Source organism: Vigna angularis, chromosome 1 (genome assembly GCF_016808095.1).
Source record: "Vigna angularis cultivar LongXiaoDou No.4 chromosome 1, ASM1680809v1, whole genome shotgun sequence".
In the NCBI taxonomy this organism is placed as follows: domain Eukaryota; kingdom Viridiplantae; phylum Streptophyta; class Magnoliopsida; order Fabales; family Fabaceae; genus Vigna; species Vigna angularis.
In genome coordinates, this window is record NC_068970.1 from 10,005,874 (window position 1) to 10,290,972 (window position 285,099).

At 32.1% G+C, this 285,099-nt stretch overlaps 32 protein-coding genes, 3 long non-coding RNA genes, 1 other non-coding gene and 1 pseudogene across 57 annotated transcripts; 24 read left to right on the forward strand and 13 right to left on the reverse strand.

Annotated features, from left to right (window-relative positions):
- Positions 1-2,012: 2,012 nt before the first annotated feature.
- LOC108337990 (probable receptor-like protein kinase At5g20050) lies at positions 2,013-3,715 on the forward strand. The gene has a single exon (XM_017574598.2). It carries the CDS (start codon positions 2,133-2,135, stop codon positions 3,468-3,470), a length of 1,338 nt encoding a protein of 445 aa, XP_017430087.1. The 5' UTR covers positions 2,013-2,132; the 3' UTR covers positions 3,471-3,715.
- A 4,750-nt stretch (positions 3,716-8,465) lies between these two features.
- On the reverse strand, positions 8,466-13,038 carry LOC108322053 (deSI-like protein At4g17486). 3 transcript variants are annotated; one of them, XM_017554030.2, is made up of 5 exons: positions 12,904-13,038; positions 12,509-12,688; positions 9,723-10,010; positions 9,075-9,155; positions 8,466-8,946 (listed from the first exon to the last, which is right to left on the reverse strand). In XM_017554030.2, exons 2-5 carry the CDS (start codon positions 12,672-12,674, stop codon positions 8,807-8,809), a joined length of 675 nt encoding a protein of 224 aa, XP_017409519.1. In that variant the 5' UTR covers positions 12,675-12,688; positions 12,904-13,038; the 3' UTR covers positions 8,466-8,806. The 3 variants fall into 3 exon arrangements, with proteins under 3 accessions (XP_017409519.1, XP_017409506.1, XP_017409498.1); XM_017554017.2 differs by having other exon boundaries at positions 12,509-12,723; positions 12,837-13,012; XM_017554009.2 differs by having other exon boundaries at positions 12,837-13,011.
- A 6,547-nt stretch (positions 13,039-19,585) lies between these two features.
- Positions 19,586-21,867, forward strand: LOC108335956 (uncharacterized). The gene is made up of 4 exons (XM_017572197.2): positions 19,586-20,132; positions 20,213-20,427; positions 20,514-20,662; positions 21,425-21,867. Exons 1-4 carry the CDS (start codon positions 20,108-20,110, stop codon positions 21,465-21,467), a joined length of 432 nt encoding a protein of 143 aa, XP_017427686.1. The 5' UTR covers positions 19,586-20,107; the 3' UTR covers positions 21,468-21,867.
- Positions 21,868-22,347: 480 nt separating this feature from the next.
- On the reverse strand, positions 22,348-27,135 carry LOC108322276 (mediator of RNA polymerase II transcription subunit 17). 6 transcript variants are annotated; one of them, XM_017554328.2, is made up of 11 exons: positions 27,023-27,135; positions 26,684-26,796; positions 26,031-26,130; positions 25,825-25,940; positions 25,457-25,655; positions 24,852-24,965; positions 24,519-24,604; positions 23,917-24,301; positions 23,326-23,796; positions 22,940-23,254; positions 22,348-22,864 (listed from the first exon to the last, which is right to left on the reverse strand). In XM_017554328.2, exons 4-11 carry the CDS (start codon positions 25,914-25,916, stop codon positions 22,538-22,540), a joined length of 1,989 nt encoding a protein of 662 aa, XP_017409817.1. In that variant the 5' UTR covers positions 25,917-25,940; positions 26,031-26,130; positions 26,684-26,796; positions 27,023-27,135; the 3' UTR covers positions 22,348-22,537. The 6 variants fall into 6 exon arrangements, with proteins under 6 accessions (XP_017409817.1, XP_017409793.1, XP_017409800.1 ...); XM_017554304.2 differs by having other exon boundaries at positions 25,825-26,130; XM_017554311.2 differs by having other exon boundaries at positions 25,825-26,130; positions 26,964-27,114.
- Positions 27,136-29,295: 2,160 nt separating this feature from the next.
- LOC108323508 (uncharacterized) lies at positions 29,296-32,684 on the reverse strand. The gene is made up of 3 exons (XM_017555990.2): positions 30,612-32,684; positions 30,266-30,356; positions 29,296-29,818 (listed from the first exon to the last, which is right to left on the reverse strand). Exons 1-3 carry the CDS (start codon positions 32,658-32,660, stop codon positions 29,628-29,630), a joined length of 2,331 nt encoding a protein of 776 aa, XP_017411479.1. The 5' UTR covers positions 32,661-32,684; the 3' UTR covers positions 29,296-29,627.
- Positions 32,685-43,826: 11,142 nt separating this feature from the next.
- LOC108334394 (protein kinase PINOID 2) lies at positions 43,827-45,918 on the forward strand. The gene is made up of 2 exons (XM_017570218.2): positions 43,827-44,472; positions 44,855-45,918. The coding sequence occupies exons 1-2, from the start codon at positions 43,871-43,873 to the stop codon at positions 45,708-45,710; spliced, it is 1,458 nt and encodes a 485-aa protein (XP_017425707.1). The 5' UTR covers positions 43,827-43,870; the 3' UTR covers positions 45,711-45,918.
- Positions 45,919-56,231: 10,313 nt separating this feature from the next.
- Positions 56,232-57,130, forward strand: LOC108340558 (early nodulin-93). The gene is made up of 4 exons (XM_017578025.2): positions 56,232-56,422; positions 56,508-56,569; positions 56,673-56,748; positions 56,837-57,130. The coding sequence occupies exons 1-4, from the start codon at positions 56,326-56,328 to the stop codon at positions 56,923-56,925; spliced, it is 324 nt and encodes a 107-aa protein (XP_017433514.1). The 5' UTR covers positions 56,232-56,325; the 3' UTR covers positions 56,926-57,130.
- A 16,261-nt stretch (positions 57,131-73,391) lies between these two features.
- Positions 73,392-73,985, forward strand: LOC108329642 (uncharacterized). Its single transcript, XR_008249013.1, has 3 exons — positions 73,392-73,499; positions 73,603-73,678; positions 73,767-73,985. It is a non-coding gene; the product is annotated as an uncharacterized LOC108329642 (long non-coding RNA).
- A 2,023-nt stretch (positions 73,986-76,008) lies between these two features.
- On the forward strand, positions 76,009-76,733 carry LOC128194839 (uncharacterized). Of its 2 annotated transcripts, none has more exons than XR_008246272.1 (3): positions 76,009-76,209; positions 76,380-76,441; positions 76,610-76,733. It is a non-coding gene; the product is annotated as an uncharacterized LOC128194839 (long non-coding RNA). The 2 variants fall into 2 exon arrangements; XR_008246273.1 differs by having other exon boundaries at positions 76,009-76,204.
- Positions 76,734-76,931: 198 nt separating this feature from the next.
- Positions 76,932-79,511, reverse strand: LOC108322680 (pentatricopeptide repeat-containing protein At1g08070, chloroplastic). The gene has a single exon (XM_017554886.2). It carries the CDS (start codon positions 79,291-79,293, stop codon positions 77,086-77,088), a length of 2,208 nt encoding a protein of 735 aa, XP_017410375.1. The 5' UTR covers positions 79,294-79,511; the 3' UTR covers positions 76,932-77,085.
- A 317-nt stretch (positions 79,512-79,828) lies between these two features.
- Positions 79,829-83,500, forward strand: LOC128194989 (uncharacterized). Its single transcript, XR_008246495.1, has 2 exons — positions 79,829-80,491; positions 83,120-83,500. It is a non-coding gene; the product is annotated as an uncharacterized LOC128194989 (long non-coding RNA).
- A 2,118-nt stretch (positions 83,501-85,618) lies between these two features.
- On the reverse strand, positions 85,619-87,153 carry LOC108336960 (LRR receptor-like serine/threonine-protein kinase RGI1). The gene has a single exon (XM_017573405.2). It carries the CDS (start codon positions 86,982-86,984, stop codon positions 85,776-85,778), a length of 1,209 nt encoding a protein of 402 aa, XP_017428894.1. The 5' UTR covers positions 86,985-87,153; the 3' UTR covers positions 85,619-85,775.
- A 969-nt stretch (positions 87,154-88,122) lies between these two features.
- Positions 88,123-90,987, reverse strand: LOC108329633 (uncharacterized). Of its 2 annotated transcripts, XM_052871704.1 has the most exons (4): positions 90,865-90,987; positions 88,630-88,929; positions 88,315-88,385; positions 88,123-88,211 (listed from the first exon to the last, which is right to left on the reverse strand). In XM_052871704.1, exons 1-4 carry the CDS (start codon positions 90,945-90,947, stop codon positions 88,207-88,209), a joined length of 459 nt encoding a protein of 152 aa, XP_052727664.1. In that variant the 5' UTR covers positions 90,948-90,987; the 3' UTR covers positions 88,123-88,206. The 2 variants fall into 2 exon arrangements, with proteins under 2 accessions (XP_052727664.1, XP_017419437.2); XM_017563948.2 differs by lacking the exon at positions 88,123-88,211 and having other exon boundaries at positions 88,301-88,385.
- Positions 90,988-100,770: 9,783 nt separating this feature from the next.
- On the forward strand, positions 100,771-104,096 carry LOC108324520 (uncharacterized). 2 transcript variants are annotated; one of them, XM_052871651.1, is made up of 4 exons: positions 100,771-100,891; positions 101,279-101,599; positions 102,211-102,290; positions 102,402-104,096. In XM_052871651.1, exons 2-4 carry the CDS (start codon positions 101,283-101,285, stop codon positions 102,413-102,415), a joined length of 411 nt encoding a protein of 136 aa, XP_052727611.1. In that variant the 5' UTR covers positions 100,771-100,891; positions 101,279-101,282; the 3' UTR covers positions 102,416-104,096. The 2 variants fall into 2 exon arrangements, with proteins under 2 accessions (XP_052727611.1, XP_017412953.1); XM_017557464.2 differs by having other exon boundaries at positions 100,785-100,891; positions 102,211-102,281; positions 102,402-104,095.
- A 5,443-nt stretch (positions 104,097-109,539) lies between these two features.
- LOC108324511 (zinc finger CCCH domain-containing protein 39) lies at positions 109,540-112,315 on the forward strand. The gene is made up of 2 exons (XM_017557456.2): positions 109,540-110,721; positions 111,670-112,315. Exons 1-2 carry the CDS (start codon positions 109,959-109,961, stop codon positions 111,945-111,947), a joined length of 1,041 nt encoding a protein of 346 aa, XP_017412945.1. The 5' UTR covers positions 109,540-109,958; the 3' UTR covers positions 111,948-112,315.
- Positions 112,316-113,521: 1,206 nt separating this feature from the next.
- LOC108323823 (nudix hydrolase 19, chloroplastic) lies at positions 113,522-119,697 on the forward strand. Of its 2 annotated transcripts, none has more exons than XM_017556591.2 (6): positions 113,522-114,153; positions 114,543-114,683; positions 114,778-114,882; positions 115,281-115,380; positions 118,712-118,804; positions 119,161-119,697. In XM_017556591.2, the coding sequence occupies exons 1-6, from the start codon at positions 113,677-113,679 to the stop codon at positions 119,418-119,420; spliced, it is 1,176 nt and encodes a 391-aa protein (XP_017412080.1). In that variant the 5' UTR covers positions 113,522-113,676; the 3' UTR covers positions 119,421-119,697. The 2 variants fall into 2 exon arrangements, with proteins under 2 accessions (XP_017412080.1, XP_052735003.1); XM_052879043.1 differs by lacking the exon at positions 119,161-119,697 and adding an exon at positions 118,935-119,153.
- A 380-nt stretch (positions 119,698-120,077) lies between these two features.
- Positions 120,078-122,112, reverse strand: LOC108334888 (uncharacterized). The gene is made up of 2 exons (XM_052879046.1): positions 120,795-122,112; positions 120,078-120,648 (listed from the first exon to the last, which is right to left on the reverse strand). Exons 1-2 carry the CDS (start codon positions 121,548-121,550, stop codon positions 120,358-120,360), a joined length of 1,047 nt encoding a protein of 348 aa, XP_052735006.1. The 5' UTR covers positions 121,551-122,112; the 3' UTR covers positions 120,078-120,357.
- A 6,609-nt stretch (positions 122,113-128,721) lies between these two features.
- On the forward strand, positions 128,722-134,190 carry LOC108332621 (NADH-cytochrome b5 reductase-like protein). Its single transcript, XM_017567943.2, has 13 exons — positions 128,722-129,009; positions 129,140-129,182; positions 129,266-129,341; positions 129,926-129,985; positions 130,080-130,130; positions 130,597-130,651; positions 130,984-131,054; positions 131,139-131,190; positions 131,605-131,682; positions 131,944-132,033; positions 132,117-132,230; positions 133,758-133,826; positions 133,907-134,190. Exons 1-13 carry the CDS (start codon positions 128,854-128,856, stop codon positions 133,961-133,963), a joined length of 972 nt encoding a protein of 323 aa, XP_017423432.1. The 5' UTR covers positions 128,722-128,853; the 3' UTR covers positions 133,964-134,190.
- Positions 134,191-137,290: 3,100 nt separating this feature from the next.
- LOC108332055 (zinc finger CCCH domain-containing protein 17) lies at positions 137,291-140,082 on the forward strand. Its single transcript, XM_017567163.2, has 3 exons — positions 137,291-137,518; positions 137,793-137,903; positions 138,368-140,082. The coding sequence occupies exons 1-3, from the start codon at positions 137,447-137,449 to the stop codon at positions 139,739-139,741; spliced, it is 1,557 nt and encodes a 518-aa protein (XP_017422652.2). The 5' UTR covers positions 137,291-137,446; the 3' UTR covers positions 139,742-140,082.
- Positions 140,083-141,924: 1,842 nt separating this feature from the next.
- On the forward strand, positions 141,925-142,822 carry LOC108339094 (MAPK kinase substrate protein At1g80180). Its single transcript, XM_017576246.2, has one exon. The coding sequence runs from the start codon at positions 142,322-142,324 to the stop codon at positions 142,631-142,633; it is 312 nt and encodes a 103-aa protein (XP_017431735.1). The 5' UTR covers positions 141,925-142,321; the 3' UTR covers positions 142,634-142,822.
- Positions 142,823-149,589: 6,767 nt separating this feature from the next.
- LOC108336799 (uncharacterized) lies at positions 149,590-154,397 on the reverse strand. Of its 4 annotated transcripts, none has more exons than XR_008246635.1 (4): positions 153,239-154,397; positions 152,103-152,259; positions 150,184-150,407; positions 149,590-150,075 (listed from the first exon to the last, which is right to left on the reverse strand). XR_008246635.1 is itself a non-coding variant. In XM_017573258.2 (3 exons), the coding sequence occupies exons 1-2, from the start codon at positions 153,821-153,823 to the stop codon at positions 152,104-152,106; spliced, it is 741 nt and encodes a 246-aa protein (XP_017428747.1). In that variant the 5' UTR covers positions 153,824-154,397; the 3' UTR covers positions 151,266-151,861; position 152,103. The 4 variants fall into 4 exon arrangements, 2 of the variants coding, with proteins under 2 accessions (XP_017428747.1, XP_017428740.1); XR_001832874.2 differs by having other exon boundaries at positions 149,591-150,075; positions 150,184-150,369; positions 153,239-154,396; XM_017573258.2 differs by lacking the exons at positions 149,590-150,075; positions 150,184-150,407 and adding an exon at positions 151,266-151,861.
- An 8,247-nt stretch (positions 154,398-162,644) lies between these two features.
- On the reverse strand, positions 162,645-163,695 carry LOC108323910 (glyoxylase I 4). Its single transcript, XM_017556733.2, has 3 exons — positions 163,396-163,695; positions 163,113-163,218; positions 162,645-163,020 (listed from the first exon to the last, which is right to left on the reverse strand). The coding sequence occupies exons 1-3, from the start codon at positions 163,536-163,538 to the stop codon at positions 162,766-162,768; spliced, it is 504 nt and encodes a 167-aa protein (XP_017412222.1). The 5' UTR covers positions 163,539-163,695; the 3' UTR covers positions 162,645-162,765.
- Positions 163,696-167,366: 3,671 nt separating this feature from the next.
- On the forward strand, positions 167,367-170,414 carry LOC108329289 (uncharacterized). Its single transcript, XM_017563477.2, has 4 exons — positions 167,367-168,451; positions 169,558-169,737; positions 169,832-169,883; positions 170,005-170,414. Exons 1-4 carry the CDS (start codon positions 168,192-168,194, stop codon positions 170,095-170,097), a joined length of 585 nt encoding a protein of 194 aa, XP_017418966.1. The 5' UTR covers positions 167,367-168,191; the 3' UTR covers positions 170,098-170,414.
- A 4,314-nt stretch (positions 170,415-174,728) lies between these two features.
- On the forward strand, positions 174,729-178,712 carry LOC108347905 (F-box/kelch-repeat protein At1g55270). Of its 6 annotated transcripts, none has more exons than XM_052876514.1 (4): positions 174,732-175,026; positions 175,146-175,192; positions 175,323-175,657; positions 176,792-178,712. In XM_052876514.1, the coding sequence occupies exons 3-4, from the start codon at positions 175,631-175,633 to the stop codon at positions 178,049-178,051; spliced, it is 1,287 nt and encodes a 428-aa protein (XP_052732474.1). In that variant the 5' UTR covers positions 174,732-175,026; positions 175,146-175,192; positions 175,323-175,630; the 3' UTR covers positions 178,052-178,712. The 6 variants fall into 6 exon arrangements, with proteins under 6 accessions (XP_052732481.1, XP_052732483.1, XP_052732474.1 ...); XM_052876519.1 differs by having other exon boundaries at positions 174,732-174,995; XM_052876521.1 differs by lacking the exon at positions 175,323-175,657 and having other exon boundaries at positions 174,729-175,026.
- Positions 178,713-186,030: 7,318 nt separating this feature from the next.
- Positions 186,031-188,986, forward strand: LOC108336952 (DEAD-box ATP-dependent RNA helicase 52B). The gene is made up of 6 exons (XM_017573396.2): positions 186,031-186,744; positions 186,878-186,961; positions 187,067-187,309; positions 187,446-187,613; positions 187,702-187,815; positions 188,135-188,986. Exons 1-6 carry the CDS (start codon positions 186,145-186,147, stop codon positions 188,777-188,779), a joined length of 1,854 nt encoding a protein of 617 aa, XP_017428885.1. The 5' UTR covers positions 186,031-186,144; the 3' UTR covers positions 188,780-188,986.
- Positions 188,987-198,408: 9,422 nt separating this feature from the next.
- Positions 198,409-201,037, reverse strand: LOC108337272 (adenine nucleotide transporter BT1, chloroplastic/mitochondrial-like; annotated as a pseudogene).
- Positions 201,038-201,121: 84 nt separating this feature from the next.
- LOC108332182 (ribosome biogenesis regulatory protein homolog) lies at positions 201,122-205,407 on the reverse strand. Its single transcript, XM_017567364.2, has 8 exons — positions 205,162-205,407; positions 204,927-205,077; positions 204,600-204,651; positions 204,339-204,467; positions 203,562-203,679; positions 201,737-201,920; positions 201,503-201,616; positions 201,122-201,411 (listed from the first exon to the last, which is right to left on the reverse strand). The coding sequence occupies exons 1-8, from the start codon at positions 205,269-205,271 to the stop codon at positions 201,268-201,270; spliced, it is 1,002 nt and encodes a 333-aa protein (XP_017422853.1). The 5' UTR covers positions 205,272-205,407; the 3' UTR covers positions 201,122-201,267.
- A 6,623-nt stretch (positions 205,408-212,030) lies between these two features.
- On the forward strand, positions 212,031-213,467 carry LOC108336855 (uncharacterized). Its single transcript, XM_017573303.2, has 5 exons — positions 212,031-212,167; positions 212,283-212,403; positions 212,504-212,607; positions 212,946-213,077; positions 213,214-213,467. Exons 1-5 carry the CDS (start codon positions 212,165-212,167, stop codon positions 213,238-213,240), a joined length of 387 nt encoding a protein of 128 aa, XP_017428792.1. The 5' UTR covers positions 212,031-212,164; the 3' UTR covers positions 213,241-213,467.
- An 819-nt stretch (positions 213,468-214,286) lies between these two features.
- On the forward strand, positions 214,287-214,368 carry TRNAS-AGA (transfer RNA serine (anticodon AGA)). The gene has a single exon. It is a non-coding gene; the product is annotated as a tRNA-Ser (tRNA).
- A 22,243-nt stretch (positions 214,369-236,611) lies between these two features.
- Positions 236,612-240,620, forward strand: LOC108325019 (protein NRT1/ PTR FAMILY 6.2). The gene is made up of 6 exons (XM_017557997.2): positions 236,612-236,751; positions 236,836-236,938; positions 238,149-238,366; positions 238,512-239,056; positions 239,185-239,528; positions 239,855-240,620. The coding sequence occupies exons 1-6, from the start codon at positions 236,749-236,751 to the stop codon at positions 240,376-240,378; spliced, it is 1,737 nt and encodes a 578-aa protein (XP_017413486.1). The 5' UTR covers positions 236,612-236,748; the 3' UTR covers positions 240,379-240,620.
- A 10,160-nt stretch (positions 240,621-250,780) lies between these two features.
- LOC108326851 (beta-glucuronosyltransferase GlcAT14B) lies at positions 250,781-254,045 on the forward strand. Of its 2 annotated transcripts, XM_052873999.1 has the most exons (6): positions 250,781-251,465; positions 251,624-251,688; positions 251,824-251,899; positions 252,055-252,130; positions 252,239-252,354; positions 253,223-254,045. In XM_052873999.1, exons 1-6 carry the CDS (start codon positions 250,913-250,915, stop codon positions 253,735-253,737), a joined length of 1,401 nt encoding a protein of 466 aa, XP_052729959.1. In that variant the 5' UTR covers positions 250,781-250,912; the 3' UTR covers positions 253,738-254,045. The 2 variants fall into 2 exon arrangements, with proteins under 2 accessions (XP_052729959.1, XP_017416315.1); XM_017560826.2 differs by lacking the exons at positions 251,624-251,688; positions 251,824-251,899 and having other exon boundaries at positions 250,783-251,465.
- Positions 254,046-255,330: 1,285 nt separating this feature from the next.
- Positions 255,331-258,809, forward strand: LOC108347644 (uncharacterized). The gene is made up of 2 exons (XM_017587032.2): positions 255,331-256,089; positions 258,117-258,809. The coding sequence occupies exons 1-2, from the start codon at positions 255,484-255,486 to the stop codon at positions 258,483-258,485; spliced, it is 975 nt and encodes a 324-aa protein (XP_017442521.1). The 5' UTR covers positions 255,331-255,483; the 3' UTR covers positions 258,486-258,809.
- A 124-nt stretch (positions 258,810-258,933) lies between these two features.
- On the reverse strand, positions 258,934-261,882 carry LOC108347653 (uncharacterized). The gene is made up of 9 exons (XM_017587043.2): positions 261,797-261,882; positions 261,505-261,632; positions 261,295-261,376; positions 260,720-260,802; positions 260,553-260,591; positions 259,782-259,852; positions 259,591-259,705; positions 259,361-259,463; positions 258,934-259,176 (listed from the first exon to the last, which is right to left on the reverse strand). The coding sequence occupies exons 1-8, from the start codon at positions 261,840-261,842 to the stop codon at positions 259,389-259,391; spliced, it is 639 nt and encodes a 212-aa protein (XP_017442532.1). The 5' UTR covers positions 261,843-261,882; the 3' UTR covers positions 258,934-259,176; positions 259,361-259,388.
- A 106-nt stretch (positions 261,883-261,988) lies between these two features.
- On the forward strand, positions 261,989-264,153 carry LOC108347660 (protein BUNDLE SHEATH DEFECTIVE 2, chloroplastic). Its single transcript, XM_017587056.2, has 5 exons — positions 261,989-262,147; positions 262,235-262,332; positions 262,585-262,651; positions 263,524-263,620; positions 263,901-264,153. The coding sequence occupies exons 1-5, from the start codon at positions 262,090-262,092 to the stop codon at positions 263,977-263,979; spliced, it is 399 nt and encodes a 132-aa protein (XP_017442545.1). The 5' UTR covers positions 261,989-262,089; the 3' UTR covers positions 263,980-264,153.
- Positions 264,154-273,535: 9,382 nt separating this feature from the next.
- On the forward strand, positions 273,536-276,452 carry LOC108338576 (G-type lectin S-receptor-like serine/threonine-protein kinase LECRK1). Its single transcript, XM_017575531.2, has one exon. It carries the CDS (start codon positions 273,839-273,841, stop codon positions 276,200-276,202), a length of 2,364 nt encoding a protein of 787 aa, XP_017431020.2. The 5' UTR covers positions 273,536-273,838; the 3' UTR covers positions 276,203-276,452.
- Positions 276,453-276,713: 261 nt separating this feature from the next.
- On the forward strand, positions 276,714-279,663 carry LOC108347828 (G-type lectin S-receptor-like serine/threonine-protein kinase LECRK3). 2 transcript variants are annotated; one of them, XM_052871975.1, is made up of 2 exons: positions 277,019-277,116; positions 277,220-279,663. In XM_052871975.1, the coding sequence occupies exon 2, from the start codon at positions 277,299-277,301 to the stop codon at positions 279,423-279,425; it is 2,127 nt and encodes a 708-aa protein (XP_052727935.1). In that variant the 5' UTR covers positions 277,019-277,116; positions 277,220-277,298; the 3' UTR covers positions 279,426-279,663. The 2 variants fall into 2 exon arrangements, with proteins under 2 accessions (XP_017442754.2, XP_052727935.1); XM_017587265.2 differs by having other exon boundaries at positions 276,714-279,663.
- A 767-nt stretch (positions 279,664-280,430) lies between these two features.
- Positions 280,431-283,188, reverse strand: LOC108347834 (SPX domain-containing protein 1). Its single transcript, XM_017587275.2, has 3 exons — positions 282,618-283,188; positions 281,971-282,097; positions 280,431-281,098 (listed from the first exon to the last, which is right to left on the reverse strand). The coding sequence occupies exons 1-3, from the start codon at positions 282,897-282,899 to the stop codon at positions 280,650-280,652; spliced, it is 858 nt and encodes a 285-aa protein (XP_017442764.1). The 5' UTR covers positions 282,900-283,188; the 3' UTR covers positions 280,431-280,649.
- Positions 283,189-285,099: the final 1,911 nt, after the last annotated feature.

The following is a 285,099-nucleotide window of genomic DNA, read 5'->3' on the forward strand; positions in this document are numbered from 1 at the left end:
AAAAATTAGTTTGTAAGGTAAAATTTGAAATTACTTTATCTCGGTTCAATATATAATTTTTAATAATATTTATTAAGTGAAAAGTGAAAACTACTTTTGATTATTTAGAATTAATTCCGTTTCTATATAAGTAATTTTTTTTATAGAAATCATATTCAGAAAACTTGTTTTGAGGATTTGGAAGTCACTTTTACAAAAGGTGAAAATGGTTATTTTGAAAATTATTGAGGTACCGTTAGAATTTATCGAGGTGCTGGAAGAAAGGGCTTGTTTTGGTTATTCTCTCTTTAGTTTTGGGCTTGTACTTAGGCTCGGCGTCCGTAATTTTTCTTCTATTTGTTTCTGCTTTTAATCTTGTCCATTTATTTACAAGGGTTTTCTTCAATATCTCCAACTTTTCTTTTTATACCTCCAAATTTCACTGTCAAGAAAAATTTAACCTTTCAAATATATATATATATATATATATATATATATATATAATATAAAATAAATTAGATAAGGATTAGTTATTAATTACCAAACATATTTACTACATTTCAGTCTATATTTATTAATTACCAAACATATTTACTTCCATATTCGATAATTGATTTGTCTCATTGGATATTTTACTCCAATATTTAATTTCTCCAAAATGATTGCAAAATAACATAATAACTTCCAATCTCATCATGCACTAACAATATAGAAAAAAGACACGATAATCAAAACTTAAAAAAAAACTACATTTAAGACTGTCCAATTCGATATGTAAATTTCAGAATATAAATTAATATTTTGAATTATACAATCTAAAATTCAAAATTATATTTTTTATTTCAGAATGTAAATTAATATTTTGTATGTATAAAATTACTATTTTTTTATATTTCGAATTGTGCAATTAAAAACATTTAAAAATTACTTAATTCAAAATATTTACGAATTGAACAATCAAGAATAATAATTCAAACACGAAAAAAAACTTACCCAGGAAATCACAACGAACTGAATGCAAATTCCTCCCACCACAAATCCCAACCAGCTACCAACCACCACCTACACTCACTACCAACAAGCAAACCATTCAACATATTCTCCATTTTTATTAATTTCAGCAAGGGGATATTTGGAATTTAAAAAAATATGGGGGGTGCAGGAAGAACACATGGGGTGGAGGAAGAAATGCCCATTCATATATATCTATAAAAGCCACGAGTCTCATTATTACTTAATCTATTTTGTAAAATAATTTATCAATCTCACCTCCTTATACCCCTTTTCAAAATATTCCAAGAAATGACTCATATTTGCCAAACGTGTTTGTTGAAAATAATTTCCAGAAATAGTAATCCTAGGAATATCATTTCTGAACACGTAACAAATCGGTGAAAAAGATGTCGATAATTAGCTAAAAAATTGACATCATAAGTAAAAAATAAATAAATAATTAAAGAAAATCATATCCTACTGAAGACAGATGAATTGGGGCATCCCAAAATGATAGTAGTGAGAAAAAGAGCTTTGTCATTGAATTCTCACATGGTTGGAGGGCCATCTTAAAAACAACCACACATGAGAGGGCATTGAAGTTTTCTCTCAGCCCTGAAGAAGAGTTGGAGCATTGTGCTAAATTTTGTGGAAGAGAGGGAAACAACACAACAAAAAGTTTTGCATTTACTTCCCAACACAGAGAGGAACCCAATTGTTGACCAAATTAAACCTCAACTTGTCCTCATTCTTCATTCCCCTTTGTCACTACATAGGTTGCCATTGGATTTCGAGAACTACAACACTGACCAAATCAAAGCCCGCGTTTCACACAACAATTCTCAAAACTACAACCCCATGCATTTTTCTACGGTCCATACGTGTTGCTTTTAATTAAATTTCTTGGTTACTTCCAATGTACATAATTAAATTAATGTTAATACCAACCATTATATAAGTTTTTTAGCCGTTTTCGACCATAAGAGTGGTCCCCCTCACTAAAACTAATGAAATAGTTGTATTTATATAAAAACAAGTTACACTTTTTTTTCTTGCGGTCACTCATCACAACCTAATCTAACCTCCCTAGTCTTGTCAGGATACTAAAGAGACCCTTTTGCCGTTGGTTTACTCCTTCACCAGAAAACAATGAAGTTCTAATGGAGGACAGAAAAGCCAACACAATCTCTGCGATAGCGGTGATTGCACTTATCATATTTATCATCGTTGCACGCGTCTCCCTGAAGCTTTCACACGCCTTCTTCCTCATATGTGGCGCTTCTATTGCTGTGATCATCGCCGTCTTTTCTTGTGCATTCATAAGGCACCGTTACCACCGCAGGAGGAGGTTGTTGGAATCACAGTTGAAGACGGAAGGGCGAGAGCTTCGAATAGAGTACAGTTTCTTAAGAAAAGTTGCCGGGGTTCCCACGAAGTTTCGTTACAAGGAGCTTGAGGAAGCAACGGATGGGTTTCAATCACTGTTGGGAAGAGGGTCCTCGGCTTCGGTCTTCAAAGGCATTCTCAGCGATGGAACTTCGGTTGCAGTGAAACGGATCGATGGAGAGGAGCGTGGGGAGAAGGAATTCAGATCAGAAGTTGCCGCCATTGCTAGCGTGCACCATGTCAACCTGGTGCGCATGTTTGGTTATTGTAACGCCCCCACATCGCCTAGGTACCTCGTTTATGAGTACATCCCAAACGGGTCTTTGGATTGTTGGATCTTTCCCTCAAGGGAAAAGCGTGCACGTAGAAGTGGGTGTTTGCCATGGAACTCGAGGTATAAGGTTGCGATTGATGTTGCCAGGGGGTTGTCTTATCTTCACCATGATTGTAGGAAGAGGGTTTTGCACCTTGATGTCAAACCCGAGAATATACTCTTGGATGAGGATTATAAGGCTCTTGTTTCAGATTTTGGTCTCTCAACGCTTGTAGGAAACGATGTGAGTCAGGTGATGACAACAATGAGGGGGACAAGAGGGTACTTGGCTCCTGAGTGGCTTTTGGAAAGAGGGGTGTCAGAGAAAACTGATATTTACAGTTATGGGATGGTTTTGTTGGAAATAATTGGAGGGAGAAGGAATGTTCTGAGGGTGGAGGATCCGAGAGACAGCAGTAAGAAAAAGTGGGAGTTTTTTCCAAAGATTGTTAACGAGAAAGTGAGGGAGGGGAAGTTCATGGAGATTGTGGATCATAGGTTGATTGAAAGTGGGGGTGTGGATGAGAGTGAGGTGATTAGATTGGTGTATATTGCATTGTGGTGTATACAAGAGAAGCCAAGATTGAGACCTACAATGGCACAAGTGGTTGATATGCTTGAGCAGCGTGTGAGGGTGGATGAACCCCCTGGTTCCAGAATGATTCTAGTTGATTTACTAGCTGTTGATGAAGATCCTGTAGATCATCGAAATCTTGCAAGGTTGTTGACCTCTGTTTCGAGCAATGTGGATTGTACATCTACTTACTCACTTGGAACAACTATTTTATCTGGCAGATAGCTTCCTTCTCTCTGGGGATTAGAGCTCCTAATGCACTTCAATCTATCTCCTTCAGGGTATTATTCCCTTGCTATTTTTTTGCTTCTCATTACTTAGTTACTTCAATTGTATAAATTGGGACATAGTTCTAATATTTTCAGTGTGGAGATTATGTTATATACATACAGTTCATCTTTTTTTTTTCACTATAACCTGTTTTCTGGGTTCTTCTGCAAACAATCAATGCCTGTATGTTGGCATTACTGTGATTTGGAGGTTCCTTTGACTAAGTTTTTGCTGATCTAGTCTTTAATTTTATACGCTAATCAGTCTTTTCGTGCTAAGGTAAGAAATAATACAGTATAATCAATAAAGAAAAAGTGGTGGGGATATATGGAAGAAATTGTCAAACTTAAAGAGAAAGAAAAGCTAACTCTAGTTTCACTTATTGTTCCTTCTTTCCTAATAAGTAACGAATAGTTTGGAATGTAAAAAGATAACTTTTGTAAGTTTGTTATAATAACGCCATTACATTAATTTAGTTTTCTACGAAGGAGGGATTGGTTTTCTCACCTCAAAGAGAGTATATGGTTAAAATTTATAGAATGAAAACAATTCTGGCCGACAAAACTAGTCCTATTATTTATTCTTGATGTTTGTGTTTTTGACAAAATAAAGGGTAGTTTCTGACAAATTAATGTAATACAATACAGATAAATCTTGAACATCTGACTTGTTCATGACAAAGACAAATGTTGATATTCTTTGATACTTCGTTTTTAACAACATTTTTTATTATAAAATAAAGTCTCATGTTGACTTCAACTATAAAGCGCGTGAGCTTAAATGCAAAAGCAGAAGTAAAATGAAATTTCACCAAAAATAATACGAATTTTAGAATAATCAAGACCTCTTTTTAAAACGACATTAAATAATTTCAGGGTACTTTCCGTCTTAAAAACCCAATCAAATAATTATATTAATTGGAAAAAATATTGTTGTATTCTTTGGCTTTCCAATGTGTTTTGTCCTCACTCGCACACTTTTCGGAAAAACTTTTCAGAAGGTCATTCATCCCTAAATTACTTCAGGGTAAGCACGTTTAATCATGGAGTTCTTATGGGTTAGACTACCGAAAAATAAATGCATTTTGGTAATATGAGTAGTCAAATCAATCCCTTTAAGTTATCCTTCAACTGTATAGTCCCATACCTATACAATCTCTAGATCCCTCTCATTTCGGTATATGCTCGATTCATCCATGTGTCCCTTCCACTGGATTTTAAGTATATATGACGGTTTGAATTGAATGGTGTAATTGATGGAACTGTGATTGATTGCTTTATAATGAGTTTGATGAATTTAATTATTGTATTGGATCATGTTAGAAGTGATTTGGAGTGTGAAATCTGTTGTAACTTTAGCTAGGTAGAAAACTTGGTGATTCAGTAGTGTTTTAGGTCCTTTTGGAGGAAGTGAGGTAGTGAATTTGAGAGTTAGGGGTTCTGGTTATAATTGGACTATTGGGGGCAGTCTTAGCAAGTGGATTGTGACTTGTTTGAGTCATCAAATTGGTCAGAATAGGTACAAAGTGTTAGAATTTGGTTTGTGGTCCTCTAGTTATTGAGTTTGATGTTTTGGAGTAGAAATTGAGTTAGTTTAGTACATCTAATTCCTATCCAAATGACCAATGCAATACTTTACTTTCATCTATAAACATGTTTCATATCAATATTAGTGTTACAGATTTTAAATTGTTCATTTGGATATGTCTAAGATGCACCAAAACCAGAAAAATCACATTGCTGTCAAAAACTGATAAAAATAATCGATTATCTCACTTGATAATCGATTATTCTAGTCAGAGAGTTGTATCATCTTCAAAGCTCTCGCAAATAATCGATTATTGTCGTCGAAAAATCATCCAAGATAGTTTTGGGTGGTTTTCGGGGCTCCGGATATCATTTTTGGACGTTCTTTAGGTCGTTTTAGGATTTTTGGGCCTTTCCGGAACTGTTGGTGATAGTTTCAAAGTTATTTCCCTTGTCTAAGTATGAGTTTAAGGGGTTTTGTGTTGTTTAGTAGGTCTTCTTGGACTGTTATTGTCTGTTAATGTACATGGAATGGTTTCATGTGATTTTTGATGACTTATTAAGTTGTTTGTGGTCTTTTGAAGTGTAATTAGTATTATATCTATGGTTGTATGCAATGTAAAAGTGAAAGTATGTGATTTTCAAAGTATGTTTGATGGACGTAATTCCATGGACCTCACAGGGGGTTACATGGTGGTGCCTCATGTTGTGATCCATAGTGAATTCTCTTTTTGAGATTCAAGTATGTTTAGAATGAATGTAGGAGCTCAGTCTTGGGGGTCATCCTGAAACTCCAATGGTCTTTCTTCACACGTAGAGAGGATTGAACCAGGTGGTGAGGAGTAGCAGGAGGTCTTAGTCTCAGAGGCTTCCAGTATGCTCCAAGGCGCGGAACGGACTAACCTCATGAGTGTGGCAGGGTGGGGAACGCAAGTTTCATAAGCCACCACGGGTGCATGACCCGCCATAGCTCGACTCTCATTCTAAAGTCCGGACGAGTCAAGTCTAGTGTTCAACATGTTAGGATACCTGTCTTAATCTGTTTTGATTTGAGAATAACTCTTGTAGATTCTATGCTTGACATGATGCATGTTTTTTTATATTTAATTAGCTCACCCTTGTTTGTTTGTGTTTGTGCACGTTGTATGTGTTTCCTTTTGCTATGATCATCCACTTGGGTGGGAGCAGATGGTGAGGAGATACTTTGGAAACAACTCTTGATGGGGACGACAGTGCTGCAGTTTAGATTTGCTAGCTTTTATTTCCATGAACTCATTATTTTTGAAGAACTTTAGTGCATTTAACGTTTTAAATTCTCTGTAATTTCCAGGGAGGAACTCTAATACTCTAGTTTTCAATTCCACACTATTCTAAGGATGGCTATAATCTTAATTACTTTTGACTATTTTTCTATATTATGCATGATGACGTCTTTATTATATGTATGCATTTTCTATATATTTTGGGACGTGACTTTCAGCAAACACAATTTATTATCATATATTAATTTTTTTTCTATACACCAACTATTTGATTCCTAAGTTATAATGTTCTTCCTAGATATATCATACTACTGTCAATGAAAGTTTGAATTTTCAAACAGATCTTAAAGTTTGGGAAGGATTATTCACAAAAGGTAGGCTATTTCCATTGCATAATAAATAGGAGCATTTGGCGCCACTAACTATGTTGTCAAGTTTATTTGGAAGATTGAATAATTTGTCAAAACTATGGAAAATAAGTTCATGAGTTGGGAGGAATAGTATTGTCATCATAGGCTGCTGCTACATACAATTACAAACAACTAGATGTATCATATTGCAGATAGTTTTAAAAAGCGGAATTATTGAATGATATCCTCTATTAAAAATATTTAAAAAAAAAATATCCACCATTTCATTTGTCTGAAATTATTTAATTCACAGGAAAATTTTGGAGTATTAATGTTACTCATGTTCAAATATTAAATATGATAATTAATTCTATGTACAAAATGTTAGGTATGATGAAGAAATTGTCCGATCAACGTACAAAAACTGAAAATGGGTATGGACGTGCAGAAATTTATGAGAAAATTAAAAAAATATATTTAAAACGAAATAGCTGTAAAAATAAAAATAGATTTAATTAATTTTTCTTTCGGTTATAATATAAATATTATTTTACATTAAAAATTTATAATTTTTATTTTAAATATTTTATTTTCATTTTAAAAATTTTATTTGCTAATATTTCTGCATATTCATATTAAATCTGTGTTTTGAATGTATATAATAACTTAAACGACTAATTGCTACTATATATAACACACTCTTATTGATAGATGAATATATTAAAGATCTATCCAGAGGACTGATGCAAGAAAATAATAACTATATCATATTTTAATCAATTATTTGGTGTACTAAGATGATATGATTTCTTTATCCATTTGTTCATTATAATATGTTAATCTAGCGTATATTTTATTTTAAGGAGAAGTTGCTTTTTAATATATAACATGATAGGATAATTAACTTGTCTTTCATTTTCTCATCTCTAATCTCCGTATCCTATTATTGACCACCATATAAGCCCTAACAATACAACGTTAAAAAAACTTACAGATAATTTCTCGATGAACTAAATTTTAAGAATATGGTTAACAATTTTTTTTTTAAATTTATAATTTTAAATCATACCAATATGTCTGAATGCATCATCACTACATTAGTAAGTGTACACGTAACAATTTATCCCTTTAAATGTGAATCTACATTTTTCATGTACAGATATGCTTATAGATATACATATTTTACGAATTTCAAACTGCAGTCTAGTGTTGTCACTGGAACATCATATAACATTATGTGAATTTTCACCATCTTCTGTAGCCACTGGTGTATCAGATTATCAACAATAATAATTCAACTATATGGAAATTTTAAAATATTAAAATGATAATAAAATTGTCAACTTAAAAATATCCAATAATAAAAACTCAGAATCTACTAAATATTATAATCAAGAATATGAATTATGAACTTCTAGTGTATTATGTTGTATTAATATATTTTAAAATAATACAAATGCCACCTTCTAATTTAAATATCAACATGTTGTCATGCAAAAGTCTTCATTCTCAGGGATATAAATATTTGTCTTCAGTGGTTCATAATTAGCCAAAATTTTCAGTCCCTAATAATTGTTACGATGTACTTTGTATGGTTTCTATTATGAAATATAAAGTATATTAATAACACATATATCCTAACCCTAATTGACATAAAATTTTACTCATTTGAAGGAAATATTATACACAATCATAAATCACAATAAGTATTTCTATCACATTAGATCATGTCAATCATGTCGAAAGCGCACGGCATTTTTATTCAACCATGCTTACAGTGGTCATTTCATCTTTTACTTTTTGTGCAGGATATGAACCTCATAAGAAAAACAACATTAAACCCTCATCCTCCAACTGGAAGATGTTTTTTGTACCATGTTGTCAAACAAAATGACTAATATTCCATAGCTTACAGACAGTTTCAAACATGACAAAATATTAAGCCTCAAACCTCGCCCCACTTTCCACCCCTAAAAAAAAAATCAAACAAATAGGCCCCGTTCGAAAATCTTTTGTACACAACAAATACTGGATTCTCCAGTTTCAATGAACCCAAACCCATGGATGATTGAGAAAATTTAGAAAAAATAATCACTGCAAACAAATGGATAAATTTCAAAGCGAAGTGTAACTTCTAACGTCAAAGATACCAATTATTTTGCTTGGCTTTCTCTAACGAAAGTAACATCCTCAGTTACAGTTGATGATGAAAGAAGGTGCTTTTCTTGCTCCTCATCTATTTCTGTGGACTCGCGGGGTGTGGCAGGTGAAAGAGATTCAACAAATTCATCTTCTGCAAACATTCGAAAGACAGACAGGAAAAAAGGTTGCAGATATTATTAGCAAGATGGAAATTTAGTATATGCATCATCTGTAATACATGTTGACTGGGAAAAAAGAAAGAACAAGAGATACACACACCTGAGCATTCATGGTATTCAGGTAGCTGTTTAACACTTGTTACTTGAAGACTTTCAGGAAGTAGACAACTGCATAAAGCACCTACAATTTTTACCAGAGGATGGACATTAGGACTATGCTCATTGTATTTTAGGACTAAAATGACATAAAATGTATAGAACAGAACTAGAAGAGAAAATCAATGCGTCCGATTGTTAGTCTCTGTTGATGACATTACAAATGGTGTTATCCAGCTAAAAGCAACTGATGTTTGATATTTTCAAAGTACTTTTCATTGCCAAGAATAACTTGAAAAAAACTGATGAAGTTTAAAATTTATACATCGGCAAAACATGATATCATTGTCAGATTATATTTTAGACAACTTGAAGGTTCTAATATTTTGTCATTCATAATAGAGACTATAACTTGATGTTTGAAGACAGTATTTTCTCTCCTTGTCTAGTTCAAGTATGTTTTCAGAAATATGTGAGCCCTATAATGGCCCTAAACTTTGTAACTGACGGGTGGGGTTGATAGGAGCATGATGTTACAAGTGTCTCCCTGAAGAGATGAAAAGAGATCAGAAAGAACTATGGAAGTAAAAAGATAATCACGCATCAAAGTGTAAAAAATAAGCTTACAAGGAATTTCCTAGTACGGTTTTACCTAGCTTAGCAAGCCGATTCACCCAACCTGGGATTTGTTTCCCAGTCAATCTATTGGAGAGATCTTCTGTAAAATGATTGCAGTTCTTAGTTATAAGGTGATAGGTATCTCCATGATACTCAGAAGCCATGTTTTCAATAAATGTACGAAAGTCAGAAGCACTCATATTAGTTTGACCCAAAGTGATGGAACATCTATATATGAATCCAGGGCACTTCCTTGGCTCCACTTCAAAAACTCCACTAGCTGGGAAATCATGGGCTCCAAAACCATACTCCTTACCATGCACTGTTTCAAAATAAAAGAAATAAAGCAAGACAAAAAACTTCACTAGATTAGAGCATTAGATATACAAATTAAAACAAGAGTTACAACAGCAGGAAACTCATCAGCATAAATCACGAAACACTTCTTCTGGGGTATCTTCAGAACAATTCTGACAAAATTATGATTGTTGCCAAACAATCATACAAAAATGAAATGTTTAGAACTCAGAAGCTATTAATAAAGTAGTGTATCAAAAGGATAAAAATGAGTAAGTTTAAATATGCTAATTTTCTTTTTATTTATTTTATTGAATACAGATTCTCAATCAACCAGGAAATCCACTTCTAGAAGCATGAAACCTCGTATACACACAACATACAACATATCCAAAAATTAATAAGATGTAATGATTTTGATGATAGCAAGGTCTGTATTGCAACTGAAGATGTGTCCACGTTAGCTTACATTTGACAGTGAGATTGTAACTTCTATTTCTGAAAAATTAGGGAAGAACGATTGGATTCCATTGCATTAACTCCGAATAATCACACAACCTGTACATAAGAGGAGTTCTATTCTATTTTAGGAAATAAAATTTCTCCATTCCACTATAGAATCCCTTAATTCATGGAACTTTCCTGATCTACAAACTGATTTTCGACAAACCAGCTTATAAGTTGGTCGACAGGCCTATTAGTCATAATTCTACATTTCTAGAGTAGCGTACCAAACACACACTTGTAAACGGTAAAATACATTTTAGAATACATAGTCTTTAGAAGCAATAAGGTGGATTAGGAGAGCCAAACATGAAGATTGCAAAATATAAATGTTTAAAACAGAGTAAGGAGTTTGACACTTAAGGGAAATCTTTTAAGACAACTATGAAAAGATAAGTTGGAAGGCGGCTGTTAATGGGATTCTAATCATTCAATTATCTTCAACAGACTAGAGGCTTTCTGAATATACAAAATCTGCCACAGTAAGCATAAGATCAAAGAAATTGAGCTGCATTTGAGCTATTCTAACTTCAATAGATGTTTCAGTTCTCTCTCACTTGTTAGCCTTACTCCAGCCAACCACCCTCTTGGATATTGTACAACAAATACTGTTGATAGTGTTTCTGAATTCGAAGTCATCATGGAACATCATAACGTCATTCGTCTTTCACATTCCAGACATGTAATCTGGATTATTTATGATTGTTGCTGTCGGTGTGTGAAATACTTGGGAAGCTTGAATCTAGGAATCCCCGAACCGTAAGAGGTTCCTTTGTTTTTTTTAGGGAAAAAAAAGCGTATAGGTTGGCTGCCACACTATTGTAAGGTTAAACTGTATAGTTTAAGGAAATTTGTAGAGTTTTTATAGACTGAATTTTTATTTACTTAAATAAAAAAATACTAAAAATCTATTAATGACTTGAATGAACAGCATAATACTCTTAACACAAAAATAATACAGTGTTTCAACTTTATAATAAAGTCAAGTAGCAAAGAGCAATAATAAGATTTAATAATGTAATAGAACTAAGAGAGATCAAATTATATAAATGTCGTAATCATTTATAAATTCATAAAAACATAAGTTAGTAAAGTGAAAACATTTCAAAATCTAGCTAATCTTTTCAAATCATTTTGAGCCCTTAATTAAAAACATTGTGACCATGGAGTTAGAGTGAGGCAAAAATTATGTGATTTGGAACTTGGTACCTTGGTACTGGAACCTAGAGTTTGTGCGGCAAAAATTATATGTAATTCCAAAACACTGTCACTAGTCTAACTAGAAAAGAGTTTTCCAATGAAGATAACTTATTTTCTCTATTTAAAATAGTAAGAATATAAGAGTTAACTTGGAAGTAAGAGAATCGTAACTGCAATAACTTGATTGTAAAAATGTTTATGGTGGAAAATAAATTACCAGTTTACCAGTAGAAAGGATGCAGAACTATAAATCATAAAAACACCTTCTCACTTTTAAACTACTCAGTTTGTTCTTTGTCTTACTAAGTATATCTTTTACCCTTTGGATTAGGACTAGTTTCCCTCACAGTATGGCGCTTATATTGATTATCTAAAAGATGATGTTTTAACTTATATATTAACTAATTATCTGAAAAAATTTCTTTATCTCTTATCCCATTAAAAAATTTACCTCAACTTACCTTACTGAGTTTAGTTTATAACCATTTAATTGACATGTTTGTTTTTCACTCTTATGAAGTTCGCTCTCCAATTCAATATCTGAGAAGCCACAAGCTGGTAAGGTGTTGTTAATCACAAATTACTATTCAGTAACTCAAGGTTATACTCGTCTCTCCGCTCTCTCAATTTATGGAGAAAAGTTACAAATAAGCACTCAAGGAAAACATACATGATATCACAGAATCGTGAATTAGGAGCCTTCTCAAAGCAATACAAAGATAGAAAAATTGAAATAAAAAACTGCTAAATTAGATCTGGTATACGCATAAAAGCTAGTTAAAAAAGTTCAAGGAAACAGAGAGAGAGACAGAGAGAGACCTTCAACGCCAGAATGAAATATGCCAAATCCAACCCAGTAGACGTAATTATTGACAGGGGTGAGATCGTAGACATTCAATCGCACGAGTGTGTTGATTTTGCTGTTACTAAGTTGGTCATCGCATTGTGAGGTGGAAATGGACTTCGAGGCATTCTCCACACCCATATTGTAGCAGCAATCTGAAAATTACCGAACCCAGCACAAACAGGACAACCTTACAATCGAAATTACCAAAAGAGGAAAGTAGTTACAAATGGAAACACTCATTCCATGGACATGGAGCGAGAAGAAGAAATCACACAACACAGATCCATGTCCACGACATACCACGCTGAAGCAACCAATCTTATGAAAACATTAGACTTCGAGTTGATTGAGATAAGCGGTTAGTTACTTTTTAGTCAAAAGACGTGTTTGGCTCTCTCTGCTATTGTTGGGTTGAGACAACTCCTTTTTTTTTCTCTGTCGAGTTCCACCCTTCCCTTTTTCTCAATTTTATTCCCTGTCTGTTGCTCTGCACAAGACCAGTTGTTGGTCTGAATTTTAGTTTACTTTACACGTAAAATTAATTTAGTCCAAACAATTTGAATTAGAGTAATCTTATTATTAAATTATATAGGATTATTTTTTACTAAAATATAATTTTAAAAAGTATTTGGACATAAAAATCTAGAGCTAATTTATATTTTTTAACATTTAAGAATCAAATATCTTTTTATCTCTAAGATTTAATAATTTTGATAGTTTTTATTTTCGGTGACTTTTTAAAGATTTTCTCATTTTTTATTAATTGAGTTTTTATTTTTTAAAAATTAAAACAATTAGGTTATTGTCGTTAGTTCCGTACTAAAACTCTTAAAGAAGTGTCATGTGTTACTTCGTGATTTTTTTGAATTTTTAAAAAAATTTTATTGTTTTTTTTTGAATTTTTATTTTTTAATCTTTTCTTAAAAAAATAAAAAAAATTGTCACGTATTAAGATGACATTGTGTCACGTGGTAATAACTGTGTTATGATAGTTTCTATTTTCAGTGACTTTTTACATATAGGTCTCTCATTCTTTTTATTTTAATTGAGGTTTTATTTTTGAAAAATCAAAACAATTAGGTTAATGCTGTTAGCTCCGTACTAAAACTCTTAAAGAAGTGTCACATGTTAGCTCGTGATTTTTTTGAATTTTTTAAATAATTTTTAATTGTTTTTATTTTTATTTTTTAATTTTTAATTTTTTTTCTAAAAAATAAAAAAATTGTCACGTGTCAAGATGACATTGTATTACGTGATAATGACAGTGTGATATGGGCTAGTGTCACGTGTCATTGCATTTGTCTCAATTTGATTTTTGTATTTTTATTTTGTTTCAATTTAGTCTCTATATTTTTATTTTGTCTCAATTTAGTCCTAATTTATTAAAAAAATTAATAACGGTATGTAAGTTTTCCAAATTTTTGTCTTTAAATCTGTTTTATGATGTATTCCAAATCTAAGTATTTAACTCTATAAACGTTTTATGAATTGTTGAGGAAGTACTGAGGCTATTTTTGTATAAATCACCATCCAAAAAATATTTATTATTGAAATGTTAATTTTTATAGTTTTTTCATTCATATTATTTAGGGTAAATGATTTCATTTGTTGTTTAATTTTGTAGAAAAAATTTAAATGAGTTTCTTTATTTTTATTTGTCTTAATTTAATTTTTGTTTTAAAAACTTTAGTGCAACTAAGTTATTTTCTTTAGTACTTTATAAATAAAAATGTGTCATGTATGTTAGTTCGTAATTTTTTTATTTTTCTAATAAAAACTATCAATTTATATAAATTCTTTTATAAATATTATATACAAATAAAATTTTGTTTGAATTTGGAGAGAAACAAAATTATTTAATTTAAAAAAAGGATTAAATTGAGACAAAATGAAAATACAGGGACCAATTTGAGATAAAATAAAAATATAGGAACCAAATTCAGACAAATACAATGACACGTGGTCTAACAGTGACATGTGGCACACTATTATTGCCATGTGGCAGAATGTCAGCTTTAACAATTTTTTTATTTAAAAAAAATAAAAACAAATAAAACAAATAATTCAAAAATTCAAAAAAACCACAAGACACCTTTTTAACCATGTTAGTACGGAACTAACGACAATGACTTAATTGTTTCAAGTTTTCAAAAATAATGACCCAATTAAAAAAAATGATGAACCTAACTGAAAAATATCACCAAAAATAAAAAGTATCAAAATAATTAAACAAGACTAAATTCACTCCAATACCTTCAATATTGATCAAATTATCCTTATTTTATATTTATACTTATGTACTCTTTTTCAATTTCATCCTTTTTATAAACTTATTTAAGGAGTAATGCTATGGTTTTCTAACCATTAGGAGGAAAATATTTTATAAAAAGAGTAATTATAATTGTATGTTTTCAAAATATAAAAAGAAATTAAGAGAATTATCAAGAAGATGTTATAAAAAAATTTAAAACTTTGTTTAAATTAAACTAATCAACCTCTTATCAGTGCGCGCGTGTGTATATATATATATAACCAACTTAAAATTATGATGTAATATTGTAGGAAGATTATATGTAATAAAATATTAATTATAAAAAACCATATTTTTTACATAATGTGTATTTTAAATAACAGGCATTATATTTTATAAAAAAAATTCGTATGAAAAATGTCATACTATATCAATATTTTTTTCCAAATTGAGTTAACCTGAGTTAAAACAATTATATTTATTTATTTTTAAAACTTAAAAATAAAAATATAGTAAAGTTTTAAAGATGGATGAATTTCAATTTTGTATCAAAATTAGGACACTAAAAATATAATTAACTCACATATGGTAAGTGGGCAATTTCCAAATCTCATCATTCCTATAACTCAATTTTATTAGTAAACTGAAATAGAATACCTCATTGTGAATGCTTCTTCAAATATTTAATAACCCTTAAAAATGTCAAAGATGTCTCCTGATACTCATCATGAAGTTTTTGCATAAACTGAGATATAATGTTAAGTAAGCAAGATCAGATCTAATCATAGATAAATAGATTAATCATATATTCAATCAGTTTTCGATAGAGTTTTGGATTTTCAAGAGGTGTATAAGAAGCCAACACTAGATTATGATGTTGTTCTATTAAAAAATCCACATGCTTGACACCTAAGAAACATGTGTCTTCAATGATTTCCAACGTATATTTTTGTTGACAAAGATAAATCCCCTCATAATTACAGGTTCCATCCAACCCCAAAAAAATATTTTAAACTCCCACGTCATTCCTATAAAAGTATACGTCTAAGTAAGATTTAAAAAATTTTATGGTTGAAATATAATTTCCTACTATAATTAAGGTATCCACGTAAACTAACAGATAGAGATGTATTTCTCTTATATGCAATATAAATGAATATGATAGAACAAAACAAGACAATAGCAACCTTAACATACCAAAAACAAAAAGTTTGTTTTAAGTCGTCCAATAACCTTTTCAACATGCAAACTAAATTTGGGTTAATAATTTTAAAACCCAAAAGGACTTTCATGTACACCTCCTTAACCAAATCACCATGGAAAAACATGTTTTGTACATTCATGTGGTGAACTGTGTCATTTTTTTAATTGTCACCACTCTTAAGAAGGTACGAACGATCACCATTTATGACACTAGGTTTTGTCATGGTATATTTGTTTTCTTTGACAAATATAACAAGTCTCACTATTTTCTATCTCTAATAATGTATGAATATAACACAACTTACTTTCAATTGATATATGCTCTCGTCTGAATGATGTTTTATTTAGTATACTCATTTACTTTTGAAAGATTCCTTTTCGGGCAACAATTTCTTAAGAATCCATGTCTCATTCTTTTTTAAGTCTCGTATCTCATCAACCATTGCACCATACCAACCAAATTCCTGTATAATTAAAATTCTTAGGTTCTTTTCTTGTTGCTGCAACAAATTTTTGGTGTCTGACAAAAAATCATTAATTATTTACAAAGTCATCCAAAGTATATCCTAACAATTATTTGTTGAGCCTATTATGTCACTTGTTATAGGACCACTTATTAATGTTTAGTCTCATGTTTGAGATGTATATGTTTTGACGTAAGGAAATATGTTGGAGATCCCCACGTTGACTAGAGATAAGACAAATTTACAATATATAAACGAGTATAAACTTCATTTTACCAGATTTGTAAGGTTAAGTTAGACTTAAAATTCACTTCTTTAAAATGATATCAAGATACCGACAAAATTCTAAAGAAAATTCAATTCAAACAATTTTTTTAGAATCATAAAAGAAGAGATCATGACAGAAAACAATCATGGTTAGTTTTATGCTCTATCAAACCCAGATAAACCAATATAAATATTTGGCATCACAACAACATGCCTATAATTTCTTGATATTTTAAATGTTTTAAAAAAGCAAGAACCGTCTTCATGAAAAAAAATAGGTTTAAACCCTCATTTGGTCCTCGTATTTGTGTGTCAATCTCAAATGGGTCATCGTTTTTTTTTCGGTCTCAATCGGGTTTATAAACTTGTAAAAACGAGGCAATTAAGTCCTCTCTGCTAAGTTATCACTAACGTCGTCTAACTGTGCTGAGCTGTAATTTTTTTTATATGACGTGGCATTGTATACTAAATTGAATGGGTGATATGTTGTACAATCAACAATTCCACGTGAATGTTTTAAATTTTTATACTTTTTCTACTACCACAAGAAACCCAAAACCCTTCCAGAATCGCCCTCCCAGAATCGCCCCACCGGTCGCGACGTCCTTTGGATCTTTTGTGTTGCGGCTTTTCCAGGTTTGTGTTCTCCTCTCTCCCGTTCCTCTCTCTCTCGCACTGCTTATTGATGCTCTCAAGACTTTATCTATATATGCGACTCTGATGCGACGGGTGCCTCCAATTTTCCAGCAAGCTTCAAACTTTCCGTCACCGGCTCCGATTTAGATTATTTTCTTGTATGAATCGTTTGCGACATCCCCTTTGTTGATTCAGGGTTGGGGGTGTGTTTGAAGGAAAGAGCAGATTTTGAATCTGGGTTTTTTTTGGATGGTGGAGAATATGGATTGCGACTTAGGGTTTTGATTTGGGGCTTTTCCTAGATCTTTTGTGTTGTCTTGGTTGTAGTTTTGAATGGAGGCAGCGCGTAGAGATTGGAGAGGTTGGGGTTTTAGGGTTCTTCCCAACAGCTAAATCCGGAAAAAATTTCCTGAAAACGTCAATAACCACCTGATCTATCTCACAGATATCAATATGTTCTACAGAGCTGTGGCGGGATACTTCCCTGAGTACTCCACCATCTCCACCACCAATAACTAAAACCGTTTTGGGGGATGGAATCGAACAGAGGGGTAGATGAGCTGTGGCGGGATATTCTTTTCTTCTCTGGCTCCAGTCTCTAATGAGTGATGCGAAAGGCAGAGAGTGAAGCAGAAGCGAAGCGACGAAGGAAGATGGATAGCGACTAACTTTGCAACACCCTATCCACTTCTCTCTCTTTAATCTCTTCTTTTCAGAGCTTGCGTTTGGACCTTGGGTTGGGTCGATGATGAAGGCGCGACGTGATGGTGAAGAAGATGATTCCGCCGCTGCGATTTAGGTTGCAGGTGAACTACGCGAAGAGGTGATGGTTGCACGAGGTGATGGCGGCACGATGCTAAGGTTTGGTGGCGGCGAAACTGTGGTGATGGCAGCGCTCGTGGTTCATGGTGGAGCGATGAGGTTGCCCGCGATTCTGGGTGTTTATGGTGGATGTCGCGTCGCTCGTGACATTGGTGGCAAGAGAATGATAGGCAGTGGCGTGATTCATTGTGGGTGGTGGCGCATGATGGAGGATGATTGTCCAACGAGACGAGCATGGTGGTTGGCCATGACAGCGAGGATGGTGGGGAATGATACTGTTGCGGCGGCTAGCTTCACCTAAAAAAGTTCCATGTAATATAACACTGCCACATCAGCATTTTAAGTGTGCACCACGTCATCACAGACAGACGGCGTTAGTGATAACTTAACAGAGAGGACTTAATTGGCTCATTTTTACAAGTTTATGGACCCGATTGAAACCGAAAAAAAAGTGATGACCCACTTGAGATTGACACACAAATATGAAGTCCAAATGAGGGTTTAAACCAAAAAATTAACATTCTTGTTATTAACTAAGGAGTCTCGTATTATATGACAATTTATTATTTTCATAAATATTAAAAAAATTACAAACATACATATGAAATTGCTAAATGAAAAAGATATAGAAAAACAATATAATTTTGGATGATAATTTACATTTTGATAATGTTATTTTTACCTTAATTAACTTTCAACTTAATTATTGTATCATAATTAATTAATATTTTTAACTATAAGTTAAATTTAATCATATAATAATATCTCAATAATTTTAATATATCTTTTGGATACATTTTGTCTCATGTTTAATAAATATAAAAAAAATTGTTTATTTAATTTATAAGATTAAAACTGTTAATTGAGACTTACTATTTCAAAGTAGTATGTAAAGCATGTTTTTTTTTAATTATTTAATTAACATTTTGATTAGTATATGGAAAGAAAGAAGTAAAAATATAAGAATGTACCCAATGTTCGCTAAAAATAAAAATAAGACAAAAATTTATATTCATTAAAATATAATTTTACTTTAAAAACGAGATTGTACACAATCAAATTGCACCTCCCTCACCCTCTTGCATCTCTAAACACCACTCCTATCTAAATTAAAATCAAACCAAGTCAATATAAGATAAGTAAACATTATAACAAAAATTAATGTATTTAATAATGTACAACCACAATATTTCGCAAAAATGTATCCTAAATTATATAATTTAGAATACATTCTTGAATTATATAATTTAAAATATATAATTTACAAACATATTTCAAATTATGTAATTAAAAATATAGTTTGAACCTGAAAGTAAATAATGTATTCCACCTTCTAAAACGTAATTTTCATCTTAATCTAGTTTTGATTTATAAATTAGAATTAGAAATTAGACTTTAATATGAAAAATGTTAGCCTTTCGAATGGTCGTCCTTGTCCTCACTCTTATTCTCACTCTCCCTCGCCTCATCATCTAATTCTCCGTTTGGGGAAGTCCCTACCGTGATACCAACGGCAAAACCAACGCCGAAACAGGAAAGAACGACAATAGAAGAAAGCATACTAACCCTAAAAATGCCAATCGCGCAAAAGAGGCCTAAGAGGAATGCGAAAACGTTCTTCTGATAATCCATTCCAACAGAAACGATAAAATTGCACAAGGCCTACGACTCGCCAGCCGCGTCTGTACTACCCAAATCGTCCCAATCTCCGCACATATTCGAGGAACAAGAATTGCGCGCACCGGAAGGAACGCCAAAGATAACTATCGAAACCTGAGTGTTCAGAAAATTAACGGTTTTCTTCGCAATTACGAATTCCATTATTTCATCGAAGAAGCGTTCTTCTTCAATTTCACCGTTGAAGAGTAGGTGCAGTGCTACTCTGCTGCAACGACAGAGGATGATGATGTTGAAAACAACAAAACGACATGTCGTCACGTGCCTCATCGAAAAGTAAAACAAACCCCGGCTCGAAACACAGTCGTTTTGTATTGACAATTATTATTTACTTGCCATAAACTGTGTATTTTCAGTACTTCGTGACTTGTGTGTTGTGGTGCGGATCAGTTGTTTGAGAATTTGGGTGAGAAAAGGAGTAAGTAAAGATATTGGAAGAGAAGACATGAACCCTAGGCCACTGGTGCCTTTGATTAGGACGGCTGCAGTTATCTTTGGTGGAGTAGTCACTCTCAACTTGACTTCCACTGTTACCATTAAATTGCTTCGCTTTGCGTCTGAGAAGAAACGGGTAAGAATAAGTTCAACTTCATTACTTTATCCTATTCCTTTTTGGAAATAGATGTAATGGAACATGTTTCGTGGGTTTATATGTAGGAAAAAGTTGCGTTGCCGTGTAGGGCTTGTAGAGGGAAGGGGTTTTATATATGCAAACTGTGCAATGGGAATGCCACCATAGCTTGGTCGCCCATGTTCGACCCTATTGCAATTAACCCCTGCGTTTGTCCTACTTGCGAAGGAAACAGGTTTGCTTTCCCTTTCTTCTGCTTCATTTTATGCCTAGTTCGATATTCGATGAGAATTTAGAAAATGGGGTATGCTTGCAGAGAAAATGTAAGATGTGTAAGTTGTAGTTTTCCTAGATCCTATTACATGAAATCTAGAGAGAATTATCAAATTGTGAGAGATATAACGAAAATAAGTTCTTCAATTTTTTTTTCCAATCTCATTTCTTAGTCTTTCTTTTTTGGTCACAATTTTTTTTATGGTTAATGGTGAGTAATCCATTGTATCAATTTTATCAGAGTTAGAATCCTTATTTCTTTTCAAATTGGTTACTATTAGTTTGTTAAATGATAGCTTCCCCTCTTAGTATTTTATTAAATCATATTTAGAATTATAATTATATTTCACGTACTAGTATTTTATTAAATCATATCTAGAATCATAATTATATATCATGAGAATCACAACAAATATGCTCTGACCAGCTTTTCATGATAACACAAAATAATGAAATAAATAATTTTTATTTTTTTAGTAATTTTTTTTATCATAGATAGTCATTTTTTATTTTAGAAAATGATTAAATTTAAAAAATCGTTAAATAAAAAAATCACTTAAAGATGAAATTAGTAATATAATTATTTTAATTTAAAAAACACTTTCTTATTAAAATTGAAAAAAAAAATTATTCCAGAAAGTGAATACACCCTTTTATATAATGGTATAAATTATGATTTTTTGGACTATTTGTAGTTTCCTAATGTTTCCTCTTAATTTTGCAGGGTTCAGCGTTGTTTGAACTGTCTGGGAAAAGGCTATGACTAACTATTATGAGATTTTGAGATGGATAGTGCTGGATTTATTTTGTTCCTTTATGTGATGGATGATGATTAAGCAAGTGACTTGATCAAAGATTATTTTGAGTTCTATAATAAATCGTGGCCTACAAAAATGAGGAATCATCGCAACCTTTTCTGTGGCTTGGCGGTGCTCCTTGGAGATGCTGACGGGCTTTAAACTTAATTTGCCTGTATACTGGCTCTCTCATCACAAGCTTACAATTATAACTTTTAAGTATATTATAATTTTTCATGTTTTTGTTTTTGTTATAGCTTGCAGAAGTGGGTTGCTTTTTGTTTACACATCATGTCAGGTTAAGTTGTGTAAGAAAATAAAATTTCTAGTATCGAGATGTAGTCTTTTGTGCAGATTGTGATTTGGACATGAAGTTGCAGTGAACAATAGTCTTTGAAGAGGTATTAGTTTTAGAATCAATATCAAACAGATATATAAACATCAAAACTATTATCTTTTTTTAAAAAATGGATTTCAATTTTAAATCCAATCAAATATTTAAATATAAATAATAAATATAAATTTATTTCCAATCTAATTATTTAGATCTAAATTAGATTTGAATTAATCCATGGACACCTCTATCATCAAGTAAGTAGTGATATTCCTCCCATATCATATTTCAGAGTCACAATACCCCAAGAATAGTATTGTCTTTACTTTGTTTTCATAGCGAATTTATAATTTTATACTCCCGTATTCCTTTAAAATATTCTATAGCTCAGTCTATTTTCACTTATGGCATCACATTAAAATCTGAAAAATCAAATGTATAAATAGAGGTGAGTTAAAAAAAAAAGCTCATGGTTGCAGACTAATAATAATAATAATAATAATAAAAACTCAAACATAAAAAGATGAACATTTTTCTCTTAATCTCAAAATAGCTGTTTCCCCCTAAAAAAATATGACAACAGCAAATTAGTTGAGGTGTAGTGTACATAAATAAAGTTAAAATGACAAACATATACAATGGTTGCGCATGAGTCCTCTCCTAGTTCTTAGACATGAAGAGTGCAGGAATAACATTTGATTCAACTTCATTGGCCACTGCCACCACTGCACAAGCCTACCAAGTCGATGAGTGTTGCGTATAACAAATCAAGAGACAAGTGACCTAGGAATTTCCTATACTCCGACGCACCATCGGTGATGTTCATATGAAGCTTTTGCTCCTCGGCAAAACTGTCCTCCATGACCAACCACCAAGATATACACCCTTCAACATCTTCCGGATCAACACTTGCAACCAGGCCCAGTGTTTCACCCTGTTCTAGCTCAAAAGATAAGCATAAGAAGTCTCGATTTGCTTTTATCCCAACCATCAGAGCTTCCTGATATAACCAGTTAATAATTTGGCTCGCAACCTGCATGATTTCAATTGCAGAAATAAACAACTTTTATTATCACAAGTATGACTCCATTGTGAATCAGCTACATACCTGCTGCAGAATAATCACTGGAAGATCAGCTAAGTTGCAGTTATATTTGTTTATTGAGTGGGTTTCCTCAATTTTTCCCTTGAACAGGCCTGCGACATTTGGAGAACCTTCCGCTTTAACATTGATACAATTGTCATTTACCACCGCCTTAATCCAAAACTGACGCTTGACAGCATTTTTCTCCAAACAATCTGATGTTTTAATTTGGCTACCACGAAGGATAGACTGAGGCACCTCCATGTACAGAGTCCATGATGAAGCCCGAGAATGCCACGTGGGATTAGTAATTAGCTGCAGATATGGGACCTTGGATACCTGCAGGTATCAAAGACTTAGCAAATGTCTATTTTTCAACCAGCTAAATTTAATTTTGAAAAGAGTAATACCACGTTTTCCAGCTCCACAAGAACTTTAGTTGAAAAGATCCTGTGCGACAAAGACATAAAAAAATGACCAAGAAGATTGGATCCACCATCTTTTGTCTCCTTTGCCTGAACCCCAGACAACCGATTCCCAGAGGAAATTGGTTTTTCGCCACCTTTTCCAAATATATGCTCATGAAAAATCTGCTGAATGTAAATCTCATAGCAGATGGAATTAGAAAACAGCCCTTTCTTCGGGGCATTCTGCTTGGCTTCGCGGTTCATTCCATCAGACGATTCTAGTGGTAACATTGCATTTTCTGCATTACTGGTGAGTTCATTTTCAACAGTGGAATGTTCTTGACCATTGGACACAAGTGCTAAGTACACAGAGGTCCCTTGACCTAAGCTTAATTGTAAATAGTTTTCCCGTATTCCAGTTACACTAACACCCGTAACTGTGGTAAATGCTTCTCGATTCACTAAATCAAACACCTAAAAGAATAAGAGTCCAAAGCAACAAACCACCAACAGGAAATGGTCAAAGTAAGAATATAGGACAAACTGGCCTAGATACAGCAAAGCAATAATAATAATAATGAAAGAATTCGTTACCTGCTCATTGAAAATTGCTTCATGTACTTCACGAAGGAGTGTATGTGTTTTCTTAACACACTCTTCATCTGTTGAGTACTCTTTGCCAGTTTCACCCAAACTATGGTCATCTGAGATGCGAGATTTGTTTTGTTTGAAATTCCTCAGTATATCATCTGATTGTGCACCAACAAAACCAAATTGGAGAGAATGGCATAAATCAGGAGACATATTTATCGCCAGCATTCCAGCAGCATCATGATTGACTCGAACAGTGGACATAGACAATGACCGGATAATAGAAGCTTGATCGTATGAGTTATCAAAGAGATCAAAGGTGAAGCCTTCATTCCCTGGAACAATAGCCGCCTGACGTTGCCGTTTAACCTTCCAATTTTGCTGCAACCTGTCCATTTGTTAGGACATGTGATAGGTATGATGTAAGCTAAGTAAACAACCAAAGGAGAGTTTCTTTAATTCATTGGTGAAATGGATACAGGCAAGAACCAGCTTTTGAAGAAACAAAACGGGGTTATTTAGTATCTAAACATGGTCTCAAATGCGTGCAAACATCAACCCATATAAATGAATATTAAAGTGAAAAGTTAAGAATTGGAATTCACCTGATAAGGGCACCATAAAACCTAGCTTCCCGAGCCACCTGTTGTTCAAAAGCCTTGGCAGATTGCTTGAAATATTTTCCAACTTGCTGCACATGGTAGAAAGCTTGTTCAAATATTTCATAACATATCATTGAAAACTAAACAAGTTGTCTCATAGACAAGTTTTAAGAGACCCAAAAGTAGCCACGAGTTGAGTTGTATTCTTTTTAATTAAGTAAATAAGCTTGCTACAGTAAAAAAGGAACTAATCTTGACTTATTATTATCAATAAAAATAAACATTAAAAAAAGTAGAATTTTTCTTTCAAGAAAAAGAAGATAGAAGAACATTTACACGGTAACATTGCAGCTTGGTGGCTGCAGATACAGCCAGATCAGACAATGCTTCATTTGGTAATAGTTTTGGTCTTGTCATGCTAGCCACTGTTACTGCATCATTTGCTTCCACCTAAGCACAATAATTTGAACAAAACATATTTGTATTGTCAGCCTCTTCCTAACTTACATAGTCACACTAAAAACAACTATGCCAAAAGACCCTAAAATAAAATCTTAATCAATATTCAAAACAAACATGCCATCCAAAATTCACAAAAGATGCTTATAAAGGAGTGATTCCATTAAGACCAAATAAGGATGATGCCTCGTGATGAAACAATGATAATTAGTTACTCTAGCGTTGTCAGTTGAAATTATAAAAGTTCTCAAACACTTTATTCCATTCCTTTAAGAATGAAACTAACACACTTTCCTAAAAGCCACAAACAAGCCTTTTCTTCTAAAGCAAGTTCCATTAGAAGCAATCTCTCACCAGTGTCAAAAACCAAATACCCTCAAGCTTACAAGCTTACTGCATTGTTTCAAACAGAAGCCCAGGAGAAAATTAAACTTCATATAAATATCAGTTATTCAATGCAAAAGGCAACATGCACTACTCACGGTATTGATAAGATCAATGATGACAGAGAGCTCCTGATGTGCCAATTGCAAATTCTCTACCATGCTCTGCCATTGCCATGGTGTTGAGGTCTCCTTGGAGCTCTTCTTCTGCTTCTTCTTCTCCTCGTCCTTCTCAATGGCCCAAGCAAAGTCAATTCTCCTTATTAGGGAGAGTCGCTTCTCATCGTAGTCCACATCTCTGCAATAACACAAATAGACAAGCACATATTAAGAGAGAAATTGCAGAGAAGAAAGGCAAACAAAAAAATAGGGCCCAATGTTCTTGTTCTTGTAAATATTTGAAAGGCCATCATCATTAGCAAATAGTTTTCTCTTTAAAAGGAGTGAGAATCAAGAGGAAAGCATACGGTGGGAATCGTTCCATTCCATTTTCTTCAATGGAATCCAACCGCTTGATTGGTAGTTTATCCAGGGAGATTTGCAAGTCCATGTCATCCATGTTCTCAGAAAACTCCACCAAATCCTACAACTGTTTATGCTGTAGCGTGAAAGTGTGGGCTCAATGGTAAAAAATTACTTACAGTCAAAGCACAGCTCGGCATGAATTACATACTACTCTTCCAAGATACACGGAAGACAGTAACCAACAAGACAATTAATTCCTTGTTGATGTAATACACATGCCCCGTCTAGAAGAGTTTGCCCATATGCACCTATAGGAGAGAAAATTAAGAAAATTGAAATTAGTTTCTCTTTTAAGTTAAAATGAGTTTATGCATAAGCTAATCTGTAAACACTCTCTTATATAATTTCTCTAAACATTTTTTACTTTTAACTTGTACACAAATTATTTTAGTTTATAGAGGAATTTCTTTTTTTCTTCTTATTTTTCTCTGCTTATTAGAAAGTCTATACACACAGACTCATAGTTAGTTTAATCATAAATAAAATAAACCACAAGATGAGCATAATAATGCGTGCATATATGAATAAGTAACAATAAATCGATCAAATTCAGGAAAAATACTTCCAGTGCAGCTGTGTTGAGACAACATAACAAATAAAAATGCACACAAGAAATACTTAAAAGAAGTACATAGCGAGCAGGTGAAATAACTCAAACTTATAATATACAAATTAAACACAATTGAACATCAAAGTAAAACTAATCAGTATCTGGACAAACAGTCTAAAAAGATAAGAGTTAGGGGAAATAAGACCCAAGGACAATTGATTAGGTAAGAAAAAATCAGGGGTTTTAGTTACCTGGAAAAGATAAGTTGCTACAGAAATGGAATATTTGAGATTGTAGGAGGTAGTTGATGAGATTCAAGTCCTGGAGCTACACGAGTCCCACATCACCACTCCTTTAACGGAGTCTGCTCAAACACGAAAAAGAAAATATCTATAATTCAAAAAACACAAACACAAAGAAACAAAATCCCCAACAACAGAATTACAATCCCTAAAAAGAAACACAATTCAGAATCCAAAATAAACGTCAAAAATCATAAGAAAAAGAAACAACAGAAACACAAATCTTCACCCAATAATGGAGTGAAGCGGATGAATGGGAATGAAGAATTAATGAGCAAAAATACAGACACTCTGGGGCGCCAACTGATTCAGTTTGCAGAGCTGGGTCCTGTAGCGAGAGGGGGAAACCACGGTGCAGCTATATAAAATATATTTTGCAGACATCAAATTTATAAAAAAATGTTGTGCTAATATATTATTCAGATGATATTTTATTTATTTATTTATTTATTTTTCTAAATTATACTTTCATGCTTTTTTTTTTAAATTTCATCTGAATCTAGTTTTGATTTTTAAAATTTTAAAACAATTTGTCTTTCACACTGTGCATGCCCTAAAAATAATACTTGATCTAACTGGTACAATTGACATTGCTAAAAAATTTCAGTTACAGAAAAACATTTAATTTTTTTAAAAAAAAATATGACACAGTTACTAAATTTAAAATAAATCAATAATTCATAAATAAGTTTTTCATCATTTTTATTCTTTTTATAAGAAATTAATGTGTAAATTATATTGTTTTATACACATCATTAATCATGGTCTTAAAGTTTTCACCTCAGATTGATCATTAGTTCAGCTAAACATCATTTAAAAAAACAGTTTAGATGATATTATAACTATTCTTAAATTATACATGATCAAAATTGAAAATGATTAAATATAAAAAATAATTTATTTTGTTATATTATACAAAATAAATAAGTAAAAATATTATTATATGAACAATTTAATATGTGGAAAGTATTCACAATTTCTGAACCAAGTTCAATTCATCGCCTGAAAAAATTATGAAAAATAAATGCATTAAAAAGATGATAAAAGTGAATAGGAATAAAGTTTGTGTACATTTGGTTGGTTAAGATTACTTTTTTAGTTAAGTTGAGTGGTAATGATATGTACAATATATCTCAGAAAAATCTCTCGATTGATTTTATAGTGTTTAATATGAGTACAAGAAATATTAATATTACTTTTTTATATAAAGATTTGAGTAATTCTACAATATTAAAGGGTTTTTTTTCTTGTTATTTCCTCTGAAATGTTTTTTTTTCTATGTATTCTCAATTTTAAAAATATTCTTTTTGTCTTCTTATCTTAATAAATATGTCATCCAAATGTTCTTTCAGCAAATAATACAATAGAAGACAATAAATGAATGGGCGTTGCTCCTTCCATCACCACTGTATACTTCCTCTACCTAAAAATAAAAATCCTAAAAATAAAATTTTACTGAGGAGCAAAATAGTAAAGGAGAGGTGGAGGAAGAAAAGTGTGGTGGTGGAAGGAGCAACACCCTAAATGAATAATAAATAAACAAAATGATTTTTGAAAATTTTAGCTATTTGTAATACTTAATGGATATTGGATGAATTTTTATCAAAGCCCCTTTCCATAATACATATAGTTGATTGTATAATTAATCACAAATACTTAATACTTATCATCCAGAGGGTAAAGATAAACAATTTATAGATACATTATTTTAAGAGTACAAACAATATTGACATGAGAGAAAAAAAAATCAAATCTATGCATATCCTCAAAGATTTATCCATATTTTTTTACAATAATCTACGACTTCATATATAGTATCTAAACTATTCCAATACTTGATTAAGTCTAGTAAGTCTTCAATACTTACTCATTTAAAAAAAAAACAGTTTTACTGAAAAACTTTCCAAACAAGATATTTTACCAGCAAATTTAATTCTAAAACTAAATAACTCTAATCACAATTCACTCCTTACAAGAATCGGGCTTAAAATATTTATAAGGAAAATAACCACAGAGATGAAAAAAAATAAAAGTATGATCAAATACAAATGAAAAGAATAATATTCAAGTTCATTTATAATTTAGAGCCATTCTTAAAATCTAGTAATTAAGTGAAATGCAAAATACTTAAATATACTATTGAATATCTTTTACTATTTGATTTGAAGTCTCAATTATGACATTGTCTCTTATAGTCCCATACATATAGTCCATTTTAAGATACTATTAATGAATTTTAAATACTAACTAATAAACATTCAAACACTTGAATTTACTTTAGCAAACTAATGGATTAACAAGGAAAGTTCAACACACACCCATACACACACACATATACATACACACACACACACACACACACACACACACACACACACACACACACACACACACACACACACACACACATATATATATATATATATATATATATATATATATATATATATATAGTCTAACATGCATTTCCTGATGATGAAATTTAGCATTTTCCTTGAAATATTAATCTTGGTAACGAAGCAGTAGGAGCATCACGTTGTAGCCTTGTGAAATAAAACTGGTGGAGCCTTTCAAATCATGCTATCACCATGTTTTGAGAAGATTGATAATCAAAAACAATTAGTGAACCCTGTATGTCCAAGATTGTGCATAAATAAAATGATTCCATTCTATCCTTATTATAACTGTTACTATGCGTGCTATCTTTATCTGGTTCTAGGGAGAGTCAATACAGAGACGACGACGACCCTGGAACCATAGCATTTTGTGTTCAATGACACTTATGCCAATATACCTGTTTCTGGTGGTGGATCCAAGTCAGGCAGATATAAAATAATTGGAAACAAGGATTGAAAGCAAAATTATTCTTCTGGGCAACTCTTTCGTGAATTGGCTAAAACTGTCGATAATTAAGCTCAGTGACACACGAGGATAAGGCATCTTTCACTTGCATGTTATTGGTGTCCATATGTAGGGCATCTTCATATAGCCTTTTAGCCTGCTGTAGTAACTTCACCTTCTCTTTACTACTTCCTGGCCTTAATCGAGATCGCTGCTGCAATGCGACACCCCATCTAAACAAAGCTGCAATTCAACAGGTTAGCAAAACTTCTTTTCAATAACAAGAGGACCTTGGAAACATTTAAAAAAAGATAAATGAAAGGGAAAAATTGATGAGATCAATGCAGAAGTGTTGGTATCCCGGAGATAACTTTTTCAGGTTTAAAAATTTCCACGATCACATTGTCATCAAACATATCAAGCAATTAGCGTGGAGTCTGTGTTAAACTCTCGCGTATCTCAGGCTGTAGTGCATGTGTATGTCATAAAAATATAATTTCCTATTCTTAATGCCGTTTTTCCAACATAGATTTTTTATGAAATTATTATTGAGCTAGATTCACGCTTTTGACCTTAACAGTCCATAGAAGGCTATATAATTTGTGGAGAATCTGTGAACATAGTATTCTCTAGTTGCACCTGTGCGTGAAAATCACAAAATGTAAGTTCAGAAATTAATAGACATAATACCATCTGGCGCATAAACATTTCCTTTTAACAGCATAGCATCGAACTTGTCAATTGCAGCCAGGAATACTCTTTCAGCCTCAAATGCAGCACCCTGTGATGTTTGAAGATAAATTAAATTTGATTTGGAAACAGAACTTACAGCAAAGGTATGCATTAGCAAAATGGAAGAAGAATTCATGTCAAGGAAACATTAAAGTCACAAAAGCTTTAGTATTAAGTTAAACAAATTACCAATTTGAGAATCAATTTAGCAGCATTCTAACATGTATTCTAATGAGCAACAAAAACACCCTAACAAATTGAGGAACTGAAAAGGTAATTTAATGATGTCAAGAATAATGCATACCGGACCAATGTCTGCTATCAATTGGCCTCGGAAAGAAAGAGCAAGACCCCAATTATAAAGGGCTCTCACATCATTAGCATCAATTGACAACGCCAGCCTATACTTTCTGCCTGCCTGAACTAGTAGCTCTTCACACTCTTCACAAACATCGATAAGAAATGATGCAATATCTTCTTCGCTAGTGATTTTATTCCTCAGACCCTTCAATATTCTACTATGTTTTCCAGAAGATGGTTGGATGCTGCCAGAAAGAAGACTTCTCAATTCTCGAGTAATCTTCAACTTTAATTCTCCATGAAGAAGGTAAGTGTTTCCTAACTGGCCTACAGCCAACAAACTCATGGGCTTCAAGTCCACAGCTTTGGATAGTATGTTTGCAGACCTGTAAAGCATGATTTCAGCTTGCTCTTCATCCTGCCTAACTTTTATAAACTCTTTTGCTTGTTTTAAAAGATCTGTTGCTTCATCAAGATACCTATCGAACATGATATCATCTGAAATCTTTGGAGATGAAGTGGTATTGAATTCGTCCTCGTGTGCAGACAAATCATCTACATGGTGGTGACGATCATCGTAATTCACTGTATCATCTTTATATTGAGACCTGTCAGAACCATCCTCCCTCAAGTTACGAGAAGACCTGAAAGTCTTTTGATCTTGGTTGAGAAGCTGCTCACGCGTAAAAGAGGACTCACTTTCCATGCGTTTCGTTCTGACTTTAAAGCTCTCAGAGTCAAGCAGATTGTCATGGGATTCCCACATGTCTGTTATGCTGCTGGAATCCATCTTCAAAGAGAAGCTGCGATTATTTGTGAACCTCATTCCTTTGTTCCGGTAACTATGCTCTTTATCGTCAAAGAATTTATTTTTGCTTCTCCGTATGTCCCCTAAGCCAAAAGTGTCTCCCTCGGGAGTAGTTCTTATTCTTCCACTTTTGTTCATATCCAAAACAGAGTTAGTAGACGAGCTTTGAGTAGGATCCAAATCCAACTCACGATTTCCCTTATGTTCATCAACAAAATTCAAAGCCCTGTCTTCTACAACAGGCACTGTACCATTTCCTCTAGTTTCATCCAATGTTCTATGCACTGCCTCTTGCTTAACATTTTCCCTGACTTTGGTCGAATTGGAACTAAACAAATTTTCCCCAAACAAACTGCTAAAAGCCTGCAACATCTGGTACCCACCTTCTCCAACTTGTTTCTTTCTTTTACCACTCTTATGGTTCTCAACCAAAACACCACCAGAGTTCTCTTCATTGTCAATCAAATCCCCAAGTACACTCCTAGCATTCTTAAGTGAAATTTTAATCTTATCTGTAACTACAAGATAGCCATAAAAATCATCCACCCGAATCTTATTATTCCTAATAGCACTTACTACTTCACTCTTCAAGTTATTGACCACAAGATCAAGCTCGTCAAAAAATTCCACCAAACTCCGCAATTTTTCTGAAGACAGCTTAGAATTCGAATTGTCCTCCTTTTCCCTCCTCTTACTCCCACTCGCCCTCACTTCGCCGAACGCTCCGTTTCGGAGAAACCCTACCGTGAAACCAACAGCAAAAACCAACGCGGAAGCAGGAAGAACGACAATAGAAGAAACCTTAACCCTAGAAATCGCCATCGCACAAACGAGGCCCAAGAAGAACACGAAAACGTTCTTCCTATCATCGATTCCAACAGAAACGAGAAAATTGCGCAAGGCGTAGGACTCACCAGGCGCGTCTGAACTGCCTAGATCGTCCCAACCTCCGTACATATTCGAGGAACAAGAAGAAGAAGCGCACCGAGCTCTCAAGGAAGAAAACGAAAACATGAGGGGCTTGGAGCCGCGCGTCCATTTCTCCCTCGAACTGTGAAGAAAAGTACGCTCAACGGAAGGAACACCAAAGGGAACAAGCGAACTGTGAGAGTTGAGAAGATTAACGGGATTCTTCGCAATTACGAATTTCATTATTTCATCGAAGAAGCGTTTTTCTTCAATTTCACCGCTGTAGAGTACGTGCAGTGCTACTCTGCTGCAGCGACAGAGATATGTTGAAAACATCAAAACGACATGTCGTTACGTGCCTCAGCAAAGTAAAAAAAACTACAACTTGAAACGTAGTCGTATTATATGGACAACATGAACAGTGTCTATTTTCAGTAAGTGAAACCATATCTTAACAGTTTTTTTTGTAACATTTTGACGTGTAATTTTTTTTTACTGATTTATTATTTAATTATTATTGTGCTGAAATAAAAATTGGAAAATGCACAATTTTAATGACATGATGCATCTTCCTTTCAAGTTTTTGAGTTTTGTTTTCGCACAACGTAGGATGAGCTTTGTTCCAAATCTTTCTTTTCAGTCACTATTTGTATCTCGTTGCTTTCATTCGTTGGTTGTTGTTCACCTTTGAAATCCAACATTCTATCATTCTTTCTTCTGTTTTCTTTGTGTTTTTGCGTCATTCAAAGATAAGTTGGTTGTGATGGGCGAGTTTCTTAGGCATACTTATGAGTTTTGAGAAGAAAACAAAGACAAGCAAAGGTCTACAGATAGTCTACCTAATCATCAAGGGATTAAGGAAAAAGGAAGTACACCTGTTGCAGGATAAGTTATAAGTGTTGCTTATAACCAGACTTGTAAGTATTGCTTACAACAAGAACTGAAAAGTTAAATTAAAGTAGGAAAAGAGAAAATTGAAACCATTATACCATTAAATCTTGTTCAAAATATCATGTCAAAATACAATAAAATATATGGTTCAGTTTTGAAAACAATTAATAATGGATGTGATAGCTTAACGAATGAAAAATTGGCAGGTACAATTAATATCAAGACCATTGCTTAGACATTACCAAATTCAACACAATCAACAATATAATTAATATTAAAATCATTATCTAAATAAAGCTCACGAAAGCCAAAATTGCAAAATAGTATGTTGAAGTACAGAAAACACTAATAATTTATTGTCATAAAAAGTTAATGTGTTAAAATATATCACAAAAAGTACCATAGGAATAACAATGATATTATAGTGGTAACAATCCTCAAGGTCGCAAAAAACTAGTTGCATATAACAATAACAATTTGTATCTTCTATATGAACTCACCTTTACATTTTTATAGGAATAGTCACAACTTTTGTAAATGAACTTTTAATGCATATCAGGCCATGTCTCTTATACTTGTGTAAGTTCATTTATATTTAAGTGATAAGTGATCTTTAATTTATTCTTTGCACAAGTGTGTGTCTCATACCTTTGTGATTTCATAATTCCGTGAACAAAACTTTGAGAATTTTTATATTAAAGTATTTCTTATCCTCTTGTGAGCAATCACAGTTCCAGAGACAAAATAATGTTAACACAAATTTTATATTAAAGCATTTCTCACACTTTGGTAGGTACAGTGATACTTCTAAGAAAAAGCACACTCATCTCTACACAAACAACATCAACGACAATTTAAGATGTACTTTAATTTCATGGCTTCCAAAAATAATTTCATATTTTTACAAGTCCCTTAAATACGTAAAGCATGGTCTTTTATCTCTGTACATTATATATTAAATTTTGGTGTCCTTTTTCAATGAGATTATGAGCAATAAGATGGTGTAGCATTTTATGAGACTGATAACTCACTGAATCATGGAACCTTGTGGTTGCTACAATGTTTGTGATTAGAATTCACAAGGCTTGGAAAATAAAGAAAAAATGAGTGATGCACAAAATGTACGGTCTATTATGCCTCCAAAAGGTGTGTCTGGGATGCCTGAACCAGTATTTAGTGATGGAGCAATTTACCAACTACAAAATAATTTAGTTTTTCAGCTCATTTAACTCAAATTTTAAGTTTGGACTGAGGGAAGAGAACATAATTTTTATCCCGTTTCATTTAAATTGGAGAGAAAGAAAAATGACGGTAAACAATATAATAAAATAAAATAAATTTCACTATTATAAAGGAAAACACTTTTTTATTAAAAGAAGATGGGTATTTTTATTTTGCATCATGATATTTTTCTAAAATACTATAACTTTAATTAATGTATGATATTTGGTTATATTATAATTTTTTTTTCTCGGTTTACAAGAGAACGTTTGAAGAAGAATACTGCCCTCTCCCTTTTTAAAGTTTTGATTTTTGAAAGATTTGTTTGTTTGCCTTTAGGGATACTTTCTAAGTTTTATGCAATATTAGTTATTTTTTTTTTTTGTCATTTACATGTTATCTTCATCTTATACTATATACACTCTTCTCTTTTATTAGGTGTCTTATTTCTTTTAAAGATTTTTTTCTTTTAGTTAATTTATTTTTAAAGTTAGAATATAAGTATAAATCAAGTATCACATTAAATAAATAAGAAAGTTGAATACAAGAACGAAGACATAAAAATTTATTATCTTAAAATTTTGGATTAAAATTTTTGTCAATATATAAATATTGATTTCCATGTTATATTAATATTGCATATTCTCTTTAAAATAATTAAAGTTATCAACTTCATTCATACTCATAGATTAATCCTAATATATTATTGAAAATTCCTACACCCTAAACTCATCTCAATGAAATTAACTTATTTTTTTAAATAATATGTAATTAATTAATTTAATTAATAACTTTTTGGCAAATATATCAAATCATTCCAAGTAATATAGAGTAAGTTCAGAGTATCATTCTCCCAAATGACTTGTGTAACACATGACAATTCTTCCTTTTATAACTCAATTAGACATCAAAATGCATAAAACAACACAAGAAACTCTTTTTGGTATTTTATCAAACAGTTGGTGTGCAAGGATTCTATATTTCATTATTTCATTCAAACATTCACATCAAGACATACTAGTCATAATCCCTTAGCAACTAGTTCTAAATTAATATATCAAACTGTTAATCTCTTAGTCAATTTAACATATAATTTGCATTAAGTCCGATGCTAAGAATGATCAAGTTATTGAGTCTATCCTTAGATCCCAAATCACTTAAGTGTTCTATCTATGTCCATGTTCAAAGTTACTTTCCAGTAATCGGAAACATTCAAATAACATTATGTTTTCATACAATGATAGTAAATTCAAGAAAGAGCATATGAACGAACAATTATATATTGAACAGGAAAATTACATCAGAGTGAGTTCGTTACATCCAATTCCAACGAAAGAAAAATTTAACTACTCCTAGTCATCTATAACGTACACATTTGAAGCAATCTCTTGCAACAATGGTGTCTTGATGCTTTGAAGTGGGCTGCTGAAGTTCTTGAGATGTTTTCTTTTCTTTCCTATGTCCAGAACTTCTCTACTCTTTTCTTTCTGTTTGTCTCGAACTTAAAAAGTCAATTCTGATTTAATTAATTCGCTCAGCGCACAACTATCATGCACTGAGCGAATAATCAACTGCATATTCTTTAACTGTCCATAATTCGCTCAGCGAATTGTTTTAGTGCGCTGAGCGAATAATCATATTTTTAGCTGAGCGATTTAATGTTGGCTTAGCGAGAAACACCTGACAGCACTCCACTTTGATCTATAAATTCCTGTACAGTTTACTACACACTTTCCTACTTTCTAATACAATTTTTTCTATGAGAAAACATATTATTTCATGAATAAATACAAATTTTGAACTAATTAATAAGTCTCAAAATATATTTTTCATACTTATCATTAATGACAGTTACTTTCTACTACTACCAATGAAAGATAATTTTGGGATGACAAAATTGACTAAAGAAATGGGGGAATCAAATTATAGAACTAATATAGTTTTTTCTATTTTATTTATTTCTACCGATCCAAATTGAGGAAGTAGGCTTTGGAGAGATTCTCATCATTAATATTGTCACCTCGTAAATGAAAACATTTTCCTTGGCTTTTCTTGTTTAGTTAAATAGTATTAGTTTGTACCAAAGGTATTGGTGGTACTGAATTGATAAAGTCTTTCAGTTTCATATTTGGGAAAAAGAAAATGATTGAGAGAACTTGTGTTAAAAGAATTATTACTTCATTGGATTAAGTAATATGAATTTGAATTTAATTTTCATATCATTTTCATTATTTACATTTAAAATTATACCATATTTATGATTAAAGGTAAAATGATAATCAATTTATTTTTATTTATTAAAATATTTTTTAATTTATCATATCTATCATATCATATGCAAACTTTCATTTAAAATCTATTCAAATCATACTATCTATCTCTTAATACAAACAACAACACAATTAATCTACTCTTGATTTCCTTATTAAATTCATCCACTCCTCAATCAAAACATAATTGAAATAATGATCATTTTGCTTTCTATCCATGTATTGGTAGAGTGTGCATGAATTAGGACAACGATTGAATGTGTTTAATATAATTAATTTGTGCATTATTGAATGTTTTATATCAATTATAAATAAGTTGAATTTATAATATATAAATAAGTCAGGCAAATTTTATTTTATTAATGAATTTTATAAAATTGAGTTAAGATTAAAGTTACTTTTTAACATGAGATCAGGGGTCAATTAAATCTTTAGATTGAAATTAAATGAGAAAAAAATGATGTAATTATAATTGTTGGAATCCGTTAATTACATTTATTAATAATGTGAGAAGAGATACCTATAATTGATTATATACTTCAAGATATAAGTGGAGTTATCATATGAAAAATAATCAAGTATGTCCTGAAGGCATGATATGCCTTCGTTTATGGTTAAGTGGATGCATATTATATGCCATCTATTTACACACAAACAAAAGCAAAATATGTATAAATTAATTTGTAGAATTATTTTAAATGCTATTGTTTATTTGGGGGTTTTAAGAAACATATTTAAACCGAAACTATATAGTTTATTGTATGATCCATAATCCCTTTATATAGCTTTAAACTCAAACTCACATGCATAAAAGAGGAAATAAAAATAGATATAGTATTAGTTTGGTTTGGAACCCATGAGCAGAAGCTGGCGTGCCCATTATGACATGTCCCAGACAACAACAAATGAAGATCTTATAAGATTGCCACTGCTGTTTTCCCGCTATATGCATCCGTACGTGTCCTTCTACACTTGCTCCACTTTTCACTGAAATTCATGCTTCCCAATATTTTATATGCTTTCACAATTTTTTAATGCTTAATTTTAGGTCCTGATTCTCAATTTCACTTCTGCTATTCTTCTTCTTCTTCTCCTTTATATTCATTCTGGTATATATGATTCATCACATTGCACGGTTGACAGATTGGCCACGCTTTGTTCAGTGTATGCACCAAATTATTAAAGGAATGGAACTCTGACTACTCTGCTGCCTCTCAGAGATGTTAAAGTTGGTTGTTTCTGCGTCCTCTTCGTTTGCAGTTATCCTCTCACCATTTCATGTCGTTAAATCTAACACAATCTGTCAAATCATTATCAATATTTCTGAGACTCAGTGTGTGAGTGGCAGGTTTCTATGTAGAACTCAACAACAAACCCCACTTCAGATCTTACACCATTAATCCTGGCTCCCTCATATCTCTTAAAAAAGTAAATCGACTCTCATTTCGACTTTCCTGCTCCTTTCCTTTTATGCCATCCTAATAAGTGGGCTCCATACATTATCCCCTTCAATATCCTGCTACCAACGTTTATCAGAATTAACCATAGTCAAATTAACTTGGATTACTATAAACAACAAGACTTTGCTTTAAGTTTTAACATAACTTGAGTCTGACTGTTAGTTACTACGCATTCTCCTTAAGCAAAATTTGAAATTTAAGTATTGCGAATGAAAATGACGTGATTATAAGGATAAACTCCTAGTGAGTTTAAACTCGGAATCACTGATTAAACTGGTATAGTAATCAGTAATTTTATCAGTTTAGCTTTTCTTTTCTTTTACTTATTTCAAAGTTTTTACCTTTTTTTCTATCCCAATTCTTTGTGGGTTGTGTTTTCCTTCATGCAAACAAGTAGACACCATAAAGGTAGGTCGTTGGAGGATAGCTGATGCTACTTTTTGAAGGTCTGGGGAGAAGAATGTTATGGAGCAAGTGATGGAGCTTCGAGTCTTCCTATATGTTTGCCTCTCTGTTTGACTGCAATTTATGCTGGGTTGCTACCAGAATTGTGACCAAAAGTGTACGCGACAAGATCTTGCAGATAAAAAGGAGAGAAATGAAAAACAAAAAAAAACAAGAATTTATTAATGTACTTGCTGATACACAGTTAGACACACTAGAATGATTAGAACTATTGCCTTACATGAACAGCAATAAGCAACAATTCAAAAGGAATTCTGTAGAATCACATATGACACAATGCCATCAAACGAGAAACAAGACCTGGTTTGACATACACATGCCAGCATATGCATACATCCAATTCGGTCGTAATCAACCCATATCGTGGCATTTTTTGTACGATTAAATCGGGCTTGAATTTGTTTTGTTGTTCTTGTGATTCATGCATAATTATTAACTTAATAGGGAAAAGGAAAAATGACCGTTTGAGGGTCCACAGGATCAAGATAATGAAATGGATACGTGACAAACAGTCAGACTACTTTGAGAAAGAAAGATGGGGGATAAGCCTTTATTGACTGATGTATAAAGTTTGAAAAGTGAGGTACATGATAGTGCATTCGTGCCTTTGCAAAAATGCAATGAAGTGGGATTTACGAAGATAATAATGCAATGCAAACACGAGCATGTAAGATGGACCATATCATAGTTTTCACTTGAAGTGATAAACTTGTTACATTATGAAACAATATCAGATTGTCATGCACGAATGTTTCATCAAAACAGGTTCAATTCAAAATCAAATCCTAGAGCTAGAGCATGACCATTTCTAAGAATCATGATTAAGATGACATCATTGAGTCGTAGTAATGGTTGCAGTGCCACTTTTTCCAAAGTATGTATATACGATATTTCGTATTTGTGAGGTGGGCGCGGGTGTGGACCAAAGTGAGTGGCCAACCCACACTCCTGCAAAGGTAATATTGCTTCACATGCATCCCAAGGATACCATAAATTAAGATCAGTATGCTGTACTATACTATACACTGTACCGTATGATTAATAATTACATACATTAATAATACGGGCACACTTAAGCCAAAAATATTAATGTTACTTGTTCTCTTCCCATCCAATTTCAAATTGGGGTGGTGAATTCAATTCGCAGCACGGGTTCTTCGTGCATTCTCACTCTTCTGCAATGATTTCGTCGCAGGGAGTAATAGGTGACAATTTATTGCTGTGTTTTGTTCAGTGAATTTTGTTTGATCTTCTGTGTTTCTTTTTCTTTAATTTCTATCACATGACATAACATTGGTTAGTTAATACGAAATAATGCATATATATATATATATATATATATATATATATATATATATATATATATATATATATATATATATATGATATATCCTTAAACAAGAGTTCAAGTAATCAGTTGATCAGACAAAAAGAAGCATCCATGGCAGAGTTTACGATGTCGTCTGCATGCTGCTTCAACTTTCTGCTTTGTTAGCAGAAAAGAAAACTAAAAGAAATAAAATGTTCTTGATTTGCGGTTGCACAAGCTTTAACACAAAGAGAGGATGCTTTTGACCATCTACCTTTAAGATGTTTTTTTCTATTATCGTTATTATTAAACGGTGATAAAAGAAAAAAAGAAGAAGAAATATTATTGTCTTGGATTCATCTTATAATCTATTAATTTGCAATCATCTATGCATCACAAACTTTCCTTTAATTAACTATTTTTGGCCTCCGAAAGGGGACAGCATTTAAGATTGAGTTTGTTTATAAATTGCAAATGTTACTAGTTTTTATATAAAAATTTAATTCATTGAATTTTTTAAATTTCAATAATAATTCCATTTTTATACAAAGCCTTGCCATTTTGTCCCAAGAAACGGATATGAAAGGCAACAATAATAACAAAACCAAAAGATGAATATTGGGTCACGAGTAAAACTTCATTACCTACAATATAAATTTTCATCTGTGATTCGTACAATTCGTAATTTAATATTTATTTATTTTTACCTGTTAATTTCTAAATGTACTAATTGATAATTTTATATTCTTAATTATTGTAAAAGATAATTACTGGACGCTTACAGATGCATTTTGATTTAAAATTTTGATTCATATATTGCAATTTTAGCATTTCAAAATGTGTGTATCCAATGTCCGAAACATTCATACGTGGAGACGTGGAAGTTAAGCCTGATTGCTGTTTCCAATTAATTATTTAGACTTTAGGTTTTGTTCACTTGAATGAATTTGGAAGAGAGTAATTGAATGAATTTGAACATAAATTTTTTGTTGTTTATTTGAGTGGATTTGGAGGTAGCTGAGAATGGATTTGGATTTGGAAGTAAATTTTTTTAATATGTCACATCAATCAAATCTTACACTAATTCTCACAAACATTACTTTCAAATTTACTCTCACTTATCTCCAAATTCACTCAAATAAACAACAAAAAAAATTTATCTTCAAATCTTCTCTAATCTACTCAATCACTCTCCTCCACCTTCAAATTCATTCAACTGAACAAAGGGTTAAACATTTAAAGTTAGAGGCATTTTATATATTTTAAACTAACGTTTTTTTTTATCAATATTAAACTAATGTTTGAGTTAAACTTTTAAACTTTTTTTCTTCGCTTTAAAAAAACTCACATAGAACATAATAAAAAAAAGAGTATTTTTTTTTTCTGATCAACAAAAGTCTAAAAACCATAATTTTTTGAGAGCTAATTATTAAAGCAACTTCTAATTTTTAAAAACAAAAGAGAAATTAAAATAAAAGTTAACACACGTTACCTACGATGATAATGTCAATGATTTAATCATAATACTTAGCTCATTAATAAATACTCATTTAACGCCGTGCTTCATGCTGTCTTCTTGTGCATTATTGCTTCCACTTTCATAAATCCAAAACTTGGTTTCCAATAACATGAAAACTGTTTCTATACATAACATGTTTGTCACTATTGACTATAAATTTCAAAAACATTATTTGTTTTTATTTCTCAGCTTTCATCTAATCAAAGCATACTATTAATCAAAGTGAATTAAAAAAAATCTTGAATGAGATAGGATTACGCCTTAAATATAAAAGCGAGGTGTGATAATTTATTTAAAAACTATTGAAATTGTTCACACAATTTTAGTATATATATATATAATTAGTTTATTATGCATTAATACTGAAAATGGATATAAACAAAGTTCCAAATCCAATAAAATAAGATATCGACATAGATTTATATACACTTAAAATACCTTCATTGATAAGAGGTTTTTTGGAGTGGTATCAAAAGTAAATTTGTGAGGGTTCAAAGCGGACAATATCTTACCCGTGTGGATATCTATGTGTATGTGTATGTTGAACCTCCCATTATTAGTGATGAGACAGAAAAATGGTCTTATTTAGACTATTTATAACATTATTTTTTAATTAATTTTAAACTCTTGAAAAATTATAATTCATTAAATTTTGATTACATATTTTGTATTGTTATTTTTTCATGCAACCTATATTATACGATCAATTTTATTTATATATTTACAAATTTCGAAAAAATAAATAAATGAAGTATAAAGAATATAAACTTAACTAAATATTCTATTTTTAGGGTGTTAATTTGTGTAATATTTAAAATTTGGTGTATCATGCTAAAAATGATTAAAATAAGTAATAAGAGTAATAAATTTAAAATAATAAGAATAATATAAAAAAGTATTTAAAATTAAAAACAAAATAAACTATCATACATCAATATCTTGAAATATTAAATTTAAAATACTAAAATAAATATTATAATAAGTGTAACGATTAAAATAATAAGTTCAACATAAAATATTCAATAATAATAATAATAATATAAAACGAAACTAGGATCACACTAGTATCAAATGTAATAAGATAATATTTATAAAATACTTAAAAATGAAGTATATTATTTTTTTTATATGGAAAATACATAATCATTATACAAGGTAATAATTATAACAAACTAGTTAATGACAAAATTGAATAGAGAAACTTAATTGAAAAATATAAAATTTTTAAACACTTAATAGTATAATAATTTTTAACAAAAAATTATTAAAGATTCGAAAATTTAAGGAAATTTTTAAAACTTTATTAATTCTTATACGACATAATTATATATTAATTTATACATACTTAACGTAATGTATGTATATGAAATGATTACTTTTTTAAAATAAATATAAATATTTAAAAATATTAGTAATTAAATATAATTAATGAAAATACACTTGAACGTATATTTGAATTAAAAATATGTCCTAGAATATAAGTGAAGTTGAAATGAGTTATTATGAAGAGAAGTTTTAGAAGGAAAATTATGCGGAGATAATCTTGATATATATATATATATATATATATATATATATATATATATATATATATATATATATATATTAAAACAAATAACAGGGTGCATAGAGTTATTAAAATGTTATGCGACAGTAGATAATATAGTTTTTTAATAGAAGAAAGAAAAGTGAGAATTTATTAAAGTTTAAGCAAAGAGAATAGAATAGATGGTTTTGGAAATAAGTTTAGAGGGTGAACAAAAGGTAGTGGGTTCGTCAGCAGAAGGCCTGGTGCCTGAGCTAACATAAACAACTTCTTCAAAAGCTTCGTTGCGACACCTTTTGCTCCTCACATTTCATACAATTGATGCCTTCTTACCACCACTCCTTCCAAACACAATATCTCATATCTCAACCATCAAATTTTAATCCAATGCTTCCTCGCATCAAATCTAAGGATTCATTCACTCCCAAACATAGCCTATCACACAGAATATTAATATTTCAGGAATCTTCACTGTTCTCTTTTAACATATTTTCTTCCTAGGATCAATCTTCCCGCCCTACACCCTCTCATTCAGTAAAAAAGATTCCATTTCTATTTCTATATACATTCTCTCAATTTATAAACACAAAATCGACAACTTTTAGATACTGTAACTTTCGTCGCTCAAATATTGGCTTTAATTGTTTCGGTGCAAGTTTTAGTTAACAAGTCATTCAATTAATTTAGTAAAAGTGACATTTGTAAAAAATCCTAATTGGTCGTTGCTCCACGTCACTGTTTGCTCTCGCATGTGCAAGATACCATACCAAAGCCAACATAAGCAATATAAAAACCCCACTTCATCACAAACCCACACACTTTCAAAAACTCTCACACCTACATGTTATGATACCCTGCACCAACCATGAATGCTCCTACCACCGTAACCGCCATCACCACCACACCGCCGAGTAGGGATGAACCCGACTACGACAGCAGCTCCTCCTCCATCACCGTGCCGGAATCCAGCCGGAGCTGGATGACCAACCTCAGCTTCGGCAGCCGCCGCCGCCGGAGCTCGGTCTCCGTGTGCTCCTCCACCCTGGAGAGTCCGCACGCGAGGCCCCACAAGGCGAACCATGCTGCATGGGAGGTCATGCGGCGGCTCCGTCGCGACAAGGGGCAGGTCGGTCTGGAGCACTTCCGCCTGATGCGGCGGCTGGGGAGCGGCGACATCGGGAACGTGTACCTTTGCCAGATAAGGAACCCCGTGGTGGGGTTGCCGCAGTGCTTTTATGCGATGAAGGTGGTGGACAGAGAGGCACTTGCGATAAGGAAGAAGCTGCAGAGGGCGGAGATGGAGAAGGAGATTCTCGCCATGCTTGATCACCCCTTCTTGCCTACTTTGTACACTGAGTTTGACGCTTCTCATTACTCTTGCTTGGTCATGGAGTTCTGCCCCGGTGGCGACTTGTACGCTGCACGCCAACGCCAGCCCGGGAAGCGCTTTTCTGTTACATCCACTAAGTAAGCACTTTTTCTTATCTCCTTTCTTACCCTCTTTTTTAATCATGTTTCTGATACAAACTTTTTATTACTTCACTCATCACTGATCCGACCCTCTCTACTTAATCATGCTTTTTAATTCAAGTGTAGAGAATCCCAAGCCTTATACCTTCTCTCCTTTAAGAAAGTTTCAACTTATTTTTAGAGAACGGTGTTTATTCTTTTATCAACTTTTTAATATTGCATTTGAAAAATAAGTAATTATATCAGAGTAATCAACCACTAACAATTTTACATGGTAATATTTTAAAAGTTAATATAAGACTTATGAAGTGATTTATGGTTGAATGATCAATTCTGATGAGGTGCTAACGTCGGGGTAAATTTGGAAAACACTACACAGGTTTTATTCGGCTGAGACGCTATTGGCAATAGAGTATCTTCACATGATGGGCATAGTGTACAGGGATTTGAAGCCAGAGAACGTGCTTGTGAGAGAGGATGGACATATTATGCTTTCAGATTTTGATCTTTCACTCAAATGTGACGTTGTGCCGAAGCTGTTAAGGAGCAAGACGAGAGTGGAACGCAGTATCAAGAGTACAAAGAGATCAGTGCCAGCCTGCACTGCCCCCATGCAGCCTGTGCTGTCATGTTTCTTGGCATCAAGCAAGAAGAAGAAAGCGACAGTGACAACAGTTATAAGAGAAAATGTTGAGGTGGAAGAGCTTGATCCGGAGCTGGTGGCTGAGCCTATTGATGCCAAGTCGAAGTCATTTGTGGGGACACACGAGTACTTGGCACCAGAAGTGATCTTGGGGCAAGGACATGGGAGTGCAGTGGACTGGTGGACGTTTGGGGTGTTTTTGTATGAGATGTTATACGGGAGAACACCCTTCAAAGGTGAAAATAATGAAAAAACTCTTGTCAACATTTTGAAGCAACCATTGGCTTTCCCCAGAATCGCAGTTAGCAGCAGCAAGGATTATGAAGAGATGGTGAAAGTTCAAGACCTTATAAGCAAGCTCTTGGTGAAGAATCCAAATAAGAGAATTGGAAGCTGTATGGGTTCTGTTGAGATCAAAAGGCATGAGTTCTTCAAGGGTGTAAATTGGGCCTTAATTAGATCAGTTAGGCCTCCTGAAGTCCCCAGTGATATGAACAAAATTAGGAGTAGTAGGGTTTTGCTACCAAAACTAAGCAAAACAGACAGGGATCAGCCATATCAGCTTAGAACTCATCATTTTGAATACTTCTAACGGCAAAAAATGTAAATAGATTAGCAAAAATAGGATTTCCCGCAAATATGTGTTTGCCATTAAAGAATTTAAGGGCTCTTTTCCCCTTGTTTTCTGTTTTTTTTTTCTTTTTTCTATGTACCGATGAGAGAAAGAATTAGAAAAAGTAGTATATGTATGACCAAGGCACTATGCATTGAACTCGCAGTTTATTTCTCATTATAATAATATTGATATGTCTCTACGAATAAAATTATCAGTAGTTGAGGATTTGTAGGTGTAAAAAAAGTGGGATCCCATAATTGTCCTAATGTGATTCTCATGAAAGCTTAAGAAGTCATGTGATGACAATAATTACACTTCTCATTGATGAGAAAATTGCAGGGAAGAAAAAGATGAAAATCGCTTTATTCTAACAATACTTTATAACATTGTATACCTTTTTCTCGTATGGCTATTTTCACATCTGCGCATTCACATGTCCTTTTCACCGAACGAACAAAAGAAAGAAAAAAGAAAACGTATTTTTTGTCATTGTTTTTTGGTAAAATATTGTAAAATTTAAATTGTGGTGATTATCTATTACCCTTTATAATAAACTAAGGTTCTTAAAGCTTACTCGAGTTTTTATGATCATTGGGTTACATTGTTTTGGAGAGAGAGATGCTAATTTCTGAAATCAGGGGTAATGAATGTCTGGAATTTGTTAATAATATAAGTAGAGGCGATTTGGGAATGTGTTGCTAACAGTAATGATGAGGTGAGAGGGGAATAAAAGGATTGTAGGCAGTGTGGACCATTTTGAATGCAGTGAAAAATTGACAGCAATAATTTGATCTTAACATTTAAACCAAAGAAAACCAATCAAAATTCAACAGGAATCCTTTTCTTACCTAAAGTATCAATAAATCAAATACCTACAATGAGTCAGTGCATTATGGATGACAACCCAAACTTTGGTGCTCTCTTCCATGGCAGCTCGAATTACAATAAGCCTTCATTGCGTACTTCCAATCCCTTATCTTTCTCTGCCTCCGTAATGAAAAGAAAGGGACTGTTTTCCTCCCTGGAGTAAAAGTTGTTCATTTTCTATTGGCTATAAAAACATAGACTGGTTGTATCTTTTATCTGTGTATGTAAGAGAGAGCACGACTTACTGCAACTTTAAACATAATATACATTGTGGCTTCCTAAAGATTAATTTCACATCGATCTCAACCAAAGAATATAATGAGAAAAAGTTGTGAAAGAATTAAAAAAAGCATATTCATACATACTACTAGTAAAGTGGGAACAGAAAAATGATGAAAAATGGAACCACACCCCTTTAACTGAAAAACTATTGTGGTGAGGTGACTTTCTCCTCCACAGATAAGAGTTTCCTAAATATGACACATCTTGTGTCATTTAGGTGGTGAATTTTGCCATATATCACTAAAAGGAAGACAGCATAAGTCACCATTTAGATTTGCATTCTAATGGAGTACAGCATTATATGGGCAAGCATCAGCTTTTATCATGTCATTGATTCAGTTCTTTAAGCATGAATGAGCTGTAAGATTATGTGTGTCCAAATAGTCAAGTACTTACAACACTTTTTCTCATTTCTTTCAGGCCTTTTGTTTTCTTTTGGAGGTTAGATCTTGGGGTGAGGTGACTGAGGACTGAGGACTGAGGACTGAGGAGTTTATGTCAGTGCTTCAGGTTTTATTAAACAATTTCATTTTTTCCTTATGATGAGACTTTCCATAATCTCAGCTTTAAAATAAATTTTATTAGATATATTAATTTCATGAGAGAGTATTTGAAAATGAGTTTGATTGATAAAATTGTGGAGTGATACACCGTACTCTAAGAGGTGACATGTCTATTAGCAGAAACAGACCCCCCAGGTTACAGACAATGTCGTCCAATTGCAGACACACATACATACATTGGTACCCCTCTCCTCTCCTTCAGCACAGAACAGAAAATCACAACTTTCACCAAATAATTAGAGGCAACAAAAGTAATCATGCTTTCAATGTCCATCAGCTGTGTAATGTGAAAAAGCTTAATTATATGTTGGAGCCATTATAGCATTCCAACCCAACTAATACGATTTGATAGTTCTTTTTCTTTCTTGAATCTCCCTCGTTACTCGTGATCTCTCTCCCTTGTTTCACCTTCACCTTCAAAGAATTACTTTTTGAAGTTTAACTTCCTTGAATAAAACTACTTTTGCTTTCAAGGTTGTTGATGAAGTAGGGAAAGCCACAGAACAAGACACTCTTGTTTGCTTCTATTCAAATATGATGATTTATATGAAAAGTTGTGAGGATCTTCTGTACCTTCTTATCTAAGGGAAACCTTAGTCATTTATAAAGAAAGTCAAACATATTTGAAGTTACAAAATTCTTTCATATTAAACAATCTATACAATACGTGAATTTTTTTTCTCTTTCTCGTGAACGCCACAATCATGTTATGTAACATAATCAAGTATAATTTTTATTTTTTTAATAATCGTTCATATTTTATTAATATATATTTTTGTAGTGCAATAACTTAAATTATTAAGGTAAGTACTTCCATAGATTAATATGGTAGCGATCAAAGTTTAAATTAAACTAGTATATAAGTAAGTGTGTGAAATAATTTTTAAGTGAAAATCAAATTTAAAATTTTGGGAGTTTTAATTTATTTCAGGATATATTTTGTTTATATAAGATTTATAGATACTAAAGAGAAATTGAATATTAAGATTTGAACTTATTTTAGTTTTGAGTGGGATAAGAAGAATTTAAAGTTAAAAAAAAAGTGTGATGTTATTTTAGTGAGTAAGGGGTGAATTTTGTAAAGGAGAGTGCGCTGTTAGAAATTTTGATAAATTAATTTCTTCGTAATAAATCTTTATTAATAATAGAGCTATTTTAGATATTAATAATTTTTAATTTATAAAATAACTTTTAAATTAGTTAATATAATATCTATTTATTTTTTATTTTTAAATTAGTTTTTATTTAATAATATTCTTATAATTATTAGATGTCATTTTATATATAAATCCTCAAATCTTGACTTATAAGATAGCAACTTACAAACTAGGAGCTAACTTATAATCTAATTATGTCAAATAAACCAAAGTTAAAAACAAGTTTAGTACACAGTTATATTTTAATTCTGAAAGTGTATAACGATAATAGAACAATCTTAAAATTATGAAAACTCCTATAAGTATTTGAATAAATAATTCATTAATTACATTACTTTAATATTTAAGGTTTACGGGAAGTTATTATAACATTAATTAATAGGTGTTTAAAAATTAAAACAACAGGTGAATGATTATGTTCATGACCTTAGTTACAAAACTAAAAATTTATAAAATTTATTTAATTCTTTTTAATTTCAAGAATTAAACAAATAACACATTATACTTTGCAAACCAAAGTTTTCTCCAAACCAAAGTTTTCTCGAAACAAATCTTGAAAATGATGTCCGTTGGAAATACAAGCAAGTATGAGTCTAAGTCTCACATTAGATAGAAATGACGCTATATAAAGATGAAAGACTCATTAATCTATTGTCTTAAAGTTTTGGATAGAAAGTGGTGTCAATCCCTTATATGTTTGGCCTCACATCTCATTGATGTTTGTGTCTCCTTGATGAACCCTTCCTTGATAGACACAAGATCAAGAAATCAACGGTGGCAAAATCTTGTTATTATTTAGCTTACTCTCATGGACTAATTTTGATAAAAGTATTTTTATTTTAAAATGAGGACATAATATATGTATTTACTATATTGTTAAATGATTATATTATTCATAAGACTTAATTTAATTTTTAGTTTATAATATATTTAAGTATTTTAATTAAGTTTTTATTGATTATTTTGTTTATTGTAAAAACAATTATATTTTTTAGTTGAATATTTGTTTGTTTAATTTTTCTATTAACTAACGAATGTAAATATTATCTTATTTCATTATTTTCATTTGTGTTACACAACGTGAGGTTTTGTTATTAATATGAAATTATATTACAGTTAATGTAAAATAACAAATTATTTTTATCAACTATCAATAGTGGTGATGGGATAGTTGATATCATGAAAGTTATTAAAGAGCATAATGTTCTCATTATCAAATACACTTTTAATTAAATCTTCCATCATTAATGGTCATGAGACTGTCTCTTGATAACATGTGATAATGTAAAAGTCGTTGAAAAACATGATAATTTTGTAATTTAATAGATTTTTAATGAAAATATGTTGTATTTCTATATTAACTGTTTTTTAACACGTGAATACAAATATACGTGATGACGAAACATAACAACAATTACATTACGCGGTTTAATGTAAAAACTAAATAGCATATACTTAATCAAAAAAATATATAAAAAAAACTTTGAATACTAAAAAAATTAATAAAAATTTAAACTTAAAATGTAATTAAACTTTCATAAAGTGATAAATATTCTGTACAAAACTTTTGTAAATACACGTTTTCTCGTAATTTACATTCTCCTCATTTTTATTTTATTTTATCCATCTAGTATTTTATTTGACCTCATGTGAAACCTTTATAGAGTATTTTATTCAGCAAAAAATCTTATTACACTAATCATTGCATTATTAATTATGATTCATTTAAAGAGAAACGTTATTAAATAGTTAAAATTGCTGTAGAGAGAGGGAAATAATTAAAATTAAAACTAATAATAACTGACCTATTCACTTTGAATATCATAAGTATAGTGATCTATCCTATCATTTTCCCCGTCCTTTAGTGTCTCTTTCACCATCTTCATCACCTTGCTATTCTCTCTCTTTTCTTTTTAATTGAGTATAGGCCAAAAACACATCTCTCTAAGACTCCATAGAGGCATACAAAATTTGTTCCGTAACTTTGTTTATATACACGTCTTAGTCTTTGCACAGATCAATAACAAGGACAATTAGGACGATGTTGAACAACTAATTCATGCATTATTATTTATTTAATCTAGAGTTAGGGCTACATAGTATTCAACCTACTGCTTCATGAATCATTGGAGGACGCAACAACAATGGATATTCAAATAATTGTTGTCATGTGAATTTCTGCATTCCCATTGCACCTTCCATACCTATGAGCCTAGTTAGGGAATTTAGAAAAAACCTTAGGATTGCAGCATCAAAATCTTGTCCCAAAATCTTCGTGGCGGAGTATATTAACAAGTTATAAATTGTTAAATTGAATATATTTTAATCTCTTGTTATAGAATTCAATGAACCTGAGACTTAGTGAATGAATGTTGGGGAAAAAATGGTCCATGGTGGAAACGCATACACATACTACATTACATAAAAAATGAGCATACAATATTATAGGCACATACTAGTTGTCTACATTTATAAAAATATTTTGTCAAATAGGTTGCTTGAAAAAGATGATTGAATTTTTATAAACTCCTTAACACGTGTTTAATTCGTATAGATCAAAGACAGTTCCAAAAATGCTTCAACAAAGCATTTCTTATCGTCAAACGATATTGAGAATCATAGCAAACAATAAAACAATAATCAAATTTGTAAGAATATGTGAGAACCAATAATAATAAAAAATATAATAATAATTACAAAATAAAACACTAATATTTTTAACATTGAAAAGTCTTTCCTAACTCTAATCCTAAACCATAAATAGTAAACTCTAACCCCTAATCCCACCCCTATTACTAACCTTACATCTAACCCTAAACACTAAACATTAAATCTTAAACCTTAGGATTAGGTTTTAGACTTAGGATTACAATTAAGATTAGACTCAAGGTTATGATTACAATTTAGAGTAAGAGTTTAGAGTTAGAGTTTAATGTTAGTGTTAGGGTTAAAGTTTAGGATTATGATTTAGGATTAGGGTTGCGGTTAATATTTATAGTTTATGGTTTGGAGATTAGGGTTAAGGTTTATGATTAGGTTAGGATTGGAGTTTAGAGTTTGTGTTTAAGGTTTGGGATTTAGGGTTTAGGGTTTGGGTTTGGGGTTTATGATTTAGGATTTGAGTTTGGGGTTTAGGGGTTGAAGTTTGGAGTGTATGGTTTAAGGTTTGGGTTTTGGGTTTTGGAATTAGTATTTAAAGTTTAGGGTTGAGGGTTTTAGGTTAAGGTTTAGGGTGTTGAGTTTGGGGTTTAGGCTTTGAGATTTATGAGTTTGGAGTTTAGGCTTTGGGATTTATGAGTTTGGGGTTTGAAATTTAAGGTTTAAGGTTTAAGTTTCAGGGTTTAAGGTCAAATACTTTAAATTTGAAGTTTAGAGTTTATGATAGGAATTGAGGTTTAGAATTTAAATATAATATAATTAAATCACATACAATCACATAACTCCAATGTTTACCTAAATATAATAATAATTAGTTCAATGATAAATATTAAACAATTATATTTTTATTTATTTTAAATATCTTTTATATATTTTAGTTCAGACTAAAAATACTTATAAATAGATGAAATAAAAGTACTTAATCAATACTCATTTATATATTTATAATTTATTTTATTTTCACTTCCTTACTGTTTAAAATAAATTTTCATTATAAATATTTCTCTTTTGCATATACACTATTTTTTTTTTCTTATTTTTAGGATGAAATATATATTTTTAAAATGTATAAATAATTTTCTTAATGAATAGAAATAACTATTTTATGAATAATGTTACAGAATATTAAGTTTTTTTTTTCTATACTGCAAATTAATATTTAATCTTTTTTAGATTATTTTCTTTTAAAAAATTAATATTTCCTTAATAAACATAGATAACTGACTACTCTATATCTATTATATTTACCCAGTTTCGCCCAGTTGCAACATCTTCATTGACACCCAAAGTGGAAAAAAAAATTAATCTATCTATCTATTTAATAATGCATAAATTATAGGTGAAGGTATATGGAACATCCAACTATATCTGATCTAGCCACATTAATTATAGGTGAAAGTATATATATATTTTTTCCCTAAAACCTTGGTCTTATTAGATTTCTAGGTATATTCTCTAATTTAATTATGGTGAGAATATAACTTCTGATTTATTCAACTCAGAGTGTAGGTAAAGGTTAAGGTAAAGAAAGCAGTTTTTTTTTTTTTCTGTAATGTGACTCTTAACCTCTACATGTAAGCACCTTTTTACACACCGCAATGTAACTATTTTGTCCTATTTAAAATTAAATTCATATTTCATATAAAAAATTAGAGGATGTTATATTTATTAAAGCCACATTAAAATTAAAATAGATGCATATCTTTGATGTCTTTAATACAATAATACTCCTACTTATATGTTTTTAATAAATATCAAATTTGTTTATATTTTAATAAATGATTTTTTTCTTACATTTTAAATAAAGCGACTCTCGTGTTTCTTTGAAGGAGACTGAAAGTCAGTTTCAAGATAAAAAAGATATTATCATATTTTAATCTTAAAATAGTTATTTACTTTTTTTATACTCTTAATAACATAACTATCATAATCCTTATGTTATTTATATTTTTATTTGCCATGATTTAAAATTATATGTAAATATAGTAATAAGTTAAAAAAATTAGTAATATATTTATATCTATTTATTTATTTGATATCAAATTATTATTTTCTCATAAATATAATATTTTTTATATTTTTAAGAAATTTATAATTTAGTTTTTATAATATTTTAATATGCAATAAATAAATAAATAGATATAAATTATGTTGGTTTACTTATGAGGTTATGAGGTTGAGGTTGAGGTTGAGGTTGAGTTAGACTCACTCAAATGGATTTGAGAGAGAGTGATTGAGGGAATTTGAGAGTAAATTTTTTTAATCTGTAACGTCAATTAAATCCTACACTAATTCTGACAAACTTTACTCGCAAATCCACTCTCGCTTACCTCCAAATCCACTCAAATAAACAACAACAAAAATTTACTTTCAAATCCTCTCAAATCCCTTCAATCATTCTCCCCCAAATCCATTCAAGTGAACAAGGTCAAGTTCACTTCTTAACATGGTATCAGAGCTATGGTTAGAGCTATCTTAACGATATTTGATGTTTGTTGGATATGTTGTTTCACCCGCTATCGGATCACTATTAGACCACTCATTAATGCATAGTCTCACGCTCTCGAGATGTATGTACGTAAGGAGGTGTGTTTAAAAGTTTCGCATATAGATAAGGCCAATTTATAATGTATAAGTGGGTACAAACTTCATCATACAAACTGATTTTGTGAGGATGGGTTAGACTTAAAATCAATTTCTTAACAATGACAGTGATTAATATTTTAAAAATAAGTTTTATCGTTGCAAATAATTTATGTAAACAATGAATGACCTTTAGTATAATTTTCAAGATATATACAAGATGTTTAGATTAGATTCATGTATTCTAAGGAAAGAAAAACACTATGAACCCTCCCAAACAAAATGATTAAAACAATATCAAAATCAGAAAAATAAAGAGAATATAAGACTAATAGTAATAAACGAAAACATATTTGTTGAAGTTTTAATTTTTGAAGTACATGTAAAAAATGTTATATTATTATTTTTTAATTATTAATAAATAATTTGTTAAATTGATATTTTTTTAATTATTAAAGCAATTATAATCGGATAGTATAAAATATTAATAAATAACTTATTTAAATTAAATCATTTATAACTTTTAAAATATGAATAATGAAATGCGTCTGTTAAAAGAAAAATAAATAATACTGAACTACTTAGTCAAAAAATTATTATTTCCCTAATAAATTATGAAAATGGATAAAATATCATTCGTTTTTGTTGTTAAATTCCTAAGAAAATATTACTATTTTCATTGTATCGCTATATATGAAATAGATTACTCTTTTATCACTATATACGAAATAGTGATTACTGTTTTTCTTTTCTGTGTTGAAAAGATGGGGTGATTATTATAAATCTGAATTGCATGACTGAGTTTATACAGTTTGAGTTATATAATAGAAGAAAATATTGGAAAGTGAGGATGTGACAGAGAATCAAAGTTAGATGCAGAAATCAAAAAGACGCCAAACACTTCCTACACTCCCCTCTCTGCTGTGAGTGCGATTTCCCTGCATTCACTTCAACACGTGTTGCAATCTAAAGCAACATAGCAGAACCACTCCCACTGATCCAATGGAGATAACTGCTAACCCACCAACTTCAATCCATTGTTTTAAAAAAATACATGTTCTGATGCTATAACCAGATGCCCGACGGTTGGAAGTCCTCGTAAAGTCCAATTTATAATATAAGTGAGATTTAAATTTTATTTTATAAATTAATTTTGTGAAATTAAATTAGATTTAAATTTATTTTTTAATATGATATTAGAATCATTATTATAGTTTATCCTAACGAATTCTAAATGAACATTTCTGTTTTCATCCGTTATTGAATCATTATCTGATCATTCATTAATTTCTACTATCACGTTCAAGATGTTTATACTTTAGCGTAAAAAGAGTGTGTTGAAAGTCTCACATCATTAGAGATAATGTCAATTTATAATATATAAGTGAGGTTAAAATATTTTTTATAAATTATTATTAGTTAAAATAAAGTAATTAAGAAAAAAAAATTGATTTTCTACCAGTGACAAGAGGAATTAATTCCTCTGCTATTATGTATAGTTTTGGTTTTTAAATATTTAGTTATTTATTTGGATCCATCAATAATGTATCAGAGATCAATGCCCATTGTTTATGGGCCCATCTCTGATATAAATTCTAAACCAGCAGTTTGTACCCTTGCCATTGAAAGAAACAAAGTAAGATAAAGTAACTTTACTTTTATCTTTCTTAAACAAGGTAAACAAAGACATGCAGATCACTGGTAAAAAAGACGAAATATTTGTTTTATCAATTTATGTCGGGCGTGAGGATAACGTAAGCACGTTGTTTCTTGCCTGCTTTAACAGGATAAGGAAACGTGTGCAAAACATAAAATCAGATTCAAGAATATAGATGAGCCAGAAGTTTCAACTTAAAAATTGGTTTCATACAAATAATTTAGACAAGAAATAAAATCCACGTTCTAACATGGTTTTCAAGCTTAATTTCACAGTCAAATGATTTACCATTAGACTGTTATTTTACCAGATTAATTGTAGATATTTGCAAATTTTCCATTCAATTTGTCCTTTTTTGAGACACTGACCAGTAATATATGACTAAATTGAAATATAAATAAGAATAATCTTTATTTTTAAATTTAATTTTATATGCATGAAGTACTTCTAATTACAATTTCAGAGGAAGGACCACAATTATAAAAATTTGGATAAAACTAATTTAATTTGCAACCTTATGAAAATACAAAGTAGTAATGTAGGAGTATTTCGGGAACAGCAAAAACATGAAGTATCAACCGACCCAAACCGAAAACAACTGTCTGAGACTGTGGTTTCATTTGAAACCATCAAACTGCACCTGCCAAAGTCCTCTCTTTTTTTTCGAAAATAGTTTTCAGTGAATGATTTATTTTCTTCACCAAAACTCAGTATAAATATGCCACCAACTTCAGCAGCTACTCAAACAAAAATATTTCACTTATTCATCTGTTTTTATCAACACTTGTTCCATTCTTAGCTTTTGTCGAACCAAATTTTGGAAGATGGCCAAGAGAAATGTTGCTGCTAATTCTTCTTTTGAAAGAACTAGCTTGGCTTCCCTGGATCAAAAGTTGGCCTTGGCCAAGCGCTGTTCTCACGGTAATACATGCACAACTTTCTGCAAATTTGACCATATCTGAATATTATTTGGTTTTCATTTCATTTTTGTTTCGTGCGTAAACAGAGGGTGTGATGGCAGGAGCCAAGGCAGCTGTTGTTGCTACTATTGCCAGTGCAATCCCAACTGTAACCATTACTTCCACCTTTTCAATTTTCTTTCTTTCATTCAATTATTTTAGGCATAAAGTGTTCATGAATCATAATCTGTTTGCATTGGTTTGATCTGCAGCTGGCTAGTGTGAAGATGCTACCTTGGGCAAAAGCAAATCTCAATCACAGTGCTCAAGCTCTCATAATTTCCACAGGTAACTATTATCATCCTAGGATGCTCCAATAACAGTTACTATGGTTGTTGGAATTAGTGATCTAATAAGTAGCACATTCTGTAAACAGTGGCTGGAGCAGCATATTTCATCGTAGCAGACAAGACCGTTTTGGCAACCGCAAGAAAGAACTCCTTCAACCCACCCTCTAACCCATGAATTCCAATTCACAACTTGGTTGTTGAATTCAGCTGCACTACTTTAATCGGGCTATCGTAGCATTAACCGATCATCCAACTCATCACATATGTATATGTATTCAGAAATTATATATAATAAAGAAGGATTCGCATTACAGTGAGAGAGCACTTATGTACCAAACATCAGTTAATTATTAAAAATGCAAATCATTTGCCTTTCTTTTTATGCAAGTGCAATTTCTTCGTATTGAAAATCTATATTTGCTGGGTAGCCGAATGACAACTCCACAATTACAAGAATCATACAAACATCACACATCTTTGAAAGTAACTCTGGAATGGAAGAAGATTGTGAAAATAGTAAAGATATTTTTACAATAATGAAATGAATGGATAACTTACCTACTTAACAACAACCATGTATATGTATTCACTTACATAAATTGAACTTTCTGAAAAATAATTCTTTATCACCCCATCCTTTAAAAAATATTTAGAAAGTAATATGCCAAGGCTCTTTCAATATTTTTCTTCTTCTTCTATATTTTTAATTAAGAGAGAATATTATTATTTAAAGAAATTGTAATTCTTTTTACTTGATAAAATGAAGTTCCTTATTTCTTTAATTCATATCAATATTACATGTATTGCTATGTCAGTATAAAACCCTGGTCTCACCGATCGACATTATCTCACCGTGAGTTCATCAATGTAATTGGTAATAAATAATTAAGTAAAATGTAGGAAAAAATAATGATAAAAATGTAGAAAAAACAAATGAGTAGTAAAGTTTATAAAATTAAAATGTTTAAATAATAAAATTAAAACTTTTATTCATTTATGTCAGATTAAAAAGTTAAGAAGAAATATGAAAGATGAGATAATAAGAACGTATGGGGTCATGAGCATTACTGCTAAAATATGGCTTCTTCTGTGCTAACTGCCAAGAGCACTGCAGAGAAATGGATTATAAGTAAGCATTAATCACGTGAAAGCATGACCAACGAAGAAAGTAAGTGGAAACCAAACAACGAAATTAATCACGCAAAAATTAGAAGGAGAAAGGAGGAACAAAAGATTAAAAGCTCAAACAAAATATTAAAGCTAAATGTTTTGATGTTTCTATCCTATCAATAAACATATTAAAAAGTATATACTAATCTTTTAATTAGGAAACCATTCAAACCTATTTCTATTAAAATAATATCTGCATATTATAATTAATCTTAATAATTTAGTATTATAATTATTATTTATGATGAGTGTTATTATTATTTAAGTAAATATTATTCTAATAATAGCATAAATCATACTCCATCTTAATCTCATAAATTTAATTAATATTTTTCTATAAATAATCATTATCAGTATAAGGATATTAAATTCTGTAAACGTTAGAAAATACTTTGTTAGTGGATCTCTTACCAAACATCTGATTTGTTTTAAATTTATTTATAAATTAGTTAAAAATAAAAATTTTAAATAAAAAAGTAAAATACAGCTCAAAATATTAATAAAATGCTCCCAACTTGATTGAAACAAAAATATTTTTTTATCAAATATATTTCTGTGTATTTTAAAATAGTTTCTAGACCAACTTATTTTTTATAAGTTACAGTAATTTATAAAAATAAGTTAGTTTTAACTTATTTCTTAATAAATTATTTTTTCTTACGTTAAAAGTTTAAATAAACATATTGGTTAATATAAGTTTTTTATTACATTTTTTCCCTCTTAAAACATCTCATCCAAATTGAAATGAAGAATTGATTATTGGTTATTGATTAATATATAAAAAAAAGGGTGGTTTGACAATTCACATAAAAAAGAAAATAATTATAAAAAATAAACTTTTACATTTGTAAGAAAAAAAAGAAAATGAAAAATAATAAAAAATAATGTTAAATGAATGTAAAATAAATGTAAAATAAATTTTGTGTGTCAAAATACCATTATTTTTAATAGATTTTTTTACATCTTTGAATGATAATTACATCCCATTTAAAGTATAAGATGATCTTACTTCAGTTTAATCTAGTTATAGTGAACATTTTTATCATTTTAATTAAGTTTTAAATCTCATAAATTTAAAAAATTTCAATTGAATTTTAATAATTTTTTATAATCTATTGAATCTTTAAAAATTAAAAAAAATTCAATTAAATCTATGTTAAATTTTTTCTTTTAATATTAGGTTATGTGACTTTTAATTGTATGCTACTCTCAACTACACGGACAAACCAAGAATCATATCACAATTACACTCGTCCAATTAATATATCAACATTACCTAATTAACAAATAAATCTAAATTTAATATTAGAACCTCAATTGAAAAGTTTTAAATTAAAAAAAATATCAAAAATTTAATTAAAATTTTCAAATTTATGACAAACTTAAAATTTAATTAAATTTTTTAATTATTTTAACAACTTCTATGCAAGTGAACGTGAGTTTCTTTCTACTCCGTATAATAATAAAAAAAATAATGATGATAATAATAAATAATAAATTAAGACTAATAATAACTTAATCAATTAAATAATACCTTTAATATTATTTTACTCGGTTTCTTTTTTCATCAAACTCTTTTCATTTTCATCTAATTTTTTTATCCCCCTTCTTTATTTCTTTCTTTGAACAACCGAATTTATAAATAGACAAATTGCAATTAATATAATTGAAATATAATATAATCAACATAAATAAATAAAATGTTATGTCACTGATATTTCAAATATCAATATGTCCTAATTATTGTCAATTTTGTACTCTGATAATTTTATTATGATTGTTGCATTATGAAAGATGTGTGTATATAAATAGTTTTCTCGGCCATATAATGACATGCTTTAGATATATATAGTAATTAACCTTAAAGATTTTATCTTAGTGCTTGATATCAGAATATTGATGTCAGTTATGAAAATGAAACTATTAATTTTAACTTTTGACAGTGATAATTAAAAAAAATATAGTGAGAATAGATAATAATATATAAAAAATACCCACAACAAGCCCTTATTTCCTCACCTCCATATCTTCTATCTAAATTATCTCTAATCAATTATATATTTTATAGTGTAAGGTACGATCTAAGACCACAGAACAGAAAAATAAATGCTTAATAAATTAGTCATGAACACGGGATGCTTCAGAAGAGAAAGGGTAATAGTTTAACAGTAAATTTGCTGTGTATTACTATCTAGATTTTTAGCATATGCATTTTCATGCCACTATATTAAAATATAGGAAATTATAAAATAACTATCATGTAAAGATAATCAGCATAGAATCCGTTCAAATGCGGAAAAAGTTGAAGTGATAGAACTCAGGTTGGCTGTTTCAACTTTTACAATATTATATTTTCAGTAATTATTTTACCTTTGGGTATATCTAGAAATATGTTTCATTAATATTTTATTTTTTATAAATACTTTTTAAATTTTAAAATAATAAAAAAAGTTATAGAAAATAATTTCCTAGGTTTTTCTCTCTTTGAAAATAAAAAACTTATCTCACAGCTTTTTAGAGTCCGACAGCCAGAATATAGCACATGGGAAGTTCGACACGTGTTGCTATCTAACTAATGCCGATGTTTCTTATTGTAACTTTAACAATGATGAATCCTATGTTTTATCACATTGAACCAACAATTTTTGCAGACGCACTCGCTCATATAATGAAATTTGAACATGCTCCGAGGCTAAAATTAATTTATATATAAATTAAAAAATATATAAATTATATAAAAGCTATATGTTACTTTATGAATAAGTTATTTTTATTTTATAAAAATGATTTTTATTTATAAAGAAACTTTATCACATCCTTTATCTGTTTTTATTTTATTAAAGAAAATGACCCGCGCGAGATGCAACTACAATAATCTATTAACCTACCCTGAACATGGTATCATGATATTGACTCTGATATCTTAGTGTTGTAAAATATTTAGTTATTGGGATTGATGTACGAGAAAATGCCCATGGTTTTTGTCCATATTCCATCTAAACCCCCAGCACTCTTTTTTTAGTTTTATTATTATCTTACAAAAAAAGTGACAGAGTAAACAAAGAGATACAGGACCGTAGGTAAAAACTAAGTAAAAATGTTTTTTTACACATATCAATTAAAAATTACTTTTAGACTTATGGTTGTTCTTACCGGGAATTTTAACGAGTTTCTTTTCTTTTCTTTTTACATGTGACATAACATGAGTGATTTTAAAATCTTTTACGTGTTTATGAAAGTTGAAAAGATTTACAATTTTATGATTTATAAGAATGAAATAGTGAATATAAATGTGATTGTTAGAGTGATCGGACGAATATTAATTATATTTATAAGATTAACAGGATAATTTATATTATAATATTGAATAATATTTTAAAAATAATATTTATTTTAAGTAAATAATAATTATAAAAATATAATTTATTTTAAATAATAATTATAATATTAAATTGTCGAGATTAATTAAGATTGTAATTAATATATAAATATTCTTTTAATATATGAGTTAGAATGTTTCAAGATGAAAAGACTTAATAAATTTTATTAAATTATGTTCTTTAGTATATGTATTAAAGCGTACAGTATAAAATTAATTTTTATATTTGTAAAGAAATAAAAAAATTGAAGTGTGAAATAGTAGATATAAAGTATCTTTAAAATTTTACTAGATATCAAAATAATAGTTCTTAATCTCAAGAAAAGTGTTTTTTTGACACTTATTGTATCGGTTGACAATTATTTTTAAAAGTATTTTAATCATTAAATGAGTTAAGTTTTATATTTGTAAAGAAAAAAGATAGAGAGATTAAAAAATAAAATAATGAATATAAACCGTGTAAAAATTTGTTGAATATAAAAATAAGGCTTAATTAGTTTTTGTTCCCCTATTTCTTTACCTGATTTAGTTTGATCTTTAAATTTAGTTTTTCAATTAAGTTTTTATATTTGTAAAATTTATTTAATTAAGTTAGTTATATTAGATGGGCATTAAAGTTGTGTCTAACAAGTTATTATTTTTGTTATTTTTATTTTTAAATTAGAAAAACAAATTGTCACGTGTCAATTATTATCGATAATATCGATAATCTCAGTATTCACGACGTATTAATGTCATTATCAAATGACATGTCTTGTATTTAATTTATCTTTGTCTTTAAAATCTTGACTTTATATTTGATTTCTATTATCTGATAATTATGTCGTTTTTGTTCATATTGTTTTTATAAATAATTTCAGTATTTTATGAAAAAGTGAAAAAAATAACAATGTAGTAATTACACAATCTATCATTTTTAGTATATATATAATCTATCATTTTTAGTATATATATATATATATATATATATATATATATATATATATATATAAATAAGTTATATATAATAAGAAAAATTGGATTAGAATAGGAATTCATTTTTTTTATTCCTTTAATCATTTTCAAAATAAGAATATGAGAATAATTAAGATATTTATTTGATTGAAATATAAAACACTATCATGGGATAATCACACTATGATAATAATATTGATACATAACATCCATTCTAATCTAACGTGTTTTTGGATCTTGTAACGCTCGACAACTTATAGAGAATATTGACTTTCTAATGTGTTTTGTCCTCAATTGCACACTTTTCGGAAAAAGTTCCCAGAAGGTCACCTATCTCTAAATTACTCCAGGCTACTTAGCCAAATCAATCCCTTTAAGCTATCCTTCAATTGTATAGAGCCCCATACCTATAGAGTCTCTAGATCCCTTTCATTCCGGTGTATGTTCGATTCATTTATGTGTTTCTTCCACTGAAAGCCTACCGGGAGTCGCTCCTTGCACTTCGTGCCTTTTGCACCGACGATCATTTTCCGTCCTCGTCAGTGCCCGAATGCCACATGATACAATACTAATCGTACGTGATGTTTTTATTTTTAATTTTAAAAAATTTAAAATACTATAAATTTACGAATAACATGTCGTTATTCTCAATATTTAAAAATTAATTAAACTATTTTTACAAAATACGATGAATTAATTGAAAAAAGAAGAAGAACGAATTAAATTACGGAAAACAATACCAGAACCAAAACAACAATTACTCGTTCAAATTAAAGGAGGGCGTAATTGGTTTTGCACTTTTATGGCACCTGTGGATAAGACCAGTTACCTTCACTCTTTATTGCGCTTTGTTAGAATAAGATAAGACAAAAATCCTCACATGCCCAAATTTGGATAAAGTATGAAAATAATTCAGGGAACATCAGAAGCATCAACAGACCGAAACCGAAACTGTAGTGAAAAAACAACTGCCTGAGACAGTGGATTTCAATTGAAACCATCAAACTGCACACTACCCAATTCCTCTCCACTTTTTTCAGAAGTAGTTTTAAACAAATTATTTATTTTCTTCATCAAAACTCAGTATAAATATGCCACCAACTTCAGCAGCTATTCAACCAAACATACTTCACTTATTCATCTGTTTTTACCAACACTTGTTCCATTCTTAAGTTTTGTCCAACCAAATTTTGAAAGATGGCCAAGAGAAATGTTGCTGCTAATTCTTCTTTTGAAAGGACAAGCTTGGCTTCCCTGGATCAAAAGTTGGCCTTGGCCAAGCGCTGTTCTCACGGTAATACATGCACAGCTTTCTACAAATTTGACCATATCTAAATATTACGTGGTTTTCATTTACACTTTTGTTTTGCGTGTAAACAGAGGGTGTGATGGCAGGAGCCAAGGCAGCTGTTGTTGTAACGTCCCAAAAATATACATCATGCATATATAATAAAGACGTCATCATACGTAATATGATAAAGCAGTCAAGAGTAATATTAAGGATTACAGCCATCCTCAGAAAAGTACGGAAATTACAACAAGGGTAAATAGAATTTCTCCATGAAAAACGGAAAGAAAATAAACTTAGAATACACACGAGTTTATTCCAAACATTAAGAAACACGAAGAGAAATTAGCTAAACTAAGCGGCAGCACTGCTGTCCCCATCAAGAGCTGCTTCCAAAGTATCCTCACCACCGTCTGCTCTCATCCAAGTGGATGATCATCGCCCAAAGAATCATACCCAAACAGCACACAATACAAACAATGCAAGGGTGAGCTAGATATAAAAAAAACATGTTATACAATTTAAAGTGATATACAAAAGTCAATCATACATGGTAAATCAATATCACAAGACTTATTACATTAAATCCCGACTTATTACTTTATATCCCGACTCGTCCGGACCAGAATGATTACCGAGCTATGGCGGGTCTTGCACTCGTGGTGGCTTTATGGAACTTGAGCACTCCCGCTCTGGCACTCCCGCCTGGTGAAACTTTGGGCACTCCCGCCCGGCCACAATCACGAGGTTAATCCGTTATCACTCACCTTGGATCATATGGAAGCATCCAAGACTAGGACCTCCTGCTACTCCTCACCACATGTTCAATCCTCTCTACATGAGAAGAAAGACCATTGGAGTTTCAGGATGACCCCCAAAACTGAGCTACCATGTAATCATTCTATACAACCCCAAAACACCACCATGTATCCTCTCCTTGAGGATCATGGAATTACGTCCATGAATCATATTGTTACTTTGAAACTTAACCACAATTATGAATAATCAGATACCGCCATATTAACACAACAAATCCGACATATTTCATACATTCACATATTTCATGTCATAGATAATATTCCAAACATTGGTACATAATTCAATCCAAAAGCAAAGGAACTTAAAATTCAACATATTTGTAAAATACTATTTGGACGAGCACTATTCACTGGACACTATTCGGACGAACGCTCACTCACTGTTTGGACGAACGCTCAACTACTCGGACGAACGCCAACTATTCGGACGAACGCGAACGTTCGTTAGGACGAACGCTCACTGGGAAGGACGAACGCTCCCTGGGACGAACACTATTTGGACGAACGCTCAAAAACGCGAACGTTCAACTATTTGGGCGAACGCTAAAATTTGAACTAAGGACGAACGCTCGCTCAAAGGCCGAACGCTCAACACTGAATTTAAGGCCGAACGCTCAGTTTGGACGAATGGACGAACGCTCATTTTGGACGAATGGACGAACGCTCAGTTTGGACGAATGGACGAACGCTCATTTTGGACGAATGGACGAACGCTCAGTTTGGACGAACGCTCATTTTGGACGAATGGACGAACGCTCAGTTTGGAGGAATGGACGAACGCTCAGTCACTGAAACTTAAGGCCGAACGCTTAGTCGAGCAAATTGGACGAACGTCCAATTTGGCTCGGACGAACGCACTCTGCAGCCTCTCGCGCTCGAGCGCGACATGCTGGGCGCGACAGATGCAGAATGCAGAATTCTGCAGAATGCAGAATGCAGAATTCTGCAGATTTGAGGTCATCACCTCTCTTACCATTTTCAACCCTTTCAATTAACTTCTAACACCCTTAATTCATGTTTTATACTAGATTGGACTTACCTAATTGATTATAACCGTTCCTCATTCAATTCTTAAGGGATTCATACTAAAATTTAACCATAAACACCAATTTTCATAACTTTGATACTCAAAATTCAATTCTACCACTTTACACCTATTTTGATCAATTTGATGATTCTAACAAGTCATAATACAGTGGGTGAAACTGTTCCAAAGGCTCAATAACACTCTAGACCCCAAATGCTCAAAATCACCACCTCACTTCCTCTCCAAATGACTAAAAAGCTAAGAAATTCCAATTTCCTTCAATTCCAAAGCATACAAGATTACATACATGGATCAACACCTCAATTTCAATCCAACCATACATACAACCACAATTTTCCAGCATCCTACTCATGCAACCACTATCAACATCCAGAAAATCCAACTCCCCTTACCTCTTGAAGACCTCCTAGCCAAACTTGAATGCAGAAATTCCAAACGTTCTCTGCCTCACCACTGGATGCAGCAAGCTTCTTCTTCTCCTTCTTCCGTACGTACAGCAAGCTCTCTGTTTCTTCTCTCCAAAATTTGCAGCAACTCTTCCAATCCTTCTTCAAACCCACGGTTCTCCCTATTAAGTGGAAAACCCTGCACTCCCAGCCACTCCTTTCCCTTCCTAGTGCCAAGCCCAATAACTGGATGGAGATGATGGTGTTTTGGTGGCTGGAGCACTTTCAAAGTGGGAAGACCCACCACCATGTCTGCTACCTACTCCACCCAGCCGTCCCTCTCCACTTCTAACGTGCAGCCACCCCTCCCCACTTTGCACGGTCCTTACATTCTCCCCAACAACAAAATTTTCGTCCTCGAAAATTAGGCTTAACAGAATAAGTGGGGGTAAGCTTCTCTCATCTCGTCCTCGAACTCCCAGGTAGAGTCGCCCGTGCCACTGTTCCATATCACTTTGACAAGTCTGACATCTCTTCCTCTAAGTTGTTTGTTTTGACTCTCCTCAATCCTTATTGGTTGCACCTCAATTGACAAATCTTCTCTGACTTGCACATCGTCAACTTCAAGCACATGAGACGGATCAGACATGTATTTTCTCAACTGAGATACATGGAACACTGGATGCAAGTTAGCTAACCGAGGTGGCATGGCTATCTCATAAGCTACGGGTCCTACTCGTCGAAGAATCTGGTAAGGACCAAGATATCTAGGAGAAAGTTTCCTAGCACGAATGGCTCTTCCTACACCTGTAGTAGGAGTCACTCGGAGGAACACATGATCCCCAACTACAAATTCTAACGGTTTGCGTCTCCGATCAGCATAGGACTTCTGCCGATTTTGAGATGCTCGTAACCTCTCTTGTATCAACTTCACCTTCTCTGTAGTCTGCTGAACTATTTCTGGTCCCGTCAAAACTGCTTCTCCATCCTGAAACCAACAAAGAGGTGTTCTACAGCGCCTCCTATACAACGCTTCAAATGGTGCCATGCCGATACTAGCCTGGTAGCTGTTGTTGTAAGTGAACTCAACCAGTGGCAATATCTCATCCCATACCCCTAAGTGATCCAAAATGCAAGTCCTCAACAAATCTTCAAGCGATTGGATCGTCCGCTCAGACTGTCCATCTGTTTGGGTATGATATGCCGAGCTCATCTGAAGTCTGCTTCCCATCTCACTCTGAAGAGTTTGCCAAAATCTGGACGTGAACCTCGGGTCTCTATCCGATACAATACTCGAAGGCACTCCATGCAACCTTACTATCTCCTTAATATACAGCTGCGCCAACTTTGCCATAGACATTCTCAAATCGATTGCCAAGAAGTGAGCACTCTTGGTTAATCGGTCCACTATTACCCATATTGCATCATGCCTTCGAACAGTGCGTGGCAAATGGGTAACAAAGTCCATAGCGATGCTATCCCATTTCCACTATGGAATTTGTAATGGCTGCATTAAACCTCCCGGTCTCTGATGCTCTATCTTCGCTTTCTGACAAGTCAAACAAGAAGCGACGAATTGAGCTACATCTCTCTTCATACCGGACCACCAAAAAGACTCCTTGAGGTCTTGATACATTTTAGTCATGCCAGGATGCATGCTAAAACGACTTTTATGACCTTCCTCAAGGATTAACCTCTTCATTTCTGAATTGCTAGGGATACAGACTCTGCCTTTGAATCTTAAGATACCATCAGTCCCCAAAGCAAAATCTTTTCCTTGCTCAGTCCCAATCAAACTGGATGACGTTTGGAGCTCAACATCCTTCGACTGTTCTTCTTTAACACGCTTCAACAAGTCATTGGACACCACCAAATTACTGCATCTGATGCTGTCAGCTCCAAATTCTACCTGCAACCTCAAATTTCTGAAGCTTTCCACCAACTCTAACTCTCTGACCATTAAGGCTGAAATATGCACTGACTTCCTGCTCAATGCATCTGCCACCACATTAGCCTTCCCAGGGTGATAAAGGAGATCGAAATCAAAATCTTTAAGAAACTCCATCCACCTCCTTTGCCTCATATTAAGCTCCTTCTGATCAAAGAGGTATTTCAAGCTCTTATGATCACTGAACACCTGAAATTGCGCGCCATACAGATAGTGTCTCCAAATCTTCAAAGCAAAGACCACAGCTGCCAACTCCAAGTCATGAGTGGGGTAATTCTTCTCATGAACCTTGAGTTGCCTTGATGCATATGCCACTACCTTCTTCTCCTGCATCAGTACACACCCTAATCCCTGATGAGAGGCATCACAAAAAACCTCAAAAGGTTTACCTGTGTCAGGGATAACCAAGACCGGTGCACTGGTCAACCTGCTCTTTAGCTCTTGGAAGCTAGTCTCACAACGGTCGGTCCAAACAAAAGGTTGATCCTTCCTAGTCAGTTTTGTTAACGGTGCCACAATCCGGGAAAAGCTCTCAATAAAACGACGATAGTAGCCCGCTAGACCCACAAAGCTCTTGATTTCTGTAACAGTCTTAGGTCTCTCCCACTGAAGTACTGCTTGCACCTTAGCGGGATCAACAACAATTCCTCCAGCTGAAATCACATGCCCAAGAAAAGAAATTTCTTTCATCCAAAACTCACACTTGGACAGCTTGGCATACAATCTTCTTTCTCTCAGCACTTCAAGTACTGCCCTAAGGTGATCTTCATGTTCTTCCCGAGTTTTAGAATAGACAAGTATGTCATCAATAAACACCACCACGAACTTGTCTAAGAAGGGTCTGAAAATTCGATTCATATAGTCCATGAATATGGCTGGAGCATTAGTCACACCAAAAGGCATAACCACATACTCATAGTGACCATATCTAGACCTGAACGCCGTCTTCTGCACATCATCTTCTTTCACCAAAATCTGATGATAACCCGACCTCAAATCAATCTTAGAGAATACCATGGCTCCGTGTAGTTGATCCATCAGATCATCAATCCTTGGCAACGGATACTTGTTCTTGATCGTCAACTTATTCAGCTGTCGATAATCAACACACAACCTCGAACTACCATCCTTCTTCTTTACTAACAATACTGGCGCACCCCATGGCGAAGCACTTGGCCGGATAAACTGTTTCTCTAACAACTCTTCAATCTGCTTCTTCAACTCAGCCAGCTCAGCTGGAGCCATCCGATAAGGGGCTATGGATACTGGTCCTACTCCTGAGACCAGATCAATAGAGAACTCAACTTCTCGCGGAGGAGGTAAACCAGGAACTTCTTCAGGGAAAACATCCATGAAGTCATTCACAACCAGAAGGTCTACACTCTGGTTCACAAGCGTTGAAGAATTCAAATCAGAAGTCCCATCCTCATGGAACATGATTAGAAAACAACTGGCTCCCTCGAAGATGTCTTGTCTCAAAACACCAAGTGACAATAACATGTCTTCATCTTTTTCGGGAAATATTAGCTTCTTGCCGCCACAATCTAAAAGAATACGATTGGCTGCCAACCAATCCATTCCCAAAATTACCTCTAGCTCCTGCAGAGGTAAGCAAATAAGGTTCACTCTGAACCTACGGCCCTCTACCTCAATAGGACACCTGGAGCACACATTAGATGTCCTGACTAACCCAGCTGCTGGTGTAGACACCACCAGATCACACGGAAGCTCTCTGACAACTAAACCAAGCCTCTCCACACAAGCCTTAGACACAAAAGAATGTGTCGCCCCCGAGTCAAACAAAGTCACACACGATGCTCCAAATAACAAACAACTACTGACAATTAAATTACCTGCACTGGCTGCCTCAGTCCCGGTCAATGCATATACTCTCCCTGCTGCCTGAGGTCTGTGCCCACCCCTCTGAATAGATCTGCCAGCCTGGCCTGGCTGTGGTCCTACCCTCTTAGTAGTAGGACAGTCTCTGGCATAATGTCCCTCTTGCCGGCAGATATTACACCTCCTATACCCTTCTAACTGAGGGCAGGAATTCTGGAAGTGCGGTCCACCACACTTGAAGCATCTAACAGAACTGGCAAAACTGGATCGTCCCGATGACTGAGAGGAGGAACCCCTGAATCCGGATGAAGAAGGTCTAGAAAAAGGAGTCCTTCTGGAAATGGATCCTCCCCGGGACATCACAGGTCCACCAACCCTAAGGGGTTGGCTCTGTTGTTTCTGAGGCCCCTCTGGTTCTCCCTTGGTCTTTTCCATATCACGGGCCATCTCTACCAAAGCAGAGAATTCTCTAATGCGCAATCCCTTCACCAGAAGCTTTATATCTTTCCTCAAGCCATTCTCAAACTTGCGACACTGCCATTCCTCATTAATCTTCATGGTGTAGAACCGAAGCAGGTGCTTAAAACTGTTTGCATACTCTGATACTGATCTGCTGCCCTGAGTCAACTCAAGAAACTCTATCTCCTTAGCAAACCTGACACTGTCTGGGAAATATTCAGTGTAGAATTTAGTCCTGAACATCTCCCAAGTGATAGCAGTCCCGTTACTCTCCAAGATCGTCTTCACACTGTTCCACCAATGTCCCGCTTCACCTGTCAGCAAGTATTGGGTGTAAGCCAGCTTCTTCTCATCAGGACATCCCTTGGCTTCGAATATCCTCTCCATGTCCTCAAACCAGTGATCGGCTTCATCAGGGCTACACCTACCAGTGAATCTCGCTGGGCGATGTTGCAGAAAGCTCTCTAAGCTCCACTCTTGTGCAGGAATTACAACTGAAGAAACACTCGGAGGGGTCCTAGCATTAGTCATAAATTCCATCAACTCCCTCTGAGTGTTCTCGGAAGACACTCTCGCGTTCTCAGCTGATACCCTTGCGGCTTCAAGATTTTGCAATGCAAAGGTATTATGTTGAACCAAATCAGCATTCTGCTGTTGCAACGTCTGAAGCACCTCATTCAGCATCTGATTAGAGCCAAGTTGATCGACTCGCGAAGGAGAACGATGTGGAGACGTGGGTGCCATCTTCTGCCCACACAGAGAGAAAAACCATTAGATTGATTCAAGCTAACACAACTTCTTATACGAGACTAGAGTACGCAATCACAAACGAAGCACACTCATAACCTACAGGTTTCTAAGGAAGAAACTGCTCTGATACCACTAATGTAACGTCCCAAAAATATACATCATGCATATATAATAAAGACGTCATCATACGTAATATGATAAAGCAGTCAAGAGTAATATTAAGGATTACAGCCATCCTCAGAAAAGTACGGAAATTACAACAAGGGTAAATAGAATTTCTCCATGAAAAACGGAAAGAAAATAAACTTAGAATACACACGAGTTTATTCCAAACATTAAGAAACACGAAGAGAAATTAGCTAAACTAAGCGGCAGCACTGCTGTCCCCATCAAGAGCTGCTTCCAAAGTATCCTCACCACCGTCTGCTCTCATCCAAGTGGATGATCATCGCCCAAAGAATCATACCCAAACAGCACACAATACAAACAATGCAAGGGTGAGCTAGATATAAAAAAAACATGTTATACAATTTAAAGTGATATACAAAAGTCAATCATACATGGTAAATCAATATCACAAGACTTATTACATTAAATCCCGACTTATTACTTTATATCCCGACTCGTCCGGACCAGAATGATTACCGAGCTATGGCGGGTCTTGCACTCGTGGTGGCTTTATGGAACTTGAGCACTCCCGCTCTGGCACTCCCGCCTGGTGAAACTTTGGGCACTCCCGCCCGGCCACAATCACGAGGTTAATCCGTTATCACTCACCTTGGATCATATGGAAGCATCCAAGACTAGGACCTCCTGCTACTCCTCACCACATGTTCAATCCTCTCTACACGAGAAGAAAGACCATTGGAGTTTCAGGATGACCCCCAAAACTGAGCTACCATGTAATCATTCTATACAACCCCAAAACACCACCATGTATCCTCTCCTTGAGGATCATGGAATTACGTCCATGAATCATATTGTTACTTTGAAACTTAACCACAATTATGAATAATCAGATACCGCCATATTAACACAACAAATCCGACATATTTCATACATTCACATATTTCATGTCATAGATAATATTCCAAACATTGGTACATAATTCAATCCAAAAGCAAAGGAACTTAAAATTCAACATATTTGTAAAATACTATTTGGACGAGCACTATTCACTGGACACTATTCGGACGAACGCTCACTCACTGTTTGGACGAACGCTCAACTACTCGGACGAACGCCAACTATTCGGACGAACGCGAACGTTCGTTAGGACGAACGCTCACTGGGAAGGACGAACGCTCCCTGGGACGAACACTATTTGGACGAACGCTCAAAAACGCGAACGTTCAACTATTTGGGCGAACGCTAAAATTTGAACTAAGGACGAACGCTCGCTCAAAGGCCGAACGCTCAACACTGAATTTAAGGCCGAACGCTCAGTTTGGACGAATGGACGAACGCTCATTTTGGACGAATGGACGAACGCTCAGTTTGGACGAATGGACGAACGCTCATTTTGGACGAATGGACGAACGCTCAGTTTGGACGAATGGACGAACGCTCATTTTGGACGAATGGACGAACGCTCAGTTTGGAGGAATGGACGAACGCTCAGTCACTGAAACTTAAGGCCGAACGCTTAGTCGAGCAAATTGGACGAACGTCCAATTTGGCTCGGACGAACGCACTCTGCAGCCTCTCGCGCTCGAGCGCGACATGCTGGGCGCGACAGATGTAGAATGCAGAATTCTGCAGAATGCAGAATGCAGAATTCTGCAGAATGCAGAATTCTGCAGATTTGAGGTCATCACCTCTCTTACCATTTTCAACCCTTTCAATTAACTTCTAACACCCTTAATTCATGTTTTATACTAGATTGGACTTACCTAATTGATTATAACCGTTCCTCATTCAATTCTTAAGGGATTCATACTAAAATTTAACCATAAACACCAATTTTCATAACTTTGATACTCAAAATTCAATTCTACCACTTTACACCTATTTTGATCAATTTGATGATTCTAACAAGTCATAATACAGTGGGTGAAACTGTTCCAAAGGCTCAATAACACTCTAGACCCCAAATGCTCAAAATCACCACCTCACTTCCTCTCCAAATGACTAAAAAGCTAAGAAATTCCAATTTCCTTCAATTCCAAAGCATACAAGATTACATACATGGATCAACACCTCAATTTCAATCCAACCATACATACAACCACAATTTTCCAGCATCCTACTCATGCAACCACTATCAACATCCAGAAAATCCAACTCCCCTTACCTCTTGAAGACCTCCTAGCCAAACTTGAATGCAGAAATTCCAAACGTTCTCTGCCTCACCACTGGATGCAGCAAGCTTCTTCTTCTCCTTCTTCCGTACGTACAGCAAGCTCTCTGTTTCTTCTCTCCAAAATTTGCAGCAACTCTTCCAATCCTTCTTCAAACCCACGGTTCTCCCTATTAAGTGGAAAACCCTGCACTCCCAGCCACTCCTTTCCCTTCCTAGTGCCAAGCCCAATAACTGGATGGAGATGATGGTGTTTTGGTGGCTGGAGCACTTTCAAAGTGGGAAGACCCACCACCATGTCTGCTACCTACTCTACCCAGCCGTCCCTCTCCACTTCTAACGTGCAGCCACCCCTCCCCACTTTGCACGGTCCTTACAGTTGTTGCTACTATTGCCACTGCCATCCCAACTGTAACCATTACTTCCACCTTTTCAATTTTCTTTCTTTCATTCAATTATTTTAGGCATAAAGTGTTCATGAATCATAATCTGTTTGCATTGGTTTGATCTGCAGCTGGCTAGTGTGAAGATGCTACCTTGGGCAAAAGCAAATCTCAATCACAGTGCTCAAGCTCTCATAATTTCCACAGGTAACTATTATCATCCTAGGATGCTCCAATAACAGTTACTATGGTTGTTGGAATTAGTGATCTAATAAGTAGCACATTCTGTAAACAGTGGCTGGAGCAGCTTATTTCATCGTAGCAGACAAGACAGTTTTGGCAACTGCAAGAAAGAACTCCTTCAGCCCACCCTCCAACCCATGAATTCCAAATCTGACAACTTTGGATATGTGGAGTTTAGCTGCATTACATTGAACTATCTTAGCTTCAACCCAATGAACGAACTCGTCATGTATATGCATTTCAAATAAAGAAAGATTTGCATTTCAATGTATAGTGAGAGATCAAATATTTTTCGATTATCAGTTATGTGAATGCAAATCGTTGGCCTTTCTTGTACCCAAGTACGTGTACCATTCATCAGGTCTTTGAGAAATGGTGAAGATAATTTTATTTTGTTAAAGATTTATACAAACTAAGAAGAGGAGCCGCTAAGGGCAACAACATACAGAGAAAATCCTTTTAAAAGAATAATTATTTTTATGGAAAATTTAAAATAGTTTATGACAGAATATATAGTTTAAATATAGAATTTTAAAAAAATAAAATTTAAGAATTTTACGAAAATAATCGAATTATTTAAAATTATATAATTTTAAATTTTATCTAAAAATAATAATTTTAAGTCTTTCATGTTTTCATACTTATTTGTTTTTGTATTCCTATTTTCTCGTTAACTTTATTCCGGTTGGTATTTTGTGAGAATTAAGAATGAGACATTACTTTTTATAATTCATTTGTGATAATATTTATTTTTTATTTAAATTGTTAGTATTATTTTTCTTTTGCTGATGTTATTCTTATTATTCTTAATTTTGCAAGATTTTCCTCGTCAATGTTGAGAAGTTATATTTTTTCTTCAACTAAATTTTTTCGTCTATTTTTTTTGCTAAGAATAATTTTTTTTATTGATGTATGATAGTGGTTAGAATTAATTTTATTATTTTTTTAAATTATATTCTAATTTTTCGCTCAATATCTATCAAGATTTTCTCAATTAATATGGAGGAAGTTATTCGTTTACTTAAAAGACTTTTTTCGATTAACATATATATGATGGTCATTTTTTTTTTGTTGACTAAAAACGAGATATATATTTTTTTACATTCTTTTATTGATGCATGATAAGAGTTATTTATTTATTTTTAGTTTATTGAGATTTTTTTTTTGTTTTTATATTGTAGACCATGTTATTATTTTTTATTTGATATTCTTTAAGGATTTCTTCTTTATTAATGTCAAAAAGCTATATTTCGTGAACTAATTTTGTTCATTATTGTCTATCATGATTATTTATTGATGTTTGTAATAAAAAATATCAATATTTTTTTGTCAATAATTTGTTAGATTTTTTTTTTCTAATGTTGATTGCGAAAATTTTGAGTCAATATAGGTAGGATTTTTGTTTGTTAATGTCAAATGAGAAAATAGTTTAGCCAAGATTGATCTAAAAGTTAAGAGAAAAAATTCAGTAATATAAAAAAATTATTTTGATTAATGTTAATTTAAATATTTGTGGTTGACAATAAAAAATAATCTTCATCAATGTTAATTGAAAAAAACACAAAACTTCATCAATACAAGTTAAAGAAATCTTGATAAACCTTAATTGCAAAATAACATCAATTGTTTAAAAATATTATCAATATCTATATATTTTTTAATTATTAACAATAGTTTGATATTTAAATATATGTTTTAAATTTGATGATGATTGAATTATTTTATTCAAATAAGTTTGGTCCGGTGCAACTTTAGTTGAAATTAGATCAGATTAAGAAAACATGTTTTGATGGGATCAAAAGTTAAGTCTCTATTCAACCAATTCGTTGAACCTAAATCAAATTGAGACCATCTCAAACTAAGTATGATTGATCTCACGTTATGTTTATTCAGTCGATCCTATAACAAATTAAATCTAGTTCATAAAGTTAATTTAATTCAAATTAAATTAAAAATATATATAAATCAAATAGTTCTAATTAGAATCTTTTGAATTATAAATTTAATTTATTTTATTGAATTTGGATTAGAGCTATACTATTAGATTTTGAAAATATAATCCATAGCCATCCTAAATTCATTGATGATTTCAAAAGAAACTTATTTATTAGATAATTATTTATTATTAAGAGGTATTGCATGTTTCCACACCTTCCAGTCATACATTTAAAAATGTTATAAAAGAAACCACTAAATTCCAACCCTGTCACAAGCCCACCCACCCTTCTCCTTTATGGAGAGTAATTTTAAGTTAATGATTTATTATGTTCATCAAATCTCGGTACAGATATGCCACCAACTTCATTAATCATTGATCTAAAGCTACCTCAGCTATTGGTCTGTTTACTAGGACAACTTCCATTGTTATCTTTTGATCAATCAAATTTTTGAAGATGGCCCATGGAAATGTTGCTGCTAATTCTTCTTTTGAGAGTAGTAGCTTGGCTTCACTGGATCAAAAGTTGACCATGGGCAAGCGCTGTTCTAACTGTAGTGTATTATACTTCTCTGTTTTCTTTCCATTCTTATATGTCTCGACAAAAACTTTTGAACCGCGTATACAGTTTCAGAACTATTGTCATGGAAGAGATTTGCGAATTTCCAGATATCTGAATAAATTGTTATGTTTTAATTTACATTTTTTTTTTCATTTGTGTGTAAACAGAGGGTGTGGTGGCAGAGCTAAGGCAGCTGTTTGTTGCCACTCTCGCCATTGTCATTCCAAGTGTAATTACTCCTTCCCCCTATTCAATTTTCTTTGGTTCATTCAATTACTTTGGACATTAAGCTGTAATGAATCTCGATCATTAGTTTACAGTTAACAACCATTTCTTAATATTCAAATAAAGATTTTTATTTATAAATAGCTAACTGGAAATTATGTTCGATATGCAGCTGGCTAGTGTAAGTATGCTGCTACCTTGGACAAGAGCCAATCTCAATCACACTGCTCAAGCTCTTATAATTTCAACAGGTAAATGACTCATCCTTAGTGCTGCCAACGATTTCCTCATGATGTCCATATTACTTCTAGAGTCTGAATTATGTAAAACATCGGAGGGAGTACCGTATTTAATAGTTGCTGACAAGACCGTTTTGGCAACTGCTAGAAAGAACTCCTTCAACCCACCTTCCATTGCATGAATTCCAAACGGATCACTTGGATGTTGGATTCCGCCGTAAGACATTGGGCAATGTTAGCTTTAACTCAATCATCGAACTCATCACACTTGTATGTATTTATAAACAAAAGGGTTTACATTTCAATGAGAACATATGTACCAGTTATCAGTTAATTATAAGAATGCAAATCATCCACCTTTCTTCTAGACAAGTGCAAGTGTTATATACCATTGAACAGAGATGAAGTTTCACCAGCAGTCATTGCATGAGCAAAACCCGTCTTTGAAATGGTGAAAACGGTTTCTATCTCTCGCAATTATTTCCCTATTGAAGATCTTGGATATTAGCTTGGTAGCCGAATGGCAATTTCTACAAACACGAAGATTCTTGACGATCCTAATTGTAGTCCCAGGTTTTGTGCTTATCAAGCCAAAGGCAATAGCCAACTTCTCACTGTGTTGACTCAAAGCCCCTTCCTTCCATTCCTCATCCATATCATAGAGTACCTCAGAAGTATCAGGCACAAACCCAGACTCCTCCAAAAGCTTATCTACCTCGTCCAACATTCTATAAATATATTCACTCTTTGAGTGCAGCTTATCACCAACGAGGAACTCATGCACAACACCATCAATCTCTATGGAGGTGCATCCGGGAACTTTCTTCATTCCTTTGTCGTTTAACCTGGTTCTTATCCTTGCAACATCGTCCCACCTGCCAGCTCCTGCATATATGTTTGACAAAAGCACGTATGCCCCGGAATTTTCTGGCTCTAATTGAAAGAGTTGTTCTGCAACATATTCACCGAATTCAACCTTTCCATAAATCCTACAAGCATTAAGCAGGGAACCCCAAATAGCTCCATCCGGTTCCATCTCCATATTTCCCATCATAACTTTAGCTTCTTCGAACTTCCCACTTCGAGCTAGGAGATCTATCATGCAACCATAGTGTTGCAATTTTGGTGAGATCCCGTAATCTTGATTCATTGAACTAAAATATCGGTGTCCAAGATCTACCAAACCAGCTTGTGTACAAGCAGACAATACTCCAACAAACGTGATATCATCGGGCTGGAACCCCTCTTTGATCATTTCTTCGAAATGTGCAAGAGCCCTCTCTGCATGTCCATTCATAGCGAACCCTGATATCATGGCATTCCAAGAAGCCAAACTTCTAGACCCATTGCTTCTAAACACTTGTTCCGCAACCTCAACGCAACCACACTTTGCATACATGTCAATGATACTAGTCCAAAGAGAAACATTATTCGTTCCTTTCAAGATTTTATCCACATATGCATGAACCCACTTACCAAGGTCAAGAGCACCTAGGCAAGCACAAGCCGGAAGAACGCCCAAGAACGTTACATCGTTAGGCGTCACTTTTTCTCTGAGCATGAGATCAAACAAAGCCAAGGCCTCTGCGTACAAACTCAAGTAGGAATAACCACCAATCATAGTATTCCACAAAATCAAATCTTTTTCCCTTATCCCATCAAACAGCTCACGAGCCGTATCAATTTCACCACACTTACAATACATATCAACGAGCGCGTTAACAAGCTGGATATTCGAACCAAGCCCCTGATCTCTAACCCAAGAACCAATCCATTTTCCCAACTCTAGCGATCCCAAATGCCCACAAGCAGAAAGAACACTCACCATTGTACTCTTATTCGGGGACACGTCAGCCTCCTGCATGCTGCTAAAGCAAGCCAAGGCTTCTTCAAAGCGACCACCTTGAACATACCCAGCAATCATGGCATTCCACGAAACCACATCTTTGGCGGGAATTTCATCAAAAAGGCGTCGGGCATCGTCCACGTGGCCCTCTGAGACATACCCAGTAATAAGAGCGGTGAATGACACAGCATCTCTCAAAGCACTTTTATCAAACACCAATCGCGCATGCTGCAACTCACCCAATTGGGAGTACATGTGAATGAGGGAAGTATGGACGTGGGGATGACAGTGGAGGGCGAGCTTGAATACGTGAGCGTGGAGCTGTTTCCCCAGGTGGGTGGCTCTGGCTTTGGCGCAGGACTTAAAGAGAAAGGGGAAGGTGTGGGAATTGGGATGGAGACCAGAGTGTAACATGTGGTTGTAGAGGTCTAATGAGGAGGTGGGAGAGGGGGTGAGGGAGTGACCGCGGATGAGGGTGTTGCAGATGAAGATGTTGGGGTGTTGGATGGAATGGAAGAGAGAGAGCGCGTAGGAGAGGTCCTGGGAAGGGGAAAGGGCGCAGAACTCAATGAGCTTGCTCTGAGCGAAGAGGGTATTGTGGAGACCCGTTTTGATGATGAGGGAATGGATTTGTTTGAGGGTAGCGATGTTGGGGCAATTGGAGAGGAGAGTGAGATGAGGGTGGTTTTGGAGAATGCTGTAGGGAGGATCAGAGGCGGCGGGGAGAAAGTGAAGAATGGAAGAAGACACTGACACACACGACCACGCCATGGTTTTCCCAATCTTCTTGATGATAATTTGTCTGCAACACAAGCCATTGGGCAAGGGATAAGAATTGGTTTCAGAGCATGTCCTTCTCTACCATAGTCCAAAACACGTTAAAATATCACTTGTTACTTTTGGAATTTCTTTTCAAAAATCGTTATCTTCAAATATATCACTTGAATGTTAGTTATCTTTTAAAATAGATAATAGTTGTCAACCGTAAGAATAGTTAATAAGTAATTTTGAATTAAATAGTTTTGTTTCACACTCAACATTTGTTAAGAAACATATGGGTTAAAAAATGGTGTAATTCTATTTTATTATTATGAACAAATTTTAAAAAATTGGTTAAGTTATGTTTGGCGATTTACGACTTTTATTAGAAATATTTCATTTTTTTCTCTTTTTTTTTGTTCGAGACGTCAGTATTTAGAAATGTAATTTTGTTTATTTAAGTTTTTCAAATTGAGCTTTCAAGTTTTTTTTTTAAAAATCGTGTTTTTGTTTCTTTCTGTTTAATTATTTTTCTTAAAAAGAATGTTCTTAATAATTAATGAGCACTTTTTGTAATACTCGAACATTTTTTACCATATGAGTTAGTGATTAAAATATCCTTGAGAGAATGTTTATTTTAATAAAGTCGTAGTAGTAAGGTAAAAGCCTTGTGTAAAAGTGTATATATATATATATATATATATAAATATGTTAAAAAGGATATTAAATGCTTATGTAATAAGTGAAAGTAATTTGGCCTGGTGGTAGTGTGTTGTTTTTATTTTTTTATTTTTTTTATAAAGATTGGGGTTTTACTTAGAAGCTGGTTTAGTTTTGTTCTTATTTCTTTTGCTTTGCTTGTGTTAGGGTTGGTTGAGAGAGAGAGAGAGAGAGGTGAAATCTTTAGTCCTAAACTTGCGGGAATCGTGGGTAACCACTGGGAGGAAGTTGAGAGTGAAGTGTAGTCTTTAAGAATCCATCACGATAGGAATGGGGGAGGAGGAAGGAGAAGAAAAAAAAAAGAAAAGGGAGTTACTGGTTTCAGATTTTTGGGGGGAATTTTGTGAGTGTGAAATTAGAGGTTGGTGAAGAGAGGGTGGAGGAAGTAAGCGAAGTAGAACCGTGAGCAATGAAGATTGGAGGCTGCCAAGGATAGAGATATTGCACAAATGGGTGAGTTGAGAGGTCGCCGTAAGGACTTCGGATCAAGGTATGAAGAGTTAATTTATTGTATGATTGATGTTGTTTATGGTAATTGATAAATTGGGTGCCATCCATGTTTATGTTGGTTGGCAGTTATTGGTATGAACATTGTGATACTACGTGGATGTTATTTTAAAGAGATAATTCCATTAAGAGACTTTCTAAAGTAAATTTGAAGCATGCCATGTCTCGATGATATGTTATGATGTTCAATATCTCGTGTTTTCATATGTCTGATAATTGGCTATGGTAATTGGACTGCGTCCATGTCTAAAATGGGAACTTAGTTGAAATACAATGATACACCAATTATAAAATTGTTGTATTTATGGATTGAAATTTGATTGTGTGTACATGTGACAGTAAAGTTGGTACTTTTGTTCTAAGTTTATTGAATTGAAACTGGTTTCAATGCCTTGTTATCTGTTGGTGTGAAAAGTGGTGTTTCATGTTGTAAGGCTGTTGTCTAAGGAGTTGGACTTGTGTTTGTCTATTTGCCTATCTGTACATTCTTTCATTTGAATGTTTGGGATTATTAAAAAGTATGCATGTTGTGTCAGTTGGTAGAATAAAAAAATATGACAGACATAGAGTGACCTTATGCTCAATTTGAACCTCTTGTTTGACATAAAAGAGTCTTGTTGTCCAGTTTTAATTATGAAGCTGCAATGAATCATATAGAAGATATGTGTTTCTGTTTATGGAGTGCTTGTGTGACGTGACTATCATTTGGTTCAATATAATTCTTTAGTTTAATAAAATGGGTAAAAAAAAAACTTGTTGTTTTGCTATTTTTTTTACACTAGAAATGCTGATGTTTAAACTTTGTTCTGTCATGAAAGTGCTACTGTTTTTCCTTGCTTTTGCCATGAAAAATGCTACTGTTTTTACTCTATTTCTACTATGAAAATGTTACTGTTTTTACCCTGTTTCTGTTCAGAAAAATCTTGCTGTTTGAATAAAAATGTTGTATCAGAAATTTGCTATTTGCTGATTGAACGAAAATTCTGTTTAGAATTTTAAAGTTTTGCTGTTTTGGGTTAAAAATCTGCAGAATCTACTTGCTGTATTTGCTGTAAAAATGATATAAAATAATTGCTGTAATTGTTGTAAATATGACATAATATGCTTGCTTAATGACGGTAAAAACTGCATAAAAGGCTTGTTGGTTGCTATTATAATTTTGGTATAATGCCTTGTTATCCTTGCTGAAAAAAAAAAAATTCAGGATTGATGTTAGAAAAGTAAATTGACGGTATGATTTATACATTGTCTATGGATTGGTTGGTTACGTCAAAATGGAGTGTTAAAGGGGTATGATCAATCTTAATATGATATATACATCTGGATGTATTCTATCTGTATCTGCTGGAATTGCAGGTTATGTCATTCATTGTTATGTGTTACGATGCACAATAACTATTGAAGTCAGATGGGGTTTAAGTGGCATGAGATAAGGGTAAAGGGGTAGATGGGGTTTAAGTGGCATGAGATAAGGGTAAAGGGGTATATTTGCTACTGTCTGTTGTTCAAATTTTAAAAACACAACTTTAGTGATTTGTAGCTCACGTAAATTACTTATTAGGTAATTTTAAATCTGTGAAAATGATTGGATAAATAAAGTTGTTATAATGCAAATTTGGTCTAATGTAAGCTGGGTGTTTAAATTTGTAAATGATATGAAATCACTTGATACTATAATACTGAATCTGTTGAGTTTATTAATTATTATAAGTTGTTAGGTGTATTTATATAATGGGAGAATAAGTGTAACATTGTTTTAGCTTTGTTAATATGTTTGCCATTTTGTTAATAATAAATTTGTAGTTGAATAAGTGCTATGGATACTAAATAAAAATGTTTGTACAGTGACATTTATATATTGATAATGAACTTGGTTGATTATTTTTGAAGATGTACGAAGGTTATAGATATTATAATTTTGCTTAATTAATTCCAGATTTGTATATGATTGGTTATGATATAAATCAATGAGGCAGGTGAAGATAAATTGATAGCTTGTGATGTAGAGATAGTATACTTATTGTGCATTTAAAAATATTGGAATGAAATTGAGAAGTTGATGGTTGTTTTAAGTAGTTCAAATAGTGCTTATGAACTGCTTAACATTAATATGGCTATTTAGTGTGTATATTGTTGGATGGAGTGATTGTGTTGATCTTAATTATGCTTGGACAGTTTTGTTCACGGGTGTTGTATGATAGGTGTTATATGGTTGTTCAATATCACTTTGATTGAATTTGTTGTCTTATGTGATATCTTTTGCTCTCAAGTTGTCTAATCATGTTTGGTGAACTCTTGAGAAATGATAGAGTTAGAAATGTCAAAGTAAGGTTGGTATGGATAGACTTTGAGAGTACTCGGAGCTTTTAAGTGGAGTAGAAAGTTGGTTAGAATACCCTTATTAAGTCAGGGTCTTCTTTTTGCCTATGTGAAGCAGGAAAGGAGATCTCTTTGATTGTGAGAGACAATAAGAGTGGGTTTGAGTATCGTTGCTTGTTTATTCTTATTATATAATATTTATGCTAGTTGAATGCATAGCTCACCCATATAATGTTTGTGTTGTTTGTGTACGTGGTGATGATCGTATAATGTATGTGTTGCGGGAGCTCAGATAGGAATGCAGATGCTACTAGATCTATATGATTGACGAGAGAGGGGAGTACTATGGGAGTTCAGTTTCAAAGTTTTATTTATTTATGAAAAGGATTTGTAATACTTTCTTGATTTTCTTGTTAGACTCAGAAATTTCTGTTTTCATTTGTAATAACTTTAAGTCTTTGGAAAAATTTAATTACATTGTAAAATTTTAAGACTTTACTTTAGATTTTGATGCTTTTAAGTGACTTTCAGTTTTGAGACGTTACATTAATGATATCAGAGCAATGATTTTGGGACTTTGTAGAGTGAGCTCATCTAGGTTCTAATGTGTAACTATGATGTTATAGTGTTTCGTGATGTGTAATGCTTAATGGAAAAGATTGGTGATTGCTTACATTGTTTGGGTCTATGCTTGAATGTTGGACGAAATTGATGGTGCTGTTAATGATCCTGAGGTGGTTACAATTTTGATGTCTATAGTGAATGTGTATGTGGTTATTGGGTGGCTGATAATTCCTAAGATCTGCATAACAGAGGTTCTGTTTTAGAATCCAAGGAAAAACCTAAGTGGGCTTTAGTTAACAAGAGGTCTTTTTGAACATAATTGAATTTGATTCGAACAAGATTATTAATCCTGAAATTACTTTCTGATTAATTGTAATTAGTTGTTTTCTGCTTGTCCTTTAATTTCATAGTTTCTAGTTTTCTATTTTACTTTTGCTGCTATGTTAGTGATATGTTAGCCTTAATTAGTGAATAAACATGATTTTTCTGAACAAAATAAGTTTATATGAAAAATGATATCTGAACTTATTCACTTTATTATTTATATGATCTAGTACATTTATTAATTTTTTATAACAAAAACAAAAAGTTTTGGATACAACATATTCAAGGAAATGTGAATAAGTTGTAAAGTGAAGTAGAAAATAAATTGAAGGATGAAAAATTAATAGAACATTCTACCTCCAAGAAAATTCCTAAATGATATTTATTATGAGGATTTAACACTTGAAAAGGTTTTCAAAACAATAAAGTAATAGAAAATAATTCTTAAAGATGACTCAAAGGAGAATTTTATTCATTCTTCAAAGAGATTTACTAAAAAACATAAGTTTTTTATATAAAAAATGTCAACTTAGAAGAGAAAAAGACATCTAATAAGAGATTAGAAAAATTTAAAAACTGAGATGTAAACATAAAACTATTTAAACTAAAGTGAACTCAACTAATCATATTATTAACACTTAGTCAACTTTTAATTAAAAAAGCATGGGTGATTCTTTAAAATTAGGAAAAAATATATCGTAATTTTTAAAATTAGGAAAAAACTATGAAGAAACCCGTGGTTCATGGAGTGGTTAAAAATAAATAAAATCATTGCCGTCATCATTATACTTATGAGAAAGACATTTGTGTTTGGAAACTTTCATATGACTTCTAAACTTGGTAATTATGCTTATTTGTGTTTTTTGAATTGTAAAATATTATAGGAGAATAAAAAATATTCTATAATCCAAGGGTTTTTCATAAGTGGGAGTTTCGATATTTCGTTTTTTTAATCTTTTGATCCTTTCTTTTGTAAATATTTTAGAATCTATCGTTAAATATATTTTTAAATTTTTTTGCAATGCTTCTTTTATTTCTTTTTAAAGTTTATTTTCTTTTTCTTTATTAAATTTATATGAGCAAAAACTTAGATAGAAAACGCAAATGCACATAAGAGAAGAGAAGAATGGAAATTAAATATTATATCTAGTAAGATTATTTAAACAGAAGCTTATTATTTTTTCTTAATAAACAACCACAGGAATAAGATTAGCGTGAGACAGAATAAGAGAGAGAATAGAAGAGGGTATTAAAGTGGTTGTTTTCATAATACCTGTGATGTATGGAATCAGGAATTATCTATCCATAGCATGGTTTAGCAACACTTTTGTTAGTAGCAGATACTCACAAACATTGAAACAAGTGACAGTTCCACTTCTATGTTGAATTCTAATAATTTTATTTGTCTTTAATTTTATTTTAAAGTAGTAAAAAATAATAATTTTTATAAACTTAATTTCTAAAATAAGTAGTATTTATAAATTTTAAATTTTAACTTGAAATAAAGAAAAAAGAAAACAAACTACTCTTTACTTTTTAATGAACTGGGCCAAATAAACGAGTATTATCAACAGGAATGAACAATTTATTTATTTAGAAAAAAAATACATTGGTGTTATTGACTTTTAAGAATTTAAGTTAAAAGAGACTAAGGAGATCAAATGCGTTCGAGCCCATATTTAACCACACCCTGAATATTTACTTGTGAACACGTAACCTTATACCATCGTAGAATTTTGCCGACTACAAGAATCAAAGTTCAAAATAAAATAGCAAATCACTACCAATTCACGTTAAAAACACCTCAATGATTTAAATCGTATAAAAAAATATTAAATTAAGAAAAAGTATGACAAAATGAAGAAAAGAAAAACAAAAGTATGACAAAATGAAGAAAAGAAAAAAAAAAGTATGCCATTTGAGCTTGGCTATTATGAATCAAAATCCAAAAAGAAAAGAACAAGCATTGAATAGCAGTGAATGAGACGCGGTTGCAGTTGCACACACAGTAACATTACATCACGATCAATCCAAATAAATAATTAAGCACCGTTTATCCATCAACCTCGGGTGTTACCAAACACCGAACACTGTGCCGCCGGCCTCGTCACCACTCCACCGGCGCTTGCCGGACACGTCATGACGACCGCAGGGGGCGGCACCATGCAATTGTAGGACACGCACAACGACGCCGCATCGGGCAGCACCACTCCCTCCTGCAGCGGAATCCCCGTGAGGTAGTTATGCTGTAGGTACAGCAATCTGGTGCTGCCGCGCCACACGCTCTTCACGTACGCCTCCGGAACCTCCCCCGCAAAACGGTTATTGTTCAGAAACAAACTCTCCACTCCCTCCAGCACACTCGAAAGCTCTCCACTAAGAGAATTATGACTCAGATCGACTATGGATCCGGGTACAGGTCCGGTTCTGAGCCCGGACCCAAGCCCACCAGAGAGATTATTTCGTTGTAAGAAAATATTTGAGAGAGCGGGGAGGGAGAACAACTGGGCCGGCATGGGCCCGGCGAAACGGTTCATACTGAGATCGAGGAAAGCCAGTTCGGAAAGCAATTGAAGGCCGTTGGGGAGAGGGCCCCACATGAGGTTCTGTGAGAGCGACAGATAACGGAGAGATGACGGAAGAGACGACGGTAACGGTCCCCTGATTTTGTTGTCTTTTAGGTCGAGGTGGAGTAACGGGGAGTTAACGGTTTTGGGTAACGTGCCGGATAGAGAGTTGGAGGCGAGGATGAGGATTTTGAGTTGGGGCAAGTCAGTGAGAGTCGGGGGGACTGAGCCGGAGAGTTGGTTGCAGCTGAGGTCGAGGGTGTGGAGGTGGCGTAGGGCGGAGAGTGCAGTGGGGATAGGGCCGGTGAGGCGGTTGGAGGGGAGGGAGAGGACGCGGAGGTTGGTGAGTTGGGCGAGCTGTAGGGGGATGGGGCCGGTGACGAGACCGGGAGAGAGGAGGAGCTGAGTCAAGTTGGTGAGGAGGGAGAGGGAGGCTGGGAGGGTGCCGGCGAGGGGGAAGGAGGGTGCGCCGAGGGAGAGGGCGGTGACGCGGTGGAGGGTGCAGGTGAGGCCGGCGAAGGAAGAGCAAGGATCGGGGGCGGTGAGGTTCCAGGTGGAGAAAAAAGGATTGGTGGGAGAGAGGTCGGTAAGAGTGGCCTTGATGGAGAGGAGGGCTGTGAGGTCGCTTGGGTGCAGGTTTTGTGGGAGAGATGGGGGAATAAGAAGAATCAGAAGCTGAAGGACCAGAATAAGAGTGGCCATTGATGGTTTCAGTTGCACAGTTTTAGAGAAAAGTGTTCTGAGAGTGAAGGTAAGGGAAGTCAAGATGGAGAAAAGGACACAGCACAACTTTTTGAGCCTTGGGATTCAATTTAAATTGTCCCCTATTTATTACTCTCTCTGATTCTTTTAGACCTTGGAAACACACGCAAGGTAACCAGAGTTAAAAACTAAAGTGTTTTTTTTTAACCTTTTCAACTTAAGTTTTACTAACAGTAAAACCGTGTTATCTAATTAAGAGTTACATTTTACATAACTTTTAAAATGATTAATGTAAAATCAACAAGTTTATTGTATGTTACTTTATTATTAACTTATAATTTGTATTCTTTATTTAGACTTGAAGATGGTTTGGTTATGAGAGATTATTCTTTTGTCAAAATAAAATTCTGATTGAAGATACTTCCTAATTGAAATAGTCTATATAAAAAAACTAATACTTTTGTATAAAATAATTTTCACTTGGTATATATATAATATAACAAGGAGTGTGAGAATTTGGACAAAATATTAGGTAAAAAAAATACAAAAATCAATTTAATGTGAAATTACTTGTATATAACATTTCTATTGCAGTTACATTTCTATACTTCTTTTTTCAGGCAGTATCACCTCTGTGCTGTAATTAAATCGTAAATATTATATTTATCTTAAAAATATTTCAGAATGTTTATTTTAATCCTTGAAAAAGTTTGGTAAGTTAATAGTCTATATATTTATTCACAAATATAAGACTTTATTGTTTCTGACAAATGACTGGAATTACAACATTTTTAATAAATATAGAGATTAAAAATATATTTTGAAGGAAAAGCACATTAATTACTTTTCTATGAGTTCTCTGCCATAACGTCTAAAGACAGAAATCTCTGGGAAATAAAATAAAAAGATGACTATGGTCTTGGAGTTTCGTTATGCAAAATTTTATTTGGAACAGCATGACATAAAGAAGTCAATTAAATAGATGCTCCTACACAATTTTTTCAATAAGTATAATGTGGAAAACAATATGGTTTTCAAAACTACCTGTAACAACAACTAGTAATTAGAAGCAATATGACATAACATCTTTATTTCATCCTAATGAAAAAGCAATTCTATGACTATTCCAGAGGGCCTTGATCCATGATTTATCATAGAATGTCGTTGAAGAAGAAAGTTGAGGGTAATCATTCATGTTGCTGGTCATCTGAAATTTCTTCTTCTAGTCTGCAGTAACAGAGAGTAATGTGTAACTGAGAAAAATAAAAAATCATCCTTAGAGTACTTTGAACAAAGAACAACTGAAACGTCAAAAGTTAGAGTCCCTCACCAAAATCCCTAGGCATTTGGCATTTAAAGCATTCTTCTCTGCTAGCATAATTATGCCCTCCACAGCCTATTCTGTTACACAAGAAGAAGGAAAAAATTTAAGCGTCAGATATGGTAACTATTATGCAGGTTCTTCGCTGTAGTGTGTTAGAGAATTTAAGGGCGAGTCTACATTAAATGAAAATGACTCTATTGACATTATCTTTAACCTAAAACTTTAAGTAATGGATTTCTAGCTTTTTTTTCTGTGTTTAACGTGATGATAACGTAGGATAAGGAAGAGTTACTATTTTGAGTACTGAAAATGTGAATGGACCTTGGGCAAAGCCAGTCTCCAGTCTTCCATCCTGGGGGGAAAGTGTCAGATCCATATACCGAAGAGTAATGATCTTTGACTGCACCACATTTATAGCACCTTGATCGACTGGCATAGTTGTGACCTCCACAGTTGCAGAACCAGTCCCCTGCCAAAGCTTCAGTCCTGTTGTATCTGTAGGTTGAAGGGTCAGGTTCCCCATACTTGGGGTATCCACAGCTCTGGCATCCTTCCCTCTTTTTGAAATTTATGTGCTGGCAAACACCACACATCCAATCTCCTCCAGACCAGCTCATTTTCCTGATCAATATGTTCAATTGAGGTCCTAAATTAATAAATTTTTCTTCCATCATTTCTCAGTGCAACAGAAAAGGATTGTATGTGCATGTAGCCTAGTCACAAAAATGGGAGATACTATCAATCCTTCTATAATGCATTAAGAGTTATGATCCTAGCTTCTATTAAAAGCATGCAGTATTTGGTTAACCTGCATAGGAACTACTGTCTAGGGTGATAGAATACTGTGTCATGGTAGCATAGCAATTTCCATTTATCCTACTCTAGTAAATCTATTCATAGGGGTTGGACCTATATGAAGTTCCACAGCACTGCATTAACAAAGAAACATCACACATAACATCCACACATAAGGGATTGTTTGAGATTCCAATGAGGAGTATATTAAGAAAAATTTACCTTTCAAGGAGAATTATGAACACTATTAAGTATTTCGGAAGTAATGACTTGTGAGCTACTGTAGTAGTAGTTTTAGAATAGCAGAGTCAAGATGGTGACTCTGTTGGTTGTGTTGTGAGACTTTATATATTAGTGTAAAAACCATTCTGGTGGGACGATAAATACAATGTCTCTTCGTTCGACGTAATCTCTTAAAGTAGAAATTACTAGAAGGCATAAATAAAAGACACTTTATACATGGAATTGAGTGCCTAGAAATGTGTTATAAAATTATTTTTGAAGAATGAAGGTAAGTGTACCAGAAGATTTTTAATAAAAAGTGTTAAAAATTAACTTACAAATTCATTGCAAAGTATCTATCACACAAACAACGTCGATAAAAGAGAAAATTACTAGGTCGAAATATAGAACAAGATATAATTACACACCAGTTAGTGTCTAAACTAACAAGAGAGATACGTGAGTCGTGCTTCTCCTTTCAGGACAGACTAGTTATCAAACGGCTCCACCAAACACTCTAAGGTTTAGTAGATACTAAGAGACTAGGTAATCTAATGAGACCATGACGGTTTAAGAAACATTTTATCAAGATTATATTAAGTCATTCTTCATTCAAAGAATTTAAGATTTTTCATCCATTCCACGGTCATCTCATCAATTTGAGCCATGAACAAATTATATAAGAGATTGAAAACCAACGTGAACTTAAAACTTTAAAACAGTGGTTATTTGTGTTTTTTTTTTCTTTATATAGTATTTATCTTCCTCGTTCATTACTCAATGAGACTCATATTTATATTCACACTTAGAATCGTAATATTATTATGTTACATATAAAATAAACTTGGTGTAAAGAAAATATAATTGAAAAGTAATTAAAGTGACTTGGCCACCAATTGAAAAGACAAATAGAGGCATTGACGAGGAGTGGAATATATGAATTTTAGCCATATGAAAAGAATAAGATAGAAAAGAGTAACGATAGTAAATTATTAAGAAAATTAGGTAATAAATAATATTTATAGGAACTGGGTGCTAAGTCGAATAAATAGCATTGTGACATGTATGAAGCCTATCTTAATGCAATTAGACTAATGCTGTTCTTAGTGGAAAAGTGGAGAAAAAGGGTAACAACAGTGCATGCATACACGTTTGTTTATCTAGTCTTTTGCCTATCTTTACGTGATTCATATGCTTTATTGAGAGGAACATATCCAAGCTAGGTAAGGCTACTAGTATGTGGGAGATATTTGTTCAATATTTTTTTTATCCTCACTCTTTTTTATTCTATTCTAGTTCTCCTTCTACTTCCTTTTCTCATTTAATAATTTTATTTATTTAAATGAAAGAAGGCAGGGGCAATGAGACAAAGAATCAGGTCATGAATGGCTGTTCCCTTGGTCAAAAATGGCTTCTTCTATGCTGAGTGTAAAAGAGCAGGGGCATGCAGGGTAAGCATGAAGTAATCTTAAAAAAGCATTAATCATGTGAAAGCAAGAAGCACCAAGAAAATTAAATGAGAATCAAACAAAAAAATACCGCAAATGAAGCAGGAAGAAGGGACAAAAATAGAGCTTCAAAAGATTTGCTGAGAAGGCATGGAAAAAACATGAAACAGGCATGAAAAAGGGTGGAAAAAGTACAGAAGAGGGCTGATGGTTCTTATTGGGTACACATCAGATGAGAGTATAACAGGGAGAGAAAGAAGTGAAGGAACAAGAGAGAGTGGGTTGATACTCTTTGAAAGTCTTTCCCTCAAAGAGAATGAAAGCGCAGAGATGTGAATGAGATTTTCAGACAGATTTTAGACTAAAGGGTTTGTTTTTTCACACTCCAAAATCTCTTTCCCTGTTTACTCTCCTTTGAATAATAATGATGTACGAATATTTGTATGGAGTCATACACCTATTATCCAATTAATATTTTTTATTATAACATAATATTTGTAAAAAGAGTGAGGATGTGCCATTAATTGTTCATCGTGCACTATAAATAATAGTTACTAAATTAACTTTTTCTTCACAATATTATGGAGATAATTGAAAACGAAGAGAAGTGAAAGACAAATAACCAAGATAATAAATGATATAAAGAAGAGAAAAGAAAATTTTTAAGTCTAAATCAATTTTATGAAATAATTAGTTGATAAAGATGAGTTTACGTTCATTTATATTTATATATACATAAGTGGATTGATTTTATCTTTAGTCAATACGATATTTTTAACATTTGAATTCTCAATTGTATTATACATCACTTTTTATTCTTCTTCTAATGTCATAAAAAATCAATTATACAAGTTTAATTAATTTCATTATGAAAATCTAAAGGATAAAATATATGATTTTACTTCTTAAACTTAGATGCAAAATTCAAATTCATTTTTATCTTAAACTTTGATACATTTTGGTTCTTAAATTTAAAAAATAAATAGATATGGTTCTCTTAACCGACGACGTTAAATTTGTTTACCTGTTATATGACATTCCAAACATTTGAGTTGAAACATAACAAACATTATTAACAATTCAAATGCTAACAAGAAATTTCATTTGACATGTAAATATTTGTTAACTCAGTTAAGTTAAGAAGACTATATCCATTCATTTAAGTTTAAAGACTAAAATTATATTTAATCTAAATTTAAAATATTCATTTCATTTCATGAATACTCGAAAAGACAATGAGGTTAGCTAAGTAAATGTCTCACTTTTGAACTTAATTTTCAAAGTAAAAATTCATCTCATCTCCATCTTCATTTATAATAAATTTGAAATTTCATTTTTAATTTTTTCTTTTAATGTCAAATATTAATAAAGAAATTACAATTATATAAATATCAATATCAAATCATATTATTTAAATAACAACGAGATGCTAATAATGTAAAAAGAATTAAATTTACACCTTATAAAGAAGTTAAAAAAAACTTAACATAAATATTTTAAATTGTTAAAAAGTGGAGTTTGCATCTATTTATATATTATATATTATAAATTAATTTTATCTCTAATCGATGTGAGACTTTCAACTCAAGACATATATGTTTCAAATGGATGATCTGATAATTGGTGAAACAATAGACCCAACAAATAACAAACTTCACTAGGATAACCTTTAACCTATGACTCTGGTACCATGAGAGAAATATATTGAAGATAAGATAATAATATATTAATATGATAGTAATAATATACATATATAACAAATGTTAGCACTAGTACAAAAACAATGTATAACGTCACGCGTTTAACGTCCAATCACTGAATAGCTAACGTTAAACATGACCGGTGGCATTTTTATAAATAAATGTAATTATTAAACGTCGTTTAGAATTGTAATTCGACGTAAAAGGATATAAAACGTCGAATGCCCCAGCGTTGGACGACAAAATGTTAGTGAATTCAATACAAATTTGAGCGGGAGATTGAAAATTCATTCACTTTATCTTAGCACGCAACACCCTTTCTCTTCTCAAACTTTTCTCGAACGAAGTTTGACGACCATCACATGTAATCTTTTTTTCATTTGATACAAATGCATTTTATGTATGATTTTCGTTTGTTTTGACCGATTTCGTGTTTTTGTTCTTCATAGGCGCATTCTGATTTCTTTGTCATCGATGACGACATTTTATTCCTACGAACCCACCTTTTGAAGGTTAGTTTTCATTTTCGCTTTGAAAAAATTATTTGTTGAACTTGTTTGTTGTTGTTTGGTTGAACTTGTTTGTTGTTATTGTTTGATTGAACTTGTTTGTTGTTGGTTATTGTTGTTTGTTGTTGATACTAAATTCATAGTTTTTGCTTTATAAAATACCAAAAACTGAAATTTGTTATTTTTATGTTTTTCAAGTCTTGTAGAGCTATGTAAAAAAGGATCACAATTAATTAAAAAAAATAAAAAAAAATTGATTAATATAGTATATTGACAAAATTCGACGTTAATTTAGTGTCTCCTAATATGACGTCGTTCGCGAATTCGCAGTTAAAAGCCCAAAATATTCGACGTTGTATGCGATTTTTGTACTACACTAGTAAAAAATACACTTTTTAACTCGCCCAATAGACTTGGATTTATGGAAAACCGAAGGCTATCAAAATGCGATGACATTGTCGTAATTAAACTGAACTTATAGACATCGGTTCCCTCTCACCCAAAGCACAAAAGAGATATGACCTCGATTAACAAGGCACCCGAGGTAGAAAGACTTGCACCAGTCAGACCTAAGACATCGGTTGGCCTAGGAACCGAGGTCGTTGGTCCTTCATATTTTCTCGCGGCGTTCCTCTTCCATCTCCCATTTCCCTTTTCTTTTTCTTGTTTATCTTTCTTCTCTGTGCTCCAACCTTAATGTGTTTCCGTCTGCAGCCAGAACACAACAACCACCACCAGGAGATGGGTGTGGGTGGAACTGCATATTTTTTCTACAAGGAGGCTCAACGACTAAGTTACGTGGCTCGCTCCGCCTTCAAACTTCTTCAGATTCAGGTTTGCGCTCCCGATCTCGATGTATATATGCGGTGCGCCTTCATCACCTCCAAGGGATCCGGGTGCAGCCACGGCCGGACTCAGATCTCGTGCCGCCCGACCACCACACGACTCGCAATGCTCACCGCCGTCGTCGTGTTCAACAGTGTAGAGGCTGGTGGAGAACAGGAAGAAGAATACTAGGCGGGAGAAGCGGAAGCCAAGGACGAGACTGATGAGGCAACAGAGACCGTGGATTACCAAGAGATTCAAATGACTGGATCAAGGAGAAGGGCAACTCGGTCTTTGTCGTTCGGAGAACCTAGGCCAATGGAGCAGGTTTTGGCAGAGAAAGGGCAAGATTGGAGAAAGAGCATGAAGATTAAGGAGACAGGTGCAGGTGATGCCTTTGTGAAAGTAGAATAAAAACCCTAGCGGCCCCATTCCTTTCTTTCCCTCTATGTTCCGCCTTCTATTTTCACCTTTCACCTCACCACCATGTACCAACCTTTCTCTTTCTCTCTTCTTCTTCTTCTTGATTTTTGTTTTTCAATTTTTTTTTCTTTTTTTTTCAGGCTGGGTTGAATGTGGGGAACGAGAGAATGGGTAAGGTGTCGCCGAAGGAGAAGACTCGGAGGGTTAAGGCAAGGAGGCAGTCACGGAGCTCTGGGAACAAGTACTTGAGTCGGGGACTCTTGCTCAGCTTCGCTGCTCCAAGCTTTCGGAATCCAAGCTCGAGTCTCTCCCATGGAATTGTTGGTATGTTTCAATCCAAGACTTTCAATCCGTCGTCAAACAGGAGAAAAACTTTCAATCTGAGAGCATGAAACTGATCCAAACCTTAGAAACATTGAACTTGAGGGAACATTCGAATAGATAAAGGAGACAAGTAATATGGTAAAAGATTTACTTTTGACTGTTTCAATGTTTGCCCCTCCCAAATCCACCCTGGGTGTTCCTGGTGCCCCTGCTCCACCTGGAAGCAACTTCAAGACCAAGCTGTGTGAGAATTTTGCAAAAGGGTCTTGCACCACGCATTTGAAGTGGTCGACATCTAGCTGGGTTGAGTTTTATAATTTATTAAAGCAATCGATCTTTGAGTATGTTTTGAAGTCGTTAAATATTACATAAACTTCATTTCAATTTTTACCTATTGAAAATATGTATGCTCTTGGAGGAATGGAGGAATATGACCCATTGAAAAAAAAAACCACTTATTGCCTCGGTTGAACTCTAAAACGAGGCATAAAACCCTCCTCTACTACCTCGGTTTACCAACAACTGAGGCCAAAAGTTTGGCGAAACACTCTCTACTGCCTCGGTTGCATTTGAACCGAGGCAAAAGCATACATCTTTTTTCCTCAGTTCAGAACCGAGGCAAAAAGCCTACCACTTTTTGTCTCGCCTGTATATACCTGAGTTGCAGAACCGCTGCGGAAAGGCAAAAATAACCGATGTCGTTTCTCTTTACTGTACTAGTGCTAGTGCTAGTGTAGCCATACATAATCCTATGATTATGGCTATTGTTTCGGAGTGTAGGGTCGAGGTCAACGATCCAATGTTCAGTAGGTTATCTAAGGGTATAAATGTTGTCTTCAAGTCCAAGTCCTTTCGTTCGTTCTAAAAGTTAGGAGAATATTGGCTAAAGACACTCTAATGACAAAATCAACTCAACGTTTGATAGTTCAGATATTAATGGTGCAATAAATGCATATTACTTATCTCCTTACCTCAAACCTATATTTATAAATTTTGGAGTGGACTTTTGATTAATTTATAGTCGAATTGTTGGTAATCACACTTTATCTTTTAAGTTATTCAGTATTAACGTTAATCGTCTTGACCATTGATTGATTAGTCTAACTCCTCAACCATGTGATCTTAATAGTGATTTGTTTGTATGTCTCCATAACAACTAATCGTCCTATATATGACTGACCGAACGATCATAGAATATATACTTAACATAAATACCTCCCAATAAAAACATATAAAGAAAAGAAAATGAAACTGGAAAATATATTTTTATCATCATCCTCACACTTAAATTAAAAAAATTAGATATTATTTATATTCACACTCCTATCCAATTAATTAAAAAAAATCCCATATAGAAAAAGAAAAGTTTTCTTAATCAAAGAAAGTAGTTAGATACAATAAATGTTAACCTGTAAACATAACTTCCTCCCCGTCTAAGATTTTCAAATTAGAAACTAAACTCAGAATTCGGTACAAGTCTCAATAAGGATAACGTGGAATTCGGTACCCTAGTCGGTGACGCGCCCTTGATATTCTTGTTGGAAAATGCTCTAGCTTTGGATGTAATGTAACACAAGGAAAAACCATGGAAATGATTGATAGATCTGATAATTCATGTGCCTTCAAAACAAAACTTGTTCTGTAGTACCTATTGAAGAGAAAACATGTAACAAAAACAACATTAAATTATATAATTATTTTGATGGTGAAGGCATTGGCTTATTGGTACATGAGCAACAAAAAAGGGTTAGAGACGAGGACAGTGAGCTGAGGATGGAGTGGAGGAGAACCAAAAAAAGTTTTAGTAAAGAGTTTGGACCATTGCTTGCATCTCTTACAAATGGAGAATACAAACTACTCATTAAAAATATTACAATCTTTCTTACTTTTCTATCTTGCATGTGGAAATTGTGTCGTAATTTTTAGAAGTAGATACATCTTAAATGCTAATTGCGTCACTTCACAATTTTTTAAATTTGATAGACTAACATACCTTTTCAATTTTTAATTAACTTTAGTTATTCTATGTATCAATTAAATAAATTAACGCACGGCATTCCATTTAAAGATAGGGTCCTTGATTCAATTCGGAATGGGTCATAAAAGTGATATAAACAATACTTTTTTTAAAGCATAAACAACATATACTATATATTTAGACATGTGACTTTATCATATTTTGAATTTTATATAAGACCATCCATTTGATAATGCATTACATGTACGAACGGATGAAATCGATTGGGTGAGTTTATCTTCTGTTTTAATTCTTTTGTTCTCTTTCAAAACCATGGAATTAGTTAATTACTATGGAAGAACTGAAACCAAATCAAAGGATTAAATAAGTAACACTTGATTACGTTATGAAGATTCACCCTTAAATTTAATGACAATGGAAAGCAGAGATTCAAAGTTTAATTTTCAAAATTGAATGAAAAATTCAATTTCCAGCGTCATTTTCTTTATTTAAACTATGAAATTTTACCTGTTCATGCACTTTTATGATTTTTGTAATCTTATATATTTATTTTAAGAAACAAATTATGATTTTTTTTCTTCTTCTAGCCATTCACCATCTATCTGTATAATATATGTTGTGGATTTTCATAATACCGCATATATTTATACGTAACATTTTATATGAGTTTTTTTAAGATTAATGTTTTTATTATCTGAATTTGGATGTAAAATTAGAATTTGTTTTACTCTAAAACTTTAATATATTTTAATTTTTAACTTTAAAAAATAATGAATATATTACGTAATATTTTATGAGTTTTTTAAAAATTAACTATGTTTTAATATCTGAATTTTGATGCAAAATTAAAATTTATTTTGGTCTAAAACTTTCATATATTTTAATTTCTAACTTTAAAAAGTAATTAATATAGTTATTTTAACTCAATTATATAAAAAAATATTTTTAAATGATATAAATAATTTAAATGTTAATATAAAATGTGTTTGACACGTCAAAAAAATGAATGTAATTAAGTTAAAAACATTATATTAATTCATTTTTAAAATTTAAAAACTAAAATGTATCAATGTTTTGTATCAAAACGAATTCCAATTTTGTGTAAGTAGACATTAAACTATATTCATTCATTTTTCAAAGTTTGAAGATCAATATATATTAAAATTTTGAACGTGAACAAATTTTAATTTTATGTTAAAATTAAAATTGAAGAATAAAAACACACTTAATTTTTTTATTTATGTAAACTTGACGTGACTTTGTAAAATTGTTTAAGATGCCATGTAGCTTATTCTGTGGTAAACATAGAGATGAGTATTTTTGGGTTTAGATTGGCGTAAGGACCTTGATTATGCTAAATTTGTGATATGGTTAAAATTCGAAAAGCAACGGCTATATTTTAGAGGTAGTGTGATTGGGTTGTGGATTCTCTAAGTATTATTGAATAGAATAGAGAGAAAAGGTAGATAGTGGGGGTATGAACTTTGAGTCTAAGGTTTTATTTGATGTCAATACATGCAGAATATTCATCTTGTCTGCAGAAAATTAGTGATTACGATTCCTCCTTATCGAACCTGGGCCAACAACCCAGCATTCAGCCCACGCTGGATTCCATCCATTTCAGCCATGTCAGCAAACCCACGCCATCTTCCAAAAAATAACTGCTTCTTTACGATATTCAATAATTAAAATCCAAGATTTCGAAATAAATCTTGGGTGATACAAGTAGACAAGTTTTAAACTAAACAAATTTTTCTTATAATCATTTTCTAAATTTGCCACTAATTACTTGTTTGTGTACATGATGTATATATATATATATATATATATAATTTTAAAATACTAAATTAGTTAAAGAAAAATATCATCTTCTCTCAAAGTTTAGGAACCATTGTTGCTGCATCACAAGTTGTTAAATCAGGATTACTAGGAGCAACCTTATTAATATTGTCTTTAACAAATATATCCTTGGATTAATTCTACTATACCAGGAGTACTTTAAAAATCTTTCTTACAGTCATGTAATGTTAAAGTACTTTAATGAGATTTTTTATATAGTTATTCCTCACTCCTTTAAACTTTAAAGTATGTAATAATCTTATGATCATCGTCAAAAAAAAAAAAAGATTATAATATTGTATTTAAATAAATCCTACGTCCAAAACAAAAAAAAAATCATAAACTTTACCCTTAGAAACTAGTAGTATAGATCGAATGTGTAACAAAAGTAAAAAAAATACATAGAGATCCTATTTTTATACAAATTACATTTAGAAATAATATATTATAAAACAATTTCCAGCCAACCAACTATCTATGAGGAAAAATATGTAACTTTTATTATTAAAAATTGATATTTTTAATACATGTAAAATATATATATATATATATATATATATTGTTTTTTGTTACACTTTTTGCAACTTATTCAACATGTCACATCAGTAATATATACCACATCAAAGATCACGTGACAGTCACATGGCAACATATATGTCATTCTATGAATAGGACTTAAATAGATATATTACTGGGCAAAACAATGTCAAGTATAGACAATGAGGTAATTGAGATTTGATATTTTGTTGATTCTGACATAATATTTTGTGGAAAAAATAAACGTTTTATGATAAAGACTAAAAAGGATATTTATTTTATGTGTAGGCCAACCTATTACATGAATAACTAACAGTGTAGCTATGGCACGAGGAAAAGGATGATGATGCTTCAGCCCATCTTTCAGTTGAATTGGAACAAGAGAAAATGATAAAAAAAACAGTGATAATTACTGTATGATCCACTTGTACCACTTGTGTATGTATATATAATAGTTTGGAAGTCCAAAGACTTTGATTCCGCTGTAGCACTTTTTTGAAACCTACATGAGTAGGTTCACCTGTCAAATTTTCCCGGCGTCGACCCGCTGCATATTTTTCCACAAAATTTTTCTTTCTTATCACTTTTCTTTACACTTAAAAAAACAAAAGGAAACAGCGGCTGTTTGGTTGGAGAATTTTTGTATGACTCCAATATCTTGTCGAATATTTAAATATATAAAGAGATTGAGTTTTTGTATGTGAATTTTATGGCAAGAATTGTAAATAGAGAGTATATAAATGAAAAGAAGAAAGATGAGGAGGTTTAAAGTGTATAAAAATGAAGAATTTGACTGTGAGATGAATAACATGTGTTTAGTAGAGTGGTATGTAAAAGAAGGAAAAGAAAGTGTTAACAATGGATGTGAATCTTGGAATGGCATTTCAATTATTGTCCTAAAGGAATTGAGAGAAAGGAAAGAAGATGGAAATGGATGTGCATGAGGTTGGAATAAATTCTCCATAATAATAATAATTTCACTATCACTACTCCCCCTTTAACTGCACAGCACAGCACACCACTGCATAAGCCTACCCACTGAAGGCTTACTTAGAATGCATGGATCCGATGGCTATTCGGTGGGATGAGTTCATCTGACTGTTAAGCCGTAGGTGGGGTTAAAGAGATATGGGATTCTGTAGGAGATTTGCAGCCTACCACATAACAACTACCCCATATAGTCTTACATCCCTTGGATATGTTCCTCTCAATAATTCATAGGAATCACGTAAAGATGGGCCAAAAAGACTAGATACAAAAAATAAACGTGTATGCAAATGCGAATGTATATACTGTTCTTATTGTTACTAGGCTAAAATAAGTTTTTAATTCTTAATCTTAGACTATAAATTGAAATTTGTTTTCTTTCCTACTTTAAAATTGGTTCAATATAGCCATTGAAATCTAAGAACCGCAACTATATTTTAGGTGTTAAATGATGTTTCAGATTAATTATTAGATTCAATATAATCATATTTTTTAGTTTACCATTTAACTTATTCTAATTTAAACATAAATATGAAACACAGTTTAACTCAATTTAACTTACAAAAAAAAAATAAGTTAATGTTATTAGATTAAAAAAATTATATTAGTTCAATTTTTAAGTTGAAGAAAAAAAAAATTAATTAAAGTTCGATAAGTTAAATTAAAACATATTTAAACATTGTTATTATTATTACTGATTATTACCCATCTTTCCCACAGTTTCTAAGAATAACAAGCCAAGGCTGTACGCATTTTTATCACATCTTCCAGTAAATTCTTTCATTTAGAATCCCTTGTCAAGAAATCCATTACCAGGGAACCAGAACTGGCATTTATGTCCCACTCAATAGCTCTTACAACCAGTATATAAAGCTTCACAACACAACCAACACACTCACCATCTTTACTCTCAACCTATCCTAAAACCTTTACTATACCAATAACAACTCACTTCTCGCCTCATACTTCAATTATTCACATAATTCTTCTTCAAGGGTAAATTTCTTGCTTCTATGCTTGTCATTCGCATTTTAAATCATTTCTTACACGCGGATGTTATGTGTTAGTTTCTTTGTTATGCAGTGCTGTGGAACCTTATGGTTCAACTCCTATGAATAGATTGAGTAGAGCATAAAAATTGACAAGATTGTTATGCTATCTTGACAGAGTATTCTATCACTAACACAGTACTTTCTAATGCAAATTAACCTATATGTGGATAAAAAATTGCATGCCTTTTATAGTAGTTAGGGTCATAACTCACAATGCATAAAACAAGGACTGTGTGGAGGCTGCATGCATACACAGCCCTTATTATCTGGTTACACTGAATGATGGAACAAATAATTATTGTTTACGAGTTCAATTGAACATATTGATCAGGAAAATGAGCTGGTCTGGAGGAGATTGGATGTGTGGTGTTTGCCAGCACATAAATTTCAAGAAGAGGGAAGCATGCCAGAGTTGTGGATACCCCAAGTATGGAGGACCTGACCCTTCAACCTACAGATACAACAGGACTGAAGCTTTGGCAGGGGACTGGTTCTGCAACTGTGGAGGTCACAACTATGCCAGTCGATCAAACTGCTACAGATGTGGTGCAATGAAAGATGATTATCCTTCAGGATATGCCAACAACTCTGGAGGGTATGGATCTGACACTTTCCCCCCAGGATGGAAGAGTGGAGACTGGCTTTGCCCAAGGTCTTTTCACATTATCCTCATATTTTCAGTATTCGGAATAGTGTCTCTATTTTGTTCCACATTGTCATCGTATTTTCAGCTGTTTCAGTTCAGTAAAGAGCCTGCATTTAATTGCATCTACAAACACTAACTACATGCCACCTACATGTCCAACTAGTCCAAATAAAAATGGGGTTAACCCTATTAATACGATCATTGGTGCGTGTATTAATGTATTTCAAGTTGGTTGGTAGGTACAATTACTTAAATGCACCAATAATCTATGATAGACTTTTTAACTTCATTTTACTTAGGTTGAGTTGGACGATCCATCCAACTATCATAAAATCAGAACAATGTAATTTAATAACATGTGACTGATGTACACACTAGCTGCATTGTATCGAAGGTACGGTCTCTTTTTCTTTCTCCCAAAGAAAGAGAGAATCATACTCAACGTTGCACATAGGCATGTAGAGTGACACGATCATTACAGTACGGATGGTGGCCAGTGTTATTTCGTTGCATTCATCAAACAAAATATGAAATATGATAGAAATAATTTTGTCCTAAAAGATATCTTTCTCATTCAAAGTATTTCATCTTTATTTTTTCTTTTTCTAATATAACAGACATGGATGTGGAGTGCACAACTATGCCAGCAGGACAGAATGCTATAAATGCAAAATGCCAAGGGATTTTGGTGAGAACAGTTTAGTGTTCTGAGGTTTCATCTGTTCTTTTTGAAAAATATGGTCAAGATGTTTCTAAAACATACTATTAAACCTAAAGCCTAATGACATTTTTTTTACTTTTCTTTCAGGTGGTGCAGATTGAAAGAAGAAACTTCACACAAGACCTGCAATATAATTGATTTTTCCCTTGGCGTCTTTCTTATCCTAACAATACTCTATCTTGTTTTCCCTATGTCAAGTCAAGTTCTAGATAAATCATGGATGAAGACCTCTGTTAGAATCATAGCAATGTTTTTTCATTAGGAAGGAATATGGTATCCGGCTGTCATTGTTTCTTGCTAGATATGTACTGACAAGAAGGTTATGAAATCCATACACTTTATTTTCCATACTCGTTACTGACATAATTAAGCTTTAGGACCTAATATTAACCCTTCCTCGCCAAACTTTCCCTTGTTATCTTCACCAATTCAAATGCAAGTGTTCATGGATACTTTTGTCAGTATTTTTCACAAACAGTGTGTGTGTGAAAGAGAGTGGAAAGGCGAGAGTGAGACATTGTGTGCTTGTGGGGAACATCTGCTTTGTTCAGTTGCCACTGTTGGGGCGGTCCAAAGAATGCTTTTCATAATTCATACATCAGACTGAGAAATCAGACCCAAGTCATGAATCACTATGAGCACCAGACTCTACAACACTAAGGGAAATCAATGAGTTTACCACCTAAATGAAGAGCTCAAGATATAGCTCTCAGAGCTTCCAAACATGTATAAGTTCTGAGCAAGGAAATAATTAAACATGCAAGAATCTAATGCAGCATACAAAAGCATACATGATTGAACTAAACTTCAAACAGACCAAACATAATTATTTATACTAATTAATTGTAGCTTAGGCATGAGTACTGTCTTGATTGCTAACTGAGCACTAAAACAGGGAAGGAATTCTAAATTTCAAATCATGATAGTGGTTGATTATGTTTCTGTAGGCTTCACTGACTTAATAGCAACTTTAGAAAGTGGAGGTTGACTAAAAAGCATATATATGTTCTTTGTTTGTCACTGTGCCCCGTTATAAAATATTCTGGGCTTTCATTAAGCTAGCTTTTGGTTTATATGCTTTGAAGATGTTAAGATAGGACCCCACTTTTAATGAACTAGTTCCCCCAGCATATTGCAAGGATCCAAAGTGTTGGACAATCTATCTGAATTAATGCAGTGGCTGCTTTTCCTTTCTGGTATCCTCATCTAGGAAAAAGACGCACCAGATTAAGGAAGTAATACTATTTGTGGCACAGGATTTATAAACAATTACTTTCTCAAGGTTCCTTATCTTGTTGGAGCACATTAGATGATGCAAAATAATGAAAGGATTAAAGGATTTTCTTAACTAAAGAAAAAGACCTAAAGAATCACTTTCAAGAGGCATCTAAAATCTACAATGTTACATTTCTTAACTATGTTTTGTACTTTGCCAAAAAAATTAACTTTATTAGAAAGTTTAAGTATGAACTGAAACTGATATCATATGTATAAACCACTCATAACTCAAAAAAGTGGTTCAACCCATGACATTTTCCAAACATACTAATAGGCTTAAATTTCTTAGAACAATTGGGTAATGCATATTCGTTTGTTTCGGTGCATTTAAGCTGTCATGAGTGACTTCACCCCAGGTGTCTACGAACTGATAAAGGCTCTCTTTTATTTTTCTAATTTACAATTATTATCTTTTTTCCTCCAGTACCTTCATAGACTTTTATTTTCTACTTTGGTCCATCATGATTTTTCATCCATCCTCAATCTCTCCCAAATTAATATTAAGATGAGGTATGAAAGAAGTTAGAATTATGAAAATATATAGCTTCTAAGAGTCTTTTCATCTTATTTTAATTAATTGTTTTAAGTTTCATATACTCTAGGATATTTTGACTTAATCCGCCAACTTTTTATATAATGATAATAATATTAATATATATATCTAAATCGATCAATATTGTCATGACAAATAATTAAATAAGCATATCACTATTCTTTGTTAAGTAAGCTTTCATATAATTTTATATATAGACATGCAGATGTAGACTAGTTTTATTAGAAAGTGGGTTTTAAGGTCTAACTCATCCTCACAAACCGACTTGTAAGGTGAAGTTTGCACCTCACTTATATATTATAAATTAGCCTTATCTGTAGTTGACGTGGGACTTCCAACAAGTTTTTCTGATTTTTCTTGTTGCAATGAAGAATCACCCAAAAAGTAATTCTCTTTAGACAATTTTTGTCATAAAAATGTAAGAAGAACATACCTTACTATTCATGCAACTTCCTCCTATATTACTTATTTTTTTATCATTTTTACGATGTTCCTAAAATCCCTTGTCCTTCTTGTATTCCTTAGTGAGTGCACTTGCATTCATGTTTGTCCTTGTTATATACATCGCAATCTCTTAAATTTTTAATCTTCAAGCTATGTTATGTCAAACAACCCCTAACAATATGTTATACTAAAATCTCATTAGAAAGATTTATGTGAATATTGAACATTATATATTATATTAGGTAATCAGGCATTGTGTTAGCTATAATTTAGGTATTATTATAATTTGTATAGATGATCATTCCTTTAATAGATGAGGAATTATAGGATCTTTATATATATATATATGGGTCTGCTAACGCGCGTACATCTATTTTTCAGTTGGTATATTTTAGCAATGTGTACCGAGTTTTAGTAGACAAAAATACCCTTATATATCATGGATTCTTAGTTTTAAGCTTAATGGTATTTTAATAATTTCATTCTCAAAACTAAAAAAAACAGGAAACTCTCAAACTTTTACTCACCTCTCTCATTCCTCTCGACCCTTCCTTTTTCGTTTCTCTCACCCTACTATAGCCCTAAGTGAAAAAGTCAGAAACATTCGTCGTTAAACAATTTGTCTTTGTAAAGAGTTGAGTCATTGACATATTCGTCTTCAAGCAAAAGTTCATTCAAGATCTCTTCAATTTCATCATTTTGACTAACCTCTCTAATTTCATCATCTGCAGATGTTGAATCATCATCTCTAAAAAAAACCCTCTAGGCCAATTACCAATTCTTTCCTATGTCATTATACTTGTGAAAATTAGATAAGACAAAAATTATAAAATGAAAATTCATTATAAAATCATTTATTTAAGAAATTGTTTAACTGCAAGTGTTTCTGATTTGTTCCACACCAATTACCAATTTCTTTGGATGTCAGTATGCTTGTGAAAATTATATAAAATTAGATAAGACAAAAATTATAAAATGAAAACTCATTATAAAATCATTTTTTTAAGAAATTGTTTAACAGCGAGTGTTTTTTATTTTTTCCAGGCCAATTACCAATTCCTTCATATGTCATTATGCTTGTGAAAATTAGATAAAATTAGATAAGACAAAAATTATAAAATGAAAACTCATTATAAAATCATTTTTTGTAAGAAATTGTTTAACCGCGAGTGTTTCTGATTTTTTTTTCAGTTGGGGCTACAACTGTTGGAATGAGAGAGATTAAAAAGAAAGGGTTGTGAGGAATGAGAGAGGTGAGTAAGGGTTTGGAGATTTATTTTTTTTTTAGTTTTGAAAATAAAAATTATTAAAAACCTTAAAACTTAGAATCCATGATATATAAGGATATTTTTGTCCACTAAAACCTGGTACACATTGCTAAACAGGCGTACGCGCGTTAGCAAACCCCATATATATATATATGATAACTACTTTTTGAAATAATACATCAGAATTGTTCTTTTAACCTTGATTCATTAATGTCTAGTCTCACTCGGCGTAAGGGAGTTAGTAAGGGAGTTAGTGGAGGTCTAACATCGACTAAAGATAAGATCAATTTAAAGTATATAAGTGGATACAAACCTCACCTTACAAGTTGATTTTGTGGGGTTGAGTTAGATTTAAAGTTCATTTCTTAACATTATTAACAACTTTTTTTCTTGAATTTCATAAACAAGTTGCATTCAGATAAAAATAATCGAGAACTATCCTATTCATTGTATCAAAATCATGTTTCATGTTCGTGGTATTAACTAATAAAATGTAAGTGGTGGAAAATACTTTCTATTGGTTCATTTAAATTTTCAAACTATTGAGGGTAGTTGAATATTGGAATTATAAGATGTGAGATTGAAATTGGAAAAATCTAATGAAAATTTTAAAAATAGTTAGTTAAGTGTTACAATTTATAATTTGACACAAGTTATAAAAAGTTTATGACAATTACCTTAAGTATATTAAGATAAATGTCAACATCTGTAAGATGTGACATGTTTATGAAACTAGTATTTTGACCCGTGAGTCGCAAGATTTTTTTTTAAAATGTTTTAATATTTATAAAAATATATTTTATTATATAAGAAATAATAAAATGTATTTTATTTAGAATAATAATACTAATTAAAATAATGAATAATAAAATATTATGATAAGTTTGTTTATAACAACATAAATTGTTTTTAAATATATTTATCTATGATTTAATATAAAGTAATATGTTGAATTTTAAATAAATTAATAAATTTGGTATATAAATAAATAATTGTTAAATTAAATGACCTCAATTTTTATTTTTTTAATTTATTTTTAATAAAAATCAACTTAAATTATCATTAAATAGATTATATACACACCTTTCCAAATTATTATTGACATTTATAATTTAAAATAACTGGAACAATTAAAATCACATGATATAAAATAATTTATATTTTTTGTTTTTATTATAAAAATAACTATATATAGTTGATCACGTGTGCATTATAAATTTAAGTTCATCCCTATAAGTGATTTACTTTAACTATTATTTATTATCATTCACAAAAACATAGATACATGTCAATAGATATATGTGAAGTTGTCTTTTTTGAATAAACCAAATATAGATATTTTGTTATAAATGTTTTTACTTATAATTATAGTAATTAAAATAACATAATTGTCAAAATCATTTACTTGCAACTTTGTTTTATTAAAAATATTATAAGTAAACATATTTTCAATTTAACCCGAATATTTAATGTATTAAAAATCTTTTATACAACTATTCATTTTGAATTTTGCCGTCTTCATTTAATTGAAGGTATGTTTGAATTTACAATTTTTTGGTGCAACTCAAAATAATTTTTCTGTGCAATTTGGAAGTCGAGTGTCAAAGGTGTACAACTTTGTAAGTTTTCTATGATTAAAAAAAAAATATCAATCACTTAGACTATACATCACATCTTGATTCCTTTATGACAATAACCCAAAGTTAGTCTAAAATCATCTCCCACACAACAATTTTACCATCAAGTAATTTATCATTGTTTTTTTAGCTTTCATAATATATTTGAAGTTCAATAAAATTCCTCAAAACATAATTTTTCATAATGTATAATCAATTTGGTTTTCATAAATATTGTAACTAAGTAAAATTAAAACTATAATAATTCATCCATTAAAAAAAATTCTACATTAATTTTAAAAAAAACTATATATTTCTTTTGTGCAAAAATATCTACGTTTTGTTTTATTTTATTATTTTAGTAAAAAGAATCGATAATACGTTAAATGATTTTTTTTATATATATAATCAAAGTTAGTAAGAGAATTTATAAATGAAATATTAACGTTAAAGTTTATAATTAAAAACTAATTTTAATAATTCATAAAAAATATTTATTTTTATAATATTTAAAAAATTGTAATTAAAGTTTTATATTTTTTTTTCTAAATGTTTTTTCATAAAATTTGTAATTAAAATTATAAAAAATTTACTCACGTGTATTTTTTATTATAAATTTGTTTAATAAAAACATATTTCTTTGTGTTTAAAATATTTTTTTAATAAATTAAAGCATTTTTTATATTTTTAAAAATATTTATTAAATTTTGATATATTAATTAAAATATCACGACTAAAAATATAATTATGTATTTATCATTTAACTTTATTTCTAATATATATATATATATATATATATATATATATATATTAATATAATGTTATCTAAAATCTATCCTAAATAAAATTTTAAATATTTGTGAATTATTTTTTAAATGATATTTGATGAATTATTTTGTTATAGATGGGATAGTGAGTTAACATTATTTCGATTTGACTGTTGTCATTCTTAATTGAAACCATTATAAAAAATTTCTTTTTGAAATTCTTTTCAACAACATACACCATACATGTTCATAATCAACTTATAATCCATCAAGCCTTACAAATTCATAATAAATATACATAAAACTTATGACAAAATAACTCAAATAATTAATATTAAAAAATCACAGAAAATATACATTAGGTTAAGAGTGACACACACCCTTTTGTAAGAAAGAGTACTTGATGTAATACATTTCATATTCAACAATTTAAGATTAAAATTATTTCAAATCTACAATAAAAAGTGACACTCTAAGAAAATTGAAAATATAATATCTCTGCATAAAAAATTTCTTACTTGATAGGGTTAAATATGTTAAATATGTTTTTGGTCCCTTAACTTTCAACGAAAATTGGAATTAGTTCCTCTTCAAAACTTTGACCTAATTTAGTCCCCATTCAAGTGCGTTTCATGATAGCTTTTGACACATTTTTGCTCCAATGTTCATTGATAAATGCGTTTAAAACATCAAATAAAGTTAACAAAATTTGGTTAAAAGGACTAAATTCATACATTTCTAAAGTTTGGAAACTTAATTAGTTCAAAATTTTAAAGAGGAACTATATTTAACCCTACTTGATACATGGAAAACTTATAATTTTATTAAAATTATTTTATTTTAAAAATAATAAATCATAATCAATACTATTTTTTAAATATAGATCAAAACAATATTTCGAGTTATAATATTTAAAAAATATATTATTATTTTTTTAAATATAACATAATTTTGTAAAGCAAGCATTCTTCTAAATCCTGTCACCAAAATTAGATGAAGGACATATTTCATTTTTCTAGATAACTTAAAAAGAAATAGCATTTTTTAGAAGTTTGTTTCAATTGAAAAAAAAATAGTTGAAAACTCATTTCAATATTGCACTAATGTTAAATAAAAATTAAATTTTGTTATAATTGTAATTAAAATAAATAATTTTTATTTTCGAAAGAATCATTTACATTTTATTTTAAGTTTAAACAAATATTTTGATTACAATTTGATATTATTCTTTTCTGATCTGTTTATATAATTTCATTTTGATTTGTTGTTTTTCTTGTTAATCAGTCAATCAGGGTTAGATAGGCGGCTAGGGTTTTGACTTTCTTATGCTACCAAAAGGCTTAAACCTGCATTTGCCTCCCCACATTCCCTTCCTTTCTCTTCTTCGCCCTTTTATTAAATACCGGTGATCAATCCCCTAAAAGATCAAACTTTCATCAACCCCCTAGTTTCTTTCCAACATTCTCATCTGGGTCTTCCCAATTTTTTGATTTCATCTTTCTCCCTCTCAGAAGCTGCCCACAGTCTAGACTCTTACCTTTTCTTTATTGTCTGTTCAGTATTGATCATTCGATTGAATATCAGTGTTTTAAATTTGATAAAGTTATTGATTCAGTTTATTTTGGGCTTGAAACACACTACTGGTTCTCTAAGTCCATTAGCCAAGAATCAAATCAAGATAGAATCAAAATTTGATTGAATTTGATCAAAATTTCGCCATGAGTTTCTCTGACCACATTCCATCTTTTATGATGTCACCGCCGTCATTTTCGACAGACACAGATGCCATTGAAGTGAGGCTTCAATTTCCAATGAACAACGATTTATTGGAGGAACATTCACCGCAGGATCAACCCCCTTTGTTCAAGAGGGCAAGAATTGGTGATAACAATCACTCCTATCCAATGGCATGCCCTCCAAAGATGATTCAGAACCCCAATTTTAATAAGGGAACCAGCCACATTTTCTTCAAGACTCGCATGTGTGCAAAATTCAGAGTTGGGGCTTGTAGGAACGGTGATAATTGCAACTTTGCACATGGAGTTGAGGACATGAGGCAGCCACCCCCGAACTGGCAAGAGCTTGTTGGATTGCGCAATGAGGAGCGGCTACCCTCCGGGAATTGGGATGATGACCAGAAAATTATACAGAAGATGAAGCTGTGCAAGAAGTATTGTAATGGGGACGAATGCCCCTATGGTGATAAGTGTAGTTTTCTTCATGAAGACCCTGCCAAGTTCAGGGATGATTCGGGGAGGTACAGAGAGAGCACAGCTATAAACATCGGAACTAATGGATCTCCCAAGGCATATGGTGATCCTTCAAATTGTTTAGAGAATAATAAGGTTGTCAACACTGGCTTAAATGTTTCCCGCTCGAATGTTAAGTCCACCTATTGGAAAACTAAACTGTGCATCAAATTTGAGACAACAGGGCACTGCCCCTTTGGGGATGACTGTCACTTTGCTCATGGGCAAGCAGGTACTTCGAATCTCCCTTTTTGATTGATTGATTGTTGGTCTTGGTTCTACATTGTTTCATTTGTTCTGTTAGATCATTTTGAAATCAGTTATTGATTTAGACCAGATTTGGTTAAAATTTTCCTTAATCACTTGTAGCAGAAAAAAGTAAGTCGAATTTCTAATTTGTGCAGTTTGTCTTCTATGAATATTGTAGAAAAAAACTATATAAACATAGCTCCTTCTAGGTTATGTCTGGAACTAGAAGATCTATTATGCTGTTGTACTTGTTCATGATCTAATCTCCAAAGAGATTGCTTCCTAAACAAACAAGATACAAAGAGCGTGCTTGATTGAGTGTCATTTGGTCTTTGTGTATGAGCATTGAATATTTCTTGGTGCAACAGATGTTGCTTCTGTTCAAAAGTAATTAAACACTTCTATAGTGTTTAATTAAAATCTTTGTTCACATGTCACATATGCATGGAAACATACATTTTACTATAAACCCTCGTTAGGAATTTTCTGTGATAGAAATGTCCTAGATTTTCTCTATAATTAAGTAGTTGACCATCTATTTTGTAATGCATTAAAATTAAAATACAAAGAGTGCACTTGACTGAAGTTTATAGTAGTTTGGTTTGGCATACTTTGTGAAAAAAAATCCCGAGTGTTAACAACAATGCCCATGCTGAAGAATTAAACATGGTGTCATGGCCCACTTGATTATTTATGTCTTTCAAATATATCACAAGATCAGGATATTGCTTCTGCATAATTCTGAACGATCAATTTGCCAGCATCACTTGATTTCTGCTAATGGCTCAGATATTTGATGCCTGGCTCATAAAAAATTTAGATGTACTTTCACTAGGATGTGATAATAACTTTATTTTCTTATTGTGAGCAAAATGTACGTACACTCTAGAAGTACCATGATTTCCTTAGTGTTTTTTTGTTGCAAACCCAGAGCTACAATTTCCTGGTGGACGCAATGAGGCAGAAACTGCAGGTGCCGCTCTAGTTTCAAATAAAGCTACCATTCCAACCTTACCAAGAGCTACACCAATTCTTTCTAATGATGCTCCTCCAAGCCAGAGAGCAAGTGTGCCTCCTGCAAATGAAGAGGAGCAGGGCAAGAAGCATTTACTGAAGTGGAAGGGACCCAAGAAAATCAACCGAATTTATGGTGATTGGCTTGACGATTTACCACTAGGTCACAACTTGCCAGGTAGAGTTGGAATCTGAATTGAAGTCTGTGCTCTTGAAAAGTCTCAACAATTGGATTAGGAGATTGAATTCTTCATTGCAGACAGAATTTTGAAGTGTGATCATTCGTTGATGGTGATCAGTTCATAGATTTATTTGTTCTTACTTATTTTTTCTATCAATTGTTATAGTTTTCTTATTCTAATTAGAGATGTGCAATCTCATTGTACATTGAGGTTTTGATGGATTTAGGACTTTAGCCAAATTTGTGAGAAGAAAACCAAATTCTGAGTTGTGTGCGATCCTGATTCGGGTTCATCAATTGTCAAATTTTCTGGACCGAAATAGTTAAACTATAGTATTCTATTTTTACTCATACATTGAATATGATCATTGGGCCTTTGGTACGTTCTCTTTTTCCACAGTTCCATCTCACCATACGTTGTTCTCGTAGGTTTCAACGTTGGATAAAGCTTATTGCAAATGATCCACACAATTCATAGAAAGAAATGTTGAGAAAACACTTATTGTGTGAATTTTTTGCAAGTTTACTTAAAATAGAAGGGTTGTGTTTTTGTAAGATATGTATCTGCATCGAAATAAAGCTCTGTGACATTCAGGTTTAGCAGTAATTCTATGATTTGTTATCTCTTGTTATGACTGGTTATGTAACCAACATTTTTAAAATGAAAACTAATTAGCAAACTAAAACTAGTTATAAAAGATTGGTTATAATATAGTTATAAAAGGTTGACCTAGCTACTTATTATAGACTTTTTTAAAAGGTTTAGTCTAACCTATGAATCTTTTTAAAAATTTATTTTACTATATCAATATGGACCTAAGTATAGATCAGTTTATTCAATTCAAATCACATCAGCAAGCACAAAAATTATACATACATGTATAATTGTTAAAATAAACTTAACCTAATCCACATACCCAAAAAAACTGCAAGTCGAGTTAGATCATATGTTCTAATTTGAATTGGATTATTTTTAACTCATCGTATTTGACCTAGTCTAAATGGATTTACTGTTAGGAAAATCTGCCTTCACGGATTTGCCTTTGATATCATTCTAAAAGGTCTCTTAACAATGGAGATATGTTATGTGTATATAAACCCATTTATATCAGGTCATTTATAAGATAATAGTTATAATTAAAAAGTTAAAATAATATATATATTTTTAACTTGAATACATATATTATAATTTATACATATATATATATATATATATATATATATATATATATATATATATATATATATATCAATTTTTCATACCTAAAATTTAAATTTACATTCAATAAACTTAAATTTTAAAAATTTATATTTGTGTTTTTATTTATTTAATTATTTAATTTCTATTGATATTCATTTTAAACTTCGTTGTTAAAAACATGTATTATAAATTAATTTTTATTAAATAAAAAAATTGTATCAAACAATATAGATTCACGTAAAATATTTATTATTTTAATGTTTTTGTATGGTTTGTAGTGTAGCCAAGTCATGAGTGGGACCGGAAACTGAAAAAAGTGACACGTGTCTCACTATTGATATTTTGCACAACCATTATCATCACTTACCAACCACTTCTAGTCTCCCTTTTGACCTTTCACCTGTCAAAAATGGAAGCAAAACTTGAACTTGTCAAGTTTCTTCACTGCTTTGCAAAATTCTTCTTCCATAACAGACTCTCCCACCAAACTGCGGTATCTCTAACAAGATATTTCTCGCAAAAGCAAGACTTCTCCCGCCACCATGTCCATAAACGTTCACTCCCATGCCTTCGCTGGCAACCCTCTTCTCTCCAAATTCTCATTTTCAGGCCACCCGCTTCCACCCTCTTCAGCTCTTGAAGCGCTCAACGCGAAAATTGGGCTACCAAATACTCATTCGTATCCATCCCTGAGCTTCAAGGTACTACCTTTCAAAAATGGGCGGCTCTTGGCTTCTTCCGAGGCCAGCTCGCCGCCGATTTGGCATCTGGGTTGGCTCGGCTTGGACGATCTCAGGGTTATTTTCGACAAGTCCGGTGCCCAGTTGAGTGTGGACTCGTTGGTGTATCTGAATTCGAGTGCAGAGGACGACGCCGTTTACTGGGCAATCGATGTTTCTGCTGAGGTAATTGAATTGGGTAGCAAAACGGGTTTGCGTTTTGTGGAGCTTCGAACGCTCATGGTGGCTACCGACTGGTCGGATTTGCAAGCAATGGGAAGCTTGGCTATTGCTGGTCATGTAAGTTCATTTTGTAACATGATCAAACCACTAAGTATTTTTGTTACATAATATACATTATCACTGAAATAGTTACAAATTCTAATTATATGAAGCATATTAAACAAAAACTCTTATTACTTTGAGAAATAAAATTATAAATATAGTCTATTAAGTTATATTAGAGTTATCAAAGTTATCACTTTAATTGGTGAGTGCCACTCTGCATTTTAGCCAAACATTTTATACTGTAAAATGCGCAATTTCTTAGAGGCGTCAAATTCATAGTTATCTATTTATCTTATTTTAGTTGGCCTTTTATCAAACTATTACTTATATAGTGAATTAGTGTATGATACTGTCGGAGCAATGTCAATGCAACTTCTTAATAAATGGTTTGGCCTAGCCAGGCTAAGGCACTGCTAGAATGGCATAATGTATCACGATTTTGTGGACATTGTGGTGAGAAAACAGTCCCAATGGAAGCTGGACGAAGGAAGCAATGTTCTAATGGTTCATGCAAAAAGAGGATATACCCGCGTGTTGATCCGGTTAGTTGTCTTCTGTTTCTAAGTGTTGATTTGATAAAAGGACGATCAAGTGTTTGATCAATTATTTGTTTGTTGCTTACATGATCTTATGCAGGTGGTCATTATGCTTGTAATTGATAGAGAGAATGACCGTGCTCTTTTGGCTAAGCGACCAATGCGTCTACATCGATTGTATACTTGCTTATCAGGTTTCATAGAGGTACATCTCAACAATTTTAATTTTTAAGACCTTTCATTTTGTAGGGACTCAAAAAGGTTTTCTATTGTTACAGCATTAGGTAGCATAGCTTGGTAAATTGACATTTTTCTGTTTGTGTTCCTTGAAGCTTCCTTTTATGTGGTCTGGAATTCTTGAACTTCCTTTGGTTCTGTAAATTGGTCACTATTATAGGTGCTGACAGACAAAAACTCTGTAATTTTTTATCTGTGACAAGTTCAACCTTCTCCTTAAAAGGAAAAAAAATGCTTCTAAGGCCAGGTTTCATGAGCTTAAGAGTTTTTTTTTGTCTGGGGATTGTTTCATAGTTGTTTTCGATTTGATTTTTTTTTCCTTCTATACAAAAATATAATTAGTTTCTATCCCCTTGTTCCATTTAGCCAGGAGAAAGCTTGGAGGAAGCTGTAAGAAGAGAAACATGGGAAGAGACTCGTGTTGAAGTGGGAGAAGTTGTATATCACAGTTCTCAACCGTGGCCTGGTATATCACTTAATGTTTATTAAACTGTAGTCTTTGATAATTTTATCATTTCTCTTTTGTTTGCATGAGAAACATGTAGGTTTGAAAGATGAAAAGATACTTACAAACATATCCTTTGAAATTAGGGGTGTAACCAAGAAATAAACATAAAGATCTTAAATCAAGTTTGTTTGAATTATATGGTCGTAGCATAGGTAACAAGCACAACCAAAAGCTTTTAGAAAATGATAGTCTGGTGATTTATTAAACAGAAGGTTATATGGAGACACATTATTCAACACAGGTGGGGCAGCATGTTAATAATAGATATAGAAAAAGTAGAAGCTTTTCCCCCAGTAATTCATAGGTAAAGACGATCCAGCCAATAATGATAAACTAACATCAACCACATGTCAATGTTTTCTTTTTATAGAACCATTTTGTTCATGTGTATATGGACAAGTTAGGTGATGACATATTCCATACTCACGTAAAACAGTAGAAAAGCATAGAAATTCTTTAGTTTATCTGTTTGAATGCATTTTAGTTTGCAACCAGTTTTAGCTTCTGGAAAAACTTTGAACAGTTTGAAAACAGATGCACTTGAGATTTGGAGTGTATCAAGTATAGCCAAGTATAACGTGAGAAAGCATCAAGAAATGGAATGTAATAACGAGTTAGGAGCAGATCCTCATATATCAATAAACACTGATTGTAAAGGAGCAGTGTAAACAAACAGTGTTTGATCTAGAAAACGGAAGCTGATGTGACTTAGCAAGAACACACGATTCACAAATAGTATTCGGTTTATTACAAGATATATTGCAGTAAGCACACTTTGAACAACATTGGATGATGCATAGCCAAGTCTTGAGTGCCAAAGAGTAAACGTAGATTTCACAGGTTTATAAGTAGCAGAGTGCACACAGTATTTGTTTGCATATATAACAGAAAGGGAAATCATATAGGGCATCTTTAAGATTTCCATGTACAATTATCTCCTGAGTTGCCTGGTTTTTAACATAGCAGGTGTTAGAGTGAAATTCAAAAAAGACATTATTATATTTCGCAAATTTAGATACACTCAAGGTTCTTCGTAATTTCCGGAACATGCAAAGGATTATTAAGCAAAATTGATGATTGTGTGAGTGGAAACCTAAAACGTGCAGTACCTACATACATGACAGATGCGCATACCTGAGCCATTTCCAAGTTGTACAACGTCATTGCAGTTGAAGACGTGTGTTTTGCTGAAAATATTAGCATGATTGGTAATGTGATGTGTGGCTCCACTATCACATTCACATGAGAGAAAAAGTTGAGAGGAGTTAGCTGTTATAGAAGTAGAATTGTCTTGTTCATACCGGTGCCAACAGTCCAGAGCACTATGACCATTTTTTCCAAATATTTGATGTTGGAGCCGATTCATGTGGTTAGTATTATGTGTTGTTGAGTTTCTGGTATTGTTTCTGAAAGAAGACCTTGAGTTTCTGTTGTTAAATCTGAACCTGCTTCCTCTATTTTGACTAGATGAAGATCGGTTAAAATTTCTTGAAGAATTATTCGAGGTGGAAGCAACATTTGCTTGCACTCTCTGTTGTTCTTGGAGTCGGTGTCTGTCAAATCTTTCTTCTTGGGCTAATAGAAGGGCTTCAATATCTTGAACGCTGTGAGGATCGATTTTTGAGGTCACAGACGTGACAAAACTGTCAGTCTTTGGACAAACCATCTAGGATAGCTTCAATATGGTCATCGGGAGTAATAGGACACCCAACAACAGCAAGAGTGCCAACTATTTTCTTGATATCAAGAAGATAGGTGGTAACAAATTTGTCTTTTTTGGTTTAGTGGAGTTGGATTTTGAGTTTTTTTTTTTTTTTTACTTTGGTAGGTGTTTGAGTGGCATAGTAGGTGTTCAGCCGATCCCGTATCTGAGAAGACATATGAAGTTCCACCGTCTTGGTGAGGATAGGCGTGATCATTAAAGCCAGCAGCCAGGCAACTAGCAGGTGATCTTGAGAAATTATATTGTTTGCAACATCCGTATCGTTGGAGAAGCGTGGAGGCACACAAGAACCATCCAAGAAGTGCATAAGATTGAGGCCCGGTGGCAAGAACTTGTTGCCAAATCAAGTAGTTGATTGTCCTCATCCAATTTGAGATTGATAGGGGATATTGAAGGTGTGGGGAATAAAGGAAGAACGGTCAATTGTAAGAAGAGGAGTGCTAGTAGTGGAGGAGGAGGAAGAAGTCATTGTGACAAAAAAAAAAAGGCTCTAGATACCTGAAAGATGAAAAGAAAGAAAGGAGGTGAAAGAATAAGGTTTTGCATTATCAGAAATTGATTAAAAACTACATCTGAACCCTGCACCAAAGACGTCTATATATTCTGGTTTTTAAGATAATCCATGCATGTGTCCATGCATATACAAAGTTACGTAATAAGGTTTTTTAGTAAAAGCATATTCAAATATATATTATTTGAATATGCTTTTATTTGTATGGTATTAACTAGGGCTGAAACAAATTGAGTTAAGCTAAGCATTTGAAGCTCAAGTTTCGCTATAGAAAAAACAAGCTACTTGAGTTTGGTTGATTTCTAATTTTGTGTTCATATTTGTGATTGAAAAGGAAAAGAAATTGAAATAGAATTTTTTCTTTTCTTTTCATAATTCATTTTGGGGTAACTTTAATGATCTTATATAGTTTTTATTTGCATATTAAGTATGATAATTTCTGGATACATAATGCCCCTTTCCTCATAAGTCAAACTAAAATTACTTGGTCAATATATTAATTCTATGTACACATTCATGCATGCTGATAAAAAAAATTGTACACACTCATGCACGTGTAGAAGGGCTATTCGTGAGCTTTTGACATCGAGCTTTGGATTAGAAATCTTAGCTTCAGGTACAAACTTACAAATGAACTTGGTCTAGCTTGAAAAAGCTCAAATAATTCAAACTTAATTCATTTAGATACCAGTTGGATTAACAATAGGAACTGACCCTGTCCATTTTTTTACACCTTACTTTAATTTGGGTAGTTGCATGTGGCTAATGGAGAACATGAGTGAATTCTTGAAATTAATTGCTGGTAGTTCTGTGGTGGTTTGAACATGTTCAAAGTAAATAAGAACTTGGTGATATCTTAACTATGTTTGAAATTCTTAATTCTTCTCACACGCGTGGGCAGCTTTCAGAAGTTAACTACAGGTGAACATAATCTCATGTAATGATGAATTAACATAATTCTGTGTATTTTACCATTTTCCTTCTTAGTTTTTGTAATTATATTTATCCCCTTATTGTCTATTAATATCACAATTTTTATTGTTTTTTGTTTCTAGTTGGACCAAGTGGCATTCCATGCCAGTTGATGGTTGGGTTCTTTGCATATGCAAAATCACTTGAAATAACTGTGGACAAGAAAGAGTTAGAAGGTGCATTGACCTCGCTTATATATACTAGAACTTAGCCCTGATACTGTTTTCTTTTTTTCTTATTTCCCATTTATTTATATGCATGACTTGAAATGGTGAGTTAGTCTGTAAAACCTTATTTGTGAGACAGATTTAGGTACAACGTTTGTATGTTTGTGGAGTGGCTGATTTCTCAGTTTTACACGTGTCACTTTTGTATGAAACTTCAACTGCACCATATCCGTATATATGGTGTATGCAATGCAAGTATTTTCCTTGAGTTATGAACTTATGCACAGATAATTTCAGTTTATCTCAATTTCTTTTGTTTGGTTTATTTAATTGGCAACAACTGATTCCGCAACTTGCTTTTCTAGATGCTCAGTGGTACAGTAGAGAAGAAGTAAGAAATGCATTGACGTCTGCTAAATACAAGGAAACCCAAAGAACTGCAGCAGAAAAGGTCGAGCAAATATGTAAGGGACTAGAAGAGAACAGAAGCTTCGCTTCAGATTTCAACGTGGAAAGTGCTGGTGAAAATGCTCCAATAGTTTTCCCTGGACCCTTTGCAATAGCCCATCACCTTATTTCTTCTTGGGCATTCTCGGATAAAAATGTCGTGCATCACTCAAAATAACCCATCAGTTCTTTGATAAATTCAGAAACTCTTTTTCAAGGAGCCTCTGGAAATAAAATTTGTTATTATTGTTAAATATCTTTTTATCCCCAATAATATAGAGGGTTTCTGCTGCTGGTGATGATATTTTATCGTCAAACTGTTTTTAGATTCTGCAGTCTTGGAATTGAAGAGCTCGACTTTTGATTTTGCATTATTCGTTCACGTACTACTCATATGGTCTATTACCAACGATCTTATTGATATTATACAAGACCATTTACTTGTTATGGTTTCATGATGTTTCTTTTATTACCTTGCAGTTGATCTTAAATTTTGTTTTACCAGAGTTTTGGAGGTTTGCATTTAGTAATGCCCTTATGTTGTGCGTAACCTACTAGGCTTATTGTACGCCATGTGATTGCTTTGCATGGTCGATAGGAATCCCTTATGCAATGACAAAGTCGAATCTTTTTTGGATGTTCCGTCTTGGAGAGGTCGTTGAACTCCAAAATTCAACAACACTTGTGTTGCGGAAGGTGGAGATTAAAACATTGCATTCCAACACTTTCTAGCTTTCTCAAGATTGGAAACGACAAATATCAGAATGTGATACTCTGCTATATCTAAGAAACATAAAATAGGCATCATCGTGATTGGCAAATGGCGAACACGGAGTGATTTCACGACATATCATAACTTAAGTGGCTGCTACGGAGATACCAAGAGAATTTTATTGCATACAAAGGCACGCCAAAATCTGCAATATGAAGTGCAGATGAGCTACAACTATCAAGTTATCAAATTCTATTCTAACGACAGTTCCTCGTTTTATTCCTCTGTCTATCAAAGAAAGATGCAGTGGCAAAGGAGAAATTCTATCTACATGAAGCCATGTTTCTTTTTCTTTTCACATAGATGAGCCAATCACTATGGCAAGCTTTCGGAAGAAGGGATACTATAATTTCTTGTGCACCTTTGCCGTTGTTTCTGCCCAATGTATAATTGACCTTGCCAAAGCATCCATGGGGTCTATACATTTCCTGAGAAGAGGATCATTGTGAGGGAGAACCCCCAGCAAATCATCAGATGCCAGAAGCACCAGGTTCACTGCCCTAACCAAAAGAACATGGATTGCAATTCTCAATAAATTCCTTGCCCCTTCGATGTCCTTTCTGTACAATGCTTCCATTGCAGGAACCAATACATGCTCCTCGGTAGCCTTATCTAGCAACACTACTTCAAATCCCTGCAGATAAATTTTACCATCATTTACACAATAAAATTCAATCTGGTACGCCAACAAAAGTACCGAAAGCAACCGATAGTATTGAACTTGCGAAGTGTTTGGATTGTTTGTTACTTTCTGTTATTAACACGAGTCATTATGAATACCTGACTTTGAAGCTTGTCCTGGTAATAACTAGCTACAAAAGCGGAATCCGTAGTCAGCAGTCCAATCCTCACAGTATAAGCAGCATGGATTGGTTTCAACTTGGCGTTCTTGAGTTCCATGGCCACACAATCACCAACATGAAGAAAGGGTAGGGAACTATCCTCAGAAATTTCACTGTGCCACGCATGTGAGAGATGGCAAGGCATGGCCAATCCCCGAGCTCCAGACTGCTGAAGAAAATTCCTTTTGCATCTCAAATTCTCAATCACAAGGTCCTGATTCAATTTGATACGATCGATTCTGCTTCTTGCAGAAGGGAGAGGACCACGAAACGAAAGCACTTTGCTTAGCACAGAATCACTGGAAACAACGAAAGGTGGGCATTCCCTACCATTTCTTGAACCCCAACAAGCAAGCTTCTCCAAGAAAATCAGAGTTGATAGAACTGACACTCCTCCTATAACACCAACAGTGTTCGGTTGGCTTAGCAGAGAACCAGAGCTTTCACATCTCATAAGGGAACTACCTGGCTCTGCATATTTTCCATTCTCTTCAGAAGATAACTGTAAACCTGTGCTTAAATTTGATTTCGCTCTGCACCGAGTCTGAGTCCTCTTTCTAAAGGCATCACCAGTAAGAAATGGAGGGTGATTTAGTGTCTGCAGAGACATCAATATGCCCCTCTCTAGCATCTCTAGCATCCCAGTTTCTATGAAAATATTTTCTCCTCTAAATGGCAAGCGTCTATTTACCATCACCAGTGAAAAGTCGACAAGTGCTCAAGAAAGTTGTCACAGTCACGTCACTAAATACCAGGACCCTGTTGCTTGGGTTTTCATGGTTTCGGTGTTTGGCCTTTGGCAAACCTATAGCAGATTTTAAAGCCGAATCAGCAAGAGCACAAGCTGACATCACTTTCTATACCAGATTCTCCAGAACAGAACAGAATCTAGGACAAAAGGACAATATTCAAATAAACAAAATGGATCTTATATATAAGGTGTTATTTTTATATACTCTAGTAAACAATAATTGATGACATGTAAAATGCAAAAGGGTAGGTAACTTAGTAAGAAGTAACAACTAGCTTCCAAAAAAGTAACAAGTAAAAACACCACCCTCCAACATTGCCTTGTTTAGGTCTGTAGTACGAAATTTAAGGTACTACTCCGAGAGTGCTTTGGATGAACCAACACAGTTATCATTTGTGTGAGACTAAATCCTTTAGGATGTGATTGGTATGGTTGAGAAAGATGGAGAGGAAAATAATTGATTTGTGTGTTTGGTAAAGGGGAGAAAGAATAAATAATCTGTGGGACTAAGTATATTACTCTCACATGTTTTATATATTTTTTTTATTAAATCAATCAAATTACATCATGTTTAAAATATTCTCTCTCTCTTTATGATCGTGTGATAATACATTTAATTTTATTCTCTTAATTTTGTTATTTTCCTTCTATTGTTACTTTCTACAAAAATCCAAATTAACATTAGATTTTTTATATTTATTATTAGTATTGTTTTTTTCCAAGTTTCCGGGCTAGTACATTGTAGACCGTTGAGGAGATCAATGAATGCGATAGATGATGGATCCAATAAAACTACTCTAAGTTGTAATCTTTGAATCGACGACATGTGATCCGTCATGTCACAACTTATTTGTTTCACTGAATTATTAGATATTATTTGTTTCTTTGTACAATAGCACGGAAGACCATAAATACTTGACGCGCGTCTTTAGTGTTGTTCGATTAAAATTAGGCACATCAAATCCATTTGCCATTCCTCCTCCGTTTGTTCCTTATGCTCCAGCCAATGAAACACATTATAGCTCTTTTCAAATTTAAAAAGGAAAAAGTTCATTTGTCTCATGCTCAATGATTGTCCCCACTCCCCTAATTATTAGTTTGCAATTTTGTTCAATAAATGTCTCTCTCTGCCTGCATATTATATTTATATATATAAGGAAATAATAACATGTTAAATTAAATTTTTGATGGATGGAAAATTATTTAATTAGTCAAGAGACTATTAGATCAAGGTGTAATAAAGAGGTAAATGAGGGTAGAAAATAAAATTGTTTGAATGGATGAAGAGTGAGTTTAAATTTTGTAATAAAATTTTATTTATGTGATCAAATAAATTTGATTATATATGATATATTTAGAAAAGAATAGAAAAAATAGAAAGTGAAAAACCCTTCGCTTCATGATCATTTTTTCTTTTTCCTTCACATGTCATTTCCTTCTTTCATTTTTTTTTAATTTCTTTCTTAATTCTTATTCATTTGAAAATTTGATCACACTGTGTGTTGAAAATTTGATCACAATTTTTTTTTAGATTTTGAGTTGTTTTAATTGAAATAGTTGAAAAAAGTAATCATTCAATCTTAATTTACTTTATATTGAATTTTTGTTTTGTTTGAATGTTTTGTGTTAGGTTTTTAATTTATAATAGCTCTCAATTTGAAATTTTGGTTTGAAAAAAACTCACGAAATACATTAAAATAATAATGAGACATGAATTGAACTCGTAAAAATTTGAGAACACCTTTTACCGAAGATATTAAGATAATAATTTGATGTGTCTTCTTTCTTATATGATTTAGATTTAATTTGATTTTTAACAAATTAATGTCTTAATTTATATTTATATAATTATGACATCTTTCTTAAATTTTGACATTGAAAAAAGAAAATGTATTTCCTTTTAAAATTTAAATAATAAAATGATGTTTCATTTATTGTGATTTTTATTTTTTACAAAAAAAAAATATTTAATTAATATTTATATTTTATATGAATATACCTCTTCTTCGACGAAAATGAGATAAAATATTTTATTTCTATTAAATATAAGTTAATTTTTATTTCACATAAATATCAAATAATTAAACTTCCATCCTTTTCAAATTCAAATTATTTTTTGTAAATCTGACTTTTAATCTAGTTATAAGTTCAGATGCAATCTCTTCCATCTTCACATAAAAAAATATAACTTACCATCAATTTTGCCATAAATTATAACTTTTATACTCTCCTATTGGTTACAAAATTATGTTTTCATGCATAATAACTAATAATGTAATGCTTGATGAAACTTATATTATTGTAATTTATTTTTTCTCTAAATATAAAATTTTATTATTTAATTACTTTAATAGAAAAATAATTTGAGTGTATAGAATGAAGTCTTTTAGCTACATTTTTTATTATCAGGATCTAATCGATTATATATATAGTTATAGTTATAGTGACTATACATATTTAGGAGATATCATCTATAATAATATATAAAGAAAATGATTTTTATATTTGATATTCCTATCTTTTAATTATATTTTAAAATTAAAAATGAAAATAAGTCATCTAAGTGATAAATAAAAGCAACTATACACATATTACCAATCACTCCCTTATTTTAACAACACAATATTACAAATCACATATTATTAATTTTATTTTCTTTAGGAAATAAAGAGATAGGAAGTATACCTTATATATTAATGTGAAATAATTCGAGCTTGTACATATTTTTTTATTATTATTTAGAATTACGAGAATTTTATAGAAACTTGTAGAATTAGAACACGGGATCTACCACTCACTTGTAAGACTCAAGAAGGGTGAAAAGATACTCAAGTGATCACAACTAAAACACTCATCTAATTTAATTGGTCATTGGATCCTAGTAAATCAATTTAGAAAATGTGACTAAGCAATAATTGATGAGGTAATAATCATAAACCAAGCTCATCATTTGAGACAGCTTGGAGTGGCACATGATTATTGGAAACAACTATGAAGCAATGACACTTGGTTGTTTCTTATTAAAGTTATAAAGTTCAAGAATATCACATCAAGGTTACAAGTAATGTTTGAAGATTATAATTTATACCAAATATCACAGGTTCAAGACTTACATGTCCACGGTTGAAATTAAAAATAATAAAACAATACTATTTATTAAATAACATTGTAAATTTCTACCATCATAACTTAATGATACTAAAAAGCTAAAAGTAAATATTTTATCAGTTTCCAACATTCAAAATACATAAAAATAATATATATCATAATATTTAGATTTAAGATTCAACAGTAACGTTAACAAATTCTAGGGAGGAAAACAAAAAATACTGCACGTCTATTTTATGTTTTTAAAGAGAAATAAAATAAAAGAAGCGCTTTAAACTATTTTTTCTTCTTTACTATTTTTTTCACCTATTTTTTAAACAATTGAATTAGAAAGTAATTGTGAGAAAGTAGAAAATGGTATAAAAAATAGTGGTGATTTTTAGAAGAGAAGGCTATAATATTTTAATAATAAAAGATTTATACTATATTTTCTGTTATTTATTAGGTAAAGTTCGTTATTTTTTTACATTTTCCAAACTTTTTTTATACTTTTTCTCTATATTTCTAATCTCAATCTCGGTCCTTTTGAAAATCAGAAACTGTAGAATTGTTTGTGACGAGGAGTTGTAAGCATTCATATTATCAAGGAGTCTAAAAAAATAATTTTGTTTTTTTGCTCTTTTGAGATATGTTAGTTCTTTGGATTGTTGGTAAGCACTTAAACATGTGTCTCAAAGATGCTCTTAGTGAATTTTTTTTGTTTTATGATCTTGATGATATACTTAGATTTCTAATTTGAGATCTTTATTGTCAAGTTAGATTATTTTGTGTTAGATTATTTTGTGTTAGATAAAGCTCTATGAAACATCTTTGAGAGAAATGGTTGTTTAATCAAGATAAGAGAAACTAATCTTAATTTTTGTACATTTGAATTTCATTGTTTGATTTGGTTGTTTGGTTATTTGTATGTTGATGATTGAATTATTTTATTATTTTGAAGTTATCTTGGCTAAATTAAGTGAGAAAATGTATGATTGTGTGAAGTTGTGTTTATTGATGAAATGATATTTGATGTTGTGAATTTGGGATTTATCCAAAGCAGAGTATCCTTAGTTTAAATGGCTCATTTCTATCAGTTTGTATTCTTTATGACTTGTTTATAAAAGGAAAACTTCCATTTGAGCTAAAGATACCATTGATTATGTATATTTGTGTGTCTGTGGTAATGTTGTCATTGATCCGATCAAATTAATAGTATTAAACTATAATAACTCAAGTATTACTTAAGATAATAGCCAATAAAATAGAAAAGGGTAAAGTCAACTCTAAGTAGTCTCCCAACAAAAATAAAATTGATTTCTAACAAATTAGTTCTTATAAAAAAATATAGAAAAGGGTTAGTCAAACAAAATAAAAATAAATAAAAGATCAAATAAAAAAATAATAATGTAATAAAGAAATAGAATTGAAAAGATAAAAAAAATAATAAGAAGAAAATATATTGATTCCACTACTTTTTCAATATATGATTCATCATTGGTTATCTAAAGATTATTGTTCAATTAATTATTATTTTAGATTTTCAAATTAATAAGTGTAAATTCTCAATTAATTAGTTGATATTCTCATTATTAACCAAAGTACATTATTAATTAAAAGTAAAGAACTTTCTATATCATAATAAATTTAACCATATTACATCCTCAATAAAATAAAATTATGCAAACTATACAATTTGCTTGCTTCTTAAAAAAAAAGGTTAAACCCCTTTAGTTGTCCCTATTTTTGTGGGTTTTTCGCAGTTGATCCCCGTTTTATTAGAATTCTCAATTTAGTTCTAAAAAATGCTAATTTGAGTCAATTGGGCCCTGCCATTAAATTGACTTAACGGGGTTAAGTTCTTTATGACCTGACACCTTGACGTGGTAAGTTTTTAGTACGTGGCATTCGCAAAGATTTATACGTGGAATTTCATAACAATAAACATTTTAAAATTAGACTTTATTGGTGAAATTTCTGGGTTTTGTTGTGTGCAGGTTTCACGGCGGCGCATGGAGGTGGTTCTCGAGGAAGATGATTCGAACAATGGTGAATTGTTATGGCTGACGACGGCAATTTGCGACGAAGAAGTCGCTATTAGAGGTTTGTTGAGTTAAGACCCTCTTTATTGAAGGTGAAAACTTGATCCCAGTCCTTGCTCTCTGTCTCGCTTTTAGTCTTCACGCTCCGCGTCCCAATCGAAAGATTCGCATAAACGGTCGAATCGGTTTCCAGTCTTGCTCGCTAGGTCTTGACGACTCGAACATATAAAAATTGTATGGGATCTACAAGGTCGTAAGCACTGCGGCTTCTATCTCTATCTGCACAATCGAAGGATTTGACACCTCCTGTTTTGGAGACGCCGTTTCCTCTGGAATCTCCTCCTTTGGCTTTTCAACTGTTGGTTCTTCTTTTGGTGTATTCTCATCTGGCTTATCTTTTTTTGGTTCATCTTCCTTTGTCTCTCCTTCTAAATTCCCGGGCGGCTTCTCCTCTGGCAGTGGTGCTGACTCTGCTTTCTGCTCACCTGTGTTTTTTGCTTCTAGTGGGTCATCGACGTACCAAATTTTGAGACTGGGTTCTCCTTTGATCTTATAGAATACACTCCTCTTCTCTAACGGATAGTACGCAACCGTTTCGGAACCAGACTTCACAAACTTCTACCCTTCTTTCAATTTCTGCCAAATCAATTATCCTTCTCAAATGAGTAACCCTAAAAATAGGGAATCAAACACCCAGATCCCTAAAGATGGAAAAAAGTTTTAATCTTTTCAGGTACAATTCACTGATCATTCATGTTCAATGCCCTCTTCGTCATGGGTGGCGGTGGCCAAGTCAACTCCATCGCTCGGAGTCTTGTTCAGATTTTAGAAACTCTATTTTTAAAATGTTTCTTTTATGAAATGCCACGTATAAACTCATCATATCACATTTAAAAAACTTGTCACGTCAACCTCTCACCTCATAAAAAACTTAACCCAAAATTTAACGGCAATAGCCTAATTGACTCAAATTAACATCTTTTATGATTAAATTGGGAATTCTAATAAAACGAGAATCGAACTGAGAAAAATCCACAAAAATAATGACAACTAAAGGGGTTTAAAGAAAAACTCATTTCAAAGTTCATGTGCTTATCAACAAACATTATGTATTGATATCCATTTTAGATCTATTTAAGAATTAATATGGTATTTGCCAAAAAAAAATATGAAGAAAATTATGAACTTGAAATTTGTCACATCCACGAGTTAGTCTTTGGATCTTGACGAGCAATATTCTCGTAAAAAATTAGATACATAATGTCAAAATTGTAAACGGAAGTGCTTTTTACAATAAGAGTCCAATTAGTTTTCTGTTTAAGTAAATAATATATTCATTATTTTTTATGAAATGTCACCTATAAACTCATCATGTCACATTTAAAAAACTTTTCACGTCAACCTCTCATCTCATAAAAAACTTAACCAAAAATTTAACCGTAATGGCCAAATTGACTCAAATTAACATTTTTTATGATTAAATTGGGAATTCTAATAAAACGAGGATCAAAGTGAAAAAAATCCACAAAAATAAAAACAACTAAACGGGTTTAAAAAAAAAACTCATTTCAAAGTTCATGTGCTTATCAACAAACATTATGTGTTGATATCCATTTTAGATTTATTTAAGAACTAATATGGCGTTTGCCAAAAAAATTTATGAAGAAAATGTTGAACTTGAAATTTGTCATATCTACGAATTAGTCTTTGAATTTTGACGAGCAATATTCTCGTAAAGAAATTAGATACATAATGTGAAAATGGTGAAAGTGTTTTTTACGAGTCCAATTAGTTTTCTGTTTAAGTAAATAATATATTCATTATTTTTTTGAAGAGTATAAAACTGTAAAAAACGTTTATCTCATTATATTTCCTTCACAAATTATCGTGTGCTAAGGATGAAAGTAATCTTAATTTAGGTTGTTTGATTAGGACAATTTAAAATCTTAAAAGAAGGGTTTATGAAGCAGTGGCAACGACTGGTCGTTTAGTATTTGCAATAGAAACAAACAGAAGCAGGCGTGAAAGTGAGAGTTAGGGGTTGAAACACTTGATCCCTTTGCTGTGTTTGCCTTGCGTTGTGCGCTTCTGGAATCTGTCCCTAAAACACAACCCAAATGGCTGCTCTCTTGAGAAGGTTTGCGAGAGCTACTCCGATACCGTTCGCTGCCCAATCCAACTCCTCTCACTCCAATCTCCGCCTTCCCTTCGCTGCTATCGCCGCCATTTCCGGCGGAGTCTCCTTCCTTTACTACCATTCCTCTCCCAGCCTCGTAATTATTCTCTCCCATTCCTAATTATCGGCTTTTTAGAAAGATGATTCTTGATTTTTGGATCGATTCTTTTATCTTATGAACACTAACACTAACGGAATAATAAAGCGGTTGCGGTGACTGTTTGCAGGTTCATTCGCAACAAACAGAACAAGAGGAAAGTAGAAATACCGGTGAGTGTGGGTGTGCATTTGATTTGGAATTGCCTTTCGCTTCTAATGCTTCATAAACAAGATTCTGTACTTTTCTTTTTCAGCGCTCAACCCGGACAAATGGATCGAGTTTAAGTTGCAGGACACCGCCAGGGTTAGTCACAATACTCAGCTATTCAGGTATGGCAAATCGTGGATCGTAAATAACTGTGTGTAGAAGACATGCTTCTATCTATCAATACTGAAGCCTTTTTTCTTATCACACCCAGTTATCTGTAGAAAATGCTTGTCTAACTTTTACTTTGTAAAATATTCTGGTTAAGAGACTTGAAATGCGTATCATAATAAGCATGTCAACTGAAGCAACGAGCTGGAAATTTGGAGAAAAAGACAGGTGTTTAGAAGAGATTCTTAGGAGCTTAGTTAAGCTTATCTGGTCGTATTAACATGCAAGCTTGCGTTTGGTTTGGTTAAGTTTATGAAAGTGGTTTGTGGCCCTTCTTTAATTAAGCTCTAATTATGTTATCCAGTAAGTTTCATTGTGAGGCTGCTTATCAAATAAGCTGTAAGTTCTCAAGTGATAAGGCTCCTATTTAAAGAACTTAATTCAATTGTTTTGACATATTCAAGCCAAACCATACAAGGCATGGTTTCATTGTTGATGCACATATTCATTAATATTTTAGATTCATGCGTGCAAATGCATTTTCAAATTTTATCTTGTATTGGTATAACTGTGTCTCTTCTCCTGTGATTGGTGCCAGGTTTTCGTTTGATCCCACTCAGAAATTGGGTCTGGATATTGCTTCTTGCATCCTTACAAGGTTTTGCTAGATTTTCAATAGTTAATATGTTTTTGCTTATCACATGTTTCTTCTTTGTTCCAATACTATGTGTAAAGCATCTGTATAACTGCAGGGCTCCATTGGGACAAGATGCTGAAGGAAAACCAAAATTTGTTGTACGCCCGTAAGTTTTCCTGTTCAGACAATGAGTTCATCTCCAGATCATTTTTTATTATGGCTCTTGATCATGTAACCTTCTGACAATCTTCGGTCTGAAACATTCACAATTATTTATTATCAGTTTCTTAAATTGTAGTCTTCATATGGTTTTTCTATAAACTTATTTTTCTGTTTGCCACGATGGCCTTAGTGTGATTACTTAGTACAGATTTTCAGAGGGCTTGTTGTCGTCTTAACTCCCTACCTTGTTGGTTTTAAATGTATATGAAAAGCATTCATATGTTGTGTATTCTTTTCCACTTATTTTCTGGACCTCAGAAATTCATTTAGCTATACATTAGTTATTAAATGAAAAGATTAAATTTGCCTTCTCACTATTTCTTTATCATGTTACTCCTTCCTGTGTGACCTTTTTTTGGGTCCCTTTCATGGATGTTAATGTAAAAGGGTGCTTGTTTCTGAATCTTCAGGTATACTCCTATTTCAGATCCAGAATCGAAAGGATATTTTGACTTGCTAATCAAGGTTTGTCACCATTATGAAGTCATTACGTTTCTCATCTTTTAGATAGTCTATGCTTGGAAGAGCTTCTCGACAAGTGCTTCTAGGAGAGAGATATAAGATGAGAAAAAAGGAATTAACTTCTCCATAAGTTGAAGTTAACTTTGCAGAAGTTAAAAAAATTAAGATAGTTATACAAGAGAGCTTTTACAAATGAGCTCATGGAGAAACTAATTTCAAAATTTCCTCTTATTTTTCTCTCCCATAAGGAGCTTATGGAGAAGTTTGTTCAAACAGACCCCTAGCCTACCATTTTAAAGGAGCACTTTGGTGATCCACTTTTCAAATTGTTTCAGGTGTATCCTGAAGGGAAGATGAGCCAGCATTTTGCAAGCTTAAAACCAGGTGATGTTGTTGAAGTGAAAGGGTATGTCATTTGTAATAACAATTTAAGATCAGAAGGATACTTTCCATATTTAAAATTTATATAAGAAACCCTTGTTATTTTCAGGCCCAATGAAAAACTCAGATATACTCCTAATATGAAGAAGCATATTGGCATGGTAAGCATATTCACACCTGTAGCCATGGACAATACTGGGGTATTGTGTTCGGTATCATCATTTTAATTTATTCTTATGATGGACTGTGAGTTTACTGAGTGTGGCTCCTGAAAAGTATATACTTCCTAAATAAAAGATTCTTTTCAACATATTAAGCCTATTTTGTCACCTTGTCTTTCAAAATGGAAAAGCATGAAATTAGGTACTCCTTCTCTCAAAAGTTTGTTTGGATGCCTACACAGAACTCGTGAATAAGCCTACACAACTTTTTTTAATCACTTTATTTCATGTAGATATAATGGCATGAGTGATACGTTGAGTTTGTATAAATATGTTTGTATAAATATCTCTATTTGCTTTCCCTGCTATACTTGCCTGAGCTCTCTCTTTTTCTTTTTTTATTGTATGACCCAGATTGCTGGAGGCTCAGGAATTACTCCTATGCTTCAGGTAATTGAAGCTATTTTGAAGAATCCTGACGACAAAACTCAGGTAGGTGGTAAGCGTTTGCTTTTCATTCCCTGAATATATATAGTTTGTTTTATATACTCGTAATTTTGTTATCAAATAGTACCGTATTGACTGTTATTTTTTTACTTATTTAAATTTTTGGGCATCTTAATTCATATGGGTATATATGTACTGTCATTTTTGTTTATTATGCATATTAATTTGTTTTTTTAATTTATTTATTTCTGACAAACACAACTGCATAAGAATATCACAGCTTCTATTGGCCTTTTACATGTACAGGTATCATTACTTTATGCTAATGTCTCCCCAGATGACATTCTGCTTAAACAAAAGCTTGACATTCTAGCAACAAGCCACCCAAACTTAAAGGTAAAATCTTTAGCAAAGATGACATTATTAGCCAATTGCAAAATATTTTAATTGGAAACTCTTTTCTCTGAGAAAATTTGCAGATATTCTACACTGTTGATAATCCAACAAAAAATTGGAGAGGAGGTGCAGGTTACATATCAAAGGATATGGTTGTGAAAGGCTTACCTGCTCCTAGTGATGATACTCTTATACTGGTGAGTTTTGCTTCAAGTAATACCTACATAGCATTAACAGAACTCTTTTAATGTTGTCCTACTGATGATCTATTTAAAATTTTAATTTGAACCTTTAGGAATATTATAACATGTTTTTTCTTTCTTCTGAGAGCATTAATTAGCCATGTGAGATACTGCATTGGTTGTCACTAGTGGTAGTTACTTGTGTTTCTTAATTAAGTGGTTTACAGTTCAAATTCTGGTAATACCACTTTGGGTATGGAATAAATCATGTTGAGAGGAAAATACTCATTTGGTGTGTGCTTAAGATCCCTGGCAGTGTTGGTCATTGTTTTCAGCGGTGAGTAGTCCGAATTAATACCACTGTTAGTAGAAAAGTTATTCATGTCAGATAGCTGAAATATGCCCAGGATTAAATGTTGCATTCATAATTTTTTTAAGGGGTGAGGTGGACAAAGGAGAAGTCCATCTCCGGAAGTCATGAGGAGAGTACTCTAAAATGGGGGCAACCTTAGGGATTTGGACCCAGGAACAAATAGTTCCTGTTAGGATCAGGTGCTACTCGGCTCATGGCTTTTGAGCGATTGGTCAATGCTATGTAGAAATTTTTTCTGACATAGTATACTTTGTTTTTTTATTTCTCAAGGTAGCACACTCTAATTAATATTTACATTAGCATGGTTTTTGGACACGTCAGAATTCGGTTCGTAGGTAACCTGAATTTTTATGAATTTAACCGAGGTGTAGTTCGGAATTCAGATTTCGGGAAGTTGAGTTCTGAAATGGTTTTTCATGATTTTGGCCGACATGTATCTCAGACTTTGGTTTCCAGACAGCCAAGTTCTGATTTAATTTTTCGGACAGCCGAGTTTTGACTTGATTTTTTCGGGATTTTTAAAGTCAAAACTCGGCTTCCCTGAAACCAATAGCTCAGCCAAAATCTTGAAAACTCATTTCAAAACTCGACTTCCCAGAATCCGAATTCCAAACTATAGATCAGTTAAATTCATGACAGAATTAGGTTACCCGGAAATTGAATTCTGACATGTCCAAAAACAATGCTATCCAGGTAAATATTAACTACAGTGTGCTATCTTGAGAAATAAAAAAAACAAAGTAGGTATGTCAGAAAAAATTTCATGCTATGTAGTTGAAACTTGAATGTATTTACAGCCCCTTCCAGTCAAAATTGTTGCACTAGACCATTATTTTTAAATTGAAATCAACTTCCCATATCGTGCACTCATTCCAATGTAAAATTTGTAGCTGATATTAATCTGCTCACAAATCTCAATTCAGAATCAATTATATTCAATTTTAAAACAAATGGACAATTAAACTTCTGAAGGTTAGCGCAATCTGCAAATAGTCTTGATCTGTGTCAGAAAGCCTTATGCCAAAACTATCGCCTCGTAAATGTTAATATTCATGTTTCAGTTTTTTCCAGTAAGGTTTATAGATGGATTAGGGTGAATGTTTAGCAGTTTGATTATTATTTCGAACGTTTCTCCAGTTAATTCCGTACCATTATCACCTGCGTTTCAGGTATGTGGACCTCCTGGGATGATGAAACAAATATCTGGAGAAAAGGCCAAGGACTGGACACAAGGAGAGGTATGAAATTATTTTGTGATGTGTCTGATTTTATGGACCCCTGGAATGATGCTCTGTATTTTATTGTTGATTTGCTGCAGGTTTCTGGCATCCTGAAAGAGGCTGGATACACTGAACAAATGGTTTACAAATTCTGAGAAATTTAGGTTTCTCGCCTGATACTAGCATTCTTGTCACTGCAGAATTCGTTACTGAAATGGTTTTCTGAAGAATAACCGTTGGCTGCGGTTGAAAATTCGAACACGAAATAAATATAGAATTACAGAGCACTGAAAATGGTTGATTGTTATGTATTTTCAAAATTTTGTTGACACTTAATCATGCGGTTATTTAGCATGGATGTCAATAAAGGGCATCTCTCCAACTCTACTTTCCAACATAACCCTCTAAGGTATGCTGCAGTTTTAGAATTTCAACATTTTCTTAAAGAACCGTTATGAGGTATGCTGCAGTTTTAGAATTTTTTTTAATTATAAAATTACATAATCTATAACTATATCTATTATTATATATATACTTCTTTCTTGTTATTTGTTTTTTCAATTTTACCATTTTAATTATTATTTTTTCAATTTACATAATTATTCATAATAAAAAAATTATCTTTCAGTTTTATCAAGTTTGTAATTAATTTTTTGAATTAAATAATTATTCATTATAAGAAAATTATTATTTTTTTAATCATTTTAGTAACTATTTTTAATTATATAAAAAGAGAATATACGTCTTTGGTATTCTCATTTTGTTTTTTTAATTTTATCTTAATTATTATTTTTTAAATTTATATCATTATTCATAATAAAAAAACTGTTTTTTAGTTTTATCAGGTTAGCAACTACATTTTTTTCATTTAAATTACTTATTATAAAAAAATTATTTAGTCTTTTATAATTTTAGTAACTATTTCTAATTTAAATAATTAATTATAATAAAAATGTTATTTACAGAATATTATTTATAATATTTTTTATTTTAATGACTAAAATTTATTTTATCTACAAATATATATTTTTTATTTTTTTTTATTTTATTCTTTCAATTAATATTTTTAAAACAAAATAATTTATAAATATTTAAAAAATATGTAAACAGTCGCCATAATATATTTGAATAGGTGACTCTTTACATGGATAAACACCGAATGTCATTATGTTTATAAAAAATTTACTTTTATCTATAATATTAATAAATAACTTTTCCTTTTAAAAAATGCATCTTTTAGTTTACACAAATTTTTATAATTTCATATTTTAAAATAACAAATTATATATTTTTATAATTATTTTTAACAATAAATTAATTTAATAATACTTTAGGTTTATATAAATGCGAATAGATTTGTAATTAATTAACAACGACTATTAATGTTTATTTACATATATTACATAAATATCATAATTCGTAGTAATGTTTATCAATTATACAAATGCTTGCATCCAACTTATATAAAAAATAAGTACGTTTTTATCTCATGACTTATCTTATGATAACATTGTGTCGAGATATGATATCAACCAAAAGCAAAGAATAACCTTCCTATAGGTGAACATGTATTATTAATATTAGTATAGTTAATTAGATGACAAGTAATTTTAAAATGAAAGCAAAAAATAATAACATTACCTACATGAAATGACATCTATGAATGTATTTTATACAAATTAATCGATGTTGGTTTATATCAAAAAGCGATTTACTACATAATGGGAAGATAATATAATTATGACCGTATAATCATCCACGGGAAGGGATCGACACACACATAGATCTCCACACTGGTTCCGTTTTAGACCAAACTCTCACAGGTTTGATTTTGGTACCACTCAAAAAGGTCTCTTACTAATGAAGGTATCTTATGTGTATATAAACTCATATTCATCTCTTGTTTTATCTGATGTGAGACTTTGTTTGTACCCAACAAATTTTGCATTTGACTTTAATATTTTTCAGAATGCGGAAGCAACATAGCATCTTATATGACTCAAGGAATACATTGGCAATGACTTTCATCAAAGCCAAGTATTTCTCACTGACAATGACTTGTGGACCGCCCTCAGATGTAAAAAATAAACCTTTTAGCTTTCTAAATCCCAAAGTAAAATTATTTTGTTGTTCACTTGATAAGAATGCAAATGCTGCTGAGAAGGTCAACCTAGTAGACGTCACACCAACCATCTCAAGCAAGGGAAGTCGATATTTGTTTGTTTTGTACGTTGAATCTATCAACAAAAAATATTAAATGCGTTCAACAATTTGTCTGCATCAGGATGTGTCCAAAAGATGTCACTTACAATCTTAAATTTTTTTGACACACCTACTCCAATGAATGTAGTTATCATGATCCAACACCATTATCAATGGTTGCAGCTTAGTTCTCGATTCTCTCAATAATCATTTATATGTATACTTTGTGTTGTAGATTTGTTTGATTGTTATGATATTATGATTGTTATTTTCTTTAAGAGTCAATAAAATATGTGCAAGCGTTACTTGACTTTTATCATATCAACAAGTAATAATTGTTCACTAGGATTTAACCTCTCAGCAATAAGGTGACCCACTAAACTTTATATCAAATCCGGTTGTGATATCAGCACATGACCTTCAATATTCACTCGTCGCCATTAGAAGATGACTTATCCTTTAACTTGAAAAGACAATCACATTTTCAGGTGCCATATATATTAGGTTGGAGATCAGACTTCTATTTTCTATATTTTCCACTTTTTTTACATCCTAGCAACATAAAAGTTTTCCTTCTCGGTTTACTCGTAGTTTTTTTCCGATCTTATAATAACCATAACAAACCTTAGAAGATGTGCAATCCCTCTCACCCATTGAATTAAGAGATGAAAATATTTTATTCATTGTAAAATTATTTGTCAAATCCCCTCTGTCATTTTTATAAGAAGAAAAATCTGTTGAAGAGTATTTTGATTATCGGTTCAACATATTTTAAAATCCATTAGAATCTTCAGCAGATATTCAAGAATAGGTTTCGTGCACCTGCTTTTGTTGAACGAAGTGAAACTATGAGTGATAGCACCACCAAAATAGCAACGACCAGCACCTCCCAAACAAAACGACCAGCACCACCAATCGCAAACACAATGGTCCACCATAGAAGGAACAAAGAACGAAACTTTGAGACAGAATGGACTACTAGAGAAAGCACAATGGAATCACAATGAAAGTAGGACCACACACGAGAAAACAACCAAAGCATTCAAAGGAATTTGGGGTGCAAAGGATATAAAAGGGAAAGAATGTGGTTGGAAGTTCGGTGCACTTAACCAATCTTATTTACTCACATGGCATTTTCGGAACTTGGAGGGTGCAGGAAGAAATGTTTAGAGGTTGAAGGAGAGGCTCCCTATATATATGGTCCGTTTAGGATGATGGGCCGAATTTGAGCCCAAAGGTTGGAAGTCCAACTAAAGCATATGTGGTTTGTTTGTCTTTGTGCACAAACAGTGAAATAATGAGGATGGTTGTTTCTTCCGGGATGCTAATGCCATTCACCACTGATTAACATTGAACGGTAATGTGAGAGCAAAATTGGAACGTGGTGATTTCCTTCTTCTTCTTCTCTTCCAAATACCCCTTTTCACTCTCCCAATATGGACGAAGATTCGCTCAAACGCAACACTGATTGCGTTTATTTTTTGGCCTCTCCCCTCACTTGCAAAAAGGTTCTCTCTTTCTCCCTTTCACTTTTTTTCAATGCCACATTTTTTCTTCTCCTCTGCGCAATTCTATTTCCTCGTTTCGTATGCCGTTTCTTGTCTCCTTCGATTCTCGGAAACCTAGTTTTATTTCACCCTTTTCGACTATGTTCTGTTTCATATTTTCCAGTGCTTCGATTATACAATGCTTGGTTTTCTGGAGTCTACGTGACTTTACTTTTGGTAATTGCTGATGTTTTATTATCTTTAGATTTTATGCATTTTTCTCTTTGTTTCCCAGGGGGCTGAATGTGAGTATCGGCACAATGAGATTGCGAGGCTTAACCCTAGGGATTGCTGGTACTGGGTATCTGGCCAATGCCTGAATCCAACGTGTGCTTTTAGACACCCTGTGAGTTTTTTTAATCATTATTTATTTTATGTCACGAATTGAAGGCTCGCTCGCATTTTTCACTTCTCATTTTCTCTTCAATTTATTGCTTAAGTGAAACACTGATATTTTGGACAGCATTGGCACGTGTGTGGTTGAATACAAGTCTGCTTATCTCTGTTTGCTGTTTTTTCTATTACGGTTTCTGAAACAAACGTATTGGTTATTTCTCAAATATATGCTGAATGAAGGATGTGTTTCTGTTAAACCCTTGTAAATACCGGCGATATTACATTTTGCTCTCATGCAATATTAAAAAAAAATATTTGATATCCATTTGGTTACTGTTATCTCTTTCACGCACCCCCTCCCCATGTATTTGATATCCACTTTGTTGTATTTTTTCTTGTTTAAAACTATTCTCTATCACTCAGGCCAGTTTTAACCTCTTATGACTGTCTGATTGATTTTTATCCTTTTCTCAGCCTCTGGATGGGCACACTGGAGTGCCAGCGCCATCTGAACCTGCACAGATTTCATTGCCTGCAAACAAGACAATGGTTCCGTGTTATTTTTTCTTCAATGGATTTTGCAACAAAGGTGACAAATGCTCTTTTTTGCATGGGTCTGATGATAGCATTTTTACTGTAAAACCTGTGAAGAATGATAACGGAAGCACCGATGCACGCAATCTAGAAAATAAAACATCATCAGGAAATGGAACTGGTGTAGCGTCAGTGCCAACTCACCAATCTTTAACTATTCCAAAGCATTTGTCTGATTTTAAGCGTCAGCCCAAGGAAAAGTTACAGTTATCCAAAAATGTTAAGCAGCAAGGCGATTCCCTAGTGATATCTGCTTCTGAATACAAAGAAGCTGCAGTAAGTAGGTCAGACTCTCCGTTTCCAGATGACGGCTTTGTACATAATGTATCTCATTTACGCACTGAGCGGAGTTCGGAAGAGCAAGTAAATAGTCAAATTGAGCCTGAGGAGCGGTGGGAATCATCCCCTCATTCCCCTGGATTTGACGTTCTTGTTCACAATGAATTGGAGAACTTGGGTTACGAGGAAGATTCTGAATATTTACCAGTGCTTGATAGGAATGAGCAAGAGCTGAATGAACAGTACTTGGGGTATGAATTTAAGGATCCAGTTGAGTATGATACTATGTGCCCGGAAGCTGATATTCTGTATCCACAAGAAACATATGATGGTTACAGATGTTTTGATAGTGACCTTACTCATGGTAATGGCAGAACAGTTCGTACTTATTCCAGAGATATATTCTTAGATTCTATATTCTCCAGGAAAAGGATTCGGATGTCAGCTGAGGTGGCTGCCTATGACAATAATTTAGATCTACGTGACCATCTCAGGAGACGTAGAGAAAATAATGGGCCTCCCATTGCAGGTTTCTTAAGAAGACAAGAATCGTCTTCTTTGATGATTCGAAACCAGGAAAGGCACCAGAGGCCTGGCATTGAGCAGCGGCCAAGTAGATTGACATCACAACTGGGATATAGTGCTATAGATTCGATTGGAGAGGTTGAAACTCTTTCAATCGCTAACAAGCACAGGTTATTCAGGCGTTCCCAGCAACACAAACCAAGGAAGCATTATAGAGAAAAGCCAGCGAAACGACCATTTCTGTCATCTAAAATATCCAGGAAACCAGTTTTTAAACAAAGGGGATTTGTTGAGGAATCTACTGCATTTTCAGGACCTAAGACTCTTGCAGAAATTAGAGAAGAGAAGAAGAAGGCTGAAGAAGGTTTACATTGGAAACGCCCATCAACTGATTTCCAGGATCCCAAACCTCTGAGTGAAATTCTGAAGGACAAAAGGACCATGGATTAGTGGGACGTGGCTGCAAGAAATGCAACAATTGAATTATGAGATTAAAATGACTAATGATTGATGATACTAATATTTTTACCTACGATAAAGGATAAAGTTGGCTGTTGGCCGTGTTTTCTTAGCATCCTTTACCGTGCTAGGTACAATGACCCTGTTTTTGCCATTGGTAGATGGTGATAGATTTTCGTTCGAGTGAGTGGAAGGTTTTTGAGGCCTGAGGCGGCTAAGATAGATATTAGATAACCAGTGTTTGAATATGTTGATTTGGACAGGACATCTTAGTTGAATATGTTGATTTGGACAGGACATCTTAACCTAGAGAGCATATTACTGATTTACATTAATTTTACGTGTGATTTTTTGGCTTACTTTTTTTCCTGTACAGGCCTGCTGCTTAGATCATGACTTGCTTGGAGAGTGTTTTTAGTATATGATGATATTCAGGATTTTGACAATTATTGTTGCTCGGGTAAGAAAAGAAACCTTTTTAACACATTTGTATAAATTATATTGATTGTTGATTTTGATTGGTAGGCGTACTGATGCTTTTCTTTCTTCAGCTTCAACTGAAACAATCTAATTATTTATTATATTAAGCTTGCACAGAAATTCAAACATTTTTCTCACCACCTAAGAACGAGGGTGGTTCAATGCTGTTGGAGGTCCAAAGTTAGATAAAAAAGTAAAATAAAAATTACGGAATTATTCCTTGGGTTTCCGAACTATTAACAGATTCTCATGTTTTACTTGAGGCTTTCATCATGTAATTTTATTTTAATCGAGCTCATTGTTTTTAAAGCTGTCATAAATATTCATTTTAATGGTTTCAAGTGCTATAACCTAACCCTAAAATCTTTCTTTTTAATCTCTAAGAGCATAGTATTGAATTAACACTTCTTTCTACACTTCATAAGTTTTATGGATTGGATATTGCTACCACTCCTTGAGAAAAATAAGTCCATATAGATATGAAACTTCAGTCATGGATTTACTTAAAATTCAGAATGAATGTATATAGGCGGTTGCTTCCTACACCCATCACATTTCTTCCTCCCCTGTCAAAACCCCTTCCCGAAAGTAATTTCTGTAATTGGAGAAGGTAATTTGCTTCCCGGAAAACAATTTCCGGAACTGTTTATTGGGAAGTGACAGGGTATTGGAAGAATTTTGGTAGGGTTCAGGAAGCAATTACATGGATATGTCTTATATATTACTGTCTCGTATCCGCCGTCTATAATTATTTTAATTAAAATATTCTACACAATGTGGATTGATTAAATTATGTCGATCTAATTTATGAAATATTATAATATTCAATATCTTTTGCTCGATAATACTTTTTGAAATTCACTGTTAAATTATTTTTTTAATAGATTATATGTATAATTTTACATTAGTCTAAAATGGTTCTATTTTTAAAATGATTTGATATTTCATTTGTTGGAGATTCAAGTTCATACGAGGGATGGGTCTTTCTTTTTTTATACAGTACTATACTTTTTCAATTTCATTTCCATGTGGATTTTAGATTCACAAAAAATTGACATATGTATTCTTTAAAAAATACTAAAATATTAATTATTTGATTATTATTATTTTATATATATATATATATATATATATATATATATATATATATATATATATATATATATATATATATATATTAATGCTTGGATTTGGTTTACACAAAAGAAGTAAATATTCATGGAACCCTGAATATTCTGACAAGGCTGCAAAAGAAAATTGACCTGTAGCGTTGGAGAGTTTGGAGAGCTCTCACTTGGAATATGCCAAAGCAAACCCAATAACTCAATCAAGATGCTAATGACACTTTTTGACTCTTTCAGTACTCGTCATTTAATCAATACAGATAAGTAATATCACAAATATTGTTGACAACCAATTCACTTTCAAACCCCATTCAAAGTATTATCACAAATATGCTCACGATAATTTCTACAATAAATGAAAATATTAAAAAGAGAACAAAAATATAAACTATAATAAATATTGTCATAAAAAATAAAAAATAACTTCATTTTTCCAAACGTGGACAGTAAAGGATCATTAAGTTGGGTCAACATAGGTTGAACAAGAAATCTGTGGAAACTGAGGCCCAATTAAAATCTCGGTAAGAAAGGGCTGAACGATCTTATTAACAGACCCTGCTCACTATAAATAATGAAACGCAATATTACATCTGTGAAAATTGACCAAGTCCACCAAATGGCACCTCATACAATAATTTTTGCTACTACATACATAGCTTGGTGACACAAATCTGAACAACTGCTCTGCATATGTTACTCCATTTCGAGTCAAAAAAGTAGGATGTAATTAGTGTGAAGATAGTCCAAAACTTTAACCATCAGAGGTACCAAACCCAGAGATTAGATTCTCCACTGATTTTCTTGTTAACAAATATATATATTCTTATATCTGTCATTTTCCCCAACCTTGTTATCTCTCTAACAATTAAAGGTCAAACATCATCATATAGCTTGTTAGGCCACTCAAAATTTCTTCAAATTGAACAGCATCACAGAGAGATAGAGAGAGATAGAGAGAGAAAGAGAGATGACTGAGTTGCAGAGGTCTGTAACATCATTTAGAAGACAAGGATCTTCAGGGTTGGTGTGGGATGACAAGTTCATCACAGCCCTTGAGAACCAGAATCAGAACCAACAAGGTCAAAGGGAGCTTCAGGATGTCGAATCAAGTGCCAGGTTGGAGCGGAGCAGATCAGATGGAGCACGCCCTTATCGGACGGTCAACGTTGCACCGGCATCCATAGACCCACCTTCTCCCAAGCTAGCAACCTGTGGCTTTTGTTCTGTCTTTCGGAAACCAGGTCCTGCAAAATCCACCAAAGCTAAAAGACGTAGGTGATGATGATGTATCACTCATCACCATCATCTTCTTTCTTTTTTATTTTCTCCAACTTGTAAATCTGTGCTTCTTGTTCATCTTTATTGTTTCTCTGTTTCAATTTCCTGGTTTGGATTTGGGCTTGATAGTTGTAAATTCCTTTGACATATCATATGGATGTGCAATAATATTCTATGCCAGTTATATCTATTTATTTCACATCCCACATCGCTTAATCCTCTCGACTATAAATAAAGGAAAATATATATAAACTAGTTTTAATTTCATAATGCTTCTTTGATTTCTTCTATACAGACCCCCACAGTGATTTAGGTTAACACACCTTTTTTCTTCTCAATCTATCTTGTGATGGTAATGTTTTTCAAATTCAGTTGACCTTTATCTTTGTTGCTGGTTTTTCTTGTCTCGCAAAACTACTTCTCCATATAGTTTTGTCTTATTACAATAAAATATTGTAAAATGTAAGCATTTTCCTTTCCTACTTGGTAATAATTTACAGTTATTAATTACACGCCAAACCTTGGACTTTTGGATTTTGTTGTTCCTTCTTTTTTTATATAATTTATAGTTATTAATTACATATCAAACCTTGAACCAGTAGGATTGAAGCTGAAATATTAGGAAATAATAGATTAAATCAATGTTCTCTATTTGTTTTAAATTTATAATCCTTACTCTTTAAATGACTTTTAATTGTATTTGTTAGAGGTAACTATTATAATATTTTTCAATAAGAGAAGGATATTTTTAGTATAAAAATACAAAGTAAATTTGAATTGGTTAAATTTTTCTGTGAAACAAGTATGTTGTATCTAAATTCACATCTAATAAAGAGACAAACATCTAACTAATAATATTTATTATTAAGTGTTAAGCACAATGTTTAGTCTGGTTACATTATTAAGGTATTGTTGATTTGACTATGCTGCAGAAGAAGTCAAACAAGAACAGAAGATAATAACTAAAAAAGAAATAACCAAACTTACATTCACCAATTAAAGCTGGTCGATGAGAACTACAAGCCACATCACATCAACCATGGAAATATAAGTATATATATAAATGTAAGCTTCTAAGTAACAAGACATGTACACATGTAATAATAATTTAAAAATTAGCTCATTTGAAATAAAAAATAAAACACTCATTTCCCTAATTTTCTCCAAAAGCCATACTTTACTCATTCCTCAATAATTTAAAAGTTTCTAAAATAAAAAAAAACACACTTTAACAACTTAAGTTAGAATTTATTCCCTATCAACTTAAGGATATTTTTGTTTTGGGAATGTAAGTAATAAATTTTTGAAACAAGGATTGTAGAAAGGTAAAAATAAAGAAAGAAAATATAAGGAAAATAATAAAAGAATTGTTGTCTTATCACTTTTGATAAATAAGGGAATGGAGATAAATATGAGGTGCTAAGGACACTCCTTTTTCTAATTCATTAAAAGCTACCTATTCAAAGTTCAATTTAGCTTTTTAAAACACTAGAGATGTTTACCCAAACAATTACATGTGGTATGGATCGGTTCAATCTATCTCACTTATCTTATAACTTTTTAAAAAATGGGCCTAACATAACCTACCACATGTTTATGAATTAAACATAGCTACTCACTTTATTTTAGGAAAAAAAAAATGAATCTTTTTAGTTTTTTTTTTCTTGAATCAAACTTTTTTCTAAATATAAAAATTGAAACTAAATTCTAAACCATAAGAATAATAATAACAAAAAGATAATTGTAACATCCCAAATTCTCACATTAATGTAACAACCCAACTTTTTACATTAATGTAACATCCCAAATTTTCACACTTGATAATTAACATTACATTTACGGTAACATTCCGTAATCTCACCCTTTAAAATTTCCTAGTTAATATAAGTCTATACATGTAAAAAGATTCTAATTATAGTTCTTCTACTCCTCCCTTTCCTTGGCACTATGTGAGGCGACATTCCTTCATCTGCTCCCGTATAACGAATTATACGATCATCGCACATACCCAAACACAAAACACAAACAAGTAGGGTGAGCTAACATGCAACAAATCATTTATAAGACATGCATAATTACTTCGATACAAACATCATATAATAATTATGTCAGACACCCTCATACCATCGTACCACAATTCCTATTGAACACTCGTCCCACAATACCCAATAAACACCAAAATACCCAATAAACACCAAAATACCCAATAGACACTCATTCCATAATACCCAATAAACACTCATTAAACCTCGTCCCACAATACCCAATAAACACCAAAATACCCAATAAACACCACTATACCCAATAGACACTCATTCCACAATACCCAATAGGCACTTATCCCAACGATATTCAATAGGCACTTATCCCAACGATATTCCATAGGCACTTATCCCAACGATATGTTGATGAGCGATACAACGGAAGGTTTTTCACTTGTGATGTCATTCTTAGTCCCCTCACTATGTCCAAAACCGGCACATAGACCAGGACATTCTGCCCTCCATACCATTCATAATGTTAGTCCCCTCACTATGTCCTAAACCGGCACATAGACCAGGACATTCTGCCCTCCATACCATTCACAAGGTTAGTCCCCTCACTATGTCCTAAACCGGCACATAGACCAGGACCTCCTGCCCCTCTCACCACATAATTCATCATTCTCTACTTGAGACTGATTGATTATTAGAGTATCAGGATAACCTCCAACTTCATGACCCTCAACATCAACATATACGCACATACCATGTCATTACAGAATCTCTCCACGAAACTCATACAATGCTCACATTCCTTAACTCATATTATACCATTACGAAATCTACCCATAATCCTCATACACATACCATGACATTACAGAATCTCTCCACGAGACTCATACCATACTCACATTCCTCGACTCATATTATACCCTTACGACATTTCCCCATAATACTCATACATGTTCAGATGCATAAATTCAAATCAAATAAACTTCAATCATTTCAGAAATCATACAAACTGAATATATTCCAACAAGATATATTACATGATAATTTAACAGTACATAATCTGTACACAAGATTTAAGTTAAAAACTTGTCGAGGAGACTTCCAGGAAAGAGAGGTGCGTCACAATGGACAACTTAAGTACCAAGTCTTTCCTTAGCCAAAGTGTTCCTCAACTAGTTTTTAACAAATTTCTTATTAACAGATTCAAAACAACAGCATATAATATTTACACCGAATATCAATATAGATAAACATACAGTAAGCATTAACAATATTCATACATAATTTCAAGACATGAATAGTAATAAAACAGTACTAAATCATAATATAAAAGCTTAGAAAGATTAGCTCCCCTACCTCTATTCCAGATTCCTCTTGATCTGAATTTATTTCCCCGAAACCCTTCAGAACCTCTACTCTTCTTGCAACTAAAAATTTCTCCCTAGCTCTTTCTTCTCTATTTCTTAAGCTCTCACTTGATTCCTCTTTTCTTGGTGCAAAATACCCTTCCCTCCCATGGCTATTTATAGTTAAAAAAAATTACTATTCATTAATATTTTAATATTATTTATTATTTTAATATTATTTAAAAATAATATTTCAATCATTTTCTTACCAAATCTGATCCTAATTTCTACCTACTACTTTCTTCCATGCTAAGGAATCTTAATGCTGAAAATTTATTTTTACTATTTACTTTTTACTATTTACTATTCACTTTTTACTATTCACTATTCATTTTTTACTATTCGATTTTCTTAAAAAAAAAATACTAAATAAGTTATCAAAAATTTTAACCTCTCCTTCTAAAATTACTATAATTTTATATTCAAAATATATATTTTTCTATCCATTAAAATTATTATTACTAATAAAATGCTAAAATTTACTATAAATATTTTTCATGGGTCTTACAATAATCACATTAATATGTGGCCATAACATATATTATTATATACATAATATTATGTAAAAGATTTTGATTTTGAGAAAGAATAAGTGAGAAAGGAGAGTTGAAATGAAAAAGAATTTGTGAGTTGCGTATATTTTTACTACTTTATTTTCTTTTATTGTGCTGGGTACATTAAGATTCCTTTTTATCTGTATAAGACATTGAGGTGATGAGTTTTAGATGAGTCAGATTTTTAATAAATTAGATTTATTTTAAGTTTATTTTAAAATATATTATTTTTTAACTTAATACAACTTAAATACATATTGAGTTTTATTCATTCTAAAAACTCATCGTAAACATGTAATAAAACAAATATAACATAGATTTCCATCTCAAAACAAGTAAATTTTACACATAACTCTAGAAATTTGAATCCTATACAGCCATTAAAACTAACTATAACTACTAATATAAATAAATATTTAATCATTTTTTAAGTACATTAATGTTTGGAAATCGGAAGTTAATCTAATTTTGGTCTTTTAAGTTTATAATGTATTATTCTAATCCCTTAACTTAGAAAAAGCTTTAACAAATAATTTTGAGCAACTAAAAGAATAATCTTTAAACTAATTTTAGTTAAATGTGAAACTATGATGGTATTTTTAAATTTTATTATAGACACACTAATAGAATTTCTTAAATTTATTACACGTAGAGAAAATTTCATTTACTTACTTCAGGAATTAAATTACCATTACAAATATTTTAGTTTTAAAATAATATATTGACGGTGAATTTAATAAATTAAAATAATAATTAAATTTTAAAATATGTGGAATAAAAAGAATAAAAGAACAAAATGGAACAATTCATTTATGTATGTTAGCCACTTAGAAAAAGTACACTGTGAGTCTATCGTAACTTGTTGTATACAAATTCTACATAATATTTGTTTAAGAACATTAATAAATAAATGTTTATAAAATGTATGATTTAATTTATTAATTTATTGTTATATTTATGTATTATTTTAATACATGAATAACTATAAAAAAATTAGAAATATATTTAAAAAAAAAAATAAAAGTAAATGTATATTATAGGTAAATGCAATTTTTCAAGGAAAATAAATTAATTAATTGGATTTAATAAAATATTATATTCTACAGTCACCTGTAGGTGGTGAGCGGGGAGATATATCCAACGGTTCAGAAAGTTGGTGCATCGATGAGACCATACTTTCCTGCAAAAAGATCCTGAAACTAATTTTACTATTTTCATATTCTCTTCAATTTTCTTTTCATTTTTAACTTTTATTTTATTTTTATTCATTTATTTTAATAATTTTGTCTTGAGTGGCATACAAGTTGAGAAAAGTTATTCGTTAGGGAACCAACTTCTTTTTCTTTTTTATAATTTTGTAATATTTGAATCTTTATAATGTGAAAATTACTCATAAAAAAACAAGAATAAATTTATTTTAAAGTTTTAAAAAATATTTCCCAATAATAAAAATATATTATTAATTTATCTATTATTATATTTTCCATATTTTCATTAATATTTCTTTAAATTAATGAGTCACTATTTTTTATATATTTATAACAATGATTATGCATATAACTCACATAACCAATTGCATCAGTACTATAAAAGTAATATTTAATAAGGATGAGGGGAAATTGAGAATGATAAGGCCTTTGTTAGAATATAAAACAAATAAAAGTTGTCTCCTAAGATAAGCAAGAATGAAAAGTTGATTTTTTTTTTAATAAATTCACATGACCACACCTACATAAAATGACATTAAAAACTTATAAAATAAGCTATTTTTATAATTAACTTTATTTTAATTAGTTATATAATTTACTTTATTAAAAAGTTTATTCCTTGATAATATATATATATATATATATATATATATATATATATTCTCCCATACTGTTTTTTCATAACAAAAAATATTTTAATACACATAAATTTATTATATTTATTATGATGCCGTACTTGAATGGCAAATAAATAATTTTCTATGGTAATAATATTTTGAATTATTAACCATCTAAACTGGTTGTTTTATTAATTATTAATTATTATTATTATTATTATTTTCCTTATCCTTATGTATGAAAAATCAAGTCCAATACAAGAATACAGCCTTTACAAGTAATCATCCATTGCAAACAATATAATAATAACTGTTATAATTAGGGCTGAGGACAGTATACTAACTGTACCAAATTATAATTAATTATATTTTTAATAAACTATATAAACTAAACTACACTGTATTGTTTAAGAGTTCAGTTTTTAAAAACTGAACTTATATCAATTAATTAATAACTGAATTCAACTGAATTTTGCATTGAAAGATTAAACATGCTATCAGCTATATTAGTTACATAAATAATTATTTTCTTATACTCTATTGGTTGTTATACATTTTATAACCTTACTAGAAATATTGATGGGTTGTTATGCATTTTATAAATTTTTTGTAAATATCGAAAGATTATGAACTTAAATAATTGTTTACAATATTAATAATATTAATAAAGATCAAGACATTACAATTTCAATTCCGTTTAAATTATAGGTTAATTTACTTAACAAATTCAATTGGTGTTTAAATCCAAATGTTAAAAGTTCACTGTGCTTCATATTATTTTTTTTATAATCTTAATTATTTTCCAAATAAGGCAGTGAATAAATTGGACAAATAAAGTAGATATTCTTCTTGAAATACTATTTATTTTATTATTTTAAATATAAAAAAATATCTTTAAATATACCATTTTGTTATTTTAAATATAAAACAATATATTTCAATATACCATTTTATTATTTTAAATATAAAATAAACAGTATTTTAAATAGGTTTAAACTCTTTAGTTGTTCCTGTGGGGTTTTCCCATTTTGATCCCTTCTTATTAGAATCTCCAATTGAATCCTTATAAGTGGTAATTTGAATCAATTGAGCCCCTGCCGTTAAATTTAGTTAACGGGGTTAAGTTTTTGCACAGGTGGGAGGATGACGTGTTAATTTCTTTAAAGGTGGCATGTTTAGAGTTGAAACGTGGCATGGATTAGGCCTTTATGCGTGGAATTATGTAAAATGTAATAATATAAAATTAGGGAATTCTAAAATGGGATTTAGGGTTCAATCAAATTGAATTTGGGATTCAATTTGGGAATCGAAGAATGGCCTTGTGTGAAGGCACTGAGTCCTTGCTTAATGGTTGCACTTCCAATATCCACAACCTCACTCTGAGAAGGAGCTTGATAGTTGATGTTCCCAAACCCTTTGATCCGTCTATTGAGATCAGCAGAAGCCGAAGACAGTGGCTTGCTGATGTTATCATCTGCAGAAAATATAGCAGAAATAGTCTCTTGAGCAGTGTCTCTAACAACCTTGTTGAGTGCATCGCCTTTCAGAGGATCCAATTGACCCTTGTATTGTAACAAGGGTCGAATTACCACTGAATGTCTCTACATTTCCCTTCTAAACTCTACACCACACTTTCCAACCGCATACTTGATCAATCTCAAAGCCTGTCAAATGCAAACCAACACAATGATCGGAATCTAATTTCAATATATTTTATATTCATATTCCAGGGAATAGTAATAACAATGATAAATTAAAAGTTGCATGCGTACCTTGTTTGACGACGAGGCTTTTATTGTCGAGGCGTTTAAGGATGAATTCTGAGAGCTCCTTGACGATCCAAAATTCAATTTGATTGAACCCTAAATCCCATTTCAGAATTTCCTAATTTTATATTATTACATTTTACATAATTCCACGCGTAAAGGCCTAATCCATGCCACGTTTCAACTCTAAACCTGCCACGTTTAAAGAAATTAACAAGTCATCCTTTCACCTGTGCAAAAACTTAATCTCGTTAACTCAATTTAACGGCAGTGGCTCAATTGATTCAAATTATCACTTATAAAGACTATGAGAAAACCCCACATAAATAGAGACATCTAAAGCTTTAAACCTTTTAAATAATATCATCCTCCATTCCACAGTTTAAAGTTTATAATTATATATTTACCGCATTTTGAAACTCACAATAAACTTATGTTTGTATGCAAAATTTAGTTTAGATACATATTTTAGTTACGCCTTTTTTTTTTTAAAACCAACATTATGCTTATGTTTGAATGGATAGTATAGTTCAGTTATTAGTTAATTAATATAAATTCAATTTTTTAAAATTAAACTATAAAACAATACAGTTTAGATATTATATTATATTAACTAGTTCAATTTTTTTTAATTTATTATAATACGATTAACTATAATTTAATATAATTTAGTTAATTTTACCCGACCCTAATTATAATTGAATTGGACCTTTTCGTCCAACATATAATTGCTCATAAAATGAGTTTAGTCAATTTTCAAAATCTGTTTTGCAGATTGAGCATAAAATATGTTAAATTTATTTTAAAAAGGATGAATATAAGAGAAAACAACCATAAGTTCAGACTGATTATTTTTGAAAAAATAATTTTTGCTTAAAAAATTTAACCAATAATAATTGGTTAATATAAGTCTAATATAATATTTTGAGATGGATGGTTATATCCATTTTTCTATTGTAATTTGTAAATAAATATTATATGTATTATGTTGGAATCAAATAGTATAAAATATTTGATTTTATTTCGCATTCAGTTTTAAATACTATGTCTTACAAGTAGGGAACACCAGTATTTATTAGCAAAATTTGTTTGGTTTATGTTATATGAAATTTTAAAAATCAAAATAATTTTATTTAATTATTACTGAACCCCTGTTCTTTTATATTTAAATCATTGACTTTGTCCAGTTAATTCTGATTTTTAAATTTAAAAATAACTTGATGCTCTGTCTGGTCACTGTTAAAAAAATTACGTACTGTATGATACTCCAATAATGATTTTTTAAAAGAAAAAATTTGATGCTGAGAATGAATACTGTTTGATTTAAAACTGCACATCATCCAGTTCAATTATGAGCTGTAGGATCCAATCGCCATTAATCAGTCCTTCTTTGATTGGATGGGGGACCATAACATTTCATAAATTTAACGGTCTGTCATCTTCTTTTATTTTTTAATCCATGTGATTCATAGTGCTAGGTAGGTATACTTTTTTATGCAATAAATAAATAATTATGGTATATAACATTAAATATAATAAGACACTAAAAAAATATTATTACAAAAAATACTTAAATATTTGAAAAAATAAAGTACACTAAAATGATAGATAAGGTTAACAAAAAAATAGTTTACTTACAAAAATATTTATTGTGGAATGAGTTGGGGTTACATTCTCCTGTCAACTAGGAAATGAAACCCAGTTGTGTAAGATTCCAAATTCAAGAGGTTAACTAATTTGGCAAATTTCTTAAAAACAAAAGGCAAAACTAAAAAAGACAAGAACATTTGTAAGAATAAAGCTTGATTACATGTAAATTTTCATTTACAGACAAGGTATCTGATTTGAATATATTGAATACAAATTTTTGGTAGCATAAGAAGTGGTGTTGCTAATTAAATCATATATGTATAAATTATATGTACCTTAATCCAGAGCTTTCTTAACTTTGGTCTTGAACAGTAGAATATATAAATTTTCCATTGAAAAATAAAGAAAGCAGCCAGTTGAATGTGTGACGAATGAACCAAAATTTGAGCCTACAATGCAATGCCAGACAGGACCATACCCTTTGTCAAATTCCTGCACATGAACATACCAGGAATAAATTGTAAATAAATAAATAAATAAATAAATAAATAAACAAACAAATTTATCACCGGTTAAAAAAGTAGATGAAGGAAACACTATATTTTATAGATCTTGCTGACCAAATATACGAACAAGCCAACCCTAACTCTATTTGCACATGGGTTAGGCTCTGTATAAGTCATTAATTGAAAAATGCACCTTTTTAAGACAAAAATAATCCATGATTAGGTATAATATTAGGGGTACGAGGGTTTGACACATGGGGTGTTGGGGAGCTTTGTAATTAGGATTTTATCTTGACAAGAGACTCCACTTTAGCCTATTTGTCACAGGTGCTTGCTATTGGACCAGGACCAGGACCAGATTCAAATACTCTATTTCTATCCAATAAACAAGAAACTAAGAGAGACACAAAATGTCAACATATGATTCGTCTAGTCGGTTTTCGCCATTAATTCTTTCTGTGGGGTTCATTCAACTTCAACCGTTCTCAATCATCCAACAACCATAGTCCCAAAACGAACACCCACAAAAATAACCTCAAATCACTTCTCAGGTTTTCTCCTCAAACTCTATTCAATAACAATACCAAGGTATGGGCGCCACATTTGTAAAGATATTCTAAATGTTTATTTAGTTTATATAATTTGTACAAAATATTTCTTTTTTATTTTTATTTTTAAAAGTAATATCTATTTTAATCCGTGGACATTACTTTAATATTTTAGTCCACATAATAATTTTTTTTAATTTCCCCATTTAAATTCAAATGAATTAAAAGAGATTAGAAATTATATGTATATAAATTGCTCCTAACGTAAGTATAAGATTAAAAGGTTAAAGTTAGTCTATCATAAGATCAAACAAGTCATTAAACAATTTCTAAATCTACGTGTAGATAAAAAGAAGATAATGTGTTTGATTAAGGAATGCAGATGAACTGAAATGGGAGGATAAAATCAAAGCGTACCTTCTTTACGTTATGAGCGATGTGTTTTGCGCTAAACTTCTCCAAGCTATCGAATGTCCTTCTCGCACAACGAAACGCGTGCAGTTGCATGAAGGACGGCATGTCTGAGACCAAAACCTTTACATGAAGATAGGCAGCCACAGAGGAGAATGTTTCGATGTGGGACACGGACTTTCGTGCCTCGACCATTTCCGCCACCGCAAAGTGTTTCTCTATGTGGGACACTGATTTTCTTCCATCTTCAACCGTGATTCCTCTTGCTGCGGGTGATGCGGCTGTCTCAACGAAAGATACTGATTTTCTCCCCTCGACAAATCCTCCCGCAGGTGATCCTAACTCTAAACAAGAAGTTGATTTCCTCGCCTCCACAAATTCTTCCCCTCCACCTCCAATGTCCACGTCTCTGTTACCATTACCACCACCATTAAAAACTCGAGTTCTCGAAATCTTGTGCAACCAACTGCGTGAATTGGATTTCTTGTCCTGCCCCACACCATGCTCCAACTCTTTCTTCCTCTGATTTCCTATGCCACCTTTGTAGATGTACATGAAGCCTCTCTTGTGTTGCTTTTCCTGGTTAGCCATTTCTGAGACACTCCTCTAAGACTAAGACTAGATGAATAATAATTGGACTAGATCCAACTGGGACTAATGAAACATCGAGATACGTAGCAAATATATATAAAATGTTTGGGAGGGTATGTAACTATGTATTTGGAATCACGAGCAGTTGGAAGAGCAATTATTATAATAATGGTGATTGGGAAGAAGGTGACATGTTACGAAGGCAAACCCATGTGTGTGTGCCTGCGGTGAAGGAAAGGCAATGTTATATATAGAGAGATAATAGTTTTACCCAAGATTTGATCTTGTGGTTTAAAATGAAAAATAATAATGAGCATTGTGGTGTGGGGCTAATGATTAGTCTCTGGGGCATATTTGTCTGGCAGTGAGTTGCTGGTAAACATGGAAGCATGGATGGACCCCTACCCTTCTCACCGTCTCTGTTTGGTAACCCCCATAAAATGGTCACTGTCTAGTATCTGATACTGTGTAGTCTCAAAACCTACCCCTCCCTCATCATCATCAACATGCACCAACACTTTAAACTTATTGGGTGGACATGCTTTGACGGTTAAGCCAACAATCAATAACGACCAGGTCACTTGTGCTTTAACATATTTACGAGAAAGAGAGTGATAGTTTGGTAATTTCTGGTAGGTTTTTTTGGATACACTCTAGCACACCATATGTTTATGTTGTCATTTTTGGCCCTTCCTTTTCGTCTTCCTCGCCTCGCTGAGGTAGATTCACCCAATCCTCTCTATTAAATTATATACATGCACCTAAACTTCCTCAAAAACAAATGTGTGAACAGTGCTGCAACACGTATCACCATTTACAACTTGTCTAACCATCTAATCATCGACCCCTCTATAAATAATTAAGATAAATACAACGTCAAAATAACTGTTAGTTACACCAAAACGAGTGCTCAAATTGTGTAGTCAACGTAATAGCTATTTTGAAATAGAACAACACATTAAAAAATAATCCAAATTCTCTACTCTTCCTTTTCTATTCAACTTTTTTGTCTCTATCTTTAATTAAATAGTATTTTTACCCTGTTTACGCATATATGTGCTGTAAGTAGAATTAGCTGTTTAATATTTTATGTTTTCCTTACCAAGTGGTGGGAAGATTTTTATTCCACAGTCCAATTATAGTATGATGAAATTCTTAACCTATGTGATAATTATTTTAGAATATTTATCCTTATTGTTTTTAATTCATTAATAATGTAAAAAAACTGAACTGGAAAAGTATGAAAATCTAACGTCACAAATTTTAGTGGTTTTAAAATATGCTTTATTCTCTTGTGAAAATTCTTTTATTCACTAAAAAAAATTGATAAGTTTTAGATTTAGTCGCTCTTTAATAATCTAATCCTTGTATTTAGTAAATTAGTATAGGTTTCTGGTCTCCCAAAAACTATTTTTAAAGACTTTGAAAAAATAAATTTTACTTTTCATATTTTCATAGCCTAATTTTAATTTCTTTTACTTTATATTCATTATCCATTTTCACATAAAATATTTTACTAATTACGAAGTCCATTCAATTGAAAAAATTATCTATCTTATACAAAGGAAGCACCGAAGGTTTCAAGAAATTGTCATATGATCACAAAAACATGTTAAATATTATATGGCAAAAAAATGAGTGAGCTCAAGACACGTCGATAATTTCCATTAAACACCTAATCCAATCCAAGCACTTATGATGGCACAATGGTGATCTGTGTATAATGTAAAACACACTATCTTTCCTTCTCAAATATCAATACACCCATGCACTGTTAATGCAGACAATACAAAATCTCCATCGTATTACAGGAAGATCAAAAGCTGAAACAGTGAATAACCACAGAACAAACACATCACTTCTTGTATGGTGGCTTGTCAAAATCAATCTCTATGGTGGCCAAAAATCTGTCTCCTCGAGATAAGATCAGGGAGTGCTAGAATTTTAGTTGGAGAGATCAAAGCGAAAATGAATCTTTACGGGTGCGGGAGATTATAGAGATAAGATTATTGATACTAATAAATTTTATAAAGCTGAATTAGTCTTAAAATTAACTTTTTAGGATGGTATCAAACTCTTGTAATGAAATGGTCGTTTATTTTGTTGCGTTTTAGGCATAGAGTGGATCATTAATGGGAAAGATTTGGTTGTTGAAGATATTGATGGCTGGTTTTGGATTGTAGTTTCTTAACTTGGGAATAATTTGGTTAGAAATGGCAGCAGGTAGTTTAGTTTGGAATAGATGGTTTTGGCTGGAGAGGAGACGCAAAAACATGGGTTTAGTTCATGTGTATGGTTATGTATACCTACCTAAGTGGTTGAATGAGCCCCACCAACACTATGGAGTCCCTGATTGAAGCCCCTCCAAAACCAGCTCAAACAATCACTGTTTATGACGAGAGCAATAAGCCTCATACACTGTTTCCACGTTTGGCAGTGCCCTACACTCTCCCATCCTCATCAAATTTAACCCATCACAATAACAATAGAGCGTTCATCGTACAAGGTTATTTGTTGTTCGTTGTTGACACAAAATCTCTACCCACACATGTTTTTCTTTATTGTACGTTCTATAGGTGCCAAGCACAAAATCATCGTATAATCATATGCTTCTGCACCCAGATTCTTCTCATCTCTTAGACTGACCCTTTCCCCATGAATAGGGGTGGGTAAACTGCACTATTTGCACTGCACTATAAATCTATTACAATTAACTATAAAATAGTTTAAAAAAACTGAACTGTACTAGAAAATAGTTCACAAAAACTGAACTAAACTACTTTTTAGTTCAGTTAACTACAAAACAATTCAGTTAACTACAATGCACCTTTTTCTAATAAATAAATGTAGTTTTGCACTAGTACAACTGTCAATGGCTAATCATCGATAGAGTTAAAAGAATTAGTTCAATTTGATTTTTTTTTAATAATTACAAACAAATAAATTAATATTCAATAACATCACAGCATTTAAAAAAATTAAATTATAAATCTATATAATTAGAATTAGTAAATAATTATAATAAAAAATTTAAAAAAATTAATGAAATATTATTGGTACTATTTTATCATATTATTAAAATTAAATTAATAACTATAATTATTTATCATTACTATTTATTATTAATTTAAAAATATAAAATGTCTAAAATTTGATTCTCATATTAAATATAGTTTAATTTAATAATATAAATTTGTTTATATATTATTTTATATAGATTAAAAACTTAATCTCTAAAAAATATTTCTGTTTATCTCTGTTTTGCGTTATTCGAAATATTTTTATTTTGACAATTATCTAGTTTAATATAAAAACTCTCATCTTTCTTCTCTTCTCACCTTTTTCTGAATTCTCATATATATATATATATATATATATATATATATATATATATATATATAATATTATATTTTATAATTATTTACATAAGTACTTTTATCTTTTTATTTTTACAATTATAGTTAATTTTATTAAGTTATAAAAATAATTACCAGTTTTTGAAATATAATTACAATATAATAAAATTTAGTTTTTTTTAAAATAGATAATTATTTTAGTATAAATTTAATAATATCATTTTATTTTAATAATTATTATAATAATAGTTAACTTTTTAAGAACAACTAATTAATACAAAAATTAATACAAAAATTATTTATCATTACTATAATTATTTATCATTACAATTTAATTATGTTGTGGATTATCTAAACTTAAGAACAACTAATTAATACAAAAATTAACTAAATAAAAAATCCCCAATTAAGGTAAGATACTAAAATTAAATCAGAAATAAAAACTTATAAGTTTAATATGAGAAAATTAAATCTAAAATTGTAATAATAGAACGTCAACATGACCATCAACAAAAAATATTTATAACCATATTGAATCGATGATTGAAAGAAAAAAATGATAGAAAAAGACTTTACCACAAAACATGGTAGAAGATAAACATAAAAGAGATAGTTTATGCAGTTAACTGCACTGTAACTATAAAGGTTCAGTTTTTTAAAACTGAACCACAACATGGTATAATTTAGTTATCAGTAAAAATAGTTTAGTTTTTATAGTTTAATATAGTATAGATAATCTATAGTTTAGTGCAGTTAAGTTAATTATGCCCAGCCCTACCCATGAATGTATGTGCAGATTATCCTTCACTCTCTTCCTGTCCTTTCTTTCTATCCATCTCTAATTGGAAAAACTGTAGAACCCAAGTATTTGAGCCTTGCAATTATGCTTTTGCTTTTAATTGGTATTTATAACCAATTCATTCAAAGTATAGTTGGATTATTAATTTAGGAGCATCACATTTTCACATCCAATAATTTTTTATATTCAACTTAAATTTAACATTTTGTTCATTTATCTTTTCTTTTCTTCATAAATACAAAAATTATTTCGGATTAATTTATATATGATGTAACTCAAAAACCAATTTAAAAATTGAATTGAATTAAGTGATTTAGTTTTTTACTGATATATCTAACTTTTTTCTTTTAACTTGTACACACGTTATGAATTGAAAACTAGCCTTTTTCTGGTTTCCCGCTGGTAGTGTTCTAATCTTCTTCTTTTTTCCTTTGTAAGGAAAAAAAAAGGCTTTGGTGGTTTATTTCAATGACCTCTCTTTCTAACTATTTTACCCTTCTAGTTCATTATATACATTTCAAGTGAAATTTGGACACATAAGCTACCAGTATTAAAGTTTTTAAATGAGACAACTTTGGGTAAATAACATAGACAAAATAATTATCTGGGGCTACGATAAATGTCTTATAAATGTACGTTGCAATTTAGAAAGCTAAAAGATAAAGTTATACTGCAACTGATAAATTACGTGAAAGAGCACGTTACATCATGATACGAATGTTTTACGCACAAATAAAGTGGGAAAGTCCTTTTTATTGAACCTTTAATAAAATAAAAAAAGTAGCAATTCTAAAACGAAACGCAAACACCAACACTCATACATGTATAGTTTGGTCCTGATAAATACGATTAAACAATTCTCTACGTTAAAGAGCACCGCTATATAACACGAATGTTTTTTGCAAGAAAGAATGCGATATCAAGTGGGAAAGCCTTCCTTTTATGATTCTATGAACAAATAAAGAAAAAATAGGTTTGAAATGTGTACCTATAGTCTATAACTGAATAAGAAATGACATCTAACTAAACTATTAAATTGTGATGAAGAAACAAAACAATTAGCCTCAAAATGCGAATTAAGACATCATTGTTCATTCATTCTAGGGGCTAGTGTGGAGCAAACATTGGAAACCAACAATAATTTTCTTTATACGCAATTTCATTCACATTATTCATACAATTAAGCAATTTTACTTTTTTAAAAAACATTAAGTTGCTTAAGTTAAAACTCCCTTTTCTTTCAGACGTAAATGCATTCCCTATTTTGTGGTTAATAAAAGCATCATGCCATCACCGTATGAAGGCATATATATCCTTAATCATTCATGAAAGTTTGTTACATCCCAAGTTTTTAGTTTTTAATATTTGTTTGAAAATGTTTATTTTTTATGTTTAATTTATCATTCAAAGTAATATTTTAAAAACTCACTTTTATCACAGAAATGAGAGCATCATATAAGAATTAGTTACCTTGCTTTGGAGAAAGGAAGAGATGAAAACTCACTTTTATTACAGAAAGATAAAATTGTTTTTGTTTATCTTTTCAGTTATTATTTTTAATATATATAAATATATATTTATCTCTTATGATTCAACTTTAAAAATTATCTCAGGTACTACTTATTTTCTTTCTATCCTTTCTTCTTTCCCTTACTATATATATAAATCCTTCTTTAGTAGTTTTCTAATGATAGGAATAATATGAATTATTTACGATTTGTTTCGCAAAATATATCCATTTCAAAAAGTAAATCACCCAAATAAATCTATCTGATTTCTAAACTAAACTCGTTTACTCTTCACACATTCCGAATTCTTAATAGTGAATACTGTCACTAAATTTTCTTTTCCTCCTTTTTTCCAAATTTTTAACAAACAATAGAAAAATTAGACAAGAAAAATCAACTTTTCAGGAATTAAATTTCGTTCGGTTTTCAGTACGGAGTAGGTGCGTTGAGAATTCCGTTTTTAGAGAGTCAAATTCTTGAAATGAATTCTCAACGTGAACAGTAAATAGGTGTAGTTTAAAAATTAAAGTAAGAATTGATTTATTTGGGTAAGCTTTTTTAAATGAATTTATTTTGAAAAAAAAAAGTATTTAACGAAAAAAAAGAAATAAATATTTTAAAGTGGTAAAAAATTATTTTTTTCTCTTAATTTATTCTTCATTTTTTTCAACCAAACACTTGTTAAATGTTTTTTTTTATTGCTAGTACAATTTTATCGTATTAATTTATTTTTATACCTACCAAACTCGACATAAATAATTTTTGAAGAAAAAAATACAAACTTTTATGAAGATACAAATTTTTGTGAACCAGAAGAGAAGCGGAGGTAGAAGGAAACTTACTATCTCAAAGGTCAAAGGAACACAGAAAGAATAACCGACCTATTATTAGTGCAGAGTGATTTAGAACGTTTCCAACAAGAGTTTCTTACCGTTTCCTTAATTTTAAGGATCTCGCATCAAAATAATAATATTCTGAACAAATAACGCTTATAATTTAATGTTGATAAAAAACTTTCTATGTTGGTGTTAATTTTCATAATGTAAAATAATTTATTTTTTATTATATAAATATATAAATATTAGTCTTAATCCTGAATTAAAGCCCTAAAAGATAAAGTAAGAAATTTAAGTTATAAATAATAAAATGCATCCCTAATGTATGATGCATTTGCATGTTATATTTGATGTTGGTTTTGGTAATGAATAGAGAAAATAGTTTAGTTTACATGGTTGTTTTGGTAGGGAAAGAAGATGAAGTGATGAAAGGAAGCATGATTTTACAGCTATGCCTATGGTGGCTAGGTCCTATCGCTTGAGGGACAAGTAAAGCAGGAGTTGTAAAAAAAAAAAGAGGTACTCTGTGCCTAGTAACGGTAGGTTCAGTTATAAATGAGTACCTAATTTATGTTTTCTAGATGCACCAAATTTAATTGAACTGAATTATTTTGACCATTAATTGAATCGAAGGAAAAGTGCTTATAAAGGACCTTCTTTTCCTTCTTACCTACACTCTCATTCATTCCTGTTTGTTCATCTGTGAAAGATGCAGAAATAGGAGTTCTCTTGCAGCCCAAAACACCCTCTGCATCAACTTCATGCTGTTTTGGACTGAAGGGAGCTCCTTCTTCTTCACTTTCCTCTATCAACCTCAAACCTTTCCTTCATTCAACTATTTTCACCCTTTTTCAGCTTTCAATTCCTTTGCAAAGGTAAAAACTAAATATTTCCTCAGTATCCTTTTTCATCTTGCAGATTCCATCACAAAGGGATCTTTTACCGATCCAATATTTAATTTCAGAAAATTTCTGAATCAAATTTATCTTTTCTTTTGCCTTTTATATTCCTACGCTTCTGTCAAACTTATTTTTCTTTTAACATCTTCACTATTTGTTGAATATGCTTCAACATGAGTGGCATAACCAAAGCTATTAAAGGATCGGTATTGAACTGTTTCTCCATGGTATGCTACCCCAATTGTTTTATTTTCAAATACAGAGAGCTTCCCAGTTGCTAAGCATTCTTCTTTACATCTTCGAGAACTTTTAATTTGAGAAATTCTACTTTTTGTGTATCCAAATTCATTCAATTATTGAGAAAAAAAAATATAAAAAGACAGATATATTTCTCTGTCTATTTTATTTTGGTCTTACTGGATGTGTAGGGTGTTTGCCACGAAATCCTTGTTGTTCAAGAACTACACCAGTTGTTATTTAAACTCATTTCTTCATACACCTTAATTCCTTAAAAATATACACATCGTGTGCAGTAACCTTCTCTATTATAATTTCCCAAAATTATAGTTTATTTCTCTCTGCAATCATCGGGTTGAGACACTAATTAAGGTTTAATCAACCTCGCTTTGGACAACTAGATTTGAAGGGTAAATGTTGCAGATTTCAAATTTTATTAAACTGAAAAATCTTCTTAAAACTTTTTAGTGGTTATTAAAACAAATTTAATTTGATCTGATCCTGCAGAGATTTGGTCTAAACTTATTCCTGAACTTAGTTTGCAATAGATTTAATAAACACTTGGTATAAATAAAACTGTTTTCTCATACTCCTCTTCCGTATTTTCTTCTTTTATAATTTTAAATTTGGTCAAATTCATTCTTAAACTCGATTTTCAAAAGATTTTAAAAAGAACACTTAGTATAAATACACTAATGTTTTTTCTTCCTGATCTGTTATAGCAAATTATTATTGGAAATCATAGTTTATATCTAACTTGCTCGTTTTTGTAAGTAGTCTCCAAAAAGGTTATAAACTTATACATTTAATTTTTGCGAGTTTCTGACTCAGTTAACGTAAAAACGTATAATTTTTCTCAGTTGCATAAAAAAAGTTGTTAGTTAAGCTGTCTAAATTATTGTCGGAACATGTTACATCCTGAAAGCAATTTTTTTAAAATTCCTTGAAGAAAATGAATGAATTTACACGTTCAATTCATGAGACTGGAACTCGGGCATTAGGCAGAAAAATTATTGTAAAGTATAAATCTTTACGTATAATTATATCAAGGAGTTCACAACCTATCAGAAACTGTGATCTTAGACTGCTAGGAGTAAATGGGTTATCAGTTCACGCGCAGTCCAGACCACTGAAGATAGGTGATGGTGTTGCAGGTACTATAACAGCTCGGTAAACGACAAAAACGTTGAAGAAAGATTTTTACTATCATGAAGAAAATTTTATTACAATTACTAACATACAACATAATTTACAAGCGATAATTTTGTACAGGCAGACATGACATTGCAAGTGTTTGAAACTTAGTACTACATAGGGATCATTTGCTGAATCTGGCGCTGTCGGTTTGGAATATTGCAATTGAAGCGAGAGCATGACCATAGTTTGTCCTCTGATAAAGGCACCATAGGGATGTTATCACAGTTGCAGATTTCGATCATCATGCCATCTGGGTCATGGAAGAATAGCTGATCAACGTAGATTCCGCTTTCCTCTACTCTGCTCTTCACGTACTCTATCTCCATTTGCTGCAGTCTTTTCTCCACAGCTGCTGTACTTTCACACTGCAACAATGCATAATTCCTTCGTTAAGTATATTATATGTATTAAAGACTATGCATCAAAGTTGAAATGGCACAGGAAGAGAGAAAAATACTTGGAAAGAAATGTGGTTGTCCTTAGGATTAATGGGAGTAGTTTTGGGCATGCCTCGTGGCTCTTCTGATTGGAGAAGGTGTATCCCAATGCCATAATTGAATAACCTACCAGGATCAATATCAAACAAAAAGGCAATTAATCAGTATATTCAATTTCTATGCAAATTTCTGTTTCATATGCTTTGGCTTTAGCTTTAGTTAAGAGCATATTGAATTAACCAAAGTTTCTGTCAAATTTTTGCAATGATATATGCTCACAGTAATACAAATGATTAAGCTTACCATGCACCATTGAAGTCTAACGAAGTAGGTCTTTTAACAGGAGAAAACCCGAGAACGTTTACGTAAAACTCAACGGACTTCTCCAGTGATGCACACACAAGTGAGATATGATTCAATGACTTGAGTTGCAGAGGGTTCGACATTCCTTCTGTCCCTTTTGGGTTCTATCAATCAGCAAAACAGTTAAGAAGAAAGAAGATGAGAAAGTGGTTCTTCTGAGAGGTATATGGCGGTGCAGAAATTAGTTTCAAGCGTATCGAAGAATGTTGTCGATAAGATAGAGAAAAACGAGGTTGGCCTATGTTATGCGTGCTTCTATTTATAGTGGGTTGTTAGGGATATGCAAATATTTTTTCCTGCATGTTTTAGAAGTTTCGTGTTTGAAGTTGGGATTGGATTCAGACAACGATTTGGTTACACGTAGATTTCTTGTTGATGAATCAGGACCAGACAGCAAGTAACACTTATCTTGTTTCACCGACACGTTAGTTTGTGTGTGTCGTAGTGACCTAGTCTATTACTTTTTGTAGCGGACAAAAACATGTCATTGCTCAAACTGCGGATAAGTATTGAGAAACTTGCAATTCAAACGCAGATAACTGTCAACATGAACCTTCCAACAACCATTTTTTATTTTCTATCCGATTCTTAACAAGTGAAAGTTCTTTCTATTATTTCAGAATTATTATTTTTAATTCAGGGTTAAAAAAATAAAATACTTTGACTAAAATTAAATTAAATCTTAATCATATTATTATTATATACTCAAAAATAAAAAATACCACGATTCAAATCTATCAAATTATACATTGTAAGGATTTGGACGAGATGTTTTTTAGGTTCCACTATGTTTGGTCTTCAAATTTCGGGGCTAATTTTATTTCTTTTAGTCTTAGAAATATTTATTTAGTTCCTAAACATTAATTTCGAAGGATTATAGTCAACTTTAAACCTTAAACGTGTAATGTAAACCTTAAATCATAAAAAACTTACTTTAATTTAGAGATTAAAATCGTTTTTAATTTTGAAAGACTAAAATTCAAGACACCAAAATCAAAATTATTCAAATTTCAGGAATTAAAAATATAACTCAACTTTTTTCCACGCAAGAAAATATAGAACTGAGAAGAATGCAAAAAAAAAAAATGAGTGATTGACGCAAGAAATTTCATTAAAAAAAAGTCAAAGGATGTTTTTAGGAAATAAGCCCACAATTTTATTTATTTATTTATTAAAATACAAATCTAGGTGATCTTTCGTTTATTGACACTGTGTTTGTTACAAAATATAATTATATTAATTTTTAATTAATATCGGCATTGAAATAATATTAGTTGTACATAGAAATTAAAGTTTTAATATACATAATTAGATCTCAGGTAAAAATCTTTATCCTTTAAGTGCAACGCATTTTTTTTACTTTTCAATCATAAAAGATGTATAATTTACTAATTAAGGTATGATATGGTTTGAATTTTCAAATTGATAATCGAAGTATAATTTTAATTCATATTCATGACCTACTAAGTTTAGAAATCTTACCAGATTTTATCCGATTATATTTAAAAGTACTAGCAGTAAAATATCATTAGGGTTTGAATGAATCCAAGTTATTAAGAGGAATAATTTCATAAGTATGATGATTTCTGAGTTCGTGAAGGACTAATAAACTATTTGTTAAGTTTTTCTTTTCTTTTTATGGTATTCACGCGAGATTTTGTGTATAAAATTTGTTGAATTTTTAGATTGAAAGGGAATAGTTTTTATTTAAATTTTTAATTAAATATGGATGAGACTGGTCAAATCAAAGTAGTATTAAGAACCTTCTAAATAATTATAAAATTGAAGATGCTCTTAATTCCAGTTTCGCCTTGCAACGTAATCATAATAACAGTTTGAGTATAAAAGTTTAAATTGAATTGATTAAAACAACAGTTAAATGTTTAATAGTTTAATGCTAAATCATGATTTAATCAATATAGTAAATTAATTTTTAAAAATATATAATATTTTTTAGGGTGAGTATGAGATAGATTGTGGTAAATTTAATTCTTTTATGTTAAATTATTTAATAAACAAGTAAAACATAAATTATTAATTGTATATTTTAAACTAAATAATTGCATTTTATTATTAAAATGACAGTTTTTATCATTAATAGATAAATGTTTAAAAAGGTATACTCGTTAAAAACATTGAGTTGAGTTGGACCAGCTTAAAGTTTCTATAGTTTTTGTAATACTTAAAACTCAAACTCCTAATGTTTTGGTAAGTAGAACGTGCTATTATAACATTAAAGTTTAACCACAGAGCAGTTTTTCCGCATCTGATTAGTTTTGAGAGTTAAATTAAACTTTGGTAAATGATATTATATGATTATGTTAAGAAAACGTAAAGGTGGACAAAGAAACTACTAAATATTTAAAGTAATAAATGAAATCAAATTTATTAAAAGAATGAAAACTAAATTTTAAAATAATAATAATAATAAACACATGCGTGGATGTCAGTGATGAACAGTTACATGCCTCGTCTCCCAAAAGGTCCATGATGTTAACCTATTAAATGTCGACAATTTTGTGAATAAACAGAACCAAAAAAACTGGGATATTTAGGCTAACGCTTTGCTGATAAAGAAATGTATTATAAGTACAATATGAAATTTAAAAAATAAAAAAAAAAATCTTCCTTCTTAATCACACTTCTCCTCTGATTTTAGTTTCTAAAAAATATCCTATTATTATGTTTCAAATCGTAATATATATATATATATATATATATATATATATATATATAATATTGTCAGTTAAGTAAAATTATGTTATAATTTTGTTTTTAAAGATAAAAGAGAAAAAAAATATTTAAATTATCTTGAACTTTTAATATATGTTATTAAAAAATTGGAAACTGTAGCAATGTCAGTGGTTTTCAAAACTTTCATAAAGTTCACATTGCTACAAGAACTCCAACTTAATGACAAAAAGATTTTAGGGGAGATTACATGAGAAGAAGACACTTGTTAACAATCTAGACATGCAGAGCTGGACAATGATCAAATCACAAGTTACTTTCCAAAACCTTAGAATCTAATGTTGCTATTTTTATGGATAACCAGTTTCAAGATTACATTACCTTTTTCTTTTACAATTGTCAAAATCCAGATATTATAAATTTGTCTTAAGATGGTTTAATATGTTAGACAAAATCTAAGTGTATTGATAAAAATAATTCTATATTTTGAAATATAAAACTATTAGACATAAAACTGAAGTGATTTTGAAAATCTCTGCCTTCCATTATGAATTATAAGAAAAGGTTACCTTGTTCATTTTCCCATCACACGTAATGTTTAAACAAATTATTTGTCGTCAGGTAAAATATTCTCCCCTTCCATTTAACCAAATATTATAAGAAAAATAATACCTCTTAGATTATAAATTTTCCTTTCTTATTTGATTTTAAGCCACTTATCACAATATTATTGTCTACGTCTTCTAATAGAAAGTCTCAATAATTTGAATTATATGTTTTGATTAAAGAATCTCATTCTCTACTCGAAAATAGAGAAAGTATTAATTTTTTAGTTTTATTGGAAGGAAATATTTATTTATTGAAAGATTTCTTTTTTGGAAATATATTCCCTTTTCATCCAAAAAAACCTGTAAAAAAAGTTTTCCTAGGCTTGTTTTTAATTAAATCTATCAATGTTGTAAAATAGAAGTGCATTTTGAAGATATTTCTGGAAAATAAGATAACGTGAGAGTTAATTAATAAGATAAAATATATCAAATTGTTAAATCCAAATTTGCTGAGAATCTGCTCATACCATATTAATGAGATAGATGGAGTAACGAATCCTATTTTTTCAGAAAAGAGAAATGGAGTTGGAATGAAGCTTCCACGTGTTTTTGTTTTGTTTAATTGAAATTGAGAATGAAATGATTTTGAAATAAAAGAGTTGGAGGAAGATTCGAAGGGTTCCTGAATAAATAGAGACACGAAAGGAATCTCCCTTACTTACATCAACAAATCCTTATTATTTTTATGGAGGAACTTGAAACAGTACCGTAACTCTTATTCCTTTGTCTTCTTTGTCTTTCCTATTTGCTACTCTATCAGGAGAAAAAACGCTCACGCATGTGCCTGCGCCCACACGAAACGACTGCCAAACCCTCCTTCTTTCCACTCATCCCTGCAACCCAATCGCAGTTTCTGTTTTTGGGTAGCTCTAATCAAATCAAGATCGTGTCTTTCTTCAAGATTCAGTGTTATTGCCCTCCTGCGTCAACTGGGTTTCCGCCAATTTTCAGTTACTCCTCTTCGGCTCTGCTAGATTGTTAAATTCCCAATTCGCTTTTTTCCCTTTTTCTTTATTATTGTTGGTGGGTGAGATTTCGTTACTGAGTCGGGTTTTCGAGGTTGGCGAGGGTCATTGTCAGACGCCCTTTCCTTCCATCGGTGTGATCATTCCTAGGTTGAGATTTTTGTATGCAACGATGATTTCTATGCCCCGGTTGCTGTGGTTGCTGTTGTATTTTGTGAATTTGTAGGTCATGATATTCGTCAAGAAGGGATTGCTTCGTGGCGCGTAATTGGGATTTGGGAAGTGTATCATTGGTTCATGGAGTGATTAAATTAGATCAGAGGTGTTTTGTTTATTGATTTTGTGGTAAATTATATTTTATATTGCATAATTGGATGGTTGGTCTTGCGAATAGGAGGGTGAGGATCTAGGTAGGTTGTGGTGGTTTGTGTTGGTACTAGTTGGGAGGTGGTGTTTGTGCAATTTATTTGCAATGTCTGGTGGAACACCGCGAGGGGGTGGTGGATTTATGAGGCAGAGGCATAGCCAGGGGTATTCAAGCAGTGGTGATGACCTAGAGGATGATGCATGTTCGAGGCACCGTCACTTTTTGGCCCCTAGTCCTTCACCAAAGACGTGGATTGAGATGCTGGAAAATTTTCTTTGGCTTGCTTCGGCGGCTTTTATTCTGTACTTTGGCGATCAAAAATCCAATATGATACATCTTTTGTGCCATGACAGTCGAATTAGAAGGTAACAACATTCAAATTGCAGTCTTTTATGCATATTGGTTTGAATTATAGTCATAAACTTCCACTGGTATTTCGACAATCGCAGAGTTCATTGTTTCTAAGCGGCTAATGTATGCATTATTCATGGAAGATTATTGTACCAACCATGATAGCAACAAATAGCTGCAATTCCTTGACTTAGTTCAGGAACATGTTGAATATATGAATTATATGGAGTTCTGCCTAACTCGTAAACTTTTCCCTACCTGTCATTAGTTGAAGTGCTTCTTGATATTGCCTACTATCATTGTCAAGTTGACAACATTATGAGCCATGAACAATTGATGAGGACCTAGGAACGGAAGATATTGGTCAATACTCTGTATCTTCAAGTGTGGTTTGTTACTTAATTAAAGTGGCAATGCTTAGGCCAAAATGTGTCATTGGGATAGTTGTGAAATCGTACAGTTTAGAAGGTGTAGACTGTGGGAATGATAGGGAAAGCAAAATCTATTTTACTAGCATATGCCCTTCATTTATAAAATAAAAAACAGGTTAGCCTTTTCTTCTATTTCTTGAATGGTGGAGAGGGGATGATATTTATGTGCATTTTTACTTGGAGAAACTCTAGTATGTGATTCCTTTTCAATTAGGATATCCATATCTTGATTACATTGTTATTTCTTCAACTTTGGATTTCAAACAACTCATTGATTGTTGTCCTAATTAATTTGAAGCAAAGATTAAATCATCAATCCTGAACATAAAAATGGTCCTTACTTTGTAACCCATGACATCATCCTGTAATATGACATGATTCTTTAAATCTTATCGACTCCCAGCCGTAGACATGCATATATCTGCCATGGATATATTAAGCTAAACAACATCCTAACGGATATTTGGACATGAAATGACCTTTATTATACTATTTCACTGGATCTAACCCCTCTCGAGTTATAGGAAATAAAACCTATTTTGATGAGCGTGGTTGTATATGTTTGCAGATGTATAAATTTGAAATACCGAAAGGGATCGGAATATTTAATTGTTGTGATTCTGATAGATTAGATTCTACCACTACTTTGTATCATTAGCATAATTTTCACAATCTTCATTTTATTGCAGACTGCCTTTGTATCTTGGGATGATAGGTATTGGTTTGAATACAATAATTTTCATTTATACAACGTTCTTGGCCTGGAGTGCTCGAAGATTTGATGAAAAATGGGGATTTAAAAAATGGGAAATAACAACCTTATCTGTGTTGCCATTCGTCACGGTATTTGGAATAATCTCCTTTTGCTTGTAAGGAACTGCCAGATCTTCCATGTTATATCTCAATTGTATTTTGTGTTAAGGCGTTTTCTTATTTTCTTGACTCTATCCCTTGCTTCTATAGGTTCTCCTTTGCTTTGTGGCCAATATGGAGTTTTTTGACACTTCCTCTTCTGGTATATCAGTAGTTTCGTTTTTCATTGTTTTTATGTTTAGTGCAATTTATATTCTTGTTTTATTATATACCGCCAAAAGGGTAAAATTGTGCTAATCACCTCGTTGCCATATGCTCTGCAGTTTACACTATTTATGGCATGCATGGTAGTAATCCCTTACCTCATTATTGGGACACTGCGGCCTGAATACTATGACGAACTCCGTACAGATTAAGCCTCATGATTGAAGCGAGGAATAGTACTGACTTAGATGATAAGAGTTTCTAACACATGTCAATGAGTGATTGGTTGCTATGTGGTTTGAAGTTTTGTCTCCGACTGGCATGATGTATTAAATGTTATGCTTTCCTAAACCGGCGCTAACAGTGAGCTAATATTCTTTTCATCCATACTGTTTCATTGGGTTAGAGTGATGGTAATGCGGCTGGTCTTAGTTACTGCAGGTACAGATATAGGACTTGTTGGTAAAGTGTTCAGTTCTATCAGTTGGTTACCTTCGGTTTATGATATCATAGCAGCATTTTTATTTTACACGTTTTCTCGGTGGCAGTACAAGAAGGGTTCATATAAGCCCTCAAAAGTTTTTAAAAGTTTCCCATGTTGCCCATGAAAGCTTGATTCTCTTAAAACTTTTCTCATAGGTAACATTATCGTCTTACCAGTTCATTGAGAGTAGCTTTAACATTTTGGTAATGAAAAATTACCATATTGGAGTGATCTATGCACATGCTTTATGATGTCACTTTAAGTTGGGAATATCCTGCCTCTGTCCCCCCATAGAAGTAAAATTGAAAATCATTGGCCATTTTCTTAAAAAAAATGTTTTGTACTTAGGTTACTTTACTCTTTCCTAAAAGGCGTTGCTTTATATAGTTGTTGGTGTGACTAATGAAGTTCAATTGAAGTTATGAATTTAGGAGATTTTTTTTCTTAGATTATGCATACTTTCTGACATATATGTATTATTGATAAAACAAAATAAACAAAATTATTAAAATTAGTTCAGTTTCTTTTTCCTTGTAAAATTGAAACAAATCAAACTGTGTATACACTGTTACACGTGGGTACTAAGATTTTTCTATTTTTCCACATTTTCCCTTTTCAAATAGAAGTTTTTTTATTTGACTGATCCATTTTCTTTTCTTTTTACTTGTTTTTCAGAATTTTTTTGAAATTATATGTAGTTTGACTTTCAATTATTCAAGAATAAATGAGCAAACATGAATGTGTTCTCCCACGTTTTTGTACGATCAGACCTCTTTGGATTGATTATGCATTAAATTGGTTTCGGCAGTGCCAGTATTTTTTGGCTGCATTCCGAAGTCACTGGGATTCCTAGCAACTAAATAAATAAACAAACAGTGAATTAATGGTGGTGTACTAAAGCTGAATAAACTAGCTGACCCAAAAGAATTTCCCCTCAACAGGAAACCGAGATATAATCTTCCATATTTTTTACACTTAATAGTGTGTTTTATATTTTTTTTCTCATATTTTATCATTAAGTTTTTAATTTTGGCACATTTTATCACCTTTAATTTTCAATTGCTGTAAGTTTGACCACTATATTAGTGGGAAAGCGACTATGGTTTTCGATATAATATATATATTGATGTCATTTTATAGAAATAAATTAGCACTTTCTTTATATATCTAATAAAGATAGTTAAAATGTGTGAGAAAAAGTTTAGTTGGTAAAATTCATAAAATAATAATAATTGGGTGGGAAAATATTCATTTGATGGGAGGAGAGGAATGTCTTCTTAGATTTTTTTAATTTATTTCAATGTCAAAGTGTTCTCATGAATATACACCGGAAGAGTGTTAAAGTGGGTTTTAATCAGCTTTGATATATGTCAAATTAGCAGGGTAAAACAGGTTAACTCATTAGTCCATTTTTATTATAACATCAAAAATTATAATTTAAAGATGTAAGTATATAATAATATTATAATTTAAATTATTAATATATAAATTAAATTTTAATTATTAATTATACTAAAATAATTCAACATTTAAGTATAATAATTGTTTCATTTATTTAATTAGAAATATTAATTAATCAATGAAAATTTTAGAAAAATATTCCTATCAAAATTTACCAGACAAGTTAACATTGTAAGGTTAACTTAATCCACAATTTATAAGATTATGTTACAATCACTTATATATTATTATAAACTTTTATATATTATAAATTTGTTTAAGTTTTAGTTGACGTGGAATCTTCAATACATTTTTCCACCCTTATATATGCATCATGTCAAACATTATACTAGACATTAATGAAACATATATTATTAGACTATTAATTAGTGTTTAGTTTTGTATTTGAAATAAATATGTATAATAAATTTATAATATATAGATAAATACAAATCTTATTTTACAATTTGATTTTATAGGATTTATTTAGACTTATCTCTCAATATTATTAAAATAAATAAATACAATTGTCAAAATTAAATATGTATTGGTGAAATTCTTTATGAGATCATCATCTCACAAATGGGTATATTATGTATTGTTGTAAAACAAATATCTCAAAAACAATAGATATTATACTTTTTGTTTGTTGATTGTAAAATATTGTAAAATTACCGTGGTACAAAAATATTAAAATTGATTAAAATTGCTTTTTATTTGAATCTAGTCTAAAATAAATAACCAAAATTAATGTATATACCTTGGAATTTAATGGTTGAGGTTGAGCCACAAAGAAATAAGCATGAACTGTGCGCCTCCCACAACACAAGGACCTCAACATGTCTTGTTCCCAAGGTTGAGAATGACATCTCTCCACATCAATATCTCCTTCTCCAAAAAGGAAAAGTGGCTCCATTGATCCTTCTCATCCTTAGTGCTCAACACATTTTTGTGAATACCATTATTGGTATACACTGAATTGTCAAAGTTACATAAAAAAATTGAAACTGTTTACGATAGGGAGGCACCGAAAAAGAACTCTGCTTTTTGCGAAATGGGATGAGAGCATTAGCTAAAAATGATGGTGACTACCAACTCTGCACCCTGCTTTGTTTTGTGGCAAATCTTTGTATATTTGAGAAGGGAAATATAGATAGTAACGTTCTTGACAACGATAGGGTTGAATTATGCAGCTTTTTGAAGGATGCACATGGCCTTGCGTTGGCCATCTTGTTTGATTTCTAACACCACTAGTATGTTCAAATGAAACGGACAATTCCAGTGTATATGTAATGTTTCTGATAGTGGTTACGTTTCCTTGATTGGACCCGCCATTGTTGAATGCATAAAAGGTCATAATTTTTCAATTAACCCAGCTAAGTAATATCTTCTAGGTGATATATTTGCTCACATCATTCATTTTGTAGAGCCATGGAGTTCGGGTACAGATCAATTGCGGTTTTAATTAACTACTCTCAAGTATTGTGCCTCACACAACATCATGATGAAGAAATTGTTACCGAAAGTGGAGTTTAATCAATACCATATTCCATTAGCCGATCTGTCTTAAACTTTTGAGGAGTGTGGAAAGTTTTTGGCAGAAAGAAATAGAGTTGAGTGGGGCCATTTTAGTTACGTCATGTAATTGGAATTATTGCTTCAAATGGGAATATAAAAAGGACATTGTCTGCTTAATGGTCATGGAGGTTGAAAGATTATACTCCTAAGTTGCTAAAGCCTAAAAGAGCTCTAACATGTGATAGGAGTGTCCAGCTGGAAAGGTGTTTCATGGTAAGGACTTATATGAGGAATGAAATCCCACTGATATGGAAAAGCATGGCTCATCACTCCAGAAACGTATCTTTGCAAATAAGATACTGTACTGCACTCATATGCCATTTCTTAGACCATACTTAGAGCTCTAGCAGATTTTTGGAAAAGCTTGCAAGCTAAAGGTAAACTACTTCAACAACAAAGGGCAAATAGGACTTCTGAAGATTTTTTAAAGTGCATGCACCTTTTTCTTCACGTTTATTCAATAAGCATGAGAGACTGATAAGATAATCAACACATAGCGCGTAACTTCATCTACAATGGCATTATTTATTGGTGATGATAAAAATTAAATAAAAAGAGACCCCACCGATAGCCTCTGCCAAATTTCTAATGAGTGAAACACAACATGCATGATCACGAACCATGCTCATTAACATAAAAGTATGAATGATTCAATTCCATTCATAAGCATCTCTTAAAAAAAGTTCATTCTTTTTAGTTGAAAAATGTAATCCTCGATTGTAAGATTTAAAACAATTGAACACTACTTGAACACCATACATGCTTTGTTAGATTTTTATCCTCTCAGCTTAGGTGTTTTGATTCTCCTTAAAAAAAACATTACTAGGCGATTGGAGCATAATATCTTGTATTTTTTATGCATTGTAATTAACTTATTCTTTTGCACAATGTAAAGATGAATTAAACACAATTATTACTGGTACTGAAACTAACTAAAAAGGAGTTGTAGTAATTATACATCTAGAAAAAGATAAGTAAAACTGGAAAAGCATATATAGGTAGGCTAGTTATGATAATCCAATCAGAATAAGAATAATTTTGAGTGCAGGAAGGAGTAAAAAAAAAGGAGAAATGGAAGTAAGTAGTTGGTAACTAAGCAGTAAACCCTCTGGCAGGGCCCGTTTCTAATCATATGCAAAGGATGATAGGACACCCACCACCTTCCCAGCCAGCAGAACTACCAAATTACCCTTGGTGGAGTGGGAATAGTTACACGATGTGTGTGTGATGATGCAGATGCAGTGCGGTGGGTCAAACAAACAAAACATGCACCCTGCAACATATCTTACATTACATTATTAAATATATAGTTGGTGGAGTATTATTCTTTTTTCATTTTTTCTGCAGAGGTGGACCCATGTTATTTTGTTCTGAATCTTTGTCTGCCTTTGTAGTGTTTGCATAGTTCAATCTTCAACTCCACAGTAACAAGGAGTGGTTGTGGTATTTGTATTGTATTGTATTTGATTTGGAGTTTTGACTTTCCCGTTTACAAACCAAAACCCTCCTAGTCTCCAAAGAAACAAACAAACAAAACAATAGCTATCTTCCAACCCAAGTTGTCAAATGTTCCTCTTTTCTCCAATTCTCCAATGGGCAACCACCAAGGTGTCATCATTTCTTCTCTCCTGCTTTAATGGTTTGCTTTGCTTCCTTTTTTCAAAAAAAAAATCAATTTCATTTTGCTCTTTCTCTCTCTCAAAGTCTTACCATCCCTTCTTCTAGTTCTCTTGCTGAACACACTCTTATGCTTGGTAGGTTGTGCCGTTGAGGAGATGGGCCCTAAACTCCACTGAAGTTTGATGGTAAGAACCAAAGGGGTCTCTTTTCCTCTTTCAGTGCTTCCCCTTTGCCCCCAATTTCGCGCTGTCTCGCATTTAGGTTTTCCCCTCTTTAAACTCACCAGATAAGATTTAGGGCATTTGATTTGACTAGATTCTTGGCAATTTTCGATGTGGAGCTTCTCGTATTCCACATGGCTCTCCTTGATCATCTTTTGTGATTGATTTGGTTCCGCCACACTTGACTCGTTGTTGTGAGAGAACGTGCTTCAAATTTCGCTCTGAAGTTTCAATTTTCTTGCAAGTTAAATTGAACTGGGAGGGAAGTAGAAGGGGATTATGGGACTGGATTCTCTCGAATTTCGTGTACGGTATGGAGTTTGAGGGACAAAGACTCGATTTTCAGTGGTGTTGGTTGTGGAGTTATCTTTGTCGGAAGAGGTGAATTTGAAGCCCAGTAAGATGGACAGAGTTATTCAGCCTCCTTTGGTAATTGATCTACACGCTTCTTCTTATTCCTCTCTCTTTTTCCTAGTTTATATGTCATTTTCATGTTTAGGTTATGAGGTAAACCAATGCTAGGTTGGTTTGAGTTCCCCTTTTTTGTCTGGTCATTTCTTTGGAAAGTATCGCAACTCTTGCTATTTAAACCGTCTGGGTTTGGTCTTTCTGTGTCCATGTTACTGATCTAATTGCTGATGTTTGCCTTGACCTAATATGTTGTTTCAAAAGAGCTCTAGAAGTGTTTGTCCGAAAATGGAAGCTTCAAGAAATACCACTTTCTGGGGTGTTGTGGGATGAAAGGAAGACTTTTGGAATCGTTGCTTGAGGATTCGGGTGGTTTGAAGGAGCTCTGGTCTTGTTCTGTTGCATGCCAATGCTTACAGAGCATTTATTTCTTTACCCTTCGATCTTCTATATGTTGCATTATAACCTCTGCGAAATTTCTGTGTGTAATTTTCTTTTAATCGATGAAATGTTGCTGCAAGCTTTTGGGCCATGATAGATGAGAAACTCTTATATTTAAACGCTGTAATCCGGGTATTTAGATGGGGATAATATTTTGTATAATCTCACTGCTAAATTTTCAGTAATGTGACACCACTTGTGTTTTTTCCTAAATAGTTAAGCGTACTCTACATTCAGAAATGTGGGGATTGTTGGATGCAAAACTAATGGATTAAATTGCTTTCTAACACGGGCCAAATATTTCTGAGGTTTAAGATTTGAAATTACCCTGGACTCTATGAAGGTTTGCTTACATAAGACCTTCAAATGCCTTGTCAAATTGTGTCAACTCTTTCAGTTCAATATTCATCAAAATACAATAAAGCTTATTGTAAATTATTTCTCATGATTTGTAAACTGGTGATTGGCTTATGTTAACATATGAATTTATCTGAGCCTGAAAGATAGCTCTCACGATTAATGTTTAAGCTATTACAAATTAGTAAACGAGGTGCTATCTCTGCTGCATCTGGAGTATTATCTGTATTATAGGCTGAGAGACATCAATTTCTCATGTATGAGTTCATAATTTATCGCACTACAGCAAAAAAGGAAAATATACTTCCATTTTAAGTGTAGATAAAGAATTTTTCTGTTTCAAATGTGTTTATGCAGGTCGATACAACTGCATGTCTATGCAGAGTAGATACGGGCCTGAAAACTGTTGCTGGAGCAAAAAGGTATGTCCCTGGAACAAAGCTCTGTCTTCGGCCTGATATTAAACCATCTATTCACCCAACTAGAAACAAGCCAGCACGTGGTGACAGAAGCCGCAATCAATCCCCTCTACTTCCAGGACTCCCTGATGATCTAGCTATTGCTTGCCTAATTCGTGTCCCCCGTGTTGAGCATCGCAAACTTCGGCAAGTCTGCAAAAGATGGTATCGTCTTTTGGTTGGTAACTTCTTTTATTCTCTCCGCAAGAGTCTTGGAATTGCAGAAGAGTGGATATATGTTATTAAGAGGGACAGAGACGGGAAAATCTCATGGCATGCCTTTGATCCTGTGTACCAACTGTGGCAGCCCCTGCCACCTGTTCCAAGGGAATATTCAGGAGCTCTTGGTTTTGGCTGTGCTGTTCTCAATGGCTGTCACCTGTACTTGTTTGGTGGAAAGGACCCACTAAAGGGATCCATGAGACGCGTCATATTTTACAGTGCTAGGACAAATAAATGGCACCGTGCCCCGGATATGCTTCGAAGGCGGCATTTTTTTGGTTCCTGTGTCATAAACAATTGCCTCTACGTGGCTGGTGGGGAGAATGAGGGTGTGCACCGATCCTTGAGATCAGCTGAAGTGTATGATCCCAACAAGAATAGATGGTCGTTTATTTCAGATATGAGCACTGCAATGGTGCCTTTCATAGGAGTTGTCTACGATGGGAAGTGGTTCCTCAAGGGACTTGGTCCTCACCAGCAGGTTCTGAGTGAGGTCTACCAGCCAGAGAATGATAGCTGGTACCCGATTTATGATGGAATGGTTTCTGGCTGGAGGAACCCTAGCACTACCCTAAATGGAAAGCTCTATGCCTTGGACTGCAAGGATGGCTGCAAAGTTAGGGTTTATGATGAGGTCACTGATTCATGGAGCAAGCATATTGACAGTAAAATGCATTTGGGGAGCTCTCGGGCTTTGGAAGCTGCGGCTCTTGTCCCCCTGAATGGGAAACTCTGTATCATAAGAAATAATATGAGCATTTCTCTGGTTGATGTTTCAAAACTTGAAGATTTGAAAGGATCTTCCGCCGAACAGTTATGGGAAACTATTGCTGGGAAAGGCCAGTTCAAGACATTGGTAACAAATCTGTGGTCTAGCCTTGCTGGGAGAAACCGACTCAAAAGTCACATAGTTCACTGTCAGGTTCTTCAAGCTTAAAAGGCTGTATAGTTCTAAACAATCACAATGCGCATTGGTAACCGGTTAAAGTATCTCATCTTGTGGTATATGTTCGTGAGAAGTGGGTCAAATCTTGGCAGAATACCATGGTGCTGTCTATTATTTTGTTTCATCTCGAACCCCTGACATCATGCTCATCACAAGAGGTGAAACATTGATGAGATGTTTCACTAATCATATAGAGTTACAGATATTGATACACAGCTGCTGCATTTTGAAAAATTTGAGTAGGTTGCTTACCAGATAACATGGTTTATCATTAGCTTGTCTTCTGTGTTGCTGCAACCAATGTATGACTGGCGTGTTGGAGGGAGAGATGAATAATGCATAGAGTCAGTTTGGTATTCTTATGAAACTGAGGGTGAAAAATTCAAGAATTAGTTTTTAAATATAATTTCATATAAAAAAACATCTATGAATTTTTCACCCTCATTTTCTGTAGGGACACCCATCTGACCAAAAACTCTTTGCATAACGTGTTTATATATGAGCACAAGTGGAGTCGAGGCTGAAAAGAATTTAGGGTTGCCTCTAAGTTTTGTACTGTGATGAAACACTACTAGCCTTTTTGAATTAAAGTTTGCACCCCTCAAACCCTGCATGGAGAGTGCAAACGTTTACGATTGTCTTGTTTGGCAAAGTATTGTTAGATAGAGTTTGAACATGATTTTTAGTTTAGAACTATAGTTTGTGGGGGAAGACCTAACCATGTCTTAAAATGCAATCTGAACATGAAATATGCTGTATATTTTCAAAGTCAGAAATCAATTTAAGGGTACACAAGTTGTATTAGTTAAATTAAAACAATGGTATTTTGAGTGTAGAGTGGTGTGAACTAGACTTTTATGTGATTTCTGAGGCCACATGCTGTAAAGAGAAAAGACACGGATGAACAAAACCGAAATTACACGTATCAAGTTTAGCCGAAATTGCGCGTTTATCGTTTACTCTGCTCTCAACTTAAATTAACCAATTTTTAAATAAATGGTATAAAAGGTTTCAATTATAATAGGAGCAAATATATCCTAGTAGCTACCCTGATTGTAACGTCTCCATAATTGATAGATTCTTTTGTGCCCATTTTTTAGGCTATTCCTAATATAGAAACACAAGTTAAATACAATTATTACAATAAATAAATAAATAACAGTTCCTCCTACTTTTTTGGCCATCATTACGAACCTTAGCTTGTCTGTCACGTTGGATGTAATGCCTGAAAGAAGGAAAAGGTCATTCAAATTTTAGTAACTGCATTAAAAAAGAAAAGAAGGTAAAAAGTTGAAGAGCCTATAAAACACACAATGACTAAATATAGAAGGGTGGAGAGAAAATAAAAAATAAAAACTGGATACAGTGTTCTTAAAAAGAAAGTGATGAACCCTTTTTTATTACAGCGTTTGTACATAGTGTGAATTTAGTCATCTCAATTAGGCCTTCTTCTGTTTAGTGTATTTGAGGGAGTGGATTTGAGGAGGTGGATTTGAAGATAAAATTTTTTGTTGTTTATTTGAGTGAATTTGGAAGTAAATGAGAGTGAATTTGGAAATAATTTTTTTTAATTTGTCACGTCAATACAATTCTATATTAATTCTTACAAATTTTATTTTTAAATTTACTCTCATTTACTTCCAAATTCACTCAAATAAACGACAAAAAAATTTATCTTCAAATCCTCTCAAATTCACTCCCTCAAATCAGCCTAGTACTTCAGACCAAAATATCTATAAAAGTTTCAACATCAAAAAACTCTTCTCTAAAAATGAGAGTTCTAAATCGCATTTACTTAAAAAATATATATAAATACAAAAGAAAGTTAATTTACTCTAAACTTTAACTATTCACATTTAAATTATTAACATTCAGATTCAAAATAATTTAATTATATATTTCAAAATTAAAAATAAAAAAAGTATATTTCTACAAGGAAAAAAAAATAAGCATAAAAGAAAGTAATAATATTAAATAAAAGTACGAAATTAAGTTACTATAATCAAGGAGAATAAATGCATTTATACTTATTATTATTATAGTTACTATATCCTGGTACAAATATGTCTTATTGTATCACAAAATTGTATAATATGATGTGACACTAACTTAATTAAGGATACAAATTGTTCATAATATTAATAAATTGGAAACATAAATAGTTAATTGATGCGAAATCTCTATAACATAAAAAAAAATGGTTATTTTTTTCACATGACAACTCAATAAAATTTTCTTAACTCTTTTGTAAACCATTAATAGTGCAAAATTCTTCTTAACTCTTTCCGATTTTGACACAACTTTAGTCTGGCCAAGTTTTTTTTTTAACCATCTAAAAGTAAACTGTGACAAACGTCAATAAAAATAATAGCACATAGTTTGGCATGAGACAGAAATTAAAACAATAAGATGCTCAAGAATTAAGACCAGTCAAAATTTTATTTAGAGATTAAAAGTAAATATTTTGAAAAAGCATAAGCTAAAAAATTAGTAAATCCTGTAAAGTAATACTAATTGGTGTTTTATATATACATGTACAAAATTAGTATTTTCCAAAAATTACTACTTACTTAACATTTAATCTATCTGATTTTTTTCTTTTATTTAAATATCCTATGTGTGTTCATTTCAGTGTTCAAAACATAGTGCACGATCACCATATAAAGGACTCGTAGATGTGAGAAATGAGCATGGAATGCAAATTGTGTTCTTAATTTTATAACAAATTTAAGTTTTCAACTTTTCAATTAAAATTATCCAGGACAGTGAAATTCAAAAGCTCTTGAAATATATTTTATTATATCAATCCACTGAATTTTTAAATTTGTTTCTTTCAGGATCATTGTGTAAAAATGTATTTTATTCAGTAGGACTCTATGGTAGTAACAGAGGAAATTAACTTCGAAAAAAAGTTAAAAAAAAACAAACTACTCACTAAAAAAATGGATAGGTATGCTTAAAAAATAAATTATGAATTTGACTCGGCCTTTCCGATGAACCACTTTTATTTTCTAGAAAATGTAATGTAAAAGAGTCTTCTCTTGATGATCCAGCGGCTTCTTGATCCTACAACCCCACTTTGATCCGACGAGTCGGACCAATTTGTTAAGTTTCCTTTTAAGAACCCTTCACAAACAGTCTAAAAGGCACATAACAGACCCACACCCAGAAGGAAGAATGATATATTCTTGTATTGTTAGTAAAAGAATACAGAGTATGTGAACTGTGAGAGCTTAACCTCCCCCTCAGGAATGATAAATTCCTGTTAGACTTCTACAAAACAATCAACTAACTATTCACAACTATTCAGTTAGCTATTTATACAAACGAATACACACTCCTCCTAACTGCCAATATAGTTAGGTATTCCCAGGTTTATTCCTTCTCTCGTAAACCCTCCAACTCTTAACATTAACCTCCGCTCCCCCAACAACCTTATCCTCAAGGTTGAACTCAGGATATTGGTCTGCCATAGTGCTTGTGCAGAACCGCACTCAACTCTGCCTCCTGTACATCAGTCAAATCACCGTGCCACTCACTGTCCACCTCATTCTCCACTAGTCCCAGATCCCAAACCAGGGTCCACGTTTCAGCATCTGCGAGCTTGAGGAGAGCTTTCGATTCCACCAGTTGTCTCGACAAAGCAGGGTCCCCTTTTACTCTCACCTTTTACCCGCCAGGTTATACACCATGGTCATCTCTTTCCAATTTATCATCACCTCTCCCAACTTAGCTAACCAAGCTACGCCCAAGATAATATCTACTTCACCCAAGTCGAACATATAAAAGTCCTCATCCACCATAGCTTCCCCCAAACTTAGTCGAATCTTATCACAACACCCTTTGGTAATTTTCTTTTGCCCATCTCCCAAGCTCACCGGATATGGCAGAGTATCTGTTAACAATAACTTCAATTCCTCTGCAAATTTCTGACTGACAAAGTTGTGGCTGGTGCCACTATCAATGAGCACCACTACTTTTCTTTCTCTAATCCACCCCGTCAGTTTCATCATTTTGGGTGGAGTCAACCCTTCTGCTGAGCAAGCTGACAACTCCATGGATTTCTTACCACGGTTTACCACCTCTTCACTCACGTCTTCCTCCTCATCCTCCGCCAAAAGCAGCACGCGCAAACTTCTCTCATTGCAACGATGGCCAGGTGTGAACGACCCCCCCACAATGGAAGCATCGGCCCTCTTCTTTCCTCTTAAGGAATTCTGGGTAAGGGAGGTTCCTCACCATTCTTCCTCTGTCGTCGTTTCCCCCCGTGGTACTCACCCTTGCATTCGAACTGGTTGGGACTACTTCTCTCCTCACCGACCCCATACTCTTCGTTCCTCCGGACTGGTTCATCGCGGGTCTATTAGGTTCGGATCGCACCACTACCCCCGTCGATCGCGACCCTGAAGGGTTAATCTTGAACCCACTCCAAGTTTCCCCTTCCGCTCGTAGCGTTGCATCTTCCACGTCGCGTGCGATTCGCACCGCTACCATCAACTCCTAGGGATCTTGAATCCTCACCTATCCCTTGATGTCCTCGCGCAATCCGGCGAGGAAATAGCCCAAGACTTGTTCTTCGGTACACCCTTGGTTTGTCGCATCAAAATCACAAAATCGCGAACGAACTCCTCCACCGTGCCATCCTGGCGCAATTTCGTCAGCCTCTCAAACACCGTCCCCCGGAATCCTCCTCCAAACCGGTTGACCATGGTTGTCTTCAGGCCTTCCCAAGAACAATTCTTTGCCTTTTCTTTCCAGAACTTGAACTAGTAAGCTGCACTTCCCTCCATGCTAATATACGCGAGCTCCACCTTTTCTTCTTCGCCTGTCACCTTCTGGATATCAAAGAATCTCTCCGCCCTATTGATCCAACTAAGAGGCTCCAACCCGTCAAACGTAGGCAAATCTACCCTTTTCCGCCACGGTCTCTGATCATCACTGCGGTCGCTGACCCCTCTACCTCCGACTTTCCCCACTCGTCGCTGTGGATTCTCATTCACGGAACTATCATCGAGAAGGTCCCTTCGTGTTATTGGCGTTCGTATGAGAAAATAACTAAAAACTATATTTGAAAGTAAAACACCCCTCAAATTTTTTTCCCATAATAGGAAGGGGTGATTGTTTTTTGAAAAAAAAAACCAAAATTATTTATAATATTCCAAAAGATAAATTTAAGCTATAATTGGGTGTCGGAAAAGGTATGACAGAATGCAGAAAACAATGGTCTAATTTGTTTAGGCCGATGGATATAAATTGGCCCAAGACTTAAAGTTCATTTCTTCCTACACCTCCAATTGTTATAAATTCTAATATCCCCATTTTACCCTTCATTAAAAATCCTAGAATCCTTCTTTGTTCCTTCGCAAATGTCGTGTTTACCTTCTTTCTCCCACAACCGAAGGTGCCACTCACAGTGACCTTCCTCATCACCACTTCCACCTTGGGCATTGTGGTTTCAGCTGTTTAGGGGTGAACTGGGGAACCATGGCTTCTCACCCCTCAAGGTGTCAAGCTCTTTGATGTTCTTCGATCTTTTTTTTCACAACGGCTGATTTAATTACTATTTTACAAAAGAAATTATTTATTTTTATTCTTTTTGTCAAGCTGACAAGTTTGCACAATAAAAAATGAAAGTGAGTATTTAATAAAATTAAATTAACTTCAAAAATAAAATAAAAATTGAATATATATTTTAAGAAAAAATGATAAAATATAAAAACTAATGCAATAATCACGTTTCTTTTTCATCTAGTTTAAATTGTTTTCTTTTTCTCTTCATCAATATCCAGTATTTTTAAAATATTTTCTCATCTTTTACTTTATCAGATTTTTTATCCACTAGAACATAACAAAAACTAAGTCTTTTATTCTAGGTTCTCCTATTCTTACTCGGTTTTCTCACAATATTTCAATTTTTTACAGGTTTTATTGAAAAATTTAATTTCTCAACTTATTCATCTTTGGATAAGTACTTTGGTAAATTTGATGACGTTTTCTTAATTTTCTAAAATGTTTCTCTCGTCCTCTTATCTATCTTAAATTATGGATAAATTTGATTTTGTCTACCGAAATTTTCTTAAATATTATCTTGCTAAAGTTATTAAGATTATAACTATAGATATTTGGATTGATTGCATATTAATGCATTTTTCTTGTATGAATGTGAAATTTGGTTTCAACCTCGATTTGGATAAGACTAGTTATAGAGTAGGTTATAAGCTCAACTAGTATAAAAATGCATTTGTTAAAATAGATAATATAAGGTGAATTTTGGAATGTAAAATTGTTTCATGAATTTGTCAATTTTATTTAGTTTTGCATGTGTTGGGTTTTCGTTCAATTGCTGATTAATAATTTAGATTTTGGGTATTATTAGTCATGCATTACTTGATTTTCATTGTAAAACTCTTATAACTCAAGTTATAAAGAGTTGGTGAGCATTGTCTCTCAAGTATCACCTGGTCATTTTAGTGATATAACTCTCCATTGCAAAACTCTTATCATTTGAGTGATAAAGAAATTATATTTTTGTGACATTTTGGATATCCAGTTAACAAAAACAAGAAATTTTGTTACTCAAACACTATATTTTCCACTCCTGGAACTTGCACTTTAAACAATTATTTGTTTTTCAAGAAAATATTGCTCAAAAGGTGTTGATGAATTACTAAGCGAAAGTCATAACTTGATCAAAGTGATATTAATCAAATTTTCTTTATTTTTAACATAATTGTTACTCTTACAACTACTACATACTCAAATTCAAACAACCTAAATAGACCAAATGTAATGTTATTTATATAAGGTAAAGTTAAAATTTTGAAATTAACAATTATTCAAAATAAATATGATTTTATTTGGTTGAGATGATTACATGAAGTTCAAGTAACCATTATGGACAAAGATAAATGGCTTGTAATATTTATAACTTTATGTATAAGTCTTTTTTTAGTAATATAAACTTTTTGTTGAGTAAATTATATAACTAAAATTTATAGATATTTATACATAAGTGATCATTGAATTGAATTTTTATACAATTTGATTGATTTGAATAATGATGAAATTATATTATTTTTAGATTTGAAATAAGTGATCTTAGTTAAGTTGATCTTAATATAAAGAATGAGATAGACTCCTTTTAATAAATATTAGGATTAAAAACATCCAAAGAACTCCATAATCACTACTTCAAATTTCAGGATCCTAACATCCAACCTAAGGAATCTAGTTCAACATCTTTAGATAGACGAGAGGAGTAATTTGTTTATTAGCATTATGAATCACATTGAATGTAATATAAATGATAGATATTATTAGTATTTATGGATAACATTGCTTTTTGGGTTAAAATACTAATTGGAGAGTTTTGGTATGATTATGTAGTATTATTTGATTTAATTAAATGAAAAAAGTTTAAAAAAGAAATGGAGAGGTTTTTATGGTAAAAAAGGAATGAAGTATGATATTAGAAAATGTAGAGGGAAATGGGTCTGAAATAGATAGCAGAAAATAAGGAAGCAAAAGGAGAGATTGAAGAGGATGGGTTTGGAAAAGAGGAATAAAGGAATATGAAAGAGCAGTGGTAGTAGTAGTAGTAGTAGAGTATAGTTAGTAGTACTTACTAACTAGCTCCAAATCAAACGCCCACATATCGTTACGAATAATAGTCATGCGTTCCGGTTGTGGTTGGTCGGGGGTTGTGCTACATCCCATCTCCCACCACGCCAACATTTATTTCATGTTCAGACCCTGCAAATACCCACCCCATTTTCTAACAGCTTTTCCTCAAATCCCCTTTCGACACGTGCCCACCTGGTCCCACCACTCAAAAGATATTTCACGTGACCCAGGATTCTGCACGATGCCTCCTTCCCACGTCATCCCACTGGGCCCACTCCTCTTTCTCCCTCTTCTTCAATGTCTTTCTCCTCTGCACTTCACCCGTCGTTTTCAGAGCCACTCTGCTATATAAGCACCCATTCAAACCCTTCCATTATTATTCTTACTACTACTCTACTGCTACTACCAAACCAAAACTCCTCCTCTTCTTCCTCGCTTCATTCTTTAAACAACCCTTCACCATGCCCTGGTCTTATGCTTCCCCCTATGTGCCTCCCCATCACAACTCTAACTACATTCCACCTTCCGATGATCCTGCTCACAACGGATTTTCCCGTGCTTCCGCTCCCCGTCCTGGAGCCTGGCAACGCGGCGGCAGCGCCGGCCGTGGTGCCTCCGGTGGTCGTGGAATCTCTCGGCCCCGTGAGTCTTCTCACCGGAACTCACGTTTCCCCGTGGAGGAACAAGAAAATGGCGACGCTATTAACTTTGACGCGTACGAGTCTGTCCCGGTGGAGGCGAGTGGGAAGGACGTGCCTCCGCCGGTGAACGTCTTCGACGATACGGACTTGGACGAAGGGTTGAAGAGGAATATCAAGCGATGCAAGTACGTGAAACCCACGCCCGTTCAGCGTCACGCGATTCCCATAGCTACCGCGGGCCGTGACCTTATGGCGTGTGCACAGACTGGGTCGGGGAAAACGGCGGCGTTTTGCTTTCCCATCATATCTGGGATTTTGAAGGGTCGCTCCTCTTCTGCGTTTTCGCCTGTATCTCGTGGTGTCGCTGTTGCGTACCCCACTGCGCTTATTTTGTCTCCTACGAGGGAGTTATCTTGCCAGGTTTCTTTATTTTTCTGTCCGCTGTTCTACGATATTAGGTTTTGTTATTTAAAACATGGATGAATAGTAAAGACTGCACAACTATTCTATTTTCATTTTTTCGTATATTTTAAATTAAAGTTTTTTTTGTTAGATACGCGATGAAGCGAACAAATTTGCATTTCAAACTGGAGTGAAGGTTGTTGTTGCCTATGGTGGATCTCCTATCATTCAGCAGGTGTGTTTTTTTGACATGCATGTACCCTGTACAAAGTTGGTGTCTTGTTTTTAAATGAAGATTCAGTTATTGATTGTGCATTTCATTGTTTAAAAATGGTAAAAGCTGCGCCTTTTGGAGAAGGGGGTTGACATATTAGTTGCCACTCCTGGGCGTTTGGTGGATATTATTGAAAGAGAAAGGGTTTCGTTGGCGAGGATTAAGTACCTTGCATTAGACGAAGCTGATCGTATGCTGGACATGGGTTTCGAGCATCAAATACGCAAGATTGTGGAGAAAATGCACATGCCACCGCCAGGTATCAGACAGACATTGTTGTTCAGTGCAACGTTCCCTAATGATATACAGGTATGAAAAGTATTGGGTTGCCCTGCTTTAATATTTGTTTATATTCGTAGTGGTGCGCTTTTTCATACTTCATTGTAATATTTTATTACCGTTTCTTGTGAAGTTCTTTTGATGTAGCATTTCATTGATGACGCAGAAGCTAGCTTCGGACTTTTTGTCGGACTACATATTCTTGTCTGTTGGGAGAGTTGGATCGAGTACTGAACTGATTGTGCAGAAGATTGAGCTTGTACAGGATACAGACAAAAGAGACAAACTTGTTGCTCATCTTCGTAACCAAAAGGTGCATGGGACCAATGGGAAGGTAATAAGTGTGTATGCTCGTTTGACAATTGGTTTGCAAGTGCTGTTTTTTGGATAATCGATTTAATTGTCTGTTTCCTGCAACGCAGCATGCTTTGACTCTTGTATTTGTTGAAACAAAAAGAGGAGCAGATGCTTTAGAAAGCTGGTTATCGAAAAGTGGCTTTCCAGCTATTGCCATACACGGAGACAAAGTTCAATTGGTTAGATATTCTGCCTTCTATTTTATTCTTTGTTGCTTGAGGTCTGTCCTATTTTTTTGGCCATTTTGCAATGGGTTTTGGGTTTATTGCAATAAGTTACTCTAACCTTCAATACCTTAACCTTTTGGCTTTTATTTCCTAATTCACTTCATTAACACTCAACTTCATACCCAAGAAACACGAAACATCCTTTTCCTTTCTTCAAAAAAAAAAGAGGTCATGTGTAGTCTAAACACTCTTCCAGGCATATTAGTGTAATTTGTTCTGTTCTTTAAAGTTTTCAGCTCGAGCTTTGAATGATTATTGTTTCGTTGTTTAGGAAAGGGAACGGGCTTTAAGATCTTTTAAATCTGGACATACTCCTATTTTGGTTGCAACCGATGTTGCTTCGAGGGGATTGGATATCCCGCATGTGGCTCATGTCATAAACTTTGACTTGCCTAGAGACATAGATGACTATGTACACAGAATTGGACGAACAGGCCGTGCAGGCAAATCTGGTTTAGCCACTGCTTTCTTCAGTGACAAGAACAGTCCAATGGCAAAGGCTCTTGTTGGACTCTTGCAGGAGGCAAACCAAGAAGTTCCTTCTTGGCTCAACCAGTTTGCAGAGTGTTCCTCCTCAGGTGGCCGTGGTCGTGGTTATGGATCACAGCGTTATAGCAGTGGTAGCTATGGCGGTCGTGATTTTCGAAATCCCACTGAACCTGAGGTGCAAAGCTACAACTGCTACGGTTCTCATGGCAATGCAGATAATGCGGTAGAATCTTTTAGTACAACTTCATACGTTGATACCTCGTACGACATGCAAAACTACCCTGTAGAAACATCTTTTGACAATTTGAATATAAGTTGCAGTTATGAAGAAGGAGATGTTAACTCTATTGAACTGTGTGGAGGTGTAACGGTTGGTGAAGAGGGGCCTAGTGGTTATGCATCTATTGTTCCCACTGGATGGGACTAGACTTGTATAGTTGGTAGTGGAATGTTTTTTTGCTTTAGAGGGTTGACATTTTAGCATCAAATATATAATCTTCCATACTATAGTGATATTAGTGAAGAAGTTGGTAGCCGCTTTCATGGTTCCAGATTATGCCACACTTTTTTGTGCACCCTCTAGTCCTAATACAACAGATTATTATGGATGTAATTTGTTTTGCTTATTTATAAGTCAGGGTTTATTTAATCAGATTATTAAATGTTGATTGACTTTTCTATAACTTGTTTACTATTGTCACTAAATACAATTTATTTGGTCAAAATACATTTTTTATATCAGTGAAATCCCTACTATTTAATTTCATAATGTTCTAAACGTTTAATTCGTCATTTTGCTGTATATAGTTTTTAATTGTCTGAGAAATTAGACAGGGCTTAATATTTTGAAGTTAATAGTTTCTTGGTCTAAGTTCTATTATTTGTAGAGGGAACGATTGAATTTAAAAGATGAAACTAGTGATGACAAATGTTTCTTCTTAAATTATTAGGACACTTTAATTTGAAAACTAGAATTTTTTTTATTATTACTATTAAAGTTGTGTTTCAATTAAAATTCAATACAAAAATATTGGTAATGAATTTTAATTCCCTTTTTATTTTTTGTTTATATTTGTATAAATTTGGAGAGTAAAAACCGAATAATGTTTATTGAGGTAATTGGAAATAATTTTAATATTTTGATATAAGCCAAGAAATTAAAGAAAATATTTAAAATATTAGTAATATACCGTGGATTCTCGGTTAATATCTGCTGTCTCTTCCAATATAAAAAAAAAAACAATATATTTTTAATAATTATTGAAACAACTAACCGCTCTAACGATGGTAAAAAAAAACACTACATTGTTACCACTCAAATGGGTTCTAAATGGATTTTACAATTTTTTATGTTGTATTGTATATGTCGTGCATATTAATTTAAATCGGTTGCGCTAGATGTTATTACGGAAAATTAGTTTATAATAAATATTATTACCAGCAAACAAGCTATAGTTATTATATAAATTTGTTACGATATATCTTATTATGAAGATTTAATTACCAGCAAACAGTCTGCAGCCTTTTCACCTTGAAATTATGTCTGCTTGATTAGAACAAGTTGGTTTTAGTCCAGTTTTCTCATTTTTACTATTTAGAAAAAATATTTTTTAGTCTTTCAAACAGAGACTTGTGTTTAAAAAATAAAGAGATCAAATATAAGTCAATAGATTAAAATATATATACACTTTTTTTAGTTGATACATTTTAGCATTGTGTATCAGGTTCTAATAGACAAAAATACCTTTATATATTATGAATTCTAAGTTTTAAGGGTATTTGAATATTTTTCATTCTCAAAACTAAAAAAAATAAGAAACTCTCAAACCCTTTCTCACCTCCGTCATTCTTTTTCTGAACCTTTTCTCTTTCATCTCTCTCACTTCAATCTTTTCTCTATCATCCCTACTGTAGACTCAACTGAAAAAATCAAAAATACTCGCTTAACCTTAATTCACCTTCCTCACTTATCCAATTTGTTTATCTCTCATCTCCTTACTCTCTTTCACCCACATACAACAACTCGCGACACCGCAATTTATTGCTCTTGCTCTATTGGTTCATTTGTTTTCCACTTTAATAACAAAATAATTGATGATGTTGATATTGATTTTTGATTGAAGGACTGTTATATCTTTTCGCCTCTGATTGTTATTAAATTTGTAAAAAACTAAAGTCTACAATAATTTCAATAATTTCAAAACTAAAATAAAAAATAAGAACCCCACGAAAAGACTTTAGCATCAACCTATATTGCAAAGCATTTAGTTTCTTAATACCAATTTTTATAAAATCATAGAAATGAAAGGAATTAGAAGTTAAACTATGAGCGTGATGATAACAAATTTATTAAGTTTAAATTACAATTTAAAATTCAGTGCATTTTGTTTTTCTTAATTTCACTTAAACGACAAATGATAAATCAGAATGACAACATCATGTTTATATTGACCAAACAAGTTGGAGATATGAATTGTTTAAAATAAACTTACATGATGTGATTTACTTTGGAAAATAATTTCTTGGTTTAATTGAGAGCTAAGAGGTTCATTATGACTAGTTTACTAATTTCTGGTTGATTTTTAATTAGTTGGTATATCAATGCAGTTCTTCTTAGAAAGTACTCAATATTCTACAATTTGCTCAAATATAGAACATGTGTAATTTCTTAGAATATTTTTATTCTTTTTAGAAAAATGAAATGAAAATATGTTTATCAATATGAAACATTCGAAAGGGAACGAGTAGTGGTCTCTTTTCTGAATAAGGGGAAAGAATCAACAACAACAATTTTCTTTGTTCATAACTCTTCAATAATTTTTTCCTGTTAAATCATTTAGTATAATGTGCAGGAGCTTCATTTTTCTTTGTTGTGTTTTGACGTTGGTTATATGCAGAAAGGTGAAAAGTATATTCCGAAATATTTTTTTCACATGAAAATATGTTTTTAGAATTATTTTTAAGAGCTAACTTCAGAAATCCATTATTTTGGACAATGACTTACCCCTTCTAGAATTCCCTTTCCACACAAGGGTTTTTCTTTTCTAGAAAATAGCAGACAACTTAATAGTCAAAATATCAAATCTCCCTGAAAGATAAACTATTAATTCTAAAATTTAAAAACAAATTTAATAACAATCAGAAGGAAAAAGATATAACACAACCATCCAATAAGAAATCAACATCAACATCATCAATTATTTTGTTATTAAAGTGAAAAACAAATGAACGAACATAGCAAGAGCAACAAATTGCGGTGTCGCGGATTACTGTGTGTGGGTGAGAAAGTATGGAGATGAGAGAGAAACAAATTGGATAAGTGAGGAAGGTAGATTAGGGTTAAGCGAGTGTTTTTTATTTTTTCAGTTAGGACTACAGTAGGATGACAGAGAAAAGATTGGAGTGAAAAAGATGAAAGAGAAAGGTTGAGAAGAATGAGTCGGGTGAGTAAGAGTTTAGGGAGTTTATTGTTTTTTTTTTTAGTTTTGAGAATGAAAATTATTCAAATACCCTTGACCTTAAAACTTAGAATCCATAATATATGAAGATATTTTTGTCTACTAAAACCTGGTACACATTATACATTGCTAAAATGTATCAATTGAAAAACTCATTATAAACACTTGAAAAAATCAGAAACACTTCACATTAAACAATCTTACAAAAAATGATTTTATAATGAGTTTTCATTTTATAATTTTTGTCTTATCTAATTTTGTCCAATTTTCACAAGCATAAAGGAATTGGTAATTGACCTGGAAAAAATCAGAAATACTCGCTGTTAAACAATTTCTTACAAAAAATGATTTTATAATGAGTTTTAATTTTATAATTTTTGTCTTATCTAATTTTATCTAATTTTCAAAAGCATAATGAGATCAGAGGAATTGATAATTGGCCTGAAAAAAATCAGAAACACTCGTTGTTAAACAATTTCTTTCAAAAAATGATTTTATAATGAATTTTCATTTTATAACTTTTCTTGTATATAATTTTATCTAATTTTCACAAGCATAATGACATCCGAAGGAATTGGTAATTGGCCTGGAGGGGTTTTTTTTGTAGAGATGATGATTCAACATATGCAGATAATGAATGAAATTAGAGAGGTTACTGAAGATGGTGAAATTGAAGAGATCTTGAATGAACCGTTGTCTGAAGGTGAATATGTCAATGACTCAACTCTTTACAAAGGCAAATTGTTTAACGACAAGTGTTTCTGAATTTTTCAATTGGGGCTAGAGTAGGGATGACAGAGAAAAGGTTGGAGTGAGAGAAATGAAAGAGAAATGGTTGAGATGAATGAGAGAGGTAAGTAAGGGTTTGGGGGGTTTTTTTTTTTTTTTTAGTTTTGAGAATAAAAATTATTAAAATACCCTTAACCTTAAAACTTAGAATCCATGATATATAAGGGTATTTTTGTCTACTAAAACCTGGTACACATTGCTAAAATGTACCAACTGAAAAAAAGACGTACGAGCATTAGCAAACCCATATATATATATATATATATATATATATATATATATATATATATATATGGTATATTTCTATTATAGTTTATTTTAATCCTTACCACATTTTCATCAAAGCCGTCCGTGTCTATAATTTTGTAGGCCTTAGCCAAATTTTATATTTGATTCATTTTTCATATAATACATTAATTTTCATAGTATTTTTCTAACTTTCTAAATTATAAAAAAAACACTAATTTTAATTTTAGTAATGAAACAACTTCAAGAGAGCTCGTTTAATTAATTATAATATGTTTTTGTATATGTTTGAGTAGGGCTTAGAGATATACCTTCTCGTCGTAGTCTTCCTTTCCTCTGAACTATGACCCTCCTTCTCCAAGCACTTCAAGTCCATACTAGGTGGAAGTACCTGCAAAAGGCTCTATGACACTCAAGTCAGGCTTTATTCAATGAACTTTTCTTCATAATTGAGTATTAGAGTTTAGTACTTACCTTTGCGGCTTACCTTGTAGTTGTACGGTAGAATCTATTTATTCATTTTGTATAAGTTCAGTAATGCTCAGTCTTGTACTAGCGCTCGGTCTCAGTAGTGTTCAGTCTTGCACTAGCACTCGGTCTCGTCATATTACCCAATTATGTATTTGTATTTGAAACTAAGAGTGTTCGGCTACTTCAATAGTGCTCGGCCTAAGCTCGTAGAGTTCGGCCTAAGCTCTTAGGTTTCAGTTAAAAGCTTTTAGTATTCGTTCATGTTTAATTATAAGTATTCTATAGTATTCAGTCAATTCTTTGGGTTTTGTCTAGTAAAGACCGTTCGGTGATAACTTTTGAGTAGCGAGAAACGTGCAGTCTCACAATAAGTATTCAGTTCAACTAAAGTGTTTAGCCTGAGTATAACGTTCGGTCTTGTTCTTAGGAGTGATGTTATCTCTTTAGGTTTTGTTTAAGGATGAGATCATATTTTATTGTTCGGTTTGACTGTATTTATGGCTAAGTATGATGGTATTTAAAGTGTGGCATGAATTGAATAGTATGGATATGAAGGAGTATTCCAGGGAAGAATATCTCGTGATTGGTTATTGAATGGTAGAGTATGAATGTGGTTATGCTTAACTGGCGTTTATCCTGATATTATGTGATTACTCATTCTCAAGTAGAGAAGAGTAACTCATGCGTGAGAATGGCAGGAGGTCCTGGTCCATAAGGTGAACTTGGACGAGGTATAACGGACTAACCTCGGGTGGCAGCTGTTGAGGACATCCCAGCTACTACACCATCCGGGTGCTAAAACGTCGTAGCTACATAATTCATACAATCTGGACAGTCAGAGTAAAAGTGGTCGGTTATTGTCTTTATGTGTTTGGTCTTTACTTGGATGTATATGTATGATGATTGTATGCTTTGGTTGTGAATGAATTAGTTTATATTAATATGATTAATTAAATTACTCAAGCTTACCTCACTCTCATGTCTTGTCTTTGTTTGTCCGTTCGATCATACTTCCTGTTGCAATGATCATCTTGTGGATGTGAGCAGGAGTGGACGCGGGTTCGTTAGAAGAAGCTCTGGAAGGAGAGAATCTTGAAGTTGAGCGTAGGACCGTTCGGTTAGGATGATTAGTATTATTCTATATAGTCGTTCGGTTTAGGCTTATAGTTTTGGAACCATTCGGTTTATTATCTTATTTGACATTAGACTTTGTGTTTTAATGTAAAGTTTTAAATATTTCAATATTTTAGGTTATCTAGAACTAAATTTGTAAATTTTTTAATTGCCCTATCATATTGTTATATGTTGACTCCTTTAAATAGTTTCAAGCTATATTTTTGGGATGTTACATATTTCAATATTTAAAATATTAATAATATTACATAAATTTCTAAATAATTTCATTTCAATATAATTTAATATGTTTAATAGAACATTTTTTATTTTGTTAATATTTTCATTAAAACCAGATCGATTCAGAAAAAATAAAAATTGAAGCAAATGATACCAAATTAATATTTCGGAAAACCTAATTTTAGTTCAAGTAAAAAATTCCAAAGTAAATTGCATATTTTAAAATTTGTTTAAATGAGTAGTGAATAAAAATATAAATTAATTTCTGTTTACACACAAAATAATCCAAATTAAAAATAATTTGCTTTGTTGTAAGATTTAATTTTTAACTGAATGTATCATTTACATCAAAATATTTTTATGGATCGTATTATTTTTATGAAATTTAATTTCAGTGCTCCTTTTTAAGAAAATAAAAATAAATGGAACTGATTTTCTTATAACTTTTAAGTCATTAATAAAAGTTATCGAATAATTCAAATAATATCTATGCATATATTTTTTTCTTATTTGTTTAAATAAACATATTAGCAAATCAACTACACATGGTATAATAAAGTATTGTTTAATAGTTTAAAATTTTATTCTTTTTAAATCACTTTCAAATTAAATTGTTAAAGGGACTTGTAATTAGTTTGGATTCCGGTGATAGTGAAAAATTGAAAAGAAAAGTGAAAATAAACAAGTAAAAAATTTAATAGTATAATAATAATATTATTGATGTGATAGAAAAATTAATTAACTAATATATCTAAATAAATAAATAAAATATTCTTATATTAAAATGAAATTTATTTAAATACTAAAATATGTTATAATATGGAATAAATAATTTCATTACAAATACACAAACAATTCAAATGGTCTTTTTTTCACAAATATCCAAAATTAATAATAATATAGACCACAAATAAATTTACACAAATGATATTCAATAACTAAAATATGAATTTGTATTAAGTATTTTCTACCAAAACCTAACATTTAATTCAATATTCGAAACTTGAATTTAAAAGCGAAGGTAAAAGATATGATCAAGTAAGTTCATTACAACCTAAGTCACATGTCTACCCTCTCATTTGCTTCTTACCACCTAATATTTTAGTCTATTTGACTTAAATCATCAATTAAGTAGAGAGATATCGGTTACAACATATATGTTTATACTTAATACTCAAATCAAACAATAAATGATATATGATCACAATTTATATAACTTTCATCATTCTTAATTTATTTCCAAATACCATCATCTCTCACATAAAAAAAAATATTTAGTCCTAGATATATACTGAAAATAACATGGAAAAACAATAATTTTTTACATTTAGAATAATTTAAAAACATATTTTGAAATTTTTTAAAACACTATTTGGCTCATATAGAAATCTTGCTTGCTTAGCCAGAGATCTATTTACCCAACAAGCCATCTCTGGAAGTTCTTATTAAATAAGCTTACCCAGCTAAAAGTTGACCCTCTTAACGACTAATCTTCTTTGAGCTTTTGAATTTCTTCCAAAATATTTTTGCTTAGCTAGGGTTGTACTTGCACCCCAACTCCTAATAATTTTTTCACAAGGTTTGCCCAACGAGTATTGACTTGTCTAAAAAGTTTGCATAAATTCATTGGTTCTTTGACTCCAACTAGTATTTTTAATCTTTTTTTATCAATAATTACATATCCAATTCAATTTTAAATATAAATAGTGAACTTAACCGATCTAATACATTTATCCTCAAATTTTCTTTAATCACATAAAGTATTTCAAACCACTATATCATACTAATTATTCAACACAAATATATTATCACAAACTTCATCCCCTTGGTAATATCATAAGATATAAAAATCAATAACAAAAATAACTAGCTTTATTTACCTAATAACTCTTCTCAAAACAAAAGTTTCAAAATTCAAAAAATAAGTTACTCAAAATTAAAAAATCTAAAAAAAATTACCCAAATATTAGAGAATTTTAGTTTATGATAAAATATGTTGAGAAAATCACTTTTTTCAGTTGATTTCCCTGAAGTTGATAACAAAATCGAATAAAAAGTAAGAAAATAAGAAATCTATAAAATAAATAGAAATTTAAAAATTTAATCAAACAAATATGCTTCTTAAACCATCACTTGGTATATGTTCACTTGAATGGATAGATTTGAGGAAGAGGAAATAAATGAATGTGTTGAGTGTTTTTTTTTAAGGATTTGAAAGTGAGTGAGAGTGGTTTTGAAAATAAAATTTATAGAAGTTAGTATAAGATTTGATCGATGTGACAAATAAAAAAATGTTTAAATTGATAGAAAATTAAGATTATCAAAATACCTTTAGTGATAAAAATAATATAATTGATATTAATTAATAACATATTTATTGATAAAAATATTATAAAGAAGAAAAAAAAATCAAAATTATTTTTTTAAATAGAATAATTAAAACAATATATTTATTACTATTATTATTGTAATAATAATTATAATTATAATTATTATTATAATTATAATTATTATTATAGCAAAGATTATTTTGTAATTTTGTTTTTCATTATTTAAATCGTCTTATCTTAGTAGGGATAAATCATCTTATCTTAGTAGGGATTCTTTTTTCCTTACAAATCCATGTCAATCAGATGAAGTGAACAATATGAATCATTTATTTCCTTTCTCACCAACACTGCATTCTCCTGAACACAACATTAGTGTGAGCTGTGTTCTAAGTATTGAAAGGAATAATAATTGAAAGTGAAAATTTAGAGAGAAGAGAGGGAATTTTGGAGAGAGAGGAGAGGCAAGAAAAGAAAAGTGAAAATGAAAGATTAGGTGACAATTTATGGATTTAAAAAATATTAAAAAGTTATATATATATATATATATAAGTAAAAAAGATTATAAATTTTACAACATAAAAAAATTATTACTAAAAATTGTATGTAAAAATGTATATGAAATTTTTTATAAGGAAACACTGCTTTATAATTATATGTATTGAAAAATATAAACATTTCATACATTTTTTAACCATTGATGTAAAATTATATTTTAACAAAATATTTAAAAAATAGTCCAACTCAACTTCAACAAATTTGCAGGCAGTAAAAATAACTGAACAAAGCATATCTAGTGAATGTATATAGTGATCCATAACAATACAAGTAAATATGTCTTTCTTATTTAACCATGTCAAACTATATTTACAACCCTTTTTTACATCAATCAATTTAAGACACAAAGAAGAAAGAAAGTGAATCCCATACCTTTTTCTTTATTTATTATCAAATTAGTGGATCCAAAAAGATACTACTTTCTAAAGTTTGGATTAGAATTAAAATCTTTAAATAATTTATTGTTGTTGTTGCATTGCTATTATATTGAGTTAGTGGGAAAAAAAACTTATTTCACTGTATCGTGAATGTCATAAAAGAATAGGCTCTGGGGAAAAATATTCAATTAACTTTAGATGTCAAAGTATTCATACTTCTATCATTTAATATTTTTTAAAAATTAACCAATCTATTCTTTAAACAATTTAATGTTATTTTCAAAAACATTTGCATAAAATTTTACAAAATTTAGATCTATGCGTCAATAAAATTTAAACATAATTTATTATCTATTAAAATAAAATAAGGTTACAAAAGTATTAATCAGTTTTTAATTTCAATGATTTGAATAAAAGATTTCAATTTAATGGTTGAACGATTATTCGATAAAAAATTAAGCATAAAAATTAATAATGTGAATAACAAGAGAGGCTGGTCTAACTCTCCTCCTGTAACAATTAAAAATGAGCTGAGAATTTGGTTCCTCATGTAGGATAAGGCAATGTGAATACAACTTTTTTCCTAGGAAGAAAATCAACACAGGTTTAAGGAAACAGCCTGGTTGAAATGGTAAAAGTAATATGCAGGGGAAAGCAAAATCTGCAAAACAAAATTATTTCCCAATTCCAAACTCTTTCAATCTTGTTCGTTTTCAACGAGTATCCTCTTGCAAGCTTCATAGCACATGAAAGAAATGCCAGCAGCAGGAACCAATTTTAAGCAGCTTGGTCCCAAACCCCTATAAAGACCTGCAGCTCCTTCCTTTTCAACTATACTTATTAGGGCGTGAAGCATGTTACCATACTGTCTTCCATTCAGAGCCCCTGCTTGCATATGCTTACGAGCCACCTCTAGTGGAAATGTTGCACTGCTTGAAAATGCACCGGCAGCTGATCCAATTATAAGAGTCATCACATTCCCTATCTCCTCCTTACCAAAAGCTTTTTTGTACGCTTTTCTAAGTGTGTCATAAGCAAAATAGTTTGTTGCAGCATAAGGGATCACACCGATTAGACTAGGACTGAGGCCCCTGTACAGTTCTGCAGGACCTTCCTCTCGAATGATTCTCACAAATGCATCCACTAAGTTCTTGTACACCCCTCTCTGCAATTTTTTGAGTACTGGCATAAATTTACATCACTTGGAGCATAAATCAAAGAGCTGTGAGTGCATACCTGGACTGTAAGACGAGTTTTGAGTAGTTCAAGAGGGTATGTGCATAGGGTAGAACTAACACCAGCAACAGCACCTGCAATTGATGATGGAGGAAATGGAATCTTTGGCTGTTCACCAGGTTTTGGAGATAGTTGCTTTTTGACTGTGTCTTATGCATATAACTGCATGTTCCACAACATGTCAATAGCTCATGTAAGGAATTTAGATTACAAAATGTACTGATTGACTCCTAGTTTCGCAAGTTGTATTGATATGAGTCACCCAACATCGAAGTACAAAAGTGATGAATAATATGCAAATACAAACCCCTCAGATAAATTTGTATATTAATCAAATATATGAAGAAAAGAAAAAGGACAATTCTGAAGCAAAAGGGTCTATGGAACTCTCATTATTTCAGAAGTTAAAGTCATGTCATCTTGTGTGTTAGGTCCATGAGGGTCCCTGGCATTCCTTAGTCATCATCCAGATAACTAGGAGGACATAATTTGATCTCCCATGGATAATGAAAACAATTTCCAAACAATGGAAATGTGAGATAAAGAAGTTGGAGACATCAAATATCCAAAAAAAACTCACATCTATGATGATGTACAGTACTAAAAAACATCATGTTTACTCACCTCAATGGCCTTGCTAGGCGCAACTCGGATGATGTTCACGAAATTGCCTCTGAACAAGCCCTTCCATCCATCTGTCTCCATAATAGATTGAAAAACTTGAAGTGAATTGCGTCCACAGCTCCCCACCATCAAATGGGTCCTTATGGTCTCCAACGGTGCCACAGCTGTTCTTGACACTGCACCAGCAATTGCCCCACTCATCAACCTCCTCAATGATGGATTCCCAATCTTAAATTTCAATTTAAACGCCTTCGTCTTCTTTTCCTTCTTCATACCATGGCCTTCATCAAATTCAACTGCCTCGCCACTCAATAACCCTTGAGAACCCGAGCTTCGAAGACCAGCTTCAGGCATTAAAACATATTTCGAAGAAGAATAGACCAAGGATGGTTTGGTGCCACTTTTTCTGGTAGTGGCAGCAGGAGGATTTGGTGAAATCCCAAAACCAAATCCTGCTTGACCAACGCTTGCAAAGAAGCTAGTGGGACGAACTTTACCCTCAAGAGAATCCCATTCAAACTTGATTCCGGAACAACATACTTGTAGATCTTTGTTACCAAATTCAACACCTTGCACTTGCAACCTACCTCTACCCATGAATCCTTAGTTTTCAATACAGATATACGGAACTGCTTCTCTCTTTAAAATTTTAGCTTTGAAAGTATTATAAGGAAAGATTATTCAAAACAAATGGGCATGCAATAATATGGGAATGTAAGAGATGTTACACCAAGTTAGCTGAGAACGAATAATTCAATTCAACAAGAACAATGAACACCAAGCCACACAAGATATCGAATAAAGGAGGTGAATTTGTCTAACAGAAGCTACAAATTCAGTCTATATCTATGAATCGGCAAAGAAGATAAAGAAGGTAAGAGAGGTGTAATTTGCAAAGCTATGCTTAAATCGTCTTAGTGACACGGGTTCTGATTATTTCTTGTTGAATAAACTGAATTATCCAAATATTTTCTCCTGTCGGATTAAGGTCGTCATTGGCCACACAAGTTGGATAAAAGTTATGTAATTAGAAGACAAAACACTCGCGAGTCAACACTTACATTTGTCCTAAAGGAATCTGCAAAAATATATTTGGTCGCATGCGCGGCACATACTAGTTTATGCACGCAAGTGCCCTTTGGTCTTAAGCCCCAAAAGCAAATGACATGTGACGTTTGAGAAAATGTGTTATTTTCAAGAACTTTAAATATCCACTGATAGTTCTCTGGCTCAGGGGCCTCTTGCTCGGGAATTCTAAACAGAAAAGATACGGAGTGAATATGTCTGCCGCGCGCAATGTATTTATTCGTTAATTTGATAAATTAAAACATTTTTTTGTGAATTAAAATATCTAATTTAATTTTATATAGATGGTAAATAAAGAGGATATCAATTGATGACATTAGTCTACAAAACTTGAAACCAGTAAACAGAGTTTCCAATAACTCTACAAAACTTGTTTTAATAAAATCTAAACTATTTCCCTTTCGCCTTGCCTTTCTTGAAATTTCCCTTTTTAAAAGACTTTTTCTCGGTTTTCAATTTCTTGTCAGCTGGTGAAGCCTTCCCTTTCTCGGTCCTTCGCTTCTTTTCTTTCTTCACATTGTGCATTGTGACGGCCTAGAATTCAGAGAGCACGATTTTGACAAAAAAATTGTTAATAAAATTGGTAAAAATTGAAATCCATTTAACTGAAAGACTTCTACTGTACCTTTTCAACATTCAATATGTTATGAGAATTCTTGGAGATGATCTTGTTCAATATTTTTTCAGTTTGCTCCCTCTCTTGTGATCCTATCCCGGTTCCTTCCACCACTGGCAGGAACTAGATGAAAACAAAACAATGGAAGTTAAGAAGTCAATAGTCAATAATGGGTGCTTCTACATATAACAATTTACATAATAGCTAAGACAAACAGTTATCTGAAAGTGTACAGTGCACAACCTTCCGATATTTTCCTTTATGTTTTGCAGGCTTTTCACCAGGCAATTTCTTGTCAAATTTCCCACCACTGGCTGTTGCAGTTGCTGCAATTCCTGCTACATTACCTAGTTCATCCTTTGTAACTTTCTTTGGTGCTGCCTGAGTTCCGGTTATAGGCAAAGCTGTAGCTGCCAACTGAACATGGCTGCATAATAATTTGTTCAGATTTCATCACAATACAGAAATAATGAAGATATATACTAAAGAAAACAAGAAACACCAGGTCAAAGCTCTACGACAAACAAGTCAAAAGTTGACACATTATTTAGGCAGGACATTGGCACCGAGTGAAGTTCTTCCAAAGGCACCTCTGTTTGAGTTGCGCTGGGCAGAAGTCTAGGGCGATGGTGGTAGTCAGACAGCTTCAAGTAATTGTTTTGGAATGGGTTGTGTTTATATACATACATATATATATATATATATATATATATATATATATATATATGATTATGAGAAAGTATGTTGATGATATTTGATTGTAATAGGTGATATTGATTCAAAAGGTGAAACAAAGGTACAGATTGGTGATATTGTAAGAATTTCCAAGGAGGAAATCCATTGATATGTGATTCTTTCAGATATGCATTGAAGTAAGGATTCATGAACCAAGATTATGTTGACACTCTACTAACCATTCAAACTCATGTAAAGAAGAATGAGTAAGTGGTGAAAGTAGTAGGAGGTCCTAGTCTAAGAACGCTTCCAGGGTTCTTATAACGGGAAGGATTAATCTTGTGTGTGATAGTGTGAAACCTTTTGACAATGGCTTTGCAGAGCAATAAAGGTCACCACAAGTGTAAAACTTCCAAGAATCCGACATAAATGCATGTATCCAGATCATTAAGTCTAGATGAGTCTTTGTTGTATGGTGAATAGAGTTATAACCATGTGAATGCAGTATGATATGTTGTCATAACATGATTTCTGACATATGAAGATCCTTTTGTAAACTAGCTTACCCTTTTGTGTTGGTTGTTTCTTTTTGTATGTTCTGTTTCTATTATTTGCAATGATCATTTTGGTGTGAGAAGAGGATGATACAGGGATAGATGCACCTTGCCTCTGGAGCACGAGGAAGCAGCAGTTTGAGATAATAGGAAATCGTTGGAGATGGCTGTAGAGTAGTAGTCCTATAGGTATATATTATGTTATTATAGTTATGTCTTTTTGGATAAATGTACTAAGAAACTATATACTATGAATTACCTGTTTTTTATTATTAACTATAAACATGTCTTATTTTAGTAGTATTGTGCTGCTAAAAATGGGATGTTACCAAAAGTACAAATTATTTAAGTTTTAAAAAAATTTCAAAATAAAAAAGACATGGTCCCACTCAAAAAATTAAGCAAATGGTGCATATTGAAATAAAGGTACAAAGGAGGTTCTTCTTAGGCACAGATGCTTGTAAGTAAAAGGAAGGAGTTAACCACCTCCCAATGCAAATAACTGCCTAACAAATAAAGAAAAATAAAGCATCACTAGTTGATTCATGATAGTAGCATAAAATATAAATTGCTTCTATCATTTGGATTTTGTTAAGTTTAGCATCAGAAACTTCAGTATAAACTTTGTGAATGAGAAAAGAAAGTGGCCCATACTGCCCAAGGTGAGATACATTGACTCAAATGGTTGAATAAAAGGCCAAGGTCCATGATCTATGAAATAAATTAGTATGCACACAACTACAAGCCGATGATGTATACTATAATGAACAGTAACAAAATAGAATTCCATGCTACGAACAAAGTCTTCAAAGTTAATTGAACAACGTTATGTTACAAACCTTGGTAAGGCACCAAATTTAGCAGCTTCTTTCAAGTTCTGTAGTCGATTTTTATCTTGTTTTTCAATTCTTTTCTTCTTATTTTCTTTTCTTTTGGCAAAAGGATCCTCTTCTGGATCTGCAAAATGTTACAATATCATTATTGATATGCCATACATATAGCTCTGATCAGTGTACGAAAGGAATCCCAGTAAAATGTGAATTACAAGTTTGTATTCATGAAAAGATAAAAATGTTAAAGTCAATAAAATAATGGCATAAAACATCAGCAGTCTAAATAAACATCACATGTGATTTGAAATATAGGCATATAATTTCCAGATTATCACATGAAAGAACTGTCATAACCAAAAATAACAATGTGCGAAAATATGGTAGGAAAGTAAAATCCTCAAAATTTTGAAATCTTAACTGATGGGTATTCCATCAAATAGATGCCAGGTTTAATGCTTTGGTAACCCACAATGTCAACTATATGTTTTTTATTAAACATTGAGCATGCCCTGATATATCTAATTGTTTACATTTTACAATCTGGATCTTCTAAAGGGTCAATGGTGGTCTGCTTCAGATTTTTTCTCAATAGAACAGATTCGAGTACACAAAACCTTATGCAGGTCTGCCATGAATCATCCTATGTTAAAATTTTATCGTATTATGGACACATTGTAGTGGATCTGTTTGTGCCCAAAAGTGATAACGTAATCTACACCTTATTCATGCCCATTAAAGAAGCACGGTAGCAGTTCACGAGGAAAGGGATGTTAGATTCTTTACCATCAGTTTCTTTTGCCTCAATGATAGGTACAGCATCTTCATCATTTGCACGATCATAACCATATCTGCGTTTCCAGGTTCCTGTTTGTTCATCGTACACAATCTTGTCTTTCTTCCGATTCTGTATGCCTGCAAAGTAACACATGATAAAGTTCATCAGTTAAACCAGCAAAAATTAGAGAGCACTAAGCCTAACACAGACTACATAAACATCATTAAGATTATTTGTGGGTCACTTGAGCAGAGCATGAATAGACGAACCTTTCTTTTTGGCAAAAACTTCCCATTTAGTAGGAGGCTTAGGTTTTGGCAGCTGAAAGCATCAAAAAAATTTATGAGCCAGTATTTTGACAAATTAGACACATAATAAAAATACTGGAAGCAAAGAACCGACAATGGAATCAGTACAATTTCATAGTTAATTGCAAAACAGACACGTATATGAAAGAAAACGCTTTTATTTAGCCCTTGGAAAGTTGCAATACAATAAAAATAAGGATTAAGGTTACGAGCATCAAAATAAAAAAGTAACAATTACTAGATTTTATAACCTTTGGATTTAAAAGAAGAATAAGAGTGTGGGATTACATGTTTTTCTCTTGGCAATTTAGTTAGTGGCGGCGGCAAGTTGACTAGGGGGCCATCTACATCTTCGGTTGATGGTAAGGTGAAGAGGGCATCTGCGATAGCTTGAACCAAGTGAGTGCCTTTCAGTAAACACTGCTTGACGAGGTCCTCCCTGTGTTCAATTAACGTAAGCAAGGCAGTGTCAAAATCGAAAATCACGAAAAAAAAACCCTGAAGAAGAAAAAAAAAACGGTACCTGGAAAGAGGTGGTTGAGAGGGGAAGGTGTGATTGGAGTCAAAAACCATGAGGTGTCCGAGGTCCACATCGAACTTGTGCTGTTTCTCATCCTCAATCTCCATCTCCATCACCTTCAACTTCAACGAATGAAAACAATATCAAACCTATGCGGCGTCGCAGGTGGGTAAGGGCTTAAGGGTTTGTGATATATTGTGTTGCAGAGCCAGAATGAAGAAAATTGAGAAACCAATAAAATAAAAGGGTTTTGGGGGGTTTTGTAAGCAAGCTCCTCTAAAATATAATCAGTAATAATAATTCTAATACTCTCAGATCTTCAACAACCAATCTTATTTCAATATTTTGAGATGATGAAAATTATATTTTTTTCTAGAAAACACCAATGATTATTACACGAATTAATCAAATATTGCACGTCTAATGCTTCTTTTTCTTTATACAGTTGCTATTTGTTTTTCTTTTTTCTAGGGTTAAACATGATTTTCTGTCCAAATTAAAAAATAATATTATTCATTTTCATATCTAATTAATTTTAGAAAAAGAATTATCAATAGACGCATTAAGGTAACACTAAAAGAAGAGTTTATTTATTTTATTTAGATAAATTTACATGGATAATTAAAATTTCTTATTTAATACACCCTAATTATATCATTAAAAAAAACCTCACATATAATCTTTAATGCACTATATCCATTCTTTTATTTTTCTCTCACTTAAAGTTGTATCACAACCTTCTCTCTAAATTTTTCATCCATACCTCAATTATTTCAAAACCTCATTACATCTCGTACTAGCAAGAGAATTAGAGATTATTTCTAATGAAAGGGATTTTCAAATACCATAAGTTCATCTTTCTTCAAAAGATTATATATCGTTTTTTTTATATGAATTTGTCACTAATATTTGTGGAATTAGTTGAGATATATTCTCTTAACTTAGTTAAGTTCATAATAAAAATTTGTTATGATTGGTATAGGTTTTTAGATTTTGAATGACTGTCTTGTTTAAGTTGGAAATTTATTTTGAATTACAAGAAAATTTATTTATGAAATTTTATAAAACCTTAGGATAGTGATATGGATATGAAGGTGACCTAGTAATAAGATTTTGATTTATAAGCAAATATGTTATTTTGTTTGAAATTAATTGTTCCTTTAATTTTTGGATTAATATATGATTGTTTTAATAAAAATTTTGAATAGAAAATTCTTGTTGAGAAGTTGATTTGGTGATGATGTTAAGATATATAGATTATTAAATTGAGATTTAGATATAACTTTGATGAACATATTTAATTTTTATAGTGATTCCTTGTATTATCTTGAGTTTGATGTGAAAGAAATATATATTAAATTTGAATCGTTAAGAATGAATTGAAATGTGTGAATGAAGGATGATATTAGAATAAATTTTGGAATGTATTGATTATTTTGAATATATTTAAGAGTTGTATTTGTTGTTATATTCGCAACCCAAAATATTGATGTTTGGACAAAAATTAAGAGGGAGGTAAATTGATTCATTTATTAATTAATACTTAAAAAAATCTTCAAAGTTTAGCATTCAATTAAAACATTTTCTCTTGTTTTAACAATTTTAGCAAAATAAAGAGAGTGTGAAATAGAAAATTCGTACATAGATATTTTATATTGGCTCAAATAAATAAAATTACGTATAATTGTTAATCTCTCTAAAAAAATTTAACTCAAATACTAAAAGTAAATCAAACTTACAATCATACAAGATAAAACTTAAAGTTTAGAGAACACATCTATTGATGACACAAGAGAAAAAAAACGTATTCTTTTAATCACACAATAATGAAACACTTTTTTTTAGTCACACAAAGGATTAATAATTTTTCCTAACAATAACATTAACACTCAAATCACATAAGAACCTATTTCGTGAAAGTTATCACTATACCCATAATAGGTTTTTCAAAGCCCATTTTTACAATCACACAAGCAAAAGCTTAAGGTTTATAGAACACCTCTCTTGAAGACATAAGAAATGGAAGACACATTTTTTTAATTACACAATAATTAAAAACTTTTTTTGAGTCACACAACTCCTGGCAAGAGCAATAACACTCAATCACATAACAACTTACTTCGTGAAAGTTATCACTCTACTTATAATAGGTTTTTCAAAGCTCATTTTTACAAGTAGATAGAGTTTCTCTAGCAGTGAGAGTCCTAAATCTCTGAATGAAAAGTTACTTTTGAAATAGGTATCCCCAAAGATATATATACTTCTTATTTGAAAATCAGGTCAATAATATGAAAAGTCAAGTCATAATCGCCACTCATAATCAATTATTTTAAAAAAATAATCAATTATCACAAAAACTCTTTTGAAAACATCTTTTCGTTCTGGTAAACAATTATGACATATACTCTTATGAAAAACCTGATTTAAATTAGATAATCGATTATTACAGAATTTTTATTTTTAAATAAATGAAATCATTCCCTAAGTGATCTTTGTGTATGCTACTTTATGACTTTCTAAGTTAGATCCTACAAACAATACATTCACTAATATATGACTTACTATAAAGGTTTAATCAAATACATAAACAAAATGCAAGTCTTCCAATATTTTTTGTTATCACTTTAAGTTATTGGATTTACTTTTATCATCATTAAAATTTACTCTTGAATATTGATCTTCTTCATCTTCTTTTACAAACAATCTACCCCTTTTTTTTATGATGATCGAAATTTGTTTTAAAGCATTTTGTAATAACATGCAAATACACAATTACACAAGAAAAAAACATTAAATAACTAAGGTTTTAAATTTTTCTCTCCCTTTTTTTATCATTATAAAAAGAAATATTAAACCTTTTAGATAACTCCCCCTAAATCAGATAATTTAATGAAATTGAACTCCTCTTGAACAAACAATTTATACAATAGGGAAAACAAAAAAAAGATAAAATATTTTATTAATTTAAAATTTAAAAATCATCACTCATATCATCATTATCATCAAAACAAAATAATTATTGATGAACGTTTGGCAAGTGTACCAAACGTTAATGTAGTAATAAAATATCGTCCTCTGGGATTGAATGAGTTGAGTACTAGATTACTAATTTAGGTAATTTTGAGCAACAAAAATATCAAGTTAAATGATGAACATAAACAAGTGATTGGAATTCAAATAATATAAACAATGTTAGAAAATTGATTTCATACATTTTCATATAAATTCCTACCATTTCCAATTGATGCGTGAATTATCATTATCCACTTGAGTTTATTAAGAGCTTGTTTACCCCTAATTCCTTAGATAGAAAAACTTATCTATTGAATTCGAACCCACAATCTCTTAGGCCAGTTACAACATTCAATAAAATCATGAAGAACACTTTTATCTCAATTGCAATTGTGCCCAATTTCCCAATTGTGACAACATCTAATTTGTTCTATTTATAATCGCAAACAATCCCCAATTTCCCAATTGTGAAAATGTTCATAGAATAGACATTAGAACATAAATAAAACACTGAGACAATTAAAATTAACAAAACTTCAGAAATTATACTCCAAAGTACTACATCAATCCTCTAACAAAAGAAAATTTAGAGGAAATTTAGTTCTGCATAATGTAAAATTCAAAAGCAAACCAGAAGAAGAAGAAGAAGTGTTCAAGCCGTGGCATGAACGTCCCTCCCCTTCTGGTACGTTTCTCTTCTTTTCTCCCCCTCTCCAATTCTCTTTCTCTCTCCTATTTAATCTCCCTCATTACTCTTTTTAAGAGAGTGGTTACTCTCTTTTAAGTAACTAATTTAATTTAAATCTCTTTAAATTCACGTCATAAAAGAGGTTAGTAACTGCTCTGAAAAATTCCACATCTCATGGAAAAATTCACAATCTGCTTGTGCTCTTCCCTGGTTTCCATTCTGCATTTCCTGAAGGAAATCCATAGGTTGTGGTAAAAACCACAACTCACTTGTGAAACACTCTGTTTTGTCTTCTATTCTCTCGAGCAAAATCCACAGGTCGTGAACTGTCCACAACTAGGTTGTGGAACTCTCTGGTTTCATCTCTTCATCTTATACATCAATTCTTCCCAAATTGCGATTTTGGCACTTAGAATCACCAATCTACAAGAAAAACACAAAATCTCAATGTATGATCCGAAACAAGAATAATGCATGACCAAATCATTCAATTAATGCAATTATGTATGCAAATGGCCTAAACTAAGATATGAATGCAGTTACATTTTATTTACTCATCAATTATCAAATTTATCTTCTAAGTGAGAAACTCTAGTTCTAAATTTCTAATTAGACTACACACTTCTTCATGCTTAAAACCTCAAAGATCGCATATTCCTTCCATCCTTCTAGACATATTAGCGATATATCCTTCCATGAAGGAGGAAGACCCAACAATTGGTTGAATCCTTCAATCATAGTTAGCACGTTTACAACACCATCTATGTATTTAAAGTTGTAATAAAATACCCTTATCAAGTTAGGGTAATAGGTTCCTTGAATCTCCATCAAGAATTTAAGCCCTTAGTTATTCAGCAACGGAGGAAAATTGAAGCCATATGCGTTGAACTAAATCGTTTTAGTAATTTTGGGCACAATCAACTTTCTTTCTTTTTAGAAAGATATTAACCCAACCATCCTTCCATATCAAAAATCCATTTATTAATGGAGGCAGTTCTTACATCTTGTCTGTTAGTTATTTGAGGACCCTTTCTTTTGGTAGAAAACCTTATTTTAGATGATTATGCAATTGAAATATAAGGTTGTTGCAAAATGGAGTTTTTATGAGAGAAATAAAAATTGAAAAAAAAAACAATTAAAAACTCTAATCATGTGATAAATGTGGGAATTTCCAGTTCAAGAATAGGGAATTATAAATGTGTAGTAGCTTGATATAATCATCTATTTTCTATATTCAATTACTCCCAATGGACTTATTTGATGGAATCAAAGCAAAACCAGTCATTGCCAACAACTATTTTTCAAAAAAATTCACCTTATAACTATGGATAATTGATTATTACTTCATACTCAAATTACATAAAATTCTAGATGCAATGAGAATCAATTATCAACCATTAAGCGAATATTTCCTTTTTCGTATCAGTCACTTGAGTTGGATGAGCTTTAACCATTTTCCTCTCAAGCAATACAAGCCTTATTTTATTTTTTTAGATTTTCCTTTGTTTTCATCACTCCTTTTGGCGTTTGGACGATTCACATTTACATGATTGGTTTCTCCGTAATCATAGCATTTTAAATTTGAAGAAGATTTTTGATTCTCCTTCTTATCACTTCTACATTGTCCTTTACCTTTGGATTTCATGAATCTGTTGAATTTTTTAATCACGAGACTCAAGTTTTCATCATCGTCATCCTCATCATCATTTCTTTATGGCTTTTATTTTTTACAATCTCAGTTTTGAAGGTTGTGTTTTTCTTTCTTCCTTGATCATCTTCTTCATTTAAGTGTCAAAGTTTAAGTTCATGCTCTTTCAACTTATCAAAGAGAGACGTCATGGAAAACATTGCAATATTTTGAGATTCAGTGATCATCGTGACCTTCATCGTTATGTCTTGTTCAAAGATTTCAAAATCTTAATATTAAGTTCATTAGTATCAAAAGTTGTACACTTGTGATATGATTAACGATGTGTGTGAAACACTTTTACACGTCATGGATGGTTTCGCCTTGCTGCATTTAGAACCTCTTATACTTTTGAATTAATAATTCTTTCTAACAGACTTCACATAATTTATTCCTTCATGAGTTACTTTTACATTTTTCCACATTTCCTCACCACTGGTACAAGCATATATCCTATAAACAACAATACTGAATCACAAAAGAATCCACTTAGTGAAAATTATTACTTTACTTATACTTAGTTTTCAAAACTCATTTTCACATCATTGAGAGTTTCTATAATATTCATAATCCTAAACATTTAAATTTAAATGAAAAATTATCTTAGTAGTTTGTCAGGCTCTTAGTGATTATGTTATTTAAGAGTTTACTCGTTTGAAGAACTTTTGTTAGCTTTTGTTTAGTTTATTTATATATTTTATTATATGATTACTATTTTGAATAATTATATTAACATTATACATGTTTCTACTTATCTTTTTGTTGTATCAAATTTATAATATTTTTTTAATAACTTTATACTATTTTGTTATAAAAAACTGTATCATAAATGACAAATGATAAATGATATAATATAAAATATCACATAATTTACCCAAAGATAAATATTCCATCTATTCAACAAAAAAATGTTAAATATTTTATCATTAAAGTTGTCAATATACGGTAATGAATTTATTTTGCTTATCATTGTTGCTTTTATAATTTCAACTTTCTTAATTCTATTTATAATTATAGGTAAATTTCATAATACAAATTTATCATCTTATTTAGTAAATAAAAATAACTTATAAATAAAATATAATCAAAAGCATAAAATAGTCTACAAGAGACATTTATTTATGTTGAATTAGATTATAAACTTTAAATCTGCAATATTATATTTAAATATAATAGACGATTTTGTTCGATTCATAATTTTTAATTTAAAATTTTAACCAAACAGTTGGATTTAGAAAAAAAACAAGTTTTAATCAATTTTCACTTTTACAGAATTGTATTATATATACATATTTTATATTTCTATTTCATCTTTAATTATATTTTTTATTTCATGTTTATCATATTTCCAAATTAAAAAAATTACAACAATATATAAAATAAGGATTTTAAGCAACAATATTTTATATTTTATATACAATATATAAAATTAGATCAATATTTTATATTTCTAAACAAATATTAGAAAAAGATTTTAAGTCATGTATGTTGCTGGGCCTTGAAGTCAAAGAAGGATCCTGCAACCACGACTTCAATAGAGATAAAAGCCCAATGTTTGATGTTCCTCATTCTGTTCAAATCAAAAACCCTAACGTCCTCCTGCCTCCGTTCCATCAGCAATGGTACCATATTCTTCTTCTTCTTTCTTGCATTTTTTTTTCTCATTCTATTCACAGTTTGAAATGTTTAATCAATTGCTGAATTTCCTTGTTGTGTTTGTGTTGGTGCAAAACGCAGACAGGAGAACCAGTGAACCCCAAAGCTTACCCTTTGGCTGATGCCCAGCTCACAATAACCATACTAGATCTTGTTCAGCAAGCTGCAAACTATAAACAGCTCAAAAAAGGTGCAAATGAAGGTAACTAGCTATTTGTATTTGCTTAATGTTAACGTTTTTTTTTATTACTCCTCACCGTGTATGATAAGTGAATAATGTACTTATTCTATTGGATTTGCAGCCACCAAGACTCTTAACAGAGGTATCTCTGAGTTTGTTGTAATGGCTGCTGATACTGAGCCCCTTGAGATTCTTCTCCATCTCCCTCTACTTGCTGAGGACAAGGTATATTATTTTTCTTATGTGTACTAACATACTATTTATTATTTGATATTGTTTACAATTGCATCTACAATTGTTTGACAACCTTGTTTTGAATTGTTTCATTCACTGCTAAGGAAGTTTTGAATCTAATTTTGTGTTAGCTTAGTCATTAGCCACATCCATAATCATGAATGGTCTGCATATTTGTGAAATTAGTGAAAGTCGAGTAGTTTTTTAAATATTTCTTGCCCGTGTAACTAATAGAAAAATACTAGGGTTTTTTTTTTAACCATTCCTGCTGATTTGTTTTAATTGGTTGTTACTCTGATTTTATGTATTTACTCATTTCAATTTTTCAGAATGTTCCCTATGTGTTTGTCCCATCAAAACAAGCACTTGGACGTGCCTGTGGGGTCACCAGACCAGTGATTTCTTGTTCTGTTACAACCAATGAAGGAAGTCAATTGAAATCTCAAATCCAGCAACTAAAGGTATGCATATATGCATTTTTCGTTTCTTTCTTATATTTTCTTGTTCATACCAAATGTCACTTGTATTATTTATTGACACACACAAAGATATATATAGTTTATTGAAATTGGTTTTTGAGTATTTTTTGGTTTGCAGGATGCTATTGAGAAGCTTTTGATCTGAAAAATTTACAATCCGTATGATGGGCTTCTTGAGTTGTGGCAATTGCTCCTTCTGAGGCTTTGACCGGACGAGCTGTGCTATGTTTACCCAATAGGCTTTATGTGTTAACCTAGATGATTTTCTTTACATCGTGAAAAGTTATTTGATAATACTATTTTTGTGATATTTGGTATGAGTAATGTTTTAAATTGATACTATGCAATTTTATGGTGATTCTTATCAGAGAATTTTTATGCATGATTTATTATTTTTAATTCTACAAACTACAATAGAACAAACTAATTATTATATGTTCAGAATACAGTGGAAGCCTGCAATACAAATTGCTATAAGTTTTAAGAGTATCTGCATACCTTCATTTTTTTTTTAATTCAAAAAAATAAATAAAACAAAATAATTATGATAAGTTCATAATACAAGGGTAGCCATGCAAAGTCTGGCATTTAATTTCAGGATCTTAGTTTTGATATCAATAATAGAATCATAGTATTAGACCAAAAGTTAACTATTTTGTTTTAATTAATAGACTGTATGATATTTTAAAAAGAGATAAAATAATTTGTGACGAGCTTACAAAATGTAATATCACCAATAACCTTATTTAGAACAGAAGAAGTGAATCTTATTCTTTTTCTTTCAATCGTTGTTAAATTCTATTAAAATTAAGTTTAATGTATATAAAAAAAATATGTATTATGTTTATTTTAATTTATATAAATAAGATATAAAAATGATGAACATAACTTTTTGTAAATATAATTAATGTGGTCTTTTTAATTCAATAGGTCAAAAAAGATATTATCTAATTAAAATATATTAAATGCTATAATATTTGATAAAAAATTACATGTAATTTGATGTAATTTTTCCCCTTTTATTATTGGGACATTTCAAATTATTTATTTAGATAAATCAATTTTAAATTCTCACATATTCTATCATAAGAATGGTTTTTGTATATATTTATTCTAAAATGATTTATACACAACAATTTTTTTATTTCTTTACATATAATATTAGTTAAAATCAACAATCCATGTCATCAGGTGGGCGTGCCGGAGTGGTTATCGGGCATGACTAGAAATCATGTGGGCTCTGCCCGCGCAGGTTCGAATCCTGCCGCTCACGTTTTAGTTTTCTCTATCTGATAATGTGTATTTTTTCTGTTTTTTTAGGTGCTTTGTTTAATGGTTTTTCACACTTGCATTTTTTTAGTTTTATCATTTTATAAGCATTTTTTCCTTGTTATGAGATGACATATATTTGGATTTTATAAGAAGTCAAAGAAATAGTCAATTTTTTTAGGACTTTTGTAATAGTATTTTTATTAACCTACTTTTGTTAGTTTGATACTAGATAATAGGTAGTACTATTTATAAAATTAAAACAAAAGTAAAAACTAACAAGTTATCTTTTAATACAACTTGTGATTCAAACACATGTATAAAATATTTTTTTTATATAAATTTGTGCAGTGAATATTTTATATTCATACTATTAAACTTACAAATGATTATTTGTCATCAAATTCATTCCAAATGTATATATCAATTTATTACAAAACAATATGAATAATAATTGTTGTCTTTCCCTAAACTTTTTGATTGGTACTTAAATTAACCTACTTTTGTGTGTTTGAGACTAAGGTGAAAGTAAGAGTTTAAGATAATTAATGGAAAAAGTGAGAATGATCTTATTATCTATAATTGATTTATAATTTATAATTTTTGTATCTATTAAGATTGAATGATTTTTATTTTTTTTAATATATTTTTATTTTGTTTTAGAAAAGGTCTCAACAGTGGATTTAGATTGTTGTTGCCTTCACTAAAATTTCTTTTTTCGTGTTATTTATAGTAATTTTTCTGTTATAATTTTGATACTAAAACAAAGGTAAAAGAAACCTTGTAATATTAAAACAAAAGATAAGTGCAAACATAATAATTATATTTGAATACATATTGTAGTTTTTACATTCTTCTGAATATTTAAATGATTACCTGCCATAACTTATGAAATCAAATACACGTAGATCTCTTTTCAAATATAATAATTGTTTATTTTACATACGTTTTACATATAAGATGTATTTTTTTTTTCTTGAATGGGGGTATTATTCAAATTCCAACAGGATAAAATAAGTTTAATAACTAAATCAAATAAAATTTTAATAAACAATAACTAGCAAGAGAGAGAGGCATCATGACAGTGGTGATAGAAGAAAGTATGAAAACAAAAGGAAAGCTCGAAAAAGATCAGAAAAACAAAACAAAAAAACTATTATTAAATATGTGTATTGTTTTCGTACATACATTAGAGAAGAAAGAGAAACTCTAGTTCATACAGAGTTTTCACAAACAAAAGAAAATTGAAAAAAAGAAAAGAGAAAAAACCCTAAATAATAACTGTCTAACTAACTGTTTATTGCTTCTAAATAGTAATCCTAACTAATCATTGATTTTGATAGCCTTCCTTCAAGTTGGATGGTGTATGTTAACTAATTCGAGCATAAAAATAACAGATTAAAGATGAACAAGATGAGGAAACTTAGTGAAAATATCAGCAAATTGTTCATTCAAGCGAATAGGAGAACGGTGACACTAGTCATGATGTGAAGATTTTGAAGGAGATAGTGAACTCACTGTATCTCACAAACGGTAACCATTAGAGCACGATATTCAACTTCAGTGGAGGACCTAAAAATAGTGTTTTGTTTCTTAGATTTCCATGAGATGAGAGACGGACCCAAGAAGATGCAACAACTAGTAATGTACCTTTTATTGTTGGGGGCAAATGGCCCAATTTGAGTCACTAAATATCATTATCTGAATGTGGGGGTTAACAGCAAAGAAAAATCTCTTTGAAGGATTGGACTTAATGTACCTAAGGATATGATGCATAGCCTGATAATGATAGTTAGTAGGTGATTGAATAAACTGCCTTAAAAAATTGACACAAAAACATAATTCAAGTCTAGTATTGGTAATAAGGTAGAGAACTTCCTATCAATCTATGATAGGAGTTGGGATTATCTAAGTAGCTCTCTAGAAAATTTATGTCACTTAGAAAAGGAGAGCATGACTTGCTTCCTAACATTCCTATTTTTTCAAAGCCTAAGAACTATTTAAGTTCTCCTAGATTCTTGATCCAAAATTTACGGTTTAAAAGAGTCTTTATATGATCAATCTCTATGGTGGAATTTCTTGTCAAAATAATGTCATCTACATACACAAAAAGAGTTATGGAATCGATAGATGTTTTCTTAATGAAAAGAGAACGATCAAATTTAGATTAAGTGTAATCAAGACATATAAGGAATGTTAATAATTTGTCAAACATTGCCCACTAGCTTGGTTTAGAGCATAGACTTAGTCTGTAAACCTATCCTTTTTCGTGGATATTCATACCAGCAATGACTCCATGTAAACTTCTTCATTTAGGTCTCCAAATAGGAAGACATTATCCACGTCAAGTTGGTGTAGGAACCAATTCTTTGAGACAACAACGACAAGCATTAACCTGATAGGGTGAGTTTGGCAACAAGAGACAAAAATATCCAAAAAGTCTATTCCTTCTTGTTCAGTGGAAGACCTGAGAGATAGGTGAGGTCTGGATTTTCCCAAAGATGTAGGTAAAAGGGTTTGAAAGGATTAACAGATTGGTTCATATGCTCCATCATACCAAGATGAAAGAAAAAATGTAAGACACTTTGATTTAAAAGATTTTGATAAACAACACACCGTGAACCTACTCTAATACCATATTAGAAATTATATGAGAGAAGAAAAGTTACAACAAAAAAACCATTCACGATAGAAGAAAACATGAAAACAAAAGAAAAATTCAAAACAGATAAGAGAAACAAAATACTTTTATTGATTTTGGATATCTTTTTCGTACATTATAGAAAAAAAAGGAAAATCCTATCTTATACAGATCTCCACAAACAAAAAGAAGGAAAAAAAGAGAGAAAAAAACCTTAACTAACAACTACTTAACTAATTTATTACTACTTCTAAACAGTAATCTAAAATAATACAAGAATTTTGATAATACATGCAGACTTCGGAAAAATCATAGTTATTCTTCTATAATTTTCGCCTTGAACAAAGTAGAAATTTATATTAAAAACACAGGCAGTGATTCTGAAATTTCGGAATTTTCAACGTCTTTCAGCTCCATCATGTGTGTAAACAAACAATGCTTACAGTAAAAAAAAAAAAAAAAGAAACCGGAACGAACGAAGAAACAATGCATCTAAAAGAGAAAAACAATTTATTAGATAAATAAATAAATGAATTAGTAAAATAAATTGACGTTTCCAAAAGAAAAATAGCGTTTTGCACGTGCGTAAGAAAAATGAACAATTTAAAAAAAAAAAATTGCAGAATGTCAGCAAACAAGGGATGAGTAAACAAGGGATTTTAAACCTAATTCAACATAAGATAAGATTTTCATTCTACGTATATATTATAATTTGTTTTATATTTGGTGAGACTTCCAAAAATAAATAATACTAATTGTAGCCTTTGTTGAATTTATTGCAGATTGGATAAATTATTGGTTGTTATGATTGGATATACCTTTGCAATAGAAACAAATCCAGGTGAGCCTTCTAAAACACAGTATTATTAATGGCACTGTCGGCCATTTTATTATTATTGTTCCTTCAAAGTTCAACCAAAAGGCACCGCCAATTCCTTTTTTTCTTTGTCTCAACCATTTTATTAACTCTGCTTTTGTTCACTGTTAAGTACATACCATTCTTCTTTATACAAAGCCAGCTGAATCATTGTTTCAACTCGCTTTATATTCGACCAACCAAAATAAATCCAGCTTCCTGTTTCTTCAGAGTTCGTGAATCTAAAACTCTAATTTTTTTTATATTAAAAATATCATTATGTTATTTCAAAATCATTTAAATCCATTTCTAATGTAAATTTTAAAATTTAGCATTAATTTCTGATCTAATACTTTAGAGACAAAAGTAAGTCCCTCTAGATGAAAAAACTAAGAAAAGAACAAGTTTTTTTTTTCTTTTTCTCTTTATCGTAAGTTGAGGTCTATTCATAATCGATTGTTTAAGGTGGGATGTTGGTTTTTCATTTTGGAGAGAAAAGTCAACAAATTATTGCTCAACTTTTACCAATAATGGATTACGATACGATATTACATGTCACTTAAATAATGCACTGCCTACCACGTGTCTTGAAAATTATATATTAAAGAAATAAATACTACCATGTGTCTAAATAAAATTTATATACGTTTATTTCAAAATAATATGTACTTGTCACACTTCAATTATCAGGAGTCATTAGTGTAACATTCCAATATCTCACATTTGATAATTCATAATTTATATATTATAACATTACATTTAAGGTAACATCCCGTAATCTCACACTTAAAAATTTATAGTTGATATATGTCTCTCAACTACAAAATCATAATTATAACTTGAGTTTTTCTACTTTATTCTTCTATCTTTCTCTTCATTAGCACTGAATCAGACGACATTCCTTCATCTGCTCCCGTATAACGAATTATACGATCATCGCACATACCCAAACACAAACAAGTAGGGTGAGCTAACATGCAACCAATCATTTATAAAACATGCATATTTACTTTGATGCACTCAACAAACCTCATATAATAATTATGTGAGACACACCCATACCATCATACAACAATCGCATCATATATACTCATACCATCATACAACAATCGCATCATAGATACTCATCCCACAATACCACAATTACTAATCGACACTCATCCCACAATACTTAATAGACACCCGTTCCACCATACTCAATAGACACTCATTCCACAATACTCAATGGACACTCATTCCACAATACCTAATAGACACTCATCCCGATGATATGTTGATGAGCGGTCAACAGAGGTTACGCACTTGTGATGCCTTCTTAGTCCTCAACACTATGTCTAAAACCGGCACATAGACCAGGACCTCCTGCCCCTCTCACCACATAATTCATCCTTTCTGGATGATTATTAGAGTATCAGGATAACCTCCAACTTCATGACCCTCAACATTAAGATATACACACATACCATGGCATTACAGAATCTCTCTGTGAGACTCATACCATGCTCACATTCCTCAACTCATATTATACCATTACGAAATCTCCCCATAATACTCATATCATGTTCAAATGCATAAATTCAAATCCAATATAATAAATTACAATCATCACAAAAATCATACAAAATGAATATATCACAAAATAAATTAACAATACTAAAATATCACCATAAATGGTCACCGGAGAAGAATCAAACTCACCATAAACGCCAGTACATATGACTAGTCACAACTTACTAGATTGGACCAGGGCTGCTCTATGATCAGGGATGTACCAACTCCGATTTTTAAGATTCCTCTATCCTACCATCACAATTATAATTCATAATTTCGTATCTACCACAATAACATGAATTCATTCCAACGAGATATATTGCACAATAGTTTAACAGTACATAATCTGTTCAACAAGATTTAAGTTAAAAACTTGTCGAGTAGACTTCCAGGAAAGAGAGGTGCGTCACAATGGACAACTTAAGTACCAAGTCTTTCCTTAGCCAAAGTGTTCCTCAACTAGTTTTAACAAATTTCTTATTTACAGATTCAAAACAACAACATATAATATTAACACAGAAATTCAATATAGATAGATATACAATAAGCATTAACAGTATTCACACAGAATTTCAAGACATGAATAGTAATAAAACAATACTAAATCATAATATAAAAGCTTAGAAAGGTTAGCTCCCCTACCTCTTCTCCAAAATTATTTTCCTACTAGAAGCTGTTCTCCGAAAACTCTTCAGAATCTCTACCCTTTTTACAACTAAAATTTCTTCTTAACTCTTTCCTCTCTAAATTTCAAGATTTCTCTCTTGATTCTTCTTCTCTTTGTGCAGAATACCCTTCCCTCCTATGGCTATTTATAGGTAAAAAAATTTACTATTTAATAATTTTTTAATATTATTTATTATTTTAATATTATTTTAAAAAAATAATATTTTAATCATCCACTTGATCAAATCTGATCCTAACTCCTTCTATGTTACGTAGGAATTCTTATCCTTTCAAATTTTTTTTGCTATTCACTTTTTACTATTTAATTTTCTTAAAAAAAAAATCCTAAATAAGTTATCAAAAATTTGAACTTCTCCTTCTAGAATTACTATAATTTTATATCAAAAATTTAAATTTTTCTACCATAATTTTCTATTTAATTATATTTTCTATCCATTAAAATTATTATTACTAATAAAATGCCAAAATTTACTATTATAAATATTTTTCATGAGTCTTACAATTATCCTGTTCTCCCGCATTTTGGTGGCAGATATGGCTTGGATATTGGATAGTGTGTGTCGTATAACTTCATGGAGTGTTGATTGTAACATCCCAAAAATTCACCCTATAAAATTCAAACTCAAAAATATTATAATAATACATTTACAGTAACACCCCGTAACCTCATACTTAACCCTATACATATATTTTAAGCTCAGATTTAACTACAAATATATATACATTGAATCTTTCTAATTTGGTCTTCCAACTCTTTCTTCATTTGCACCGGATCACGCGACAATCCTTCATCTGCTCCCGTACAACAAAAACGTTATACGATCATCGCAAAAATAAGATTTTTCCGATACATGCACAAATAAGTAAGGGTTAGCTAACATGCAACACAACAATTATAAAACATGCATAAATGCTTTGATATAAACATCATATAAAATTTATGTCAGACATCCTCATATACCATCATACTACAATTCTTACTAGACATTCATCCGGATGATACGTTGATGAGCGGTCACGGAAGGTTATGCACTTGTGATGACTCCTACTTTTTCTTACAAATACACTTCCAAAATACTTCATACCATTCACAAGGTTAGTCCCCTCACTATGTCCAACACCGGCACATAGACCAGGACCTCCTGCTCCTCTCACCACATAATTCATCCTTCTCTACATGAGACTGGATAAATTATTAGAGTATCAGGATAACCTCCAACTACGGGACCCTCAACATCAACATATACACTAACAACATAACTTTTCAAAATCTCTCCATGAGATTCATACCATACTCGTTCCTCAACTCACATTATACCATTACAAAACCTCCCCACAATACTCATATCATGAGTAAATGCATGATCTCATATCAATGTCATAGAATACATACATCAGAATAATTATCATACCTCATGCATTCACACATATCACATTACATCCTATATTCCAAACATTTATACGCATAGTTTCATTCAACTTAGAATCCAACACTAAATGTAGAATACATTTGAACGAGCACTGTTCACCAAACTCAACTGGACGAATGCTACTGGACGTTCGCTATCTGCCGAACGTTATTCACTGAACACTGTTTGGTTGAATCCTATTTGAATGAACGCTAGGGAATCATGAACTATTGAGCCGAACACTGGAACTCGGGACCCAATATTGACCAAACACTCTTAGAACGAACAAAGATCAAACACTAGATCGAACGCTTATAATCTAAATCACATAATAATAACGAACGCTTAAGATTCAAACTTAAGACTATCAAATTAATACCGAATGTTCAGTATGGATAATTACTATCTGAGAATGAACATCAATAAAACCGAACTATCTACCATTAATACCGAACGATTACGATCGGAGCCTTAGAATACCTAGTCCAACAGTGGAGGACGCTCGTCCAACAGTGGGGAACGCTCGTTCAGCCAGACAAAGGACGCTCGTTCAGCCAGACAAAGAACGCTCGTTCAGCAATGCGGAGGACGCTCGTTCAGGAATGCGGAGGACGCTCGTTCAGCAATGCGGAGGACGCTCGTTCAGCCAGACAAAGGACGCTCGTTCAGCCAGAGAAAGAACGCTCGTTCAGCAATGCGGAGGACGCTCGTTCAGCAATGGGAAGGACGCTCGTTCAGCAATGCGGAGGACGCTCGTTCAGCAATGCGGAGGACGCTCGTTCAGCAATGCGGAGGACGCTCGTTCAGCAATGCGGAGGACGCTCGTTCAGCAATGCGGAGGACGCTCGTTCAGCCAGACAAAGAACGCTCGTTCAGCAATGCGGAGGACGCTTGTTCAGCAATGGGAAGGACGCTCGTTCAGCAATGCGGAGGACGCTCGTTCAGCAATGCGGAGGACCCTCGTTCAGCAATGCGGAGGACGCTCGTTCAGCCAGACGGTAGACGCTCAGCAGAGAGAAGAGGACGCTCGTCCAACATGCTCATGGAGGACACTCGTCCATAAATCTAAGAAGACGTCCAGCGAGACTCGCAGTGGACGCTCGTCCAGAGAAGGGAACAGTGGACGTTCGTCCAACTAGCAGAAGAAGACGCTCGTCCAGTGAGGCGCTCAGTGGACTATCAAATGATGTACGAACGCTCAACAATGCTACCCGAGAATACCAAGTTAAGACGAACGCTTATTCTGACTAATGCACCAAGGCCGAACGCTCGACAATGCTGAGAATACTTGACTAAGGACGAACGTTTAAGATTTCTAACTTTATCTATGGACGAACGCGAACGTTCGTTAGCTTAGAGCACCAAACCGAACGCTCGAATATTTTTGGCCAATCGAGCACAGTGGACGAACGTCCAATTTTGACTCACCAAAATTGGACGCACGCGCGTTTCTACAGAATTCTGCAGAATCGCGTTTTCCAGAACCCAGAAACCCCAAATGTTCATCCCCAACTTCCCAGATTTGCATCAAATACAGTATAATTTAACAATCAAGGAAAATAGATTTAGCTCCCCTTACCTCTTGAAGACTTCCTTAAAATTTTGGGATTAATCTACCTCAGACGTACAGTTCAAGATCTACCCTTCCACTCCCGGATTTTTGTTATAAGGACTCCACTTGATTTTTCTTCCAGCCGTGAATTCTTAATGGGTTGGCTGCTCCTATGTTGAAGGCTAGTGCTGATGGAGGACGGTGTAGTTGCTGATTGTCCTTTCTACTTGATAGTTACGTTGGGAAGATTGGAGATGTTGGATGTTCAAGGTTGTTGGACGCTTGAAGAACCAAAGTCTCCCACCATGGTGGCGGCTGGAAACGTGAATTATTCTCCAAGCTGCTGGAACGTTGGACGGTGTTCTCTCCAAACCATTAATGAAGCTCTCCAAACGTGTGTTATTTCCTTCCAGTTGGTGTGGGTCGTGGCAGCAAGTGCTTCATCTCCAAGCCTTGGATGCTCCTTTCTCAAGCTATTTCTGCTTGACCGAGATCACCACTTCATCTTCCCCTGATGCTGCTGGAAATCGCTGGATGTTACTCCCCATCTGCTCTCTCTCTCCCTCTCACATGCCAATAATCAAAAGACCCCCCCCCCCCCCTTCCAAGCTTCCCCCAATAATTGTACTCCAATAATGCATTCCAATAATGCAAGGAGTGGGTGACTACCCTGTCCCCATCTCTCCAAAAATTTACGGTCCTCACATTGATGGCGTTTCACCCTACATTTCCAAAGGGTTTATCTTATACCTTGAAATTTTTTAAAAATCATGGTTATGAACATTTTCACAATAATCCCATTTAGATAATTATTTATTCCCATCATAGAAATAATATATGACGATCTACAATTAATTTCTTGATTTGCTAATATTCCAAAAATAACATTATATCACCTATTTGTTCTGAAATTAAAAAAAATCATTGAGTAAATTTAATTAATTAAATTCTAAGTTACTCGCGAAGTTTAAAATTATTTTACCAAACTAACTCTAATTGAAAAAGAAAGAAAATTTTAAATTATACAAAATCTAAAGTAATAATCCAATTATTCAATTGTCCAATTTTCTCAATTCTAACATGTTTCATATCCTTGTTACAACCTAAAACGATAATAAAAACTACATTTACATCTTGCAATCAAAATTTAGCTTACCAACTAAACAATTTCGAAAAAAACACACACTAGAATATACACTAAAATATGTAACTCAAAACAAACTCATCAATCTCGGGCACAAATAAAGTAAATTATCATATTTATCAACTTCTTAGATGTTCTATCAATTTTAAAACATCAAAATTCATCTAATACAAATATACATTTTATTAAAGATAGGTTGTAGTAAGAAGTGACTACCTAAACTTTCAAATCCATGTAACTTGATATACTAATCTCCCGTAATTAACGAGTTCTCTTGATTAATAGTCAATAAGCTAAAAAGACATCCTAAGATAGAAAAATATATGAAAATTACTTCTCAGAATTTTAGTGATCAATAAACTTATGCTGAACCAAAACATCCACAAGAATTAAATAAAAAAAACAAATAGAGTTCATAGACAGTAAAAGAGCTTATTTTAAAAGAAGTTTTGATTGACAAAAATTGATTTACACTTCATTGCCTCGTTGATATTATTTGATAGGTAAAAGATAGAATTACATTCATTAAAAGTGGAAAGAAGTGTACAGATTAAGAAAAGAAAAAAATGTTTATAAGTCAGTGGGTTTTGTAAAATAAATAAATGAATTATTTACATAAATAAACTTAAAACTTTAGTATTTTTTTTATATTAAAATACATGAACACATATATCTCTACAAGAAAATAATTAAATAATTACTAATTTTAATAACAAAACCGATCATATTAATTAAGTTTGATATCATTTTATAGATTAAAAATTATTGATATCAAAAAAATAATTTCTATTATAAATAAAAATTATAATTAGTTTATAAATTATAGTTTAAGTTGATCTCTATAATTTTGATAACTAATGTTACAAATCAATTTAAATTATTACTAACAAATCAATTATAATTTATTTAATTTGTAATAGAGACTATTTTAGATATTATTTAATTTATAAAAATAATATCTAAATTTTCTTAAATTTATTATTATTTAATGATATATTTTTAATATTTTTAAATAAAGAAAAATTTAAAATGAATTATTTGACTAAAGGAATATGATTATTATTGAGTAAGTCATATTACATTTAGATTTTAAATATAGAAAGGTAATTAGTTATATTTTCCTTCTGTATTTAGTTTTACGAGATTAGTTTACATTATTAGATAATTATAATTCAACGTCTATATTAACCAAAATTACATTATACATAAAATTATTATAATAATATAAAATGGTAAATACACATGGATAATGTTTGTTGTTGCAAAAAGAATATTCCAATTTAATCAGGAAAAAGTTACATGGAAGGAAGCATCTTAGTGGTGATTATGTTTTCTGTTGATTCTTTATCGTAATTCATTATTGTTATCTTTATTCACTATTTTAAGTTGATACGTGGGTCAGATCTTATAAATCAATTTAGTCATATGTGCTAATAAAAACCACTGATTTTTTTTTTTATTTATAGAAAAGTAATGATTGGTGGGTTAAATATTGGTTGTTTTGTCGTGCAGAATGAATTTTAATCCGATTAATGTGTGAATGTTTTCCACAATAAATTTATTTTGAAAAAGATTTCTAGAAATGAATCTGGGTGGCTTATTTAATTTGCTTTTTGGAAAATTAAGTTGGGAAACCTTAGTTATGTTACTATTTCTACTTGGAAAATGAGACTACAACCATATGTTTGATGTCTATAAAGAGAGAATCGATTTTATGCATTGGATTTATAGATTTTATATATATTGATTATGCCTTGGGTTAACGTAGGAAATAGGTTCTTAGGTTTCTGTTAATATTAATATTAAATAATAGTAGTAATTATAATTATTTATTTTTTTAATTATAATATATTCATTTTAATTATAAAAATAAAATAATAATATTATATTTTGATCTATTAAAATATTTTTTTATTCTATTATATTTATCAAATCATTCACAAACTTTATATTCAAATATATTCATTTTTACTTCTAAATCTCTTTATTAAAAAACACAAATTTTACCTTTAAAATTACTTAAATTCATCTATTCACTTTTTTTCAAATCCATCTGTATAAAGAAACAAATCCTAAAAGTTATTTTTATGACTTTCTATTCATTATTTTTTTTTTAAAAAAAGAGAGAATAAATTTCATCAAAATTGGTCTCTTTTAAAGCCAATAAACATACTATTTTGATAAATAATATGGGAAAAAAAATCCATTTGCAAAAACTTTTTATGAAAAAGTTTTATTGTGAGAAAAAACAGTAATATAAACGTATAAAGGATAAGAAAAGAGTAATAATAGTCTTAAAAAAAGAAGGAATAATTAGCTGTCCTCAAAATGTTCTATATGGAAAAAATTATTTTTTAAAGCTTCTTTTTAAGAGGTTTAAAGTAATTTAATATAATCAGCCTTATTGAAATATTAATTAGTTTTAGATAATTTCATAAAATAACGATGGCAAAAGATTAAAATTATATTTCAAAGTAAGTTTAAAAATTAGTTTAAAATTATTTAGATTATATAAAATTACTTATAGATTATTTGAGATTATTGAAAATATTATAGGAGTAAATTAATAATTTAATCTTAAACCAGTAAGAGGTGATTAATATTAATATTAAAAAAATAGTAATATGACCCTCAAAATTATTGACGGTTAGGTGTTGTTAATTAGTTTTGGAAAACATGTGACTTAATTTATGTGTTACGTGTTTGGATGACATGTAAAGTTACAATAATTACTATGTAATAAAGACAAAAATTAATGAAGTTTAAGCGAATCATGTTTGACCAGTTGATCAATTTTAAATTTGTTTTAAAAAACCGAAATTGATTTCCTTTTTTTCTCACACGTCACTCTTCACCTCTACACTTTCAAGCCTTTTCCCCTTTAGAACATGCTTTGCAGAATTGATTTTTTATTTTTTAATTTCACTTTATTTTTTGTTGCAAATGAAAGAGATCATACATGTAGGTTAAAGGAAAAAAAATAAAAAATTATTACCCTCCCCTCTCAATTTATTAATTTATTTAGTTCATTTAAACTATAGCTCAAGAATTTCTACCATCCATCTCCGTTCTATTCACGCTGAAAGTTAATTAAGTAATATCAAAATTCAACAATTTGGTTCCAAGCGGAAAATTATTAAAAGAAATTGTTTCATTGTGTCGTTAATTGTGTCGTAATAGTGGTTTAATATTCACATATTTTGGTAAGTTTAGGTGGTTGACAATCTTTTTTTTTTATTATAACAAATATGATATTTTTTAAATGATTAATTATATATATATACTATGGGATAATCTACGGTTATAACACGTCTAATAAATAAAATATTGAAATGTTTTTGAATTTGCTTCTACGTATAAAATTAACCTATAGATATAGTGAGGTTAATTATTTGATTTAATCAAAGGTTTAAAAATAACATTTAAAGAGCAAAATTTATAAATAAAATGGTTTTATATTTGAATAGTTATATGGAGTAATTATATTTATGTATATATGTAAATAATATATATTACTTAAATGAATTTTTTTATCACTCGTAATTAGAAAAATATAATTTGTGTATGTAGTTGTTAGTTTTATGGTATCGAATCCAACGTAGCAGAGTTTATGTATTTTATTTTACTAGACCTAATATAATAATTGAGTTGGATTAATTAATATTGGTAGTTGTTCGTTGGGCGGACCTTCCTCGAGAGTGACTCACTGGATGGAGAATAAATGACGTTAAGCGAGGAAACTGATAAAATATTTTCAACGGCATTTTTTTAATGGATGACACTAGATAAGATGGAGGGATGTCTGGTAATCATAAATGTTAAGTTAGATAGAGCGTGTAAATATATATATATATATATTTATTGTATTTTGAATTTTTTCTTCTATTTTTTAATAAAAGAATTTTTATTAAGAATAAAATTTTTATTTTTAAAACGCGTAAGATATGTTTATATGATTGTTTAGTATTTAATACCTAACTTGTAAGGTCATAATTAGTGGTGTGATCCTACTAAGCCAGTGTTACAAAATGTCATTAAATATTTCATCTTATAAATAATTAGTTTATTATTTAATATATTTAACATGATTTTACTACTACATTTTAATAGTTGAGAATTAAAAAAATTATATTTTAAAAATATACATTTATTTAATATATTAAATTAAATAATATTATATTATTTGATAATTTTAGTTGAACTCAAATATACATAAAATTGTGAATATGTAAGCGATTGACTTATTTCAAGTTTAGTAAGAAGAGCTACTCATTCCATTTATAAGATTTTAAATTTAATTTAATTTAATATGTTTAAATTGAATGGACGAGTTCTCTTAGTAATTTTTTATAAGGTTTTTATCTGTTATCATATATTTAATATTTAATTCAGTTCTTATATTTAAATTTTTATTGTTATAATTTTTTTAATAGGATATATGATTTTTGTCCAAAATATAGTTAAATTTAATTTACACATAATAAAAATAAATAAATTATGAAATTTGTGTTATTTTATGTAAAATTTGTTTTATTTTATGTAAAATTTTAAAAAATTATTATTTAATTTATAAAATTGAATTAAATAGACAAATTAAGTTAAAAGATATAAAATATATTAATAATTTAGTTTAAATTTCATGTTAACATTAACCTTTTTATTGTTACATAATTAAATTTATAAACGAGTAACAAAGAAAAATACATTTTTTTTCAAATATTGAAATTTAAAAATTATAATAAGAACTTTCCATGTACATTTCTAATATTTTGTTTTTGTTTTTATTTTAAAGGGCCATTTAGTTCTTGTAGGCAATAGTGAACTTGATTATCAAATAAGATAAAATAGTTAAGAAACATTTTAATATATTTTTTTTAAATTGAAGTTTAAAATATGTTTTTTTTAATTTAAATTAAAAAATTAATTTTAATATTTAGGTGGAGTGATTTGAGACATACATCCTAAAATTTATTTTAATATGAATATATAAATTATAATTAAGTTTAATTACTACTTTGGTCATATTTTAAACATAGATAAAATTTCTATATTTTTTTTAAATAAGACTTAATCGAGTAAAAAAGTAAATATAGATATTGAATTAAACACCATTCATTTGATATTAACACTGAAATTATATGTGGTACTAATATTGTTATATAGTACAACTCTAATCCTAATTCATGAAAGAAACCTCAAAATTTTTAAAATAAAATAAAATAAAAAATACTACGAACTTTAAAAAATTAAAAATAAAATAAAATAAAATATACCACGAATGATGCTAACGTTGAATATACAAATTTACCGAAAAAGACTAAATCTAACGCAAAATGAGATTTAATAGAAAAAAAACCAAAACAAATAAAAACAAAAAAATGGAATCAAAACAATAAAAAATGTAAGGGTCTAATTAAAATTTTCAAACCAACTAGAGAAAAAAAAAAGAATTTTAACCTTAAACCAAGTTTTCATTATACTTCTTAGTTTCAGGACCTTTTCTCTTAATCGTTGCTGGTAATCCTTTTCATGACTAATCTTATTATTTCCTTTCTAATTTCATTTTATGCATGTCCGAAAGGACAGAAAAGTTCCTCCATTAATATTAATTTTATCTTGATTTAAATTAAATCGCTTCTCAAATATGATAAATGTTTTCAGAAAATAAAAATAGTTAACTGCAAAACAAACGTAATATTACCCATGGGATGAATTAAGGTAAGAAAAAACGTGAGCAATATGAATGTTAAAATTCACTAAAATTAATGAACATTCAAGTTAATTTCAAATTATTAATACTGAACAAAGACTCCTCATCAGTGGGAATTAAATAATGTTATATTATGCTAATGATGGGCAACTAGTGCACACTTCACTAGTTATCGCCTTAATGGTAATGACTTGCAACAAATGATATTTAATTGAGCGATGTTAAGTAATCTTTTTCTTTAAAATAATCTTTATATTACGTTAGTAAGAAATATTAAACGAAATAAACACTTTTAACATTTTAAAAATAAAAAATATTTAATACTTTCATAGTTTTTAAGAGGACAAACAAGAACGAGGAGCTCTACGCTTTCAAAACAAGTAAAATTTAATTATTTATTTCATTTTTATCGATATACAAATTTTATCCTTAACACTTTAAAATTTCTTTGATTCCTACCTATTTTTCTTCTTCTATGGTACTTATTTTTCTTTTTCTTGTTCACTTTATCAACACTTATGTACAGTATAATACTCAGGGTACCGTAAGATCTCTTTTCGAACCGACCGTTCGAACCAATTATTTAGCCAATCATTTTGGCCGATCACATGGTCCAGATCGAACGGTTATTCCTAAGACCTCTTCTTAGGCCAACACCAGGCCAACTACTCTGACCGACCAAGCCGACCACCTATACTGACCGACCATCCGGTCGAAAAGACCGTATGATTAGATTACAAACGATAATAGCTCATTAAAGCTCCTAATGAAAATGAAGACGTGATTGGACCGCCATTAGGCCGACAAAAGGTAAAAGTCCATTACAACCAGTATAAATAAGAGTCCTAGATATGATTTCTGGACAGGTTGCATAGGATGCACTATATACATGCATTACTTACCTCTCGGTTACATTACTAACTTGAGCGTCGGAGTGCCTTTGACAGGTACCCGCCCGGCTCGGAGGAGGAGGGAGAACGAACAACTTGGAACATGAGGAAGATCAAGGTGGTCGTCCGGCCTTCAATGAATCCGTCTGCCCCTCAATGTGTCCGTCTAGTCATTAAGAACCGTCGGACCTCGAAACCATCTCGAAATGTTTTAAGGGGTCTTCAACGTTCTTCCAGCTCCCAATGGTAGCCCACTTGGAAGAAAGCGTTGAAGAGAGTTTGTCCGTCCGATCCCTAACATCCATCCAGTCTTCAATACAATTAGAAGTTTTTAGTAGGGTCACACGAGAACAACTTCGATTTTCATTTCTTTTAAAAACATGAATTATTTACTTTAGAAAACAATATCCAAAAAAATAATCGAAAATATTTTTTAATAGAAGGAACTAAGCTCCTTTTACGGAGTGAAGTTGCAGGTTTTTGAACCCATCCTCAGTTGCACATGTTCTGCATTATCGCCAGTTGTTTCCACATCAAGGGGAGGCTTATCACATTAGAAAACAATTTATTTACTTCCCACTAATACAAGCTAATCAAAACATTCAACACTGTGTCCCTCATCGATTGGAAGTTGTAAGCCTTTTCAAAATCACAGCTTGGGATGTGAAAACTATAGTACACACACAAAATCATTGACATTGTTTATCGAACCCACTTTACACCTGACAATAGTTGCATACAAAGCACTAAGAGCTATAGTACGCGTTAATCAATCAATCCTCGTTCGTATTCAACCAAGCACATCCTCAAAATTTGTCAGCTTCTGGGTTTGGTTACAACACTTTTCTGTCACTTATGTCTTTTTTGGTTTTATGATGATAGTATCTAAGGATATTCCAACCTGAAGTGATTGGAAAAAAATGTTGTCCATGAGATCAACACTATCAAGATATACATTACAGCAATAAATGCAGGCATGTCGGACAATAAAGATTTGAAGGGATATGCTCTTGCAGTTTTTTATGGAAATTCTGAAATCCTGCTTTTTTTTTGTTGCGTCAAAAGAAGAAGATAAATAAAACAGAAAAGTTGTTTAATAGGAGAACGGAGAGTCTGATGGAGTAGAAGAATTATGATCAAACATCTATATCACTTTATTAAACAGGTTTGATAATTAAGAAGAAAAAGGTGGATCTTTTCTGTAATATCATCGTCCTTAACAAACTTGGAAAAATCTAATTTAAAATCGTGCTGCCAGTCTATTTTTTGTTTTAATTATCACATTCAAAAGTTAAAGTGGTTTTTTTGATAATGCAGCACTTAAAGTAATTGAGATGTTTACATGTTCTGAAAAAAAATGAATGAATAGATTACTGAAAAGAACAGAAGAAAAGAGTGAAAATTGATAATGAAGTATTTGACCTGGTAACGATCTTAGCTATTGGAAATAGAGCTTGGGAATTATGAGTTTGAAACTTAGAAGACAGAGTACTCTGCATATTGAATTATGTGAAAACACAATGATAGACAGAACCCACAAGCACAGGAGTGGCTTAGTTGGCAATAAGGTCACAAGTGGGTGGACTTTACCTGTAGTGGCGGATTTAAGAACATACTGGAAGTGGCGCCAAGAGAAGAGAATCTTACAAAAGACGGAGAACCCACGTAATAGGAAACAAAATTAAAAAAAAAAACAAAATTAAAAAAAAAGCAAAATTAAAAAAAAAAACAAAAATGAAAATAAAGTCGTTAGTAAGAGAATAAAAAATAAAAAATTCCATACTGGGATATGCAAGGTCGTGAATCATGATATGCCATGATATGAAAATGGACATGGATATGCTATGAAGTGGTTGGGATTGCGTGATAAAAGTAATGAACAAGATTGATAGAAAGAATACCTAAATTAATGAGTGATAAATAAACTTTGTATGAGAAACAATAATACTATTTTAATTCAAAATATTAAAAGATGATAAACTAATGAGTTCCTTTTATGTTGTTCATGATTCTATATATTAGGCTTTCAATCTACTTTTTAAATAGACACTGTTGTGAAAAATTCAAACATATCAATAAATAAAAATAAAAGTATTAAATAATATGAGAAAAACAAAATTTATAAACATTAGCCAGGTCTTGTATATATAAGAAGAATTTAAACCTAATCTCCCCGATTTCAGTAAAAACAATTTAAAGAGTTGTTAGTCTTGCATTTTTGGTGATCCCACATCGTTTAGAAGTTCTTTTAGTGGTAGATCCACGAAGAGATTGCGTGTTTGATTGGCCACTCTGGAAATGATACAGTGGATTGCGATTTTTCCATGTTGCATGTTGGTGTAATGGTTGGACGGCAACAGCAGAATTATCTTGGTGGTGTCTGTTGGTACGTGTGGCAGTGGCTTGCACGTGAAACATCGGTCACATGGATTTTGTGTAGTATGGGAAATGGCTATGGGTGATGTTCATTCTTTAGCTAAGGTCGATGTTCCGCATGCAACGGTTTTAGAGATAGGAATGATTCTTTCTTTGTCAACTTTGAGGACCCACCCAGTATCAATTATTTGAGTCAACACTCATTTTGAAATTGTTTAACTCATTGTGTATTTGAATACACCAAACTACACGGCTTTTGCGTATTATAGAAAATAATAAATTCTCTCTCTTCCTCAATCCCCAGTATTATGATTGAGACAGAGAAAATCAGATGATAATCAAATGATAATTTTCCAACCCCCGTGGCACCAAGCAAACAAAGTGGTTGTTAGAAGAGTTGAAGTTCATTAACCAAAGCAACATATATATCATGGGTGGGTAAGACAACATAAAAACTGACGGCAAAACTCATTTCCTCTAAATATTTCTATCAGAACTCATTTTTGTTGGCAAAGATAATTTAGACCAAATACATGAATGAACACGTGTAACAGTTTTATGAGAACACTGTGTTTAGCAGAAAACAAGGGCTGGTCATGATAATGAATATGAATTGTTTTGATGTACCCAAGGTGTACTCCAGCGGAACTAGGGTGGATGTTGGAAGGATATAGGTATGTTTAGGAAGGATTTGGGGGAGCCAGTGGATAGATTTGAAGTGAATTAATTGTTGTTTATTTGAGTGGATTTGGAGGTGGGTGAGAGTAGATTTGGAAGTAAAATTTATGAAAATTAGTATAAAATTTTATTGATATGACAGATAAAAAAATGGTTTAATTGGTAGAAATTGAACGAAATGCTCCAAAGGAACTGAATACCATTATGCTCGAACACACAATCAAACATCAAGCCAAATGCACATGGAACCAAATAAAGTGCTTGGAAACCGAATAATAGCAAGTGGAACCGAATACAGGTTCCATATAAATTCTTTCCACTCCTGAAACCGAATAGGATGAAAGGAAACCGAATACACATCTAAAATATTTCATTTCAGCCACTGTTCTTCATCTTTTTCAGCTTCAAACTCGTCTTCATCTTCAACCATCATCTTTATATGGCCATTAACGTCATCTACCATACATGCAACTTTCACCACGCAAAGAAATTGATTATTTCATAGTTATAATCGATTACGTATGTAAGCTTTAGGACTCAAGCTAAAATTATATAGTAGACAAAGTGTAAATAAAACATTATATAGTCAATTCTCCAAATCCTTTCACTCTCGTGTGTGATGAAAAATTTATAAATCTTTCAAATCTGCACCTTTCCTTTTTCGCATCTCATCTAAAGTGAAAATAAGAAACATCATATTTCTTTATTTTCAAATACCCATAAACAATGCTTTAAACAAAGCCTAAATATTTGGAGTTAACCTAAATCTCACTTCAACTTCCATATATTCTTTTATGCCTATCTTTCACTGTAAAAAATTATATATCTTTTTTTAACAATAACGTCAATTTAAATTCAAAACACTTTACGATCATTAAAGTTTATTTAGAGTGATATTAATTAACTCACCTATCACGTATCAAGTCCTGCGGTATTTAATGTGAGAAAACATTTTAAAAATAAAAAATATATTATACAAGTCTATCTTTTTCCTATCTTATTATTTTTTTCTTTCTAGATTTAGTTCGATATTTCATTTTCTAAAGGGACACACAAAGTCTCATAGATTATGTTTAAAAAAACATGTTGAAAAAATAATTGAAAGTTGGATGGTAGTTAGAAACCATTAATTTAACTTAATTAAATACTAAATTATAAGTGCTTGACAAAATTATCCATTAAAATATAAAAATAATGAAATTAAACATGTTAAAATTATATTTTATTGATAAAATCTATTTTTACTATAGGTTTAGTATGTGAACTGGGGATAATCCAATTATTTACGAGGTCGAGAAGGATGTATATATACTCGTAAAAAGGTTGACACCCATATTTTATTATTCTTTTGGTAAAAAAATACTTAAAAATAATAAATAATAAATAAAATTACACAAGAGTGTTTGGTAAAACGAGTGGTTTGTATATCACCACCCATATATTAGAGGGTAAGCAAATACACCCGTTTGAAATAAAATGTTGGGATCTTTTAAGAAAAATTATTTTAGGTAGATTTGATCAATGAGTAATCAACATATTTATATAAAAAAATATTATACTCTTTTTTCAAATGGAATTAATTTTTAGTTATGAGTATTTTATTTATATTATCCCTTATTATGATCAAGCAACAGTTTTGATTTTTTTTGTTGCTTTATTTTAATGGGTACTGGATAAATTTAGTATTAAGGAGTCATAACTAATAGAATGAGTTTTTGAATTCAAAATAATTTAAGAATTTACTTAAAAGATTCCTTATTTGACTCTTAAGAAAAACTGTACATGTAGATGTATAGGATTTTATTTTTGTTTTGCATTTTATTTGAATTTTATGTTTATCATGATAGTTAATAATTATTTTTTAAAAGATGCATTATTCTCACTACTCAGATCTGAGATCCGTCACTGTTCAAAGGGATAAATTACTATATATAGAGATCTGAAATTAATCCAGGCATTTCAGAATTTTTTCCAAATAAAACACTGCAACTTCACAAGTCCTAACCCTGAAATGTTAAAACAAAAGAAGGAGTTGGTGGGGTGCAGGAGAAAAAGAACTTGAGACAGTGAATATGCTTGTCAATTTACAACTTCATTCTCCCAGCATTAATTCCACAAATGTTTATCATTCATAGTAGTAATGTGCGTCCAGATATCACCTCCTTTTCCTGTAGAAAAATTGACGGTTGGTAAGATCTGCTGTTTATAGTTAAAGTCACAATGATTAATGCTAATTAAACACATAAATTCATCATAAGCTTTTATATTCAATTCAAAACAAGAGCTCTTGACATCTTCTGCGGCCATCTGCATATTCTGTCCATATCTTCCTACACACAAAAACCAAAGGCAGAGAAAGATCCTTTTCAAAATGTGGGGTACCAAAACCACTTCAAAGAGTTGGCCAAGGTGGAGTGGCTCACAGCCTTCATAAACTCAAATCAATGTATTGTACCATAAAAAAAAAAGAAAAAGATATTGAAATATTATTATATGGTTGCATGTTCTAGATTCCACATGTTGTTCCCCCAATTCTTCCTGGTCAATCAACATTGTTACCTTCATATTTACCTCATAACATTCTTAATAAATATCTTATCAGAAAATAATTTCAGTGTAGCTAGCCTTAAACCTTCCACTAATTGCCTCAAACCTAATCCTTCTTAACTTTATGAAAAAAACCAAGCAATGATCTGTCTCAAATGAATAGTGGCAGAACGTCGCTTTTAGATTCTCATTGGTATTTGCCGAGTCCACCTTGCCTATAAATGGGGAACCTCTCACCACAAACCTACTTGTGAGTTGAGTTCAGGTTTAGAAGAGCAAAGCTTCCCACCTTTCTACTACCACTTTAAGTCTTTTCTAGTTTCTTCCTATAAGCTTCAGAAAAATGGTCAGTGGTCTTTGAGATCTGTTGCCTGCGTGTAACTTGAAATGCTATATATGTTTTTTAAAAAATATTTTGATTTTATTTCAGGAGGAAAAAATGAGTTTGATTGTTGCTGGAGCTGTGGATTATAAAGGCTTCCCTGCAGATAGATCCAAAACTGGGGGTTGGATTCCTGCAGCTCTTATTTTAGGTTTGTAGAGATAGCCTTATCTCCACCACTCCTCTTCATCTCATGTAGGTGATAATTATGGAACTCAATTTTTGGAATATGTGATGATTATGCTCATGTTTTCAAAGTTTTGTTTTGTTTTATTTTTATCCTTTCGTCACAAGTTGGAAATTAGCATATAAGTTAATAGGGTGATTCATCAATCAGGTATACATTGAAAAGTTTATTTAACATAATTTATAATTAGTTTTAACTTGACAGGATTTAAATATTTAAAATATTATCTTCGCTTTTTTTTTTCTTCGTTTCATTACACATCATTTTCATTTGTTACATCCATCACTTTCTCTGTTTTTAATTTATTTTCTCTCCACCCTCCCAACAAAAATGGGATATATACTCTAAGCATTTTCCTTGTCTTTATGTCTCACCCACTGTTCTTTCACGTTTATTCAACAAAAAGATTCTCATTTACAGAAATCTTTCAGCATATACAAATTTCAAATATACATCCCAAAAAGTGACGTAGATATTTTGTTATCCTGTTTTAATATTTACAAAACATTTCCCCTAAAAGATTAAGACAGTATAAGTAAAGTCTTTTGAATGGGTGATATTGTTTCCAATTCCAACACGCCTCCTCGTAGCAACAGTGACTTGAAGGAGATAAGGCTCCTAAAGTTTTATGGTGTTACCATAGCATAAATGGTTTTACAGATTAACCTTCAGTAACACTCGAATTTTTATATCTCATGCTTTTAGGGGTAATGATTGCATATGGGGAAGGAGACAAACCAATTGGAATAAAGCCTTGCATAGCTGTGATTGAGAATTATATTTATATATATATATATATATATATATATATATATATATATATATATATGTCACCTTCTGTTTGACCTCTGAGGGAAAAAAAAGCATATTATTTTATACCATCTTTATGATGGGAATGAATCCATCAATATTCCTCCTTTTCACTCTACTTTCTAAAAGTTGACCATACTTTATTCATTCAGTTTCGGCTTTCACAATAGATTAGGTGTCACTTTTCAGTTACAGCCTCTACTTACGAACACAACTATTTTACTCTTTATTTTATGACATATGCTTTAAACGCTTGCTTCTCTGCAACCTTTTTCAGACCCTTTTCAGATTAAGCCAATAATAACTTCCACATAATAAATGATTAAGTTACAGCAGTAGAAGTTAATTCTAAATATTCTTTCAGGGATTGAAATCGTGGAGAGGCTCTCCACCATGGGAATTGCAGTGAACTTGGTAACTTACATGATCTCAGTCATGCATCTGCCAAGCTCAACTGCAGCCAATACTGTGACTGACTTCATGGGGACATCATTTCTCTTGTGTTTGCTTGGAGGTTTTCTGGCAGATTCCTTCCTTGGCAGATACAAGACAATTGGAATCTTCGCTTCGATACAGACACTGGTTAGTTACATTAATTACTAGTGACTACTTCTGTCATAAAAGTCAAATATTAATGATACATGTACACTCATTTATACGAAGTGGAAAGCTTTGGCTTTATGTATATGTTCTCCCTAGTTTAACTTTGAGGGAATGGTTATTTCAGGGAACAGCTACATTAGCAATCTCAACAAAATTGCCACAGCTACGTCCACCATCTTGTCATGCTAACAGTGACAGTTGCAAACAAGCCAACGGATTCCAAATGGGAATCTTATACTTGTCACTGTACCTTATAGCACTAGGAACTGGTGGCCTAAAATCTAGTGTTTCAGGATTTGGCTCTGACCAATTTGACGAGAAAGATGAGAAGGAGAAATCCCAAATGGCATATTTCTTCAACAGGTTTTTCTTCTTCATTAGTTTTGGAACTCTGGCAGCCGTCACAGTACTCGTCTACTTGCAAGATGAAGTGAGTCGTAGTGTGGCGTATGGAATATGTTCTGTTTCTATGGTCGTAGCCCTTATGGTTTTCATGTCAGGAACTAAAAGATACAGATACAAAAAGAGTTTGGGAAGCCCCATTGTCCACATTTTCCAAGTTATTGTTGCATCAATAAAGAAAAGGAAGATGCAACTCCCATACGATGTTGGTTCTTTGTATGAAGACACTCCTGAAGCCTCAAGAATAGAGCACACCGACCAGTTCCGGTAATTAAGCTTATTATCTTTGCCTACCCTTGTGGGAGCTAGCCAATTCTTTATAGGCCTTTAATTAACTTGTGAGATCTAAATAATTTCCTTATGCTCTTCTTTCTTTGATGTTTTTAATTATGTAGTTTCTTGGAGAAAGCAGCCATTGTGACAGAAGGTGACTTTGAGACAAATGCATCTGGTTCTGCACCAAACCCATGGAAATTATGCTCGCTAACAAGGGTAGAGGAGGTGAAAATGATGGTGAGACTTTTGCCAGTGTGGGCAACAACCATCATATTTTGGACCACTTACGCACAGATGATAACCTTTTCAGTTGAGCAAGCCTCCACCATGGAAAGAAATATGGGGAGTTTCCAAATCCCTGCAGGCTCTCTCACAGTGTTTTTTGTGGCTGCAATACTAATCACTCTAGCTGTTTATGACCGAATCATCATGCCCCTTTGGAAAAAGTGGAGAGGCAAACCAGGTATACAAGACGGGATACACATTATTAGATTCAGTTACTTAAAAAGTACTACATTAAATCCAAGGCCATGCCCTAAGTAAACCTTCTCCCCAGATTCCTTAATTATTGAAATTTTATAAAATAATGATGGTATTATAACATAATATTGAATTCTGTTGTCATGTTATATAAATTGCACTAGCAGAAAGGTGCATGTGAAGCCCATGTACATATAACATGCATGTTGGTTTCCATGTTTCACAAAATTAAATGCGTATATAGTATAAAGTAAACTGAATAGCAAACTTGAAACAACTGAAAATATTGTTTTCTTCCATTTGTCCCAGGTTTCACCGACCTACAAAGGATTGCGATTGGACTCGTATTTTCCGTTTTTGGAATGGCGGTTGCTTCTGTGTGCGAGAGGAAACGGTTATCAGTGGCAAAAAGTGTAGGTGGGAACCATGCAACACTTCCTATAAGCGTTTTCGTTCTGATCCCACAGTTCTTCTTGGTGGGTTCTGGTGAAGCATTCATATACACGGGCCAGCTTGATTTCTTCATAACACGGTCTCCCAAAGGAATGAAAACCATGAGCACGGGTCTCTTTCTCACAACTTTGTCTCTCGGTTTCTTCGTGAGCAGTTTCCTTGTCTCAGTTGTGAAGAAAGTTACTGGGACAAGAGATGGTCAGGGATGGCTTGCAGACAACATAAACAAGGGCAGGCTTGACTTGTTCTATGGACTGCTCACTATACTCAGTTTCATTAATTTTGTAGCATTTGCAGTTTGTGCAGTTTGGTTCAAGCCTAAGAAACCTAAACAAGCAGGTATGCAAATGGGAGCAATTAATGCTGAGGAAAAGTGCTGAAGACTAGCGTTTAGGATTATTATAGGCATTGTTGTTATCATGGTTTTGTGGAATTGTAGATACCCTGTTATATGCATGCATCCGAAGAATGGGGATTTTGGGTTTTTCATCGTCACACTATACAAATAATAATGTTTGTGTTGGGTTCTAAGTATGTATAAGCCGTAACATAGTTTCTGCTCTTTCAACTCCTTGTTACACATTTTATAGCTTGGTTGTCAATAGTAATATTATTGGTTGTCCTTTTTTGGCTATATATAATTTAATTGAAATTAAGGATGTGAAACAAATTTCCTCGCATCTGTGTGTGTGAGAGAGATGTCTACGTAATTTAATAATTAATTATAGAAAAATAATGTGTTGTCACCCCTGAAAAATATACTCTCACTTGACAACTAATAATACAATAATGTATAGTAGAATTTTAGGTTAAAAAATAAAATAAATATAATTAAATATTATTATTTTGAATTGTTAGATGTATATATATATTTTTTATTCGGTAGTGTAAACATATCACTACTCTTAATTATATATATTATCATATACAATTGCTCATGGGAAAGAGGTTTTACTACCCACTTGATAAAATCAGTTTTAAAATATATATATATAAATAGAAATTGAAACAAGTTCCTATAAACGTTGGAAGTCTCATATAAACTAGAGATAATGTCAAATTATAATATATAAGTGGGTGCAAACCTCACCTTACAAATCAATTTTATGAGGTTAAATTAGACTTTAAAGTTCACTTCTTAACATGTTCAGAACTATGGTTGGAGCCTTTCGTAAATGAGGATAGTGTTGCTGGTTTCACACTTATTAGTTAAGGATTTTTCTTTTATTAATATTTCTTTCACATATTTTTCTTAGACATTTTAATCATCTTTTGTTCGAAAAATAATTTATATACATAAACTAATTTTGTAGAAATAATACTTAAATCTCATTTTTTTTAACTATGCAACTAGAGACTTTGTATCTTTAGTATTATTATCATGAACGTAGCTTTTAAGTACTCTTTTAATCAGTTATGTCATTGAGTTAGATTATTTAAGTGAAAGCGTTCAATGGTTCATGTTATGTCATTGACATTATGTTCAAAATGAATGATGTTAAGTTATCGATACTCATTAACATATATTTGTTCATATTTATTATTCTCATAATATAAGTTAGAATCATAAGATATATTGTTTCAATAATGTTTGAATGATTATGTTATCATTTGAGTGTCGACGTCTAGTTTCATGTAATAATATTAGCTAGAATGGGTTATTATCTTATAACTCCATGTAATTATGCTCTAACAATATAACAAAATATATGTTATTATCTAAAATGAAATCAGATGACAAAAATCAACATTTGGTAAGAATGGATTCTTATAAAACACCTATTTATAATTTTTTTAATTTTTTTATTTAAAATTTATTTTTAATAAACATAAGGCCTTGCAAGGATTGAAATTTATTGTTTTACTCTAAGTAAATAAGAAAATATTATACTTTAAAAAATTAAAACAAAAACAAATCTAAATTTATAAATGGAAGTATATAAATGTAAACAAGCATAACTGGTTCATAAATGATGATACTACAACTTAAAGCTATAAATTTATCAATGCAATCAATTTTCAATTATAAAAGATTAATATATTATTAGTAATGAATTTGAATATTCAATTGTATTAAACACGAAATTAATTACACAAAAACAAAAAAATAATTAAAAAAATTAGGTGAATTGCGATGTGGTTGTCCCTTGATTTCTTTTTACTAGAGAGTGTGATATGAACCCGCATGACCCACCACTGTTTCCCAAGTTCATGGTCGGCTCTTCTATAGATTTCTCATTTGTGGTGTTGCTTCATTTCTATCTTCCAAAGTCATAATAATTAAATTCCAAATATTCCACACCATTAACTGAAAGAGAAAATGTTATAATTCTTTTTTAAGAAAAAGGACAACTATAATATTAAAAAACTATAGAAAGTATAAGAAAATTTAAAATTTAGCAATTATTTTATAGGCATAATATTTTTATCTTTGTATAATAACTTTTTTGTAAAAATTATTTATTACTTTCCTTCTTTTCTAACATCTCATTTAATAATATAAAATAAATAAATAAAGCATTATAAAATGAATAAAGCAAAACAAATAGTTAAAAACATATAGAATATTAATAGAGTTATCTAAAATAATAACCATAATAATATACATCTACATATCAAATTATAGATGGCATGAGTTTTTTAAGAAAAACAAACATTTTTACATAATAACTACTTAGAGCCTAAGAAATTACTGTGTGGTATCTGTATTTTCACCGTAGACACATTATCGCCTAATTCATCATTTGTTTACACCATAAAGTGATCATTGCAAAAGAGGCAAACAAAATACAAGAAACACAAAATGTACAACATAGTAAGCTAGTATACAAAAGAGTTATGTTAAAATAATTAAATCATATCAAATACAAACTAATCGTGGTTAAAATACAATGAATCATATATATGCACACAAACAATTGATATTAAACTTAATTATTCAGATACATACTTTTGAGATTTTACTCATTTGAGGCATGCACTTGTGGTGATCTTTATGTTCTGTAGAACCACACGGCCAAAGGGGTTATTACCCTATCACACATAAGGTTAATCCCCCTTCACGCTTGGGACCAAACAGGTTCATTGACTAGGACCTCCCACAACTCTCACAACATAACACATCCTACTCTATTTGAGTGTGAATGGTTATTAGAGTATCAGGATACCACCTTACTAAATCTCACACATCAATACATACATTAAAGTTACTTTCACAAAGATTTTTTGAAATTCCTAAAACACCATCATCCTCCTACATGCTCGCAACAACATTTTTACCTCACTTAAAACAATCAAAATCATAAAAATACATAAGATTCATTATGAATTTATATATCTCAAGAAGAAAATCGAACCAACACAAACTATTATATTTATGATATTTATAGATAATATTATTGAATATTAACATAATTCTAATATTATTAATGAGAATTTTTAAAGAAATAAATAAATTAAAAATATTTACACCATCAATGATCTGAGTCAACTATATAGAAGATTATGATACTACCTTTAATAAAAGATAAAATAAAATAAAGTATTTATAATTTTTTTCATATAGGTTGCTCAATTTTTTTATTCTTATTTAATACATTGTAGTTCAATTTTTAACAATATATATATATATATATATATATATATATATATATATATATATAACATATATTAGTCACACAATGCATTGTCATTCAAGAGAATATCACACTAAATCAAACTACATATTTTTATTCAATATTACAAAATCGTCAAATGTATATCAATGACTGAAAGTAATTTATTTAAAACTAATATTTGATCTATTTAAAACTCTTTTTGTCGATAAACCTCAATTTCATGACGCGAAGATATTGTTTTGAATGACAGTATATTGTTGAATTTTGTTTCCATAATAATATAATAATATTAAGTGGTTAGCCAGAAGCAAGTTTTGAGAATATACCAATCTATTCATTAATAGAAATATTCTAAACAGAGGTTGTTTATAAATCACTGATTATTAACGTAAACCTTATCTGGTATGTTTTATCTGGAATCTTTTTTTCCTTTTCGATCATGTCAACAGAGAAACGGATATGCATTTCACAATATTATGATTGGCTTTTCCTTTTGTCAACTTTAATCTATTTCAAGGATGAGAGGAACGTTAATGTTCTACAGTTTGAATATTTAAAGTCTAAAATATAGGATTTGACATTTGCGGATTCCAGAGGAATGGGGTTGTGCATTAATTACTCAAAAGTTGAATTGAAAAAGAGCATATTTTTAGGGGTTAGAATTTAAAACATTCTTAACCTCAGAATTTAAAACATTCTTAAACATGGGATGGTCTCAAGTTTTTTACTAGTCTTAAGTCTTAATCCACATTTCCATTATTGGATGCACATTCATTTTCAGCCATTTCTTTCGCATCTCTCCTCCATCCTAGGGAGACAAACCTCCTTTCTACAAATACAACCTATTCAACTATCGCTTCCTATCACTAAATTATAATATACTATTCCATTGCCAAAAGAAAATCTTGATATAAGTGTTTTAATAACATTTATTAAAATTAACTTTCAACCCTACCATTGATATCTTTGTAGATAAGTAATTGAGACTGTTTTCTCTTATAAATATGTACTACTTTAAAAATATATATAATATTGGATTGAAATTACTTAATTTCAAGGAGTCATATTTTTATCTTATTAAATCTTTAATTTTTCACAGTATAGGCTCTTGAGGGATGTGTACCATCTTACAAAGGGATATCCCAATTCAATTTAACACTTTGCATCTATACACTATATGCTTGATCTTATAACACGTATGTGTATTATTGACAAATTAAAGAACTTTAATTAATATGAATTATTGTGATATCCATTAGATATATTAATTTAGAATCTTTATCCGAATGTACAACAACATGAGATCTTGAAATGGTAAAGTTTAATAATTGAGACAGAAGTGAATAAATACTCAGAAAGAATTGCTTATCAACTACATATATCATCATAATCAAGACGATCATATTGTTTATCAATTACACATGTCACTGTCAATATAATTATATTATTCCCGTTAGATAAATTTGTTTGCATAACTTAAAAATTGAGACTAAAAGTACTTTAAATATATTTTTATTTTTTAACACTTTGAAACAATTTTTTTATGAATAAAATTATGACATCAAACTTTAAATACAGTTATATATACTAACAATATTATCTTAATAAATTGAAGTCATAATATTTTCCTTAATTCTTTGTTCACTTGAATAGATTTGGGGAAGTGATTGAATGAATTTGAGAGGATTTAAAGATAAATTTTTGTTTATTTGAGTGAATTTTGAAGTAAGTAAGAGTGAATTTGAAAGTAAAGTTTGTGAGAATTAATGTAAAATTTGATTGATGTGATAGGTTAACAAAATTTACTTTCAAATTCATTCTCGCTTATTTTTAAATCTTTTCAAATAAATAATAAAAAAATTTATTCTCAAATCTATTCAATCAATTTCTTTCAAATCTATTCAAATAAATAAATAGTAAGTGATTTATTCATGCCATGTCTATATAAGAAATTATATCAAATAAATGGACTTCAATGAAACATATCATTAAAAAGTAATAAGACAGAAAAACCATATTTAATCTCAAACTCATTTCTTGACTCATGAACCCGAAAAAAAGAGCTTGATAAAAAAACTTGTTTTATGTCTAAAATGGTAAAATCGTAAAAGTTAATTCTACAACTTAACAATTTTGATAATCATACTGGACTTCAGTGACAAAGATGTTGGGAGAAATGCTACTGTATTATCAAATCAAATTTCAAAGGGTGTTTGCACCTCTAACCCCTTCATCCTATATTTCCAAAGTTTTCTAAAATATCTAAATTATTCTGTAATTAAAAATATTTTAATATTTAAAAAAATAAAAAGTAAAATGTCAAAAATTCTTTTTCTTAACGTTGTTAGTGTCACAGATATTCTTCCTCTCATACTTCTCTCTGGCATTTTAATATTCTTCGCATCTCATTTCTCTTCTTTTGGATTTTCCTCTTTCTCTCTCCATTCTCCTAGTACACAGTGATTTCATTATTAAAAAAATTTATATCAATTTTAAATGCCAATTTTTTTTAATAAATAAAAAAATTAATTAATAATTTATTTTATACAAAAATTTTAACAAAAAAAAACTAATATAATAAATTAAACATTTATAATTAAATTATAAAATCATAAACTAATACTATAAATTATACATTTATAAATAATATAATCAACTTATAAATAATTTAAATAACTATAAATGTGATTTTTTATGTTATAAAAATTAAACATTTAAAATGCATTGTTTGTATTAACAAAATTTAATAATTATAAAAATTAAGTTAACTGGTTTTATTTAATTTTTTATAAAAGACATCTATTGTTAAATAATATTAGTAAAGAAGCATGCAGCAAACATAAAGCATGTAAAAAAACTTAATGATGCATAATATTAACAAAGCAGCATGCAGCAAGTAAAAAACACGTAAAAAAAACTTAATAAAGCAGTATGTAGCAAACAAAACGCAAGTTAAAAAATGTAAAAAAACAGCAAATATAACGAATCGGATCTACGTATTGGATACTTCAATTATCGGAATACTTTCTCGAATTTTCATACCTAATATATATTTTTACAATTTTATTTTTTCTATAATATTTATATTAAATCTAAAATATCTATAAAAATTATTTTTTAACTATTAAAAAGAATCTAATTAAATTATAAATTTATAAAAATTCATACATAAATTTAAATATAACTATAAATTAATAAAATAATTAAATGAGTACCTAGAATTAAATTTTACTAAAACAAAATCGGATATCAACATCCAATAACCTCTCACTCGAATTTTCATATCCGGTACACATATTTTGAATTTTATTTCTTCAAAAATATTTTTATTAAATCTAATAAATTTGTAAATATTATTTTTAACAATTAAAAATTTTCTAATTAAATTATAAATTTATACAAATTAATACATAAATTTAAAAATAATTATAAATAAATAAAATAATTAAATAACTAATATAATTAAACTTTTATATAACAAAACATATCAAACATCTGACAAACAACACATTTGATATTGACATCTGAATAGGTAAAATTGGATTTTCATATCCGGTATACACACGTGAAGTTTTTTTTCTATTGTATTACATGTTGATGTGCTTCTCATGCAAGTGAAATAGATGAAAACAAAAATAAACAAACTGTTAACCTCCCCCCGCAATCTCCCACCACCAATGAAACCAGCACACCACCAAGAAGTATGTACCCCAACCAAACATCCCAACCAACAATGCAATCAAGCAACAACACTTCATTTCTGAACAAATATATAACCAACCACTTCATTAATTAGAGATATTTTAGGAAATTGGAGTTTGGAAGTGTAGGGTGAAACACCCAATTTGAAACACATTTGAACTCCTGATAAGAGAGCCCACTTGAAAGACTAATAACTAACAATGGGTTACTTCTTCCTGCACTTCCCTCTTTTTCTTTTTACACCACCATAAAATTTTTAATCCCATTTTTACTCCTGCACTAATCACACTTATGCACCTCCGTCTTTATCTTCGTCCCCAATCCCCTTCTCCCATCCACACTGTTGCACTTCCATCTTCATCTTCTTCACATCCATCTTTGCATAATTTTTCATTGCATCCGCATTTAGCATAGATTCCATCCAACACACCTCCATTCTCTCTACTTTCCTCTGCTGACCATTTTACCCCTACTAATTAACACGAACTGAATTATGTAGACTTGAATATGAGGGGTTGTGTTTGGTGTGAGGTGAGCAACAAATAAAAATATAGATATGATTTCATGTATTGACTCTGATAGCTTTGAAAGGGCACAACTAAAAAGGAGGACTTTGATGGTGCAGTCTTGCATGTGGTAACAAAAAACATGAGTTAGTGAACATGTTTAGTTTTGATCAGGTTAGTTCTCCCATATTATCCAATTTGTTATTATGAAGAGGGTAAAATGAAAAATAAAAATAAAAATTGTAGGTGTAGAAAGAAAAACATGGGATGATGAAGAAACGCCCCTTTAGTTTTGAAATACAGCTAGCTAGTGGGAAATATTTAGATTATTAATCAATTATGAATACAGCTATATCGCGATTATTCGCATTTGGATTAAATTAATTATCAAATCAACCTAACAAAAAATAAAACATTTGTGCATATAATCACAAATTAAACATTTGTTTTTCCTTCTGAAAGCCCATTTCTAATCGCGGAAATTGTACCATGAACGTTGAATATGTCATGGAGGAGGAGGAATCAAATTGGATGAGTGATTGAACCTTGAATTTGGAATAAAAGCGCGTTTATGACTTTTGAACCAAATGAAACTTTATTTGTGCCAAACAGTGAAAAGATTAGTGAGCAGCGTGCCTACACTTTTTTTAATCCTTGCTTTGTTCTAACAAGTTTGGTGCCTTCTTTGGCTGCTGATTGAAACATTCAAGGTGTTTTCTAATTCACTGTTCCATTATTCAATGGATTCTATCATTATCATTCATTTGTTTTTTGCCCATTAAGAATCATTGATCTTTTTAATAATCAAGAAGATCAAACAAACTTTTATATGTTTTTTGTTTTTCAAATTATAAATTTTTTAAATTAATTACTTTTATTTCTTTTTTTAAAATCAATCACTTATTTGTAATAATAAAAAAAAACCGTTCATGTTTTTAAGCCATTATTTTAATTTTTCAAATAATATTTGAAAAAATTATTTTAAATTAATTATAAATGTTTTTATTTCGTAAAACTTATTAAGTTTTTTTTTTCAAAATTAAACTTACCAGGTCTAAATTTGAAAAAGTGTTCCCATGAGACCAGCGAAGGGAAGAAAGGGTAATGTACCTAATTATAAACGAAAAATATGCATGGATATATATTTAAAATTTATTTTGATGAGTAGACGTTTTGTACCATTTCAAAATATATATACGTGATAACTTATACTCATATAAACTTCACATATTATTTTAGAATTACGTGTTTCTAAAATACATATAAAAATATATAAAAAAAAACAGAATAAAATATAAAAAATACTTTTATCTCCCTATTATTTCTATCTTCACCTAATCATAGTTTAAGAATGACCATATGAACAAAGTAAAGATAATGTTTGTCTTTTTTTAGTTGTTGTTTGGAATGAATCAAAGTTCGTTACCAAGAAATTCAATCCACATAGTTAGACCCATGGTTGTGATTTCTTGTTTTCATAAATTTGTCCATTTAAATTAACTTTATAAAATAAATAGTTTAATTTTTTTTTCGAGTCAACTTACTCATTTTAGTTTTAAAATGATAAGCACAGTTAACTAGAGTTATGTTGGATAAGTTGGTGATAAATAATGGAATAATTTACTGATAACACTTTAAATCGATATATATTAATATACCTAAATAATGGAGTAATTTACTGATGATAATCCCTTTAAATGTTAAAATTTGCCTTTTAAATAAAAGTTTAAGGGAAACATTCTTATTAGTTAATATAATTAGATTAGACACAATTTTGTAAGTAGCAGACCTTTATGAAAAAAAAAAGAAAAAAACATATCAAAATTATAATTTTAGAAAAAATGTAAATTGTTTATTAATTATTATAAATTATGGTATATTAAGCAAACAGCAGAGCATTAAAGATGACAGGAAAGAGTGTATTATGTATGCCCTTCTACCTAACAACGAGTAGGTGTAAAAAGCAAAACATGATTGGTTAAAGCACACAATAATCGCGTTTGTGTTGTGCTGTGTTTGGTGCTCATGCATTGCTGTGTCTTCTGCCGACACTTGTTTAGTTTTGCTGTCATGTCATGTTTTGCCCTGATTTTCTTCCATTCAAATTCGCAAGGCATATATCCCTTTTCACATCTTTAACACTTTCATCTATTTACCCTTCCACAATCATGACACCTGTATATTATCTTTTTAAAAAAATACCTTTATCTTTTTATTTTAATCTTTCTTATTATTGCAAAATAATACTAAACTCAAAATAATTGTTAGCTATATGGATCACCAAATATATTCTAATCACTTAAAACAGAGTTTTCTAAACTACAATTTTTATTTGAAATCTTAAGTTATTGTATTTAGTAAATAAAAATGGGTTAATAAAACTTTATAGTGACAAACTGAAGACTTCTTCACAGATAGTCTAACATACTCTCACCTTAACTAAATTATATAAGATAACATTTAAATATTATTTCAAAGTATATAACATGATATATCTATATTTATATATAAAGTTATAATAGGCATAAAAAGGATATGATTAGTAAATTTAATCAGAACACAATTTCAATGCTATTTCTTTTATATCTTTATCTAATGAATTTATATATACCAAGAAATTATGCACTCTTGCGATGGCTATTTTAAAAATTATATTTAAATGATTTATGCTACAAGCTTTTTCATCTTAATAAAATTGAAAAAATTTATTAATTCAATCGGTCTAACACTTGTATTTTGTTTGGACAAATAAATAAACAAAAGAGAAAAATAGAATTTTTCTATTTTTTAAAAATGAAATAGAAAGAACAAAAGTGAAGGAGGCGTGGGGAGAGGGAGAAGAAAAGAAAGCGACCCAGAATTAATTTGACTGTTGTATTATCGCAAGTACAAACGTACCCTAATTCATAACGATAAATAATATTATTATTATTAGACTATTGCTATTAATGATGAACCAAGGTTTTTAGTATTACTCGCCCTATTTATCTCTTTCTTTCTTCAATGTCCTTGCAACAGAAACACTGAAGAAACCCCAGCAAGGAAAGGTTGGCACTTGGGCCATTTGTACCTGAAAACGTTGTTTATCTATGGAGACCAACAAACAGCAGAGGAAGAAATGGTTCCTCCCACTTGTATTGTCTCTACTCTTGTTAACCTTACTCATACTCTTTTCCATCTTCGTCTCCACCGATTCTTCCTCTTTGCTCTACCTATACCGTACACGTGGCAGAGTGGAAGAGCCTCGTTTCGTGGAGTCAAAGCTCAGGGTGTCTTCCACGTCATCCAGCGAATCCGTTCCCAGGATCGCCTACCTGATCTCGGGGTCAGTGGGTGATGGCGAGACTCTGAAGAGAACCCTCAAGGCCCTTTATCATCCCAGGAATCAGTACGCTGTGCACTTGGACCTCGAGGCTTCCACGCAGGAAAGATTGGAGCTTGCCAACTTCGTCAAGAACGAGCCTCTCTTTGCCAAATTGGGCAATGTTAGGATGGTTGTTAAGGCTAACTTGGTCACCTACAGGGGACCTACTATGGTCACTAATACCCTTCACGCTGCGGCCATTTTGTTCAAGGAAGGTGGACTCTGGGATTGGTTCATCAATCTAAGCGCTTCTGATTACCCCTTGGTCACCCAAGATGGTACGCTACCCTCTCTTTAACTTTTCTTTTTGTATCTTCGATCAGCAAAACTACGCACTGCTTCTTGTTGGATTCCGTGTCTGTGTTACGGAGATTTTGTTGATTCGTGATCTTTCAAACGGGGCCGGGCATTTATTTCTGTCTTGGCTGTTTCCCAGGTTTTGGTTTTGTGTTAATGGATTTAAATGCTGGTTTGTTTTGGAATGCATTTCTGATATGTGATGTGAGAACCGGTTGCTGCTAATTTTGAGATAAGTTTAGGACTTACTGAATTTTAAGTTGGTTTGATCTGGCCCCAATATAGTCCAAAGTGTTCTATTTGTCGATTTGCTCATCGATGAGTTGTTTGTTTTGTCAGCTGACAGGCTTGTTCCTCTCTCTCTTCTTGTGGCCTGGGGTGGTGGGGGAGGAAGAATGCCGGGTTTCAGATAAGAGTAAATATTTTAAAATAAATTTCTATGGATTTTTTTATGGTTTGTTTGTTAAATGCTTAAATATGTTTATTTGTTGAAACTTACTAAAGAATGTGAACTGTGAATTATGTTACCCTGTTTTCACGATCACTCAGTTCATGTATTTTTCTCAACAGATCTGTTGCATACGCTGTCATCAACGCCGAGACACCTTAACTTTATTGAGCACACCAGTGATATTGGCTGGAAAGAGTAAGTTGCTAATCCTTTCATCCTGTGTTATATTGCATGGTTTTCTTTATTTCCTTCAAAAGTAACGTGCAACTTCGTGAAGACTTTGCTGTTTCCTTTTTTCAATAGAGATCAGAGAGCCAAGCCTGTTATAATTGATCCAGCACTTTATAGTGTCAATAAATCTGATTTATTTTGGGTGACAGAGAAAAGAAATGTTCCCACAGCATATAAGCTGTTTACAGGTATGGTATCTGATGACTTATCTTGCTTAAATCTTTATTTTGTTAATTTTCTCATTCCACGTTTATTAGTTTGCTTTTTCACATTTGTAGAATGTTTCAGTATTATGAGACATGCTACCGTAGAATAAATTGAAGATTTTACGGAAATCAAAATAGGAAAAAAATTTGAAAATTGAAGTTAAACAGTGATGATGGAGATAGAGAGAGGGTGGTAGAGCCTTTGGTTTTAGTATATGATTACCCGGAACTACGACACCTTTTCACCTTTCTCCATTCTTTTACTTTTCTCTTGTTGGCCACAGTTTTTCGCACCTTTTCTCTTGTTGAACTCAAATATCTCATATAGAAGTACTACTGATTGCCATTGGTATTCCTAATATAGATGTCGCAATTATCATGAGCTGTGTGTCACTTAGCTGGAAATTTATTTCATTCATACGAGAGGTCTAATTGCATACGCTTATTCTGGTGTCCTTTCCCTCTATTTTATGTTGACAATTGCTAACATGTACCGTAAGGACATTGGTAAATGGAACAGCAGAACAGAAGCAAGTAACTGTTAATTTTATTGAAAAAACAAAAATCATTTAATAATTACTTTATAAGTAATTAAGAAAGTGTATTAAATGCACCTTAACCAATGTCATCAGGTCCTTTGTTAGCTAGCATGACCCTTTTAAGTTTGTTTCAAAATGAAGCCATTTGCAGTTAAACATCCGCACAATATCAACTAGTTTACTTGAATCTATGACATACCACACTTTATCATCTGAAGTTTTTAAAATAGTTTTCCTTAAGTTGAAAGACCTAGTAGTAGTATCCAACTCTATGCTTTCTGAGTTTTGTTATGCTACTTGATTTTGCTCAGGTTCTGCTTGGATGATGCTCTCTCGCCAATTTGTTGAGTATTTGTTATGGGGATGGGATAACTTGCCTAGAATAGTCTTGATGTATTATGCCAACTTTCTATCCTCCCCTGAAGGGTATTTTCACACAGTCATCTGCAATGCTGATGAGTTCCGGAACACTACTGTAAATCATGACCTCCACTTCATATCATGGGATAACCCTCCAAAACAACATCCACACTTCCTAACAATCAATAACTACGAGGAAATGGTGGAGAGCAACGCTCCATTTGCTCGGAAATTTGGCTGCAACGAACAACTCTTGGATAAGATTGATACTGAACTCCTGGGACGAAATGAACATGGTTATGTGCCTGGCAAGTGGTTTGACCGGACAAATTCAAACACCACCAAACCATATTCTGCCATAAAAAATATCACCGAACTTAAGCCTGGCCCTGGAGCAGAAAGGCTCAAACGTCTTATCAATGGTTTATTGTCAGCAGAAGATTTTCACACTAAGCAGTGTTCTTGACTCCCAGTTTTAAACACCTTGCTATGCTCATTGTTGTTTATCCATCACTCAGCGGCAACAGGCAAACCATTATGATGTCCAGTTGACACCTGAGGATGTTCTGAGACAAACAAGAAATATGAGAAGATAGAGCAGAAAACGGAAGGGACCACCATTTCTTCAATAGTACGTGTTACCTTCAATTTCTATTTTTACACAAATTCTAACGTGACCACACTTTTGTAGGTAATATGTATCCATTGATTTGATTCACATGATTTATTGAATTTCATGAATGGCAATGACGAGTCATCATTTATGCAATTGTCGTGCTCTGCAGAATGTCTTTATAGTAAATAAGAGATTCAGTTATGTAATGCATGGGCAGAATGCTTCCTACTGTTAGGTTGGAAGTGGCACAAACCCGTGAAAAGTACTTTCCCAACTAATCTTTTTACAAGAACACGCTCAAGTAGCTGTCACTTGTTCTGCTTTTTTGCTTATCTCACCCTTTTCTTGAGTTACATTCAATACCATTTTATATCTATTACCTCATGAATTGATGAACTATTAAACCCATTAGTTTCTTCTAAATTCACCTTGTTGATAAAAGAATTCCTTGTACACTTTTTTGAGTAAAGAATTCTCCTGCATGGAACTCAACCAGTTCAAAAATACTAAGAAAGGCAAATACTAATTTTTTTGTTGGGAAACAAACATTTTCTATGCATGAACTTGTATTAATTAAAATTACACTCTTTGTAACAATTGGGTAAGGAAATAAAATAATCTTGACTTGGCAATAGATCGAAATAGTAACGCACAAAAAGAGTACATAATAAGCCTTGGAAGAATTCTCTTTTTTTCTTTATTGTTGAATTCTTAAAATTTATCTCTAACTGACATGATACATTGTTCCATTATGCATAAACAAGATGACAAAGGTATTATTGTGAAATCGAAAAAAAAATAATTCTAAACCAATATATGACAGTCATGAAAATTGAGTTTTAAGACTTCATACAAACTATTAAGTCTCCATTGGGTTGAATAGAGGAAATTCCAAGTTTGAGTTAACATCAAAATGTCTTGTACTATCATTGTTAAAAAAAATTTAAAGCAAAGTAATAAAGTACTAAAGTACTAAAGTAGATAATTATATTTGAAGTCAAATATCTCTAAGAATAGTTTTTACATGCTTTAAACTTAGAGTAAGTTTTTTCTTCTTAAATTTATAAATATTTGTTTTAATCGGCATGTGCTAACACCATTTAAAAATATTGTAATTAATAAGAATAACTAACTCACTTTGATTTTGTATTTTTATTGTCAAGCACCTAATCTAATATAGTTTTATTTCCTTTTAAAAATTATTCATTTCAACAACATTCAAAATATTTTTTTTGCAAAATACGGGAACTAAAAATAATAATGTCAAATATGAGAGACAAAAAGAGAACTCCCTGAATATTTTAGGACTGAAAAACATAAAATGATTTTTATATTTTGGGACATTTTAGCTCTTTTGTTTTTTGCAAAATATGTGTAAATGAAAAGGATTAAAAAAGAAACAGAGAAAATGAATGTTTTAAAATTTAGTGATAAAAAGAAAACAAAAATGATAAACAAAGGCTAGTGTTAGGATCAATGAAAAACACTTTCGAAGGAGTCCTCGCACTGCTAGCAAGATCTAATCTGAAATAGAGAAAACCTTTCTCTTTCCATTGAAAGAAGACCAAGCTCTGATAACGCAGACACTCTTGTTCCATGGCAAATGCATGGAAAAGAGATAAGCAAACCAGATTCCTCTCCCCGAAGTTCCTCTTTTTACTCTTCCCTTCCACTCTCCTCCTTCTCTTCTTCGCATTCCTCACCCCGCGTTTCTCATACACCTCTACCTCTGCTCTCATTGCCCGTAGCACCTTCCTCTCCTTCAAAGCAGTCTCCCCCTTCGACTGTTCCGCCTCTCCTCAGGCTCACCCCGTCGTCGCAAACACCGTCGAGGGCGTGCGCTACCCCTTCCTCTTCTCCCTCTCCGATTTCGGAACCCTCCCCGACAAGCCTCACAAGAACATTGTAAGGATGCTCAAAGGAAAGCCCTTTCGCAAGCCCGACATCTCCGTCACCATTCAGGACCTGCTCGAGAAGGCCAAGAGCGAGGGCAAGGATGGGTTGGTCGTCGACGTTGGTGCCAACGTGGGTATGGCCACCTTCGCCGCCTCTGCCATGGGGTTTCAGGTTCTGGCGTTTGAGCCCGTGTTCGAGAATTTGCAGAAGATCTGTGAAGGGATTTACTTCAACCGAGTTGCGGATTTGGTCACTGTGTTCGAGGCCGCTGCGTCGGATCGCGTTGGTAACATTACCGTTTACAAGGTTATATTTCTTGCCTTATTTATTTTTTTAATTTAATTTTGATGTGCTTTTTTTCGAGCTTGAATTGAATTTATGTTGTAGAAGCAGGCTTGTTTTAGTTGGATACTAGTTTAGTTTGCTGGGAAAGAATCATTTGAAGTGCTTAGAGAGAAGAAACGTAGAGGAAATTGCTGTTGATGGAAATAGATAAATTAATAAAGAACTATTTCTATTAGTTATAAATCAATTTCTGAAAATGGTTTTGAGAGTTCACTTCTTTTCCATTTATGCTTTGTTGAATTTTAATCATTAGTTGCAACGATGACCACGGTATGAAATATGACCTGAAACCAGTTGAACCCTTACACTGGATATATTAGCTTCAATCACAATTTAACAAGGAATAGAAGATAAAGGAAAACGAACAAAAAGTGGAATTCAGTGGAAATGTGAGAACAATGCCACGCTTCTTTTATTTGTCACTGTGAATTAGGAAATTTAAAGACAAGAATCAAAAGTGACCTAGAAGATTATAAATTTTCTCCCAAAAGCACAAAGTTTAAAAATTCCCCAACGACTCAAAACTTCTTACACAATTCAACAAATGACTACTTATATTATACGCCTAAGACTATTAGACTTGTCTAACTAATTAGATCCACTGGTCCTAAAAGCTATGCGAGAAGTCTACTAACAAATAATATGCCCAATAAGAGGTGTTAAACATACAAACTTGAAAACAATTCCAAAGTTGTTCAACAAAGATCCAATACAATGGTATATATTTACTTATATTTAACACTAAATTTAGTGTCAAATCTTTCTTAGCTCTATTATTACCATATTTAAAATAAAGAATAGGAAACAATTAGTGGTGATACTTCAGTTGTAGTCTCTTTAGTTTATGATGCAATAGGTTAGGTGTGCATAACGAGGTTATATATAAATCAGTCAAAGCATATTTGTAAGCTTTTCTTGAAGTACCTAACATGGTGTGTAAGGCAGGCCCATGGTGCTGTTTGTGTTGAACTTTTATCCTGCATATTTTGCACTCTTGTAAAGAGATAAGGTGAGAGTGTGGTTATATTCTCTAAATCATGTGCTGCGAATGTAGTTTATCAACAAAAAGAGCGTGGCACGTTGGAGGAATAGAATATCCAGGGATCTTTAACTTACTGTTTGCAGCATCCTCATGACTTTTCCCTTTCATTGTTATCTGACAAATCTGCTGTTAGCTTCATTAGGACCTATCGTTTTTGTTATATTTTTCTAATACTGTCTTTTACCCACTAAAAAGGTCGTTAAGTCTCCTGTTTGAAGTTGTGTTGAAGCTTAAGGACATTCTTTAAATGAGCTGTTTTGGATCATTTGATTTGACCGTAAGATTTTGACAAACCTGATTAGTTCAGCTAGTTAGTTGGGTTGGATGGAGAATCAAATAAGGTCTTAGGTTCAGGTGATGACTTCCAATTGTGCACCCACTATCCTCAGATTGCTGATCAAAATTTTAAAATTTTACTAGGGCAGGTTAGTCCCTGCAAATGGCATATTTGGAACAATGGTCTGTTTATCCATCAAAAGACTTATTTAAAGAGTCAGCTTGTATGCTTTAGTGAACTAAGATGATCATAACTTGCAAGTCTAAAATCTTCTCAGGAACCAACTTGAAAAGTGGCCTCCAAATATTTGTCATGTTCATTTAGCAATAGCTATTGGCTGGTTTCTGTAGCATCTTATAAAATTAATGCACAAGTCTGACCGGGCGTTGTGCTCGGAAAAAAATTTAACAGTTTGAAACGATACAACAAAAATCTCTTTTCATTTTTGGTTTCCATTATAGTTGCCAACTCTGAATCCATGATTTTATTTGGAACTTTCCATTTTTATGGAAAGAAATGGATTTGGGGAGAAAATATGTAACATCTTGCCAGGTCCTCATTGTTTCGGACATGAAAACTAGAAGGATAAGAAAATGAAATTAATTTTATTTTACATCTCAACTTCTGCTTGTCTTTCAGTGCTGATTATTCAATTTCTTTTTTTTTCAGTTGCTTGGTAGGTTAGACAACAGTGCTATTTCTGCCACAGGTGCAAAGTTGGCATTCAAGTCCAATGAAGAGGTAGCTTTTCAAGTAAAGACTGTTCCTCTTGATGAAGTGATTCCGGAATCCAAGCCTGTTCTTCTGCTAAAGATAGATGTTCAGGGCTGGGAATATCACGTTCTAAAAGGAGCATCAAAGTTGCTTTCCAGGAAAGGAAGCCAAGCCCCATATCTCATATACGAAGAAGATGAGCGCTTGTTACAGGCCAGTAATAGCACTGTAGAAAAGATTCGAGGCTTCCTCCAGAGTGTGGGTTATCATGATTGTACTCGACATGGAACAGATGCACACTGCGTCAAGAAGGATCGATCGTAATATTGGTTTTCTGTTTTGCAGCCCCTAGATGGAAAGCCAAGTTATTGCCAGTTGTAATGTCAGCTAATTCATGAGTGTTGAATTCCAATGCTGATAGAAAAGAGTTATGCCGGGTGGCTACATCGCTAACTGCAAGCTGCTTCGCAATCTCTATCAGTTCACGAAGTTTGAAATGCATGTGTTATTGGACATGCATTACCTTAAATTATGATTCTTGGGTAGGCTTCGTGATTTTCTATACCGGCCTTTATTTGTAGGCATTCGTTTAATGTATTCTACAATTATAGTATTGAAATCTATTTATAAAAACTACTTGTGTATCAACTTCTTACGTTTGATATGTCGTAGTCAATTCGGAGAACTACATTTGTGGAAGCCAACACAAATCAAATATTGGGTACTGTTAAATTATAAATCTTCCGAAATGAAGAAAAATCACTGGTCAATCTCGAAAGGAATAAGACGAATTATATTCGTGTGAAACGAGACTTCAAAATAATTGAATTATATTTTTTTGTTGCTGAGGAAACTACATCAGAATTATTTGTTTAAATAAAGCTTTCCTGCTACTTGAAACAGCGAGAACAGTGTTTCCTCGTCTCAGCACACTACCACAAACAAATAGCAATCTCAACATAAAAAGTCTCTTTTCCGGGGCTCCCTCGATTTCAATGGCATCCAAGACACCCCACTGTAAAACACGTGAACAAGCCTTAGAGCCACTCTATTCTGTGGTATAATGATCAAATAACCATTACAGTAGGCATTGATGATATATGTTAGTAAAATGAAGAATTCTAAATCCTCCTGTAGTAATCTTCTAATTTTCATTATCATATGAAGAAGATACTAAATGGTTTTTAAGGTTTTTATACCTGGGGCTCTAACCACACAGCTCAGTCCTTAGGATTCCTTTGGTCCACTAGTTTTTGAAGGGCCAGCTCTTTCCACCATAACCTCATAAAGCTGCTTACCATTCTGCATATAAAAATAAAATACCAAGAACAATAAAAGAAACGCCGAAGCTTAATGTCTGCAAATGAGATTTATTTTCTTAGCCATCTCCTATATGTGTATTGGCTACACTTGCGTCCAAACTGCTTACAAAGATTATGGGAAAGAAATGGATTTGTCCTTCGGGCTTTGTTTGCGTCTCCTTGAAGTAAACCAAGATAGGGAAGTTCGGCCACCAGAATTCCCAATTAACAAATGTTGAGTACCTGCAGCATATCATACTAGTTTTTGTCCTACTCTTGTGAAATTCTGGTAAGCGTATACAAGAAATCAGGTACTTACTTCCAGCGGTTTTCTCCTCCAACAAAAACATTCTCACCTGATTCCTGGAGCTGTTCACCTATCCTTACCTCCTAAACCAGAATTTTGTATACAACTAACATGAGTAACTAAAAAGAGAGCATAGAAAACAGCATGGAATGATAAATATCCAAGTACATGAAGTCATGCAGACAGATATAATATGCCGATGAAGTTACATATACTAAGATGGTACCTGAAACTGAATGATAATTGCAAATAAATATAAACCACATAAAGTTACAATCGATCAAGCTGCAGATTGTTTAGTCATGTAGTTTATCCTTTTGCATCAAGTTGGTGTAATCCAATAATAAACTCATGCAATGCTTGATGGAAAAAAGGCATTGAACTTGCTACTAAGACATAAATGTTTGAAACAACACTGTTCTCAGAAATCAAGAGGGTGATTCTCTATTTTTGACTGTTATAATTTACAATTACAAGGTCTTGCTTGTGGGGTATAAAGAAAAAAAAACTGAGATGGATTCAATTATATAATGGCATGACATTTTGTGCTCTTACATTTGAAAACTGAACAGAAAAACTTAACTAAAAACTGCAATATGTATTCTAAATTTTAAATATTCCTTAGCAGTATGACCGTAAGTAGTGGACTTTTCTTATTAATTCGAACTAACGAATTTCAACACACTTTTTTAGCAGGAATAAGACAAAATATAAAGGCTTTTAAGAAAGTAAATAGTACTATACATAGAACATATTTTTTGGAGAACTAAGAAGGTAACAAACCAGGGCATCATCTTCAAAGACAAATCTCACTCTGGTAGTCTGAAGAAATAAGAGAAAAATGAGAAGAGAAATGTCATCAGAAAAGAAATGTCATGTCCTTTCCGAAAAGAAGGTACGTGAGCCAAGCTACACCTTTCTTAGTTACACCGTCTTTTACTAATAATCACCTGGAACAACAGAAGCAATCCAAGGAGACCAACAGGTACTGCAGGTACTAGATTATCTGTGTAAATCAACCCACCAGCAATACCTGATTGTACAATTTTAAGCCACATAAGATTTTAGTATGTTAGTGGTATGTACGAAAAGGAAAGTAAGACTGAGTTATAGTGTTCAAAAGATGCTAAAAGTCTTAGTTAAACTCATTTGAAAAGACTTGAATTCACCAAGTTCCAAAGAACCCAAAACTAAGGCAACATTATCGGTCAGTAAGGGTGCTTAATTTTCAAATGAATGAAATTCAATCCTTTAACAGATTGTAACTAGCCCGGTAAAATGACCACCAACCAAATTATGTAGTTCTAGATTCAGCAAAGTCTACAAAATTATATATGAAAGTATGCTGGACTATGGGATATTCATTTGGGAAGAACAAGATCCACAATGCGCTCAAATATGTACGATTATACCAAGTCATTATCCTCAGTTACAGATACAATCTATACAGTAAGCATTATGCTTACTTGAAAGTCTAAAACTATGTTGTAAGACACATACAAATAAAGAGAGAATCAGTAACCACCGAGTAGCACAATTGAAATCCTGTAATCTGGTTCGGGAATCACTGTCTCTCTTTTCTTCACGGACCTCACCTGACTTCCAAACTGTCAACAAAGAAAAGCCAAAGTTATAATTCATAGTTACCACATCAAGACTTCAAATATATGCAAACCACAATTATAAGTACTGATAGATGAATTGACAGAGACAACAGAAAGGGTGAAGTGGCAACCAGTGAGTGAACAACAAAACGTTTTCCATGGCTTCTAGCTATTTGTCTCCCACAGAAACCTGAATTGCACAGAGCTTGGCCACGAAATGAAGCTCTGAAAGCACTCATGTAACCGATATTTTCCCTCTCTAAAATAACGAAAAGAAAACACGATAAACCAACACGAGAATAAATTTTTCCCACAGTATTTTCGTGAAAATATCCACACTTTATTGAAAAGGGAATGGAAATTTTGACAAGACTGACAAAGAACAAGGACGAATCTGACGAAATTGCACGCAATTAAGCTTACTTTGGGAGGGAAGAAAGCGGTGTACGGACAGCAGAGTGCTCGCCATTTGTTTGTGTTTCAAAAAAATCCATGTCTTTGTTTTATGCACACGAAGAAGGATTTTACCAAAATACCCACTATTCGTTGCTACAGGTCCAAGGGCGTTAAAGTAATGAAAGCACGAAATTTACCCACATATTCGAAGACCTTATCTGCTCAAACTTGTATTAGTTGAGCTCACTCCTTCATTTCAGTTCAGAGTTCAGACCAAACTTGGCTACACAGTTTGATATTTTAAGACCCTGTGGTTGAGAATGGCGCACTCTCTTTCTTTTGCTCCTATTTGTTCCTTGGAATCCCCAAACAGACCTGGTATTAATAACTCTCTCTGTTTAATTGTTCTTTCTTGGGATTTGCTGTGCTTATAATATTGAATGAGAATTTGTTTCACTTTAATAGGGACACTTATCGGTTATTCAGTTACGGGAAAGACTTTTAGGGTGAAGGAAGCGTGTCAGAGTTCTAGAGCTCCAAGCTTTCAGTCTTTGAAGGTTAAGGTGAGAATTTTAGTTTAATTTCAGCATCCCATTTACAAATAAGGTGCTCTGTATTCAGTTTTCTTTCTCCTTTTTTGTGTCATCATGCTACCACGTGTGGTTCATAGGCTGACAAGTTTTGTCCAGTAACATTTGGAAAAAGAGTCTAAGAAATGGGATATGGCACATATAGCTTGCACATTTCTACTGTTGTGTTTAACAATTCATAATTGCATATCCTTTGAATCCCTCTCTGATTTCTATTTAATGCAGGCTACAGAAGATGACACTAAAAAAACAAAATCTAGGAGCATTGTTTGTTCTGGTTGTGATGGAAATGGTAAGTGAAAACGCAGAATTTAATTTCCTTTTATAAAGATTTTTTTGCACCCTTCTTATTCTTTGTTCAACGAAGGTTCAAATTAGTTACAGCCTTTGTATGATATCATACAGCAATGGTTTGCTTTATACGAAATTCAGAACAGGAAAACCTTAGACCTCATTAACATTTAGATCTTTCAGTTCTTCTTGTTTTATTGAGAAATTTTACATCTTCCCTAAAAAGTTGTTGTGTCAATAGTGAAGGTAATGATGTCTTTAAAATCTATTAAGCCAAACACTGTTGTTTCTCATCTGAGTCAAAGATATTAGCCAAATACTGATATCACCTTAAAAATTGTCAAAGGCATACAGGTTCCAGTGGGGATGTAACATATCCTCATAGTAAGAAACCCAATTAGTCTGGAGGTATGTTGATGCTTGTCATGTTTCAGTTAGCTATTCGTGATGATTTCTCTATTGAGCATTTACATTCACAATATCCGGAGCGTAAAAGAAATCATCTTTCAAGCAAATGGTGGAAATGGTGACTGATTCAAACAGATGAAACTGTCTATTTAGCACTTGGCTAAATCCTATCTTATTTAGTCTTGGTATTCCTATATGCCTTGGATAGACATGTGAAGGTAGACTTTGAGTGGTCCTGGTTTTGTATTTGGGCTTGATAGCTAGGTTAAGGCTATGGCTGGAAGAAGAATGCATTAAGATCGGTCATCATCAATAATTCTTGATGAAGTGTCAGGATTTTTTCCATGCATATTTGAGGCCTGTTTCCAATTTCTTGGAGAGCTAGTTGATATTTGAAGTATTTTCTCTCTTTCCATGATTAGAAACATCAGTATCAAACTCACTCGGTTGTTATGTTTTTGGCAGGCGCAATAGCGTGCAGTCAATGCAAAGGTACTGGCGTTAATTCTGAAGATCACTTCAACGGACAATTTAAAGCCGGTGGATTGTGTTGGCTATGCAGGTAACTGAACCATACCACTTGAACTTGTATATTGTTCAATTGTTCTCTTTTGATTCCTTGACATTACATGCAATTACTTTCAGTAAGTCGTGATTTTTGTTGAATATAAGGCTGTTAATGTATGTAGTCCAAGTCTCAAATATATTTAAAGATAAACCCTGCAAAATAGAGCCTTTGTATAATAACCATCACAGATGTGTCGAAGGACTTCGGATTATAATTGCCAGTGTCGTAGGTTTATCTTCAATCTAATTCTACACAACATATGTGTTCCTTGCAGAGGTAAAAAGGATATTTTGTGTGGATCCTGTAATGGGGCTGGCTTTCGTGGTGGATTCATGAGCACATTTGATGATTAAAAGCAGGGCTAGATTGAGTTAAAGATTCCTAATGGCTATACTGAGAAAAAAAGTTGTAGGAATCTGCGTGTTCCTTTGCTGGTCTTTTTGTAATGTGTATTCAATAATGTATTCTGCAGTTGTACCAATACGATTTTGTCTTAATTCTTAATTTTTCCATGGTTGAGTTTTGTATGATCATCATATAGTTATGCCAATAATGTTAGTTTTGTACAAATTATGTGACATTGGTAAAATAGAAAACATGGTAGGCCAAACCAAAAATAAAAGACAAATCTGTAATTTGGTAGAAACAAACTATTTTTAAATAAAGTCATATTTAATGAACTTTAACATGGAATCTCATTACCATTGCATATATCTGGCAATAGTAAAATTAACAATTTTATCTTCATATTTATATACATGAAAAAAAATGGAAATTCGTATTTTGCTGTCTAGTTCTTGAGCTTTAAAGAATATGCTTTGGTTAAAAAAAACATAAAACATAAGCATGAAGTCACTCTTAATCGACAGTCAATACTTTCGAGAAGCAAAATTTCACAACATATATTACAGGTAACACTTCAGCATGAAGAGATAAACGTATAACAAAAAATATTAAAAACAAATCCACAAAAAGTAGTAATTAAAAATATAGTTAGTGTTTGTATAAATGATTTTCCTTGTTAACATCAATCTTAAAGACTAAAATTCCTTATTGTTTCGGTTACATTTGTCTGGGGTTGGTCGTCCTTCGTTGTTATGCTCCGATCGACCAACTCTTCAAGTAATCATTCCCGATTGGTGGTTGATCTGCAGAAGATACTCTGACGCTCAAGTCAGATATGTTTCATAAAGAGGGTCTATATTTTATTAGGATAGAAGAAGATGATTGTACGTGACATCAGCTGTATTATTTATAGAGTTTGGGCCAGTCAAGTCCATTGATTAGTTATGAGTGCAGTATAATTTTAGGGCATCAAACCCAATAATCAATAATTACCTATTAATACCTGATAATTGCCCATGAATGAATCGGTATATTTCATAAAGTACATAAGCCCCCAAGTCCGAGCAAACTCTTTATTAAAAGAGGTGCGTAGGGATTATTATGAGCTTTAAAAGAGGTCGCTCACGTAGTATTTAGGGAGTCTATCTTCGATGTTTTAAGTCTTCATTGCTCTATGTACCGAGCGGAGAACTCCTGTTCTCTTTGGATATGTTCCTTAGACTGAACAGAAAATGCTAAGAGTTCTCTTTGAAACTTTTTCCTCTCCAAGATATTTTCACTCCAAAAATATGCTTTTAAATAAAGTAAGCGCTTCAATATTTATTTTTATAATGAAAAGGCATTGGAACCTGACAAAGCTGAACCTGTTGAGTATTTTACTGTAAGAGTTCTTTTTCGAACTTCCTACGTTGAGCGGGGATTTTTGAAACCATTTTTCTGACTTCCTACGTTGAGTTGGGGTTTCTGAAGCCATTTTTCTGACTTCCCCCTAAGCGGTCCTGAGGCAGGAGTCATTTTTCTGACTTCCTGCGTTGAGGGGGATTTCTGAAGCCATTTTTCTGACTTCCCCCGAGCGGAGGCAGGAGTCATTTTTCTGACTTCCTGCGTTGAGAGGGGATTTCTGAAGCTATTTTTCTGACTTTCCCCCGAGCGGTCCTAAGGCAGAAGTTATTTTTCTGATTTCATGCGTTGAGCGGGGATTTTTGAAGCTATTTTTCTGACTTCCCCCGAGCGGTCCTGAGGCAGAAGTCATTTTTCTGACTTTGTACGTTAAGGGGGGATTTCTGAAGCCATTTTTCTGACTTCTCCCGAGCGGCCATTATAACCTGACCAAGTTGAGGTCTGAACCTTCCTGCACATAATATTTTATAATTTAAAATTAAGAGTCGTCAGAACCTGACAAGGTTGAACGCAAATTTGTACCATCATGTGCATAACATTTATAATTTAAGAGTTGGTAGAACCTGACAAGGTTGAACGCAACTTTGTACCTTCTGTGCACGATATTTTATAATTTAAAATTAAGAATTGGTAGAACCTGACAAGGTTGAACGCAGCTCTGAATCATCCTGTGCATGATATTTTATAATTTAAGAGTTGGTAGAACCTGACAAGGTTGAACGCAGCTTTGTACCTTTCTGTGCATAATATTTTATAATTTAAATTCCTGTGTAGGATATTTTATAATTTAAAATTAAGGGTTGGTAACGCAGCTCTTAACCTTGTTGTGCATAATATTTTATAATTTAAGAGTTGGTAGAACCTGAGAAGGTTGAACGCAACTCTGTACCTTATTGTGTAGGATATTTTATAATTTAAAATTAAGAGTTGGTAGAAAACGCGAGTCGGTAGAACCTGATAAGGTTGAACGCAGCTCTGTACCTTCTTGTGTGAAAAATATTTTTATTCACAAAAATATGAGTTAAATAAATATATTACGGAATACTATTGTTGCAAAACCTGGTGTTGATCCGAATAGCGATGTCGAGACCGAGCGCGCGTCTAGTTCTTCGTGGCTTCATGGGGATGTCGCCCGACCCACGGTGGGCGCCAAAATGTTTCGGTTACATTTATCTAGGATCGGTCATCCTTCGTTGCTATGCTTCGATCGACCAACTCTTCATGTAATCCTTCCTTATTGGTGGTTGACCTGTAGAAGACACTCTGATGCTCAAGTCATGTATGTTTCATAAAGATGTCTATATTTTATTAGGACAGAAGAAGATGATTGTACCTGACATCAGTTGTATTATTTATAGAGTTTGTGGCCATTGATAGTTATCAGTGCAGTATAATTTTAGGTAATCAAACTCAATAATCAATAATTAATAACCTATATTTGTACAGCGTAAGGTAATCTGACTTATTAATACCTCCCATAAATAACCATTAACTCCGATCGTATATTTCATATATTACACTTACTATGAATAAGGAGAAAAATATAAATACATCAAATCTCTCCGGTGGCGTTGTTATGTTTTTCAACCTAGTTTTGTTGTTTTCAATTCAGATTTCTCAGTTGGCATGTTCAATATTAAATGTCTGCCGTCATTATATATTATTTGTAAAATAAAGTTTGTAAATATACAATTAAAATTAATATAAATATTAAATTTTTATTTATTAAAATAAAATAGTATAATAATACAAAAATGGGAGTAACGTGTGTTGCTGTAGTAATGATAATGAAATTAACTGTAAGTGTAAGTATATGGTATTTACATTTAAGCTATGCAAACTTTCAGTACAAAATGAGAATATCAACATATCAGTTTTGTGCCTTCATTTTACTTATTGTTTACTCTGTTATCTTTTTAACAATTATGTTCCTGATACCAGCAGCATAAATCACAAGACAGACATTTATAATAACACAATCCTTCTTTAACGTATGTTCTACATATTTTGCTTAAAAGTTGTAGAAAGTTATGAATTTATGAGTAGTGTTAATTAAATATGAGTGGTGTTAATTAACTTTCAATGAATTTTAGTCTGATACAAGTGTGTTAAAAAATTGTTGGAGTTAAATACTATGACAGAAAGCATAACAACTAAGGTGACAAGGTCATGATCATCTAGACCGTTTATTGGATCTTTTTTGAAGTGGGATTCAACGGTGGACCTTACGATGTCCTCAGCTTTTGGACATGAAGTAGAATAAAACCCAGTTTTCAATTGGGCTCTATTGCCAAACTCATCACTAAAATCATTTGGGTGTTGTTGTCTCCACCTTTGCTCCCTCCACCTCTTCAACTTTCAATAATTTTTTTTAATTACAAAATTAACCTTTTTTACTTTTTAAAACAGGTTAATTGAGAGTTGTTCCTCCACCACTCTAAATGCTCTCTACACCTTTCTATTATTTCTTTTATTCCAAAAATATTCTATGTAAATTTAACTTTTATTATTTAATTTTATTTATCTTTTTTAAAATCTTAAATTTTCCCTACACTCCTACACCTCCATGCTCGTACACATGCACATACTGCATAAGAGAGGCACAGCTAGGAGATCCGTGGTGTAAACACTCTCGTTATCCTTCCCTGAGAAATGTTGTTCAAGCATTGTCACTGACTCCCCTTCGTACGTACACGTCAAAGAAATTTTGCAAAGCTTAATTACTTTCTTTGTATACTTTTTTTTTTTAAATAAAAAGTTCGACCTCTTCATCTAACCATTCCCTTCATAAAAGAACACCACCAAGTCAAAAGAAGATAATTCTTCTTCTCAGTACCGTAACAACGTACCACTCTCATCATTAGTTTTTTTATTTTATGTCAGTCAAAGTCTAATCACCTGCCAAACTTAATAATGCTAATATTTATATATCATAATATAATATTAAATAAAACTTAAATTAGTTGAATAACCCCGTTAACATTTATAGTATTTAAACAAATCTCACATTTCTATCTTATACTAAAATGAATCCTTAAACCAAAAGGAGCAAAGAACTCCCCCTCTGTGAAGAACCACACGTACCTCTCACTCCAAAAGTGACTGTTAAAAGAATTATGAAATGAATCCAGGGGGACCCATGCGTCCTTAAACTTGAATTGAGACCACCAGCTTCTCCTTCTTACACGTACCACTTTCTGTTCCTCCCCTTGTTTTCCTCTTTCCTAAATTCTTCTCTTCCTTGCCTCTCACGTATCCTCACTTTCTATTAAATACCGAATCTCTCACTTTTCATTCAAAGATACAAAAAGGAAAATATAAATGATTAAACAAAAAAAATTGGTGGCGTGAAGTTGTGAATCTCTGCAGGAGAGCAATAAAAAAAACCTAGACACAAAGCAGCAAGAACATGGTGAAAATGAACAGGAGCATCACCATTGAGTTGAGTTTAATTTTTGGTGCATCAGAAGGAGTAGTGGACTTCTTTTCATGTTTCCCCAGATCGATCATGATTTTGAACTGGCAAAAACTTTGAGAGGGTGAAGGGTCGATGTTAGTGATGACAGAGAGACCATTGAAATTGCATGAATCTTTGTGTTGATCCATGGTCTGATAATACATGTTGAATGCATATGAAGCATTGCCTCGCCTCTTACGTCTAATCCACTGCAAGATCCTCCGGGGGAGAGAGATGTGCAATCAGCATTGTGCATGCTTTGCTCATGCTGTCAGAAAAAGCATTAGGGTCTTGAACATTTGCTTGAGTTGACATCACGCATCAGAGACATTTGGACGGATGTCAACATCAGCTGGCCCTTAATTCTTGAACGGACGATAACGAATATCAACATCATCCGTTTGTATTTTGACGGTTGTCGATATCCGTCCGCGGATGTTGACATCCGTTTAAGAATCCAACGCATATTCACATCCGTCTAAATATTACTAAAATGGCAAAATAGAAATGGAGAGGTGTAGGAAATAGTGTGTAGTGGTGGAGGGAGTAACTCTCAAATCATTTGGGAGCCCAACCCAATATGACATCCATTTTTATACCAACAATGCAATCAGAAACTTCCCGATGATATTTATAGTACGAGTGTTTCATTCTACACCTCCAACATCTCATTTCCACTTCTAAAAATTTTATTTTTAATCTTCTCACCTCTGCACCTCCAATTTTTCAAAAAATTTTATTTTTTAATAAATATATTTTCATTTTCTTCTCTTTCTTATTAAAGTCTTTTGCACCTTCCTACAAATAATCTAATTTAATTTAAAATTTAAATATTATTTAATATAATTTTATATTTTAATAATTATTAAAATAAGATTTATATCATAATAATAGTTATATTAAATAAATAAAAATCAAATAACTAAAATAAAAGTAATAATGATAAAAATAAAAAATAAATAATAATAACAATAATATAAAATTTGATTTAATATATTTAAATATATTAAATTATATTAAAATATTACAATAAATTAAACGGTTATTAAATTTTAAATAAAAACAAATATTTTAAAAACTTATTTATTGGATACCGTAAAATATGTTAATAATTTTTTATTTAAAATTTAATAAATATTTAATTTAATTAAAAATAATAATATTATTTATTATATTTTTCTAATTTAATAATTTTTAAAATATTATTTGCATTTTATAATAATTTTATTAAAAAAGTAAAATAAAATAACTAAAATAAAAATAATAATAATGAAAATAAAAATAGTATTCAAAATCACATTAAAGATATTTAAATATATTATATTATATTAAAATATTAATTTAATTAAATAATTATTAAAATTTAAATAAAAAATAAATTTAAAATTTGTTAATCGAATATAAAAATCGGTATATTAAAATATTAATTTAATTAAATAATTATTAAAATTTAAATAAAAAATAAATTTAAAATTTGTTAATCGTAATTCGATAATACATGAATATCCGATTAAGAATCCCTTTAAAATTTTGTTTTTTATTTAATTTTAATAATTATTTAATTTAATTTAATAATTTAATATTATTTAACACATTTAAATATATTAAATGTGATTTTAAATATTAATTTTATTTTTATTATAATTATCATTATTTTTATTATTTTTTTTTTTAATAATTTTAATATAACTGTTATAAAAATATATATTATATTTTAATAATTATTAAAATATAAAAATATAATAAATAATATTATAATTTTCAATTAAATTAAATATTATTAAATTTTAAATAACAAAACTGTTAGCATATTTAAAAAATTTGTTTCTATTTAAAATTTAATAATTGTTTAATTTATTTTAATATTTTAATATATTTTAATATATATTAATATATCGAATCAAATTTTATATTATTATCATTATTATTTCATTTTTTTAATTTTTATTTTTATTTTTATTTTTATTTTTTTAATATAACTATTATTATAATATAAATCATATTTTAATAATTATTAGAATATAAAATTATATTAAATAATAATTAAATTTTAAATTAAATTAGATGATTATTAAGGTGGTGTAGAGTGACTTTAATAAGAAAATAAAAAAATATTTATTAAAGTGTCTTTAACAAGAGAGAAGAAAATAAAAATATATATATTAAAAAATAAAATTTTTAGAAAGGTTGAAAATATATATGTCAGAAGGTTAAAAATGAAATTTTTGGAAGTGCAGGATGAGATACAAGAGTTATAGGATGAAACACTTTTATAGTACATATTTGGTTATGTAAGAGTTTGACTCTTTCTTAGTTTTGATAAGGTTTCGGCCCATTTGTCAAGAAAGTAAAAGATGCATTCCCATTTTAAGTTCATACTATGTGCAGAACTGAAGATGAATTTCATGGTTTAAATTGCATAATGGGAAGGTGTTTTACAGAAAGAAGAAAGATCTATAAACTTTTCATGTCTTCCAACCATATAACTTAAAAATAACTAAAGGAACAAGCCAGGACAAGCAAAAACAAAAGAGAGAGAAAGATTGAAAAAACAAATGGAAGGACATGAAGGTTGAAGAATCATGTTACCTTCTACTTATAAATGTTTTTTATGATAATAATCAAAGGAAAGAAAAATAAAATCAAACTCTTAAATATACTCAAATTGTACAAATAAACCAATTTTATTTCTAGCAACTTGAGTAAGACAGCATTTACAAATATTGTTTATGAATTAAAATATAATTTTAATATGAATCTTACATATATTAAAAATGTTTAAAAATATTGATAGTTATCTGTGATCTAAAAATAATATTTTTACTTATAATTAAATATTGTAACCAATTTTTATTGAACATGCTTCAAGAGAGGGTAATATCAATGTAGAATATTTTTAGCTACGTAGTCAAAGAGATTAGCTATAAGGTAATTAATGAAATATTATTCGCTTTGTTTTTTTAATAAAGCATTGATTATGTAAAGTATAAAAAAAAATTGTACATTATATTTAACCTTTTATTTTGTTTCGGATGTGGGGGGACAGTGCTGGTCCCACGTCGGATCTTCTGTGCTTACTTCTCAGTTCGCCGGTGGGAGACCTGCAAAAGATTCTCCGATACCAAAGTTGAGAGCTAAGGCGGTTTTCTCAGACAGTAATAAATGTGCAGTAAATGCAACCTATCTACCACTCACCCTGGATCTGTATTTATAGTTTTCGCTATGGGCTTGGGATTAGTGAAACGTTAATCACAGCCCAATTCAGCCCAAATAGCTTTTAAACCCTACTTACCTTAAATTAGGATGATTAGTTACACGATCGGCCGATCCGCACGGTCGGGCGGCCGGCTTCGGGTGAGTTCTGGGTATGGGCGCGCGGGTGTCCGCCCTGCCATACATAACCTTTCACAAGAGTATGGTCACGGGGCATAAGGGCGGTCGCCCTATAAGTGAGTAGAAGTGCAATCTCCTGGGTCTCATGTTATAATGGGCGACCGGTCAGCTTGGTAATCCGCTGGCACGGATGTCCTTCTGTACGGCGTCCGGTCCTTGGGTCTTGTACGCTGAAATGGGCGGCCGGTCCATTTGGTAATCCAATAACTTGGGTGCCCTTCCGTACGGCGTCCAGTCCTTGGGTCTCGTACGCTGAAATGGACGACCGGTCCATTTGGCAATCCAATGACTTGGATATCCTTCCGTACAGCGTCCGGTCTCTGCTGGTTTACACTCAATATCTCATTTCACACAGTAAGAAAATTATGTATACAATTAATATGTTTACAGTGCTCCTCATATAAATTTTTCAAATATAGTGTTTCATCTTAATATGAGGAATTAAATGTATGTATATAATTATTTACATACTCTCATTAGCTTTGAGTCTCTCACGGTTGAGTACTCTCATTTACAATATTCTCTGTCTTAAGTAGCACACCATTATAACATATGAAAATCACAACCGAACAAAACAACTACGCTGGCTTATTTTTAAAAGGACAAAAATACATTTATTATTTCAAACTTTATTTCTTCACATCACATCCATCAATCACATAATATACTTTAATTTAAACATTTTTCATTAATACATTGACTATATTTTTAAAAGTCTAGTCTATTAAATAGACCAAAATAATTTCCATATATTTTATTATCTCTGCTCACATTAAGTTATATATAAAGAATTAAGTTTCTCTTAGGTAAATTTTTATTGTGTAAGATACAATTCTTTTTGACACAAAAATTTAAATACATCGATTCTTACAAACTAGATTTCTTCTTCTATATGATTTTGATATATACTAATAAAATTAGAATAATCTCAAGGATAAAATCACCTATCAATACATGTCCTAAAAGCATTTAACATAGTTTATTTTTTTCTCTTTAAAAATAACCACAATTATAAATCATAAAGAAAAAGTAAAGGATAGTGAAAAATAATATAAAATGGGTGTAAAAAATATTACGGTGTGAAAGTACTTTGTCCTTGTTATATTACTTCAAATGTAAATATTTAGCATGAGTGCGTGTTTGATTGTTTGATGTGAAATGAACAAATGACATGAAAATTTGAAACGACTATGATATATTAATATTTAAAACAGACTAATAAAAAATTATTACATATAAAAAAAATTCTTAAAAAAAATGTTGTTAAAAAAATATTTTCCAATTTGAAAACCTTCATTTACTTTATTGCCGTGTGTGTTACTCTCCCAACCATGATTGTGTGGAGAAATGAATTTGAAGGTGTGAACTACTTCAGACATTCCACTCTCAGAACCGGCAAAAATCCGTCAACTTCCATCAACTTTATTTTTTCTCCACATTGGAAGCAAGTGGACTCTGGAAAGATGAATTTAGTCGCTTCCGAACGTCTTTGGTGGGGGACCGTACCATCTGCATAAAAGTCGGTCAACTTCTGAAATAAACGGAGAATTGTTAAGTAATAATGCTTTGTTTCAGTTTGATAAGCTAGAAGAGTTTTGTTTGAGTTTCCGAATCCTATGGCCTTCGTAACCGTTGTGTTCTCACTGTTATGCATGTTATTTGCAAAAAAAGGTGTGAGCATCATAAAGCCAGGGTCTACGCTCTGTGCTACTGAATTTGGGAATAATAGTTCATGGGTATCACCTTCTGGCCACTTTGCTTTTGGCTTTTACCCACAAGGTAATGGCTTTGCTGTGGGTATATGGCTGCTTGGTGGTGATATTCCACCCCAAAAAACTGTTGTGTGGACTTCTAACCGTGATAGCAGCCCACTCCCCTCAAATTCAACGTTGAACATCACCACCACCGGTCTGCGGCTTTTCCCAAGTGGGAGAGAAAGTCTTGCTCTCATTTCAACTGTTAATACAACTTCAGCATCTATGCTTGATTCTGGCAACTTTGTGCTATATAGCGATGGCAGCACTGTTGTTTGGCAAAGCTTTGATCATCCAACTGACACCTTACTAGGAGGTCAGAATTTAACTGTTGACGCCAAACTGGTTTCCAGTGTGTCCGAAAAAGACTATTCGAGTGGAGCTTTCATTATGGTCATGCAATCAGATGGAAACCTCGTTGCTTATCCAAAGAACAGCGCAGCATCTGGCACTGATGCTTACTGGGCTTCAAACACTTTTGTGGTCTCAGAGCTCGGGCTTGATGCCACGGGCTCTCTTTGCATTGGGATTTCGTGTTTGAACGAAAATATTAGCCCTGGAAACAAATCACACAATACAAGTTCAATCTACCGTGCAACACTTGTTGCAGACGGGAACTTTATACTGTATGAGCACCAATTTGAGAACAGCAGTGGCTCTACAAATGTCCGAGTACTGTGGAATACCTCGATTGGGAAATGTCAAATCAAGGGGTTTTGTGGGTTTAACAGTTATTGCTCAAACGCAACAGGCGATGCGGTGTGTGAGTGTTTTCCTGGCTTCGTCCCATCCAACAGCAGTGGTAACGCGTCTCAGAACTGCATACTGGCCTATGCACTAGATGGTTGCCGAAGCAGTGAAGCCCCAAACCAAATGATTTTGTATAATATTACTCAGTTGGAACATGTGTATTGGGTGGATACTCCATTTTCTGTCGTACCGATGAAGGAGAAAGAGTGCGAAAAGTCTTTACTGGATGATTGTGATTGCGTGGCAGTGTTATATTCGAATGGCAACTGCGAAAAATATGGACTCCCCCTAATATATGGCAGATGGCTTCAGAACTTATCCGTCGTTGCACTCTTCAAGAACGCTTCAACCATCCAAAATCCAATTCCAAGCAACTTCTTTCCGAAGCCTAAATCCAAGGTAGTTACGGATAACAAGAACAGTCTGATAATGATTCTGGCCTTTACTTTGGGTTCCATTTCATTCTTATCTTTGATATTTGCCGTGTTCATTTTCTTCATTTACAAGCGAAAGGTGCGTAAGTATACAACGTTGTCTGCAAGTGAGAACCTGGGATTTACTGGAGAATGTTCTCTGCGTTCGTTTTCTTTCGATGAACTTGTCAAATCCACTGAAAACTTCACGGAAGAGATAGGAAGAGGATCATTTGGAGTGGTTTACAGAGGCGAAACAAGTGACGAAAATCAAAGTATCGCTGTCAAGAGATTGGAGGGAGTTGCTGCTGGTGACTGGAAGTGGGAATTCCGCAATGAAATTACTTCTATTGCTCGAACACATCACAGGAATTTGGTTAAGCTCATTGGTTTTTGCATCGATGGAGCTAGGAGTCTCCTTGTTTACGAATACGTAAGAAACGGGTCTCTGGGAACTCTTCTCTTCAATGATGAGAAACAGATATCCTGGAGAGACAGACTAAAAATCGCATTGGATGTTGCTAGAGGAATCCTTTACCTACACGACGAGTGTGAGGTCCGCATCATCCATTGCAATATAAATCCTCGAAATATACTAATGGATGAAGCGTGGACTGCAAAGATATCTGATTTTGGATTTGCAAGACTACTGAAGTCTGAGCATTCAAGAATGAGAAAAGAGGATGATGGGACAAGCAAGTACTTGGCACCTGAATGGCAGAAGGAAGCACCGGTATCGGTAAAATTTGACATTTACAGTTTTGGGATGGTGCTTCTGGAGATCGTGTGCCGAAGACGCAGCATAGAAATGAATGTTTCCTCAGAAGAGGAGATAGTTCTTTCCAGCTGGGTATATAAATGTTTTGCAGAAGGGCAATTAAACAGGCTTGTTAAGGAGGATGAAGGTGTTGAGTGGAAGATAATGGAAAGAATGGTGAAGGTGGGGTTGTGGTGTGTGCAAGACACTCCTTCTGTTCGTCCTTTGATAAAGAATGTAATCTTGATGTTGGAAGGATTGAAAGATATTCCAATTCCTCCCTCTCCAGCCCACCCTCCTCATTAAATATTTCTAGGAACATCTTCTTCCATTGTTCTGTGTCTGTATTACTGTAGTTTCATTTTCATCTTGAGTTCTTCTTGTGGTTCAATTGTATCAAAACCCAGCTTCTCTACTCGCCAGTTGCCACCTTCAAAGTTCATGAAATAAAAGACCTTAATTTTCGTATAGTGGGTCTGAACAGGCTTTATGAGAGACTTCATCACTATATTTATTTAAATGCAATCATGAATAGAAGTTTATTATAACATCACACCTTAGTTTTAGCGAGTTAACTTTTAAACTTGTAAGAATCAAAAGTTATACAAACAAATATATTTAAACTATGAAGTTTCGAAAGCGGTAAAATTTCAAGCTTTGGTTGGTAAAACAAAAATATCTCTATAAAAAAATTTTTTTTTTCAAGAAATCAAAATTACGTAGTCAGTTAAAAGTTAATTGAGAGAGATTATAATTAACACTCGTACAATTTTATATACGATAGAAAAACTATGGCACAAATTCACCTCGTCTCTCACATGGTCTTGACCATTATGGTCATAACTTACTAGGAAATAGAGAATTTTTTTTTCTTCAGTATTTTGTTCTTTTGTTTACTTGGTCACCGAAAGACTTGACCATAAGAAGTCCTGGAGTGCTAATTCTCTTAAGATGTTCTTTGTTTTTGGTAGGGACAGGCCGACGTTGATTTGATAAAATGACCGAGAAAAGCAAGTCTTGGGAGACCAATTTGCTTAAATTTGAACCAGACAAATGCAGTGAAATAGAAAATAGCGATCTTGCTTCTGGTTTCTCAGACTGAAATCATCAAATTCTAATGGACATCATTGCCGTGATAATAACTTGCCTGTTGCTGATGTCTGTGGGGACAAGAGTTGAAACGTATCAGATACCACTCGGAACCACACTTGCTGCACAGAGTACTACTACTTCTTTCTGGCTTTCTCCTTCTGCTCAATTTGCATTTGGTTTTTATCCACTAGAACAAGGTGGTGACTTTGTCGTTGCAATTTGGCTGGTTAGCGGGGAGAACAAGACAGTGGTATGGACTGCACAACGGAACGATCCTCCGGTAACCTCAGGTGCAAAGCTACAACTAAACATGGACGGTAAACTCGTACTAACAGACGACCAACGAGAAGAGAAGGTTATTGCACCTAATTTCAGTGCAAAAGCTGCCTCTGCCTCCGTGCTCGATTCTGGAAACTTTGTGCTCTACAACACTAAAAACGACATCATATGGCAGAGTTTCGATTACCCAACAGATACTTTGTTAGGTGGTCAATCTCTTCCAAACGGACATCAACTGGTGTGCAATTCATCACAGAACGACCATTCCAGTGGACGATTTCGTCTCAAGATGCAGGATGACGGAAATCTTGTTCTTTATCCAGTGGACACAACTGACGCTGGAACGGAAGCTTACTGGGCCTCTAATACTCGTTCTGCTTTGAATCGCGTTGAGGAATATCAGAACCCTCTCGACAAAAATGGTACTCTGCGGATTCTGAATGAAAGCAGTGATGGGAGGACTAAGGTGATTCTAAGTGTAATCAGTAATTCGTCTTTAGCTAACGATGGAAACCGGATCATCTATCGTGCAACCCTGAATTATGATGGGATATTTCGTCTGTATGCGCATTTTAAGAATGGTAGTACCCAAATTTTGGAAAAATGGCCGGATGTTAAAAACATGTGTTCAATAAAAGGTTTTTGTGGATTCAACAGCTACTGCACATTAGATGACGCTCAACCATTATGCTCTTGTCTTTCGGGGTTTATCTCCATACATCCAAACGACTCCACTCTGGGCTGCAAAAGGAGTTTTCTGAAAGAAGATTGTTGGGGGAAGAAAGACAGCGCAACCTCGTATGAGATGAAGTCGGAGGAGAATATTGTGTGGGTGGATTTTCCTTATTTCAAGGCTGAAATTTCACAAGAAGAATGCTCCGCTGCTTGCTTGGCTGATTGCAATTGTGAGGCTGCATTTTACGACGGTGTAAGCTGCATGAAACAAAGGCTGCCTTTGAGATATCTCAGACGGCAATTAAGCGATTACAGAACCTCAGTGTTACTGTGGAAAGTGGGAGACAGCCTCAGCAATCGGACGGAAAACGATTATCCTGTGCCTGTTCCTGAACCACCACCAATCAAGGCAACAAGTAATAAAGCAACGGTGCATATTATTGTCATTACATCCGTATTTTCGCTGCTTTTATGTTCAACCATTGTCATATCCAGCCACTACACGTACAAGATTCGGATTTTGAAGTATAAAAGATTGATGGAAACTGGGAACTTGGGTCTGAACGAAGAGGTGACTTTGAGAAGGTTTTCATACAGCGAACTCAAAAGAGCAACAAATAATTTCAAGATAGAACTGGGAAAAGGGTCTTTTGGAGCAGTTTACAAGGGGGCGTTGGACAAAGGTAAGAGGTTGATTGCAGTGAAGAGACTGGAGAAATTAGTGGAAGAAGGAGAAAAGGAATTCCAAGCAGAAATGAGAGCCATTGGAAAAACCCGTCACAGGAATCTAGTTCGTTTGTTGGGTTTCTGTGCGGAGGGTTCTAAAAGGCTTCTGGTGTATGAATACATGTCCAATGGCTCCCTTGGAAACCTTATCTTCGTGGGTGAAAGTCAGAGACGTCCAGAGTGGGATGAGAGAGTAAGAATAGCGGTGGAGATTGCTAGAGGGATAATGTATCTCCACGAAGAGTGTGAGGCACCAATCATTCATTGTGACATAAAGCCTCAGAACATCTTAGTGGATGAGTTCTGGACTGCCAAAATATCCGATTTTGGGCTTGCAAAACTTCTCATGCCCGATCAAACCAGAACCATGACAGGGGCCAGAGGAACAAGAGGGTACTTGGCCCCAGAATGGAACAAGAATGTCCCAATATCTGTCAAGACTGATGTTTATAGCTACGGAATAATGCTGTTGGAAATTTTATGTTGCAGAAGAAACATCGAAGTTCGTGTCCCTGAACCTGAGGCGGTTAGTCTCTGCTCCTGGGCTTATAACTGTTTTGTTGCAGGAAAACTCAATAAGCTTTTTCCTTGGGAAGTGGTGGATGACAAAACTGCCGTGGAAAATATGATTAAAGTGGCACTTTGGTGTATCCAAGATGAACCTTTTCTTCGCCCAACAATGAAGAGCGTCGTATTGATGTTAGAAGGGGTCACCGACATAGCAATTCCTCCTTGTCCCGCTTCCAATTCTACTTGAATTTTCTCTGTTAAGAAATGTCGCAGTTTTCATGGATCATATGCTTTTCAGTTTATTTGTTTGTCTTCTGTTACGTGCGGTTGTCTTACTGTCACTTGTTAGGCTTATTTTATGGTGCTGTTAAGGTAGCAAGACAGAAGCTGAACTAGTAATTTCCCATGTTAATTTCTGTTCAAGCAGCAAATATATAGGTTTGTTTGATGCTTTTGTCCAATAAAGAAATGTTTGATTATGTTTATCTTTAATTTTTCTTTCATGAGACAGTAGTTTTTAAGGAAAATTTTCATCTTAATGTAATTTTATTTTTAAATCACGGCTTTAAAAAAAAAGGATGTTTCATTACACGATTTTGACCCTTTATATAACTTTCTTTTAAGTCTTTATGTTTATACTTTCTTCTCATTGAAGTTATACCATACACCCTTCTCCTACAGCTGAACCCCATAACACAAACACGAAGGTTATACCGTGTATCCCATTAAGTATTTTGTACTGTCAAATAAACCATTAAACTATCATATCCCCGAACCACTAATGAAAAAAATCCGTGTTTTAAGAACCAGACTAGACTATCGTTATCAAAGAGATGTTCTACTCATGGATTCTGAATAGAGACTAGAGAGTTGTTCTGTGTGAGTGTGTAAACGGGAGCTTCTAAACGTCTACACGTTTTTTAACGTAGATATTCACCTCTATGTGAATTCGCATTTAGCACAGTAGACGTCGAAGTAACTTAATTTGCTTCTTTGTCTTTTTCAATTTTCGACGTAAATTTAAAACACGCTCAATGATTCACGATTGCATGAAATTACCATTAATCCTACCATTAGCACCATTAAGTTTTTCTATAACGCCAATTTCTGATTGCAGCTTAGAGCGTCATCTACTATTGCCAAGTAGAAAAAATAGAGGTGAATACAGGGTTTTAGTAAATCTGATCTCCAAATGCATCCTTATATAAACCAGATACGGAATGTATAATTACATTACTACAGAATACGAATGTTAGCAAAATGTCAAAACATAACTTCTTTAAATTCCAGAGGTTTTATTATATGGAACCTATAATTCTATAAAATTAATTCCATCTTTACATTTAGCATCTTACATCCGTGTTAGTATCTAAGGCAGCATAACAGAGGCATCCGATTTAAAAAAAAAAAAAAAAAAAAGTGATCAGAAAATAGTCATCCCACTAGTTTGTTGTCAATGTAACCCAGCAGGTTACTTGGCTGCTTGTTCAAGAACCGGAATTTTCTTCCATGTTTCTTCTGAACCACTTATCTTCAACGGTGGCAATGAAAACATGCTAACAGTTGAGCTTCCACTTCTAATTTCCTGCAAAACATGCAAAGCTGATACTGTACTCTTCATATATAGGCTCTCCATGTACTCGATCTCAGCTAATTCCTTGGGAATCAGCAAACCACCATCACTCTTGGTAGTGGTTGAAGTTGAAGGATCACAACCTTCAGCTTGGGGAGTTGTCTCACCAGAAACTGGAGGAGGATCATTCTCAGGGAAAAGACGGTCCAACATTGTTTCACACTCCTTTACAAGCTTGTAGAGCAAGTCAGTGGTAAAGAAAGGTTGTTGCAAGACCTTCTGAATGAAGGGCAAGCGGATGAGAGCACCAGTTCTCTTGTCATACTTCTTCAGTATTTTCACTAGCCCTGTGGAATGAAAATTGAGGCAATTATTAGATACCTCGAATGGAACAATTGATTTAAAGAAACAAATATCATAAGTATCACATTCTTCAATTTATGCTAAGATAACGAACTGCGGGCTGATCATAGAAGCGCATATCTTTAGAGCTAGTTAGATCTAAAGCTGACACTGGTTTCCAGCTAAAAAATGCAGAGTAAAGATACAATTATCACAGAAAATCTGTCTGAAAACCACATATTGTTCATATTCCATGTGCCTTTTTGGCATTTTCAAATCAGAATCACTCTCGAGTGGCAAGAAAAAAAAGAGTGAAACTCCCTGATCGTTTATGCTTTAAGATGATGTGACCTTTGCGTAATTTGCAACGGGAATATTTATTAAATCAGCATCATATTTAATTAAAACATGACATACTATTCTTGAATTGGCTTGCTTACAAAGTAGATAGAAGAATAGTAAGCCTGATTATAGGGTTATAAAATAAAAGGGCCAGATGTCCAATTTCAGAAACATGAACGTGTTCAAAGTAGATTATTTATTCCAAGAAAAAACATATGCTTTGTCCTACCAACTTGGCCAAGGAATTTTGAGGAGCAATGGACAATATGTATGGGAAACGAATCATATTCCATCCCATCCTTTGTACTTATATAAGTGCCTATAAGTCTAAAAATAACTATTTTTGGAGCAATGGACAACTTGTATTGGAAACGAATCCTATTCCATCTTATTACTTGATTTTTCACACAGTACTTAGAAGTTCCGTAACGCTACGAAGAACTTGGGCAAAGTTTTAAAATGTAAAGAATCCAGATTTCAATAACAATAAAGAAAAATAAGCAAATATAACAATACATATGAAAGTTAAAAGTACCTGTATAGTTCAGGGCACTGTAGTTTTCCAGCAAGACCATCTCTCCATGGAAATCCACAATTTCCTTGCGGATTTTCATCATCTCTTCACTAAAATCCTTAACTTTGACCACCCTATCTTGTAACTCCTGTATATTTCAACGATAACAAACATTAGAGCTTCCGATTATCTAACTGTTTTATCATATAAATCACCCTGCACCAGCCCAAATAAAAATTAAAAGGTCATACAGAATATTGTGCAGAAGAAAAACAAGACAAATTAGCATTGCCAAACTGCAATAAGAATCTTCACCATATTGCCTAATAAAAACCCCGAATTTCTTTTAATCTCAACGTCATCCATCCATGTTCACAGCTTGTGAATCTACAAGTTTCTTCACTAATTAATATTAAACTCCACAATAACAAAACCAAATGCTAACAGAATTCCGAGAAAAATATCAAAATTTGTTCCAAAGCCAATAATAATGTCAAACTCCTCCAGGCAAAAACTAAAAAGCAAAAAAAAAAATTCCTGGAAGTTTAGTATTTAGCTATTTAGCATTGAATAGAAAAAAAAAACTAAGAAATCCAAAAAAGAAACAGATCTTCCACGCAACAGCCAAAGAGGAGAGGAGACGGAAAGAGAGGAATCAAGGAGAGTACCTTGAGTCTGATAATGTACTCTTCCTCCTTCTCAACGAAGAAGGTGTTGAATTTGTCGAGTTCACTCTCGAGCAAGTTGCGGAAGTCGGTCTCCTCCTTGGACATGTCGGCGGAAGTGGCTGCAGAATCAGACTTGTGGCGTTTTCCGGGACGGTCATCGGCGGCAGCAGGAGGGTCAAATTGTTTAAGCTTCTTCTTAAGCTCCTTGTAGGAGAGGAACTTGTCGCGCCACTCCGGCAGGGTTTTCTCGATCTGGCTGCTGAGACTCTTTCCGAATTTCATGGCTTTCTGTTAGGAAAACGTTGGAAAGAGGAATTTAATTTTGGTAAGGAGAAAGGAAGCGAGGAGAGGAAATAGAGGATGAAGCGGTGATAGATATAACGGTTGGAGGGAGGAATATTCGAGGGTATTGTTGGAATATCCGTAAAAACAGTATATTTGGGGTTTTATTCCTTTATTTCTTTCTCTTCAAACTTACCACACTACTTCTACGTTGTACTGTAGTGTACTGTGCAGCTTGTTCGGTGTATAGGAAGGAAGGAGAGAGGAGTGATTTTTGTCATGTGTTGTCGCCCTCTGCTACCTACCAACCTCTGCATTTGGATTTTCTTTCTTTTTCAAAAACTCAAAGTGTTAGATTAACTCCACTTATATTCATGTAATTGTAATCTTCTGCCCTCGACCTCTTTGCAGTTTGTAATCATTAAAATATACATTCAATTTAAATATTTCCACAATTTGTAGTTACAGTACTTAAAAATATATTATTGCTCAAATAAATCGTTAAACTATCGAAAAAGTAATTTTCTTGTTGAAAGACGACCGAAGCATCAGTAAAATAGATACAGATTTTTGTAAAGGAAAAAAAGGTAATGAAGAAAGAACTATAAGTAAATGAAAAGTAATAAGTTTCTTGACAAAAAGAATTACGACAGAAAACAAAATTCACTTTGGCTTGTGGTTATGAAGGAGTCGTAGCACGTTAAAAGAGGACTACTAAATTTAAAATAGTCATTTTTATAGAAAAATTAAAATAATTTTTACTTTTAATTTCTAATATTTATCACTTTTCTTTAGACATATATTTTCTAACTTTTCCTTATGTTATTTCTAGAATTACTTCACATACCTTTTGTTAATTTTTTTTTAACCATAACTCACCTAAACCAAACTTAACTCGGTTAAACAAAAGTAAGGACGTAAGTCTTTTATTTTCTTTAATTTTCAAGTCTTTTTAACCTTTTAATTTCTGACATGTAATTCATGTATTAAAAATCACAACAGATCCAATCGGATAAGATAATATTTACTCCCAATCTAACTCGCTAAAAAAAAACTTAATCTGTAACTCATAGATAATCGCAAATATTAAAAAATATATATTTTATATATTTTTAAAATAAAATTTAATATAAAAAAATAAAATATAAATTAAAGTTAAATTTTAATTAAATTTAACCTAATAAATATAAATTAATTTTATTTTAAATTAAGTTAAATATAAATTAAATTATTTTTTTATTTTTTACCGGTAACGAGTATCTGTGAGTTGGATAATATAATATTCGTATCCGACCCTTTTATAAGTAGGTATTAAAATACTCACTACTCTCAACCCGCGTGTACTAAATACCTGCAGGTACCAACTATTTGTCACTTATTTTATCTGCACACTGCGGGTATAGATTTTTTTGTTATCCCTAATTAGTATAAGTGTGTGAGATAATATATGGTAAGTCAACTAAGACTCGAGTTAAGTCAAATTGACTTGAGTCCAAATTGAGCCAAGTTGGGACAAGTCTACATTTAGTTGGACCAAGGTGGGTCAAAGTTCATTTGATTCAAAATCAACCCATATTTAATCAAGTTAGGCTAGAGTTAGCTTAAGTTTCACCCATTAAGACCAAGTCAAGTCTCGCCCCTTCAAGACCAAGTTAGACGATCAAGAACAGGTCGGACACATCCCAATTAAGACCAAGTTGAGTCAGGTCCAAGCCAAAGCGAGTAAGCTTAGGCCCAAGTCAAGTTGAGTCGATCCCAGTTTAGGTTGATGTGATTCATCCAATCCTAGGTTAAAGGGAGTAGGCCCCTACTTATATTAAGGCGAGTTAACCCCTATCCAAAACAATTTGAGTCAAATTGAGCCCAAGTCTAACACAAATAGGTATAGGTTGAATTTGAGGTCAGTCAACTAGAGCCAAGGTCGATCCATCCAAGTCAAACCCAAGTTGAACGAAGTTGATCTAGCACAAGTCAAGCCGAGTTAATCCATACTCAAATTGAGCCAAGTTTATTTATACCTTAGTCATTCATAATTCAATCAAGATTGGATTGAGCATAGTTCATCAACCATGTCAAGCCCTCCTGATCATAACTATGTCAAGTAAAGCGCAAGTTGAGTTAAATTAGCTCAAGCCTAGGTAAAGTTGAGTTGCCCATACAAAGGCCAAACCAAGTTGGCTTATGTCTTGTTTGAGTCTAG

What these genes read in the sequence shown, in the direction of transcription:
- LOC108337990 (XM_017574598.2), top strand. Translation starts at nt 2,133, where the DNA reads ATGGAGGACAGAAAAGCCAACACAATCTCTGCGATAGCGGTGATTGCA.
- LOC108322053 (XM_017554030.2), bottom strand. Translation starts at nt 12,674, where the DNA reads ATGGGTGTGGAGAATGCCTCGAAGTCCATTTCCACCTCACAATGCGAT. An exon ending in ATTTCATTCTGGCGTTGAAG is followed by an intron (nt 10,011 to 12,508) that starts GTCTCTCTCTGT and finishes ATTTTGAAACAG; the next exon opens with TGCATGGTAAGGAGTATGGT. An exon ending in GAATCGGCTTGCTAAGCTAG is followed by an intron (nt 9,156 to 9,722) that starts GTAAAACCGTAC and finishes TAAAAATTGTAG; the next exon opens with GTGCTTTATGCAGTTGTCTA.
- LOC108335956 (XM_017572197.2), top strand. Translation starts at nt 20,108, where the DNA reads ATGTCGTCACGTGCCTCATCGAAAA. An exon ending in GTCACGTGCCTCATCGAAAA is followed by an intron (nt 20,133 to 20,212) that starts GTAAAACAAACC and finishes GTGTATTTTCAG; the next exon opens with TACTTCGTGACTTGTGTGTT. An exon ending in TTGCGTCTGAGAAGAAACGG is followed by an intron (nt 20,428 to 20,513) that starts GTAAGAATAAGT and finishes GTTTATATGTAG; the next exon opens with GAAAAAGTTGCGTTGCCGTG.
- LOC108322276 (XM_017554328.2), bottom strand. Translation starts at nt 25,916, where the DNA reads ATGGATGACATGGACTTGCAAATCTCCCTGGATAAACTACCAATCAAG. An exon ending in TTTTATGGTGCCCTTATCAG is followed by an intron (nt 24,302 to 24,518) that starts GTGAATTCCAAT and finishes ACAAATGGACAG; the next exon opens with GTTGCAGCAAAATTGGAAGG. An exon ending in AAGCAATTTTCAATGAGCAG is followed by an intron (nt 23,797 to 23,916) that starts GTAACGAATTCT and finishes TTATTCTTTTAG; the next exon opens with GTGTTTGATTTAGTGAATCG.
- LOC108323508 (XM_017555990.2), bottom strand. Translation starts at nt 32,660, where the DNA reads ATGTTTTCAACATATCTCTGTCGCTGCAGCAGAGTAGCACTGCACGTA. An exon ending in TGATAGCAGACATTGGTCCG is followed by an intron (nt 30,357 to 30,611) that starts GTATGCATTATT and finishes CAAACATCACAG; the next exon opens with GGTGCTGCATTTGAGGCTGA. An exon ending in AAATGTTTATGCGCCAGATG is followed by an intron (nt 29,819 to 30,265) that starts GTATTATGTCTA and finishes GTTGAATTGCAG; the next exon opens with CTTTGTTTAGATGGGGTGTC.
- LOC108334394 (XM_017570218.2), top strand. Translation starts at nt 43,871, where the DNA reads ATGAATGCTCCTACCACCGTAACCGCCATCACCACCACACCGCCGAGT. An exon ending in TTTTCTGTTACATCCACTAA is followed by an intron (nt 44,473 to 44,854) that starts GTAAGCACTTTT and finishes AACACTACACAG; the next exon opens with GTTTTATTCGGCTGAGACGC.
- LOC108340558 (XM_017578025.2), top strand. Translation starts at nt 56,326, where the DNA reads ATGGCCAAGAGAAATGTTGCTGCTAATTCTTCTTTTGAAAGAACTAGC. An exon ending in GGCCAAGCGCTGTTCTCACG is followed by an intron (nt 56,423 to 56,507) that starts GTAATACATGCA and finishes GTGCGTAAACAG; the next exon opens with AGGGTGTGATGGCAGGAGCC. An exon ending in TTGCCAGTGCAATCCCAACT is followed by an intron (nt 56,570 to 56,672) that starts GTAACCATTACT and finishes TTTGATCTGCAG; the next exon opens with CTGGCTAGTGTGAAGATGCT.
- LOC108322680 (XM_017554886.2), bottom strand. Translation starts at nt 79,293, where the DNA reads ATGGCGTGGTCGTGTGTGTCAGTGTCTTCTTCCATTCTTCACTTTCTC.
- LOC108336960 (XM_017573405.2), bottom strand. Translation starts at nt 86,984, where the DNA reads ATGGCCACTCTTATTCTGGTCCTTCAGCTTCTGATTCTTCTTATTCCC.
- LOC108329633 (XM_017563948.2), bottom strand. Translation starts at nt 90,947, where the DNA reads ATGCCTGTTTCATGTTTTTTCCATGCCTTCTCAGCAAATCTTTTGAAG. An exon ending in TTCTTCCTGCTTCATTTGCG is followed by an intron (nt 88,930 to 90,864) that starts GTATTTTTTTGT and finishes CATATTGATCAG; the next exon opens with GAAAATGAGCTGGTCTGGAG. An exon ending in GGAGACTGGCTTTGCCCAAG is followed by an intron (nt 88,386 to 88,629) that starts GTCCATTCACAT and finishes CTTGTGTAACAG; the next exon opens with AATAGGCTGTGGAGGGCATA.
- LOC108324520 (XM_052871651.1), top strand. Translation starts at nt 101,283, where the DNA reads ATGAGCTGGTCTGGAGGAGATTGGATGTGTGGTGTTTGCCAGCACATA. An exon ending in GGAGACTGGCTTTGCCCAAG is followed by an intron (nt 101,600 to 102,210) that starts GTCTTTTCACAT and finishes CTAATATAACAG; the next exon opens with ACATGGATGTGGAGTGCACA.
- LOC108324511 (XM_017557456.2), top strand. Translation starts at nt 109,959, where the DNA reads ATGAGTTTCTCTGACCACATTCCATCTTTTATGATGTCACCGCCGTCA. An exon ending in CTTTGCTCATGGGCAAGCAG is followed by an intron (nt 110,722 to 111,669) that starts GTACTTCGAATC and finishes TTGCAAACCCAG; the next exon opens with AGCTACAATTTCCTGGTGGA.
- LOC108323823 (XM_017556591.2), top strand. Translation starts at nt 113,677, where the DNA reads ATGTCCATAAACGTTCACTCCCATGCCTTCGCTGGCAACCCTCTTCTC. An exon ending in GCTTGGCTATTGCTGGTCAT is followed by an intron (nt 114,154 to 114,542) that starts GTAAGTTCATTT and finishes TGGCCTAGCCAG; the next exon opens with GCTAAGGCACTGCTAGAATG. An exon ending in GGACAAGAAAGAGTTAGAAG is followed by an intron (nt 118,805 to 119,160) that starts GTGCATTGACCT and finishes TTGCTTTTCTAG; the next exon opens with ATGCTCAGTGGTACAGTAGA.
- LOC108334888 (XM_052879046.1), bottom strand. Translation starts at nt 121,550, where the DNA reads ATGGTAAATAGACGCTTGCCATTTAGAGGAGAAAATATTTTCATAGAA. An exon ending in AGGACAAGCTTCAAAGTCAG is followed by an intron (nt 120,649 to 120,794) that starts GTATTCATAATG and finishes ATTTATCTGCAG; the next exon opens with GGATTTGAAGTAGTGTTGCT.
- LOC108332621 (XM_017567943.2), top strand. Translation starts at nt 128,854, where the DNA reads ATGGCTGCTCTCTTGAGAAGGTTTGCGAGAGCTACTCCGATACCGTTC. An exon ending in CACAATACTCAGCTATTCAG is followed by an intron (nt 129,342 to 129,925) that starts GTATGGCAAATC and finishes GATTGGTGCCAG; the next exon opens with GTTTTCGTTTGATCCCACTC. An exon ending in CAAGCCACCCAAACTTAAAG is followed by an intron (nt 132,034 to 132,116) that starts GTAAAATCTTTA and finishes GAAAATTTGCAG; the next exon opens with ATATTCTACACTGTTGATAA.
- LOC108332055 (XM_017567163.2), top strand. Translation starts at nt 137,447, where the DNA reads ATGGACGAAGATTCGCTCAAACGCAACACTGATTGCGTTTATTTTTTG. An exon ending in CTCCCCTCACTTGCAAAAAG is followed by an intron (nt 137,519 to 137,792) that starts GTTCTCTCTTTC and finishes TTTGTTTCCCAG; the next exon opens with GGGGCTGAATGTGAGTATCG. An exon ending in CGTGTGCTTTTAGACACCCT is followed by an intron (nt 137,904 to 138,367) that starts GTGAGTTTTTTT and finishes TCCTTTTCTCAG; the next exon opens with CCTCTGGATGGGCACACTGG.
- LOC108339094 (XM_017576246.2), top strand. Translation starts at nt 142,322, where the DNA reads ATGACTGAGTTGCAGAGGTCTGTAACATCATTTAGAAGACAAGGATCT.
- LOC108336799 (XM_017573258.2), bottom strand. Translation starts at nt 153,823, where the DNA reads ATGGCTAACCAGGAAAAGCAACACAAGAGAGGCTTCATGTACATCTAC. An exon ending in TCGCTCATAACGTAAAGAAG is followed by an intron (nt 152,260 to 153,238) that starts GTACGCTTTGAT and finishes GTTCATGTGCAG; the next exon opens with GAATTTGACAAAGGGTATGG.
- LOC108323910 (XM_017556733.2), bottom strand. Translation starts at nt 163,538, where the DNA reads ATGTCGAACCCTCTGCAACTCAAGTCATTGAATCATATCTCACTTGTG. An exon ending in TTAGACTTCAATGGTGCATG is followed by an intron (nt 163,219 to 163,395) that starts GTAAGCTTAATC and finishes TGATCCTGGTAG; the next exon opens with GTTATTCAATTATGGCATTG. An exon ending in ACAACCACATTTCTTTCCAA is followed by an intron (nt 163,021 to 163,112) that starts GTATTTTTCTCT and finishes GCATTGTTGCAG; the next exon opens with TGTGAAAGTACAGCAGCTGT.
- LOC108329289 (XM_017563477.2), top strand. Translation starts at nt 168,192, where the DNA reads ATGTCTGGTGGAACACCGCGAGGGGGTGGTGGATTTATGAGGCAGAGG. An exon ending in CATGACAGTCGAATTAGAAG is followed by an intron (nt 168,452 to 169,557) that starts GTAACAACATTC and finishes ATTTTATTGCAG; the next exon opens with ACTGCCTTTGTATCTTGGGA. An exon ending in GGAATAATCTCCTTTTGCTT is followed by an intron (nt 169,738 to 169,831) that starts GTAAGGAACTGC and finishes TTGCTTCTATAG; the next exon opens with GTTCTCCTTTGCTTTGTGGC.
- LOC108347905 (XM_052876512.1), top strand. Translation starts at nt 175,631, where the DNA reads ATGGACAGAGTTATTCAGCCTCCTTTG. An exon ending in GAGTTATTCAGCCTCCTTTG is followed by an intron (nt 175,658 to 176,791) that starts GTAATTGATCTA and finishes GTGTTTATGCAG; the next exon opens with GTCGATACAACTGCATGTCT.
- LOC108336952 (XM_017573396.2), top strand. Translation starts at nt 186,145, where the DNA reads ATGCCCTGGTCTTATGCTTCCCCCTATGTGCCTCCCCATCACAACTCT. An exon ending in GATCTCCTATCATTCAGCAG is followed by an intron (nt 186,962 to 187,066) that starts GTGTGTTTTTTT and finishes AAATGGTAAAAG; the next exon opens with CTGCGCCTTTTGGAGAAGGG. An exon ending in TGCATGGGACCAATGGGAAG is followed by an intron (nt 187,614 to 187,701) that starts GTAATAAGTGTG and finishes CCTGCAACGCAG; the next exon opens with CATGCTTTGACTCTTGTATT.
- LOC108332182 (XM_017567364.2), bottom strand. Translation starts at nt 205,271, where the DNA reads ATGGAGATGGAGATTGAGGATGAGAAACAGCACAAGTTCGATGTGGAC. An exon ending in AGTTTTTGCCAAAAAGAAAG is followed by an intron (nt 204,468 to 204,599) that starts GTTCGTCTATTC and finishes GTTACTTTGCAG; the next exon opens with GCATACAGAATCGGAAGAAA. An exon ending in AAATTTGGTGCCTTACCAAG is followed by an intron (nt 201,921 to 203,561) that starts GTTTGTAACATA and finishes ATTATTATGCAG; the next exon opens with CCATGTTCAGTTGGCAGCTA.
- LOC108336855 (XM_017573303.2), top strand. An exon ending in CTCTACTTGCTGAGGACAAG is followed by an intron (nt 212,608 to 212,945) that starts GTATATTATTTT and finishes TCAATTTTTCAG; the next exon opens with AATGTTCCCTATGTGTTTGT. An exon ending in CTCAAATCCAGCAACTAAAG is followed by an intron (nt 213,078 to 213,213) that starts GTATGCATATAT and finishes TTTGGTTTGCAG; the next exon opens with GATGCTATTGAGAAGCTTTT.
- LOC108325019 (XM_017557997.2), top strand. An exon ending in GAGCACACCGACCAGTTCCG is followed by an intron (nt 239,057 to 239,184) that starts GTAATTAAGCTT and finishes TTAATTATGTAG; the next exon opens with TTTCTTGGAGAAAGCAGCCA. An exon ending in AAAGTGGAGAGGCAAACCAG is followed by an intron (nt 239,529 to 239,854) that starts GTATACAAGACG and finishes CATTTGTCCCAG; the next exon opens with GTTTCACCGACCTACAAAGG.
- LOC108326851 (XM_052873999.1), top strand. Translation starts at nt 250,913, where the DNA reads ATGGAGACCAACAAACAGCAGAGGAAGAAATGGTTCCTCCCACTTGTA. An exon ending in CCCCTTGGTCACCCAAGATG is followed by an intron (nt 251,466 to 251,623) that starts GTACGCTACCCT and finishes GCTGTTTCCCAG; the next exon opens with GTTTTGGTTTTGTGTTAATG. An exon ending in ATGCCGGGTTTCAGATAAGA is followed by an intron (nt 251,900 to 252,054) that starts GTAAATATTTTA and finishes TTTTCTCAACAG; the next exon opens with ATCTGTTGCATACGCTGTCA.
- LOC108347644 (XM_017587032.2), top strand. Translation starts at nt 255,484, where the DNA reads ATGGCAAATGCATGGAAAAGAGATAAGCAAACCAGATTCCTCTCCCCG. An exon ending in GTAACATTACCGTTTACAAG is followed by an intron (nt 256,090 to 258,116) that starts GTTATATTTCTT and finishes TTTTTTTTTCAG; the next exon opens with TTGCTTGGTAGGTTAGACAA.
- LOC108347653 (XM_017587043.2), bottom strand. Translation starts at nt 261,842, where the DNA reads ATGGCGAGCACTCTGCTGTCCGTACACCGCTTTCTTCCCTCCCAAA. An exon ending in GTTTTGTTGTTCACTCACTG is followed by an intron (nt 261,377 to 261,504) that starts GTTGCCACTTCA and finishes CTTTGTTGACAG; the next exon opens with TTTGGAAGTCAGGTGAGGTC. An exon ending in GATTTCAATTGTGCTACTCG is followed by an intron (nt 260,803 to 261,294) that starts GTGGTTACTGAT and finishes TTGTACAATCAG; the next exon opens with GTATTGCTGGTGGGTTGATT.
- LOC108347660 (XM_017587056.2), top strand. Translation starts at nt 262,090, where the DNA reads ATGGCGCACTCTCTTTCTTTTGCTCCTATTTGTTCCTTGGAATCCCCA. An exon ending in GGAATCCCCAAACAGACCTG is followed by an intron (nt 262,148 to 262,234) that starts GTATTAATAACT and finishes TCACTTTAATAG; the next exon opens with GGACACTTATCGGTTATTCA. An exon ending in TTCTGGTTGTGATGGAAATG is followed by an intron (nt 262,652 to 263,523) that starts GTAAGTGAAAAC and finishes TGTTTTTGGCAG; the next exon opens with GCGCAATAGCGTGCAGTCAA.
- LOC108338576 (XM_017575531.2), top strand. Translation starts at nt 273,839, where the DNA reads ATGGCCTTCGTAACCGTTGTGTTCTCACTGTTATGCATGTTATTTGCA.
- LOC108347828 (XM_017587265.2), top strand. Translation starts at nt 277,014, where the DNA reads ATGGACATCATTGCCGTGATAATAACTTGCCTGTTGCTGATGTCTGTG.
- LOC108347834 (XM_017587275.2), bottom strand. Translation starts at nt 282,899, where the DNA reads ATGAAATTCGGAAAGAGTCTCAGCAGCCAGATCGAGAAAACCCTGCCG. An exon ending in AGTACATTATCAGACTCAAG is followed by an intron (nt 282,098 to 282,617) that starts GTACTCTCCTTG and finishes TGAAATATACAG; the next exon opens with GAGTTACAAGATAGGGTGGT. An exon ending in CAGTGCCCTGAACTATACAG is followed by an intron (nt 281,099 to 281,970) that starts GTACTTTTAACT and finishes TTCATTCCACAG; the next exon opens with GGCTAGTGAAAATACTGAAG.